Source organism: Oreochromis aureus, linkage group 22 (assembly GCF_013358895.1).
Source record: "Oreochromis aureus strain Israel breed Guangdong linkage group 22, ZZ_aureus, whole genome shotgun sequence".
Classification (NCBI taxonomy): Eukaryota; Metazoa; Chordata; class Actinopteri; order Cichliformes; family Cichlidae; genus Oreochromis; species Oreochromis aureus.
Genome location: NC_052962.1, coordinates 38,255,840 through 38,544,197, shown reverse-complemented (window position 1 = coordinate 38,544,197; position 288,358 = coordinate 38,255,840). Strand labels below are relative to the sequence as shown.

Sequence of the window (288,358 nt, the reverse complement as noted above, 5' to 3'; positions counted from 1 at the left end):
AACATGCACATTACCAACTCCGGAAGACGATCAAAGCAGCCAAACGTGAGTACAGGGACAGGGTGGAGCAACAGTTTGACAACCCTCGGAGTATGTGGCAGGGACTAAACACAATCACAGACCCTGTACCCAAATCCTCCACCATTTCCTCATTAAACGACTGGCGACCTGTAGCCCTGACCCCCATTGTGAGCAAATGCTTCGAGAAGCTGGTCAGGGACTTCATCTGCTCTGCACTACCCGACTCACTGGACCCTCTACAGTTCGCATACCGCCACAACAGGTCCACTGATGATGCCATAGCCCTGACACTCCATGCTGCCCTGTCACACCTGGAGAAGAGAGACACGTATGTGAGAATGCTGTTTGTAGATTACAGCTCAGCATTCAACACCATCATTCCCTCGAAGCTGGACAGGAAACTGCAGGATCTAGGACTGAGCAGCTCCCTCTGCAGCTGGATCCTTAACTTCCTGTCTGACAGACGCCAAGTGGTCAGACTGGGCAGCACCACCTCATCCCCCATCACACTGAACACTGGTGCTCCACAGGGGTGTGTACTGAGCCCTCTCCTGTACTCACTCTACACCTACGACTGCATGGCCACTAACAACTCCAACATCATTGTGAAGTTTGCGGACGACACTACAGTGGTGGGTCTTATCACCAACGGTGATGAGACGGCCTACAGGGGGAGGAGGTCAGCGCCTGACCCACTGGTGTCAAGACAACCATCTCACCCTCAACGTCGCAAAGACAAAGGAGTTGATAGTGGACTTCGGAGGTGCAGAGGAGTACACACCCCATCACCATCAACGGCGCTGCTGTGGAGAGAGTGAGCAGCTTCCGCTTCCTTGGTGTACATCTGGCTGAGGATCTTACGTGGTCAGTACACATAGACAAAACAGTGAAGAAGGCGCAGCAGCGCCTCTTCTTTCTCAGGAGACTGAAAAGATTCGGCATGAGCCCCCGCATCCTCAGGACCTTCTATCGCTGTGCCATTGAGAGCATCCTCACTGGATGCATCACCACCTGGTATGGCAACAGCACCGCCTACAACCGCAAAGCTCTCCAGAGAGTAGTGCGGTGTTCTGAAGGGATAATTGGAGGTGAGCTTCCCTCCCTCCAGGACATCTACAGGAAGCGGTGCCTGAGGAAAGCGGGGAGGATCATCAAGGACTCCAGTCACCCCAGGCATAAACTCTTCAGACTACTTCCATCAGGAAGGAGGTTCTGCAGCATCCGGTCCCGTACCAGCAGACTGAGAGACAGCTTTTTCCACCAGGCCATCAGACTGCTGAACACGTCATAGACACCTCACCCTCACTACTGGAACTTCAACATTATGCACTCCATACTGTACATTAATGCCACTGTTTTGCACATACCAACCTCTGTATATTTTATATATCTTATTTTATTGTTTACTTTATTTCATTTGTAAAACATGTATATACACACTATATACACACACACACACACACGTAGAAAAACATATTTAGTACACACGTTCAGTAATGTATATACCTTTATATATTGTACACATATTTATTACTTTTTAGATTAGCCATTTTTATATTTTGCTTGTTTTACGTTATTGTATTTTTGCACAACTCTGTTGCTTGAGAAGCTCGCACACAAGAATTTCACTCACATGTACTGTACCAGTGTACCTGCACATGTGACGTGACAATAAAAGTGATTTGATTTGATTTGAAACAGTAGAAGAAAACTATAAAAAGTCTATGTTAGATAAATTGATTGTCATTGATGAGAACGATTCATGTGTAAAGAATAAATATTAAAAACAAATGCCTGTAAACTGTTAGCACACAAGAAAGACATGGTGTGCAAGGACTGAATATGCTGATAGTTAGAGGAAGTCACATGACCATTGCTTCTATGTGTCCTGATATGGTTGTCATTCCGCAGAAGGAGCTAGAGGATTAGAAGATTTATATTCAACTTTGCAAATTTCCACTGCAAGTATAGCCAGGTACAAGTAATATTTTTATAGTTCAGCAAGATGCTCACTTCTGCTCATTATATGACTCTGTACATGTTGGTTCATTAAAGGGTCATGACAGGAAGTGTCTCACACACACATACATACACACACAGACAGGCATATACTTTGCTCACACACACATGCCTGCTGAAGACTGTCACATGTTTTTGTTCAAGGTTCAAGGTTCTTTATTTGTCACATGCATAGTTATACAAGTATAACACAGTGAAATGTAGCCTGACACGCTCCTCGACATGTGCAAAAATGTGTGTGTGTGTGGGGGGGGGGGGGGGGGGTAGAGGAAGAACATTATATATATAGTATATACATTGTCATGTTTCGGCTGTGTGCAGGCAGGAGAAGGACCCAAACGCAAAACTCACCGAGACAAAAGTGAACTCAAAACACTGCTTTATTGCAGGCTAGCACGAAAAATATAACAAAAATAAACTGGGACATGGATAACTAACACACAGGGAAACACAGCCATGAGGGAGACTACAACACTGACAAAGAGAAATACAGGGCTTAAATACACAGAGGGATAACGAGGGAATGAGACACAGAAGGAGAGCACAGCTGGGAGTAATCAGGCTGGACGAGACAAGGGAAGTAAAACTAGAAACACTGACATGAGACACAGACCTTCAAAGTAAAACAGGAAACACACTGACTGAACTCTAGACATGTAAACTTAACAGCAACTGGAGAGACAGAACATACAGGGAGTGCAGAATTATTAGGCAAGTTGTATTTTTGAGGAATAATTTTATTATTGAACAACAACCATGTTCTCAATGAACCCAAAAAACTCATTAATATCAAAGCTGAATGTTTTTGGAAGTAGTTTTTAGTTTGTTTTTAGTTTTAGCTATTTTAGGGGGATATCTGTGTGTGCAGGTGACTATTACTGTGCATAATTATTAGGCAACTTAACAAAAAACAAATATATACTGTGGGGAATAGAAATATTTTCCTGCTATTATTTGCTGCTATTTTATAATCATCATTACCATTTCATGTGATGTTGCATTCAGATGCATTCAGATGTTCAAATATATTGGTATTATATTAGTCTTTATTACAGGTTCAGTTATAATCAGTTGAATCTATAATTTAAAGGTTTTGAATGTTTTATATTCTTACACTGAAGTCTTCAGTGGGTGAGAAGCTGACTGCAGGGACAGGAAGTTACATGCTTTTGCAGAAGTGAAACGAAAGCAGAGCGGCGCAACCCAAAGAGTAGGGTGTTTATTCAGTAGATTAAATATATAGTTCCAGTAAGGTTATTATAGGGAGGGATGAGCCTCTGTTCTGGTGAAAGGTCAGAAGTGTAACGGGTGAGATGTGAGAGCATTTAAGGGCGAGACATATACGCACAGACACAAATAGTGAGAGGTCATGACACATCACGCAGTACACACAGCATGCACGCGCGCCCCTTGCGTGCACACACACACAGATATGAACTCTCACCTAAATGAGTCTAACTGTGGAGTTGTGCCTGTATGAGTGACATTTTGTACAGGAAGTGCACCTGATGTCCTAGGAGATAAGCGACAGCGAGAATGGAGACAGGAAGCATCAGCCGTCGACACGAAGATGATGTTCTATGTTAAAAGTCATTGTGGTTTTGGTGTGACGTATTTCTGCCTAGTAACAGAAAAGGGGGCTGTACTATCTTAACCCCATAAAACAGTTGTCTGAATATGATAAAGACAGTTCAACACTGATTGGGTTGTTGGACTCACACATGTGTTTATTAAAATACTGTCTAATTGCACACGCCTGGATCTGTGGTTATTTATGGATTCTTCTCTCAACATTGAACCCTAACATTTGGGGGCTCGGTCCGGTGAGAGAGGGAATTTTGGTGTAGATGGAGAGATCCAGGGTCTGTGGTGATTGGATGGGCAGATACGAGTCAGTGGTCTGAAGTGAGAGACAAGCCGGCTTAAACAAAGGTAAGGCACATACCTGTTGAATTTTCCAAAATGTGCTAGATTGGACATGTCAAATTAAAGTCTACTCACTGAAAATTACTGGTGAATGTCTGTTTTTAATTTTGGTGAAGTTTTCATGAAGTTTACCGGTTGAAGTAATGATAAGTGATAAGTAAAAGTACTGGGTTCAAGTCCCAAAGAAAAGGAAAAGAGTTAAAGTGAGTTCAAGTCTCACGTAGAAAGTAGGGAAATTGGTCATTTCTGTGGGTTCAAGTCCCGCTGGACATTGGGTCTATCTTGTGATGGTCATCTCGTGGGTTCAAGTCCCCTATGTCCACAAAGGTAGATCTGCCTCAATCTTAATCCTGTTTTGGGCTTGGATTGTTGTTTCAAATTATTGTAAATTTTTCTAGGAACGACAGCGGCGTCTGTTAAAAGCGCATTTTCTCCTTGGTAACGCTTGCGCTAAGGCAGGACGCTGACCTTAGACCTACTGGACAGTAGGGATAGTACCGTCGACAGCGGGGAGAGGTTGGGAAACTCCGAAATTGCTGGGGTTCAAGTCCCCTATTCTTGCGCTTTTTGGCTACCGGTAAATTAAGTTAGGGCTAGAAATCTGGACAGAGCAGTTCGAGTCTGGTCTGTTAAATTGGTCATAAAAAAACCTGAAGGTTTGCCCGTTCGAGTCGGTTATGGAAAATTTTCGAAATTTGTAGGAGCGACAAGGCCTAAAAAAATCTGTGCAGTTGTAATTAAAGACGTCTGTAATATAAAATATGAGATCTATGAGTAAGATCAGTCTCTGTGTCAGTAATGCACAGCCGGATGTGCACTGATGGTGTGTGTAAATGCAAATGAGCAGCGGGGACGCGCAGAGAGGGTGGTTTCAATGTCGACAGAATTGAGCTTTTTGCTAAATGCCTGTATATAAGAGGTTGGTTTTGCTTATTATGAGAGTGTAAATACAGTTTGAATATATTAGTGTGGATGTATAGTAAATGACTGAATTTTGATAGATGTATATTTCGTGAGCCATAAATGTTGGTGTGTTTTATTTTTTCAGTTATGTGTGTGTGGGGAGAAGCGGGATGTGAGACGATGAGAGGTTTCAGTTTTCTTTTTCTTTTTTCTTTTGACTTGCTCTTTCTGATCATGGAAGGCATGTCCAAAATACTCGTATGAAAGCGTATTTTGTGTGATTTTAACTGTGTGAATGCTGTCAGTATTTGATTTGAGTGACTGGTTGATTTGTCTGAGTAAGTGAAAAGGGGGAGTTTGAAAGAAAAGGCAGTGTGTGAGACGATTACTGAATGACTAAAGAGGTTAGAACCTTTAAACGTGTGTATGGAATAAAGGAGTGTGAAATATATTTCTTGTGTGATGAAAAGTAGGATGTGCTAAAGTTTGAAAGTGCTTTTAATTCAAGAAATGCATGAGTGATGGTATGAGAGGTTGAGTGTCTTTTTCTCTCAGTTCAAAAACACATAAGCATATACACTTGGTTAATTGTTTGGATGTGTGAAAGAGCTCGGTTTAAATGTGTGTGAGTGAAATGAAGGTGTATTGTTTTTAGACTAAGATTTAGTAGAATAAAAGAGGGCCTGTAGACTATAAATACAAAGAAAAAAACAAAGGAGTTAGATTAGTTTGAAGAACAGGAAATATGGCTCTGTGTACCGGGGCTGCAGCGACAGGAAATAGTGAACAGGAACTTTGCATGCCCATATATGGGAACTGAGTGTGTAAAGAAAGAACACAGAGAGACAGATGAGGCCCATGAAGCAAATGAAGCCTTTAAGAAAAATGAATATAATACTAATTATATGCTTTAGTGTGTCAATACAGGTGGGCGTCTTTCAACTTTGCAACCTTGAGTTCAGCAGCAGAAGAGCAGATTAACAGAATTGGGAGAAAATAAGCCAGTCTTTGGCTCGAAATTGTGCAGCTTGATCTCTCACTTTGTCCCTGAAAACTGAGAAGAAACTCAAAGGACAGTCAAGGACAGTCAATCGCCTGATGAAGACCGACAGAACATCGTGGACTTGAATACAGCAGGCAAACGACAGTGCCACTGATCCATTAACACTGATGGCGACTGACGACCAGCAGCAGCATGTAAGACTAATGCAACATGTACTGTGAAAATACAGGCTGGGCAGTTGAACAGTGGGATAAAGAATTGTGGAAGAGCACTGGACATTGAGTGATATTTTGCCATGCTGGGACTTAACTTAAAAGAAAGACTGTAAAGAAAAAGAGAAGAAATAGACTGTGTTTGCTGGAGCTTTGAAGCCCGAACAGGACATTGTGCAGAGAGGACCAGTGAGAGATGAAGCTGGACGAGTTTGACTGCGAGAATATAGGATATAATTGGATTGAAAATTGAAACCTGAACTCATGAATTGTTTAGGGATGTCCACTACAGCATAACAAAGAGGTAAACATTAGAAAAGGTAAGAATAATGAAAGAAATAATTGTCATTACCTTAATGAATAGAAAACACACATACAAATTGTTACATGTGAGATTATTTTTGAAATGAATCAGAAGTGAGATAGTTTGAATCTAAAGCTCAGTGGTGAAATGCATAAATTAAATATGAATATATAGGATGCAATGAAGAAACAGCTGACACGTAGTGTACATTAACATGAATACATCGCAAGGCAACGAAGAACTCAATGAATTAATTTAATGAAGAAGCAGTTTACACCCAATTAACATAAAATGCAGGGAAGAACACGCTTACATGCATGGCATAATTGGTGTTTCTGACCAGAGACAGAGAAATGGGTCATTTAAGCACTTGTGGTAATAATGAAAATGTCTTAGTTTTGTTATTTTCAGGAGTAAAGCAGACTTGGACCAACTCTCCAGATGCACCAGTCGGAAGGAAATTATAGGTTAACCTCACTGGATAAGTTAAGGCAAGTTTCTGGTTGAATTGTTCACAGAATCATGTGCCCATGAACCTGAAAAGCAAGCCCTAGCTCCTGGCTGAAGACCAGGAGGGGTTTTATTTAAGGTGGGAAATCAAAAGTTTCGGTTAGTAATTCGGGGAAAAAGAAAACTGACTGTTTAACTGGAGAATTGGAAAGGTGTCTGACAGACTGCGAAGCCATAGATGCAAAATAACACATACCCATACACACACAAACAGAAAATGCATTAACCTTATAAAGACAAGCTCTTGAAGCTTAATGCATAGAGACATTGATTAAAACCTGGCTAAGAACATAAGCATATGCAATGAAGATCTGCTTGCTGCTTGTATGAGTGAGAGAATGGTGTGAATGGTTAATACAATGGATGGAAAGATTTAAAATAGATGGAAAAAACAAAAGAAAAGTGTCTATAAGAGTGACTCAGGAGTGCTCTCGCACTGATTGATCAAAGTAAGTGATTAGTATAGAAAGAAAATGAAAATAATTCAATAATGTGATAAGGTTTAAATATGTATTTTTCTTGTCAAGGTGGCTGTTGAGCTGTGTGTCTATGCAAATTAGCTGGGGCAGAGACACTTCCTGTGTGCGTGTGTGTCGGAGGCTTTCAGTTCAAGAGAGAGAGCGGTGGCTGTTGAAGATTATTTGGCGAAATATATAATGGTAAAGTATCAGGATATTTGATTACGGTGGTCAGGTCTGTTCAGAGGGGCAGATTTGGACAGGAAAGTTATAATTTAAGGATGATACGTTGTTGAAATTGGTTTTTATCTTGTGCTGAAGGAAAACGGTCTTTGATCTTTTGACGAGGTTTTCGGTGTGTTGAATGGGTGAAATTTAAGATTGTTTCAGATTTTTGAGGCTGTTGTTTTATTTCCAGAGAGGGTGTTTGATTAAGACATGGATATGTCTGAGAGGGGCCCCCAAAAATTTTTGTAGTAGTAAGTGCACTCAGGAAAAAACCTGTCAGGTGATTTTGTTTTGTACTTTGATGAGCTAATAATCAGCTCTCTTTTTTCATTTTTGTTTTAAGCAGGCCTGGAAGACAGTGAACGGACGGCGTTGACAAAATTACCAAGTACGAAAATCAGGTGGGCATTACAGAATTATAATTGATTACAATCAGAGACTGATTGGCGGCAAGTCTCTGTCTAAAAATGGATCGTATCGATTCAATCCAGTCAAAAGTATAGCGAACTATTTTCCTAAAAAGGAAAACGAAATAAAACAAATGATTGAGCTCATTTTGCTGATGTGGAGCATCTGATGACGTGCGCAGAAGGCTGCAGTATCAGCAAAAATATCATGTGTGAATGCATGGGAGTGAATGTGAGTGATGGGACCCCGAGGGGAAATAAATAAAAGGTTGACAAACAGGAGGAGTGGAAGACTTAATTCTGGGGATGTGGATGTTTGTTTTGAGAAAATTATTTACTGGGGTTGGATTATGTTATTACATTATAGAATGCTAAATGCTAAAAGGGAAACATTGATGTAACTCAAGTTACCATGAACTGAGGTGACACATGATTAATAACGGTTCTGTGGAAGTTTATTTTGTGTTATAACACAGGTTGGATCATAAGTGGGGAAATTGAGTATGAAATGTGAAGTTCTGGTTAACACACAGGTTTTGTTTCCAGGAAGGTCCAAGGATCCAGACTTTCCATGGAGCAACGATTTTGAGAAGATTTGACATAATAATTTAATTGATTTTGTTCCTTAAACACAGGTTTTCAGGGCTGGAGCAAAATACCGGAGAGGAGAATTGCTGAGCTGTTCTGGGAAATGAAATGACTAACCTTTTTTCCTTTTAATTGGTTAAGCTTGGGTGAAGCATGTTGAGTTTTTTGCCACATGAGATGTGTCAAAAAAGAGAGGGATTTAAGATTTAATTTGTTTAATTTGAAATGGGTTTTAGTATGATTTTATAACTATTGGGGTTGTTTGATAATTTAGATATGGTAAAACTGAGGCAGAGATTGTTAATTCTAAAGAAAGGAGTAAAATGAACTGAATTCTGTTTAGAAGATAAATTGCGGTGTTCATAAGAAGTTGTACACCAAACTTAGAGGGAAACTGTGGGAATAAAGGATATGCTTTGGGGAAAATAGTGAACATTTGATGAGTAGAAAATGTGGGATTTCTTTTTGATTTTTAGGATAAGTTGTCACAGTGACATAAGGTTAGAATGTTGTTATAATGTAGGCTTTAGAAACAGATAGTAAATAGATTTATGTCTAGGGTAGAGGAGAGCTTTTATGAGGATGTTAAAAGTCTCGCTGACTCAAACGAATAATATTGGAGATTATATATGTAGAAATGATTTTTCATACACATTGCATTTTGGTGCCTTTAACGGAGTTGTGGCTCAGAGAGTCGTCTCTTGAGGGTCATAAACTTTTGGTTAACGTTATGATTAGCCAATCTACTGTGAGAAGGACCTGAGTTTTGAAGGATTGCACACGCTTACAGACATATGGAGCTCATTAAGACACATGACAGTATTGATTCCAGGCAAAAGGCCCGAAATCCATTTAGCATTTAACTGAATAGGAGTTTCGCTGGTGACTAAATTGGGTGACATGTAAAATATTGAGATAACACATGCAGCTCCAAATTAGTCCTCTTATATAAAATGCAGCTACAGAATAACGAACGCTTGTCGAAGGGACCGAGGTTTCTTTTTTGCTTTAAACCAGGTCCAAAGGGGGAAAAGCTTATGTATTTTGGTTAAGACTGATAAAATATAATGACTGATAAAATATAATTAGAATGTACCATTACATTAAGAGCAGTAAAATGAAATAAAATGATATATTAAAACAGGTTATAACCAGAGACGGGCAGTAACGCGTTACTTGTAACGCATTACTGTAATCCGATTACTTTTTTCAAGTAACGAGTAATGTAAGGGATTACTATTGCAAAAACGGTAATTGGATTACCGTTACTTTCCCGTAGGAACGCTGCGTTACTGCGTTACTAAAACCGTGATTTTTTGCGAGAATCGAGTGCGGGAGAGAGTATGAGCGTGCAGCATTTAAAGCGTGGAAGTACTGACCTTACTTTGAGTTTGATTCCATAAAAAGTGACAAAAACATTAGTGTCCGTTGTGCGTGGGAAGAAAACTTCTTTTTACAGCGAAAAAAACCCCTAAACTTCCAAGCAAGCACGAGTGCGCTATGACGTAATGGGAAATTCACAGAGAAACTCACGGATTCTTCCACTGACCGCTGCGGCACACCTGCACCAGGGTAAACCTCCGCCTACCCCAGTCCTGCTTTACAGGTGAAAATAGAGCAACAGGACCGCTGAGTCTTTGATTTTATTTGTTTTCTGCTGTGTTTTACTTGCATCTATTTGAAAGAGTGAGTGTAAACACAAAAAAATATTTTATTTTATGTGCTGGAATGTGCAGAAAATAGGTTTAAATGTTAAACAATTTCTTCAGTCAGAGAATGTTGCATATAATTAAGTTTTTGCTTGATGCATAAAGTTAAAAGATTAAAACTAATAAAACAAGTTTTAAAAAGAGACTTTTCCATTTGATTACATTTTGTATGATGAATTATGCAGAAAAAGTAGAATTGGGCTGAAAGATCTATCGCTTTATCACCTATTCAGGTTGTAAATCGTGTTTTTAAAAAGTAACTAAGTAACTAAGTAACTAAGTAATTAATTACTTTTGAAAATAAGTAATCAGTAAAGTAACGGGATTACTTTTTGGGGGAAGTAATCAGTAATTAGTTACTGATTACTTTTTTCAAGTAACTTGACCAACACTGGTTATAACACAGGAACTGTGAGCTTTAAAATGAAGTTAGTGTCAACACACAGAAGTTGTTCCTAGGGAGCTTTTAGCTATGATGAAAGTTATTTAGGAGTAATTGATTATATGCTTAAACTTAGTTGATTAAAATGGTTGTTTTTCTTTGATGCTTTAGTAGAATAAGCTGATATAACGATTTTCTTGATACATTTTCTGGTGATAGGTGACTTTAGGTGAGAGGAACTTGCAGCAGCGACAGTTATGTGCACGGGATGCTGATAATCAGATAAGGAACCAACAGGAAGCCTGCAGAGACGTGCAAGCAGTGCTTTTAAGAGTTTTACAAATGCTGAGTATGGTTGATTAAGATATAAAAATAAAAGTCAAAACATAATTAGGTTCAGGCTTTTGAATAAAGAGACCACTTGAGGAACAGAGTAAGTTAGAGCCGTAGTAGGGAGAAGGTGTTTTCTATCCTTTACAGGAGAAGATTTCCACAAGAGAAGGGCCCAGAAAAGGGACAGACCACTAGAGATTCACAAGTGTAAGGGGTCTCTCACCGGGTATGATTGGGTTCAGGGGTGAGGGAGGAGTGCTGATTGAGCTCTGCTCGCACTCTTGTTCTCTCCTGCCCCTGATCAACTTTAGGCTCACTGATACTTTGGTGTGATTAACCTCAAGCATGAGTGTTCTCAAGTGGGAGCTGGCATTTTATAACTAAGACCATCTAGATGACATGAGGTTGTCTGATTTGTTAAGTCACAGGATGCCGAGAGAGGGTCAGAGTGGGAAAAGTGATCCTAATGTCCATGACGTCAGGGGTGGACAGGGAAGCAGCTGAATGGGCCAAGGAGTGACCCAACATAATGTATTGCGACCTCTGGTGGTCCAGAGGTCGAGGGTGGGAGTGTGGGGAATAGAAATATTTTCCTGCTATTATTTGCTGCTATTTTATAATCATCATTACCATTTCATGTGATGTTGCATTCAGATGCATTCAGATGTTCAAATATATTGGTATTATATTAGTCTTTATTACAGGTTCAGTTATAATCAGTTGAATCTATAATTTAAAGGTTTTTGAATGTTTTTATATTCTTACACTGAAGTCTTCAGTGGGTGAGAAGCTGACTGCAGGGACAGGAAGTTACATGCTTTTGCAGAAGTGAAACCGAAAGCAGAGCGAGCGCAACCCAAAGAGTAGGGTGTTTATTCAGTAGATTAAATATATAGTTCCAGTAAGGTTATTATAGGGAGGGATGAGCCTCTGTTCTGGTGAAAGGTCAGAAGTGTAACGGGTGAGATGTGAGAGCATTTAAGGGCGAGACATATACGCACAGACACAAATAGTGAGAGGTCATGACACGTACGCAGTACACAGCATGCACGCGCCCCCGCACGTGCACACACACACAGATATGAACTCTCACCTAAATGAGTCTAACTGTGGAGTTGTGCCTGTATGAGTGACATTTTGTACAGGAAGTGCACCTGATGTCCTAGGAGATAAGCGACAGCGAGAATGGAGACAGGAAGCATCAGCCGTCGACACGAAGATGATGTTCTATGTTAAAAGTCATTGTGGTTTTGGTGTGACGTATTTCTGCCTAGTAACAGAAAAGGGGGCTGTACTATCTTAACCCCATAAAACAGTTGTCTGAATATGATAAAGACAGTTCAACACTGATTGGGTTGTTGGACTCACACATGTGTTTATTAAAATACTGTCTAATTGCACACGCCTGGATCTGTGGTTATTTATGGATTCTTCTCTCAACATTGAACCCTAACAATACCCATTTCAATTATTTATTTTTACCAGTGAAACCAATATAACATCTCCACATTCACAAATATACATTTCTGACATTCAAAAACAAAACAAAAACAAATCAGCGACCAATATAGCCACCTTTCTTTGCAAGGACACTCAAAAGCCTGCCATCCATGGATTCTGTCAGTGTTTTGATCTGTTCACCATCAACATTGCGTGCAGCAGCAACCACAGCCTCCCAGACACTGTTCAGAGAGCTGTACTGTTTTCCCTCCTTGTAAATCTCACATTTGATGATGGACCACAGGTTCTCAATGGGGTTCAGATCAGGTGAACAAGGAGGCCATGTCATTAGTTTTTCTTCTTTTATACCCTTTCTTGCCAGCCACGCTGTGGAGTACTTGGACGCGTGTGATGGAGCATTGTCCTGCATGAAAATCATGTTTTTCTTGAAGGATGCAGACTTCTTCCTGTACCACTGCTTGAAGAAGGTGTCTTCCAGAAACTGGCAGTAGGACTGGGAGTTGAGCTTGACTCCATCCTCAACCCGAAAAGGCCCCACAAGCTCATCTTTGATGATACCAGCCCAAACCAGTACTCCACCTCCACCTTGCTGGCATCTGAGTCGGACTGGAGCTCTCTGCCCTTTACCAATCCAGCCACGGGCCCATCCATCTGGCCCATCAAGACTCACTCTCATTTCATCAGTCCATAAAACCTTAGAAAAATCAGTCTTGAGATATTTCTTGGCCCAGTCTTGACGTTTCAGCTTGTGTGTCTTGTTCAGTGGTGGTCGTCTTTCAGCCTTTCTTACCTCGACCATGTCTCTGAGTATTGCACACCTTGTGCTTTTGGGCACTCCAGTGATGTTGCAGCTCTGAAATATGGCCAAACTGGTGGCAAGTGGCATCTTGGCAGCTGCACGCTTGACTTTTCTCAGTTCATGGGCAGTTATTTTGCGCCTTGGTTTTCCACACGCTTCTTGCGACCCTGTTGACTATTTTGAATGAAACGCTTGATTGTTCGATTATCACGCTTCAGAAGCTTTGCAATTTTAAGACTGCTGCATCCCTCTGCAAGATATCTCACTATTGTTGACTTTTCTGAGCCTGTCAAGTCCTTCTTTTGACCCATTTTGCCAAAGGAAAGGAAGTTGCCTAATAATTATGCACACCTGATATAGGGTGTTGATGTCATTAGACCACACCCTTCTCATTACAGAGATGCACATCACCTAATATGCTTAATTGGTAGTAGGCTTTCGAGCCTATACAGCTTGGAGTAAGACAACATGCATGAAGAGGATGATGTGGACAAAATACTCATTTGCCTAATAATTCTGCACTCCCTGTAGGAACCTGAAACGTGGTACAGAAAGGCACAGTAGACACAACATGGAACACAGTGAAGCCATATTATAAGAACTAAACCTATGATAACCTAACCCTAACCCCTAACCTAGGTAAATAAGAAACAGTACAACAAGGGACTCAAAACATAAACCATAATATAAAAACACAAGATCTCTTCAAAATGAAATAGGAAACATAATGAGACGCAGACATGACAACCAGAACTTGACAATGTAAGACACAGACATGAAACACATGAAGAGCAGGGGAGACTTAACAGGGGTTGGAAGACACAAGGGGAATCTAATAACAAAGAACTAGAAAAACTCATGAGCTTAATCATATAAACATCCAAATAAACTACACTCAAAACACTGGGTCATAAGACCCAGGATCGTGACATACATTAGGTGAATGTGCAGTAGTAGCAGCAAGCAGGTGAATTCTGTACATTAAATGAATTAAATAAGAATAGACAATCTGACTATTTTACAGAATAGACAATATAAACATATTTAAAATTAAAGGAATTTGAAATGTACATTGTGCCGGTGGGTTTAGAGCAACAGTTTGTTGCCAGGATGGGACAGGTCCTTCAGTATCTGCACTGCTCTAGTCTGGCATCTCCTGGTGTAGGTGTCCTGAAGCGGGGGGAGAGCAATCCTGCAGCAGCGTTCTGCTGTACGGATCACTCTCTGGAGAGCTTTTTGGTCCTTAACACAGCTGTTCCCAAACCACGATGTCATGTTCTGTCTGAGGATGCTCTCCACAGCGCCTGTATAGAAAATCCTGAGGATCTTTGGAGAGACCCTGAACTTCCTCAGCTGTCATAGGTGGTACAGGCGCTGCCTAGCCTTTTTGGTCTGGACCTGAATGTGGGCAGCCCATGTCAGGTCTAAGGAGATGTGGACACCAAGATACTTGAAGGACTGCACCCTCTCCACTGGAGCTCCATTGATGATAATAGGCTTGTAGTCTCTGTGCTGACTCCTTCTGAAGTCCACTACCAGCTCCTTGGTCTTGCCGACGTTCAGCTGGAGGTGGTTGTCCTGGCACCATGATGCCAGATTCTTCACTTCGTCCATGTAAGCCGCCTCATCGTTGTTGGAGATGGCACCCAACACCACTGTGTCGTCAGCAAACTTCACAATGGTGTTGGAGCCGTGGGTGGCCACACAGTCTGAAGTGTAGAGGGAGTAGAGCAGTGGCGAGAGGACACATCCCTGTGGTGCTCCTGTGTTGATGGTGATGCTGTTAGAGACGCATCTACCCACCCTCACCTCCTGAGTTCTGCCAGTGAGGAAGTCCAACACCCATGCACACAGACGACTATTGAGTCCCAGATCCCTGAGCTTTGTGAACAGTCTGCTGGGCACTATCAAGTTAAACGCTGAACTGTAATCAACAAACAGCATTCTCACATAGTTACCCTGTTTCTTGTCCACGTGGCTGAGGGTGGTGTGCAGGACGTGGGCGATGGCGTCCTCAGTGGATCTGTTGGGTTGGTAGGCGAACTGGAGCAGATCTGTGGTGTCTGGGATGGAGGAGGAGATGATGTTCTTCAGCAGCCTCTCAAACACCTTCTTTACTACCGAGGTCAGCGCAACTGGCCGGTAATCGTTCAGGGATGAGGGTTTGCTGTTCTTGGGCACAGGGATGATGGTGGATCTTTTGAAGCACGTGGGGACCACAGACTTCACCAGGGACTCGTTGAAGATGGAAGTGAACACACCTGCTAGCTGGTCAGCACAGCAGCGCAGCAGACGGCTGGTGATGCCGTCTGGCCCCACCGCTTTCCTTGTGTTCACTCTCCTCAATGCCCCTCGGACGTCATGCTCCGTGATGCTGGTCACCGGTCTCTCGCTGTTGACGTCAATGTCCTCGGTAGTCAGGCGGTAGTTAGCATTAGCCGCCTGGCTAACCTCGAAACGGGCGTAGAACTGATTCAGCTTGTTGGTGAATGCAGAGTCGGCGTTGATCGGCGCAGTGTCCCTGGCTTTGTAGTCCGTAATGGTGCGTAGTCCGTGCCACATACTCCGTGTGTCGCCCTGGTGGAAGCGGGACTCCACACGCTCCCGGTACCGGCGTTTGGCATCTCTCACCACGCGCCGCACACCGTATGAGGCCGCTTTGTAGGCGCTCATATCGCCAGTGGCGAGACCCGCGTTGTAGGTGGCGGTCCTGGCGTTCACTGTAGCGTGGATCGATCTGTCCACCCACGGTTTCTGGTTTGGGAATGTGGTGACTCTCGCAGTGGGGATAATCTCCTCCGCTAGCATATTTACGAAGCATACTGCTACTTCCGTAAACTCGTTGATGTCGACTGCGCATGCTCTGAACATATCCCAGTCGACGTCGTTGAGTGCGTCCTGTAAGATAAGATAAGATAAGATAAGATAACCTTTATTAGTCCCACACGTGGGAAATTTGTTTTGTCACAGCAGGAAGTGGACAGTGCAAAAGTTGTGAAGGAAAAATTAGAATAAAATAAGATAAGAATAAATACAGTACACAACTGTACAGAATAGAATAGAATAAAATAAAATACTATATACAGCAGAATAAAATATACAATAAGATAAAAATAGAATACAAATGCTATATACAACTGAGTAAAAATACAACGATGCCAGAAAGGATTATTGCACATTAGTATTATTGCACATGTGTGGATGTGTGTGTTAGATCAGTCAAGGTCTTTATTGTGGAGTCTGACAGCAGTGGGAGGAAAGACCTGCGAAATCTCTCCGTCCCACACCGTGGGTGCCATGATCTCCCACTGAAGGAGCTGCTCAGTGCTGTCACAGTCTCATGCATGGGGTGGGAGATGTTGTCGATCAAGGATGACAGCTTAGCCACCATTCTCCTGTCACTCACCACCTCCACTGGGTCCAGAGGGCATCCTAGAACAGAGCTGGCCCTTCGGATCAGCCTGTTCAGTCTCTTCCTGTCCCCAGCAGAGATGCTGCCTCCCAGCAGACCACACCATAAAAGATGGCTGAGGCCACCACAGAGTCATAGAAGGTCTTCAGGAGTGGGCCTCCACCCAAACGACCTGAGTCTCCGCAGCAGGTACAGCCTGCTCTGCCCTTTCCTGTAAAGGGCGTCTGAGTTATGAGTCCAGTCCAGTTTGCTGTTCAGATGAACACCAAGGTACCTGTAGCTGTCCACAGCCTCGATGTCCATACCTTGGATGTTCAGTGGTTGCGGTGGAGGATGTTTGTGCCTGCGGAAGTCTACCACCAGCTCCTTGGTTTTACTGGCGTTGATCTGGAGGTAGTTCAGCTGGCACCAGTCGAACTACCTCCAGATCAACGCCAGTTGCGCCAGTAGCGTAGCTTCTGATTGGGCAGACCACCGTTTCACCTCCCTCGTTGTTACTTCTTCCCTCCGTATGTTTTGTTTATACTGGGGAATGAGGAAGATGGCGTTGTGGTCAGACTTCCCAAAATCCGGGTGTGAGACAGCTTTGTAGCCCTGCTTGTATGGCGTGTAGCAGTGATCCAAAATCGATCCCCTCGTGGGACACGAGACATGCTGGTAAAAGTTTGGCATGACTTGTCTGAGGTTCGCTTTATTAAAGTCTCCTGCTACAATGAGGGCTGCGCCCGGGTCCTTGTTTTGAAGCGAACTCAGCACATCATGTAATTCGGACAAAGCCATACCTGTGTCCGCTTGGGGTGGGATGTAGACCACCGTGGCGATGACCGAGGTGAACTCATGGGGCAGATAGAAAGGGCGGCACTTAATGCTTAGGAATTCCAGATGTGGCGAGCAGCCGCTGGAAAGAGTAGAAATGCTCCTGGCATCACACCACTTTCTATTTACCATGAAACACACTCCTCCACCTTTGGTTTTGTTCGACTCTGCTGTTCTGTCCGCGCGGAGCACAAAGAATGAATCCGACGGAGTTAAGGCCTGGTCCGGCACGGTGGGGGTCAGCCATGTCTCTGTGAAGCACAGAATGTTGCAGTCCCTCATGTCACGTTGGTAGGTGACTCTTGCTTTTAGGTCATTGAGCTTGTTCTCCATGGATTGTACGTTGGCCAGTAGGATACTGGGCAGTGATGCGCGATGCGCCTGCTGTCTCAGTCTGTTCCTAATGCCAGCGCGTTTCCCCCGGCGCTTCTTTATTCTACGCCTCGGATGAGCGGCCCGTCCTTTGTTGTTCTCCGCGCCGCGTAGAATCTCTGGCGGCCAGGATGGGTCGGGTTTAAAAGTGTCTAAGATTAGATGTGCACCCTTGTCACCGATGTTTACAAGTGATCTGCTGTCGCATACTATAAAACTAGAGGATTTTGGAATGTAAACCAGAGCAAAAAATAAGTAAAAAACGAGAAAAGTGGATAGTCGGAGTGGAGCGGTCAGTAAATGCATATTTATGTAATCACTGTTGTCAATAAAAGTGTGAGATGGACACAGAGGAAGTCGGAGTGGTTTTGACAGGCTAATGGTAGCACTGCTCTCTGACGCTCGCCTTGCAAGTCAAACCATTGTGGTGTCTGTGTGGTTGCTTTTAGTAACAGTTTCTGTTTACCAGCAGGGTTGACTTAAAACCAACAGTATATTCAAGTATAAAATAGACGCAGCGGTCTGCAGCATCAGGCAAAGCGACACAAACAGGTGCTGAGATACAGCAAACACAGGGCAGTATCATTACTGATCATGGCTCAAGACTTGGGTGTTCATCTTGTAATCGGAAGGTTGCCGGTTCGAGCCCCGGCTCGGACAGTCTTGGTCGTTGTGTCCTTGGGCAAGACACTTCATCTACTGCCTACTGGTGTTGGCCAGAGGGGCCGATGGCGCGATATGGCAGCCTCGCCTCTGTCAGTCTGCCCCAGGGAAGCTGTGGCTACAACTGTAGCTTGCCTTCACCAGTGTATGAATGTGAGAGTGAACGAATAGTGGTGTTGTAAAGTGCTTTGAGGGGTCCCGAAAAGCGCTATATAAATGCAATACATTATTATTATTATTATTTTTCTGTGAAATGTGGATGTGAAATAATACATACAAATACATATTTAGCTATTTATTTTACTGCATGCCAACTGTTTACATGAAGTATATTTATATAAATCACAAAATAAATAACTGGTCTCTAGTATGTATTTCCAGTGCCTAAAGTGAAAACCATTGAGGAAAATACACTCAAAACAAGGCACAGCCTCCACATCACTTTATCAACAGATGTCAGTTCAATCAATCAATTTATTTATAAGCACATTCAAAAACAACAAAGTGCTGTGCATACTAAAAAGTAGATCAAACACACACAAAGAACAAAACAAAACTCAGTCACAATTAAAAGTTAAATGGCCTGTATCATCCACCCATTGACACACTGGTGATGGCAAGCTACATTGTAGCCACAGCCACCCTGGGGCGCACTGACAGAGGCGAGGCTGCCGGACACTGGCGCCGGGCCCTCTGACCACCAGTAGGACACGGGTGAAGTGTCTTGCCCAAGGACACAATGACCGAGACTGTCCAAGCCGGAGCTCGAACTGGCAACCTTCTGATTACAAGGCGAACTCCCAACTCTTGAGCCACAATCGCCGTGAGCCATTTACCATTTACCAATTAAAAGCTAGAGAGTAAAAATGTGTTTCCAAATGGGTTTTAAAAATATCAAGTGTTGGAGAGATCCTAATTTCAAGAGGCAGACTGTTCCAAAGTTTGGGTGCAGCAATCGCAAAGCTCCGGTCTCCTCTGTTTTTTAGCCTGTTTCTAGGGACAACTAAAAGCAACTTATCAGCTGACCTGAGAGTTCTATTAGAAGTATTTTTAGTTAACAGATCAGAAAGGTATCACAGAGCTAATGCATTTAGAGATTTAAAAACAAGCAATAAAATCTTAAAATCAATTCTACAATGTACTGGAAGCCAGTGTAAACAAACCGAGACTGGGGAAATATGATCATGTTTACGAGTGCCTGTCAAGAGTTGGGCTGTAGCATTCTGAACTAGCTGAAGTGTATCACTGTATCAGCAAATGGTAAAATGTTCTTAGTGCACTTTTACAAGAGAATTTATTTGTTTCTTAAATTAAAAGCTGCTATCAAAGAACATTCACAGATTCTTTGCAAAGGAATTTCTGGACCTTTCCAGAGGACCAAGGTCAACCTTAAGAGAAGAGCGAGGGTCAGAAGGTCCAAATAGTACAATCTCAGTTTTTTGGTCGTTTACATGAAAAAAAAATGTAATCAAACCACGAATTAATGTCATCAAGACAGTCTAGCAACACTTTTAGAGAGTCCGTAGATTTCTTTTTAAGAGGAAAGTAAATTTGAGAATCATCGGCATAACAGTGAAATGAGATTCCATGTTTCCTGAAAATAGAGCCTAATGGGAACATGTAAAGGGAAAAGACTACTGGGCGCACGATAGATCCTTGAGGGACCCCACATGTAAGCAGAGTGGATGTGGATAAAGAACCACCAAACCTGAGAGAAAAACTTCTATCAGTGTAGTAATACCCACACAGCTCTCCAGTCTTGATAAGAGAATCCCATGATCTACTGTATCAAATGCTGCACTTAGATCTACAAGGTCTAAAATGGCAGAGTTACCAGAGTCAGCAATTAATAAAAGATCAATAAGATTAAGACTTTTAAAAGCACAGTTTCAGTGCTATGTAGCGCTTTGAAACCAGACTGAAATGTTTCTGACATGTCATTAATATCCAGGAAAGCCTGGAGCTGAAGAAAGACAATTTTTCAGGATTTTGGACAGGAAGGGGAGTTTTGAGATTGGCCTAAAACTTGACAGAATTGATGCATTGAAATTAGTTTATTTTAAGCACTGGGTGCATGTTTATGATCGACTGGGACAGTTCCCATTAGAAGAGAGGTGTTAATAATGGTTAAATGTTAGGTCCAATAGTGTCAAAGATTTCTGTGAAAAGGTGAGAGGGCATAATGTCGAGGTGACACATAGAGGGCTTAAGACGGGAGACTACTTTGGCCAGAGTGCTCAGGGAAACAAGCTCAACATGATCAAGCACAACTGAAGAATACGGTGGGAACAGAGGAGCAAAAGCTGGAGGAGAGATGTGAGATCTGATAGTAGCAACCTTATCGACAAAAACGTAAAAAGTTTTCACATGTGGCTGGAGACCCTGGAAAGTGTGTGGTGGGTTGTAACAGAATTAATGGTGTTGAATAAGACACGAGGCATGGAGCTGTGATTAGAGATGATATCTGATAAATACTTAGTTTTTGCTTTTCGAACAGTATCCTGATAAAGAAATAGGGCTTCCCTAAACATATCAAAGGAAATCTGGAGTTTGTCTTCTTTCCATTTTCTTTCCGTTTTGCTGCAGGTTCTTTTGAGGGCCTGCGTGACATCGTTTAACCAGGGATCAGTTTTAGGTCTAGTGCACTTAGGTTTTTAAAAGGAGCAACAGAATAAAGAACATTTGAACAAGTAGCCTTGAACAAAGTGAGCAAATGATCAGCATGCAACTTCACGGAGAAATTGTCCAAGGAAGGGGCACCAATATTCTGATAAACAGCAGAGAAATGTCCAGCAGTAGCAGGAGTGATGATGCGGAATTCACACGCAGGCAAAAGAGGTTTAACTGGAGGACATGGCACCAAAATTTGGATTGTAAAAGGCATGTGATCAGGAAAGTTGAGCTTGCAAATTTGAATGTCACATAGCTGCAGACGACAAGATAAAACTAGTTCCAAAGTATGTCCACGCACATGGGTGGGACCCTTGACTGATTGGACAAGATTAAAACAGCAAACATGACGATTAAAATCTCCAAGGACTAAAACACTGTCAAATCTTGGTAAGATCCCTGATAAAAAGACAGAAAAGTCTTGAATAAAATCCTTGTTTGTCATGTTCCTGGGTCAGTGCCTGTTACGAAATAAATAGATATTTTTAAGGCTTATCTGCTCATTAGATGGTTTTATGAGAGGCCCAGACACAGGCTGACCAGAAAATGCATGTTTTTGCAGAATATGAGGAACAGACAGAGTGAGACTAAGTTCAGACAGGTTGCCCTGGCAACAGACATCAGAAAGGGGAAGTTATTGCAAGCTGCACAGGAAGTTTTAGTGCACAGGCATATTAATAAATCAGACACAGAAAAGAGGAACTGAATAGAAGGAGTTTTGTTTGTAATGAAACTGTGTGTGTCACGTGTGACGTGTGTGACGTATGAAGTACTGAAATAACACCATATAAGACACATGTTGAGCTTAAAATGTTAGAGATCCTGCAACTGGCGTTTGGGCTGTGCAGGGGTCTCTCTCTTCCAGAAGATGATTGAAATAAAAGAAATATAAAATGTTTTGACCACTATGAGTCGGGTTTTCTCTGTTCTATCATGGGGACAAAAGAATCGGGGGTTAATATGACCCAGCACTTTGAGTTTATTATCATTTTCTAATTTATTCTGATTTTGTATTAGGTCTTTGGGTTTGGTTGTCATATTTATTATCCCTACCTGTGTCTTCCCTCTGTGCTCCGTTCGGCAGGGGCGGCATGGGGTGGCACTAAAGTGATCCCTTGCCACCCCAAGTGCCACCCCAGTTTTCCATATGACAGTGTTGTTTATTAAAATAGCATTAACAGTTTGAGCGTAGTTACAGTCAACAGTGAATATAAATGCTAAATCCGAATATATTGCATAGTGTCCCCCCCACACACACACCATTAACAAATGGTCCAGCCCAAAGCAGGACCGGCTTTTTTCTTGTTTTCAGTAACTAGCGATGTTTATGATTGTGCCAGAGCACATTTTGAACAACACCATGGGAATTTCGCTTTTTACACAGGTGGTTGGATGTTACACTCTGAAAATGGAAGGAAAGTGAGTGTTATTAACCCTCTGTGGTCCACAGACATGCTGCACCTCCAAATCACATGACTGATGTAAGCTGACATAGCAACAAGCTGCAGCCACGCTGAGTCTCTGTTTCAGCCCACATTGAAAGTTCGGAGTTCAAAGTTTTTAAATTAAAATTACAGTCCAGTAAATCCAGAGTTATGATAATATATATAAGCCACGCTTTTTTTCCTAAATACTGTTGTCACGTTTTTGTGTGTTTTAACACTAGATTTACTATCCTGCGCAAATTTGCGTAACTTCCCTAAACCCAATACCCCCTAGAATTACTGGCTTTTTTATTTTCTGGTGCAAGTCCCGAGGTGTTAAGCACCCCTGCTGAGATTTTCACAGGTCGTCAGCTTGTTTCTCCTACAGCTTTTGTTGTGCAAACCACCCATTGTCCTTGAGGCCTGGCACATTTGCATTTGCTCACTCAGAGTTGCTCAGATCCAAGGCAGGCCAAACCTCTGTGTTACAACTTTCAGAAATGCCTGATAGAAATGCTTCAACTTACTCATGAGATTTTGACCACATTTTTTGCAGAAGTCACAACTATATTGAATGCACGACCGTTGTTGCCAGCTGCAAGAAATGCTTGGTAGAGAACAGCTGTTCCCTACCAAGGTTCGTTCAAAGTTTGAAAGACTTTGAAATAAAACAGACTTGTGTACCCATATATTGTGAATGTCTGTCTTTTGTATGTAGGTTGTAACACAGAGGTTTGGCCTGCCTTGGATCTAAGTAAACAAATGCCAATGTTGCACAAACACACACACACACACACACAGCAAATCTGCATTTATTTGTCCCACAAGTGGAAAATCTGCATTGTCATTGCAAAAAGTGGACAGAGCACAGTATAGAAAGTGCACTATACAAACAATCTGGAAACATAAATATGGACACGTGTATTCAAAAATATTGGTGTATGTATACACACACACACACACACATATCTATCTATCTACGTGTGTGTGTGTGTGTGTGTGTATATATATATATATATATATATATATATATATATATATATATATATATATGATATAGATGTGTCTGTGTGTATAACTAGACTTTATGGTTTAAGTTCATGAACTTATGGCATTCATTTCAATCCTGTTTGTAAGAGCAATCATGTGTCCTGTTGGTGCCATTGTGGATTGCTGGTCAGAAAGTTTTCTGGTGCCACTAATCAAAGAGACAATGCCCGAGATAGATTCATTTCAATTATGCAACACCTTCGATTTGATGACAGGGACACGCGGGCAGAACGGGTGAAAACAGACAAATTTGCAGCGATCTCCGACATCTGGACACGCTTCAACGAGAACTGTGCTAAGAGTTTCACTCCAGGGGAACACATGACCATAGATGAACAGCTGTTCCCTACCAAGGTTCGTTGTCCATTCACCCAGTATATTGCAACCAAGCCAGACAAATTTGGGATCAAGTTCTGGATGGCCACGGATTTGGACACCAAATATGTCTGCAGTGCATCTCCTTACTTGGGAAAGGACCCCAGTCGTCAGAAGGGAGAGAGGCTGGCAGAGAACGTGGTCATGAAACTGATGGAGCCGTTTTTGGATGATGGGAGAAATGTCAACGGACAATTTCTTTACTTCACTGTCACTGTCGCACAGACTGCTGCAGCGCAAAACAACATTACTGGGCACGGTGAATAAAGTCCGGCGTGAACTTCCTCAACTTGCAAAAGATACTGCAAAGCGAGAGGTATTCTCCACTTCAGTGCTTTTACAGTGTGGTGTAGGCGTGTTGGACCAAATGGCACGGATGTATTCTGTAAGATCAGCAACACGCAGGTGGCCAGTAGCGGTTTTCTACAATATGCTGGACCTGGCGGCAGTGAATGCCTACATTTTGTACAAGGCATGTACAGGGTGGACAGGCAAAGAAGATTGTTTCTCGTCTTCTAGCTCAGCAACCGTTGCCGATTCATGCAGCACAAGGAAATCTTAGCACAGAGGCAGGCTGCTGCAGCTGCTGTGCCAGGGACTGTAAAGACAACACAGTGCCAGGTGCAAGAGAGCTGCAACAGGAATCGCAGCAGATTTACCTGTGCAACATGTAAGAAATTCACCTGTGCCAAATGCAGGGATGATGGACACTGGGTCTGCAAACCCTGTAAAGTTTGAAACACTTTGAAATAAAACAGACTTGTGTACCCATATATTGTGAATGTCTGTCTTTTTTGTATGTAGGTTGTAACACAGAGGTTTGGCCTGCCTTGGATCTGAGTAAACAAATGCCAATGTTGCGCACACACACACACACACACACAGCAAATCTGCATTTATTTGTCCCACAAGTGGAAAATCTGCATTGTCATTGCAAAAAGTGGACAGAGCACGGTATAGAAAGTGCACTATACAAACATTTTATATATATATACACATATATACATATTATATATATATATATATATATATATATATATACATACATAGTTATACACACACATAGTTATACACACAGACACATCTATATCATATATACACACACACACACATATATATATATATATATATATATATATATATATATATGTGTGTGTGTGTGTGTGTGTGTGTGTGTATATATGATATAGATGTGTCTGTGTGTATAACTAGACTTTATGCATATTATATAAGGTGTGGCTATATAAATATATAAATATATGTACAACTCTGTGTATATATGTTTATGGACAGGCATGCAGGCAGGTAAGGAAGGAAAGCAGCCTTGCAGGGAAGGAAAAACTTGAATCTCTCATGGTTAGGGGTTGGGGAGAGGTGTGTTTGCACAACAAAAGCAGGAGAACAATGGAGCTGACGACCTGTGAAAATCTCAGCGGGGTGCCAAGAGGTGTTAAGGTCGGGGGGAATTTACGCAAATCTGCGCAGGCCAGTAAATCTAGTAGTAGGGACTTGCACCAGGGAAAAAAGGCTCAGTAATTCTAGTGTTAAGCGTTTTCTAAGGACAGTGCAAAAACAGTGAGGGGGGGGGCGGGAGCCACCTCTTCCTATCGGTGGAAAAATGCACCATGTCACCCAATTTTTTAAAAAGTCAACACGTGGGATTTGGTTATTTAGGAAGAGGGGAAAGTTTTGGGAGTGACGGTAACGGCAGTGAGACAGCACGCGCGCGCGAGAGAGAGTTTTTTGATGTGGGAGATTTGTGACGTTTAGTGTGGAGTGTATACTTAGTGTTTTGTTTTGTGTGTCAGTGAGGGCACTAATGAATGTCACAAAGGCACACTGTCACTAAGTAGAAAACCAGCGGAGTGATACACCTGCTGTTGTCAGGCCTGCAGGTTTATCCCTGTGCTGTTCTCTTCTGTCTTTTGGTGGACAAACTTTTTTTTACTGGCACACATCATTTGTGGGGCATCTTATTGCGAAACCTGATTGTTCTCTCGTTTTAGTTTTTGTAATATTTTTAAATGGTTGTTGAAAATGAAAAAAACGGCATTTTTAGATAAATAGTTGTATATGTTTACAAAATGTACATTTTATATTTATATTTGTATTTCAAGTTCTAAAAATTTACTCAATATGCCTGTTTTTTTACAGTAAAAATACTACTAGGATTTTAAGTTCTTTGTGTGATTTCAGATCAGTAATACTAATGCAGTATGTCAGTGACAAAAAACAACTAAATTCAGTTGAGCTGAAAAGAATGACACCAAACAAGGCAAGGGGGAAAAAACTAAAATGAAACAATCTGAGGGTGAAATACAAACGTAAACTCAAAAGGAGTCAAAAATGGCCGGTTGTATTTCAGACCTCAGTGGGTTAATCCAACAAATCATGAAAAATTAGGTTTAAATTTATGTTCATGACAGTGCAGATTACTGACATTTTGTGTAATGTAAGCTGTAACAATGTGATTGTTTTCTAACAAAAACAGTGAAACTTAAGTTAGACATGTGTTTGTAAATGAACCGCCCCATGTTGTGTAGCTTTCTGGAGTTTATACTTATTGGGCTACATATTTATTTATCATACAGGCTATACCGTACATAACATCAGAACTCACATGTTTTATGTAACTAAAGTGTTTAATTATGTGGGCTACAGACAATAATTAAGTTATAGACTTTATTTATATGAAAAACGTGTATGCTTACTGCATTTGGATTATTTTAACCATATGTAACCACCTGCATATGTGTTTGGGGAAAAAAAGGCTGATTTTGCCACCCCATTTGATTTCTTTGCCACCCTCATGCCACCCTAAGAAAATTTCTCTAGATCCGCCCCTGCCATTCGGGTCGCCGCATTTGTGTTGTAAAATAGTCTGTGTGTTTCCTGTTTTACTTTGTAGGTCTGTGTCCCAGCTGTGTGCCCACCTGTTCCTCGCTTCCTCATGTGCCTGCCAGTGTATTTTAGTCCCTGTCAGTTAGTTCTTGTTGTCGTGTTGTTAACGTCGGTTTCCCTCTCGTGCTGTGTGTTCTCTCGTGAAATTATATTCTTGGATTTCCCAGTTTAGTTTGTTGTTGTTTTGGTATTCCTTCCAAGCCTGCATTAAAGCAGAGTTTTTGAGTTCACGTTTTCTCCTCTGAGTCCTGCATTTTGGGTCCAATTCCTGCCGGCCACACTGCACATCATGACAGTACGGCGCGACCATCTAGTGATGGCCAAATGAAGCTTTCTGAAGCACTGAAGCTTGTATTGAAAAACAGTTCATTACTCCAAGCTTTTCAACACAGTCCTCTCTGGTGACATCTAGTGGCCAAAAACATGAAGAGCAGCTTGAATCCACAAAATAAAACCAACTGCTTAATTATGATTGCCCACTCTACCTTACATGAAATTCTGTCTGATATTGGGACGCCGTTGTGTTGCTTTGAACGTGTATTTTTTGGTGTTAAAAAAATGTTGTTCATTTCTTTAATAAATCATTTTGACCAGTAAACTTTCCTTGTTTAAACATGCACCATGGTTTGGTCTTTCTTTGCTTGTGACTTCTTGTGGTTGGTAAATACAATAATTGAAAAATACCACAGGTGTATTTATAAATAATATTATATTAGGGAATTTTTCCTATATATATTTTTGACCTGGGGGTAGAATTGGTTGTGAAATGGAAAAGGAAAATGCTTATGAACTTGCAAATTAAAAACATGATGCATTTAAGGTAAAGCTTTTTCATTTTTATTTAAGAAGAGAATTTGTTCCACTGTGCGATGGCCGAACCTGTTCCTTTTCGTGGAGATAATTTCTCCTGCCTTAAGGACAATCCCTTCACATGGCACAGAAGAGGCTGGAGTGCAGAGAATCTGGTAGAGATGCAGTTATACAGTCTACTGGGGCCCCACAAACTATCAGCTAAAGAGAATAAATAAATTAAATTGAAAAATTAAATTGCTGCACATTTTGCAGACTAACAGTTTAAGATTATTGTACTGCCTCTGCTATGGTTGGGCAGTCAGCTAAACTCCTTCCCCACATCAAGACTCTGACGACACGATTCCCGGTTCACAGGTTTATTGACACAGGGAAAGGTGAAACTGTAACAAACAGTACAAGACATAATCACTGTACTTATTCACCATCCATCCATCCATCCATCCATTCGCTTCCGCTTATCCTTTCCAGGGTCGCGGGGGGCGCTGGAGCCTATCCCAGCTGTCATAGGGCGAAAGGCGGGGTACACCCTGGACAGGTCGCCAGTCTGTCGCAGGGCCAACACACAGGGACAGACAACCATTCACGCTCACATTCACACCTAGTGACAATTTGGATTATCCAATTAACCTATCCCCTCAAACTGCATGTCTTTGGACGGTGGGAGGAAGCCAGAGTACCCGGAGGGAATTCAATTCAATTCAATTTTATTTATATAGCGCCAAATCACAACAAAAGTCGCCTCAAGGCGCTTTATATTGTACAGTAGATAGCACAATAATAAATACAGAGAAAAACCCAACAATCATATGACCCCCTATGAGCAAGCACTTTGGCGACAGTGGGAAGGAAAAACTCCCTTTTAACAGGAAGAAACCTCCGGCAGAACCAGGCTCAGGGAGGGGCGGGGCCATCTGCTGCGACCGGTTGGGGTGAAAGACAGAAAACAGGATAAAGACATGCTGTGGAAGAGAGACAGAGATTAATAACAGATATGATTCGATGCAGAGAGGTCTATTAGCACATAGTGAGTGAGAAAGGTGACTGGAAGGAAAAACTCAATGCATCATGGGAATCCCCGGCAGCCTCGTCTATTGCAGCATAACTAAGGGAGGATTCAGGGTCACCTGGTCCAGCGCTAACTATATGCTTTAGCAAAAGGAAAGTTTTAAGCCTAATCTTGAAAGTAGAGATAGTGTCTGTCTCCCGAATCCAAACTGGAAGTTGGTTCCACAGAAGAGGGGCCTGAAAACTGAAGGCTCTGCCTCCCATTCTACTTTTAAATACTCTAGGAACAACAAGTAGGCCTGCAGAGCGAGGCGAAGTGCTCTAATAGGGTGATATGGTACTACAAGGTCATTAAGATAAGATGGGGCCTGATTATTTAAGACCTTGTATGTGAGGAGCAGGATTTTGAATTCAATTCTGGATTTAACAGGAAGCCAATGAAGGAAGCCAAAACAGGAGAAATATGCTCTCTCTTTCTAGTCCCTGTCAGTACTCTTGCTGCAGCATTTTGGATTAGCTGAAGGCTTTTCAGCGAGTTTTAGGACATCCTGATAATAGTGAATTACAGTAGTCCAGCCTGGAAGTAATAAATGCATGAACTAGTTTTCAGCATCACTCTGAGACAGGATATTTCTAATTTTAGAGATGTTGCGCAAATGGAAGAAAGCAGTCTTACATATTTGTTTAATATGTGCGTTGAAGGACATGTCCTGGCCAAAAATGACTCCAAGGTTTCTCACAGTGTTACTAGAGGCCAAGGTAATGCCATCCAGAGTAAGAATCTGCTTAGATACCATATTTCTAAGATTTTCAGGGCCGAGTACAATAACCTCAGGGAACCCACGCAAACACGGGGAGAACATGCAAACTCCACACAGAAAGACCCCGGCCTGATGGTGGAATTGAACTCAGGACCTTCTTGCTGTGCGGCAACAGTGCTAACCACCGTGCTGCCACTTATTCACCATGTACATATATAACGAAGAAAATATATTAACCCAGTTTTTTAATGTCGACATGCAATGTTCATATGAATTACTTCCCTTTTTAACTCAAATACAAACATCAAATTATGATTTTAACAAGTCTTGCTACAATGAATGCCTCCAATTCGCCCGTCGCTCCCCCCCCAACTAGCTCCACAAGCGATTGCCAGCGTAAACTGCACAAGATTGCATCATCATCAAACCCACAGAAAAATGAACCCACTTGAAAGAAAGTGGTCTATACATGCACCCAAAATATAAAACAAGTTTGTACATACCCACAATGCTACCACAGGCAAAGGATGTATGTGGATGCCACTGGATTTGTCTGGCTAAGGCCACCATCCTGCACATGCCTTCTCCTTAATTCACAGACTTACTTCCTGTTTACTGACGACATCATGTCCTACTACTGACTACAGGTTTTAAGGTGGCACCAGAGAGTTACAATTGCATATTTAAACATTTAGCAAATCCAAGAAAACAGTCTAACTTAAAATAACTTTCGATATCAGAACAATTATTTTAAAAATAAAATATACATATATTTATAACATTAAATGTTATGAGTCAAACGGAAGTTTTTCTAAAGTTATTTAATGATATTTATATTATGAAAAGCAGATTTTTGACATTTTAAGTTTTTCACGTTTTCAGATAAAATAAAGACGCACAAAACAAAAGCAAACAGCCAGAACACAAAGCTGGAAAACCCACCCGATCGACCAAAATCAACTCAAAATACTCCCACACAACAGAACCCCCTCTATTCCTCGCTGGCTCCATATCTCTCGGTAGAAATATCAGTGGTTTGCTATCTGTCACCATCAAAACACTCCACAAATCCCGCGAATGATTCACTTCCTTATAAACCAGTGAATCAGATACTGAAGCAGTTAGTTTCTAAATGAAGCTTCGGACGTCACTGATCACCTTACTCAGCTTCAAGCGAGCCATCACTACGACCATCAGATGGATCCAGCGGCAGTGGCGTGTCTAGAAAATTTTTGTTGGGGGGGCCAGGTAGGGGCACAGATTTGGAGAAGGGTGGCAGATGTAATTGGCAGATAATGTTAAAAAAAATTCTACCAACCGTTAACCATAATTCAATAACCCTATAAACCTAATAACTGAATTAGCTTTTAATTTTTATTAGAATAGGATTTTCACCACTACAGTGCAAAGTTTTAAGATACTGTGTTGATAAAGTACAAGAGATACAATCAGTGCTTTGTCAGTTTATTCAGCATTCAAGGACAAGTATTGTTACTGAAATATAGTGCACATATGTTTTGGGCAAAAACATTTTTGAAAATTAAACTACAAACATTTTTAACATACAATTGGCAAATTAGCCAATGCAATGCAAAACTTATTAAAAAAAAAAAGATAATCTTCTCACAAGCTGGTGTTTGATTTTGAAACAGGAAAAAACAAATGAAAAGACTAACATTTGAATTAAACCTGAAAGCAAGTAAATACTTTCTATGCCTTCTTTTGATAATGTTTCAGTATAAATTGTGCACAAATAAACCTCTTGAACTTTTAATAAGACTCTGTTAAATGTTAAAAAGACAAGCAGTACAAAAACATTGTAAACAGCAGCACTTGTAGTTGCAATGTCAGGTCCGACGGTGCCCCGACCGGCGACCTGTGTGTATGTGTGTTTGTTCTCTCTCTCTCTCTCGCTCTGTTTCTCTCTCCGGCTCCGCTGCGATTGTTACGCGGTTGCGTAGCAACGGGAGATCTCCGACCCGGAAGTGCTGCCACTCTGAGCTGTCCCACCTGCGACTGATTCCTCGCCAGCTGCTGCCAATCATCCACCATCGTTGGCAGAGCTATTTAATGGTGTGGCTGAGTGACAGACAGCGCTGGAGTATTCCACCAAACCTGGTAGTGACTCGAGCTCAGCGAGTGTAAGACAAGTGTTTGATAGCGGAGGGAGGCTAATCGCGTCTGTTTGCCTTTTTTCCAGGAAACGAACGAGACGGAGAGACGGGAGGTGAGACGTCACTAATTCACGAGAGTTGTGTGGACACACGAGGGGAGCACTGAAGGGACTTTGCAATGTGGATAACTGTGGATTGGCTTCACTGTAAATAAAGACACTGTTCAACTTTAACGAGAGGTCCGCGTCTGGGTTCACTAACTCACCACCCTTAACATGCAAAATATTTATGTTTTGAAAAAGAACATTTACTCAAGTACCTACTCTATGCTTCATTAAATATTATCAGTGACTTAGAATAGGTGGATCCGCCTGTTACGGTGACGGGTGGCAAAACGTGTTACAAAGTCATCCAGGCTTAATGATCTTGCCCTTTTCCTCTCAATACTCAAAACTCCAATATTGCTAAGCCTCTCATCAGTCATAGTTGTTCGTAGATGATTTTTTATAAGCTTTAGCACTGAAAAGCTACGTTCACAAGTAGCACTGCTGACAGGTAAGGCTAAAGCTATTCAACATAAACAAAAAAGCTGATGAAACACCTCTTTGTAAGGCTCTAGGAAGGTAGTAAACTCCAAAACACTGGAGAGTTCATTTCCACACCCTGCTCTCCTTTGAACAACCTTTCTAGCTTGATACAGCTCATGTTTGAGGTCTTCAATATCACGGTCATACAGACCAGCCAAGCTTACAACTATTTCCTCTGACAAAAAGCTCTTACTCTTGGGGTTTAATGCCTGCATACCCCTCATAATATCACAATTGGTCTTGTTGAAGCGCTTCTCCATCTCTGCATGTACATGGTCAAGAATGGGGTAAAATACTTCCCTCTTAAACTTGTTCTTGTCATCCTCCTTACACCTGTGTTGCCCGATTGGAGAATCTATAAAATAACCCTTAAGCCTGAGGCTCTCTCTCTGCACCCTTCTCTTAACTGTCTCAGAGGCAACAGTACACTGTTCTGCAATATCCATTGCGTCTTGCCACAGCTCATCAAAACAAGATTCACTTCTATATCGGTCCAAGGTGTCTTGAAGTGCATGAATTAGGTCTACAGCCTTTGCTAGATCAAGAGATGGAGACTGAAGTACATCAGAAAGCAACTTAATTTCCCCTAGAATTTTTCTAAATGTGGATAAATTGCCAATAAATCAATTTGGTCAATTTGTGCCAACAGACCCCGTGCCTCCACTGATCTGTCACCACTGTTCTCTAAATCTATCTCATGTAGCACTCTTAATATAGCTGGTAATCTGTCCATTACAGTTTTGCATGCACTGTAACGATATGCCCACCTGGTATCACTGAGTCTCTGAAGCTCTCTAGGAGCCTCTGGATACATGTATTTTTGAACTGTGATCCATTTTTGGTGAACATATGAACCTGACATATAGACATACAATTTCTGCAACAATGAAAAAAAGCAGTCAGCTTCAGGGACTGCTTTCACTGCATCAACGATAACAAGGTTAAGGCAATGTGCATTGCAATGTACATAAAATGCATGTTTTGCCTCTGTTTTGATCCTGGCTGCATCACCCCTGCATTTCCCTGCCATTACTGACGCCCCATCATATCCTTGGCCTACAAGATTGGATCGATATTCAAGGCCATACCTTTCCAGACACTGTATGTTTTGGGTGAGCCCTGCCGCATCTAGCTGACTTGCTCTCTGGAACTCTAAAAAACTCTCTTGAACAGCCCCATTGTAGTAATACCTTAGTACTAATGACAGTTGCTCTGTTTTCTTTAGGTCTTTTGTTTCATCTGCAATCACAGAGAAGTACTCACTTTCCTTCACTTCTCTGATAATGTCTTCACGTACCATCTCTGACAGACATTCCATTACTTCATTCTGAATGGTGTTACTGGTATATTTTGCATTTCCTGCAGCTTTTGGTTTTTTGCAATCAGTGGATTATGCTTAGAAATAAGTTCCATTATCTCTAAAAAGTTCCCTTTGTTTTGTGATGTGTCTGTCTCAAGATGTCCCCTTTGGGAGAGGTTTTGCATAGCTGTAAGGAGAGGTACTTCAGCAACAGTTTTGATATATATGCGATTTTCCTCTACTTTTTTTTATATGCCTTGTCCAAAGCATCACGCACAGATGAATCTGTCAAAATGTTGTTCTTATGTTCACTCCAAGCATACATGGCATTCATATGACCTTCAGATTTCTCATGCCCCTTAAAACCTCCATCTTTATACATTGCATTCATTAGGGCTGGGTATCGTCACTGATTTCTAGAATCGATTCGATTCCGATTCACAAGGTTCCAAATCGATTCGATTCAATTCGATTTGAATCTGGGAAATTTTGACAGTCAGAAATATTATAATTCAGATCAGTACATTTACATATTTTTGTATCTATAAAAAGGAAGCTGACACACGCAAGACTTTATCAAAGGTGTGAGGTCACAGCAGATGCCTTTGTGCCTGAAGATAAAACACAGAAAAACATGAAGGTGGTTTTCCTGGCCTGGGATTTTATAAAAATATTCTGCAGTACATCAGAAACGAAAGAAAACCATTAATCAATATATGAACGTTACCTCTGACGTTACAGCGGTTTCATTAGAGAGACAGCTGAGCGTTTTGCATTTTGCATAATTTAAAAAAGTTTAAATTTGTTCAGTACTGAACAGCAGAAATTAGGTTTTCTTTTCAGAAGTATGTAAAAGGAAAAAAAACAGCGGCCGACAGCGCTGTAAACAACAGTAGACTTGTGCGTAACAAGCAAGCGAATAATGCAGAAAACAGATTTTTAGACAGAAAACTGTTCTTGAGGTGCACTAAGAGAGAGAGAGAGAGAGAGAGAGAGAGCTGTGCATGAAGTGTGATTTTATCCTGGTGGAAGCAAAACAGGAAAAGTCAGAGTGATTTCATGACGATGTTTATGTGAAGCGTAGTTTGGATCTTCTTTTGCTGCTGGTTCGGTCAATATTGTTTGGAGAGAGATCAAACTAACAGCTTTAGAATCAGCGCAAAAAGGGCGTGAACACAAAGCGCGGACCCGCCGAAACATCAGAATCAGCGAGCTGTCGGCTTTCAGCCCCGACCGTGTCAGGTGAGAAAAGCAACATCTCACTGATTCTGATCCGCGGGTCCGCGCTGTGTGTTTACGTCTTTGTGCAGAATCCGTGTTCCTGCTCTCATTTACTGTCTTAGCTGTTTGGTGGTTGTTGAAATTTTGTGAGATTTCACCCGAGATTCTGGCATTTCGGGCAAAATAAATTTATATTAAAAAACCGATTCAGGATTTTAATGAATCGATTTCACGTTATCCAAGCCAGAATCGATTTTAATCAATAAATCAATTATAAAAACCCACCCCTACCCTTCATGTGATGTAAAAGGAGTTTCAGAAGCATTTGGAAGGGAAAAGTGTCTACATGCAATATTGAGAATATTCCAGCCATTTGTGTTGTGAATACCATGTCTTGCTGAAGGCCCTCCTCTTTTCACCATGTACTGTTCGAGGAAATATCTTCAAATGTGGCTGTCTAGGTCCCTCCGCTGGATTTTGAGATATATCTAAGTATGGGAGGATTCAATTTAAAAATCAATGAAGAATTGTTTTTAATCTAGAACAACATCTCTTGCAAAAGTGACAGTCTCAATATTATAAAATATTTACTGCACAATGTTAACTACCCAACATCATTATTTTGTTTTTAAAGGCTTTCAATATTAATCTATAAAGTAAGATTGGCGGTTAAATACCATGTGGATGGCCTGGTGACGTACATGATGTTGAAGGAGAAGATGTTTCAAAAGGCACCACATCCTGGTTATGTGGTGGATCATGAACAGGTGAAGAAGTGCCTGGGATAATATAAAAATATTACATTTCATTAAATAAAAAAAACATGTTATTTAAAGCAGGATTTTGTTTTAATTTCCAATTATGTACCACAATACATATATTCGCTTATTTAATTATTTATTCCCAAATATTAGGATTTGTCCCCTATGGATCCGTTGAACACTATGAACATCCCTTCCTTGCATTTTCCTTATTCATTCTCACATACCTTCATTTATAGACATCACAGGTGACAATGATGACTGCTGCTCAGTCCACCTTTCCCTGACATTGTTGTGCTGCTTCTGGCGTTATTTTAGCCTTCTTAAGGAAGAAATTCTCAATATTTTGAGATCTTTTCATTCTTCACTCCTATTCTTTTATCTATACTGGTTGGCCCTGAAGTAATAAAGTAAAAACTTATGTCACAAACAACAACTTTCCTGATGTATGACCTTGACTGGAAGTCAGGGATGTCAAATTCTGGCCCTAATGGACCTCTATCATGCATGTTTTAGATGTTACACTATACCAACATAGCCAATTCAAATCAAATAATCCCCAAACACCTAGTTGTGCACAAGTCTGTAAATGATTCTTTAAATGAGCTCTGTTGAAGTAAGGAAACATCTAAAACCGGGAGGACAGGAGCCTTGAGAACCAGAGCTGCACATCCCTGCATTGAACATGGCACAGCCGTTTCATGGGGTGATTTACACTCTATTCATAACATGGAGCTGGCAGATAGGATAAGTAATGAGAGATATTAGCTGGACCGCACAGTGTAGTGTAAGTGCTGCCTTATGGTAAACTTTGGTAATATTGATGTATAAAGAACAACACTGGCTGATGATGAAATACAGTCAGCTGGCATGGCGACACTGCCGGTATTAACCTGCAACCAAATCTGCAGCTCCATACAGCAATGTTACGACTTGGATTATATCTTATAACTCATAACTCTTATGCTAGCTCCCCCCAGTAGCCTACTGTCTGAAATATTCGGCGTAGAGCTGGGCGATAGAACGATAACGATATGTATTGTGAAATAACTTTTTCTCGATAGAAAAATTAAACTATTGCGATAGGCCTCATCTCTCTTGTCCTCTTAAAAAAGAAGAAGAACAGCCAATCCAAATTAAGTAGCGCAGAGCCGAACCAATCACAGCCGCAGCGGCACGTCACGTGACTTGTTACATAAAGCAGAGGTGCCAAGCCGCACATGTGTATTTGTTTGGGAAGCAGCTGGCCACCGTGCAGCCCGGGTAATGGAGGAAATGAGTTTGCCGACTAGAGAAAAATCAACCGAGAGCGTGACCGAAGGTTACCGAAGAAAAAACCGATGATGGTTCCAATGTCGGAGAGCATGTTGAACGGAAGGGCCACAGAAGTTCCGTAGTGTGAAGGTATTTCGGCTATTTCAAGTCTGACAAAAAACAGAGTAGCGCGCACTGTAAATTGTGCCGAAAGCAAGTCTGGAAATACAATAAAGCGGTGCATGCTCAATCTCTGACTGAAAGCACTAATTCATCATTCGGCTTTTGTCAGACTAAAGTAACTGTTAAAACTGTTTGAAAAGCTAAGCTATACAACAAGGAGAGATTGAGAATTTCCTTTTAGTTCTCAGTTTATTTGATATTGACAAAAGTTAGTCAATTTTGTCTGTTCTTCTGTAAAACGACCTAAGATTTATTTTTAGAATTAATATTTTGTTTCTAAGTGGAATTGACAATTTAGTCTGTTTTGTTTGTTCTATTTTGGAACTTAAACGCTTTAGCGGCTGCCTTTTGTGCAGTTTGCAATATTTGCCTTTATTTATCTGAAACTGAAGTCTCATGTTCCTTAAGTACATCTACCCTGTTGAACTTATTATGGGAAATAAATATTTAAATCAAAACAAGCTGCTGATTATTTCACATTTTACTTGTGAGCAACGGCACATTTAAATCTTACAAATATAGTTATTTGGCTTATATCGTGATATATATCGTTATCGCCTGAAATGAAAAAAACATCGTGATATGAAAAAATCTTATATCGCCCAGCTGTAATTCGAAGGTTGCAATAATTCTTTAAGTGTTATTTTTTCCTTGGTATTCTAATTTCACCGAAGTTTACTAAACTCACCAAACTTAATATTACTTACCGGGACATTTATTTTCTCATCATTTTCTTTCGTCAAAAAATAGTTTTCTGTGGTGCCATCTTTCTCCTTCCTTTGCCGGATATCTGCGCTTCACTACGAAAACATAATCGTACATTTGATATTTAATTGAATTTTATTGTTTTAGCTTCGGGGTGGCACCTGGGGTGGCCAGTCTGGTTGGGGGGGTGGCCTGTGCCAACCCCCAGGCCACCCCGCTGGACACGCCACAGTCTGAAGTGCATTTCAAGTCTCACTTTGCCATTTATTACCGGTGACAATGCCTGGCTGTCATCTGAAGGATTCATATTGAACACAAACAGAGTATATCCTTGTTCAAACTCCTTCTGTCAATGCACAAGGAGAGATCTTTCAGGTTTCTCCCGGTAGCGGTGTACAGGCTGTAAAACTCTCTTATGGAGTGATTCTCAGCAAAATTGGGTTGAAACGCTTTGGCTGGTATTTGCTTACTCTCATGACACAAAGCCAAAAACTCTAAATTGTTATGCTGGAAATTGAAAGGGCATAAATCATATGACCTGTAAAAGCCTCATGGTTAACCATGCCTATGACTAGATACCGGGGCAGTGAACCCAGAAACAGATTCTCATGATGTGATATCCGTGAATTCTCGGGTATTGAAAATGTTTTTACATTAATCCGGGAGATGGGATACAATGCATTGGCTTCCATGAGAGCGGAGGCGTGGCCTACGCGCACAGCGGGGGACACCGTGACTTTCCTTACGAATAACGAGGCTCCCAGAATATTGAGATGGTAATTGGCATTTTGAGGCGCCATGATGCTAAAAGCATCGCTGGCTCACGTGAGCTTAACCCTCAAATCCACATTATTGAGCAGTAATCTTTCGCAGAAAAAAATATGTGTATGAGTGTAACGGGCCCATGACGTGGAACTCTCACGAGCGTTCACTGTACACGGCCCGTCGGACTAATCCTCTGTTAGGTCCGTTATTCACAACATGTGAGTCGTGTGCGCCCGCAGTATCTTTGTAAAACAGCCCAGCACTAAATTGAGTTTTCAGACTTTCTTCTGAGTAATTTAAATATGTTTCTATTATAGCCCTGTAGGGGTGAGTTGAGCTGGCTTGTGAAATCAGTCTGTCGCCCAATGTGACGTCACATTGCAAGAAAATGGTGTTTAAAGGGTAATTTATAATTCCAACATTAGCATCTGCATCAATATCAGTACCATCTGGGTTTGTTATTTTCAACCTTAAACTCAGCAGTGTGTCATTTAAATCCAGGTAATGCAGCCCGTTTCCAGGCACATAAAATTCCAGAGGTCCCCGATCTGTCAGCACTGTTACTGGTAAAATTTCTGAATAACATTTGTCCTCGATTGAAAACTGAGTCAGTGGTGCTGTAAACAGATCCAATTCGCTCAAGGTGCATTCGCTCGATTGTTCGTGAAGTAAAGACATTGTTGTTTTTTTCTTAGTTGTTGTTTTTTAGAAAATATCTTGCTTAGACTTGCGTCCTGTACGTCTGACGGTTTTACCAGTCTGCCTCTTTTTCACCGTTTTCTTCGGCTTTTTAAACTCTGTCAGCCTCCGACCCGGAGGACGTTTTAAGGGTCTACGTGAAATTATGCTCAGCCCCGAGCCCTCTTGCTGTTCTGGTGTGTTCGAACGAGTCAAATTTCAGAGTGAGGAGGTGACAACATCTGAAGCAAAGCCTTTGACAGCCGTTTTCAAATGAGGTTTTGCGATGCGCACACCCCACTTTATGAACGGGGTTACAAATCTAAACAATGTTGAGAAAATAGATGCTATTCCTCGTCCATAAATTACGGGCGCACCTGAAAAGCCGGGCAGGCCGTTACCAGCCTGCGTTTCATAATACCGTATAAATCTATCATTATTCATATGGTTATGAGTTATGGCAGATCCTTGACAGGCCGGAAATGTAGCTTTACTATCGTTTTACCGTAGGTAAAGTTTACAGGCTCGTTCTGATCAGTTTTGATTTCAATATGGATATTTTTGATGTGTTTGTGAGCAACAGGAATATAGTCTGGTTTGTTAAAACACAGGGTCACGATATCTCCGTAATTACCCTCTATTTTGACAGTACGCAGTAGGGGGGAGTAGCTATCACCCACGAGCTGTAATGCTGCTATATCAGAATAACAGAATAGATGATAACACCCGGCCTTTATATCAGCAGGATATGGGGCAAATTTGTGCTCGAATCACTTCCAGACACCTACAGGTACACCAAGCATATATGCGAGCGGTGGGAAAAACCTGAGTTGATATATGCCTCCAGATGTGAATTCAAACTTTTTAACAATGGGGTGATATTTTAGATAAATATCCGATTCGATACGCCTAAGGCAGGCTTCAACCTCTGCTCTCAGCGTGTTAGCGTCCTCATAAAAGCCGGCGCATATTTTCGTTTTAACCACGTCATCAGGCCTCTGCTCAGCATCACCCTTTTTCCTCCATTCAAAATAAGCCTTATCATTCGGGAGATTAAGCCATGTATAGGGATATGAAATTTCAGTGAGAGCCACCTCCCAGGCCCCATCGAGATTGAGAAGCTGGGCGAGATCCACATGGAAGCAGCTATTGGTGTTATTTTTAAATACATTCAAACTTGCGTTTGATGGAAGCGTGACATAAAACCTGTCCGACCTGACAGTCATGCTGACCCGTTACCAAGGTTACCAAGGTGAGAGTGAGGTCCGGCGTTTGTTACGCGATGTTTTTAAGCTCAGTGGCTTTAACCCAGCTATTAAACTTTTCAGGCCAGTTCCTCCATTTCACCAGGAAATAAATCTGTCCCCTCTGTTTATGTTTTGAGAGAATTTTGTCTATGTGATAGAGCTTATCCTTGACAAGACTGATTTTCTGCAGCTCATGCTCGTAAAAACTACCGATAATTTCTTCTGTTACGAAATCAGTTTCACCCCGGTTCTTATTATTCCTCGGGGATCCAGAGACGGCACCGGAACTCAGTAGTCATTTCACAAAACCTTTATTCATCTTTATTCATCTTCATTTAAGCATGCATTCTTCTAGAAGGGAAGACTTGCCAGGCCGGTGTCCCTCTGCAGATCTTCACTGTTTTGTTAGTTACAGCCAGCTTTATAGAAGTGACCCCATCATAAAACCCCCATGATGTGCTGCAAACTCTGTGTGTCTGTGTGTATGCACGAGTACGTGAGCGCCTGTGTGTACGCGTACCCGTGTGTCTATGTGAGTGCACGTGAGTGACTGTATGCGCGTACCTGTGTGTATGTGTGTGCACGTGAGTGAGTGTGCATGTGGATGCGTAACAGTTAAAGCACTGTGTGTGTGTCTGTGTCTGTGACTTCCTGGGGGTCATAAAAGTAATCTCACCCAAGCCACACCAAATTCCTCTACACAACATAGAAAACAGAGTTAACATATTACAAATATTGAGACCCCCACTCTGCATCCACTGGGCCATTGGCCTCTTGTTGTTTTACATTTACAGATAAGGTGGAGAGTCTCCTGCAAACCTACTTCTAAGTTATGGCAATTATGAGTTTTTATTAAAGGTACAAGCATCAGCATCAGCATCCCCCCAACTGTAGCTTCCTGTCTCCTTTTATGACACCAGACCATAAATTCCTTTCTCTCTAAACAATTACACACACTCTCAGGCCTACAGCTAAGCCAAACTGAAACACACAGACAACTCCTTTCCTATTCATCTGATCTAAACAAATTTAACACATTACATTCTAATAATTATTTTCTTCTACTCACAAATCCCTCTTTTGATCTGCCCCATGGCAGATCAACAATACTGTTACTAAAATGTGTTCATCTAAACTCTCCCCATTTCCCAAAAGTAGCATCATGTCGTCTGCGTTTGGTTTGCTCCACCGTGGCCTGTGATGGTGGAGTCGCCGGAATGGATTCAGGTCTGTCTCTGGGCAATTCACTTATAAGACAAATCACAGTTACAATAACAACAGTCACACCTAACACTACCGTTTCTCTCCAATTTCCCCTCAACCAGCCTAGAGAAGTTGACATGAGCTAAATGTAGACAAAAGGCTCATCTGTTTACATCTCTCCCTCGCAGGAGGCTTCTCTGCAGAGCATCAAATCTGCATGGCAAAGTGACACACTTTAGGTGATCTTCATCCATGGGAAAAGTGGTGTCAACTATTTCCCAGTCTCCTAGCATTTGTGCTTCACACAGAATCACAATTCCATCGCTGGACTTCCTCTGCGCCGTCACTCTTGGAGCTTGGTACGCTCTCTTCATCCTTCAGGTTCTCACGTTCCAACGCTGCTGAAGTTTTTAACTAAGCCAAACCGCTGGACAGATGGCCCAGCATTCCTCCATCATCCTCCCGCTAGCTGGCCTACACACCCCACAGTGAGCTCGATGCAGGAGAAAGAGATCCGCAACACCATCTTCTGTGGCAACATTTCCACAAGCAGCCCGCTGACACCTGATCTGACCCAGTTCAAATCCTGGACTGAGCTGGTACATGCCACATATCACGGCCGCTCTACCCATGACTGCCTCCAGTTGTAGGGAGGCAGAAATTGCCCTACTGAAAAGGTCACAAAGTGAGAGTTCCCCAGCAGAGTTGGCTGCATTGCAGTCAGGTAAACCTATCAGCCCTAACAGTCGCTTACTGTCGCTTTCACCTGAATTAGACCATACTGTAGGGTTGATCAGAGTTGGAGGTTGGCTCCGGAGGGCTGAAAATCTGAAAGAGGACACCATCCATCCTATAGTTCTTGCACCAGACCACCCTGTCACAAAGCTGTTAGTGCAGGACTATGGTAACCGTCTGTTACATGCAGGTCCTGACCGTATATTTGCAGAGATAAGGAGGACCTACTGGATACTTCGCGGCCGACAGATCATCAAGAGACATCAACGCAGCTGTGTGGAATGTTGTAAATGGCGCAGCAAACCAGTCACTCCCCAGATGGCAGACCTACCAGCTGCACGATTACGCATCACTAAACCACCATACTGGTCCACTGGAGTCGACTGCTTTGGTCCTTACACCATAAAAATAGGACGGAGGCATGAGAAAAGGTGGGGTATTATCTTTAAATGTCTGACCACCAGGTGCGTACATCTGGACCTCTTGTGCAGCATGAACACAGATTCATTCTTGCTTGCCCTTCGGCACTTTGTGGCAAGGAGAGGAAAACCGTTTGAGATTCTCTGTGATCGTGGCACCAACTTCAGAGGAGGAGAGAGGGAACTTAGAGAAGATTTTGCTGCCATGGAACCAGTTTTGAAGCTACAGCTCGCTGAACAGAGTATTGATTTCAAATTCAATCCACCACTTGCTCCACATTTTGGAGGCACATGGGAGAGGGAAATCAAGTCGGTCAAAGCTTCCCTGCGTGTCGTCCTGAAAGACCAAGCTGTCCCAGAAGAAGTGCTGATGACTATGCTTGTAGAAGTGGAGGACATTCTTAACTCGAAACCTCTTGGTTATGCAACATCAGACATTGCGGACCCTGATCCCATTACTCCTAACCTTCTGCTTATGGGGCGGAGAGACGCATCCCTACCACAAGCAGTGTACAGCAAGAGTGACCTACTGGGACACCGCCACTGGAGACACAGCCAAGTGCTTGCCGACCATTTCTGGGTTCAGTTTACTCGCAATTACCTACCTAACATTCAGCTCCGTCAAAAGTGGCGCATCGGTACCCCAGATCTCACAGTAGATCGAGGGGTCATGGTGATTGACCCACAGCTACCAAGGGCCCTGTGGCCAGCTGGGCGGGTAACTAAAGCAATCCCCAGTGATGATGGCAAGATACGCACAGCTGAGGTCGACATAAAAGGAGTTAAATACATTCGCCCCGTGACTAAACTCATCACTCTTCCAAAAATGCCAGAGGACTGAAGGGGTGTATATTATCCAGCAGGGACATTTGTGTTCTGCAAATTCACTTAGTGAATTTGGGGGCGGCTGTGCAAATTCCCTGCTGATTCGGCCTCAGGATGTCTAGAGGCAAGAATCAAGCGCACCCAAATGAGCGACTCAGTGATCATGTGCGCATCACGCAGAGGGAGAGTGGGAGTGAGAGACGAAAGGCGCAGCTTTAACGCAGTTTGTGTGATTCCGTGTGCGTTAATGAAACTGTAAGTGTTATTACCTTTGACAGGTTAACTGGTATGATAATGGTTACAGTTGTTTATGCATGTTAAAGCTAAAGGAATGCCCCGGTACACTGATATCACGTTAGTAGGGTTATTTAATTATGTAATTAATTTGCACTAAGTTAATACCAGTGTCCAGAATCTCCTCCAATGATTACATCCCGCGGTTAACGGATTTTTCTGTTGTTTATTGTTTAGTTTAACTGTTGCCACATTCTTGCCTTAGTACTAGCAACTGGAAAGATATGTGCTATTTAGCCAACTTCTGGTCTTACGGCGACCCCTTGTGGACATGGTAAAATATTGCTGTGTCTGAGTCGATGATGTGTTCTGATTGTTGCTTTGTTATCTTTGACCCTGCTAATTATAGTATTGCCTGTTTCTGTTTACAGAAAACCATGCATATAGTCACCTATGCTGCATCTGCCACAATTATAAGTGCATATCTGGCTGTATCACAGTTGGATTTATCATGGCAAGCCCTGCTGTAACCAGTTCTTCTGTGAAGCTTCATTAAAGACAGTGAACTAAAAACTCCTGGACTGCTGCAGTCTTTCTGACCGAAGACTTAGGCCAGACTCGTATACACAGCACTTCCAGTATATATATATATATTCTACAATGAGGTATGAATGTGGTTGTGGTTTGTTTCACCATGAGCTCACCTTTTGTTAAATAAAGAAAAATTAAATGATTCTTGTTTCATGCAAAAGGTTTTGAATGTTTCCCTGAGTGGCTTTGCAAATATAATTATAATAAAATGTTTTATTTGTGGGTTCCACCACACTGGAGGTTTTTGTGGATATTAAATAAATGAAAGTTTGGGTCTATGGTTCTTTGCATGCAGCCACTTCCTCAAAACTTCTTCCTGTCTGAAAGCAGAGAGCAGGCTGGACAAGAACAGAACAGAACAGCTCGATATCTACCAGGGTCAGTACTGCAGAACTGTTAGAGTACAGTTTAAACTCCTGCTCAGCGTCTCAGTCCTCTCAAGATGTCCTCAGATATTTATGCAGAACCAGATCTATCAAAGAAGGTGAGATACAGCAGAAAGGAGCAGGAGGACAGAGCAGAGTGGGAGCAGAGGGAGGTGGATATCTACGAGTACAGATGAGGACAGAGATAGTTATGTTCATTTTCAGTCACAGGAAGGAGGTAAGTCAATTATGAGAATCAATTTACTTCCAGTTTGTTTCAGACAGTGTTTAATGACAAATAATTGCAGCCTATAAAACATCTGTTTCTCCATGTGCTGTATGAACCTTTGTAGTTTACGTTTTTTTTCCCACGTTGGTTTGTACACTGCAAAAACTCAAAATCTTACCAAGAGTATTTGTCTTATTTCTAGTCAGAATTATCTCATTACACTTAAAATAAGACAGAATCAGCTAAAGGGCAACATTTCAGTAAGCTAAAGGAACTTGTTCCAAGACAGTAAATCTTAAAACTAGACAATTTTCACTTGTTCCATTGGCAGATTTTTTTTTTACTTAATACAAGATATTTTAGCTTGAAATAAGTGAAAAAATCTGACAACACTAATGAACTATTGATGTGTCATATTTGTCCAAGGCGTATTTCATTGTTATGGAAAAAGAGAATATTAAAATCATGATGACCAATTGGAGCGATGATTTCTATGACTTTGTGTATATAATTTGGAATTTTGTACAAATGTAGGCCAATAATAAATATATGATATCATTTCATTCTTTTCAGGGTTTATTTGCATGACGCACAAACAGACACAATTGAAAGGTACAAATGTGTTGTGCATGAAACGAATTCAAACGTGGTGCAGATGTGTGACAAGTTGATCTGGCTGTAGGCTGTGGCACTTGGTCAGAGGTGGCGCTGGTTGACTCGAGTCCATGTTAGTGCACACAAAGTAAACTGCACGCTTTAGTTGTGAAGCAAAAAACACTGAAACCGGAGAAATAAAAGCGTGCGAGGGGGCGATAACGACGACAAGAGTCTCCCGATCGTTTACTCTTGCTGTCCTGTGAACAACATCGGCGTGGTGTTAATTGTTTGCTGTTTTCGCCATCGCGTCGCGCATGAGGATATCACCAGGTAAACTCGCGACACTTTTAAACATTTTGTTGTTCAACGGCATCAAGACTGACGGAGTGTGTTTGAGATAACCTCACAAGTGTCACAGATGACACATTTGGCGTTTTTTTTGCTGGTTTGTCGGTAGCAGCTCCTGAAACGCAAGACTGCCACACATCTGTTCGACCAACGCCAGTTGATCTAAACGCCAGTTGATCTAAACGCCAGTTGATCTGGAACACCGGCGAGAACAGCAACAACTCCCGACTCAGTTTTCAAACCCCCGCAGTCTTTCGCTACTCAGGTTAAACATGATATATAAGTCACTCAGATAACTTAAAAATGTTATTGTTTGGCTTTTTCAGTGTTTTATTTGTTGTGAGTAAATCGTTTGGCTGACATTAAAGTTCTTGGGTTACATTAAATAAAACGTTATTAATCCCTCAGGAGGGTTCCTTCAGGGTTTTCACACAGCTGAATAAACATCAAACAGAAAACTGATTAAACAGAAGTGTGAGATGGTCGAGAATTTACGCCAGCGTCCGGTTATATTTTAGATAGCAAGGAGCAGACGGCTGAGTTTCAGTCCACCGAGACAGCAGTGACGTTATTCTGAAGGCTCGACCGTCCAATTCCACAGTCACTCACTTCCGGCCTACCTAGCTTTTGGAGGACCCCGCCCACTTATGCTGGGCACACACTGTGCGATGTTTGGCTCATTTTGAGCCGAATTTTCAGTCTTGCGACCGTTTTGGGGATCAGCCCGAGGTTCAGCCTCATCGTGCGTCGTGCATCGTGTAGTATACATGGGGTAATGACAAGTGATTACCCCTCATGACCAGCTCCCGATCATCATGGTCATGAGAAAATCAAACCTGTTTGAAATCCTGTCGGCCGTCCTGAGGGTGTCACCGCAGCTTCTCACGCTGCACACACGCAAACACAGAAATGTGAGTAAAAAGACAGAGCAGCACGGCGGTGCAGCGTGTGATCTGGACACAAGCGATGGATGCACAACTTGTAGAACTTTGGCTCATCTGAACCTTTTCGATGTGGCCTCACAAAATCATCACGACTACAACAACTGTGAAAAGAGTTGGATGAACATTGCTGCTCAATCACAGCTGCCTGATCAATGTTTTTAATTAGCAATTTAGTAAAGTTGATGGTGGTGGTGTGTGTCTGTGTGAGTGAAAGACAGAGAGAGAGAGAGAGAAATTTTGTGTTATAAGCTTCATGTTATGGAGCATTCCTGAGCTCTGATGTGACGTGAGCGTTCAGGTCACATCAGATCATCGGGCCATAGAGTGTGAGACCCTGCACTGTTACCTACAAATTTCTAACTCCTGCAAGTCAGTCGTACAGTTTGAGCAGAAGCTGAATAACGTGACTGTAAAAAATCGCACAGTGTATGCCCAGCTTTGGACCGTGAAGGCCGGGTCCTCAGGTGGATGCTGTCACCGCTCGGGGCAGCGGCCGTGTGATGAGAGGAAAGGAGGACTCAGATGCAACACTTACTAGAGATGCAGGGAGATTTATTCACAGGAGGCAGAACACAAGGTGGGGAAGGCACAACAGAACTAAGGATAAACTGAACTGGGAAAACTAAGCTATAGAACGGCAAACCTGAAACACGAGAGGAGGACAGCAGGGAGAGCACGTAGTGGAGTCACGGAGAGGAAAACGGAGCAATGCAGAGTAGGCAGGGTGACACAGAGGATGAACGCAGACGACGCGACGAGGAACAGAGGGAAACACTCACTATAAATACACAGAGGGACACTGGGAAATCACACACAGGTGGGAGACACAGCTGGACCTGATTAACCTGACGAGACAGGGGAACACTAACACCAGGGACCAACAGAGGGAGCACAAAGGAGAGACGCAGGTAGGAATGAAAGAAACACACAACTCAAACACTAAGAACAAATACACAATCAGAATAAACTAGACAAAGGATAATAATAAACGTAAAGCGCTGGGTCACCGACCCAGGACCATGACAGATGCAGCCTCTGAATTTGGACACCCTACATCCAGATAAACAGAATCAAACATTGGGGATGTTCTAACTGTACGGAGGGCTTTCTTATAAAGCAGGAAACAATTTCTCCAGGTCAAATGATGATCTTCTAAATTTGTGACACGCCATTTTCTCCCCAGTGAGTCATGTTATCTCAAATCAAATCAAATCGTGCTAGTTTGTGCTGCAAAAACTGCTTTAACCTAGTAAACACTAGGTGAAAATATAGCACTTAAAAGAAATTATGCATTCTGTTGGAAAAAAAAACTTTAATTGTTGGTAACAAAATACAAAACTATCAGAACAATGTAGGCTTGTTTCCTGTTAGAAAAGGTACATGGAACTGTCTGAGCCTCTCAAGTCTAAGACAACAACTGAAAAATAACAGCTATTTCCATAATAGAAAAAGGACTTTCATGAAATCTTGCCATCATTCCTTTGTGTAGAGCACAGCGTGAGCACATACACTGGTGTTTTCAGATGCTATGGTTACATCCTTTCTTAAGTCATCATACATCTCTCAGACGCATGGGGTCCTTTTACAAAATCTCACATAATGCCACATAGTTTCTGGTGCTGGGCCCTCCTGAAATGCAATTATTGCTTTCAGCATGAATTTCTCTCCTTGAAGTAACAGAGTGGATCGGAATTCACTAAAACCATTTTGGATTGTGAAAACTGTGCTCCAGAGTTTCTCTAGCGCATTTTCCAAGGTCTGTGTCAATCCAGACAAGCTCTGTTCAACAGCAGACTGAAGGTGAGCCATGCCAGAAGCTGAAAGGACTGACAGATCAATAGAGACAAAGGTATTTGCCTTGTGTTTGGTGTGTAAAGTTTGCAGTACTGGGAGGAACACTGTCTTGTGAAGTGAAAACTTGGATTTTCTGTCATTGTTTTTTGAATTACTGTGGACACATGGCACTGTGCATCAACACGATGAACACCAGTCTTCAACTGAACAGGGCAGAATATTGAGCTCAGAACCTCTGCCCTCAAAGAACAGGTATGTTGAGTGATACCCTTTGAAGCAAGGGAATACTTTATTCTTCTCTGAACTATTCAACATGTTTTGAGCAGAAAGACTGTCACAGAAAGTGCAGCACAGACTTTGACAGAAGGCATCAAAGGCACAGGTGTTCAGTATTGTCCTTTGCCAATTTGACTGGCTATTGATTATAGACCGAGCAATCAGCTGGGACTGCAAAATTAGGCTGACCAACCTGTGCATGGCCTGGATTGATTACAAGAAGGCATATGACTCAATGCCACACACATGGTTCCTGGAATGATAAGAACTATACAAAATCAAGAGGACCCTAAGACCTTCATCAGGAACTCAATGGGGATGTGGCGGACGACACTATAGGCCAACTTCAACCCCGTAGCACATGTCACCATCGAATGCAGGATCTACCAAGGAGATGCCCTGTCCCCACTGCTGTTCTGCATAGGCCTGAATCCCCGCAGTTAGATCATTGACAAGACTGGCTACGGACCCCGACTACGGAATGGAGCAGTTGTCAGCCACCTCCAGTACATGGATGATATCAAGCTGTATGCCAAGAGTGAACGAGACATCGATTCACTGATCCACACCACCAGGATATACAGCAATGACATTGGAATGTCATTCGGGCTGGAGAAATGTAGTCAGATGGTAAAAAGAAGAGAGAAGTTAGTCAGAACTGAGGTGATCAAACAAACAGAAGGCAACATTGCAGACATAGAGCACAGTTACAAGTACCTGGGGATCCCACAGGCAAATGGAACCATGAAGAGGTTGCTAGAAAAGCTGTAACCACCAAGTACCTACAGAGGGTCAGGCAAGTCCTGAGAAGTCAGCTGAACAGTAAGAACAAGATCTGGGCTATCACCACCTACACCCTGCCCGTGATCAGGTACCCTGCTGGGATAATAAGCTGGCCAAAGGAGGAGATAGAAGCCACTGACATCAAGACCAGGAAGCTCCTGACCAGGAATGGAGAGTTTCAGCCCAAGTCTAGCACCCTGAGGCAGTACGCTAAGTGGAAGAAAGGTGGCCGGGGACTGGTCAGTGTCAGCATCACGATCCAGGATGAGACAGCAAACATCCACGAATACATCAGTATGATGGCCTCAACCGACCGCATGCTCAGTGAATACCTCAGGCAGCAGAAACCCAAGAAAGAGGAAGAAGAGGAGGCACCATCATGGAAGGACAGGCCCCTGAAGTGACTGATGATAGGTTTGTAGCTTGAACCTATTCACTGGAACGTTCAAGACAATATACTACACAGCAAAAAGCAAGACACAAGTCACTAAAGTTCTTTGTGTTACTCATGCATGAGGGAGACCTGCCTGGAGCCAAGTGTCGTTCCACCCACTTGACCTCCGTCAGACTCTCAGCCAGGTTCCCCATAGCACTCCTTTTATTGTGGTTACATGAATATGCATAGGGTCATTAACATATGACGTATACATACACACAAAGAGAATCTTGCCTGTGCATTGTGTGTGTGTGTGTGTGTGTGTGTGTGTGTGTGTGTGTGTGTGTGTGTGTGTGTGTGTGTGTGTGTGTGGTCAGAGTATGAACCTGTAAAGACTCCCCAAAGCTGGTGCCAGGAGTCTAGCGGTCCATCTAAACAAAAGGCTCTTATACTTAACCAGATACAGAGTAGGTGTCCTCCTACACCATAAATCAGTAAGAGTAGATATAACCTCTCTCCTGACCTTATGTTGTGTGTGCATGCCAGAACACTCTGGAATGCCCACAAAGTCTTTGCAGACTATTAAGGATCAAACCTCTACCAACATGACATTGATTATAAAACTCTAAGCATATATGAGTAGATATTTCTAAGCATAAATGAAAATCCACTAAATAAACATGACAACTGATATCCAGAAATCCTACCAGTGGCTGGACAAAGCTGGACTGAAAGAGAACACAGAGGCACTAATCATGGCAGCACAGGAACAAGCTCTGAGCACAAGATTTATAGAGGCTGGGGTCTATCACACCAGGCAAGACCCCAGGTGCAGGCTGTGTAAAGATGCCCCTGAGACAACCCAGCACATAACAGCAGGGTGTAAGATGCTAGCAGGCAGGGCATACATGGAACGCCATAACCAAGTGGCCGGCATAGTGTACAGGAACATCTGTGCCGAGTATAACCTGGAAGTCCCGAGGTCAAAATGGGAGATGCCCCCAAGGGTTATGGAGAATGACCGAGCTAAGATCCTGTGGGACTTCCAGGTACAGACGGACAAAATGGTGGTGGCTAACCAACCGGACATAGTGGTGGTAGACAAACATGAGAAGATGGCCGTATTGATGGACGTAGCGGTTCCCAATGACAGCAACATCAGAAAGAAGGAACATGAGAAACTCAACAAATACCAAGGACTCAGAGGAGAGCTCGAGAGGATGTGGAGGGTGAAGGTGATGGTGATGGAGCACTAGGTGCGGTGACTCCCAAGCCAGGTGAGTGGCTCCAGCAGATCCCGGGAACAACATCGGAGATCTCTGTCCAGAAGAGCGCAGTCCTAGGAACAGCTAAGATACTGTGCAGGACCCTCAAGCTCCCAGGCCTCTGGTAGAGGACCTGAGCTTGAAAGATAGACCGCCCGCAGGGGCGAGTGGGGAATTTTTTTTTTTTATGAGTGTGTGTGTGTACATGTATATACATAATATGTATATGCATATATCTGTATATGTAACAGGGTCATAAATCACATTGTTATAATTACACAAAATGTGTTCTAAACCCCCAAACCGTTCCTTTTATACCTGACCTTTAGGACCTCCAAGCCTGTAGTTATGTCAGTTAGAGCCCCTCCTCATTCTTTTCTTCTTCTTTGGTGCAACATTATAAATACAGTGTACCCCTTTTGCCTCTCCCCTTCTCTACAATTCCCCTGTGGGAGAGGTTGGTGTAATTTCTTTCCCAACACTTTAAAACCCACATATAATTCATATTTAGCCACCCTGATGTTTTTGATTGCGATTTTAGTTCAATTATTATTATTAAGCCTGTTTTGGTTAGATGTTATAAGTGTGTAGTATGTGTGCATCATAAATGTGTTTTAGGCGCCATAAATGCTAGCATGGATCTATATACTCCTTACTAGCTTGGAAGTCGTGGTGGGTTGAGCTAACCCTCTTCCCCACTGTTTGTATTTGGTTGTAGGAGCTGGAGTGGGCAAATTATTTACTTGGAGGCCTTTCTTTCTTTTACCGTTTTTATCTTCTTCTTTTTTTTTGCCTGTCCCATTTGGTTCTTAAGCCGTCAGAATTGTTGTCTGAAGACCAACAAGGATACCAAATGGATTTATTTTGCCAAATGGATCATCATGGCATTGCCGTATTGGTCCATTTGATCAAACTTTGTTATTATTATTTATTTTATTTTCAGTTGTTACAGATGGGACAGACATGACTGGGGGATAGGAAAGGAGAAAGAAAGAGAGGAAGGAAAAGAAAACAGAAGGAAAACGGACAGTGACAAAGGGCACTTACAAAGACAAAGAGAAAGAAAAAAAAAATCTCCTGGATCACCTGTTGAGAGAAAAACGAGAAGACAAGCAAAAAAACAAAAAACAAAAAAAAAACAAAGCAACATACTAAACACAACACCATCACGTTAATCTAGCTAAGTGTGAACAGCAGTAAATACTAAATATTGAAAGTTGTTGTGCAGCACATGGGACAGACAGCGCACAATGTGCTTTGAAGTAGCAGCTAAGAAAGGTGTAGTTTGTCTACGAACAGTGAACACCCGTGTGCACACCTGTGTGGATCAACGCGCTTGTATACAAAAAAGGTTTCCCCATGTAACGGTCTGCTAGAGGTGTGGAGGCCCATAGCCCCGTCCCCCAGGGCATGAAGCAGGCATGGAGGAGATCCAGGCTCCAGACATCCAGAGGCCCCAGAGTGCGAGAGCCCAAGGAGTACCACCGGAGGGGCATCCGTGCCACCTTCCTGCGAAGGGCTGAGGAGATCCCCAGGCGAGGGGTCACCCAGTAGCCACGGAGCAGAAGCCAGAGGGGCTGCACCGGGCGTGCCCGCCGGGCGCAGCCGGCAGCCAGCTGTGCCAGAGTGAACCGAGTTGCAGGCCCGAGGCCGGAGGCCCGAGGGCCCCTTGCTCGGAAGAGGCCTGACCAAGCGACAGGCACCAGGCCCCGCCAATTAGCCACCGGGAGTGAGCTGGTGCATACCTGAGCGCCCAGCCCGGACACCAAGAACCACCAATGCACCAACCCCTGAGGGCATCAGTTACCAGCAGGGAGTGTGGTGGGGGAGATAGGCCTCCACACTTGGAGGGCCTGGGAGTACCCAGGAGGTGGAGTCTAAGACCCGACCTGACATATAGACACAGACAAACAGGCACACACAGACATAAACATACTTTCCCACCCTCATGCACACATATACAAACACTCAGCACTCACCCAACGTAGGGACAGACATACATAGACATGTACACACAATCATACTCCCAAACATACTCTATACCCGGGTCCAGGTACCCTCGCCCCCAGAGGGGAAACGGCACCCAGACCCAAGATATGTGACCCTTTCCCCGGGGTGGAGGCAAGCAGACCGCCCCAGGCTCCGCAGCAGCAGGGAGGCCAATCGGATGCCAACACCTCCTCCCAGCCCCCGCCCGATGGCTAGTAGAGAACGGGGTGTGTGAAGACCCCATACCTCCCTCCTCCCGCTCATGTGTAGTGTTGCTGCGTGTTGTTCTAAAGTGCATTTAAAACAAGGGAGGGCATGGTGCTGCTGCCAGAGAGCAGCAGGTGTTAGCACGGCCCCTCCCGAGAACCCTCAATGTCTACATGGATTTAAAATTGAGAGGTGGGCACCGGCGCCAGAGGTAGGGTTGAATACACAGACCGTCCTCTGGACGCCGTTAACGTGGTCACCCTCAAGGCCCTATATATATATATATATATATATATATATATATATATATATATATATATATATATATATATATATGTGTGTGTGTGTGTGTGTGTGTGTTATGAGTGTGAATAATGTGGATGTCTAAGTTGTGAAATAAAATTGAGGCGCAGGTGGCCAGAAGGGGACAGAGGGGGGGGAATGCCTCCCCTGCACCCTGGTGACACACCCGCACCCCAAGGCCCTACCTGTGTGGGTGGGTGTGGTGGAGCGGGAAGAGGGAGGCAGCCGGGGATGGGGAGGAAAAGAAGGGAGGGGCAAGATGCCCCTCCTTAGGGCCAGCTCTCCGGCTGGCCCATCCAGACCGGGGCCTATGGCAGCAGCACTGCTAAGCCCTACAGGACCTGGGGAAGCCCACCCCACCCCACCGCAGAGGAAACTATACCCACCCCAACATTCAATCATCTCCAGACTACACAAGACAACAGACACCCAGGTTAGGTTTATTCTCCACCTCTCCTGTGTCTTTCCCCCACCTGCAGAGTGGACTTCTGCTAGGATGGAACAACCTCCCTGCCAGTTGAAGAGCCCCCCAGTTAGGCCGATGCACCAGAGGCCTCCTGCGCCAGGGCTGAGCCCCCGTGCACCCACCCGCCCACAACCTCGGCGACACACCGACGAGGACCGAAGCCCCCAAGGCCCAGCCAGAGCCCCATCACAGAGACGAAGCACCCCCGAACCCCAAGCCCCCCCGCCTGCCCCGGATCCACTCAGGGGCAGCCAGGCTACCAGGCCAGTAACCTACGTCCGCCAGTACAAACCATCCCCCAGCCCCGCTGCACGCAGCCACGAGGAGAACACCCTCTAAGAACGACCAGAGCCACTAACCAGGTTATGACCACAACCCCCCGGGTTGAGCCCTCCAGGGATAACGTCTCTAGGGGTTCTCCTGGCGCCCTAAGCCCGTCCCAACCTCCACATCAACCACAATAGCGAAGGCAGGACCAAACCATGACCCCCCACCCCCACTAGGTGATGAAGCCGATCAAAGGAGCCCAAAGGGATTGATCAAATGTGGTGGCAGAGGCTGTATCAAGACTAATGTGATCTATTAAATGGTTTTTATATTGATTAGAATTAAGATTATTTTTATTTTTCCAGTTAAGGAGGACCGTTTTCTTGGCAATGCATAGGGCTGTAAAAACAATGTGGGCTGTGTTTATTTCTGCAGTGACCTCATCCAAGTTGCTCAGCAAGCACACTAAAGGGGAGGCTGGAATGTTACATTTCAGACACTTTGATAAGTCTTCACATATCTCACGCCAAAACTTCTGCACTGGTGGACAGAACCAAAGGGCGTGGATGTAATTGTCTGGTGTATTGCCTTGACAGTGTGAGCAGTTGTTGGAAGATGTAAAGCCCATCTTGAACATCCGATGACCTGTATAGTGCACTCTATGTGGTATTTTGTATTGTATTAATTGCAGACTGGGATTTTTAATCAATTTAAAGGTTTTAAGCATACCTGAGACCAGAAGTTTTGGTCTAAGCTTACTGATAAATCTGCTTCCCACTTTGCAATAGGAAGGATATTGATTCATCTATTTTAGAAAGTGTTCTGTATATTTTAGATAATAATTTGGGGGATTTAAGAGTAAGAAAGTGTACCGCACTTGGTGGTGTTTGTAATTCAGCTTGACTGAGGTTAAATCTCTTTTTTACTATGGATTTAATTTGTTGATATTCTAAAAATCTTTTCTTGTTGATCCCATATTGTGTAGCTAGCCTGTCAAATGGAATAAATTCTGTTCCCTCTAATATATGTTCTAAGTATTTAATTCCTTTACAACTTGTTGGGATTTAGAGATTCTTTTATTGCTGCCATATAATCTGCCTTATGATAAATGCATTAAGAACATGTTTTACAGTATTATTTTATCAGTAATATTGTTTACAGGGTTCATATTGCATTGAATATGTTTGTCATCACATTCATTTTATTCACAGGTTGAGTTTATTTTATACACAGTGCATAACTGTGCTTGTTTAGAGTTGATGTTCTATCCAAGAGGGTTTTAAGCTTCACTGGTGAGAGTGTCCAGGTGATACATGTTGAGGGAAGATGAGAACATAGCAGGTTAATTGCATGCATGCTTACAATACACATAAATCTAGTAGCAGGCCTGAGCGAAGGCCCAAGTGTCTTCTGCTTCTTATTTGAGACCTGCGCCAATTCAGTCTACTTAGTGATTGAGGACGAGGGTCCATTATTAGCCCTTAGAGGCCCTGAAGCTTGAAGTTATTACCTTAAAAGGAAGGTGTTATCAAAAAGAGAAGTTATATGTCTGTTCATAGTTATTAGAGATGTACAAGATGTACCCTTGTCTGTAAACAATGACTGGACATAATGTATTTTTGACCTGTATTGACGTGTATGTGGGGGTGTGATCCTCTATGCTATAAAACCAGAACTCAGTGTATTTTTGTCAGAGCAAATAAGCCATATGCTGACGGTTGTTCTCCGTTGTCAATAAACTCATCGTTTGATTGCACTTTTCTGGGCCTCCGTCGTTTGTTGTCTGGTCTACAGTTGATCGATCTCGCTTCATTTGGTGGAGGATGCAGGGCAACTAAAGATCAGCAGTAAGAGGTACAGGTGTTTGTTGTCGGCGGAGGTCGAGGCCAGATCAGGTGATCGAACGGCAGACGTCACGGTGATCGCTTGACTATTGGGCCCGCAAAAAGGTAAGGCACAAAGCTCTTAAACTGAAATTGTGCTGTAGTGGATTATAATTCTAGAATATGATTTCAGGACCACAGCGACCACAGGGGGGGCGAGAATCCTGGAAGCCTGAGATCAAACGGAACCAACCAGAGAAAGGAGAAGAACAGAGCACAAATACACCTAGTTGTTTATATAACAAAGAAGATCAAAAGCTTGTTAGACATAGGTTATAATGGAAGAATAAAAGGGATGAGAGGAACTTTACATAACATAGAAATCCTGCAACAATTCGTAAATTGCCCAAACACAGTGTTCAGACCGGATATGCGCTACCCGTTAAAGGGGGCGAAGAAATCAGGCCTAAGTTTGAAAAATGAAATGGGTTAACTCGATAGAGGAGGTTTCCAAAGGTTGAGAAAATAATGTAGGACCTTTTACCAGGAGAAAGCTAATTGTATCTTTTACACTTTACAGTGTGCACTGAGGGAAGTCAGGAATAGTTTAAATTAGGATTAAAAAATTAAACTAGGTGAAAAGGAGGTGTAGCAAGTAGATTTAGGGCAGCTCACAGCCTGGCGTAAACACAAGGTGCCGTCACACAGCTTAAGTTATTTGTTTGATTTATTTTAAACATTGAAAACATACAACCCGTTGAGGAGACAGATAGGGTTGGGGAATTGAAAGGTTTTGTTTGTTTAGCATAATTTCTTTAGTTATATTTTAGCTTTAACAGGGAACATGCCTCTCTGGAGCTTCTCTCCTGATGCTACCCTGCCAAACACCCTTATCCATAGAGACAGCTCCCAAACAGACAGCAACAAACCAAATCTAGCAATAAAACAACTTAAACATCAATAGTAACAAAGCAAGAACAATACAGAATCCACATCTGAACCGAAGATTAAAACAGTGAAATGTGGATTATTAAATATTAGGTCTCTCTCTTCAAAGCCTCTGTTAGCTCACGCCAAGCGGTCGCAGCAGATGGCTGCCCGTACCTGAGCGTGGTTCTGTCGGAGGTTTCTTCCTGTTAAAAAGGGAGTTTTTCCTTCCCACTGTTGCCAAAGTGCTTGCTCAATAGGGGGTCACAAGATTGTTGGGTTTTTCTCTGTATCTATGAAGCGCCTTGAGGCAACTTTTGTTGTGATTTGGCGCTATATAAATAAAATTCAATTGGATTGTATTGAAGTAAACTTAAATGTGATAAATTAGGAATTAGTTCATTTCTCGAGTGAGAAATGAAAAAGGGGGACTGGTGTTAGGAATAAAAGAAATATTTTTAATGTGTACTCTAATAATGAAGGCTTGTAGAGCAAGGCTACCTTTGACTTACAAACAAGAGCTCAGCCAGACTGAAAAACAGGAAGTTTTAGTGCACAAGGCATATTAATAGATATAGACACAAAAGAGGAACTCCCCATACAAACAATGTTCAAGACTGTGTGACGTGTAAAGTACCGAAATAATACCATATAGGTCACAGCTGATGATTCTAATGTTAGAGAGCTCTTGCAACTGGCGTCTGAGCTGTGCAGAGGTCTCTCACCCCCGGAAGATGATTGAATAAAGAAAGACAGGTACTTATGTAGGTCAGCATAAGGTGGAGTCCAACAGAAGCAAGGCACCCTACATGCGCACAGCATGCAGCAGGGGTTGCCAAAACAATATAGAAAACAGCACATGTAGTGAGAGAACACCCACCAAAAGTTCTGACTACACATAGTGTGGTGGCATAGGTGAACTCGCAGGCGTTCACTATGACATCATTAGCACAACAGAAACTGAGTAAAGTTTTAGATGCTCCAAATCTGACATTTACACATGAAGGAATCAATATGGCAGATTTAATGGGATCAGGAGAACCTCATGATTGTACTAAGAAAGCAGAAGTTGAAGGGAAAGTCAGGGAAGATTTAAAAGCAGAACCTATTCCTGGAGCTGAGGATTGGTTCATAGATGGCTGCTGTCATCGTGATGAAGAAGGATCGAAAGCAGGCTATGCTATAGTCTGCAAACAAGGAACTGAATTTGAGCCCACGAGGAACTCCAGAAGTGGAAGGAGCCACGCTGGAGGGTCCTTACGAGGTCGTTGCCAGAACAACTACAGCAGGTCAACTAAAAGGGAAAGGTGATACCTGGTATCATTGGTCGCAGTGTGCGCCAGCACATGAGAGGTTGGTAGAGGAAAACTCCTCTACACCAAACACAGGTGTCAACGATAACGAGCAGAGGCAAAATAAATCCTCTCACCTGTGCAACGGGCCAACCAGTAGTCTACCTGGGAGGCCAAGAAAGAAGAGGAGCAGCGCAGAAGGTCGCCACGCCAGCAGAAAGGAGCGGTGACAAGTTGAGGACTCCACAAAAGCAGGGAGTTTCATTCCAGGATATAAAGTTTATATAACATGATGCAAACACACGAATCAGAGACACGTAATGAGAAAACTGATTAGAATGTTCCTTACAACTACATGTTTATTGTATGCAATGATATTAATGATGGCTGTGTTGTTTATTGTTTATATTTTGCAGGGCACTCTGGACCACTTGTCTGAACACGGAGGCCAGTCCAGCACAGCACTTCCTGAGACTGTACTTGCCAAAACGGGATCGGTAAAAACGACAAAAGCGCGAGGTGTCAGGTAAAGGTGATGAGTGTCTCAGCATGAATAATGGCATAGAGTTGAATTATGTTAAAGGGTCTACCAGCTCATTCATGTTTGATTTGTGTGACGTCATTAAGTGTACAGGAGCTAGTAGTAGCTGGAGAGCATATGATGTATGGGTCTGCAATCACCCCATGATATGCTTAGGGTAAATTTAGTTGATGCAAAGTCTAAGCCGTTCGCAGAAAGCTTAATCACCATTCTGACTGATCAGATGGTAACTTCGGGAACAGTAGCTCAAAAGGAACAGGAACCAAAAGGGAGAGTACTTCTGACAACAGATTACTTTAGACTGAAGCCTAAGGATTTGATAAAGCGTGCCACGGTTTCAAGGACAGTAACCTCTGGCTTGATTGGGTGGCTCAAAATGCTAGAGAACAACATGTATTAAAGGCTATTCCACAACACAACACACGTACCTTAGCCGCCAGAGGTAAGAGACATATTTTGGCCAAAAGAGGGACCCAGGGTACACATGCATATGACCCTAGGTTAAACTCTCCAACCTAGACTCTATTGGAGTGCCCAGGAGAGTTCCAGATGAGTACAAGCTGGTAAATCTGATAGTGGTAGAATTTGAAAGTATATTTCTTTGGGTGACACCTAATAAGAATGTTGATCGCATTAACTATGTTCATTGCAATCTGCTGAGACTCTCTAACCTAACCAGGGATGCCATGATGGGGTTCGCAGAACAATTGGGTCCGAGTTTGCTGATGGGAAATCGAATGGCCTTTAACATGAGAAGGGAGGCGTGTGCGCCATATTCGGAGACATGTGCTGCACTTTTATCCCTAATAATACTGCCCCAGATGGCTCAGTAACCCGAGCTCTGGAGGGCTTGAAAACTTTGTCTAAAACTATGCATGAACACTCAGGTATCGAAAATCTGCTGGCGTCCTGGATGACATCTGTGTTTGGACAATGGAAAGGTGTGGCTATGTCAGTGATGTTTTCTTTGACTGTACTTTTGGGAATACTGGTCATTGCTAGTTGTTGGAATGTCAAAAGAGGGAATGTTAGGATTTAGAGATTCTTTTATTGCTGCCATATAATCTGCCTTATGATAAATGCATTAATAACATGTTCTACAGTATTATTTTATCAGTAATATTGTTTACAGGGTTCATATTGCATTGAATATGTTTGTCATCACATTCATTTTATTCACAGGTTGAGTTTATTTTATACACAATGCATAACTGTGCTTGTTTAGAGTTGATGTTCTATCCAAGAGGGTTTTAAGCTTCACTGGTGAGAGTGTCCAGGTGATACATGTTGAGGGAAGATGAGAACATAGCAGGTTAATTGCATGCATGCTTACAATACACATAAATCTAGTAGCAGGCCTGAGCGAAGGCCCAAGTGTCTTCTGCTTCTTATTTGAGACCTGCGCCAATTCAGTCTACTTAGTGATTGAGGACGAGGGTCCATTATTAGCCCTTAGAGGCCCTGAAGCTTGAAGTTATTACCTTAAAAGGAAGGTGTTATCAAAAAGAGAAGTTATATGTCTGTTCATAGTTATTAGAGATGTACAAGATGTACCCTTGTCTGTAAACAATGACTGGACATAATGTATTTTTGACCTGTATTGACGTGTATGTGGGGGTGTGATCCTCTATGCTATAAAACCAGAACTCAGTGTATTTTTGTCAGAGCAAATAAGCCATATGCTGACGGTTGTTCTCCGTTGTCAATAAACTCATCGTTTGATTGCACTTTTCTGGGCCTCCGTCGTTTGTTGTCTGGTCTACAGTTGATCGATCTCGCTTCAAACTCCATTCTGGAAAATTAATCATATTATTGTTTTGTAGTATGTCAGGGTTGTTCCAGATAGGTGTACGTTTGCATGGGATTAATGAAGACTGTCATTTTTAGAAACTCCCACCATGCTGTCAGAGAAGAGCTGATGTTGATGCTTTAAAAGCATTCATGTCTTTTGATGTTTGAGCTGATAAATAGTAGGTCTGAAATTTCTAGATTATTACATAGTGCCTGTTCTACATCTAGCCAGGGCTCATCTAAGAAGGTGTGTTTAAACCATCTAGAGATGAACTGAAGCCTGTTGGCTAAAAAAATAGTGATTAAAGTTAGGCAGATCTAATCCTCCTTTATCCTTGGTCCTTTGTAATGTTTTTAAGCTGATACGTGGGGGTTTGTCTTTCCAAAGGAATTTAGAAATACATGAGTCTAGAGATCTGAACCAATCTTGTGATGGCTTATTTGGGATCATTGAAAACAAATAGTTTATTTTTGGCAAGACCATCATTTTATAGCGGCAACCCTTCCCATGAGTGATATGGGTAAAGATTTCCATCTAGCCAGATCGCTTTCTACTGTCTTTAAAAGCGGGATGTGGTTTAATTTAGGTAATTCTGAAAGCTTAGGAGAGACATTAATACCTAAATATTTTATATTTCCAGATTGCAGTGGTGTAGGAGAAGAATTATGGAAGGAGCAATTAATCAGAAGAACTGTAGATTTTGACCAGTTGATTGAATAATCTGAGACTCTTGAAAAGAATTTATCAATTCAATCACCCCAGAGATATTGGTTTGTGAGTTTTGGAGAAAAGTAACACATCATCTGCATAAAGGCTGATTTTATGTTCTACATTCTTGCATTTTATGCCCTTAATTACTGAATTCTGTCTAATTGCTGCTGCTAGTGGCTCAATAAAAATTGCAAACAGTGAAGGGGAGAGTGGGCATCCCTGCCTGGTGCCCCTCAGGAGACAGAAGCTGGAGGATGTTTGATCATTTGTTCTGACACAAGCTGTTGGGGAATTATATAATATTTTTAACCAGTTAATGAAAGAGGTTCCAAAACCAAATTTGTGTAAAGTTGCAAACAGAAATTTCCAGTTAACTCTGTCAAATGCTTTTTCTGGATCAAGAGACAATATTATGGTTTCAATGTTTTTACTGCATGAGTAGCCTATTAAATTAAGTAATCTACGTGTATTTGTTGATGAGTGCCTACCTTTTATGAAACCAGTTTGGTCAGGATGAATTAAAAGGGGGGTCATTTTCTCTAATCTCTTTAAGAGAGCTTTGCAGATTATTTTAAGGTCTACATTAATAAGGGATATTGGACGATAGCTTGAGGGATATACAGGGTCTTTGCCTGGTTTTAGTAAGAGACTGATATTTGCAGAATTCATATTTGATGGAAGTCTGCCATTTTCTTTGATTTCCTGCAACATTCTGTGAAAAACTGGTGCTAGAATCGTCCAGAATTCTTTGTAGAATTCTGCAGGAAAGCCGTCTGGACCTGGAGCCTTATTATTGGGCATACTTATCAGGGCTTCCTGGAGTTCAGCTGATGTCAATGGCGAATCCAGTGCCATTGCTTGGGTGTCTAATAATTTTGGAAGAATTATGTTGTCCAGAAACTGATCAATTTCGTTTTTAGATGGGTTTATTTGTGGTGTATATAAAGTTTCATAGAAATCCCTAAAAATTGTGTTTATTTTTTAAGATCATATATTGTATTCCCAGATAAATCTTTAACAGCACATATAGTTGTTTTTCTTTATTGATTTTTAACTGGTTAGCAAGAAATTGTCCGGATTTGTTACCGTGTTCATAATTTTGCAGGCGAAGTCTTTGTACTAAGAATTTAGTCTTTTTATTAATAATTTCATTTAATTCTAGTTTTGTTTTGCGTAAATTGTTTAATATTTCTTGATCTTGGTGTGATACATAGGCTTTTTCTAAGGATTTGATGTTTTTTTCCAGTTCTTGAATATTTTTTTCTTCTTTCTTCTTATGTGATGAGAAAGAAATTATTTTACCTCTCATCACAGCTTTCCCTGCTTCCCAGAGGACAGATGCTGATGTTCCAGGAATGTCATTAAAGTCTAAATATGACGTCCATTCTTTTTAAAAATATTTAATAAAGTCTTCATCTTTGAGCAGCGATGTATTAAATCTCCAGTTTTTACTTGGCGTAGTATTATTCTTGTGCATTAGTGTTAAAGATACAGGAGCATGATCGCTGACAGCTATAGGATGAATCTCAGTGTCTGAAATGTCACTCAGCAGTGAGCTGCTGACCAAAAAATAATCCAGACGAGAGTAGGAGTGATGAACATGTGAGAAGAAAGTATATTCCTTACTGGTGGGGTGAAGGGAGCGCCATGCATCGCAAAGACCAAAGTCGCTCATATACTGTTTGATTATATTTGTGGACTGCCAATTACGCTGAGTTCCTGCTGTATTGAGCCTGTCCATTTCTTCATTTAGTCCCAGGTTGAGGTCTCCTCCAAGAACAACTGTGCAATCTAGGTGTTCGGAGAGTGCACTAAAAAAACCGTGGAAGAATGAGGGGTCATCAACAGTCGGACCATATACACTTACAATACCTAGCTTTTGGTTAAGTATAGATAGTTTGACTATTAGGAATCTGCCCTCTGGATCTATAACTGTATCGAGTACTGTGAAATTAATATTTTTATGTATTAGAATTGCTACTCCTCTTTGTCTAGAATTATAACAGGCTGAGAACACATTAGGAAACTCAGGTGTTTTAAGTTTATTCAAACCTGTGACAGGCATGTGGGTTTCTTGTAATAAAACAACATCTGCCTGTAGTTTTTTAAGTTGGTTAAGTATTTTTAACCTTTTTTCCCTATGTTAGGTCTAATTGTTGAATGTTGCCATTGTGTTTCTTAAATTTGTACAGTCTTAGTTCAAGCAGTATTATCAAAGCTATTCCTTTGATCCTGAGCACCTCTAACCACTTTGTGTTGGGGGAGGTTTTATTGCAGATACATCCTATCTGGAAGATCTACTTCCTTTGATGTAAGCTTCCTGCGTTTACGACCCTTTGGTCAGCAGGAGGACACACACACACACACACACACACACACACACACACACATACCTGCATATACATACATACAGTGCCTTGTCTTTGTAACCAAAGGGGGTTGCGAGGGGAGGTGTTTTGTAAACTATTGTTTGAAGTTTGTCAATAAAAGCCAGCGAGAGGAGGCCCTCATCGGGGTCATTTTCGTGCTGGACACAGATGAGGCCTCCCTTGCGCAAGTAATCGATCGATCGCTGACTGTCTTGTTTTCATTCATGATGAATAAGTCTCTAGAACTATCGGGGTTTGTGGGAACAAACCCAACACCCTAGAGCCAGCTCCATGCACATTCCATGAGACAAACCTTAGCGTGCCCATAGTTGTGTGTTTGTGGCTAATGACATATGCTGTGTGTCTTGCTTAGACGGGTGAGGAAAATGGAAACACATCATATTTTTTTTTTTAAATAAAGAGAAGAAAATGCGCAGCGTGAAGCTCCATAGGTCTGACTATGTGTGTGCATAATAACTAAAATGAGCAAATGTGTGCGTGTGTGTCCTATATCTGTGTGCACTGTGTGGCTGTTGTAAATGTGTTGCCTTTAAAGGCATGTGTGTGCGTGATCGTCCAGAGTGAGCATGTAGAAATAGACAGTGTCCTTTGTGGATGGATACAGGTGATCGACATAGTGAAAGAAAAGAGAAGCAAGGAAACCAAAGAGCAAGGTGAGCAACAAGAGAGAGAGAGAGGGAAAAAGAAATAAAAACGGAAACATTCCAATTAAAGCATTGGCGGAGAGTGACGGTGACGTTATACTAAATTAGCAAACTGATATTACATAGTTAAGCAAAAGTTAATACAAGAGAGTGTGAGTGAAGAGAATAGCGTGGCGGATTCTTATCTGGTGTGCGGTCAATACAGCCATGGAGTGATGCCGGGTCGCGGTAGAGCTGTCCGTCCCACGAGAGCCGGTCCACGGCGATGACAGCCCGGAGCCTTTCTGAATAAAACTACGCCGGACTGGGGAACAGGACCCTGCGTCGTTCCAGGATCTCTCTGGGGAACTGGTCGTTCACGCTGAAGTCCGTTCCTTTCAGCTCTCTGCCGCGACTCTTCACCTGCTCCTTCTGCTTAAAGTGGCCGAATTTGGCCACAATAGGACGCTGGTCTCCCGCTTCCTGTCTTCGAGCCCGATGCGATGCACTCTTTCAAACCCTATGTTTTTCACCGTGTCCTCCGCAGCTTCAGGTGGATTTTAATGAAGCTTCTCACGGTCGTTTCCGGGTCCTCTCCTGCAGACTCTGGAATACCAGAAAACACAAGATTATCTCTCATGCTACGGGCTTGTAAATCCACAACGGTCTCTTTTTATTTTTTATTTTCTAAGTTTAATTGGGTCACATTTTCGGTTAGAGATTTGACCGAGTCCCGTGAAGCGCATGTTTTCTGCAGCAAGTGTTTCCACCTGCTTCTGGCTGAACTCCAGGGATTCTTTTAGAGATTGAAATTCCCGGTGTAAGATCTCCACCAGGGACAGCCTCGCATCAAAACTGGACAATCGCTATCGATTGACTCCAGGATGTCGACGATATCTTTGCCGGCAGGCGATGTTGTGCCGGGGAGTCTGCCGGGCGATATCTTTTAGATGATGGCGTCTCAGTTTTGGCCGGGAAGACATGCTCTGGGCCTTCTTCATTACTAAATCTTCGAAGCACAGGTCGATGTATTCTTGGAGAGCGTCTAAACTCTCCTCATTGTCCTCCAGGGTGTTAGAGATGATAGGACAGATGTTGTTAGTTATATGACAGTTGGTTAGTTTATTTGGCAATACTGAAGATTAAAGAAACTTTGTTAAATTCTAGGCTACCATTCGTTTGTTTTGTTTTTTTCCGCCAAATCTCCGGCGTCTGATGTCACCTACAACATGGGTCCATACCTTACCGCCGTCACTTCCGTCACTTACCTCTCACTTTACCGTTTTTATCAGACACAATGCAGAATCCCACCGGTTACACTTGGTGCCGTGACCCGTCACATCGCCAGTCCGCGATCTCCTCCTCCTTCCGCTGCCGCTGTTTTCCCACCTCCTCTCTGCAGCTGTGCGCTGTGTGCCAGGGTCCTGTGCCCTGCGCTTTGACTCACAGGTTTTTATGTCGTGCGTGTGTGATCGATGCCCCGCAATCTGGCTTGCAGGCATCTCTGTCACGTGTGAACTAAAAGGGCAAATACGTAGATGATCATTTCTGTCACTGTTTCATATTATTGCTTCAAATTACACAAGCACGGATAGTAATTTATTCTTTTTCTATTGAGATTGGCTTTTACAGCCTATTTTAATTGAGAGGAGAAAACAACATTTTATTTTATGTTCTATGGTGTTTTGATTCTTTGATGGGGGTTTTTTTTCCCCACATTTAATTGTTTTGTGAAGTTTTGCATAATTGTGTGTGGGGGTTAGGCTCTTTTTTTTGCTGTTAAACAGTGAACACACGGCCCATGTGCATTGTAGGCTGTACAAGCTATGCCACAGCTGCTTTGACCCTGGACACATGAGGCGTGAATGCTCACAGTTGCGCCAGAAACCAAACATGTCAGTCCTTCCTCCCACCAGTGCTGCTTTAAACTAGCCAGCCCATGTGACGAGAGGGGTAGCATGGGCGGTGTTGATGAAACCCTCACGAATGCAACCGATCCAAAAACCATATATGTTAACTGCTGTAATAGCCTCTCTGATGAGAAGACTGTTATTATGGGTTCACAAAGAGTTGACAGGGCTAGTGAGCTGTTTTACACCCCAGTGTCAATCAGTGGCCGGTGCTCCCTAACAGGCATGCTTGATTCAGGGAGTATGTCATGCACACTGAGTGAAGAGGCCGATTGCAAGTGTTGGGATTCAGAGATTCTTTTATTGCTATCATATAATCTGCCTTATGATGAATGTATTAATAACATGTTTTAGAGTATTATTTTAACAGTAATATTGTTTACAGGGTTCATATTGCATTGAATATGTTTGTCATCACATTGACCTTTCTATTTACAGGTGTAGTTATGATCATTTTATACACATTGCATATCTGTGCTTGTTTAGAGTTGATGTTCCATCCAAGAGGGTTTTAAGCTTCACTGGTGAGAGTGTCCAGGTGATACATGTTGAGGGAGGATGAGAACATAGCAGGTTAATTGCATGCATGCTTACAATACATAAATCCAGCAACAGGCCTGAGCGAAGGCCCAAGTGTCTTTGACCTTTTTGTAACTGGCTGCCCTTTTACCTACTTAGTAGCAGATGACTGGAGGCGATAACCAGCCCTCAGACACTCTGAAGGCTTAAGACTATGATTGTGCATGGAAGGTGTTGCAGAAAGGGGAAGTTATATGTCTGTTATGTGTCTGTTTATAGCTATTGAAGATGTACAAGATATACCATTGACTGTACACGATGAACTTTTGTCTTGTGTTGACGCCATGGGGGGGTGGATACCCCACTGCTTTAAAAGTGTTCTCAACATGTATTTTTGTCAGAGGACATATCCTGATATGTCTTCTCCGGTGCTAATAAACTCATCGTTTGATTGCACTTTTCTGGAGCCTCCGTCGTTTGTTGTCTGAATCCACAGCATGTCCCTGAAAATGTGGTGCTGGTTGGTTGTGGTGGCCTTATCACACAACCCAAATGCATCTATGATTTGGACATTGAAGTATATGGGTCTAGGTTTCTTGTGCCAACGTTTGTGGTTCCTGGGCAAAAAGATGAACTCATTGTGGGGAGCAATGTGATCCGGCCCATCATTCAGAAGATGAAGGCTGATACAAAGTACTGGGAGCTTATTAACTCCAATTACACTGGCACTGATTGTGAAGACTTTCTGCAGTTGATGAGCTGTATCTCACGGTGGTCTGGTCCTGTGATGCCAGATAAGATAGGTACAGTCAGGTTGCGGAAGGGCATCACTCTCCTGCCACAAAAAGAATATGTAGTTTGGGGAAAGCTGCCACCTTCTGCACTTGTGTCTCCAGGGAGTACTGTGGTTGTGGAACCCACGTCAGCCCGTTCCACTCCAAAGAACATAATGGTGGGGCGCATTATAACACCCATGTGGGGAGATCGTTGGGTCCCTATGAAAGTCCTTAACCCAACACAGAGCCCTGTGACGCTTCGTTGCAATGCTAAGATTGCTGATGTCTTTCCTTGTATTGCTGTAGAAGACCTGCCCATCACTCAAGGTCTCTGCGAGACTCTGACTGACCAGTGTACCAGTTTTCCCCTCTCATCAGACCCTGTGCCTGACTCTGTGCAGCTACTCAAAGACGCTGGGTTGGCTGATATTGACACTGAGGGCTGTGGAGTGTCAGATGGGTGGAAGGGGAAATTGGTGGAGCTTGTGTTGACTTACCAAGATGTGTTCTCTAGAGACAAACTGGACTGTGGTGAGGTGAAAGACTTTGTCCATCGTATCCACCTCACTGACGACCACCCTTTCAGGCTTCCCTATCGCAGAGTGCCCCCGGCTCACTATCATAAGTTGCGAGAGGTGCTGTCAGACATGGAGATGAAAGGCATCATCAGTAAATCCACCAGCGAATATGCCTCACCACTGGTAATGGTTTGGAAGAAGTCAGGTGACTTGAGGATATGCACTGACTTCCGCTGGCTCAATCCCAAAACTGTTAAGGATGCTCACCCACTGCCCCATCAGGCTGACTGTCTTGCTGCCCTTGGTGGGAATGCTTTCTTCAGCACCATGGACCTCACATCCGGGTTCTACAACGTTCCCCTCCATGAGTCTGACAGATGGTACACGGCTTTCACTACACCTCTTGGCCTGTATGAGTACAACAGACTTCCCCAGGGTCTATGCAACAGCCCAGCATCTTTTATACGGATGATGCTCAGCATCTTTGGTGACTTGAACTTTTCCAGCCTCCTGTGTTATCTTGATGACCTGCTGGTCTTTGCACCTTCAGAAGAGGAGGCCCTAAAACGTCTTGAGATTGTTTTCTCTCGCCTGAGGACCAGCAACCTCAAGCTGGCGCAGAAAAAATGTCACTTTCTCAGACGCTCTGTGAGGTTTTTGGGTCATGTAGTGGATGCTGGTGGTGTCTCGGTTGATCAGGATAAAGTGAGGGTTATCGCCAGTTTTCAGAAAACTGACCTCATGGATGGTGACGGTTGCACCCCTTCTCAGAGGAAAGTGAGATCCTTCCTTGGCATGGTGATGTTTTACCAGCATTTCATTCCAGGGTGCTCTCGTGTTGCAAAGCCACTCTTTGCTCTAACTGCCGGTCAGAAGAGGACTAAAGGCTGCCATGGGAGTTGGAAACCTGGAACCTTTCGTAAGCTCACCCCTCAAGACTGGACTCCTGCTTGCGAGAAGGCATTTGAGGAACTCAAAGGTGCACTCCTCAGCTGTGCGGTGCTGGCACATCCTGATTTTGAGAGGCCATTCATCCTTTCAACTGATGCTTCCATGGATGGGCTGGGTGCTGTCCTATCCCAGGTGCCAGCTGGTGAGGAGAGAGCAAGGCCTATAGCCTTTGCTAGTAAGTCTCTCAGCCGCAGTCAGGCCAAATACCCAGCACACCGGCTTGAGTTTTTGGCTCTGAAGTGGGCTGTGTGCGATAAGTTCAGCCACTGGCTCAAGGGTCACCAGTTCACTGTCTGGACTGATAACAATCCTCTCACGCACATTCTGACTAAGCCAAAGCTGGATGCCTGTGAACAGCGTTGGGTCTCTAAGCTTGCACCATACTGCTTTGAGATCAAATATGTTCCCGGAAAGCTGAACATCGTGGCAGACACCCTGAGCAGGGAACCGTTTGTGAGGCCTTTGGCCCAGCGCCTCCTGTCGGAGCCCTACTTTGAGCTGCTAGAGCAAGTCAGTGATGTGAAAGATGCCAGTGTCCAAGATGCCTTCTGTTTGACCTGTCAACCTCAGTCGATACACAGTGCTCCACCCTCTGCTGTGCTTGATGTGTCTCTGTCAACTGATGACGTGTCTTCTCTCATGTCTTCCCTCTGTGAGTGGGAGTCTGCTTCTCGCCAGCGTGCAACATCCCTCGCTGGTCACCTGACCTCCATTAGTCCACCTGACTCTGATGTCTCTCATGTGCTGTCCCACACTGATCTCCTGTCTCACCAAACAGGGGATCCTGTGATCTCCAGAGTAGCCCGCTATGTTGAGCGTAAGCGCAGACCCTCCAGACGTGAGCGCTATCACGAGAACCAACATACATTGCGGCTCCTGAAACAATGGGACAAGCTCACATTCCTCAATGGTGTCCTCTACAGAGTTGTGAGGGATCCACTGACAAAACACAAGAGATTCCAGTTTGTGGTACCTGACTCTCTAAAGCAAATGGTACTGTCTGGCATACACGACAATGCTGGTCATCAAGGTCAACCTCGCACACTCTCCTTGGCTCGTCAGCGTTTCTTCTGGTATGATATGGAGAAGGATGCGCAATCATGTGAGAAGTTGCCGCAGGTGTGTTCTCAGTAAGACCCCAGAGCCAGCAGCTAGGGCCCCATTGGAAAGCATTAAGACTTGTGCTCCACTGGAACTTGTGTGCATTGACTTCTGGTCAGCTGAGGACAGCAACAACAAGTCTGTGGATGTTCTTGTGATTACTGACCACTTCACAAAATTAGCACATGCATTCCAATGCCAGGATCAGACAGCTAAGAGAGTTGCTAAAAAGCTCTGGGATGGATTCTTCTGCGTGTATGGCTTCCCTCAGCGCATTCACTCTGACCAGGGAGCTAGTTTTGAGAGCGAACTGCTTGCAGAGCTTCTGGTTTTGGGTGGCATTGCCAAATCCCACACTTCACCGTACCACCCCATGGGTAATGGTACCACGGAGAGATTTAATCACACCCTTGGAAACATGTTACGGTCCCTCCCCCCCAGATCTAAGCAGAAATGGCCACAGATGATACAGTCCATGACGTTTGTGTATAACTGTACGGCACACGAGACCACCTGCTTTGCGCCATTTTACCTGATGTTTGGGAGGGTCCCAAGGTTGCCAGTTGACCTAATGTTTCTGGATGTCCTTTATGATGACACCATTTGTTACTATGATTACCTATGTCAAGTCACTGATGAATGACCTGCGCTCTGCCATGCTCCAAGCCCAGGAACACAGCACGATGGAGCAGAGACACCAGTCTGACCAGTACAACAGAAAGGTGAAGGGTCTGCCTCTTTCACTGGGAGACCAGGTGTTGTTGGCAAACAAGGGAGTCAGAGGGAAAAGGAAGCTCTCTGACAAATGGGAACCTGTTGTGTACACGGTAGTCGACTTGGATCCTGCTCTTCACATCTGTCGTATCAGAGACAGAGAAGGACACGAGCGTGTGGTGCATCGCAACCTGCTCCTTCAAGTTAACTTTTTGCCCTTGGACACAACATTGAATGACGATGCTGCACATCCTTCTGTGAGCGTTGTCAGTGGCCCCCCTGAGTCTGACCTGGATGGGTCTGTGACATCTTTTGGGGACACAGGCGCTGTACCCCCTGCTACACGTTCTGTGGCTTCTGTCTCCAGCATTGGCGAGCGTGATGACCGCACACTATCATGGATTCATCAGCAATCCGCCGCTGACCCAGTCGAAGATGGCGTTCATGAGACCCCTCCCATAATGGATGTTCCTGATCTTGGTGGGCTGGCTGGTGATGGAGCCTCCCCAGACTCCCCTGCTGCTTTCCCATCCCACAGTTTTCATTCTCTTGAACCCGAAAATGTGGACGTGGATCAGGGACTTACTACACGTTTTGGTAGAATCATTAAACCAGTTCGTCGCTTGATTGAATCAATGGCTCAACTTGAAACACTCCTTGGTGTTGAACCTGTTCAAGCAGCGGTTATCGATGTGTGAATTTGTTTATTGCTATATGTTGTCCATTGCTATTGTTTTTGAATAAGTATAATACAAGCACAGAGTTGACTGTATTTTGTCAGTCTGTGCAGTATGATGGTGATGCCCATAGATATTATGGCCTGTTTTGTGTGGTGTAAATGGCACCTCATTTTGTCTATAGTGTGTCCTGGGATCTTGCTAGGCGCCGAGCGGGTCTCAGGTCTCTTATCCTCCTTGGAGGAAGCTATGTTGCTGATGTAATTCATTGTATATGTGATGTGAATTTGTTTGAGGCCACTGTATCTGTTGTTATGGGTGTATTTATACATTTTATTATTTTATTTTTTTGTGTGTACTCTTTAGGATTTTGTGTAATTCTTGGGGGGTGAATGTAACAGGGTCATAAATCACATTGTTATAATTACACAAAATGTGTTCTAAACCCCCAAACCGTTCCTTTTATACCTGACCTTTAGGACCTCCAAGCCTGTAGTTATGTCAGTTAGAGCCCCTCCTCATTCTTTTCTTCTTCTTTGGTGCAACATTATAAATACAGTGTACCCCTTTTGCCTCTCCCCTTCTCTACAATTCCCCTGTGGGAGAGGTTGGTGTAATTTCTTTCCCAACACTTTAAAACCCACATATAATTCATATTTAGCCACCCTGATGTTTTTGATTGCGATTTTAGTTCAATTATTATTATTAAGCCTGTTTTGGTTAGATGTTATAAGTGTGTAGTATGTGTGCATCATAAATGTGTTTTAGGCGCCATAAATGCTAGCATGGATCTATATACTCCTTACTAGCTTGGAAGTCGTGGTGGGTTGAGCTAACCCTCTTCCCCACTGTTTGTATTTGGTTGTAGGAGCTGGAGTGGGCAAATTATTTACTTGGAGGCCTTTCTTTCTTTTACCGTTTTTATCAGGTATGTCGGATTTCATGTTGTTGTTTTTGTTTTATCAAATATGTTACGTGTAAATGCATGTTTTATGTTTAATGTAATAATAAATGCCACCCCCTTTTCTACAATTCCCCTGTGGGAGAGGAGCTGGAGTGGGCAAATTATTTACTTGGAGGCCTTTCTTTCTTTTACCGTTTTTATCAGATTGGTTACATATATACGTATTATGTAGGTAGTTAGAAGGTTTCCCAATTATCTATGAGCCCACATTGTTTCTGGGACACCACTCAGACAGACAGCAATTTAAGGAGAACATGCGGCTAAACATGTCACTCCTGGTCTGATTGGGGAGGGGACCAGAGAAAACTACAGAGTCCGACATTGTTTTGGCAAAGTTACACACCGATTCAATATTGATTTTAGTGACCTCCGACTGATGTAACCGGGTGTCATTACTGTCAACATGAATTATAATTTTACTGAATTTATGTTCACCCTTAGCCAGCAGTTTTACATTTCCTCAATGTCGCCTGGTCTGGCCCCTGAAAGACAATTGACTACGGTTGTTTGTGTCTCTCGCTTCACATCTCTGAACAGAATTGGCAATTACCTGAGTTTGATCCCTGCTGGGTGTTTTGCTGAGTGGGGAAAAACCGTTAGACACAGAACAGGTTGGGGGTGAACCTGGGTCTGTGGCTGCATAGGCTACATGGCCATGTCTAGCTACAGATTTTTCAAGGGTGTGAAGCCTAATCTCCAATTCAATGATCCTAAGCCTCCAGAGCTGCAAATAGGCTACATTTATTACAGGTATCATTACTGCTAAAGGAGGTCGAGGAGGAACTAAATTTCTGACATAATGAGCAGGAAAGTGCAGCAGGGACAGGTGAAGAGGCCATGCTGGTAGCGAGTTGGCTACGAGCTAAGCTAAGCTGAACAGTAAAGACACAGTGAGTGAATAACGTAAATATAATTAGCGAGTGAACACACATAGAGTGTACTGTCGATGAAGCACACCCTCTGACGACTTATCTGAAATAAGTTGTTATCTATTGTTAAATTCTCCCAATTCTTTTAATCTTTGGGCTGAAGGAAGGACAATACTCGGTGTATAAATGCTCAATCAACAATCATTTATTTCCATACAATTCAACACTTCAGAGCATAAGAACGTCCGGACGGGAGAGATGCTTGCAGAGGGTCACAGCATGTCTCAAAATGGTGGCAGATTTCACAGCCTCTTATAGCTTCTGGCGACCCCCACCTAGTCATAAAAGCTACATCTTCACATGTTTTTCTAATTCTTAGCGAGACTGGCTCCTGACCTTGGTTCCCTGTTCTTCTGCTCCAAACAAGGTGGGGGGATGGAATGTGGTCTATCTCCCCTGTCCTAGACACAGAGTCTCCTGCATACAACCTTACTTTTTATGATTCAGCAGTAAAGCATGTCAAGAAAACAGTGTAAGACATTCACAGCAGATCAAGGATACAGAGTGATGCACATTTGTCTAATGAACTACAAAATGATTATATTCTTTTTAACCCAAAAGTATAATGAGGACTAAACTACATACCCAGCACACCATTTAAACTAAAGGATAATATATGTCCTACAGCTGTTATCATAATTCAACTACCTTGACTACGGGCATAAAATAACATATGTTTTACTAATGATCTCACAATTCCCCCTTTGATCTCTTTTCTCAAAGAGATCACTTACAACACGCACTCCAGGGTCGCAAGATCCACATCTCCCCGATCCTCAGGCCCATCCCTCAACAGAGGCATCATGACCCCCGGGCCCTCCGGCCCTGAGGCTATGGCCCTGTCAATGAGACGGACTACCAGTGCTCTGAGGCAAGGGATAAAACAACAACCACATGTTGTTAGGACTGCAGTGAAAACAGACAGTGAGACCATGATTGACATAACAAAACCTTTCCATTGCCCAAAAACAGAAGTCATCCATTCCTCCAGCGGGTTCTCAATACCTGAATGTTCATGCATATTATGGGCCAGAGTTCGCAGCCCCTCCAGAGCCTTAGTTATCGAGCCATCTGGAGCAGTATTATTAGGAACTAGAAAGCGAAAATTTCAGAAGAAATTTTATGTGTGCCTATGCCGCTGCTAATCACTGTAGTTTGCCAGTCATACGGCTACAGAGAGCAAAACTCAGAAGAGCAGCCATTCTCCACCATGAACTATGGTAAAACAAACACCGCTCACGCTTCACAGATGACAGCTTACAGTTTTGTGTAAAGATGAAGTTACTTTGTACAGCGCGATTTGATTTGCAGACGCTGTGCACACAGGTTCATGAGCAGAAGTCCCATTGTACCACGGCAGACCCGACAATGTTTGCATGAACACACTTTGAAGCATTACATTATAGACCACTTTTCACACATGCATTCACTTTTTGTTTTTTGTTATTTTTACACAGTGTTCTGAATTATGAACAATGGTCTACAGCCAATCCTGTGTATTATTATACAAACTTTGGTTGTGAGATTCAGATAACTATTTAATAAAAGCTAAATATTTTATATGAGAGTAAGAAAGAAAAGTATATCTTTGTGTCCACCTTTCTCTGTTAATGCCCTAGCTTCCCCCCCTAAAAGCTTTGCTAGATCCGCCCCTGCACAGTTACCAGCTGTCAGCTACACAAAAAGGAGCTTGGTCTTTGTCTCTCAGAAACAACTCATAACTTCCTTCAACTCATTCATGTCACCTAAAGTGTAAACCTGTTTCTCCATCACCAGTTCAGCTCTGATGATTCAGTAAGGACATCTCCTGATTTCATCTTCATGCTCCAGCAAACATCAGCTGATACTAGAAATTAAAATCAAAAGAATTCTAACAACAGCTGATCAAGCTTAAACGTGCTGCTGTTGTTTAGCGCGATAAATAAGAGCGAACAGCCGATCATTGATCAGTTTCATGATTGACGTTTCAACACGCGAGAGAATGACAGGGGAGGCTTCGTAACGACAGAATAAATCATAATGTTTTCTCTGAATGTGGGACGATTCCGTTTGTACGGCAACTCTATGAACTAACCCTAATGAATAAAATAAAGTCCAACGTCAGTAACTTAGTACGCACACAGCTGTATATAAACTCCCGTGGCATTACGATTGTAAAGGTCAACGAAAATAAATTACACCTAAACTCGGTTTATATCTGACCCAAATAGAGAGCGACCGGTGCTGACACGAGTTTCACCCGCCTCAATATAAGCCAAGCCTGGGTGCTTTTTCACGAAGGGTTGCTAGCGGCGCTGAGCTAACTATGCTAGCGGGCGCTAGCTAGCTAGCCGCTATCAGCAACACATAAGAGAACTGCTGCTAAATAAACTACACCTAAACTCGGTTTATATCTGACCCAAATAGAGAGCGACCGGTGCTGACACGAGTTTCACCCGCCTCAATATAAGCCAAGCCTGGGTGCTTTTTTCACGAAGGGTTGCTAGCGGCGCGAGCTAACTATGCTAGCGGCGCTAGCTAGCTAGCCCGCTATCAGCAACACATAAGAGAACTGCTGCTAAATAAACTACACCTAAACTCGGTTTATATCTGACCCAAATAGAGTGCAGTTCATAACTTCTTACCTGAAATTCAGTTCACCTCACGCCCTGCCTTCGCTTTCCCTGATCCATGATTGACCACCGCGTTAGCAATCGCCTGCCCGGCCTCATATGTCTCGTTGGCGGCATGTCCTTTCTGTCACACACCGGTGGGTAGCTGCCCTCTGTTGTAGCTCCACCACCAAACAACTCAGTTATTTTTCCACATCCAGCTGTAACTCCGATTCTATGCGAGCATTTGCGAGAGACCAGGGAGGTGAAACGACAGAGAGAGTCCCTCGCTATCCATTTGCAGCCAAGTGCGGCAGCTAGCTAGGTAGCCAGCTAGGTAGCCGGCTAGCTGTCAGGCAGGACCGACGTAGTCAGAGCACTGTCGCTAAATATGGGATGTCTTGATAAAACAAGCAGATATTTGAAGTTTACACACCTACATTCTCGCCTGAAAATATCTTAAAAGCTTATTTTGTGACCTAGAAACACGAATAAAAGACATATAAAACGAAGTGGTGGCCGCCATTGTTCACTCTGTAGAGGCGTGCTATGAATTGTGGGATATTGAGTTTTCCACCAAGCATTACCGTAACTTTTGAATGATTTGCGCAACCTTAAAATTCCAAGGGCTCCTGAAAGCAGCGACGCTGTGCGCACCGTTGAAATTGTCATCATTACGGTAATCCAAATAAGGGTACACAGGCTGTACCACTCCCGGCATACCACTAGAGAGAGCCAACACACCACAAATGAAGTCTGTTTATTTGGCGCCAAAAGATGAATTGGCCTAAATTTGCACTAAAATATTAATATTTAAAAACTATAAAAGTTATAAACACCAAAAGTCATAACATAATAGTCCAGCTCCAGCCGCACAAAATGATCTAACATATGTAACCCTAATGTCAAAACTGTTTGGCAGAGGAGCGCTGGAAAATTTTCACTAAAATATTAATATTTAAAAAACTATAAAATTCATAAACACCAAAAGTCATAGCACACCATTCCAGATCCGGCCGCACAAAATGAGGTAACATATATGAAGCTTGTCTCAAAACTGCGAGGCGAGATTCGCTGCAAAATTTCAGGCGGAAACTGGAGAATAATAATAATAATAATAATAATAATAATAATAAATCCGAGGAATAGTAATATGTGTGCCTCTTGTCATAGGCACACATAATAAAGGTGCAGCACATTTGTCCGAACATCGCACAGACCCCCCCTTTTTCAGCCAGAACCATGTCCAGCGCCATCCGGTTCTGCATTGCCATTAAAGAGGTGGGACCTAATTGCTCCGCTAACCCCTCAATCGCATCACGCGTCAAGTTTGCCAGTTTGAATGTTATAATGCACATAATTAATTCTATCCACGTTTTTGTTGGGGGTGATGGGGAAAAAAGGCAGAAATTATTGGGATGTTCTCAAAACCGGCGGCTATCTGATCTACTAATTTATACTCATTAGGGACACCGCGTGGAACACCGATAGAATCTATATAAGTGGGTGAGTTAGCCGTTAGATCAAATGACCAAGATGATTTTTTTGATAACACATGACGTCTACGTCTAGCCGTGAGTCGTGCATTACCATTCGTCGCCACGGGTTTAACCTTTTCCCCTATTATCAGCAGAGGCGCTCCTAGTCTGACCATGGCACAAACACCAAAAGCATCTTTTGGTATTCGTACATGCAGACTCCCACCTCCACAATAATAGTACAAACCAGCTCGAGCCCAGGTCCCCACGATTGTGTCGCCCGCACGCGAAGCATCCCCTCTTCCTGGATACGTCACCGCACACCAGTCAGCCGGGATCTCCTCAGCGTCATACTCCTGCTCTCGAGGGTCGTCTGCTGTAAAATTAAAACAAGTGTAATTAGCTTTCCTGGGTGTAAACGGTCCGGGGACGGTATTATTATCTATGGGGGGAAATAAAACGGACAATGGAGCACATTTTCCCGAAGATACTGCCCTCCGAGTGAGTCGAAGCATGCAATCAAAACCCCACTGGTCCTCTGGATGCAGAGGTGCTGGTTCAGTGAATAAATGTGGGCGTGCCGTAGCGCATGCCACGCAATCAGACACATCTTGCTCTTTTGCATTTGCAATCAGCCAATCCAACCACAGGTTACTGTCTACATACCCTGTGGCACGAGACATCAGCTGTCGGGGTTTCCATTTTGTATAGTCCACTTCCGTTACCTTAGAGTCGGAAGGGGGGGCTCTCACAGGTGCAGTATCAATGCTGGAGACATTACCGGGTGGATCTTTAAAATTTATCTTTATCACGCCCATCGGGTCTCTTCCTGAAACAGCTACGCCTAATAGTAAATAAAATACTTTATCGGCTTTCCTGTAGCGCTGAGGTGTAACCCGCCACCCACCAATAGACATTGTAATTGGATTTTGACTGTTACTAAAATCACGCTGAATCGCAAACCCTTCCCATCGGCCCGGTGAGTCCCACCCTGGGGCCGTGTAGGCTGTCACCATATCCCACACCGGACACGGGTAATGCCCCAAGATAGTGGGATGGCCTATAAGACAAGCACCAGTTAGTTGCAGGTCATGACATATCCAAACTTCATACCCACGCCAACTAGCACTATCACCCCCACATTTTATCACGGAACAAAGATCAAAAGTGAAGGCTGTTGTAGATCCTCTAACGTAATCCACCTCTATGCCTCCATAATGTAACAAACAAGGATCCGATGTCTCACCTACATTGCGCTCAGGTCTGGTCACCTCAGGGTCCGCTAAGGGAAGAGGTTTTGGATGAGTTCTGAAGCTGGGCAACTCACATAACAGAAAAATAGTAGTTACCACACCAATAATGATTATAGTTAACACTCCCATCACTCCCCAGTTCTCCCAAAGCTTTATTTTCGCATTGGACTTTCCCACCCTCATTTCAGTAATACCTAATAGCTTCTAGACTAGAGCTTCTGTCTAAGGCAGTTTTAATTTTATTATTACTACAGCTATCAATATCTTCCAGTCGGGTGATTCTTGACTTCTTTCTTCAACCTCCGGGGTAGACTACCCTTTGGTCGTTGCACAGATCAGGGGATTATTCTGCCCCTTCTTTACTAAGATCTGCGTTCTTTGGGGTCACGGCCGTGTCCCCCTTTTTCACTAAAAGCCTCTCCGACCGCCTAGGCTCCTCTGCCACCGCACACTGGCTCCAGTGATACCAAGTGTCGCCCTTGCCTCTCAGCTGGACCGCATGAGAGGTTCGAGTGGTCACCTCGAAAGGTCCCGTCCACCTTGGCTCGTCCCACTTCCGCTTATACACCTTCAGCCACACCCATTTCACCTCCGGCGTGGTCACCTCCTTCCCGGTCGGGTCTCCCACCTGAGCTTTTAGTGCTTTAAACTGTTTCACATGTTCAGACACATTTACTCCCTCCCTTAATTCTCTTACCCCTGCTGCAGGGCCTGGAAACTGTCTCCCTGTCAGCAGTTCATATGGGGTAAACCCGGTGCTCTGATTAACGGAGCACCTCACACTCATAAGTGCTATGGGAAGAGCATCGACCCAATTCATGTTTGTTTGTGCACAGATTTTTGCCAATTTGTTTTTCAGATTTTGGTTCATTCTCTCCACTTTTCCCTGAGATTGTGGATGGTAAACTGTACCATATCTATGTTGCAACCCCAACATACATTCCACCTCAGCGAGATCTCGATTTTTAAAGTGAGTGCCATTATCTGATCTTACCTTCTCTGGAAATCCATGCCAGGGGACATAATAATTCACCAGACATTTGATCGCCGTTTTACTGTCTTCTCTGCGTGTTGGCCACGCCTCTGGCCAGCCGGTCAGAGCATCCACACACACCAACAGATATCTAAACCCTCGAACGGTAGTTATCATGTCAGTATAATCAATCACGATTTCCTGGCCTGGTCTTCCTGGCAAAGGAAACTTACCCATTTCTGGTTTCATGGTGGGCTTTGGATTATATTGTCCACAGATCAGGCATGTTCTCACGTGTTCCCTTACCATGTTTTTCATGTAGGGATGTCACCAATGACACAAGTCCCTCTCCATTTGGGCCACTCCTACATGTCCTAGCCCATGAGCTTCTTTAATTTTCTCCTGGGCCATTTCTGCTGTGAGTACTGGCCGCCCGTCAGGTCCTCTCCACAATCCTTCTGATTGTACGGCCCCTCTCTCCTGCCACACCGCCTTTTCCTCAGGCGAGGCTCTTTTTTGCGCCTTTTCAATGTCCTCTCGTTGTTGGGCTGGCAGGTTTCCCCATTCCATACCCATACTTACCATTTGTTTTCCTTCTTGATATCCTGCCGCCCGTTTTGCTTCCTCGTCGGCTGCTCTGTTTCCTTTTGCCACCCAAGTGTTGGAATCGTCATGCCCTTTACACTTTATGATGGCCACCTCCAAGGGTTCTTTCAGAGCGTCCTCCAGCTGTCTCATCTCCTCCTCGTGTTTGATCGGTTTATTTGAGGCTGTTCTAAATCCAGCCCTCCTCCATTGCCCCAGTTCCACATGTGCTGCTCCAAACACATATGCTGAGTCTGTATAAATGTTAACTCTTTTTCCTTTCCCTAATCTCAGAGCTTCTATCACTGCAATAAGCTCTGCTCTCTGCGCTGATTGAGGTCCTTCCAGTGTCCCTGATTTCTCCACATGCAGCTGGTTTCCGACTCCTTTCACCACTGCATAACCTGTTTTCAATCCTTCACTCGGATCCCTAAAACAACACCCATCTGTGAAATAATCATCTGCCTCATTCACCGGTTCTGCTCTCAGATCTGACCTTACTTTCTCCTCAACCTCTACTATTTGTGCACAGTCATGAGGTGTCCCCCCTCCCATCTGGTCTGCCATGTTGATCTCTTCATGTGTGAAGGTCAAGTTTGGAGACTCCAGAATCTTAGTCAGTCTCTGTTGTCTCAATGGGGTCATTGTGAATGCCTGTGAATTCACATAGGCCACCACACTGTGTGATGTTAGCACTCTCAGTGGGTGCCCTCTCACAACGTGGGCCACTTTCTGAATTATTTTTGCTACCCCCGCTGCATGTTGTGTGCACGTGGGGTGTCTTTTTTCCATATTATCCAGGCCAATGCTGATATACATCAGCACTCGTCTCCTTCCCCCTTTTTTCTGAAACAAAACACCATTCACCACTCCATTTGTTTCAGAAACATCAACAAAGAAATCAGAGTTATAATCGGGGATTGCCAAATTTGCTGCACGAGACAGGGCCTGTTTTAGTTCTATGAACTGCATTTCAGCTTCAGTGGTCCAGTTCAGATTAGCTGTGAGGTCTCTCATACCATGTTCTTTCACCAAATCCCGCAAAGGTTTGGTTTTGCCCACATAGTCAGGAATGTAGTGTCTACTGTAACCTGTAAGTCCAAGAAATGACAACATTTCTTTAACAGTACGTGGCTGGGGGTGTGACATAATTGTTTCCCTTTGGGATGCCAACATGCCCACCGTCTGCATCGCCACCACCCGACCTAGAAATGTAACTTCAGTTCTGACAAGTTGAAGTTTGTCTTTACTTACTTTAAAGCCTGTTTTGGCCAGCTGACGAAGCACCGTCATCGTCGCTTGAAAGCAAGCATCAGCTGTTTTAGCAGCAATCAGCAAATCGTCCACATACTGGATCAGTGTGCATCCTTCAGGCAATACACATGGAGAAAGAGCATTTTTAAGTACCTGATTAAAAATCCCAGGTGAAAGGGCAAAGCCCTGCGGCAACCGAGTGTAACGCAGCTGCTGGCCCCTGTAAGTAAATGAAAAGATATCTCTCAAAGATGGATGCAGAGGGAGACAAAAGAAAACATTTGCCAAATCTATGCATGTGAACCACCGCTGATCTGGAGATAAATTAGTCAAAGCTGTGTAGGGATTTGGTACAGGTACTGTTGATGTCTTAAGGACAGCGTTTATTGCCCTAAGGTCATGTGCCATGCGATACTTGCCCGTGCCTGATTTTTCAACTGGGAGGATTGGAGTATTCCATGCAGAGGAAGACGGCTCCAGCACACCCACCTGCAGAAGCCCTGAAATTGTTTCTGCAATCCCATTTTCTGCCTCTGGACTGTGTCTGTATTGTGAACGCCAAATAGGGGTGTCATCTTTTAACTCAAACGTAATGGGTGAACAAAATGTCAAACCCACATCAGTGGGACCTTTAGACCACAGAGTGTCAGGGAGTTCAGCTAAGCCTTTAACAGCTTCCTCATGGTCTGATTTCTCCCTGCCATGTGTTCGCTTTAAATGTTTGTGTTCTAAAACACTCTGATCAGTGGCCGTCACAGAAATCCGATACGTTTTACAACTGGGTGAGTATGAGACATCAGTGAGTTGTGTTTGCTGCCAATCTGTGGCCCTTATGGCTGCTCTCACCATTGGGCCTAAATCTTTTGCTTGATGACCCTCATGTATTGCCAACGACACGTGGGGAACTGCTTCATCTCCCATTCTATACCAACTCATTTGATCCTCAGGAAGCGCAACAAACGCTGCCACTCCAGCTGAACCAACATAGATGTCCTGAGAGTTAAGCTCCCAAGCTTTCTCATCTAAACACTCATAAAATAGATCCTCAAACCACTCAGTATGCTCGCGATCGTAAAACAAGGTCACGTGGTAGGGGTCACGCGGGGGTGAATAAACAGACATGGACATTATCCAGGGACGCCAGAGTTGGTACTGTGCCAGAATTCCATCTGATGTGGTCAGTCGCGCCCAGTAAATCTGTGCTGTGCGTTCACAATCCTCTGATAACAGCCACTGTCCCCTCGTTCCTGATTGCAAACAGGACAGCTGTGTGCCATCTTTCAAAGTCACTGTTAATCCATCAGCTCCACACATGATAGTAGCTCCAAGCTTAATGAGCAGGTCCCTGCCCAATAAATTAACTGGAACTTGTGATGAAACCATGTATGAATGTGTTAAGGACTGGCGTCCTAGTTCAGTCTTTAAAGGGGCGGTTACTGGCAGGGTCATAGGTACCCCAGAGAAGCCGATCACACTGATTCTGGTGTCTGACAGTGGGATGTCTTCAGGAGCAGTACGAATGGTGGAATATGTTGCTCCTGTATCCACTAGAAAGGGCAGGTTACGTCCTTGAACCCTCAGTGGCACCAGGGGGTCTGCCCCTCCCCCTATGCCCAGGCCTCTCTGTGGGGTGTGTCAGTATTGTTCCTGCTGCCAGTATTCCACTGGATACTGCCCTAGAGGAGCCATCTGGGAGTTTGGGGCCGACCAACGCCCGCGCCCCCTTATGGCCGGACGTGGCTGATAACCTGGTTGAGGTGGTTCAGGGCACTCTCGAGCCCAATGTCCAGTCTGACCACAGTTAAAGCACACAGTCCCAGGCACATATAGACCTCCTCTCAGCGCACCCCTTTGCCTGCCCATGCCGCCGCCTCCTCCCCGTTGACCACCACGTGAACCCCAATTTCCTCTACCGACCCCACGGCCACCCCAATTTGTTCCTCGCGCAGGTCCCTGTGTGTCAGCTGGCAATACATTAGGATCTACTTCTGTCCCCATTTGCTGGTAACCTTGGGTTACCATTGCTTTTACTATTTTATCTTCTTTCTTTTTATCATTTGCCCTCACCCTCGCTTCACCCAGCTGTAATTTCAACAATTGCTCTTTCATGTTATCTGTGTCCTCATCCTTAGCCATAGCCTCATCATGAGCTTTCTGCAGGCGATGCACCAGATGCTTCTCCCACACGTGAGACTCCGCCCCCTCCATGTCGGGGTTATCTAACATGGCCTGTTCGGGCACACCTTTTAACACAGCTTCTCTGAACCACAATTGTTGCATCCCTTCTCTACCGGGATGCTGGCCTGTTCTAAGGGCCCACGTAGCTTTAGCCTGTTCAATGTACTCCCTTGGAGTTTGATCAGGCTTCCACAACAGCTTCAAAATCTTTGCAGCATTTGGAGTGGGATATTTTTCACGTAATGCATGTGATATTACATTCACAACACGACAAAATGGGGTGCTATCAACCATCAATCCTGTGCCTGCTATCTTCTCTATATCATCCAGAGCTGTGCCTTTGACACATCTGGCAACCACAGCTCTGAAATCTCCCAGAGCCAATTGAACACCTGTTGTTGCTCTGTCAAACTCTCTCAACCACCCCGCACCTCCATCTGTAATAGGAGGTAATAATTCAGTCAATGCATTAACATCTCCCACTCCGTATGGCTTGTATTTCATGTGACCCCCAGCGGTCACCACCAGGGGGAACTCTCCAGGCAAAGAAAGATTGTCCCTCTCATCCTGACTTCGACGCACCATGGGGTGTGGTATGTTTCCGGGTTTGGGCCTGACTACTCTGCCTCTCCCTGCTTTTTCTCTAGCTACCCTATTGTGAAAGGCCCCTCCTAGCTCTGGCCCTGCTTCAAGTCTCTGCTTCCCACAGCCGCCCACTTGAATATTGTCATCAAGTGTGCCAGATAACCATCCCTCGTATGCGTCCTCATAAGGGCCGCACACCTCACCTTTTCCCACCTGTGGTGCAACAACTATTCCACTCCCTAACTCATCATCAGAAATCTGATATCGTTGCTCTAAAGTCGATATAACTGTTTCAACCAGCCGCACAGCCCTATCTTCTTCACTCTCTTCCTGCTGAGGTGACTGTTTCATGGGCGGGGCTTGTGCTCCGCCACAGGCTCCCTCCTCACCGACAAAAGTAGAATTTTGCTTTAATATTCCACTCTTCGGTGTTGGAGTTGGCCGTTTGGACTCTTTAGATATTTCACAATCTACATAGCCTCCTGTAACCTCTAACACTTGGCCATCCCCACCAGAGAGACAGCCCTGCTCTACTCTCAGCACAGGATAGAGGGGGGCGGGGGCCTGATAGGGAGGAGGGGAGCTAGTGAGCGATGACTTCACCGGGGTAGCCGGCAGCATCAGCTTATCAGGCTCCTCCTTTCGCTCCCTCATCCAATGCTCCACCCCCTGACATGTCACTGCCCACCTTGTTACGCGGGCTCTCTCCTCCTGCACTTCTTGCAACTGGCTTCTTAGCCTCCGCCTCCCCCAAACTGAGGCCTCCTCTATCTGTTTACTAATCTCCTGCTCTTGCTCCTGCCGCTTCTGTGCTACCCCCAGAAGCACTTTTGCCAATGAACCTCGTAAATCTCCTCTCGCTCCTTCATTCTCACACAACTCCTTGATCTTTGTTGCCACAGCTGCAACCTCTGATTTTTTCTCTGGCGCGCTCCCAGGTCGCATGACCTTCAGCGCCCGCAACAACTCCTCTCTCTGCTTCTCAAAAGTTTTCCACTCACCCTGCATTTCTCCTTTTTCTATGTCAGATTTAAGACCCGACATATTCACCCCGCTACACACTCCTCACACTCTCTCTCTCCTTTTTTTATTATTTTTTATTACACCACAGAGTAATACACCTAATTATGCCCGTCTATCTCTATGTGGCTCCAAATTCCCTCTTTATTTAATTTCACACTCGTCAGGGGACAGGCACACAACAATTTCAACCACTGAAACGAGGAATTCAACCTTTTTATATTTCATCTATGATAGAACTCAACCTTAGATGTGAAAGCATTCTCTTGTTCTATTCCAGAATAAATGTGAACCCGTGATTACACGGCCGTTCCAGTGTTATTCTGTAGCTATGCGGGAGTCCTAAGTTCCCAAGTCGCCACCTCGGCACCCAGACGCCGCTGGACCGGCCTGTGCGTCCACAGACAGGGGGGTCGCCACACCATGAACAAACTTAATTTCCACAGGTACACTAGGCGTCAACCTTTGATCTTAAAGCATTTTCTTCGCACTAATGACCTCCTATTCACACATCAACCGCCACTGTCACTGTGTTCACTCTTCACACACAGAGCGCGCCCCACACACAAAACTGCACCCAGAACGCGCCTCACACACAGAACACCCAGAGCGCGCTTCACACACAGAACAGCACCCAGAGCGCGCTTCACACACACAACGCCCAGAGCGCGCCTCACCAGCAGTGAGACCCACAGAGAGCGCTTTTCATCAGCGGAAATTTACACAGAAACCTCTGAACTCAACTGTTAGAACTCTTCCGAAGCACAACCGCACCATAGACCATGTACCCCTTTCACTGCGCTTATGGCCGCCACCACGGGGCAAAATCGCATCATAAACAGAAGTGATGCACACGTCCCCGAGGCTCAAAACCGACACCATAAACCAGCGTCTGCTTTCCCTTTAATCGGGGTGAAGTAAATATTTTACTTATAATTTTATGACCGCAGCCCTCGAGGCTTAACCGACACCATAAACCACCGTCTAACCTCTTTTCAATGTGCTGAAACCAGCTACCACTCATGCTGCACTTACGACCGCATCACCAGAACACGGCCGCATCATAAACCAAAACCTACGGACGCGTTACGCATCACGCGTTACTGGTGCTTAACCGACACCGTAAGCCAGCATCTGCTTAACCTTAATTTTATACTAATTTTATGACCGCATCAACGAGGGCTTAACCGACACCATAAACCAACTTCAAAACCTCTATTCAATGTACTGGACATATGGCCACATCTCCAAAAGAGCTACAGAAGCCAGTCTTAGACAAAGTTAAATGTGGAAGGTAAAGTGGGCTGCAACTAGCTCAACGTAGTATATTATTAGTTTCTTGGTAGAAGCAGTTTATCTAACACACTGGAATTCGGCCTCAACTTATGTTGTTAGTATCTTGCGCCAAAAACCAGACACCGACAAATTTAATGTGAAAATACGTGTAACTCAGCGAACAGATTAATTTGGAAAGCCCAATATGCACATTTGGTATTTATAATACAACAGGCTGTGCTTACCTTTCTGCTTGGACCGGTCCTTTCTGTTCGCCTCGCCCCACGATCTCACCACAGGGCAAATCTGCCCCTCCTCAGCACGCCAAAGATCCGGGTCACGGCACCAAGTTGTTAAATTCTCCCAATTCTTTTAATCTTTGGGCTGAAGGAAGGACAATACTCGGTGTATAAATGCTCAATCAACAATCATTTATTTCCATACAATTCAACACTTCAGAGCATAAGAACGTCCGGACGGGAGAGATGCTTGCAGAGGGTCACAGCATGTCTCAAAATGGTGGCAGATTTCACAGCCTCTTATAGCTTCTGGCGACCCCCACCTAGTCATAAAAGCTACATCTTCACATGTTTTTCTAATTCTTAGCGAGACTGGCTCCTGACCTTGGCTCCCTGTTCTTCTGCTCCAAACAAGGTGGGGGGATGGAATGTGGTCTATCTCCCCTGTCCTAGACACAGAGTCTCCTGCATACAACCTTACTTTTTATGATTCAGCAGTAAAGCATGTCAAGAAAACAGTGTAAGACATTCACAGCAGATCAAGGATACAGAGTGATGCACATTTGTCTAATGAACTACAAAATGATTATATTCTTTTTAACCCAAAAGTATAATGAGGACTAAACTACATACCCAGCACACCATTTAAACTAAAGGATAATATATGTCCTACAGCTGTTATCATAATTCAACTACCTACGGGCATAAAATAACATATGTTTTACTAATGATCTCACACTATACATAATAATACATGTTCTTCTTGTAGTATAAAACTGTACGGCCCGCTCTGAGGGTCATCTTTGGTGTGAGGCTGACTGTGGTATCACATCACAGTCCAGTGCTGTAAAATGGGAATTTCACATGCAAAAGCAAATGAAATCTTTTTAATAGACAGATATTTTCTCCTGAAATTCCTTCTGAAATTGTGAACATGACAAGCTTCAGTTGAAAAACAGAGTGACTGCATCTCTGTTTTGGTAGTGTACTCAGACCTGAAGACAGATGCAGTAAGTGGACAAGTTCACTGTGGCTGTTTGGGAGAAGCTGGAACTAAACCCTATAAAACACATTTCCCTCAGTCGGGCTCAACAGCAGAGCAGCTCAGTCAGAAACATTTCATGTGTGTGCTGGAAAATAAAGTGTGTGACCTGAAGAGGCTGTGGTGGCCAGTCTGTGCTGAGGGAAACACAGCAGTGACACAGTGCCCAACCTCATATTTCCTGTGACACTTATGTGCTTCTATGTACTTATGACGTGTACAGAGTCATGAAACCAGGAGGACTCATGAAAAAGGCATTATATGCAGATTATTGCTGCTGAGTTACTATTTCTGTGTTATAACAGACAGTAAAATTTATAAATAACTTTTTAGGTTCTTCTTTTTTTTTTTTTTTAAATCAACTCTCAGTAAAAAGTTTGCTAACCACAATGCAAAGCAGAAATGAAGTTGGCCCCTCTGTTTGTGCTTTGGTCTGCTGCTACTTCCTGTTTGATGTCTATTAAAAGCTGCCCGACTCGGAAACAAACCAGACAGACATCGAAGCCTCATCAAATACTTTCACCCACCAAGATGTCTGCAGAAATTCAAGCTGCAGCAGATTTTAGAGTGAAATACAGCAGAAAGACCCACAGTGATGGACGAGAGAGAGAGTACAGCGAGGTGCAGATGACAGATGATGGAGAACAGCATCCTGATGTTGGGTTACAAGAAGCTGGTAAGTAGGAAGCAGCGAACATTTTAAAAGTTTACAATAAAAGAGGGAAGTGCTGCATGACTCTAATGGCTCATCCAGCAGGAGCTCTTCGGTGCTGCAACAGAAGTTTAAAAAACAAACTCTTGCTAGAAACTGTGTGGAGCACAAATAACCTCAGAAAACAAGTTGAAGTACTGTTTTCAGAGCCAATTATACTATTAGGTTTTTTCGAGGCTTTAGTGACCCAGGCCTAGAGACAAGTTAGTAACCCAGTGGTGGCCTTCGTACACTATGGAAAAATGTGCACAAGCCAATTGCTGGCAGATTCCCATGGTCTTGCAGCATTTGTGTGGAAATGATCAAGTGTGTTGCATCAAGTGATGCAAACTGGAAATAGAGAACATTTACCTTCAGGGTTAAAGTTGCTAAAGCCAGTTTGTTTCAAAAGGTTCAACTTGTACTTTGAAGGTGAATGTTAAAGAAGAATCTTCTTCATAAACAAAAGTGAATTATGGAGTTCCACAGGGTTCTGTGCTAGGACCAGTTTTGTTTACGTTATACATGCTTCTGTTAGGCAGTATCATCAGAAGGCATAGCAGACATTACCACTGCTGTGCAGATGATACCCACCTTTATCTGTCCATGAAGCCAGGTGACACACAGCAATGAGTTAAACTGATTTTTCCTTTTGTACAGTATCTATAAGATTAAAAATCTTCCTATCTCACAAGGATGGCAGAATTATTTAAGGCCAGACTACTGTAATTATTATTATCAGTATTATTGTATTATTGTATCTATATTATTATCTGGACATCCTTATATAATTATAACTGAATTCAAATTGAATTGAATTAAATGTTCACTTTGCACCTTTTATTCAGCTTTGTGAATAGTTGACACGTTAGTTTCTATTTCTGCCAGGGTCTTCATACAACTGTTGCAGTACTAGGAAATTAATGGTGCAGCATAATGTCTTTGCGACCAACTCCTTTTTGTGACTGCCAGCAACCACCCAGAAACTGGCTGAGGAACGCACAGTTTTGCTAGCAAAGAGTGGTTGCCAGGAGATCATTAAGTGGTCTCTATGCCTGCTTGGCTGGGACCTAACATCTCAAAATAAGTCGTCCTGTGAGCAAATTATGAAGATAATAATAATAAGATTATTCATAATTATCATTATTGATATTGTCCTTTTGTTTATTTGTCAGACATTGTTGAAGAATCAATACATGTGGGAATAAACTAAAGATGTGATTTTGCACCATATTACATCTACCTTGATTTCCTCCAGAAGAACATTTTACCTGATTTCCTGTAATTCTCAAATATACAAGATTAACTTGTTGGAAATGTCATTATTACTACAAGGCAGATCCATTTAATTGAGGCATGCACCAGAATTAAAAATCTCAAAAAGAAATCAGTAATATTATTATATAAAAAAGTTGTTGTTTTTTTCCCTTTAGGCGATGGCACTCAGAAGAAGCTTCCAGCTGGGAAAAGAAGCAGTTTCAGAGGCTTTGAAGTGAACCTGGGAGTTCTGTATCTGCTGATTCTGGCTGCAATCACGACACGCTGTGAGAAATTTTATTACCATGTAGTGTTATCTCCCCAAAACCCTGTGTACTTAGTGACTGTGTCTGCACCCAAACCAGCAGAAAACAAATGAAGAATGTGGATTATTAAACATTAGGTGTCTCTCTTCCAAATCTCTGTGAGCACATGATTTAATAACTGATCAACAAAACTGTTTTACTCTGGCTTAATAAACCTGGTTACAGCAGGATGGTTATGTTAGTTTCAATGAACCAACACCTCAGAGTTATACTAATTGTTAGAATTCTCTACACTTAGGCAGCATCATTAGAAGACATAGCATACATTTTCACTGCTATGCAGATGATGCCCAACTCTATCTATCCATGAAGCCAGGTAACACACACCAATTAGTTAAACTGCAGGAATGTCTTAAAGACATAAAGACCTGGATGGACGCTAACTTTCTGCTTCTTAATTCAGATCAAACTGAGGTTATTGTACTCGGCCCTGAAAATCTTAGAAATATGGTATCTAAGCAGATTCTTACTCTGGATGGCATTACCTTGGCCTCCAGTAATGCTGTGAGGAACCTTGGAGTCATTTTTGACCAGGATATATCCTTCAACGCACATATTAAACAAATATGTAAGACTGCTTTCTTCCATTTGCGCAACATCTCTAAAATTAGAAATATCCTGTCTCAGAGTGACGCTGAAAAACTAGTTCATGCATTTATTACTTCCAGGCTGGACTACTGTAATTCTTTATTATCAGGATGTCCTAAAAACTCGCTGAAAAGCCTTCAGAGAAAGCATGTTTCTGCTATATTGGCTTCCTGTTAAATCCAGAATTCAAAATTCTGCTCCTCACATACAAAGTCTTGAATAATCAGGCCCCATCTTATCTTAATGACCTTATGGTGTCGTATCACCCTGTTAGAGCACTTTGCTCTCAGACTGCAGGCTAAAACTTTCCTTTTTGATAAAGCATATAGTTAGGCTGGATCAGGTGACCCTGAATGCCTCCTTATATGAAGGCAGATAAAGAAATCTTAGTTTTGTTGAGAATTAGCTGCATGAAGCAGGCAGGATTGGACCTAAACACAGACTCACAGACATGACTTTGACACAAAACACAGCTGTGTCGGGTGGAAAAAGTTAATACAGAAAGAAAACTGGAAAACCTAGAAACTAGACTATGAACAGAACACACAGCCGGGTATGAGATCGCAACGGAGGGCAGAGGGAGATCAAGCCATAAATACACACAAGGGCAAACAAGGGAACAAGCCACAGGAGGGAACACAGCTGAATGTAATCTAAGTAAAGCGACGGGGAAAACAAAACTGAACATGACGCACACCAGACAGGAGACTATCAGATTAAAACAGGAAGCACTAAGACGCAGACTAACTCACACAACATGACACGGGAACTGAGAGGAAAGAACGCTCAGGGAAACGAGATGGAACAAGGAGATAATGAGATGAGATAACGAGGGGGATGTGGAAACAGTTAAGGGGGTCGAGGCACAGAAAAAGAGAGAGTGAGAGGAAAGACGTGACGGGCTGGGGAAACATTGGAATAAACCTGACAGGCAGGGGAGACATGGAATTAAACATAAGGATGAGAACATGGGAAGTGAAAAAGGAAAGAAGACACAAGGACACACAAACTAACATAAACACAGATACACAGAGAAGGACACAAAGGACAGAGACACAAAGCTAAAAGACCAGAAACCAAAATGAAAATAAGAAACTCAAGACAGACTAACATAAAGACCGCTAATGAACCTAAAACATAAACCATTATACAAAAATGACACCAAAACACAAGAACTCAAAAACACTGGGTCACAATGACCCAGAACCATGACATGTTTTTAGTACAGGCTTTTGACAACATGGCTCTCTGTCGTTGAGTAAATGTTCAATGGTTGCTTCAGACTCCTCATAGTTCTTTGATTATATTAAGCAACATGACAGGAAACTGAAGGTAACAAGATATTTTACCATTTCTGCTTTTAGCTCATTTTCATTGGGATCTTTATTTTTACCCACCCAGTTCAAGTGCATAGTTATAGCTGAAGTGGCTGCTATATGACAAACATGTTATAGTGAGACAAAAAACATAACATTTAGATTGGACCCCATGACAGTGGCAGGTAGCCTGCATGCTTCTACCACTGGTTGGACGGGATTTGCCCCACAGTTTTTCCTATCTTTGGAAGGCTGACACTCCACTGTTTTCCTCAGCTGTCAATGAGTGATAAACATCAATCTTTATTTACTCTGGAAAGTATCATAAAACTTTGTGAAAGGAGTCAGTGAAGCTCAGCCATACTGAGGTTTGAAGATAGGTTGAAATGTTGGTAGTCAAAGTCAAAGTAAACTTTATCTCTGCTATACGCAGTTCAGTATATAGAGAGACGAGACGACGAGGCTCCAGTTCCATACCGTGCAAGAGAAAACAATAAATATAGGAAGAAGAAGAATAAGAAGAATAAGAAGAATAAATATATATACACTTTGAGACTGAGGTAAGGGGAGTAAATATGAACATATACTAGTGTATATTTACTTTACTTTGGTGTATAGTGCTGTGTTTTTGCCGCTGTTAGCCATGGTTAGCCTTTGTTAGCTGCTGTGATCCGTGGTTAGCCTCTGTTTGCTGTTCTTAGCCGTGGTTAGCCTCTGTTAGCTGCTGTTAGCCTTGGTTAGCCTCTGTTTGCTGTTCTTAGCCATGGTTAGCCTCTGTTAGCTGCTGTTAGCAGTGGTTAGCCTCTGTTTACTGTTCTTAGCCATGGTTAGCCCCTGTTAGCCGTAGTTACCCTCTGTTTGCTGTTCTTAGACATGATTAGCCTCTGTTAGCTGCTGTTAGCCATGGTCAGCCTTTGTTAGCTGCTGTTCACTGTTGTTAGTCAAACTTTCTTTGAAGTGGCTGTAACTTTGTTGGGCTTTGACGCTGAGTGAATAAAGCCTAATATTATGTGAGAATGTAATCAAACTATTTATCAAAGTGAAAGTGATTTTTAGAACACTTCAGCCTAACATCTGCTGGTATAATAATAGCTTACACCATGCTGCTGTTGTGTTTGCTGTCCATCTCTTGTTCCTTTGCAATGAGAGGGTTACATGTCTAATCTGCTGACGATAAGTAATTGTGACAATATCAAGAAAAAATAATTATGTTTATGCACGTTTTCATGTGTTTAACTCCTGACTTCAGCTCAGGAGACGAGGCATGAAGTGAGGATGAAGAGGAGCATTTTATTAAGATTCTGTTCAGGTTTTCACTTCTTCTTCTTCTTTTTCTTTCAGACTTCTTGTTGTCTGTACTCTAGCCATATACAAAAAGAAAATAAAACAAAACAACTGAACTGCATCAATCAATAGTGCAAAATATGAAAGTAGGCTAAACTACTGGAGTAAAAGATGGCTATAGCCACTGTGACTTCACCTGATGGATGAAATGTGTTTGAAACAGGATGTGGAATGCATCTGAGTAAGCAGCTGAGGAAAGAACAGGCTAACCTAACAATCAGTTACAAGTCATTAGCCACTGAGCAGACCCTTAATAACCTTGCTCATAGAACGACCTTATCTTACAAAACTGACTTAATGTCCTGTTCAATAAGACATGAAGCTGATATGTAGTTTGGGTGTCATTCTCAATATTTTGTTCACAACACTGTGACGTACCGTAGGGAAAACTTTTTGATGTTTAATTATGGACTGAGAAAAACTGAAAAACAATTTAGTAACTTTAGTCACATGAAATCTTAAACAGTTTGACATGTTTCACTATCAGGCAACAGAAAAAGGTGTTACTGACAAAGAGACATTTCCTGCTTTGTGCACACTGTGAGCAAGAGGTATGAATGTGGTTGTGGTTTGTTTCACCATGAGCTCACCTTTAGTTAAACAAAGAAAAATGAAATTATTCTTGTTTCATGCAAAATGTTTTCACAGGTTTCTGAGTGGCTTTGCAAATATAAATACAATGAAATGTTCTATTTGTGGGTTCCACCACACTGGAGGTTTTTATGCACATTAATTAAATGAAAGTTTGGGTTTGTGGTTCTTTGCATGCAGCCACTTCCTCAAAGCTTCTTCCTGTCTGAAAGCAGACAGAAGGCTGGACAAGAAACACTGAGAGCAGCATCAGTACAGAACAGCTCGATATCTACCAGGGTCAGTACTGCAGGACTGTTAGAGTACAGTTTAAACTCCTGCGTCTCAGTCCTCTCACGATGTCCTCAGATATTTATGCTGAACCAGATCTATCAAAGAAGGTGAGATACAGCAGAAAGGAGGACAGAGCAGAGTGGGAGCAGAGGGAGGTGGATATCTACGAGAGTACAGATGAGATCAGAGATAGTTATGTTCATTTTAAATCAGAGGAAGGAGGTAAATAAATCATAAAAATAAGTGTACTGTAGAGTAGAGAACGAGAAATTTACTTACGCACTTTAGTCACAGTGCAGATGTAAGATTTCCTTTTTTTTGGCTACCGACCCTTTTATGAAGCTAAGCTGATACAACCACAACCACAGGTCTATTAAGCCTTTCATGCATGAATTACTTTTCAAAGAGTTTTTTACATGTCCACTTAGGTGGACAACATACATTTGATATTAAGTATTTGGTATGGAGTGACACATCAGTGTCCAATGTAGTAATTTATGTGTAAGTAGACCATCAACACTGACACAAATACAAGACAACAGCCTGTAGTGACCACTATGTGTTAAACACAGAGTGACAGGAAATTAGCACAAACCAACATCCACACTGCTTTCTAACAGGACCACAGACTCAGAGTCCTCCTTCAGTCCAGAAGGGCTCTTTCAGATGTGCTACACTGGCTCTAAGAGTGCTGTGCCTCCTGATGTTAGCTGGGATCATCATCCTGTCCATATGCTGTAAGATAAGATACAACCTCTGAACTTCTCCTGCAAATGAATGTATGGCTGATACTGAATCCCAGCAGCCAACAAACATGCAGCTTCACAACCAGAACGTGTCCTTCTGCCACAGCAAATACAGGAAGTACATGAAGCCAACACAGTAGCACCAAAAACTGCAGTTCCTTTAATGACCACTGGAGGCTGATGCTGAAAGCGAGTCAGTCCCCACAGACTCCCATGTTAAAATGAGCACCTTTCCAGCATTAAAAACATGTTTCCATTCAGGACTAAATGAGTTTTGGTCTGTAAGGATCAGTGAACGCGTTACTCTGAATATGACCACTTTTTCAGTAACGACTAATCTAATTTTTTAATTTTTTTAAGCAAAACGATTTGGTTTCTTCTTTTCATCTCGGCGGATGACAAACGCATGTGTCGTGAAACATCACATAAGCAACAGGTCACGTTTGCCCCTCACAAGCAGCCAGTAAAATAGTGTAAACAACAATGGAGGGGGAGAGATGTTTGTTCTTTAGCTGGAAATATAGTCACTATTTTGAGTTTCGGTAAATGGTAAATGGTAAATGGTCTGGTTCTTATATAGCGCTTTTCTACTCTTCTGAGCACTCAAAGCGCTTTATACAACTACAACTTCTGTCAACTAAAGATTTCAATATTAAGGTTCGTTGTACACTCTGTGTTGGCGAAAAAAGCGTTATCTACCTTCAAAAACACTACGTCAAACTTAAAGAAACATTTGGAGTTGCAGCACAGCAGAGTCAAACTCACAGAGAGAGTCCCACCAAGTGGTCCGAAGCAGAGAGCCGTGACTTTGGCTGCAGACTGATACAGGCGCAGTCACACTACGTTAGACAGTGGCCGTCTGTCATTATGTTGACTAGTTAGTTCACTTGGTGTATTAAACAACTAGGTAACAAGTTAATGTTAGTTCCATCCATTTGATGGGAAAATTTAATTCAGTTCAATTTTATTTATATTTGATTTAAAGCGCCAAATCACAACAAGAGAACAATACAGAGAAAACTTCCAGCAGCTGCTGATGGTTGGATTTAAAATATACTTATTCTATGTTTTAAATCAGTTGATGACCTTCAGCTGACCTTTAGGCCCTTGTGGAGGTGTGACAGACTTAATGCTGAATCAGCAGAAACATCACACCTGTACACGAACCAGAGCACTCTAAGAAAACAGAGACGCCTGCAAAAGGACGTCTGAAAGCAGGAAACACTTTAACAGCAGTGGGCAACTAGTCACCTTAACCAACAGCTACCTGGAAGCTGCAGGAAGAAACATTTATTAATTATAAATAACCAGAAAGAGGAAGTGTTGAAGCCTCAGAGCAGCTTTGACTGAATGTAAAAAGACATATTTTCAGTGAGAACAGGCACATGTCACATGAGTCAGAATCTATTCTTTCACAGCATATAGAGAACATCTCTGACTACAGGTGAAAAATGCTGTTTGATTCTTCACCTTCTTCCTCCACACTGAAGCACAATTATTTTGAATCTTGTCAGTGGTTTTTGTTCACAGTTGATACGTATTTAGCTCATCAGATTTCCTGTAGTTCTAACAGCTCCACCCACAGGACATGTTAAAGAACAATGGCTGCACAAGTTTCTGACTCTTATTGATATATTTGACAATGCAGAGGAAGAAGATTATTTCTGTTCAATGTTTCACTCATTTTATTTTATTTTGGTTTCACTAAAATATTTCAGATGCTTTGAACAAGAGTCAACTCCAGGATGAACTTCAAGGTGAGAGAATCCTTGATTCTAACATCACACCTAATGTTCAGAATATTTTAACTGAATTTTAATCTGTTTTTCTCCAAAGACACAAAAACCAACCTGACTGAGTTACAGAGCAGTTATGATAAACTGAGTAAAAACCACAGTCAGCTACAGGAAGAAGTGAAGAAGCTGAAGGAGAAGATAGAAGGTAATAAAGTTTGAATAACTAATAGAAAACATCAGTGTTACACAGTGATAACCTGATTGTGTCTTTATTTTGAATCCTAAATGTTTGATGCTGTGTAACAGTTTTTCTGTATAAATGTAAGTTTCAGTTAATTATGAATAAGAGAGAAAACCTGAGTTTAAATGAAGGATTTACAGGGAAAATGACAGGAACCAAAGATTTTTGACTACAGACTGAAATCAGAGATCTTATTAATGTGATACAACATGACACAAAGTCTGTCTTTAAAACATGTGTTTGACTTTAAGGGAAGTGTCCTGATCGATGGACGAGAATTGGAAGCAGCTGTTACTTTAAATCCACTGAGAGTAAAACTTGGTCTGACAGCAGGGGAGACTGTCAGGATAAAGGAGCTGATCTGGTGATCATAAACAGCAAAGAGGAACAGGTGGGTGTGTTTGTTCATGTCTGTGTGATCTTTGATGGAGCTGACAGTGAGTTACAAAGTTCTTCATACGTTGAATAAAGCCACACATTGATGATAAGTATACATGTGCAAACATACAGACACATAAACAAAGCAGCAGACATTCATTCCATCAGAAACACAATAGTTAGAAACTCTGGAGGAAAATAAAGGAAAAGAAAGCAAACCTGTAAAATGAGTTTCAGCCGTTAACAGTCAGCTGAGCTGATAGTCTGAGGAAGGCTGTTCCACAGTTTGGCTGCAACAAGCTCAAAAGCACGATGGCCTCTGGTTTAAAATCAGAGCGAGGGACAGTTGGGAGACGCTGATTAGATGATCAGAGAGGCCGGCTGCAGTGAGAAGGTCCAAGAAGCTCTGCTATATAAGCAGGGGCCTGTTCATGCACAGCTTTATATGGTAATAACAGGATTTAAAAGAGGATTCTGAATTTGACTGTAAGCCAGTGAAGAGAAGCAAGAATAGGTGAGATATGAGACTGCAGGCCAGGGTTTGTTTGCAGCCTTGCTGCTGAGTTCTGCACTAACTGCAGACCAACTATGGAGGACTGAGAAATGCAGGTGAAAAGTGAATTCCAATAATCAGGCAGGAGAAAATGAAAGTATGAACTCAAAGTTCCAGATGATTGAATCACAGTAAAGATTTGATTTTTGCAACATTTCTGAGGTAAAGGAAACAAGACTGGGTGACCTTTGACATGTGAGGCTCAAATTCAGCTGTTGGTTCAAAATGATCCCAAAGTCTGTAACAGGTGATTTGATGTTACTGGTGAGGGGGACGATGTACTGACTGACCTCCTCAGAGAAACTGAGCCAAACAGCAGAACTTCAGTTTGAGATGAAGGAAGTTTAAATCCATGAAATGATGAGAGAGAAGCATTCACTGAGGCCGGAGAGGCTCGACAGAAAAGTATTAGTGTGGGTGTCATCTGCATAGCAGTGCTAGGAGATCCCATTAAAACCATTAAGCAGATGTCACTGGGGCAGCATTTATAAAGAGAACAGAATTGGTCCAAGGATTGAGGCATGTGGGACTCAGATGAGGACACACATTGATTAATATGAATTGTGAAGCATCTGTTTGATAATATGAAGAAAACCATGTGAGAGCAGCACCAGTGATGCCAGTTTGTAGTGTGTTAATAAGAGGAGCACCATCAACAGCATGAAGGCTGCAGAGAAGTCAAGCAGGACTCAGATGGAGTGTTCATCTTTATCCCAGCAGAAGAATCTGGTTAGTAATGTTCATGAAAGCTGTTTCAGTGCTGTGGTTTGTCTGTAAGCAGGTTGGAACTGATCAAAGATCTGAAGGAGCTGACGAGCAACTGGATTTAAAACAGTGGGATGTAAGGAGGGTTGATTCCACTCAGAAAGACTCTGGCTGTTTGAAAGTCAGCTGAAATGAAAGGGACTGATTTCTAATAGAGAGAAGTCAGGGGGAGATGGCAGCAGGAAGGAGTTTGAACTCCAACAACAGAACTGGATGAGAGACTTGGGGCGGTTGAAGAGCTACAGACTTGAACTCTGACCTGATACTGTTGATGTTGCCAGTGAAGAAATCTAAAATGTCCACAGTCATTAGAAGACATGGGAGTGACAGCAGTTTGTCTCTGGGAAGACAACACTGACTGTAAGCCTGTCAAAGATGATACATCTGTGATTGGATAGTAGGTCAGACATGTGGAAGCTCAGCGTTATGTGTGGGGCCGCTAACATGATGCACTCAATGAAATGATGCTGCAGTGCTCATCAGTTGTGTGGCAGTGTTGTTAGAGGGATCATCAATAAGTAAATTAGAGTCATCGACTAAAATGACTTTATCAATATGAACAAGAACAGATGAGAGAAGATTAGAGAATTCATTCAGGAAATGATTGCAGGATTTGGGAGGTGGATAGATTACAATACAGCAAACTGGATGTTCACATTGAATCATGAAGGAGAGAAATTCAAAGGAGTTAAAGAACCAGGATTAAACTGGAACCAGTTTAGATAATCCTTAGAAACCAAGTCAACACAAAACCTTGAAATAAGAGAAATGTTATAAAATGAGAGTAATCCTCATAATCCAGATTATTTTTCTGATTCAATCCAACTGAATCAAATGATTTGTTAACACTGATTCCACTGCAACACTGACTGAGCTACAGGAGGAGCTGATATTCATTGATTCTTTGGCTCTTTCTGATTTCTGCACAATGGAAGAAAAGTTTCATCACATTTATTCTTCCTTCAGACAGATTCACAAGATGATGTTACGACAACAGAAGTGCTGAATTATGACTGGAGACAATATTTGTGTCTCTTCTCAAACAGGAATTTATCAGGAACATGGGAGGAGAGTCCTGGATTGGTCTGCAAGCTAAATGGTCATCAGGACGATATGAATGGGAATGGGTGGACGGATCAGCGCTGACAGAAACGTGAGACATTAGTTTTTCTATTCCAGAGTTATTATTTAGAAGTGAAACATTGATGTTTTGGAAGATAGATCAGCAATACATGAGCTGAGCTATTTTCCAACAGTCCCACAAACTGAATGTAAAGAAAAGCAGAAATCCTTCTTTGAATGAACAGCTGTGCTTGAACTCTCTTCATCTGCAGTCTGTGATGACGTTCAGTTACAACAAGTCAGTTTGAAGAAATCAGGATTGAAAAATGTTCAAAGCAGCGACCGACACATTTCACTTTGTTCAATTTGTCTTCATGTTTTTTGTGCTGTAATGTTTCTTTTCTCACAGAACAAAAACTGTTTCAGAGAATTCCTGTCTCTTCTTCTTTGGTGTTTGTAAAACTTCAGAACATATGAAGGAAGAAGCTTCAGTAAATATGACCTGATAGACACACATTTCAAAGTGATGTCTGTAAACAGCTGACAAAACCGTTTCAAACAGCAGAAAGTCAGCTCTGACTTCTTTTATTCTCCATTTTACAGCAGGAAGATTTCATATTCATCAAAGCTTGAAAGCTGTTTTAGTGTGCATGATGATTCTCAGAGAAAAGTCTAAAGGAGGGAAAGTGGGCGAGAAACCTGGGAAAGAAATACAGCAAATATTTATACTCATATTTATATGAATGTGACAATAGTTATGAGTTTAGTCCAGTTTCATATCATGTTTGATCTCTCTGACAGGTTCTTGGCAGAAGGATATGGGAAACCCAGTTATGGTTACAATGGAGTCTGTTGTGACAGTGATGGGAAATGGACACAGTCACATTATTCTAATTCTAAGACCTTCATCTGTGAGAAATGTGTTTGGTGCTTTGATGTAAATGTTTGAATAATCCAACCAAAGACACCTCACTATGAAATGTCCTGCATGAGCCTCAGACTCAGCTCACAGTTGTTACTTGTTCATTCTGCATCATATATTGATTACATATATTGTCCCTCTGTGCTCTGTGCTGTACAGTAAGGTTGGAAGTCATCCACACAAAAACTTGAAGTACTTCATTACTCTGTAGTTCCAGCAAATTGTTCTAATAAAAGTCAAAGTGCAGCTTGTCTTTACTTTGGTTTACTTGATTTATTCATCAGTCTGTTGGTCCTAAAACTACAATTCTGGTTTTTAACCCTTTACATTTAAATTCCAATTTAATGCTGTTTTATTATTTTTACAAAGAAAATAACAATAACAATTTTTTCTCCCAGTATAATGAATATTTGAAGATAAGACTCTAATCACCACCAGTGACCTCTGTCAAAGTTCAGCAACAAAATTGATTTGTTTGCATTAATATTTTTATTTAGTGTCAGATTTAAAATGTTTCAGTCTTCAGACAAAATGAACAAAATCTGTAATTGTCTGCAGCGTCCCAAACGTGTCAGCTCTAAACTGAAGATGTTTTGTGCATTTTCACATCGTTGTGTAACGTGTTGCTACATCTCTGGTCACAGGCTGCCATGTAGGTCACAGCACGGGGTCCAGCTCAGTGTAGATTTAACATAAATGAAGGATGAGTGTGAACAAGTGTGACCTCCATGAAGAGGAAAACAAGACTCACCTCACCCATGAATGTGACGTCAGGATCCCACCTTGAGCTTTGTGTTAACAGGACTGTGGGCCCTCTGCCAGTAGGAGGCGCTACAAACTGACTGGTGCATTGTTGAATAGGGAGGAGTCAGAGGTGGAGAAGGGTGGAGTCTGATCATTGGCTCCCAGAATTTGTGTTATGGACATTTACGGGTCCTAAATGAACATTTGTCAGATCATCTGCATATGTTCATGATCACCACAAGTTTTTCTTTCATTTAATGTAAATTGGTCCTTAAATATATTAAATATCGTCTGGTGGGTAACAAATATAATGTGTGTGTAATTTTAAACTTCGACTTACCTGAAAGTTTCCAGTCAGCCTCCTGCTGCTGCAGCTCCAACAGGCTTCCTGCTCACTTCAAGTTTAATTAGACTTCACAGTTCAGTCACAAGACCAGCAACACATTTACAACCAACACACACACACAGGCAGCACTGATGGTTGGACTTCAGTTTTATTGTTCTCAGAAATCAATACCAGTGAAAAATAAATTAATTCCTTGATTTTATTTTTTTAAACATTCTGGTCAGAGGTGTAGAGGGAACTGCTCTCCTCACAGACCTGAAGGCTTCAAAACACTAAAGTCAGAAGGAAAGTTCAAAGTTCAAATTCTGGCCAAACTCACATCAAACACAAGGTTGAATAAAAGCACAGTCCTCCACATAACTGGGATTTTTTTCAGACAATGAGACTAAAGGGATTAAAGTCTGAATATAAAGACAAGAAAAGAAATGAAGTGATAACTAAATAAAAACACCAAGTAAGAAACAGAGAGCGTTGTGAAAAATAACAGTTTTTCAACTAAAGTTTGTTAAATTTGCTTCTCTGAGTAAAACTGTGGGTTGACAGACTGAACCAAAATACATTTACACAGAAATAATCTCGGTTTTACAACTTATATTTTCATCAGCCTCCCCAAACACAGAGACCAGTTTGAGCTTAATACTGTGACAATACCTGCACTCAAACACTACAAAATAATATGAATATGTAACAATAAAATGTTTGTATGGCTCTATGATTAGAAACTGATACACTGCATGGTGACTGAAATAAACAAAAACATGCAAAACTTTACATAAATATTAGTTCTGAAGTTGGAAACTGGCGGCAAAGTTTGAGAGCTTTTTAAAACAAAGACACTGGAGGTAATAATCAGACTGATGCAGGACAGGACCAACACACTGACAGATTACATCATTTTCATCAAATACTTTGCAATTTAAATCAAAACCTTTTAGATATTTTTATGTTATTTTTTCTGTCAGAGAAGCAACAGAGTAAAATAAAATCTTTTAAGACTAACAGACTTTAAAGAGAAAATAATGAAGGAGACAGTTTGAAAATAAGTTGTTGCTGGACCGTTTGGAGGCACTTAACCAAGCAGGTTAAAAATATAAATGACAGACGAGTCTCTGATTAACGACCACAGGGACAGTTACAGACTGTATATAAAAGAAGGATGTAGCTTCTACGTCTGATTAGCCTTGAACCTTAAATTCTCTCTGATGACCAGAAGGTGGCAGCGTTTGACAAACAGACGTCTGTGGGGAAACTGCCTCAGTCGATCTGTGACCTCAGTAAACAGTTAAAGTTGAAACTTTTAGGGTCAAAATCAGTCGTTTCAAGTCTTATTTAAAACCACTGGATTTTTTATTTAATCAACTGACCAGTAAAGAATAAAAATGATAAAGTGGGACGTGATTTAAGGCTCCATTTGTTTAGATCATCTGTGTGTAGATGCAGAGTTCAGAGCAGTTCAGCTGCTGTTGTGAGGACTGAGGGAGCGAGCAGTGTATGATTTAGCAAACTGTAATCAGTAAAGCTGAGCGACCATTTATCATCAGAGGACTGAAGGTAAGCAGTGGTACATTTAGATATTTGTCAGGTTTTTATTTATTTTGTTCAACAGTCTGTTTCAAGCTGTGTTTACTTTGTAATAACAGAGTTTAATGTTGCAGATATTAAGGTAGATGGAGTATCTGGAGTCGTAGATTTCTTGATGTGTTTAATTCAAAGCAGTGAAGTTAAGCCTGGGATAATCCAGCAGCTGTGTGCTGATGACTGCAGAGATTCTCTATCAAACTCTGCTTCAAAGAGATTTACATTCTGAGGCCCATTTAGATCGTTTACATCTTGGTCAGTACATGTTAAACCATAACTGTTAATGACTGAATAATGAGAAGTTCATCAGTGTTCCTAGTGTTCATTTTCCAATTTAATCTTTTTTGTCATATCTACATGTGGATCTATACACGTGGTTATGACTCTTGTTGTATTGATTTCCCTTCTTGTGGATATGATTAAATATTCCACTGGTTGAAGCAAACAGCCGACAGCCCTGTGATAAACCACTCACTGTGTGTTAACTAGCAGAGACTCTGTTCCTCCCCATGATCCTTATTGAAGCAGTTAAAAATAATGGACGGCTGTACTTTTGCCCAGTTTTGATTCAGTACTTTAATGTGTTGCTGTCTATGAACTGAGAGGTCACGACCCCTTGACCATTTCCACTGGTTTCTCAGATTGATCCATTGCTTCTTTAAACAGTATCAGGAAACCAAACAGGATTCAAAATGAAACGTTAGAAACCAGCGGGGAACATCATTGGTGGCTACATGAACCTTTGTTATACCGTCTGTGAGAACAGTTCACCTGTGAAACATGAACCCTCTTTGAGATCCGACGATTTCCAAACAATATTGTTGACAAATGAAAAACAAACAAAATGTAAATTGTTTTGAAACAGTTTTCTTAACGTAGCATAGATGAGTTACAATAGTCCCGACTGGTATCCCTTCCCGTCCCTCTACAATGTCCATAAGAAATCCTTTACATCAGGCACTTGTTGATTAGTCCATAGCAGCTCCGAGCCGCCCAATCAGAATCAACTCCTCTCAGTTAGTCCACGCTGGCGCCTCTCTTTAGTCGTCTCTTGACCCGACTTTCTCTTCCTCCTCCTTCACACTCCGAGAGGTGCGGTAGACACCAGGAGACCTCAGCTCAATGTCACCCAGGGCCAGTGCGGGATCATCGGGCGCCACTGGTCGAGGGGCCGGGTAGTTGGGCTGGTAGTAGCGGTACGGATCGTCTTCCTCGACCTCGCCGTAGTTCTGGAAGACGCTGGGTGGTAGTTGGACTGCGGGGACAGCGCCGCCGTCAGTGACATCCTCGCCTTCTGTGATGCCGACCAACCAGGCAATGAACCAACCAGCAGCCCGGCAGATAGGCAGTGAAAAGCCCAAAACAAAGATGGCCGACCCCGCCACCACAGGAAGCAGTGTTTTGGAGCAATTTGTAGGGTTTTGATTGGGTTAGCAAGAAAAAAGGGGGTGGGTAAGAAGAAAGGAGCAAGAGACACAGAGACAAGGGTTACCAAAGGTTACCAGGTCAAAGGTTATGTTGTCAAGGTTACCAAGTCAGGATTATGAGTCAGTTAACAAAGTGAGGATTTTGAAGTTAGAGTTACCCAGTCAGGATTTGTGAGTCAGGGTTAGAAAGTCATTTGACAATGTTGAGGGTCGTTAGGATAAAAAGCTTTAAATAAGTCAGATTGAGCTTTGATGTTTACGTTTTGTGAGACATTTTGGACAAATGTCTAAGTATTACCAGCAAGTATCAGATCAGTTTTGTATTAGCTGACATTCAAACTGTCATATTTTAAGTAACTGAATGTGTTCAAATATTTTCTTTAAAATGATAAGCATCTGGATACTTAGCGTGCAAAAATATTCACAGTTGTCGTGCAGATGAGTGTTTAGGACGAGTTACAGGAGTTTGTATTAAGTCAGTGGAGTCTGGGAATTAAAAAAGAGGAATTGGATGATCATAATCTAGAAGAAAAGGTAAGGAGAGGACGACTGTGTCAATGTAAGTTCACAGTATGTCGTTTTCAACCTGCTGATAATTCAATATTTTTCTTGCTCCTAAAAATACAACAAAAATTAAAACAAGCAACAAATGCATCACATAAAGTAGTGCTGTTTGTATACGGCACCTCAGTGAGCCACTCTGGATTTATGTGGACCAAATCTACGTATGACTTTTAGGGATCTACAACTATAGGAAGTAATAATAATAATAATAATGATAATGAGATTAAGATTAAGATTACATCTGCTGATGATCAGATCAGATGATCGTATATAATTGCATGTTGCTCTCCAAGTAATTCATATCTGTGTAATACTGGGAGCAATATATCTCTTACAAAATGTTATGATTATGGTCAACGGCCTCTGAGTCGATCACCACAGACAGATCAGGAATGTCTGCCTGGAAACCAACAAATTTAAATGATCTTTCCCAATTCTTCCTGGATGATTGGTCCATCATCAGGTCAGAAATATGCCAGAAGTTTGTTCATGGGTAACAAAAGCATCTGGTCGAGGTGCAGCTTGCCTGAAGGTATATTTAACCACATATTAGTTTGGGTGTTTGCATACTTTTGACCCAAATTCAAAAGTCATTAAAGATTTAAGCTTTACAATCATTCCAGCCTGGAAAAAGATCAGTTCACAGAAATCCTAAAAAGCTCCAAATTACTACGACATTCCCGCCCATCATGAGTGTATGCAAACTTAACTGAAGCCACATCACGGTTGAAGCTCCCGTCACATGTGGTCTAACATGTGGGGTTGTTTGGATCATAGCAATAATTCTGATCGTGCTACATTAAACCTGCCATGACTGTCAGGGATTTAAGGTTTTAGAGAGATGTGAAAGTGGACACTGGGAAGGAAAAAGGGTGCATTGGATTTATAGCACGAGACAAAACACATGAATTGCACAGCCCTGTTTGATTATAAGTGAACGTCTCAGTAATATTCTGTTGTGGGTTATTATGGGGGATAAAAGAAGGTGAAGACAGAGATGTGGAGACACAAACACAGAGACAGAAGAGTGATTACAACATGCAGACATTACTCACATGACCACCCTGCAGACTGCAAGCTGCACAGCTCTGTTTAGGCCACTGTGTGACCTTTAACCTCAAACACATCAGTGATGTAGCACCAACATGCACAGAACATGCTGAAGATGACTCCTGCAGGGTTTTCTTTAGCCTCTCAAAAACATGTTTGCTGACTGAGTGTGGATGCTGGAAGGTAACATCTGCCTGCAGTGCTGCTTCATCACCTGCAACTTTCATGTGGATTTTGTCATTTGTTGAATGTTTGTATGGTGACATATTAAATAACTAATGCATGCATAAGAAAACCCTGCATGGAGCATCGTTCCAGTGACAGATTAAACCCACACTCACTGCACAGAGTGATTCAGCACCAACTGAGACGTTAAGATGCAGAGTTTATGACCACGTGTGGAATAAAACATGTTGTTTTTGAAAACATGTAATTGAGGTTTGTTTCCTTCTACTTTAACACAACAGAAGTCGTTCCAGAGCTGATGTTCAAAGATCTGTCAGATTTAAATGAGTTTTAATCCCAATAAAATATTCGTTTCTTTTATTTTTCACTTTGAAGTTAAATAATCAGCATCTTTACTCAACATCTGGTCTCAGTTCAAGAAACTGCTGCAAAATCAAAGTTGTGTTTTTTGGTTGACTGAAGAAATTTTGAGAAGTAAAGTTTGAACTTTTTTCATCCTCATAAGAAAAAAAGTCTAAAATCTCAGGTCACAGTTATTTACTCAGTGACTGCTTTTACATACATGAACCTCATTTTGATCATCTTTAGCATCAACTGAAAAATCTACCACTGTAAAAGTCTATGAATGATTTTAAAAATAAGAAGCAGCAGAATAAATAAACTTTAAAAACTCAGCTGTTTTGTCTCAAAACAAACTGTCTCAACAAATTCTGCTTAGAGTTGATTATTTTGGGTGAAATGAGCCTTTAAAGGCCACTTTGAGGCTAAATTGTTAAAGACATCATCTCTGTCTCTGTCGTTCCATCGAGTCTTTGGATGTTTAAAATCACGTCCAAAAGAAATCCCAGTGCGCTGCATGATATTTGAAATTGTACAGAATGTAAAAATCACACACTGAAGATGAATTTCTGTGTTTTTTAACTTCAACACACCGACTGCTGTTTGTGAAACTGAATCCTGCATCTTAGCTGTGAGTGTATCTGAACGTGTTTCACCTTCAGACACACTGAGTGTGGGTGGATGACTTTATGTGAACATGAAGCACTAAATGTATAAAGGCTCATTTACACCATGAAGGCTGCTCTCAAAGACTGGCACAGACTTAACGCTGTTTGTTAAGGTGGAATTAAGAAATAAGTGTCTAAAGTTGTTAGAACATGTTTAGCGCCACCTTGTGGCCGGACGTCACTTTTTTCTTAAATTCAGCTTCACGAGGTTTTAAATTTCTGTCAGTTTTTGAAAGCTGGGCTCCAGAGTGTAAATGAACCTTTATACATGTAGTGTTTCATGCCCACTTCTGTGACATGCACTCTGTGTAACTCAGTGGCAGCTTTTCAGTGTGAAAATGAACCACAAGAACTGAACATCTCTCTTCATGACTTCAGTCCAAATACAATCAGCTGTGAAATGTTTTCATGCTCAGTTAAAAAGTTTCTTCTGTTCACATATTTGAACAAACATGCAGGTTTTCTGTAAGTCTCATTACAGCCTCTTCAGTCTGTGGCTGTAATTACACAACAGTCACGGTGGAGGCTGCTGCTTTAATCATGTGGCTGACAATAATAATAATTAATAATAATAACAATTAAAAACCTCAACAATTAGAGTCTTGATAACACTGGTGGATCATAGTTTCCTCATATTTCTGAGACTACGTACCTCCAACATTGTAGCCCACACAGGAGTTCTGATCACAGTAACCCGGAGGCCCCTGGGGCCGATGGGACCGGGGAGCTCGGGCCGACCGGGTACTCCGGGATTTTCAGGTCGTCCTGAGGGTCCAGAGCTACCTGGTCTGCCCTGTCCCTGGGGACCTGGGAGGAAGAGGATGAAGAGTTTAGAAAACAAAACACAAATGTTAGAATTACAGATTCACTCTGTGAGGTCAAACTCATCATCAGCCATAAGAACCCCGACTGTGAGCCCAAAGTTATCACAACATGTGTTTGTGTTTACTTTTCTCCTGCGTTTTGTCAGTCAGACAGAAAAATACTTTGTCAACTATCAAAGTGATGTTTTTAATGGTTTTATGGTCAGAGTCATGTAGCCAAAGTACTTCTAGACTTTTCCAGGTAATAAATGTTTAAGACATTTTTAAATGAGACTCAGAAATAACTTAATAACATCTCAACAACTAAAACTATAGAAAAAAATTATATCAACTATTCAAAGTTAGAGACACAATTTGTTTACTTTTTTGGTTCAGTTCAGAAAAACAACAACAACAACAAGAACTACTAATAAAAATAATAATCACTTATCTTAAGACATTAAATAAAAATTTTATATTTTCTGTTGAATTCTGTGGATTTTACAACATCTTAATGATCCATGTGAAACATGTGAAACATGTTTTCTTTTACTAATCAGGTGATCATGTTCAGGACTTTCTTCACCGCATCACTGGGAGGGTTCAGAAAGGCTTGTGGTGGATGTTTTTATGATATGTATAACTATGTAACTATATACACTATATATCTATGTGCACCGAACATATATATTTTAACTTTCATGTAGAGTCTTAAGCACAAGACATTTTGCTTCATCGAGGTTAATTAAGGTGGTACAGTAACAGGGCAGTTAATGCTGTTGAGAGTTCACCTGTATAACTCACTCTCCGGTAACTAACCTTCCCTAATACACACTCGACGACTTTCATGCAGCACAACCAAAACAGTAACATTGTAACAGAGATACGATATAGTCACACACACACAAACACACACGCACATACTTTGAACTACACTGAAGTGTTTTAAGAACCTATGTAGTTATAAGATATATAGTGAAGATTTAATAATTAGGATTAATGTCTGACCTTTGACCGTGTCATGACCTATTGTGATAAGCCAGAGCAAGGGGTACTCAGAGTCCTGACTGGCCTTTGGCCAAGACCTTGACCGCTACCTGACCCCTGCAGCTGTGTTTGGGCGCGTGGGAAAGTTACCCAGCAGCAGGGGGCGGGGATACTGGTCCCTATATTAGGGGACCAGAGGACACCCCCAGCTCTTTTTCCCCTCTGCTGTTACTCTCTGTGCGTCTCTGTGTTGCTCTGCTGTCTGTGCTTAAGGCTGTACACCCCGGGGTTTTGCTCTTGCTAAATGTCTGTATGTATTTTTCCTGCTGTTCATATGATTCGGTGTATTAAACTCTGTTCTAAGAATTCTACTCTTTTACAGAGCATCTTTTTGAGTGTCTTGATTTTAATTGGATCTAAAAGGGTTGGATCTCCACATCGCTGGTGGGAGAAGGTTTGAAGGATGGCTTCAAAAATTTGCGACCACAGGCTTAGTCGGAAAATAAGTTACCAGGTGGTCCTGGAGGTCCTCTGGGTCCTTGAACACCAACACCTGGAGATCCCTTATCACCCTTCTCTCCTGGTTGTCCTGGAAACACAACAGAAAGAAAAAATTTTATTTATTTTACACTGGGCCGTGTGGCAGCCCCTCAGCTCACACTCTGTTTTAAACAGTAACAGAGTTTTACTATTTGGTTAAACTTACCTCTTTCTCCTGGTTGCCCATTCTGTCCATTCTGTCCTGGGAAGCCTGGTCTGCCTGGGGTCCCTGTTCTCCCTGTGGTCCTGGGGTCCTTCTCGACCAGGCTCTCCTGGTGGTCCGGGAACTGTGCGGATTGACACCGGAGGACTCGGCACGTGGTTCAGGATGCTGTTGTAAGCGCCATGTGGCCTGAAACCAGTTCAGTTCAAACATTATTATTATTATTATTATTATTATTATTATTATTAACAAATAACAAAGGTTTTTTTAACTCACTTTGGATCAGCTGCTCACAGACCTGTCTGGCAATGGCCTGAACTGATGCTGTCGACTGGAGATCTCCTGAAAAAACCGCACGATGTTCATATAAAATACATTCAGTTATGTGGGAGTGTTTTTAAATGATTCATATTCTGTGTTTTATGAAGGTGCTACAGACTCAAATATAATTATTAGCACTGAAATTTACACATAAATCTGCAGACTTGTTTCATTTCTTTTTCAGCAGTTTTACAGCAGCTGCTTGTGTCAAATATTAAGTTACAGCAAATTTAAAGTAAATTTATTTTGTGAAACTCAAATACATGAAGCCTGTGATGAGCTTTCAGCATGAAGAATGAAAACGATGAGATTTTGGGCTTTTTTTTAGATTAATTCAAAGTCAATATGCAAAATTTACATTTCTATGCTTTACACATATTATATTTACTTATTGGATGATGCTGATATTTCATTATTGTAATCAAAGAAGGAAACAGTGACTAATGTTCACTGCATATTAATAAAAAATACATTAATACTTTGATGGATGTCTGCTGTTTATTAAATTCAGGAAGTTTCCCATTGCTGATGCAACACAACAATATATCTCAATATGCAGGTTAGCAGACAGGACGTTTGTGACTGAGGGAAAGTAACAACATGAAGACAGAGAGCTCACCCGTTCACCTTTCTCTCCCTTAGTTCCAGGAGGTCCCTGCAAGAGAAACGAATTCATGAAAAACGAGGAAAAAAAACAAACTTGTGAAGCATCGAACACAAGATGAAGCAGGTGATTCTCTCATCAGGACAGCAGGTTGATCATCTTGCTGTCCTCATTAAACTCCAGCCTGCTTGTTTGTGTCATTAATTTAAAACATTGGAAATTATGCAGGGCTCTAGAGTGCGACCAATTTGGTCGCAAATGCGACCAAAGTTTTTAATGGTGCAACTAAAAAAAAAAATTTGGTCACACCGGTGCGACCAACTGTTCGGGTAACAAAAAAAAAAAAAATCTCTGCAACTCTCTGTGTGGTCAACAACAGACACACATTATGTCCCTATCGTGGACTAAACCAATCAGAGATAGTCAGGGGCGGGACCTCTCTGATCAGCGGTGGTCCAGTTGAAAGTGCAGGTAGAAGAGGGAGGTGAGTAGTTTGAATAAAGCGATATCGATTCATTAAATCCTGAATTGACTTTTAAATATAAATGTGTTTTGCCAGAAACGCCTGATTCTCAGATTAAAGCTCACAAAACTATTTCAACAACCAACAAACAGCAAATGAGAGCAGCTACACGAATTCCACACAAAGACGTAAACACAGACCCGACAAATCAGAATCAGCTTTGTCTTTCTCGGCTTTCTCACCCCACGGCCCGAACACGGACACGCTGTCGGGGCTTAGCGATTCTGATGCGTCGGGTCCGCTCTGTGTTGACGTCTTTTTTGCGCTGATTCTGAGCTGCAGGTTTTGTCTTTCCAACCAAAATTCGCCGAGCCAGCAGCAAAAGAAGCAGCAAACTGCGCTTCATATGTGATCAATGTCGTCATGAATTCAATTCAATTCAATTCAATTCAATTTTATTTATATAGCGCCAAATCCCAACAAAAGTCGCCTCAAGGCGCTTTATATTGTACAGTAGATCGCACAATAATAAATACAGAGAAAAACCCAATAATCATATGACCCCCTATGAGCAAGCACTTTGGCGACAGTGGGAAGGAAAAACTCCCTTTAACAGGAAGAAACCTCCGGCAGAACCAGGCTCAGGGAGGGCGGGGCCATCTGCTGCGACCGGTTGGGGTGAAAGAAGAAAAACAGGATAAAGACATGCTGTGGAAGAGAGACAGAGATTAATAACAGATATGATTCGATGCAGAGAGGTCTATTAACACATAGTGAGTGAGAAAGGTGACTGGAAAGGAAAAACTCAATGCATCATGGGAATCCCCGGCAGCCACGTCTATTGCAGCATAACTAAGGGAGGATTCAGGGTCACCTGGTCCAGCCCTAACTATATGCTTTAGCAAAAAGGAAAGTTTTAAGCCTAATCTTGAAAGTAGAGATAGTGTCTGTCTCCCGAATCCAAACTGGAAGCTGGTTCCACAGAAGAGGGGCCTGAAAACTGAAGGCTCTGCCTCCCATTCTACTTTTAAATACTCTAGGAACAACAAGTAGGCCTGCAGAGCGAGAGCGAAGTGCTCTAATAGGGTGATATGGTACTACAAGGTCATTAAGATAAGATGGGGCCTGATTATTTAAGACCTTGTATGTGAGGAGCAGGATTTTGAATTCAATTCTGGATTTAACAGGAAGCCAATGAAGGAAGCCAAAACAGGAGAAATCTGCTCTCTCTTTCTAGTCCCTGTCAGGACTCTTGCTGCAGCATTTTGGATCAGCTGAAGGCTTTTCAGGGAGTTTTAGGACATCCTGATAATAAAGAATTACAGTAGTCCAGCCTGGAAGTAATAAATGCATGAACTAGTTTTCAGCATCACTCTGAGACAGGATATTTCTAATTTTAGAGATGTTGCACAAATGGAAGAAAGCAGTCTTACATATTTGTTTAATATGTGCGTTGAAGGACATGTCCTGGTCAAAAATGACTCAAGGTTTCTCACAGTATTACTGGAGGCCAAGGTAATGCCATCCAGAGTAAGAATCTGCTTAGATACCATATTTCTAAGATTTTCAGGGCCGAGTACAATAACCTCAGTTTGATCTGAATTAAGAAGCAGAAAGTTAGCGGCCATCCAGGTCTTTATGTCTTTAAGACATTCCTGCAGTTTAACTAATTGGTGTGTGTTACCTGGCTTCATGGATAGATAGAGCTGCGTGTCATCTGCATAGCAGTGAAAATTTATGCTATGTCTTCTAATGATGTTGCCTAGGGGAAGCATGTATAATGTAAATAGAATTGGTCCTAGCACTGAACCCTGTGGAACACCATAATTGACCTTAGTGTCTGAAGAGGACTCTCCATTTACATGTACAAATTGGAGTCTATTAGATAGATATGATACAAACCACTGCAGTGCAGTACCTGTAATACCTACAGCATGTTCTAATTGCTCTAATAGGATATTATGGTCAACAGTATCGAAGGCTGCACTGAGGTCTAGCAGGACAAGCACAGAGATGAGTCCACTGTCAGAGGCCATAAGAAGATCATTTGTAACCTTCACTAAAGCTGTTTCTGTGCTGTGATGAGCTCTGAAACCTGACTGAAACTCTTCAAATAAGCCATTCCTCTGCAGATGATCTGTTAGCTGTTTGACAACTACTCTTTCACGGATGTTTGATATGAAAGGAAGGTTGGAGATTGGCCTATAATTAGCTCAGAGAGCTGGGTCTAGAGATGGCTTTTTAAGTAAAGGTTTAACTACAGCCAGCTTGAAGGCCTGTGGTACATAGCCGATTATTAGAGATAGGTTGATCATACTTAAGATCGAAGAATTAATTAATGGCAGGACTTCTTTGAGCAGTTTTGTAGGAATGGGGTCTAAAAGACACGTTGATGGTTTGGAGGAATTAATTACTGAAGTTAACTCAGAAAGATCAATTGGAGAAAAAGAGTCTAACTTAACATCAATGGTACTAAAAGTAGCTGTAGATAATGTTACATCTGTGGGATGATTATTGGTAATTTTTCTCTAATGATAAAAATTTTATTTGTGAAGAAGTTCATGAAGTCATTACTAGTTAACGTTAAAGGGATTGTTGGCTCAGTAGAGCTCTGACTTTTGTCAGCCTGGCTACAGTGCTGAAGAGAAACCTGGGGTTGTTCTTATTTTCTTCAATCAGTGACGAATAGTAAGATGTTCTGGCTTTGCGGAGGGCTTTCTTATAAAGCAGCAAACTATTTCTCCAGGCTAAATGATGATCCTCTAAATTTGTGACACGCCATTTCCTCTCCAGCTTACGAGTTATCTGCTTTAGGCTACGTGTTTGAGAATTATACCACGGAGTCAGGGACTTCTGATTTGAGGCCTTAGTTTTCACCGGAGCTACAGTATCCAGAGTCGTACGTAGTGAGGAGGTAAAATTATTAACAAGATAATCGACCTCTGTTGGAGTAGCGTTCAGATAGCTGCTCTGCTCTATGTTGGTACAGGGCATTGAAGATGATAACAGTGGGTGGATTATATTCTTAAACTTAGTTACAGCACTTTCAGAAAGACATCTACTGTGATAAAGTCTACTCTCCACTGCTGTGTAATCAATTATTGTAAATGTAAATGTTATCAGGAAATGATCAGACAGCAGAGGGTTTTCAGGAAACACTGTTAAATGTTCAGTTTCTATGCCATATGTTAAAACAAGATCTAGAGTGTGATTAAAGTGGTGGGTGGGTTCTTTTACATTTTGACAGAAGCCAATTGAGTCTAATAACAGATTAAATGCCATGTTGAGGCTGTCATTTTTAGCATCTACATGGATGTTAAAATCACCCACAATAATTATTTTATCTGAGCTGAGCACTAAATCAGATAAAAGTCTGAGAAATCAGAGAGAAACTCTGTGTAAGGCCCAGGTGGACGATAGATGATAACAAGTAAGACTGGTTTCTGAGTTTTACAGCTGGGGTGGACGAGGCTAAGCATCAGGCTTTCAAATGAATTAAAAGTCTGTCTGGGTCTTTGGTTGATTAATAGACTGGTGTGAAAAATTGCTGCCACACCGCCCCTCGGCCTGTGCTTGAGATTTCTGGTAGTTAGAATGACTCGGGGTGTTGATTCATTTAAACTAACATAATCATCCTGCTGCAACCAGGTTTCTGTAAGGCAGAGTAAATCGATTTGTTGATCAATTATTAAGTCATGTACTAACAGAGACTTGGAGGAGAGAGCCTAATATTTAATAATCCACATTTCACTGTTTTACTCTTTGGTTCAGATGTGGATACTGTATTGTTCTTTCTTTGTGATTTTTTTATGTTTAAGTTGTTTATTGCTGGTTTTTGGTTTGTTTTTTGTCTGTTTGGGAGCTGACACAGTCTCAATGGAGATGGGTTTTTGGGGGGGTAGCAGGAGGAGAGAAGCTGCAGAGAGGCGTGTAAGACTGCAACTCTGCTTCCTGGTCCCAACTCTGGATAGTCATATTTTGGGGGGTTTAATAAATTGGTCCATTTTTCTAGAAATGAGAGCTGCTCCATCCAAACTCCCTCTGAGTTTTGCTGTTTTGCTTCCACGACTATTAAAATCACACTTCATGCACAGCTCTCTCTCTCTCTCTCTCTCTCTCTCTCTGTACTTCAAGAACAGTTTCCCGTCTCAAATCTCTGTTTTCTGCATTATTCATTCGCTTATTACCCACCAGTCTACTGTTGTTTACAGCGCTGTCGGCCGCTGTCTTTTTCTTTTCTTTTTTTTCACTTAAATGACCTCGGACAAGAAAGCCTAATTTCTGCTGTTCAATACTGAAGAAATTTAAACTTTTTAAAATTATGCAGAACATTTCAGAATATTTTTAAGGTTATCTGCTATAAAACGCCAGACCAGGAAAATCTCCTTCATGTTTTTCTGTGTTTTATTCTCAGTTACTTTGACACAAAGGCATCTGCTGTGATGTTCACAATTCTGATGAAGTCTCATGTGTATCAGTACTGATAAATGATCAGAATTATAATATTTCTGACTGTCTGAGGCTAAATTGAATCAAATCAGGACTTTGAGAATCGGAATCGAATGGATTATAGAAATCAGTGATGATACCCAGCCCTAGTGAGCAGCCTAGGCCTGACAGAAGTGGATGTAGCTGTGGGTAATAAGAAAAGATGAAAAGAACTATTGATAACTTTTTTGTTAAGTTAAGGCCTGATCCGTCTGAAATTCATAGCCAGCTCTGACACGGTGCCATCAATCTTTGAATGCTAAAAAAACAGCAAAGTATCCAGAAAACACATTATATGCTTCAATAAATGCCCAAGTGTCCCCTCTCCCCACTGCCTTTCAGCAGCAGGCAGCAGCAAACAGGTCGTCAGAGGAGCCAAGATGATGATTAAGTTTAACATTTTCTACAATATTGACAAAGCACTTTAAGCACAAGATTGACAGCCGCATGTTAAGCGATGCGGTTGAAAAATTTGAGTGCGCCCATGGTGAAAAGTTAGTCTAGAGCCCTGATATGTATAATAAGTAAAAACATAATTTCAAATGTTTATACTTTTCAGTGTTGACATTTCTCAGAGGGAAACAGACACATCTTAAATCGAGGGGATTTGATTTCAGGAACGTGTCGAGACCAGCGAGAGGTCTCTGGCCTTCAGGACTGTGATGATGATACGTTTGTCGTGATGGGACTTTAACATTCCCTCTCAGAGTCAGGGGCAAATCTACATGAAACATCGTTAGAAGCTTCAAATGTGTCGACACAAAACAGAGAATATGAATATTTGTGCAGCGCTCTCACTTAAAGTCGTGTTTATAATAATACTGATACAGACAAACATCCAGTAAGAATGTAGAACAGAGGAATAAACACATAATAAACCAACATCGATGGAGCGTAGGCTGCTGTGACCTCGGTGCTTCTTTCTAATATAAAACTTTCACTGAATGATGTTTATCGAGATGAGAAAGTATGAAAAGTGTTAAGAAATACAACCCAGAATGTAGTATTTATGGAAATAGTGCTAATACACAAAACTTGAACTACTGTATATTTTACTTCCCTAAATTCTCATTACGACCTGTAATTTCCCAGCATGAGGTAATGAGCTGATGAGGCCTTTCTGCAGTCCACCCATGCATCTGTAACTACATGCTTAAAAAGATTTTATCGCAGTGATGAATAATCATTTGTCAGCAGATTGTATCACCGCCCACAGAGTCCAGTGTCTTCTTTGGTAGGGATGGGTACCGGTTCTGACATAAACGGTAGTAACCAGACCGAAAAGCAGCGCACATTTCGGTGCTTTATTTCGGTGCTTTTTTTTTCCTGAGCCAATTCTAGCCAATCATTTTACGTTTCCGAGGATAGTAGGCGGGGCCAGGTACGTACGTTCTTTTTAGAGATGGCACGATACCACTTTTTTATGTCCAATACCGATATCATAAATTTGGATATCTGCCGATACCGATATGAATCCGATATAGTGTGTTTTTTAATCAATAAAACTGTTTTTTTAATATCTTGCTGCATTTTGTATAAGTTCATACTCCAGTTTAAATAAACAACAACACTAAAGCTATTCTGTTATACCTGTATGTAAAAAATACACTGCACCCAAAATATTTCATAGTTCAGCAACACTGATCAATCTAATAAACTTAAACCTGCTCCATCCTCCCTATTCTGGTATTTTAAAGAGTACTTAGCAGAAATATTAAGCAACCTAACTAATAGGGTTGCAAACTCCCAGCAAAAAAAAAAAAAAAATAGGAACCACCCCACCCTCCACCTCATGATGCGTAATCGACGTAATCAACTTTAATTTGATGCAGGGTGAAAAAATGCACAGAAATAAATTATTTTCAAGAATAATTAAATAGATTCAACATCTTTCTTCAACAGAATTGCAGACTGCACAGATGGTACCTTCCCAAAGGAAAAAGTACTATAGCTTACTAGGGTATATTAGACTTAACAGTTACTATATACAGTAATGGACTTCTATACATTTTACATCAGATTAAAACTTTGGGTGTAAGATTCAGATAATTATTTATTAAAAGCTAGACATTTTAAATGAGAATAAGAAAGAAAAGTATGTCTTTGTGCCCCTTTTCCTGTTAATGCCCTATCGGCCCCCTGGCTACACTTTGCTAGATCCGCCCCTGCACAGTTACCAGCCGTCAGCTGCATAGAAAAGGATCCTGGTGTAGAAAGTAATATTAAATACATTCTAACAACAGCTTATCAAGCTTAAACGTGCTGCTGTTGTTCAGCCGCTGGTTTCCTCTTTCTGGTGCAAAGTGGGCCAAAAACAAAGAAGAGAGACGGACTCACGATCAGCTGATCATTGATCAGTTTCACGATTGAAGTAGCAGCAGGTGAGGGAGAGAGAGAGGCAGTCGCTCCATATATCGGTTGTTAAGCTTAACATGGGAACGCTTTACAAACATTCAGAGATGAACTTACACACTTGCTTTACTTCTCTCTGGGATAACTTCCTCGGAGATGAAATGCTGGTTTGCTAGCGAGGCTACAAATACACACAGCCGCTCTATCACACGACATGCTACGGTTATGAGCCGTGTTGCAAGTTTTTTGATGTGCTTTTTTGATATTTAATGGATCGGATTACATTTTTTATTTCTGGCCGATATCCGATCCAGTAATTTAGGTCAGTATCGGACCGATACCGATACATAATATCGGATCGGTCCATCTCTAGTTCTTTTAGAGCAGAGCTACAGATTAAAAATGCCCAAGGCGAAGCGATCAAAAGTCTGGCTGTACTTCACAGCAAAAGATGCAAACTCAGCAGCCTGCAACAAGCGCTTTAAGCTGATACTGTGCAAAGGAGGTAACACCTCGAATCTGATGAAACACCTGGCGACGCATAGCGGTTTTTTTTTTAAAGCCGAGAAATGCGCCGTGTTTGATAGCTTGCTGTGAGACCTCACACCGTGCACATCTACTGCGGGTGTGGTGCCTGTTATCGGACCCGGAGTTAGCAACATCCCCCAAAAACCCGAAGAGGAGAGTCCTGGCCCCCTAGCCCTGCCAGCGTAGCAGAATGATGACGGATGATGATGGCAGCAGCAGCCGTTCTCCTCTGCGTGAGTAGCTTCATGTTGTTCGTGTGTAATTTACATTGAGTAGGCTAACCACATTATTACATTAACCTCTTTGACAGACGCTCACCTCGCTGCACTCTCAGTGTTCAGCTGACAGACTCGACAGAGTCACTGACAACACATCCTGCTGCCTCCTGCGTCTTTGCAAAGACTGTTCACATGCAGCAGCTCATGCCAGAAACATGAAACACATACAACTTATACCGTTCCTTCTAAGAGCTAAAACCCTGCCCACCCAGGCCGGTTTGGTTAATGGGGACAGGCAGCTCCACTCACTGACAGACTCACCGGTGGGCCCAGCTCTCCCTGCTTTCCTGGAGGTCCTGTACTTCCTGGGGATCCTGGAGCTCCTGGAGTTCCCTGAAGAAATGAAAAGCAACTTTTAATTACATTATTTTAATTATTATAAAGTTGTTCCTGTTGTACATGCCCGACTGAGCTTATTAGCCCTGCTTGACCTGGTTCCATTATTATCACCTAAAGTCACAGCTTTAATTAAACTTTACATGTCAGTGACTAACAGAGAAACTGCATGCATTACCATGCATATATATCCTCCTCTGAATCCTCCAAAACATTCTCAAAAACAGTTTCATCATGACTTACGATGGTTCCTGGGGGGCCCTGTGTGCCTGGGGGGCCATCTTTGCCTGGCAGTCCCTGAGAAGGTAAAAGTAGATGTTATAATAAAATAAGACTAAAGAGTTCCTCCGATGACTTTGACCCAGCAGCTGTGTCTCGCTCTTTCCAGCCTTGGCTGCCACCCTTCTGTGCTGCTGACTCTACTCTGTAATTAGGCCAGAGGGGGGCGCTCCAGGGCCACCGATGCTGCTTACTCCTGCTCTGTGGAGACGGGGGTCTTTTTGTTCATTTGACAGCAGCTCGACTGTCTCCTTTTTCAACCTCTGGACTTTTAGGAAACTTTTCTCTTTTTTCTTCTTCCCGTGGAGCCATGCTGTGCATTAACGGAGTGTTTTTTAAAGCCTCACACCCTTTTTTGTACTTCATTGTTGCTCCTGTCCCAATTTAGCATGTATTCAAAATCAATCCAATGCCTCAAGTTCAACATCTGATATATTATTTTTCTTTGATTTGCAAATCAGTTTATTGAATTGTACAGGATTTCATTCTATTCAGTCTAAGCAGGTGTTATATAATTCAATATAATCTAGAAAAAACAAGAGTAGTACAATGACAGTAGAGACAGTTTACAGATATAATAGTATAACTACAGTAGTACTTATATGCACAGTATCAGAGGTGAAGATGATAAAATATCTACATTACAGGTTTTATTAATCATATTAGTGTTTGACCACATCCCAGTAGTTATTGTAATGACAGTATTAATATCTGTTTTATCAACAAACGTATCAAACAGCTGCATTATTAGTGTGTCTGTTATGACTCACTCTGGGTCCTGGAGGTCCTTCCCTCCCTGGACCTCCGGGTCTTCCAGGAACCCCCTGAAACAGCACGAGGAGAGCAGAGGTCACTGCAGGTCACGTTCACACCAGCCCTAAACCTCAACATGCATCGATTTCAGTGTCTGTAACACATTATATGTGAGTAAGCCTGTGATGGAGCTCTGGATGTACACTTCCTAAATACCTCCTAAGAGAAGAGTACTCAGGTGCTCCCATGACATGGATTTTTACTCATAGGTACACTTTTAGGCTACGTTCACACTGCAGGTCTTAATGCTCAATTCCGATTTTTTGATCAAATCCGATTTTTTTGTCTGCTTGTTCACACTACAAATAAAATGTGACAGCAAACGCGCTCTAGTGTGAACCCTCAAAGCGGCCCGCATGCGCAAAAGAAGACGTAACACAACGCGCTCTGTTTAGACCCAGACCAAACAGTATTGTTTGACTGATGGCCGTTAATATAAAGACTTGTTTCGGGCTTTATGTTTCCCAATTTATTTACATATGGCCTAGTAATGATCCTTATTGCTGTTTTAGAGGAGCGGTGCTTCAAAGGATAATCTGCAGATTATACAGTACAAATAAAATGTTCATGTTGTCTTCCCAACAGTTTCACTAACATCTACACTGGATGGCCAGGAAGCGTTCGCGATGTCTTCTCGGGTGCTGATAATTGGCGTCTGTCTTGTGTCAGTGACGTAAAAGATGGATTTAATGCAACCTGACCGTTCACACAGCAGTCGCTTTCTAAAACATCAGATATGTATCGGATTCAGTACCACAAACGAAAGTGACCCAGATCGGATTTGAAAATATCGGATTTGTGCCGTTCACACTGTCATACCATGATCGGATATGAGTCGCATAGGGTCAGAGAAGTCGGATTTGATGCACTTTCGCCTGCAGTGTGAACGTAGCCTTACTCTGAGGATATGAAGCCTTGTACCTGCATTTTATTCGCTTCACCAAAGGAGGAAAGATGCAACGTGACAGACATCAGGATGAAAGGAGGTTAAACACTTCACAGTATTTTTCCCCAGGTTAAGGACTTGCAGAGAGAGAAGGATTTTAAACGTGATGTCGAAGTCTCCTTCTTTCCTAAGTAACAGGTAACCTAACAGTCTAAATTTGATTTTTTTTTAATCTCTCTAAATAATTTATATTCAATTATGAAAGCACAGTAATGTGTTTAAGCATCACTTGATGTAAAGAAATGAGAAGCTGAGTGTTGGTATCTTACTAAGAGTGCAATGAGCACTATCATCTGTAAGTATATAAAAGCTGATCACATCTTATTACCTGAGTTCCTTGTTGTCCTACATCACCTTTCTGACCTCTCTCTCCAGGACTGCCCTGCAGGCACAACGACACAGTTTAAATCAAAGAATAAAGAAAAAAAGTAACAAAAAAAGAGTGAAAGGTTGTTAAAACTGTATAACCCACCGGGGGTCCGATAATGGAGCGTCCACTGGGTCCTTGCCGTCCTGGGGGTCCCTGAGGTCCTGGAAGACCCGTATCTCCAACAGGACCAGTTGGTCCCTAAAGAGAGCAGGACAGAGAAAGCTGAAGCTGATGTGCTAAAAACATGGATGTGATGTAGGCAAACGTGCAGTTTGGATATTCTGAGGTGGTGATGGTGGCTTTAACTGGTGATGTGGGACAGTTTCCCAGAGATTTACTGGTTATCAGGTGACCCATCAACCAACTGACCAACCACAGGGTGGCTGGAGCCAATCCAAGATCCAAAAATGTGAGACACTGAATGAACTCCAACTCCTATCATTTTCAAATAAGTACATGTATCAGTGTACAGTAACATTAATGACTGATGGATTTTACACTAAACATATTAGATATTAGGCTAAACCTGGAAAGCAGAGCATTGATTAAACAGGGAGTGTTGTATTTATCAGGTTAGATAAAAAGGCTTTGCATTATTTAATTACTTAATTCTGCCTTTATAATGATTTGATTAAGGTCCCTAGTTCACTATATTTTGTGCATTATTACATTTTAATACGATACTATTCTGTGTTATCTGAACCACAAAACACACCACATAACTGATTAACGTTATAATATCTGTGTGGGAAATGAGTCAGGCTGGGTCAATGGTAGAGTCACACACAGTGGAAGCAGTGAGGTGAATCAGTTTTAGTGCTTTCACTGAAATAATAACACGTCTGACTCCACCAACAACTGCACGAGTCCTGCTGTCTGTGAAGACAGCTTCAAATATTAGGGAGGAAATCAGTTTGTGAGTACGTGTTCATAAAGAAGGAAGTAGGTTTATGATCATCTACATGATACGTTACAAAGTCACTACAAATCTGTGATCAAAGTTCAAACTAGACATTAATCCAGTCTGAGCTTATTTAAAGACTCGTTATTAAAAGATGAAGCGTAGTTTGGTGCATGACCATTTAGCTCATAATGATCAGAACATGATCTGTGTAAGTAGACGAACATTAAAAGTTATAAATCAAAGGTCAGAGACGCCTGTCGCCTGTTTGTGAACACCGTCTGTTTTTTCCCTTTGGTTTAATAATTTAGGTCAAATATTTCTTAGAGATTTGTGTTTTCTTAGTAAAATTTAGGGCTGATTAGTGAATTTTGTTTGTTGTTTTCAGCATTAATGTTTGCTCAACTCTGAAGCAAATAATAAAAATGCTGTAACTTTGTAACTGGCTTTTTTGTCACGGGAAATGTTACAGTAGATTTCTCCCACAGATCAAGAACTTAAAGGAACCGAAAAACAAAGAAAATTCGGACACTGTCCCTGCAGAGGGCGGAGCCTAATGTTTTGTGGGTTTTTTGGGTTAAATTGTTGTTTCCAAATGTTTGCTGATGAACGTGACTATGGTCTGTCATAATGAGGTTACTAAAAAGATGAGACACTTGTGACTGGTACAAAACTGATGACACTGAATATTAATAACATTAATCCACCAATCACTGAAATTATTAAAGGACTCCCTAAATAATCTTGCTTTCACAGTTATTACATTTATTATCAGTTCATTAAATATTATTAATTGTCCATGTGTTGTACTCTTTAGATTTTAGTTAAATGCAGTATTACAGTGTAAGTAAGTCCGGCTGTATCGTCCACTTCATTCAGCTATTTCCTCCATATGTGACACATGACCTTCAAACTGTTTCTTATTGGTCCCTGAAACTTCTTCAGCTCCATTTTTTATCTTTTATCTCGTGGTGTCAAATGAGGAAATGACAGAGTGAGGCACATTCATATCATCACATCTGTCAGTGGAGAAACAGCAAGTAAAGAATCGAACACATTGGCCTTTTTACTGCGCACATCACTCTCTTTCTCTCTCTTTTTTTCCTTTTAGCTGTTGCTGTTTAATAAACTCAGAAACAAATGTTTTTAAAAAAAATAATTTTATAATCCCAAATTATTAAAAAGCAAATATCTTTATTAGGTAAGTTGACGAAATCACTCAGTAAACACAGAAAAAAGAAAGCTGTGTGTAGGTAGGGTTTCCTGCCAGAGCTTCCTCTCGACATCCTGTTCAAATCTTTTCAGCTCAACACAGACAGACGGACAAACTGACAGCAGCATCAGAATACAGAGGACAAACTTTTATTTATGATTTAGGGCGACAAACCAGAGGAACAGAAATCATCACAATAGCAAACTTTACTTTTTTTTTTTTAAAGAGAAACATAACCTGATGGAAGCTCTGCTGTACTGATAACTGAGTCTGCTGGATGCTGCACACCTTAAAATGTCTTCCCACATTTATGAGGATCCAGATTTGACTATTAAATTTAAATATGGAAACCGAGACGACAGAGAGGAGCGAGAAGTCGACATCTACGAGACTTCGGACGTCTACACCGACCAGAAGGCTCGTTCAACACGACACAGAGGTAAGTATCACATTCTGTGGACTCCATATAAGACGTCGATGCTAGATATAAAAGTGCAGTATTAAAGTAGTAGTATACTTTTTTTAATATATATTTTTGTATAACGATATCACTACAGGGAGGACCTGGGCCTAACGAAACACACTAATGACGTCTGAAGTGAAATGAGCAAAAATCCTGGGTTACACAGAGACTCTGTTCATGTGGAGGCTGATCATTGTATTTTATATGAAACACTAGCATTTCTTTTAAAACCAACCAGTTTGCAACATTGAGCACACTGCTGTCTGAAAACAGACATATGGCAGTGACACTTTGAAAACTATCAGTAAAATGTCTCAAATAATTTTAGTAAATTTTAATAGATGTTATTGGTTTATTTATTCCATCAGGAGAGGCCCCTGTGTTACATGTTAGCTTGCTTTGAGCCGTGATGTCATTGTTGGCCTGAGACATTTTGTGTTAGAGTAACAGCAGATTGTTAGATGAGGTTAGCCTTCTCTTCTCTTCAGTCAGTTAGTAATGAACTATTAGCAGCTAGCTAACACCTGTTAGCATCTCTCCTCATGTTAAACTGTGCTTGGTGGCTGTTTGCAGCAGTAGGTGTCGTGGTGTTTTCACTAAAATCAAAAGTTTTCATCTCATCTGTTCAGATAAACTGAAGGAGGAACTTCAAACGTGTTTAATCCAACTCTTCTGCTTCACGTTGCAGAAGTGCACACTCAGTATCACCTCCCAGCAGCCCAAAGAGACCGGTTCAGAGTTCCTGCCCTGATACTGGGTCTACTGTGTCTCCTGTTGGTAGCGGGGCTTACAGTCTTCTATAAATTCTGTGAGGACTCACATTTATTTAAATAACATGTTATGAGTCGGTCGAAGCCTTCAGCAGCTGATTTGTATTTACATCCTGAACTGTCTCTTTTTACGGTTTTCATGAGATGTGGAGCTGATGTCTGAGAATGAGAAGCTGACATCAGATCTGGAAAGGATAAACTGCCAGTTTGGAAAGGAAAACCAAACACAGGCGAACACCACAGGTGAGAAACATCTCAAACTGACTCTTATTAAACTGTGATTAGATGATTTGAAACAGGACCTCATGTTGATGAGTTATTTCTTAAAGAATGGAAACGATTTGAGTGCAGCTGTTACTACATTTCTACTGAGAGGAAAAACTGGACAGAGAGCAGGAAAGAGTGTGAGAGGAGAGGAGCAGATCTGCTGGTGATAAAGACCAAGAGCAAACATGTAAGTGTGTCATAACTGTTAACGTAACACATTATTCATCATTTGATAATATTTCAATGAGAATGATTTAAAAAGTCAAATCCCTAATTTGTGTGTTTAGATGTGTCAGGTCACACTTTGACATTCACTTCTCAACGTCTGTGAATCTAACATGTATCATATATGTGATGTTGCTGTCAGAGCTCAATCGTCCGTGAATGATTTAACATGTGATATGTTTTTCTGCCATGTGTCTCTCTTTGCTGTCCATTATTGTGTTCAGTGTTATCTGTTTAAAATTATAATCTCCAAATTAATAATTATGAGTAAGATCTTCATGCTTGTTGTTTTTTGGGTTAGTAAAAATTAACAAAATGAAAACAACCTGAAACATGAATCTACTCCTATAGAAACTGGAATGAAACGAAAAACTAATCCATTCCTGTTTCTGACAAATTATCAGGAATTTTTCAGAGAGCTGAATAAACACGGAGAATTCTGGATCGGTCTGGAAACAGAGGAAAAGACAAAGGAGTGGTCAAAGAAGCGGGAGTGGGAGTGGAAATGGGTGGACGGATCACCACTAGCATATACGTGAGAAATTTAATTTAGAGTTTATAAAATCGTGATATATCTCCTGGATAAAAGCTATGTGCCTTCCTCGTGTGTTTTCACATATGAACTCTGAACAATGTCGCAGAATCAGGACGGGACGCTGAATAAATCGTCCTTTTTTTCCATGTAGCACAGAACAGGAGAGAGTTTCTCCCAGCTGGAGACTTTTTGATGGAGGAGCTGCTGCTGTCTGTAGAGAGTGTGCAGGAGGCAGGATACATGACACCCACTCGTTCACACCAGACAGTTACTGTTGGTTAAAGATCATTTCAGGTCTGATCTGACTACACTGAACATTTATGTTCTCACCAAGATAACGTAGAAATCCCTTAAATCTGTATTATTTCTAACAGCCAGCAGGGGGCGTCCTGTGTTTGCATAAACAGGTCAGCTTGTGTTGAAGTCTGTGGGAAAATGTCCTTCAGCTGCACTGATCCATGTCCTCATAAACACTTTTCTATGAGTCCATGGTCTCAGATTTACTGGATACAGTGATATTCATTTAATAATTTATTCTCCTGTTAATGTTGAAAGAAGGCGATGAAGCAGGTACGCTTTAGTGTGAGGGGACTGTGTGGTTACCAAGGTGACTGATGAGTATGTGATGTTCCTGGATTTAAAGGTCAGATCCCTCGCTCAGAGAGTAACAGCTGAGTTCAGCCTGAGTAAACTAACGGGTGATGTCACAGTGGCAACGTCCATCTTTTATTTACAGTATATGGTTCTCATGTGTCCTGCATCATTTTGTATAGAAAGGTTCAGAGCTGCAGTTCATGTGTGAAAACTGCACAACTGGTAATTATGGGAATACTGGGAAGACAAATGGAAGTTTAATAGTTCAGTAGGAGAATATGTTGATGTGTGTTGCTAAGCACAGCTAAGAGCTCTCTGCAAAATATTCTGTTGTGTTTTCAGGATTTTACCTGTAACAACATTGTACTTGTTCAACAGAGGCTGGAATCCAGGTGCAAAATTAAATCCTGTGGATCATGTCAAAGTATTTATGGATCTACAAGGAACATGGATGCACACCAACACTGGATCGAAACACTGGGTCTGTGAGAGGGACATCTACTGAGAGTTTCCTGGTGACCTCTCAGTCTAACATCTGTAACATGTAACTGCACTGCTTTTAATAGAGAAACTGAACTGCATCAGTCTGAAGGTACAGCTGTGTGAAGGTAAAATTGACATAATGGTGTTCTGACCTTCAGACAAAAGTCTGTTGTTGTGAAACTTATATAATCAGGGATTATGTATAAAATGTCAGTGATTCCTAAACAGTTTCATACATTTATTAAACTCCTTGAATTAAAGCTGAAAGTCTGAACTTCAATCACACCTGATTTGTTAGATTTAAAATACACGATGGTGGTGTACACAGGCGAGAGGACAAACACTGTGTAACTCTTCAAATAAGAACTTGAGCTTCGGCCCACAGGTTCGGATCGATCAATATTAGACTCAAAGAAATGTCCTCATTTCATATTTCCTCTGAATCTGGATGCAGTGCCATTTTTTTCATTTTCAACTTAAAAAGGATTGAAATACATAAAGCAACCTGTGTGCGTGCAAAATGTGTTAAAGTCTGATCAACCAGGAAAAAACATGTGTCTCCTCTTGTGGTCAATTTTCAGTCAACATTGTCAGTTTGTCTATTTCTATTCTTTTATTGTGATTCGTATTGTTCTTTCTTTTTTGTTGCATTCTAAGTCATTAACTATTACTGTATATGTTAACTGCTGAGTGTGTTTTGCACTGTCCCCGAACTTTGCAAAGCTGAGTTTTATGTATTTTAGTCACCGGCAGTGAAAATGAGTTTATGCTGTGTACACTGTGTTGGTTCAGGTTACATGCTAGCCCATATACATTACACTGTCTTAATAGTTGGCCTCTGAAGGCACGAACTGTAAATTAAAATAGTTTTTAGATCACGCTGTCAACCTCAATAATGACATCATTACTCTAGTCCAATCATCTTTCTTGGAGCCAATCAGCCTCACGTGGTATAAATCTGTGCTCTCCATTATTTTCCTCTCAGACCCTCTTTCATGCACCCCGCCTCCTCCCATCTCCACCTCAGACAGGGAGGTCCTTTCCTAAATCCTCTGACCGCTGGGATGCTGTTCTGCCATGATGAGGTCATCGGAGTCTAATCTCCGTCATATCTCAATAAATCATGTTCAAGTCAGCGGTCCCGGTTTATGTCCAACAATATTTTCATGGACCGGACTTTAAGGTGTCGCGGATAAATACAACAAAATAAAACCAGTACAGGTACCAAAAGAAAAAAGAAGATTTATTCATAACACACGGGAAAAGATCCAGGGAAACCAAGTTAACGATAAAAACAATTTTAAACCCTGAAAACCATAAATTTCATATCGAAGCCTCAAGTCTCACGGCCTGGTAGCAAATGACTCACGGCCCGGTACCAGTCTGTGGACCGGGGGTTGGGGACCACTGTCCTAAGTGATCTCCCTTTATTAAAATACTAATAATTACTGACAGTGCCATAAATGTTGATAACGGGTGACCAGAGCAGGCAAATAATGTAGCACTTGACCAGTGAAGCTGTGTCCACTCACTATGACCTCAAAGTGTGGAATAAACACAGTGGAGAGGTGTGGGGAGCTGCTTTCCACCTCTGTGGATTACAGTGGGTTAGAAAGACAGATCACAAACAGCAACAGATGACTACAGCTGTTACAGGCTGAGGCAGGTTTCCTCCCACACAGGCTCAGGACCAACCATAGGGCCTGTTTAGCATCACAGCTTAGCGAGCGCGTGTTTGGGCTGTGGAACAACAAACTACACAGAAAGGCCTCAGAATGAAGTCTGAACACAAATCCTTATTGTAGTAAGACATCAGCACTAACCGCCACACTCACAGGGCAGACTGTTTCTCACTGCTGGCACAACTACACTAATATCTTCTGATAAAACACTGCCACCTAGTGTCGGAACCTTTAGTTACATTTTGCAACCACAGCTCCTTTAAGGAAGCCCAGACTCCTGTTCTCTGGTGTTTACTGCCTTATATAACAGACTAACACAAACGCTTAGCAAAGACGAGAAATATGATCACACATTCTACCAATTTCCATACAAAACTATCAGATGTGATCTTTTAAAGAGTGGATCTATACGGCTGGAGGGAGCACATGTCATGCTCAATGGGGTGTTTTCTGATGGCCTCGAGGTCTCTGCTTAAGGTCTTCTGGAAGCCTCGAGACCAGGAACTACAGCTTTTATCCATGTGGTTCAGAATCTCTCTAAACTATTAGAAACAGCAAGATGGAGACTGATAAGTTTCTTAGCAGCACCTTTACTTTCTGCACAGCTCAACATAAAAAAACACTTCCTGTGTGCAGCCATCATGATACTTCACTGGCCAGTCAGAAGCCAGGAAATCCTATACTCGGATAAATGCAGGAAAACTAACCAGGTAGATTCAGCACATACTTATTACTGTTTGAATGTACATGTGTAAACATTCAGATATGTAAACATGTAAATATCAAAACACGTAACCACCAAACGGGTACATAACTAGCTCCTTAACCCTCATAAACACCTCTTTGTGTATCAGATGACATAAATTGACTTCTACATTTTCCATAGTTAAAGAGACAGAGAGAGTTAAAGAGAGTGCTCTCTCTTATCTGGAAGAAAGAGTAACGATAGTGAGCTAAGAAAAACATCACAATGGCCGATCGTACGTGCCGTCAGCAGCGGTTTTCATTCCTCCTCTCCTTGATATCAATAATATTTTTCATAAATGAAACAGTATTTTATATCTTCTCTCCCCTGAAAGATGTTTTGCATGAGTGAAAAGCTGCTCACACAGAATTTTCATAACAAGAGATTTTTACATACGACTGAAATACAAGTACAGTGTGATATTCAGTGTTTTAACAGTGAGCGGGGGAAACATCTGGATCCTTATCTGATAGATGTTCAACAGAGATGTGCTTTAAGACTCATTCCTCTGCAAACAGACCTTTACTCATTTTTATTCACCAAAATGCCAAATGTAACCATTTTAACAAACTCAAAAAGAGTTTCATGACTCACAGCTGCATGTTTCTGCGACACACATAACCTCTCTATGATTAGTGTCTGAGTGAACACCTGAACCGCCTGAGGTCAGAGGATCATAAGTGATACGTCAATGATTTCATTGATCCTACACTTTAACTCACAGAGAGAGGGAGTGCCTGTAACAGCATTTATTAGAGTTGTGTTTGTGTGTGTGGTTGTGTTTGTGGGTAGCTGTTACTTCCTTCATGCTCGTCTCTTAAAACAGCTGCGTGACAAAGACAGAAGCAGACGGCCGAGACTTTTACTTCGCCCAAAATGTCCACAGGGAACCAACATGTGAGATACAGCAGAGGAGTCCGAGCGGACGGCGGAGAGAAAAACAAAGCGGAGATCCGAGAGCATGAAGCCCACGCCACCAGGACTGGGTCACAGAAAACTGGTAAGCATAAATAAATACATTTATGGCCAAGAAGAAAACGCAAATAAAACATGGATTTTACATATTTTCTAAAACTTCTAGATGATTTTCCTGGTATGCAGATAATGTCTTATTTTAAACATGACATAAATAAATGTGTCATACAGCAAATATCTGTCCTCATACTGAGAAGAGCAGCTCATTTAAAAGTACACGTGCTGAATGAAGTACAGTTACTGTGCTTCTCATCTCTACAGGTCGACGTGCTCGAAAGAAACATTCAGCGGCCAAAAAAAGAGATGTTCGAGTCATCGCAGCAGTTCTGGGAACCTTTTTTCTGTTCATGCTGACTTCAACAGGAATACGCTGTGAGGGCCGACACGTGCTGTGCTGTTTATGATCAATGTTCAGCATCCAACAAACTGTGTTCTGGAAACCATGAGAACATTACAACAAGGCTGAAGTTTTTTATGATTTTAAACTGTTCAGTTAATTTAAAAAATCAACACACAAACTTTTGTTAAAGTTTCACATGAGCACTTTATGTTCCTCTGCAGATATCTCAGTGACCGTGCAGAGAGACGAGCTCAGAATAAAACTGGATGAACTAAATGACAAAATCAACCAGATGCAGAAACAATGCCCAGGTAAGAGAGGAGCATCAAACTCAGAATCAGAATCACTTCTAAATGTTGACTCACAGCCAGTGACAGCAAATTATTTTATAACAAGCTGTGTTTTCTTTGGTTCTCCGTGTACGGACTTCTCAGAGTTCGAGAACTCAAACATAACTGGTGGTTGGCCTGATATTGGATTTCCAGATGATCGACCCGAGGCGACCAAACAAAACGCAACTGAGAGAGGTTACAAAGCTTTTTTTTCCCTCAGTAATTGAAACAACCGTGTTTATCTGCAGTTTGAAGCAGTTACTGTGTTTCACATTTTATTTCCTTTTTTTAAGGCTCTTTAACAAACATCACTGAAGTGAACAACACCTCAAACGCGACTGAGAAAGGTTTTACAGTTTTCCTAAAATTTGGAACATCCAGAACTCAGAATGCTCTACGTGTCATTTAAAGACATTTTAACTGAGCGATGATTCGTTACAGGAGATTGGAGTAAGAGGGTGTCGGTATGTTTCAGGGAACGGCTGTCCTCCAGGATGGGTGAAGGTCGGCTGCAGCTGTTATTATGAATACACCATAGTGTCCGCTTTGCAGAAGAGCAAAGAAGACTGTGAGAAGAAGGGAGGAAATCTGATGGTTGTGAACAGCATCCAAAAACAGGTGAGTGCGTTTGTCTCAACCCGCGTGACTTTAAAACGTGAGAATAAAAACTAATCAAGAAGTTTAAATCTGCAATAAAAAAAAAGTGCAGAAAACTGTCCTCTAACGTCTCTGCACCCAGATAAAATCATATTTAGCCAGAAAGGAAGTGAGCTTAGTACAAGCAGCAACCAACGGAAGAAAACTCAGATATGTAGGTCTCTATAAATATGAATGATGATGCCTCTGACTTTGTAACAGAATAAAAGAAAACTGAACACCTCTGCTTTTGAAATAAAAGCTAAAAGTCTGCAAGACATTACTGCAAGAGATGAATCTGACAATGCATCAAATTAGAGCAGGTCACTGTGACTAAGCAGCGCTGTGATAGTGGAACACATGGCATGAAACACTGGAACTAACAGTGCAGAGGTGGGCGTGCCTGGAGCTCTAAGACTGTTCGAGGAAACTGAATCATCGTATCTAAACCACAATCAGGCACATCAAGAGTGAGCACGCCATCAAGCTTGGCTGAAAAACAGCTCCATGGGCCACAAGAGCCCAACCAGGAAATGACCTTTAACACGTAGGCTGTGCAGCAGAGCGCTGAGGGAGGAGTTACATGAATATAATAATTATGCTCTGAAACTAACTCACTAATACATTTGTTGTCTTAACTGCATAAAACCTGTATCGACACTTAGAAGCTTTCATATTTTTCTACACATAGAGAATACTGAAGGGCGAAACACCTACAGATGTCCTGCAGTGTGGCTCAGCGACGCCTCCGCCGTGACGGGAGGAGATCATGAGAGCGGTCACATCCTGTCTGAACAGGATACAAGAACTCGCGTGTGTGTAAACCCGACAATTATTGCAAATATGGAAAGAAGTTATTTTTATTTTCCAATTTACTTGACTGATTGATCTTCCTGATGTTTATTTATCTGTGTGTTTGTTTTGTTTCATTTATTATTATTATCATTGTTACTATTGTATTTAGTTATTGTTTCTGCAGACAGCTCTTTCTGGAAAAATGATTTGATTGAACTCTGTTTAAATTAGGGATTTAATAATAATAATAATAATAATGATAATAATAATAATAATAATAATAATGATAATAATAATAATAATAATAATGATAATAAAAATAATAATACTACCTTTTGAAAAAATATCTATAAAAGTGTTTTTGTAAATTTGCTATGTATCATGAAATATGTATACAGCTTTCTGCATCCTAATTATTTTTGATCTATAAAATACTCCTGAAGTTATTAAACTGATCAGAAATGATTTTGTGTGTTTCTGAGTATAAACAGTTGGGATGTGGGTGCTTCCAGCTGCAGTCCTGCGTGCTGCCCCTGCACTGCAGACAGTTATATCGGCTCTGTCTCTTTAAGACGAGGATGAACACGAACATGATGGATGTGTGTTTTTACTCTGAGAAAACTGAATAAAAACAAACGCGATTTCTTGATAACCTCTGTTGATATTATTTAGCAACGTGCTGAAGGCGGGCCCATCAGAGACAGCCGTGGTTTCTGATAGGTTAGACCAACAACTCACCACAGGGCCTGGCTCTCCACGTTCTCCTCTGGCTCCTCTGATTCCTGGACCTCCCTGTTAGATACACAAACAGCAGGAGGTGCTTAGAAACACACGATTACCAGGTTTGCTGCTGTGGCATGCTGCTGGGGTTTGAAGGTGATGACAGATGACTTTATAACCACAAAGCTGACAGATGAGTCATGGTGCAAGAAAAAAAGGTTTAATCTGCCAGTGAAGTGAAAGTAAAATAAGTAATTCTACTACAGAAATGTAAACGGAACATAAAACAGGATGTTGGTGTTTTGTCCCGTTATTGGACTTTTGTGACTGCATGAATGAATGTGCAGCACTGGCTTTTATGGAGGGCCAGGAGTGGCAAAATGAATGAATTAAATGTTTCATTAATTAATTACAATTGCAATTAATTAATTAAATAAATATTTCAATAATTAATTAAATGTCCAGTCATTTAATTTAAAACCTGTAATACATTATTTATTTATTTCAAATTTTATTTAATTATTAACATGTGTATTTCATTGTTTAATGGCATATTTAATTCATTCATTTTGTCACTCCTGGCCCTCCATATTTTGTGTGTGTGGATACTGATAGGTCGGCAAAAAAGTCCCACTGTTGCTCTCTGCTGGTGAGAAATGAAATTGCATACTCTCTAAATACCAGCTGGTATATTGGAGTCATGGTGTTTTTGGCAGTGGTATCAAAAAGTGGTATCAAAAGTTATTCGGTTGATGATTGTTCTTCACTATATCAAAGAAACATAAAAAATAATGTGAGTAAAAACTGAGGTGACAAAGTGCAGGAAAAACGATTTTTGTGTCACTGATTGTTGTGATGCAGATGTGCGATCACGTTTGGTCTTTGTCCATGTTTCATTCAAGTAAGCAAGCAGACGATGAAATGCAATGCAGCAGAGGTGAGACTTGCCCAGTAACCAAAGAGTGTGTGTGTGTGTGTGTGTGTGTGTGTGTGTGTGTGTCTCACTGGTGGTCCAGCAGGGCCTGGGGGGCCTTTGCTGTCCTGGGTGCAGGTGCAGGCTTTAGGCAAGGCCGGGCAGTCTACCTCCTTCCTCTGGATGACCACAGCATGATGAGGATGACACAAAGAAAAAAAAGCAAAAGCAAATAAATAAATAAATATAATAACAGAATAGAAAACAAATAAAGAAAATGAAATGGCATGAAGTGTGATTAAAAAACAAACCAAATAAGGTGGAAATATGACAAAGCTCTCCATCTCAGATGTGAATTTCAGATATTTTCAGATTAAAGTCACTGTACTACACAGCAGTCAGTGACTGCCAGGTTCATTCATGCTGCTACTGCACTACGTTCTGCTTGGAAACCTTTGGTCCCAGCTGTAAAGATCTCAGCCTGCACGACTGTCCAGAACACGTTAGCCACAGACGCCTGAAAGCACCTGGTTCCCGACACACTCTGAGGTTGTTTTTGTGTCATGAAAAGATCCAAATAAAACCAGGGAGGAAGTTTAAATTTAAACGAGTGCTTTAAATGGTTTTACAGTGAAAAATGGAAGCAAACTTGACTCATTCTAACCTCGAATGTTATCAAGAAAATTACTGTAATGGAAAAATCTGTCTCTCGGTATGATCAAATAAATTTAAACTGTCACCTTCATGCATGCACTGTTAATAAACTGGTTTCGTGTAAATGAGCACTTAAGAGCTTCCAGGTCATCTCCTCCTGCTTTAAACAAGCAAACACATCGAGACTGCTTCAGACTTTGACCTCACCAGACTGGGAAGTTCACAGCACTTGTCTCTGTTGGCCCACGAGGTGCTGCAGACGATATCAAAGTTCTGGAGCTGAAACTGCAAAGAAGGGGAGAGAGAAATAAAATCTCTATAAAATCCACATCAGGTATGAACAACAGCCAATCAGCTGTCAGGTGTCTATAACAGAGAGAACACACAGAGAAAGATTACACACCCACTAACAGGGTGGAATGACCCTGGTGTGCCACAGAACCCACACAGGTCCACATAAAGCTGACTGAAACCCACAGACTTATTAATGTGAGGCGACAGTGGTAACCACTGCACCACAAACAGCTGACACGTGTCTGCAAGCAGCCAAACTTCCACAGGGACATAAATAATAAATACATGACTGAACATTGACACATTGAGAACTTGCTGCACTAGGCCACAGCACGCCTGGATCACGACGTCAGTGGGGACCAGTAAAAGCTAATTATGATCAGCTGATGGGACTCAGCAGGCAGCGGCGTTTGTTATTTTTATTTCACCTGGCACATAAAAAGCTGCTGATGACTCACTGCAACTAATCACTAATAAATCACACATTTTGGTGCTGTGCAAATATGGCTTTTCACCATAATCCTGTATTATACCCATAATGAAAGGGAAGATTACCCCAGCTTTACACCTTTCCTCTGAATCTTTTCAAATGTCTGTTCTCTGCTTGTGTAATTAAGTGTGGAGAATTTGCAGGTGTAAAGTTAGAGCATTAGTCACACTATGATTCATGGGCTTTAAAGCACAGCGGGAGTTTCTACACCTCGTCTTGGATTGTGGGAAACAGTTAAACTACCAGAGTCGAACACATTTAAACGCTCGTGTTTGAACTTTGAGGGCAGAATCTGTTCTTCTTTTCTAATCTTCTAAGAACAGAAGTAATGTAGTGATGGTTGTTTGCTGCTACCCTGCAAAAACCTGCTGATGCTTCATTCTGCAAACTTCATTTTCAAAACTGTAAACGCGTATGATCCAAAACAGCGGCTGCGGTGATGCCATGTAGCTCAGTTTAATACGAGTTTAAAACTGAACCTGTCAATCAAAGTTTTTGGGCTCCGCCCTCCAAACTGCCAAAAGTCAGACTGACGTGAGCGAGCAGAGCTGCCTGCGACAGCGGGAGTGTGTCGCAGCGCCTGGTGTCGTGTGTGTGAGGGCTTCTCTGTGTGTTTGGCTGCTGAATCATAGCGGCAGGCTGAATGCACGCACAACGAATTTTGCGTGAGTGAAAATGAAAAGCTGCGCCTTATCTCGCTGCCACTTTAACACCAATATAATTCCGTACTTGATTGCTTAGTTTTGGGCGCTGACACGGCCGTGCCTGGTGGGGAAAATAAAATAAATAAGTAAATAATTACGCTGCTTATTTGACACAAATGGTTGAATTTTGCAGCTTCAGAGCAAAGTCTGCTTTGCACGTTTTCCCTTCAAAGGGAGATCAAACCAATCAGACACGGGGGCTGCCTCTGTGCCGCCGCTATTTCTGGAGGAGAGTGGCCAGAAATGGATTTGTTTGCATTTATACAACTGCTCGAGGAAAGAGCTAAACTTTGATTGAGGAAAAAAACAGTGAACAAAGTGCAGCATGCATGTGGTGAAACACTGAATGTTATCAATGTATCACATGTGCATTAAACCACAGGAAGGCTGACAGTGGCAGATTTGGATCTGAGGAGAACATGACATGTACCCATACTCTGTCCCTGGGTGTAGGCCTGTTCTCATTCCTACAGACTCTGACTCTGATGACTCAGACAACTGTCTGAAGTCAGTCTAAACTCATACATGGGTAGAATACAGTTTTTTCCAGCAGCCTAATGGTTCAGTTCAGCTGCATTTAATCATTAGTAATGAATTTTATTCTCTGGTTCACTCCCACAGTGCGTCTTTGTCCCGTCTTCCTCCCCTCACTCCCAAGATGGCCGCCCCACTGTGAGCCGGGTTCAGCTGGAGGTTTCTTCCTGTTTAAAGGGAGTTTGTCCTTCCAGCTGTCACCAAGCTGCTCATAGGGGGTCATCGGATTGTTTGGGTTTTCTCTGACTTACTGCAGGGTCCTTAAATGTAACTGAATGAGATTTACTCCTAAACACACAGAAAAATTGGTTCTGATATTTAGTTTTCATAGCAGAATAATGTCCATGATGTGTGAACTGGTCCTTATATTTGAGCACTCAACGCGTTTCTTCCAACTCTCACTCTTTCATGGACTCATCAGGGGTTTGGTATTTTGCCAAAGGACACTTCAACATGCAGACTAGAGGGAGCAGGGACTCAAACCAGCAACTTTCTTTGTGTGCGTGCTGCTCTCACCGGTGCAGAGTTGTCCTTGTTCCCTCGGGAGCGGACCATCTTACCAAGAACCTCCAGCCCATCAGTGCTGATGTTTCCTGCTGCGTTGACGGTCTTCTCAGACACCATCTTGCAGTCAACGAACACTTTGGCGCTCGTCTTACTGATGGCGAGGTGAAGCTGCAGAGAAGGAAAACAAAAGACTACATTACAGTCACTCGTTTAAAGTTTGTTTTAGAGGTCCAACAAGTGTTAAGACAAGTGCTGGTAATAAAGAAGCAATCATTATTAATATCTCTGATGATTATGACTCCTCACAAACATCAGCAGCATTTGGAAGCCGTGCAGACGTCTCGGCCTGTAGAAAGGAGGAGAACAGCTCCCTCTTCCTGTGAAGCTGCAACATGACCGAGCTGTTCTTCATGTTTGTCAGTACGGTGCATCACACAGAGCGCACACGGACACAGTGTCAGGTAACTGTGTGTTGAATAACACAGAACACCAACAGTACACAAACACTGAAGCACATAAATAGTTCATGTTTCATTTGAAGACTGGATTTAAAATTATAGCTCAGACTGCTGGGAGACCTCGCACGACTTCTCTTTTACTTCACACATGTTCACATGTGAAGTTATTCAGTTATGAGTCTGCCCTCTCTGAGCCGTTTTCTTTCTGTTAAAGGGGATTTTTGATCTGCCCACCTTCACCAAGTGAGGCTAAAAACCTCCACAGAACAGAAACGGTCTCCTGATACAGAATATCACAGAGTTCTACTAAAACTATATTTTAATTTGAACTGTATCAGTTTCCAGCACTTATATAATTAAATTATTATTATTATTAAATTACATTTAAATGTGCACTAAAACACACATTTCACTCCATCTGCTTCCTGCTTCATTAGCACCACAGCAGCTAATAAACTGTTTTAATATGGTTAAAAAAAAGCTGAAGCATATATGGCTGAAATAAAACAATGCAAGGAGTTATTTTTAAAAAAAGCCACATTCAATTAATTTAATGTTAGAGGAAAAACACCCCACAGGGAGCTCATTACATTGTTCCCACAGAACAGTGTTTACTGTAACTTTGTGATTTCAAGGCTGTTTTAAGCGAATGCTTCAGTGTTACAGCAGCTGCACAGCCTGAGCTGGAACTGGGACACAAACCAGCAGAGTAGATGGCACTGAGACTAAAATTATCTCACTGAGTGACATCACTATTTATAATTACACACACACACACACACACACACACACACACACAGGTATTACTGTCACCATCACGGACAGTCGAGAGCTGAACTGCGAGGCGGATAAAGCGCCGCCTGTCTACTCTGAGTGGCTCCTCAACACCATTAACCCTCCTCTTCCAAAAACGCAGCACACCACCAGGCTGCTGTCAGCGCTTTACTGGTTTCACAGCAGCAGTACACACAAATGCACACACACCAACACACACCTGGAAACCCCACTGACCTCCATCTGTAAGTGCACCGTTGTGCGTTGGTAAAAGTGATGCGGTTTACAGAGAAGCTGAACAGCGTGAGCCGTGTTTGGACCATCTCGGGTTGTTTGTTCGTGTTTCGCTACTTTTGAAAAGTGCAAATTAAACTGTTAAAACGGTCTATGTTTATCCTGGCAGAGCGAACATTCAAAATGCAAAACATACGCATGCCGTTATAAAGAAAACAGGCTGTAAACCAAAAAAGTCTGCTCTGTAATTTGAGTTCTATATGCCTGCATCAAACTGTGACACGTACGCCCGGCTGAAGTTGGGAGAGAAATGTTTCTATTTTCTCTGACAGCTGGAGATGAAAGTTTCCAGTCTGTGAAGCCTCCAAAGCTCCTGTAATAACCTGGATCAGAGGAGATAAACACACTTTTTTACTTTTAGGTGTGATTTTAATGTTGGATGAAATACTTTTTCTCGTTGCTTTGCATCCTCAGATAATTATAGTCTGCAAAATTATGGGTTGAAAAAAAGTGATTATAATAATTCAGATTACTAATTTCTGCAAAAGTCAGATTCATTTCCACTGCAGAAATCAATCTGTGGTTCTTTGACAGTTTGATGTCTACTCTGGTTAATGTTGTGTTGCATTTGGAATTGAACATTAAATTTAATGTTAATACAGCGAGAAAGTGAGAACGAAGTCACCGGAGCTGAAGAGCAACCAACTGAAAGAGCTGCACTGACGCGAACATGAGTTTTATATTTGGAAGGACGAGACTAGAATTTCTACACATCCTTAACTTCATAATAATAATAATACTAATAATAATAATGATGATAATAAAACAAGAGCAACTGTAGTAAAGGAACAATTCATTTATTGTCTCATATTCTGCTTTACATTACAACTAGCTGTGTGTTGGTGTTGAAGCTGAGAGGATAAACTGCTTTAAGCTACATGATGTGTATGTGAGGTGTCTGTCGTGGTACGCTGTGTGGAGGACTGAAGGACCCAAACGCAGGACTTGTACATGCAGCTTTATTGGCTGGGAAATCCTCCATAAAATAAACTCACAAAAAACCCCCCAAAACCCTGAACATGGAAACTAAGAACTAAAACACCGGGAAGCTAAAAACTCAAACCAGACAACAAGAAAACAAACCTGGAACTGAGAATTAGGAATTAGACAGGAGCTCGAGGTAAACACACGGCAGTGAGGATGTACGACACAACGGCGGACAGAGGAAAACACAGGGCTTAAATACTCACGGGAACAACGAGGGGATGGAAACAGGAGGGAAACACAGCTGCGACTAATCAGACATAACGAGACGGGGAGGAAACAAAACTGAATACACTGAACACAGGACAAGGAACCATGAGACCTTCACAGAGATGCAGACTTGACCCTGAGACATGGAGACATGACTAAGAAGAGCAATCGGAGGAAACATGAAACATGGAGACAAGAGTAACTAAACGTGGGACACAGGGAAGGCACAGTGACAGAAAACTAGAGACTAGAAGACCGATGATTAAACATGGAGACAGAACAAAACCTACACTAGAGACGTGACACACGAAACACGGACGGCAAAGGAACGAAACCTAAGAACTGGGAACCAGAGAACTGAAGAACTTAGGAAGCGACTAAACCCTGGAAACACTCAAAGCATGTTAAACAATCAAAACATAAAACATACTCGGTCATCAGACCCAGGACCATCACACATGTGACTGTGATTTTCTACACTGTGTTCAGACAATGAACACAACACAGAGCGCTCAGTGTAAACCTGGAGAAACGCTGCTGTTACTTTCATGCGTCGCATTTCTTTCATATTGTTATCTTTGTTCTGGCTCAGCTCACAGCAGCAGAGTTTACACTCTCAGCTTCACAGCTGCTAAAAGAAGCTGGAGGCACTTCTGATAGGTCACTGAAAAATGTGCTGACAACAAAAATCTCATTCCCCAAAAGTATTCTGACTAACAAAATATAATTATTATCACTGAATAAGAGAAGTAAAGCAGAGCTGGGTTCAGTTTGTGATCAGACATCATCGGCTGCAGGAGAGGATTTTAAGTTTGGTCATTTCAGGTCATTGCTGTTATGAAAGCTGTTGTTGATGTCAGGGGCATTTGTCCCGGCATGTGAGATGAACATTATTCAGCTGTGGTGCAAACTCCACGTTGGTGCAAACTCCACTTTGGTGCACTGCACATTTCAGAGTCACTAGTTTCAATCAATGAACACTGTCTTCCAATCAGAAGACAGGGATCTTTAAGTGGGCGGCCTTAAAGAAACAGAACCTAAACAAAGACCTTTTTTGTAAACTGTAAACCAGGTTTAAAGCTGTGGATGCCCACTTGTGTGTGTTGTCAGTAAGTGTGTGCAGTGTACATTTTCACAGTCATATTTCCAAATGTCAGTTTTTTAGCAACTAAAACACATCACATCCTGCGTTTGTCAAATAACTGTTAAAAAGTTACAGAAGTTTAAGAAAAACTGAACTAGTAGAAGTTACAGGAGACTTTTTTTAATCTTCAAAGTACTTAAAAGCAGGATAATTGCCAAACTGAGCTGACTATCAAATTATTCATGTCCTCTGATCCATAATCACAGAGCCCTATACAAGTGTCACACAGACTTGTCAGGTAGGCGCTGCAGATGCTGGTCTAGGATTTAAAATGTATGCAGAGGCAGACGCACACACACATGCAGAGCAAGCAGAACAAAAGGTGAAAAGGTAAGGAGGAAAAGCTCTGCTGACAGCGCGCAGACAGCAGATCAGTCAGCGTCCCTCGGCTCTGACACGCCGACAAAAACACAACACGACTGCAAGCAGGTTCAGGCTCGGGGCATGACTCAACTACAGTGCGCCTGTCAGGACTTCCACTACTGTCACACTGCTCGACAACAAGGCCTCGCGTGGCAGAAGAATGAGAGCAAGGAGGGAAGGAGGGAAGGGACCAGAGCTTGTCAATAGAAACCTGTGAAACTGTCAGTTAACAAACCAGAGAAGGAAATAAATATATCTCATAAAATATTTTTTATCAATATGCTGCATAAGAACACCAACAAGACTTAAAGAAAGGAAAGTTTCTCACCAAGTTTGATCACCTGCTCTGAGTTGATTTTCTGAAGTCATTACTTAAAATCTCACTAAAATATTACCAAACCTGTATTACTTTAATATCAGCTAACAAACGAGCAAAAAACACTTTCACTTACAATTTTTCCTTCTTGGACTTTAATGCATCAAAAACTATTTTTTGCATTAGCTGCTCTCGATTTGTTTTTACATTTTCTTTTGTCAGCTGGTTCAGATCACCCAACCCAAAAAACTAAAAGCACCTTCAACATGTGATTACAGCCTGCAGCACAATGACCCTGCAGGACCTCCCTCACCTGTATATAGTTAGGATTTCCTCACTGATCCTTGCTATCAAAGGTGCTTCTATCAGGCCACAGACGCTGTATGTTACCATGCAGGACAGACAGACTCCAACATCAGTGTCCCAGCTCCCACTGGTCTTTACTGTGTTTTTAATATTGTTTATAAAGTATTTTGCTTGATGCTATTATTTCTGCTGATTGTACAACAACTATGTTACAAATGATCTTGGTAAATATTGTAGGGCTAAAGTTCAAACTAATCTCTAGTCTGTCAGCCAATCAGACGATCAATCATCCACATGTCAGGCAGCGTTCAAACACGCAGCGGAGGTCAGGTGTGATTCTGACCTTATGGAAGTTTCCAAAGAAGAGCTTCTTTATTTCCGGCCCTTCAAAGGTGACTGTCTGAAACTCTCCTTTATAGTCGTTGTTGAAAAACGTCAGAGTTTTTCCACCATCTGCAGGAAGAAACAAGCTAATTAAAAAAAAAAAATCAACAAATAAAATACAACATTTATAAAAAGCAACATTCTTCTTTAGTTCAAATTTCACTTAAACAAATGCATTTTTTCCAATGTTCAGAATTTTAACTCGAGTTTTTACAGAAGTAGAACACAGCAGCTTGTACTGCACCCGACTTTCCCTTTCATTAACATCAGGTGAATATTTTGTATTCACTGATTTATTTTGATAGGTTTGAGTCTGGAAATAAAGTGGAAACAAATAAACATGTTTCTCAGCTCACTGTCCAGGATGACTCCCACTAGAGGTTCGTTGTTCTTGTTGAGGATCTCCCAGAGCGCAAAAGGCTCCTCGGGAGTGTCGGCCAGCAGCCTGAACAGCAGGGTGATGGTGTAGTCAGAAGGCAGCCCCTCAGGATGGATGTACCTGTGAGCCAGGGTGAAAACATCAGAGCCGGGTAAACGTCCTCTTTTAGGTCAAACATGAGGGTTATGGGCTCTGGATGCAGTCAATACTCAGCTGGTGAAATCAAAGCTTGCTTCTCTCTCCAGAAGCTATTTGCTGCACTTTCATCTGTCTTTGAAAAACATGCTATGATGTCTTTTCCATCAAGGTGCAGCAGTGAAGCTTCCAATAAATAAGGTGCTATTTTTAAGAGCGTGGAGACTGTGTCGTGTGTACCTGGTTGGCTGTGCCAGCAGCGCGTCGCTGTGCAGGTGGAAACAGGGGAACGTGTTAAAGGTGCCGGGTACCATGGAAACGCCAGACATGCTGCTGTACCGATTCTCCACGAGCCCGAACAGCTCCATCATGCGAAAGCCTGATGACACAAGGAGGAATTATAACCTGTTGTAACCGATTCAGGGAAAGCAGCTTTGATCAGTTTAGCAAATTCTACAAGTTAAAAAAAGCTTAGATGAAGTATTTAAATATTTAATATTATTTAAATATAGTAGCTACAGAGAAAGCGGTCCAGACATACAAGATGTGATACCAGGATACACAGATGTGGCCAATTATTTTAAACAGAGTCCATAAACACTAATAACTACAGGCTGTGTAATTTCACCTGTATAGAGGGCCAAAACTGCCAAAAATAAAAGTTATTAAAAAGAAATGATAAAGTGACTCAGTAATATATACACAATATATATATAATATTATATATACATGGACCAATTGTGAAGCTTGAGCCTGATGATGATGTTTGAATAACAAGTAGTCTAATATGTTTTCCTTCAGCTGTTGTTGCTGTTTGTCAGAACTCGTCATTATAAAACATATCTGCCCTGTTCTGTCTTTCAGAGCTTCAACACAATATTTTGGAAAATTCGCCCAGTAAGAAACTGATGTGATACCACAGATGTGTCAGTCAACAGTAAACACCGTGTGTTAAATACTGGCCCTTACTGATATTCAGCCAATGCATTGTTGCATCTTTAATTAATATAAATGCAGCAAAAACCAATAGAAATCTATTTATTCATGAAATGTCACATAAACAAATACTTCTCTTTTAATTTGGTTTCGTATTTATTCATAACACACAAAAAAGAGGATATGAAAATTATGCTATTAAAATAAAACAAATAACTAAAAAAACTTTTTTAAGTTAATTAAAATGAAAAGAAAAAATACAGAAGAAATAAAATAGAGAATCAGCTTATTCTGAAAATTAAAAAATATAATTATAATAAAGAATGATATGTCGATGATTAATGACTTATTGATGAACAACATATTCAGCTGTTTAAGTTATTTGTTTTTAAATGTGTTGGCAGTGTTGGCTCTCCGTACTGTTTGAAATGAAGGGTTACAGCTTTAACATTATTGTGTTCGTCCAAACACATTAAAACCACATCTCACACTTCATTTATATTCTGCTTCCTATTTGAAGTTATTCTGTAAACACTCATAATTGAGACCATGACACACGGACACACGGACACAGGGACACACGGACACACAGGGACACACAGGGACACAGGGACACACGGACACACAGGGACACAGGGACACAGGGACACACAGGGACACACGGACACAGGGACACAGGGACACACAGGGACACACAGGGACACAGGGACACACGGACACACAGGGACACAGGGACACAGGGACACACGGACACACAGGGACACACGGACACAGGGACACAGGGACACATGGACACACGGACACACAGGGACACAGGGACACACGGACACACAGGGACACACAGGGACACAGGGACACACGGACACACAGGGACACAGGGACACAGGGACACACAGGGACACACGGACACAGGGACACAGGGACACACGGACACACAGGGACACACAGGGACACAGGGACACACGGACACACAGGGACACAGGGACACAGGGACACACGGACACACAGGGACACACGGACACAGGGACACAGGGACACATGGACACACGGACACACAGGGACACAGGGACACAGGGACACACAGGGACACACACGGACACACGGACACACAGGGACACACGGACACAGGGACACAGGGACACACAGGGACACACACGGACACACGGACACACAGGGACACACGGACACAGGGACACAGGGACACACAGGGACACACGGACACAGGGACACAGGGACACACGGACACAGGGACACACAGGGACACACGGACACAGGGACACACGGACACAGGGACACACGGACACACGGACACACAGGGACACACGGACACACGGACACAGGGACACAGGGACACAGGGACACACGGACACAGGGACACAGGGACACAGGGACACACGGACACAGGGACACACGGACACACAGGGACACAGGGACACACAGGGACACAGGGACACAGGGACACACGGACACAGGGACACAGGGACACAGGGACACACGGACACAGGGACACACGGACACACGGACACAGGGACACAGGGACACACAGGGACACACAGGGACACACAGGGACACACGGACACAGGGACACACGGACACACGGACACAGGGACACAGGGACACATGGACACATGGGCACACAGGGACACAGGGACACAGGGACACAGGGACACACAGGGACACACACGGACACACGGACACACAGGGACACACGGACACAGGGACACACAGGGACACACGGACACAGGGACACAGGGACACACGGACACAGGGACACACGGACACACGGACACACAGGGACACACGGACACAGGGACACAGGGACACACAGGGACACACGGACACATGGACACACAGGGACACACGGACACAGGGACACACGGACACACAGGGACACACGGACACACAGGGACACACGGACACACGGACACAGGGACACACGGACACACGGACACAGGGACACACAGACACAGGGACACAGGGACACACGGACACATGGACACACGGACACATGGACACACAGACACATGGACACACGGACACACAGACACAGGGACACAGGGACACACAGACACATGGACACACAGACACATGGACACACGGACACAGCAGGCTGGCTGCAGTAACGCTCCAGCTCTTACCTGGCATCGTGCTGCCGCTCATCGGTACAGCCGGACACGCTGGGAAAGGCAAAAAGAGAGTTTGATGACAAATATTTAAAAACCAACACATTCAACCATTTCTATTAACGTATTGAAAAAGCACCACGTGTTGTATAATTTACTCTATAATGTCCAGTGGAGGTAATGTAATGGGATCTCTACATTTAGCTCTAAAGTCAGGTCAGGCACTCACTGGCTGTAGCAGCTTCACACACAAAGGTCACCAGCTTCTCTTCGATCTTCTTGAAGGCGTCCAGGTCATCCACAAAGAAGACGTGCCTGTCACTGGGTTTACTGGCGATGCTCACCAGCTCCCCGTAGTCAGCATCAGCGAAGCCAATGGCAAACACGATGTAACCTTTGATGGAAATTCAGAGAGAGAAAGATCCATGTCTCCAACTACAGGAAAACTGTGAACGCGGACTCTTGCACATTTTAAAGGCAGAGGGAGATAAAGTTTGGCCTTTCAGTAACACAGACCACAGCTCTAGGCCTGCTTCAGAGCTTCACATAGAAACAGTTCTGACCTTCCATCTGCATCTCTTTGGAGACTTTGTTGACGTCATCCTGAGATCGACCGTCGGTGAGCACCACGAGGACTTTGGGGATTCCTCTCCTCGCTCCCGCCTCTTCCGTGAAGATGTTTTTCTTCACGTGTTGGATGGCTCGACCTGATTGGGCAGACAGAACAACCATCTCCAACAACTCTCCAAATATTCTACTTTTACAGCAATTTTTTAGCTTCGTATTCTCAGCAATTGAGAAGCAGCAGACGAGTTATTTGAAACAACATGTCTATTACCAGAGGATTTTTTTATTATGCTGATTTGACTTCACACCATCTGTTCTGGTTAAAAAAGTCATTAGCGGAGCTGCAAGTCTGTCACAGCGGACTTGGCAGTGATGGGAAATCAAAATGAATCAATTTTCAGCTGCAGTCTCAGGTGTGGCAGACATTATTCTGAGAGGAACTCAGAAAATCCTGCAACACTATCAACAATACATATTAAGTTTTTACCTGCCTGCATCAGAGATCAGACATTCGACACTGAACCGAAACACCGACTTGCATCAAAGGTGTTTTTCCTCTTTACTTTTCGCCGGTAGTTGAAGCGTCCTTGCGTGCTGACACTTCACTGAGGTGGTACAGTTTTAATCTGGCACCATGTTAAACTGCTGTGTGTGAAATCTTTGTGGCAGCCTTTGCAGTCAGCTTGAGAACATCAAGTTACAGCTGCTGTGGGCTTTTCCTTCCAAAGAAGATCTGCTACTCGTCCTTTGACGCCGACTGTTTGCTTATGAAATAAAATGAAAACTTCAGAGGATCCCCGTTTACAGCGTTAAGTATTAAAAACATGACAGAAAGGAAGCTTAAGGGTTTGTAAAAAGTAAACTTAACATGATCAATTAATTTCAAATTTCATGCTAGTTATTCATCAGTGCAGGATGAAGACCTGACTCCAAACTGTAGCATTAATCGTGATGAAAGGACATGATTATTGATGCATGACATGCTGATGTACATGAACATCACAGAGTGTTACATCAGAGCGTCCCACCAGGGAACTCACATCACAAGTTTCACTGAATGTGTGAAGAGAATTCGTGTTTCTGCAGCAGCTGGAGGACCAGCTCAACATCTAAGGCTGGGCCTCCCCCCCCCACGCTGCAGAGCCACCACGCTGCAGGCTCAGACACCCACCAGACACCCGGGACCCCCGACTTACTCACACTCTTGAACTATGATCACATTTTACACATTACTACCTACAGTTACCATCACATATTACTATTTAGATGTTTGTTTTAATTTTTTTGTTCTTTTCATGCCTTATAAATATGCTCAACTCATACAGACTCATGTGGTTTTTTCCATTACGTAATATTTGTTTCATAGGCTTTAATATACATTTTAAAATAAAGCAAATGTCAACATGATGAGAAATGATGATGATGATGACATCAATGACAGCGGTGATGAAGATGACTATTTTTTTTAGTAGTTTTATTATTGGTGTTTATGTTATATATTGCCATTATATCCTGTTTCTTCATTTGTGTCTTCTTCTTTGGTGTTTCCCGGCACCACGTCTTCATGTTGCTTAAGAATCAGGAAAGAGGTTTTGGGACTGCAATGCACTTTATGTCTTTAGTGCATAAATGGAAAAAAAACCCCATAAAGTCAAATAATGATTATGACATTTCTTCGATCTATTGAGCTACTTTTATGTTTTTCTTTATATTTGTTCAGAACCACACCTTAAACCACAGGTTGACTGAGTCATTAACATATCCATGTGAACCTGTCTGGATGTGAGGCTGCTGCACAGTCATTAATAGATCCAGAGATCAGATATTTTCTAGGCCTCTGGGAACAACAGAAAGCACTAATTGCAATGTGGGGATCCCAGAAACTGCTGCTTCCTGTGAGGAACGGAGGATTAGTGTTTTACAGCGCGACATCAGCAGTGGGAGAATTCCTCCCCACCAGTGACACTGTTACAAATCTATTCTCCCCAGTCTCATCCCTGTAGGAGAAACCGCCCGCGCTGCTTTGTAAACACCGATTAATGACTACACCTCTCTGCTTCCCTACAGACTTCCTCTCATTACACACACACAGACACACACACACACACACACACACACACACACACTCTCAGCACTTATCCATGAATAAGACTATGCATGAAGATGTTTGACTTGCACACACGTATGTTGACACAGAGCCGAGAGGACAACACACTTTTCCACATTGATTTAATTTTCTGTTTGCGGTCGCCTCCTGCTCAGTAGTATTGATAATGCCACGAGGGAGTTGTGTTTGAGCGTGTGCACATTACACTGTGGATTTGTCTCGACCAGGTGTCTTTGTCAGATTTAGAGATTATTTCTGCCGCGGGAAAGACGGATTTTATCTGTTACAGTCGCACAGCTTGTATACATTTGTGCACTGTATCGCTTCATGCACACACGCCAACATCTGTCAACCTGAAACTCTACCAGACTCCAGCAGCACACTCGTCCAGCGTCAGTGACTCATGCGCAGCGCTTTCACAGAAAAGCAGCAGCCTGCATGCTGTGCGCGTCCTCACCTGTCTTAGTGTTTCCTCCCTTGTAGGAGATCTTGTTGATGGCGTCCAGCAGACCCTCCTTGTCACTGTAGGAGTTCAGCTTAAACTCTGTCCGGGCATCGTCACTGAACTGGGCAATAGCCACCTGTCACAAAACACATGAATGCAGCTAATAAACCAAAAGAGAAAGTCCAGTATTAGGCCACTGTTAGGTGTAGGGGACGAGACTACGAGAAGAAGCACCGTCACAGAATCCAGAAAAGCACATCTCGCTTAATCCTCCTTTTTGACTCATGGAGATCATCATTTAGAAAGTAAACATCATGTTTGTATTTAAGAAGACTTGAAAGCCGAGCCTGAGACCATAAAGCATCAGGTTTAGTGACGTCGCAGCTTCGCTGAGCTGAAGGGTCATTTTCCTGCACACTTCTATAAACCATGATTCTGTCTGAAATCACTTCGTTTTAAAAGGAACATTGGCCAAAACTCTGTGAGACGATTTGTGTGAAATGACACGTGATGCTGAATGTTGGCATCATAGCCTGGGCTGGTACAGAGCGACTGTAACGACCACAAAGAGCAGAGAGGGATAACGGTGCCGAGGATGGAGACGAGAGAAGAGGGTCACCGCTGCAACGAGAGCCTCGATTATCCTGTCAAAATGATTCCTAATGAATCAGTTTATTATTGGACGGGTCTTTAATAATTATTATATTTAAAAACTATGAAAAATGGAGGATAGATTGTTGTTTTCAATAATAAAGTATAAGATAATGAGGGTGGATGATAAGCCTGCAGTAGACACTATATATTTTTAAGCAATTATTTTTTGTTTGTTTGAACTTCAGATCAAAACATTTTATTCCTTCTCCATCTGTTCCTGGTTTGTACGCAGCACTTGTGCAGCTCCGGCAGGCCTGCTGTGGGTGGCTGTGTGCTGGTGCTCGCTGCCTCAGGTGCTTTCCTTCTTGCTGTGGAATCAATGAGTTGGGTGGAGCACTCAGCAAGCACTTGGCCAGTACCAGTGGATCAGTCTGGCAGTGTTTTGAGCTGCTGGTGAGAGCCTGTTTAACCCTCTTTAGGGCAGATTTTATTTTTTCAGTTACACTTTTGCTTTGATCGATCTCCAGGTTCTTGCTGAGAAAGAGCCACAGCTCTCTCTTAGTTCAGACTGCTTCATAAAATCATGCTGACGTTCATATTCTACCTTCTCTTTTGTTGTTTTCTTCCACCTGGAACGCTTTGTTCACTTTGTCACATATACGCTTGTTCTGTAGTATATCATGGCATTTAAAGACAATATGTACAATGTTCTGTAAAGCTGAGACAAACTGAGCTTTTACTTGATGCCATTGTGACTGAATGGAGCTTCATCGCTGGGGAGGAAAGAGGAACACTGACAGAGGCACAAATAAACTAAGGACACGCGAGCAGCTGTAATACAGAGCGTGGAAATGAGCTGTTTCATGAGTGAAGTGGGCTGTGGCCACCTGGGAGTCCACTCAGGAACATTCTTTATTTGTAAATAACAAAAAAATCAAAATGAGAGCAGCTTAGAGGAAACTTGGCACAGCGTTTTAAGAATGCTGATTCGCTACACCGAGAATCTGAACAACTGGGAAAACTGGGAGAAAACTGCTGTATGTAAATTACTGACAAGAAAAAATTCAGATGTTATTAGCATAACATAGTTTGTTCTCTTTCTCCAGTTTGTCCCCAAAAGTTTCCCTTTTCTTTGCATCTACAGTGTATCAGATGCTCCTATAGATGATGGAAGCTCATTTAAATGAAGAGGTCCGAGTGAGGCCAAAGAAACAACCATGTGAAATCAAATCTTTACGCCTAAAGATATTTACAATGTAATTATCCAGTAGATTGCTCTATGCACATGGTAGTCTTACTCACTTCTATCATGTCCCACAATACTGAAGATATGACTCAAGATAAATCAAATCTGATCTGGTAAGAAGAAAATTCAGAGTGCTGGAAGCAGCCAGTGATGCTCTTTAAGTCTTTCCACACAGATGATTTTGCAGTGGTGGCATTCATCGCCGTTTTAATGGATTTCATATAATCAGCTGTGATGTATCAGTGGTAGTGTTGGCAAACATAAACAGGCCAATTTAAACATGCAGCTACATCATGAGTGAAATGGTCTTCGATTTCCTTCACCTGTTCAGAGTTTCCAGACTTAGAGCTGATCAGCGAAGAGAAAAGCAGCAGGTTAGAACAAATGTGTCCAGAGAACTGCTGAGAATCATGACCATAAAGATGAGACATTAAACTAGAATCTTTGGTTTGCTGAGTGCATGTGTGGTTCCCACTGTGGAGGGTGGAGGAGGAGCAGTGATGGAGAGGGGAGCAGCTTTGCTGGTGTCACTGCTGTTTATTCAAAATTCAAGGAAACAAACAACACAAGCACCCATCTCCACATGGTTTGAGCTTAATTAGATAAATGTTGGTTTATAAAGAGGACGAATAAGTTTATGTAAAAGCTCTCTGACGTATGAGCAGTCACCTGACCTCGAGCCTGCTAAGATGCTATCAGATTAATCAGCCGTCACACCGTTTGAACATCATTCCAGGGACAACACAGAGAAACACTTTGGTTAATTAATATTTGAATAATAAAACTCCATTTATCCATGTAAAACAGCAACACACAGGGTTTTGTATGATCGTGTGAGGCTGGTCTTCACAACTTGAGATACAGGTGTGGTATGTGCAGTGGGCTGTAGACGGCCCCACCCACAGTCAGTGCTGACACCATCACTGCAGCACTCAGTTGATTGCCACTGATGATCTGTTTCATTGTGCTGCTGAAGCAGCGCGCAGCAAACCTCCATCATCCACAATAAGGACGAGGAGCCTACTGTGCCTCAGGCAAAGTGCACATTTTTCCATCAAGTCAAGTCAAAACCTTCCATTGTTCTTCTGGTATTTCTGTGGCATGTCTGTCAATAACCTGCCAGTCAAAGCGTGGAGCTGGAGAGCTACCAGAAACAACACACGCCAAAGCTCTCAGAGAACTGCTTATACTTGCTAAAGGCTAACATGTCGCCCTCTGTGGTACCTGTGTGCCTTCCGGCCCGATCCGGTCCAGAGCTCCACTGGTGCTATACAGGAAACGGATGATCTTCAGGAAGTTTTCATCTCCGATACTCCAGGAACCGTCAACCAGGAACACCAAGTCTGCTTTGGCAGCTTTACAGACTGAACGAGGAGACAGAGAAGACGTCAAAACGTGAAGTAAACACAACAACTGCAACTGGCTGACTCACAAAGGCAACACTTCAAATGGGAATAATAAGTAAAAAAGGAAAGTTGTCAGTCTGCTGTTTGGAAGCTGTATTTAAAGTTGCTTATTAAAGGGTTTGTTGGACCGATCATTGTTATCGTGATCATTTTTGATTGGCTTTCTTTTACTTACTTTGAAGAATAATTTATCATTAAAAACATATATTAATCCCGTTGCTTTCATTTGTTCGCTTTATTGCTGCGCAAATAAACAAACTGACTTCATTTTGAAAACCGATGAATAAAAAGAGCTTGTGAGTGTGAAGCAATGCTTTGATTAATTGCACTCAAAGAGCTTTCGACTTGTAAACGACTGAAACACATTAAATGCAAAACACAAAGCTGCTTCTGCTGCTCTTCGAAAGTCATTCCAACCACTTCCTTCTCTCCTCTAATGAAACCCTGTTTAAGGGTCAGCTGGTGCCACATGGATCTGCAGACGGCTTCAATCCTGCATTCGACTCTTTGCAAACATTTAATAAACACATCACAGGAGGAATTAAACTTTGTTCTGAGCAGACGTCTGAATACAGATTGTGTGAAACTGAAATTGTTATTTTGCTCCAATATAATATTTTCTAACGTGACTGTTAGAATTATTCACCGTTCTTTGTAAGGACACTTTGGTTCACTGCTGTCAAAACTGCGGGTGATTGCAGAATGTTGACGCAGCTGAAAGCAGGAGAGAGATTTAAAGTTGTATGTTGAACTTTTACAGTTTTATGCTGGTATTACAGGTAACGTTAATATCATCGTATCAAGCCTGAGCAAGCTTTCAAGATGGAACTGACTAACTTTTAGTGCGACAGTAGCGATTCAGATTTTTCTGTTTTCTTGTCTTTTGTTAGTATAGCACCCTCTTGTGGCATAAGACTGTACAGAACTACAGCAATTTGACTCCACCCACAAATGTGTGGAGTTTTTAGTCAGTTGCTGAACAAATTAAACATATTTCAAATCAAATGCAAGTGAAATATTAGCAGTCATTCAAAGACAATTTATCAAATGTGGAGAAACTGAATGAAAGATGTAAAAAAAAGATGAAGTCATCCATTCATCTTCTTCACCTTTTATCCAGTTCAGGGTTGTGCAGGGACCAGATGATGATACTCTTTATAAAACTAGTGCAGATTTAGTGATGACAAATTTGAGACGATATGAAGATTAGATAACAAATACTTCAAGAATCCCATATTTGGACATGTGGAAGTCTTTCCTGAGGCAGAAGTTTAACTCCCCAAACTGGAGCCACAACACCGGATGTGTTTTGCACTGAATTATCAAAACAGATGACAGAAGCCGGCGGCGTACCTGCCGCAGCGTATCTGCTGCACTGGGCTGCAGAGGAAGCTGTAATCGAACCTCCAAACATGCGAGGAGGAAACACCCACTGTTCTCCCCGTCAGCCAGAATTATTTGAATGTGCTGCTCTCTCTCATCATTTCTCTGAATTTTCAGGTTCATCATGAATAAAACACATTTCCACATCATGTGCAGCACAGGGCACGGCCGACAGGTTTACTGCTTTTAGTTAGTTTATTTTAGCTGTCAGTGATTCTTTCTGGCTCGTCGTTCTGTTTCTCTCTAAATCACCACAGGTCTTGATTTATGTGTAAATGTCTCCTGATTTGTTCCTCACTGATGCCGGCAGCACGTAAACAGCGTCCTTCTTTGTTTTTGTTCAATAAATGCGTCTTGAAAGCAGAGTGATTTTATGCTGGTGCATTCTTATCACTACATTTCTGCTCTGTCCCATGGAGAGCGCTTGTTAATGGTAAGATAAAGCAGCGAGCTCGTGCTGCTGGCGATGTTTGTGTTTGGGTCTCTCTGGATTGATTTTTCAGATCAGCTCTGATTAATCTGGTTTATTCAGGAATGACGGGACTTCCGTGGATCTTTTGTGGATGCAGAGGTCCATGACTGGTTTCCACATGGGCTATGATTTACAAACTGTCCTCCATCCATCCTCTTCTCTCTCTCACTCAGTTTCGATGCTCTTCAGCTCCTCAAAGTACTCCTTCCATCTTCTCAACACTCTCTTCACTTGTTCCCACGTCTGTCCTTAATCACACTAACCCGCTGCACATGCTACATAACAGATAACAGATAAGACTCACTCATTTCACCTGTTAGTGTTTTTTATTCTCTCTGAGGTGATGAAACATTTTGTGGCAGTTTGAAAGTGAAACTGGTGATTCTGTGGTGACGAATGAGACCCACTGTAACACATCCAAGACTCACTCGGTTTATAATTACACTGAAGTCAGATACACTGTGTCACATGTTACTGTGTGTGTCGTTATTGGAGCTGAGAAGCAGACTTTGCTGCAGATTTGCTTTGTGTTCATTCTTCTCTTTAACAAGTGACATTTGATAAGTAGAACAAACTACTTCACAGGACGTCTATCAAAACATTATTTATGTATTTATTGTTTTATTGGTTTCAGCTTGTTGCAGCAGGAGACGTGGTTTGTATTTCCTGTAACAGTATCATTGATATACATGTTTTCTGTCACAGCAAAGATGATGTGAGGATAAAACCTGACCTGAGACATTTTGAGAATGAGGGCGATCTGCAGTCCTCTCTGATATTAAGACATTTCCATGGTAAAATGAAGCTTCCCTTCCTAATGTTCAAAGCTGTACCGCACACTGGATTCCTCTGGCTGATTATGTCGTACTTTATAATTCTTTAGCTGTAATGGCTCTAGTGTCTGTGGCTGTGTTGAAGCTGCAGTTCTGCGTTAATTGCAGTCATCATTTAGACTCGTAGAGAATATTCTCCATTACATCTTTGATACACATTCACACTCACGCGGCGCTATTATTCTGACGGCGCTCCAGTGGAGTGTACAACTATTCAATGTCGTCCACACAAGGAAACAAATAAAGCACAGAGTGAAAAAGGCAACAGTTGGCCTTAAATTAAAGATTAAGTGCATCATTTAACGCTCGCTGTGAATGCATCTGGCAGTCTATTTAAAGCTCGTGCCAAGTGCAGATATTATATTTAACTTAAATGAGAAATGTGCAGCAAATGAAAATTCTGCCTTATAAAGATCCATTCTACACATTGTAAGATCATCATAAGATTAAATGAGTAATAAATAAAGGTAACTAGTAACTATGGCTGTCAGATGAGGAAAGGGCTCAAGAACTTATCATCTCAAACTCCTGTTACCAGGTTACAAAACCATCGTCTTTGCTGTCTGATAAGATGTAACGGGCTTGTCCAGCACTTTGTGGATGTGACAGGTGGAGAGAAGTGACACTGACAATTACAGCAGCTAAAAGATGAATTATTGGGAACTGAGAGGATTGTGAGTGTAGCAGGAGTCTGAACTCCAAACAGCTGTCTGTGGGCACACAGCTGAAACAGCACCAGGTCCCCCTAAAAAGCTCTTGGAGCCTCCGGCTTCACTTTCCAGACTCATTCAGGCTTCTTCCAATTGTGATACACAGTCTACGCATAAATACTACAGTACAGTTTCAATCCATCCATTTTCCTCCACTTACTTAAATGAATTGTACAAAACTTAAGTACATGGACTTCAGTAATCTCAGACAGTGTCACATATCACAGCGGTCCCCGACCTTTTTTGCATCATGGACCGGTTTAATGTCAGACAATATTTTCACGGACCGGCCTTTAAGGTGTCGTAGATACATACAACAAAATAAAATGATACAACCGAGACAAAAACGGTGGTATCTTGTAAATATAATAATAAAGCCAATTTATTGTGTAATGCGTAACTATTTCTTTCAAAATAAGACAGACAACGACAAAGACCCAGGGAAACCGAGTTAATGATAAAAACCCTTAAAACCATAAACACACCTGAGCCTCAACTCTCGCGGCCCGGTATCGGTACCCGGCCCGGGGTTGGGTGATAGACTGCACACCTATAAAAAGTCTCCTGCTACAAAGCAAAAGACTGAATACTGAACTCACAATATCAAAGTCGGTTATGCAAAACGTTTCATCAACACAAACAACTAAAACTAAAGCACATAAATATTTATACATATTTATTGAAAAGTGAGCAAAATAAATAAATATAAGAAGCTGTTTGGATACGCCCCGCCTGATGTCACCCAAACACATCAACAACAATACATCAACATAAAGAAATTGAAAGGTGGGAGACGATCAATAACAATATTATAAACTGCACTCCTACCTTCCTTGGCAGCAGGGATTGTGGGTGGAGGCGTGGTGGTCGGGGGCTTGGTGGGCGGTGGGGTCGGGACGGGTACTGCAGAACAAACAAACACATGAGGATGTGACAGCCTGTAATTATAGCAAAACAACCCTCGTGAATTAAACACGCAGTGAAACCTGCACAGAGCCGGCGAGCGCTCACGTATGGACCATACACGATGTGTATCTACATTCAGCTCATGTATAATTTGCTGCACTGATCACAGTGTTAGCTGCGGTCCAAAGCGCACTCCCACCGTCTCAGCCTTCGACTTCCTGCCTGTATTCTACGCGTGTCTCTGTGTGTCTTTGTGCGTTTATGCACTCAGTGCTGTTTAGGCAGTAAATCAGCTACCTGAGGCTGAGAATTACTTGTGATGGCAGGTAGGGAGCATTCAGTAGAGGCTGCCTGCAGCGATGGGGATAGTCATTTGGAGGAAAGGCTCTGGCTTTCATTTGCATCAAAACAAAGCAATAAATCATTGTGGAGGCTCACTGCAGAGCTGCGGTACAGAGGGGAGCAGCTTCAAGCAAACAAATATCTGCTTAGCTTTGAGGAGGGAACATTCTTTCTTGTATCTCTGTGGATATTTCTTTGTCTTGTTTTCAGTTCTGCAGGTTCTCGTCTGCGTGTCGCCTCTAAACTATGTCTTTCTCCCGGCTCGTCTTTCTGTATTTTTTGGCGCTCCGGCTCGTCATGCTCACTTCACTAATTTTAGTTTGCCACAGAAATTAGCTTTCAGATCAGCAGCGTGATTTAGGAAACACTATTCTCCCCTTATAATTATGTAGCACTGCTAACAGATGAATGGAAACATTCAAGCAGAGAGAAAACGTAACACTAAGTTCAGTGCACTGCAGACAGTATTCACCCTGAGACACCCCAGAAACACTCAAAGCACTTAAATTAAAAGTTATTCTCTGGGTCTGAGCTGAAACTGCAAATGTGCACATAGATGAGAGCAGAGCTGGACCTCCAGTGATCATCGCCTGCACTGTGCAACTCAAAGCAGCACAGAGCAGAGGAAACAACCAGGAATGGAAGATTAGCCAAATAACTTCTTTTTGGTTTATTCTCATGAGCAGGGCGTCGGCATATTTATTTATCAGACACTGAGTTTGCCTGCAGTTCCAAAAACTCCGACATTTTCTTTTATTTTATCCATTTTATTGTATTTTATACATCCTCTGCTGATTGTACTAATCAAGTGTTATTACTAAATCAATGCTGCTATTGCTGCAATAACAATGGAAAAATTGATAAAACAGCAAGCACATATCTGCATCCATCTGAAACGCTCCGAGTCTCACAGCACGCTGCTGGTAGCTGTGTTGACTGAAAACAAACTTGCATCCAGTTATTTGGTCGACTCGTTATTAAAGCTGCACCGTCGCGCAGCTCTGGCTGTGACCTCGTGTGCTTCCTAAACACACGGTGGATCTTATAAAGTGACATGTGAGACACGCTGACGTGTATCTGCTCTCAAAGCAGTTGATCAAAACTTCTTTATCTCTGCAGTGAAGCTGGTGATTAAAGTGTTGAATATAGCTGAAAATAACTAAAGCGAGTACTGAATTTACTGCGCATGGGCCTCATTGAAAATAAAACAACGAAACAGCCCACCCACCCCGCCACCCTCCCCTCCCCTGTCTCCAGACAGTGGGTCTTGATTAGTGTTTGGGGCTGCTGCTGCAGAACAAAAGGCTCATCCTGAAAAGAAGGAAGAGGATTCAGCACTCGGCGCTCCAGCGAGGATAAAAGATGTTTTATGTTGAAAATGACGTGATCGTCCTCCCAGCCCGGACCGGGCTTCTTCTTACACCGATGACAGCTGACAGCAGTTTGTGTATAATTGTGTGCGTTTCTCCGCCGTGTGCTTCTGCTATATTGTTATTATGACACATGTAAGGGCGCTTTTAAACCGGGAGTTTGGCAGATCGAATGGAGGAGGTACTTCTGGATGTGTCGGCGGTGAGTGCACGAGTGGGTTTGTGCGAAACGCTGCACATCAAAAAGCAGTTTACAGGATTTCCCAGTTTTTCAGCTTCAAATTGGCTGCAGATCTGACAACCTTAGAGGCAGGCCAAAGTTTTCAGTGCTCTGTTTGTGGACAGAATAAAAGAGCCTGAGAATGACTGAGAGAAGGCATTACAGTCTTACATATTAGTTCTCTCACAGAGCACACGAATAAGAAAAAGGAATAGAGCGGCTGCTCTGAAACATTCATCTCTCTCACACTAAATGGGATACTAAACACATGCATCCCTATCAAAAATAAAAGTGGCCAATCTCCACACGAAGGTCATCTCCCTGTCATGTAGGGACGCACTGATCGTGAAATGTTAGGCTGATATTGATGATTACAATAAATATTTGAAGCACAGCTGTTGTCAGAGCCATGATGAATGAACCAATCAGAGCTCAATAAAACTACATGAATTCCCACGTGCTCTCTCTACACGAGCTGTTTGCTTTGTGTTTTTGTTCCACTCTCACATTAATGCATGCTGTTCTTTGTCTGTATCTGCAACTGCTGAATAAATGTAGGGGACTGCTGCAGTCTGCCTTGTTGGAGCTGCCTGACTCAGTCATGTGTTGGCGATCACTGCTTTCAGTCCCACAAAGCCAAGTTGGAAAAACCTTCTGCCCAAAATACACACTGCAGCAGCTCTCAGCAACCTGGTCACCACATTTACATTTTAAACTTTGGCATCAGAAAACACGATTCATTATATTCTGGTGAAAAGTATCAACGTTTTAAGATTTAAAAAAATAATCTTTAAGCTTATTTGAGGCATTGATTGTGTGCCTTGTTGAGGTGTGGAGTAACCCTCACCAAATGCATGTTTACTGTAAAATAACTGCACTTTTAAAAACCTTTTAGCTCCTCATTACACTGTTGTTGAATATTTAGCCAGGGATAAATGGACGTGTTGGTAACAGATAAACGTTGGCCACTGGCGTCAGAAATCTTGTGCAATGGCATGCAATATATAAGTGTGTCCAATTTGAAAGACTGGAAGCAACCCAACACACACAGAGACACACAAATGTAAATGTCTGAACGAGGCTTCTGTGGAGTGATCTCAAAATAGCAGCAGCAGGAGAAAATCCACCAAACTGAGATCAAATACGATTTTTGATTTTTGAGTCATGGAGCTGCTGTGCACCTCAAATCTAAACTATGAAATCCTTAAAAAAATCCTCTAGAGAAAAGGAAATGAAGCATGTGTGTTCAAAGCTGATTTAGGTCCTTACGTGTCTTCTCAGTAGTGGTGACCGCGGGCCCTTCGGTCCCGTCCTGCAGCTGAGCGTAGATGCTGATCTTATACTGCATGTTGGGCTTCAGGTTGGTGAAACAGTGCCTGCTCGCGCCTCCACTCACTCTCGTCTCCTGCTTCTGACTGCCTGCAATACAAGTACAGAGAATTTTTATCTTTCTCAAAAATGATTTTGTGTTTGTCACATACAGAAATGACACATTTGATTATAAAAGCAAGTGCATGCACATGCGAGTGTGTCAAACACTCTGCACACACATCCTGGACCCAGCACACTATCAAAGATTGAAAATGAAGGCATTTATTTATCTTTGTTGTCATTAGGATGCTACTGTTTGTTTGGTTTGTTAATAACTGATGAACCAAATCCAATTACTGAACTAATCAAACACCTTCCTGTTGTATTTGTTCACTGCATCCTAACAGTCAGGGTCCATTGGTAACATGTCAAACAGTTTTCTAAGAAAAACTTGTTATCCATGAAACACCAATCATTCACATCTGCAGCTTCATTACAGGAAACAGGTGGAACATTTTAATGACTTAAAGAGAGGCATCCAGTGCAAAGATAATGAGAACAAGTAGCTCATCACGAAACTGCCAATCCAAATAAATACATATTCTACACAGGTGGGAGTGTATGGGTGGAAAAATATCACTTTAATAGGAATAAACCAGTTCATTGTCATAGGAGCCAAAATGTATATAACTTATCTTTACTGAAAAGTGAATCAAACCAATGTGAGCAGCAGCAGGACCACCGCACAGAACAGAGCAGGCACCAGTGACAGCAGACATGATAATGATTAAGTCAAAAACACCTTGAACAAAAGAGACTAGGGTGGGGACGGGTTGCAAAGTGGCTTGCAGATGTGCAGTCGTTTCGACCGCCTCTAGATAAGATTTGTCAATTGGATGCAAAGAAAAACATCCACTGAGTCATAAGCTGATGTGGGCTGGGTGTGAAATACGCTCACATGCCGAGGCGATATCACACTCATGGTGCTCATGGGGCCTGAATTCATGCAGAAATAACTGTTGAGGAGAAGCCGAGGAATGGTGGGAAAATGTACTTCATTTGAAAAACAGTGGTCATCCATTTCTGTAGTTTGAATCTTACACACAGCTTCATAAACTTGTTACAATATCGGTTCTCCATAGAAGGCAGCGAGCGCCTGCATTATAAATTCATACTGACTGTCCTTTAAGACCGTCATAGAGCCAAAACACAGGGGTGGGCAACTCCAGGCCTCGAGGGCCGGTGTCCTGAGGGTTTTAGATGTGTCCTTGATCCAGCACACCTGATTTAAATGTCTAAATGACCTCCTCAACATGTCGTGAAGTCCTCCAGAGGCCTGGTAATGAACTAATCATCTTATTCAGGTGTGCTGGCGCAGGGTGAGATCTAAAACCTGCAGGACACCGGCCCTGGAGGCCTGGAGTTCGACACCCCTGAGCTGGAAACTAAGGTCACTGAACCTATAAATGCTCCTTTTTTCTCAGGCATCATCAAATAGAGTTTAATCCTCCAAAAATCCATGCCAGAAGTGCCGCTATGAGTAATATTGCATATAATCTGTCATATAATTTAATCACATTGATGATGGTTGGAAGCTCGAGCTGGGAGGGAGGCAGAGGGACCTATAAGATGCCTAAATGCACTACAACATTCCTGTGTAGCTAAACTGGGATAAGACGATAATAAGGGTGAAGAAATTATCCTGTGCAGGAAAAGATCAAAGAGTTATTTTTGTAAATTCTAGCTGAACATCGTAAATCCTTCTGTCCTGCAGGATGTATGAAAACACACTTTACACTCTTTCCTTTCTGTACCTATTCCCTAAATTTACCTCCCTCCATTCCCTTTAAATTCCAGCCTGTTCAATAATAAAACAGGATAACCACACATTTCCCCCATTCTCAGCAGCAGGTGTAATTATTTACCAGCTGTTCTAACATAAGTCATTATTTAGCTTCATTGTGTGTTGAGCGAACCAATACAGTGGATCTCCCTGAGGAGACACGGGGGAATTTGTGCCTTTTATGTGACGTTAATGATGCCAGTGTTATTGCTGGACGCCTAAAGGTGATGAATAACAGCCATTTCTTTCCTATTAGGTGGATGACGGCTGTATTAAAAGTTAGTCTTACCTTTGAGGTGCTGACTGAGTGCTGGATGTTTAAAATCGATTCAGGGCCAGACCATCTGTTGTTTGATGTTATTTGGGTGTGTTATCAGTGTCAGACAAAGAACTATTGTTTTTGTTGGCGGCTGCATAGAATCATAACTGAGGAAATGACTTTTATAAGCATAAGGCTGCTTCACAGAGGTGACTTTGGTGCAGTGGCCTGTTTGGCAGCTGATGTACGAACACATTAAAGTTCATCAGTTCATAAATAAATTGCAGAGAGTTTCAGGAGAGTTTAGCCGAGACTGGAGGTAATGTGAAAGTGTATCTGGTGTCACCATGGGGCCCTTTTTCTTCCTAGAACATCATGTTAATGTTGGTTGGGGTCCATCATTGATAACAGCCAATCAAAATGCTGTAATAAAGCATTGCAGCCAATTTGTTCTGTAGTGGAGGAAGTGCAGAGCTAAAGAGGAACTCTAAACAAAGATACGTTTGTGAGGGATGTAAGGAACAAACGCAGGATTGTGGGGGATTAGTGGATGTATTATATCTAATTAAAAAACGAGCTGTGAGTGAGAGTTTGGTTAGGTTTAGGCACACGATCCACTTGGTTGTATTTAGAAAAAGATCATAGGTGAGCCATGTATTACAAAACCTTTTCTTCACATATGCATTTGGAGAACTTCTACAGTGTTATCAAGAATGCCCACTCTCTGGACTTCCTGTTTCATAGTGGGAATCTTGTAATGTAGTCCACAGTGAAATTGTAGCTGTGGGGTAAATATTTCTCATCTGGCAATATTGATCATGTTTTTAGAACCAATAGATATAGTTAGATTTTTATTTTTAGGGATCATCACAGCACCACAGTCAGTTCCCCTCATTCTGATTTGGGTCATGAAGCAAGTAGCAACAGAGAACCACCACTAGCTGCACAACCAGCTGCTACTTATGAGCTTTACATCTGACGTCCACTGAGAGACGATGTGCTCCTGTAAATAGAAGTTTATACTGTATATAGTTAATAAAAAGTGGAATGATCCTGGTTTGACTCCAGTTGCAGGTGTGTTGTTCCAGTGATCGTCTTAATCAACTGCGATTATAAAAATTCTGCATCAGTAAATTTTATTTAATTCAATTTTGTTTTATTTTCTTTAGCACCAACTTAAAACAACAGTCATCTCAAGGCACTTTCCATAGTAATGTAAACCTTACAATAATACAACAATCATATGACCCCTGTGAGCAAACACTTGGCGACAGTGGGAAGGAAAAACTCCCTTTTAACAGGAAGAAACCTCCAGCAGAACCAGGATGTGTGGATATGCCGGGCTATACAACGCATTTTACTGCCAAAGTGCAAATAACATGAAAATCGTATTAAAAATTCCACATTTTAATCTGTGACATGTGAACTCTCCATCACACTATAGGTGCTTTTCCTTCTGTTGCTCGTCTAAAAGTACAGTCTCAGTGTAAAAACAAGGGGATTTATTATTATTATTCACACGTGCAGACATCTTTGTACTTTTGCTGCTTCCTTATTCACAAGGGCTCGCCACAGCAGGTACCGTCGCATGTTTGATGTTTGGCAGATTTATACTCTGGGTTCCCTTCGAGACCCCCTCGAGGGGTTTGCGTCTCCTCCTGGGATCAAACACGGGGGCTTTTGCTTGCTATACATACATAAACCACATACTACTGAGCCACTACAGCCACCGAGCTTATATTATTATGTTTAACGATGCAGGCATAATTTAGCATGACACTAAAGTTAATTACCTGACAGTGGGCTATAAACAAAAACATGTTTCTACAAGCAGGACGTATTTGTTGAATTTGCCAGAGCACTGCAGAGTCTCGGCACAAAACGCTTCAAACTAACGTTGGGATGCACGGTTTGATTGTCGTTTACACGCGCACTGACTCATGCAGATGGCAGGCTTCACTTCCCTTCTTCTTCACACTCCCACACATAATGAACTCTAAATAGAAGCTGTTCAGTTTTTATTGTTTTAAAAAAATATATTCTCACAATCAGAGGAAAAAAGTTGCAGGTGCAACCAAAACTTCAACAGAGAAAACTTCAGAAGAAGAAAAAAACTGTACTTTTTTTCTTCCCCCTCCTTAAAGTTTACCTCTGAGAATAGACACAACAGGGCATAATTACTGTCACTCCTGTAACAAGCACATCTCCTCACTCGGCAGCCGTAATCGCGACCTTTTGTCTTTTTTGTTCGCTGTATTTTACCTCGTGCAGCAAATGTAAATGTCACCCGTGCTGTGATCCGTAAGCCTTCCTTTTCTACAGAGCGGCACAGAGTCTGATTGTACAGCTAAACCTTTAAAGCGTCAGCACGTCTCAGATGGGATACAACAATATCTTTGTCATCTCTGGCTGCTTAGGGATTCAGAAAATTGGACCCTCTGCTTCTGCTACATACTGAAACTCCTACTGATGAAAGCATGCGAGTATGAATGAGGCTGCTCTCCTACTGCACTGGATATGCGGCGTAGGAGTTTGATGGGAAGAATTACAGTTACGCATGCAGGATTTTGTAAATGCTAAAGCAACAGTGATGCACTGTAACATTTAACTCCTCACCTTAATCCAGAGCCAGCAGCATGCTGCATGTTTGCATTAATATTGCATTTTGCAAACACCTTCCAACCTATAGCAGCAAAATGTGAATTCACACTGAAAATTTATCATATTGTGTATTTAAAGTATGTGTAAGCGTGTAGGTTTTTCTTGATTGGGTGAGTCTCACTGTAAAGTTTGTGTTTGTGCCAAGCTTGGCAGGCACACAAAGATAATCTAATATTGATCTGGTACAAAAGCTTATTTGCCAAGATTTCTCCAGATTACTGGACATGTTTTGTTTTTCAGCATTATTTTATTAACAGTGTTTTTAGGAACTTTATATAAATATGGAAGAAAACGGTGAGATCTTCATCTGAGTCATTTTCATGTCTTAACTGGACAGACTGAGTAATCACGCACAGGGTGGGAGAAGGTAGCAAACCTTTGAATTTAGTAACTTGTTGAGGCTCCAACAGCAGCAACCATCAGACACTTCTTTTCATGGCTCATGAAGCTTGCACAACAATGAGGAGAACTCCTATATAACAGTTCCAGTTCATCAGCACTTCTGGGACGGTTTGTTTGAAAAAGCACACTTGAGGTCTGCATCATCTCAGCTGGGTTAATGTTGTGAATTTTCTTCTTTTTTAATCATTATGGTTTTGATTTATGTGTTTCAGGTCATGGACTGATTCCCTGACACTCTCCTCTGAAATTTCTTGACACATTTTTGAAATTTATTGCTCTCCAAGTTATTGGAAGGCATCCATGCCCCAAGGTGCCAAATAAGCCCCGATTCGGGACGCTCCCTCCACGGTGCGTCACAGTTCGAACGAGTAGGCCTTTTTCCTCCAACAAAGCACAGAGGTTCACTTCTTCTTCTTCCAAGCGTGCGCCGTGACACTGTGTGCTTATTAAAGACAAAGAAAGCAAAACCATTTTGTTCCCTGTGTTGTATCCATAAGTGTGACCTGGATGACGAGTTTGGGGTTCACATTTTCACACAGCTGTAAAAAGTGTTCTCAATAATATTAAAACATTAATAAAATGATTGGATCCTAGAGTATGCACAGTGTCTTTCCCTAATTCAGAATGAAAGATCAGAAATGTGTTTCCTTGGTGTGCCTACAAAGCTTGGCACAAACACTGGAACCATCCAACGTGCTGACAGATCTTCCACCACCTACAAACGAGTCTTTTTTTAGCAGCTTGAGATTCTGCATGTAGTCGAGCAGATCCTGGGATAACAGGAATTCCACTTGCAAACATAATAACTACAAACCTTCATGATGAGAACAGGTTAAGAATTTTAAAATGTTAATACTGAGAAACTTTTACTTATATGGTCCAACAAATGCCCCAGGCTGACCTTTATTAACTTACATACACAGTAAAGATGGGAGTAAGATCACACTGCCGTTGCTGTACTCACCAACCATCGACTCCAGGGCCGCTCTGTAGGCGCTGGCGTGTCGGTGAGGCTGCCACTGGGCACACAGCCCATTCATTCTCACCTGATAGGTACTCAGGTTAGTCACGCCCAGGTACACTGCAGGAAAACAGAAAAATATCAGTGTTTTTACTTGAAGAGCAGCTATTTTCTAGTCCAGACATTATTTCCAAATTCCATTCTTGAATCTGTCACTTAACTCGGAGAACTGTGTTTGAGTTTTACCAAAATAACTAAATGCTCACCGACTGCTGCTTTGGTTCAGTGGGAGCACCTGAATGAAGGGCTGCAGCTCAGGAGTGTCGGGTTTCTGAAGTAAACATGTTTCTCTACTAACTTTAAACATCTTTTATTAATACTGTAAAAATGATATCACAGCAGCGTGAGCCTCTTCATGGCATGCACCAAGTAAATTTCACCTATCAGACAAGCAGCAGCCTCCTCACACCAGGAGCCCACGACTAGCTGTGGAGGCTTCAGTTTTTTATGTACATATCTAACATTTGCTGTCGTTATTTAGAAACTTAATTATTTAGAAAGTTATTTAGATTTAAATTGAACTGAATATGATGAGATATTCAAAACACTACAGCTAAAATCTAGAAACAAGTATATATTCTTGCTTTAGCCATTTAGCTCCATTCACTCAGATCTCACAGTCTTAGAACTAGGGATGGGTACCGGTGTCCGGTGCCGGTAGTAACCAGACCGAAAAGCAGCGCACATTTCGGTGCTTTATTTCGGTGCTTTTTTTTCCTGAGCCAATTCTAGCCAATCATTTTACGTTTCCGAGGATAGTAGGCGGGGCCAGGTACGTACGTTCTTTCAGAGCAGAGCTACAGATTAAAAATGTCCAAGGCAAAGCGGTCAAAAGTCTGGCTGTACTTCACAGCCAAAGGTGCAAATTCAGCAACCTGCAACAAGTGCTTTAAGCTGATACTGTGATACTGTCAAAGGAGGTAACACCTCAAATCTGATGAAACACCTGGCGACGCATAGCGGGTTTTTTTAAAGCCGAGAAATTTGCCGTGTTTGATAGCTTGCTGCGAGACCTCACACCGTGCACATCTACTGCGGGTGTGGTCCCTGTTAGCGGACCTGGAGTTAGCAACATCCCCCCCAAAAGAGTAGAGTCCTGGCCCCTAGCCCTGTCAGCATAGCAGAAATGATGACGGATGATGATGGCAGCAGCAGCCGTTCTCCTCTGCGTGAGTAGCTTCATGTTGTTCGTGTGTAATTAACGTTGAGTAGGCTAACCACGTTATTACATTAATGCATGTAAGGTGAACTAGCAAACACCGTCGTAGTTACATGCGGCTGTCTTCTTGTTTGATGGCAGATACTCCCTTCACCCTGGCCAAAAAGGCTAAAATGACCAAAGAAAAAGTGGAAAACAGTTAAACATGAGAGGTTTTTGGACAAAGTTTGTGTTTTTTCCATTGTTTAAGCACTGCTTCCAGCCAAGAGTGAGAACATATATGCCCTATAGCTGCAGAAAAGGCTAACATTGTTATCTTTTTACAAAAAAACCAGCTGAACATGAGAGGTTTTTGGACCAATTTTGTGTTCTCCATTCTTTAAGCACCGGTTTGAGCACCGGCACCGTTTCAAAAGTACCGGTTTGGCACCGGTATCGGATAAAACCTAAACGATACCCATCCCTACTTAGAACAGATGTGATGTGGGTCACTGACAGCTGTATTATTGGACATTTAATGTAATTTGATGTGTCTCCTATTCTTTTATGTCATGTCTCCTACAGTCAGCGGAGGCTACGAGTTTTGATGTCACGAGTCTGGACACGAACAAAAGCAGCATTGAGACATAAAAGAAAACTTTTCTGGAACTCTAAAAATGTGCATTATAAACTTGTAAGCATTCTTCTCTATACGGCCATAACAGCAAAGCTATATATATGTTTAACAGCACTCAGCTCACATCTGAGGAACCACACGGCATCCTGTTTCCACACGGCAGATGCAAAAGTCTCTGGCCAGTTGGTTTCAAGGACACCGAAGTGCATTTTCATGAAGTTATTTACAGACACACACAGAAATATAGCTGCATTGTGTTTGCTTCAGAGGTCTGGCTTATGCACACACGCACACACAAACCCACACACACTCCGTTTATGCAAATGGTATGTATGCGCTTTTATCGTCCGACGTTTGAAAGCAGCTCTTGTTCCCAGTTGAAAAACATTAGCATGCGTGTCTCTGTGAGCTGGTAATGGCCTGTACAGCTCAGTGTCTTTTACATTCCTCTGACAAAACAGAACATTTCCAGTTGAGCCAAATATCTAATCTGCATTATTTTGAACTTCATACAAATGCATAACGTATCCCTGCATAATATTTCTGTAAACCTCTCAGCAGGTGATTTAATGAGGAGACGCAAAGGGATTCTTAATCCAGCCTCTCTACATATATGTCGACACAGTAAAGACAGCGGGAGACAAAACACCAGCTGTCTGAATATGCTACTATTGATAATCTGCCAATATTCCAAAGGGAATTATTGGTGCTCTAGAAATTTCACACAGAGGAAAATGTTGAGAATCATCAGCAGTAACTTTGATTCAGTGGTCCCACTTCACCACGACAATCCAGCACAGCGTTTCTGTTTCTGCTGATGCGGCACCTTCAGACTCGCACTCCATCTCACCCGCACTCGTTAACAAAAACCCATGATGCTTATTCATTTGGGCAGTTACTCGCGCCCACCCCCAAAAGAGCAATGCAGCGTTTACAAGCAGAGTGACCTCAGACTTTCATGCTGCTTCACACTGTCCCATTGGGCAAAGACGCTCACACTCCCTGTGAGTTAAAGTAAGGAGCTCAGATGGATGTAAAGCAGCTGTTTCTTTGTCTTGTAAAAACTACGATGAGGCTCTTCTGGAAACTTATATTCTGCAGATACCTGCTGGTCACAGATATGTTCAAGCAAACAGAGTACTGGAGACATTTTGAGTCCCATATCCTAACCAAAGGATGTTGCAGGATCACCTATAAAGAGCTAGATACGGCTATGTTAGCCTGCCCAACGTGCTCCCACTGCAATGGAAAAAGTATGCAGCAATCCACCACATTCATGAGACATGGAAACATTAACGATTAGCTCATTAGCTTTATATTTACTGATTATTATCTGTTAGGGTGCAAAATATGTCAGTTTCTCAGGCTCTGTTTTACAGAGAGAACCCGTCTCCAAACAGCTGTACTTTTCTAAATGCCACACAATCTGCATGTGCAGGAAGCTTCGGTCATATAATGACTAAACTTAGCTCCAACCAGGCCGATCACTCTATGTTTCTGGTTGTTCCCTTCATACCAAGTCGCTCAGAATGTTAGATTGATTAGATCAGATTGATATTTGATGTACATTCATTAAAGTAAGATTTGATTTCACTGTGAAAAGCCTTGTCCTAAGAACAGCTGATTAGAGCACAAAAACAATTTGTGTGACAAGAATAATTATGAGAGATGGATGGATGGATGGATGGATGGATGGATGGATGGATGGATGGATGTGCCATGAGTCCCCCAGTTTCACCCATTGTGGCCAACTTCTACATTGAAAAAGTGGAAAAGAGGGCCTTGCTATCCTAACCTGGAACCCCACTGAGTCACTGGTTCAGGTACGTGGATGACACCTGGGTGAAAATCAAATCTCAGGACGTACCACAATTCACGGATCACATTAACTCGGTGGACCGACACATCAAATTCATCAAGAAAGGAAATGAAAAGTAGCAGGTTAGCCTTCTTAGACTGTGAGATTTCCATCAGTAATGGGAGACATTTAAAAGCTGACGTGTACCATAAACCTACATCCACTGGAGCACAAACTGGGCGCCATCAGGACGCTACATTACAGATCGAACACCATCCCCACAGACACAGAGGCCAGAAAAGCAGAAGAGCAAGAAGGTCCTGAGTAAATGTGGTTATCCCAGCTGGACATTTGTCAAACCTGGGAAGGCTCCTAAAGAAAGCTCCAGCCGATCCAGGAGAGAAGGACAACTTCAGTGATCCATCTTATCTGAACATTTCCTCTAAACACTGCGTCTCTGGGACCTCATCGCTTTGATTAGGTCCCCCGGCACAACTTTCCTTACTTTTTAAATTCTTAAACTTAAATTTAGAGTATTTCACAAGAGGTATCCTTTTGCTGTATCCTTGCAGTAAGCATTAAATGTCATATACAACATTTTTTTTTGTTTTCTGGGGCATTTCTTTCATAAACCTACAGGTATATGGGTGTAAGCAGATAACCTGGAGTGTCATTCTCCTTTTTGCCACAACAACCAAGATACTCATCCTCTGCGTGACATTGATACATCAGCCCACTAAGCTCTGCTGGTCCACTGGCTTCATTAACATGCTGGTGAGCAATATGACAGATGCTCCATTCACCTCCTGGGATCCCACTGGCCTCATCATCTTGCTCTCTTTTCGACTCAACCCATCTCTCCATCTTTGTCAGAGTTCATCCCCTTCTTCTTTCCTCGTTTTCCTTCCAAACTTGTCCTTCAATTCAACCAAGAAGTGCTTAATTGTCATGCAGGCAGCGGAAACTGTGGCTCCAATGCAAAGTGACATGCTCCATTTAAAGCTACATGTTCCAGCATTTAGCTGACACTCGTATCGAGAGCTCTCGCGCAGAGAGCAATGAGAGCGGATGAAAGGGTAGAGGTTCGGAGTCCTGCTCAAGGACACTTCAGAAGGACACATAGTTTTCATTGGATGCTTTGGCTGTCATGGAGATCAAACCAGAGACCTTTCATTTTCAAAAAGGGCTATTTCACCGATAGGCCAGTCTGCACTGAAGTGATTAATTATCATGCAGGAGAGGAAAGTCCAGGCTCCTACTCTAATGATTCTACTTGAGAAGCAAGTGATTGATTGAACCAGGCCAAACACTCACAGAGCCTCAGGAAGTGTCCACATCACAAGTGAGATAACTTAAATCCATAGAATCTACATCCCAGCACTGGGATGTCATTAGGTGGAGTCGCCATTAAAGGTGTCAGATGGATATCAAGATATTGAGCCTGCAGGAGTCTGACTGCTCTCTGATTAGATTAGATGATATTGTTTATTCACTTGTACTCAAAGAGGTAGAATGGGCCGAGAAAACCAATAACAAGGTGTATAAATGATCCTGGGCAGAAAATGCCAACAGAACAATTAAGAGCAAGCAGACCAAAGATGTACCGGTCTATTGGGAAATCATTACGGTGCAGGAAGGCTATACTTTGTAGTTTAAGTTTATAGTTGCTTTTATGTTTCTTTTCTTAAATAGATTTTGGGCTCATTTTTGATTAAAAAAATATTTATATAAAATTGAGCAAATGGTTGGACTTTCAAATGACTTTTTTCAAAAAGTGCCACAGGTAATGTGAAAGTGGTTTGTTATTTGTGTCAATTTCATTTACTTCAAACCTAAAACAAACCAGTTATTGTGTTTCTTTAGTAGTTGTTTAGGTTTAAATAATAATGATCGTCTGACATATCCAATCAGTGCCAATCATAGCTTTGGTTCAATTCAATTCAGTTTTATTTATACAGTCGCCTCAAGGGGCTTTATATTGTAAGGTAGACCCTACAATAATACATACAGAGAAAAACCCAACAATCACATGACCCCCTATGAGCAAACACTTTGGCGACAGTGGGAAGGAAAAACTCCCTTTTAACAGGAAGAAACCTCCGGGAGAATCGGGTTAGGGAGGGGCGGGGCCATCTGCTGCCACCGGTTGTCTTTTCAGCTCAATTATAAAATTAAATGACCGGGTCATGAAATCCCCTTAAAAATCAACACTGACAAAAATGGCATTTACATGTGCATTTATTCCTATAATAATTCTGATCTCCTTATAATACCATCTTTTAAACTGGGACTAGTCACCGCAGTGGTGGTATACACTCTATATCAGGTACGCCTTGCTACCATGTTAGTTCCCCTTTAGACTCTGGAACTGTCTTAACTCTCCGTGGAAGAGATTTAACCAGGGCAGGAAAATTTTCTCAGGGATTTTGGTCCATGCTGACATCATAGGATTGTTGCTGCACATCCATGATGAGAATCTTCCATTACACTACATCCCAGAAGTACTCTGTTGAATTGAAATCTGGTGACTGTAGAGGCCATTTGAGTACAGTGAAGATGGTACACTGTGGTCATAAAGGAATGGACATGTTCAGCAACAATACTCAGGTATTTAAACGATTCCCCACACCCTTAGACCACCACGAGGAGCTTAAACAACTTACAGAAGGCAGGATGGATCCATGCTTTCATGTTGTTTGTGTCAGATTCTGATGGTACTATTTGAATGTTGCAATAGAAATGTGTGTGTGGCACGCAATGTGGTTGTTTGCTGCTGCCCTTCTGCTTCAAGGTTCAATGTGTTGTGTATTTGGAGATGCTCTTCTGCATATGTTGCAACACTGGTTTAAGTTACTGTCGCCTTCATTTCAGCTCAAGTACTCACTCCTCTGACCTCTGAAAACCCTGGAGATGGTTACGTGAAGGACAATCCCAGCCAATCAGCAGTCTCTGAAACACTCATGAGGCACCAACTATAATGAAATGTTCAGAGTTACTTAAATCTCATTCCTTCCCCATTCTGACGCTCAGTTTGAACAGCAGGTCATCTCTCCATCATGTCATCCCTAACTGCACCATCAATGTGATTGGCTGCTTGGACGTTTGCATTAACAAGCAGCTGAGTGGCGTGTTAATGTTCATGGCTTTTATGTGTCGCAATTACACTACCAGCTAAAAATGCATGTGCTGCAGTGCATGCACTTCTTAGCACATTCAAGTCATTTAAAATGACATCACTATTGATGCTAATGAAGATTACGGATAAAATAATAATAATAAAGCAAGTCACACGTGAATATCCTTCCTTCTCCAGGTCCACAGAGAATATCACACTTTATACATGTAAAGCAGAATTAGGTAAGAGGAGCATGCAGTGCTCTTCCTCATTAAACCATATAGGATATAACATTCAAACAGTTAACATGTTTTCGAAAGGACTGATGAAATCAGTGCATTACAACTAACAAAAAACTACATTTGCACTCAAAACAGGTGCAGGTATAAATATTTTAATGAAAACACAAACCCCCTGTGTTAATACGAGGCTTCTCTTACTTTACATCTAAAGACTAAAACACTATAAATTCTTAACAGAGTAAAAAGAGACGGATTTTAGAGCCTACGAGGCAACAACTGAAGACTCCTTCATCCTACTCTTTTAATCATGGTTATAGTTACAGTGAAGACAGACATAAAATTTTAAAGACAATATCCTGTAATTAGATTGCTGCTAAGAGCATCGCATGGGTATCTAGGAATTAACATCTGAAGTGTCTGACTGTCTGTTGTAATGGGTGAAATGAAATAAACTGAGAGACTGCAGCTGCAAAATTTATTCTTAATTAAAGCTGGTGCAGTTTCGGAAGGCCAGCAAAAAATACATCTTTAAAAAGGTTGAAAGCAACATTCAAGACAAGCAGCGAAGGAGACAGAGATTTGTTTGGGGCAATGTAATAAAGCTGCAGGTAAAAAAATTATATATCCAAGTCTGCAGGTGTAGTTTTATTAGATATAGATGAAATCAGATTTGAAGTAAATAAAAAGTGTCTCTTTGTTTTTCAGAACATTTGGCAAAATATCATGATATTAAAAATGGAGGCATACTCCATTACAAAAAAGAGATTACACTGTAAACTGTTGCAAGGATTCATGAACACAGTTAGTTTCCAGTGACTGAAATATTGGTTTTAAAAATTAAATTAGAAAAGTTCTACGACTGCTGAAGTGCTGAGCATCGGTTTGAACAGATGAAACACTTAATGAGCTTAACTGGAGGCTACACGAGGCCACAATGCTCTCTAACGTTATTTGATGCTTTGAACAGCGCTTTAGTTATGTTGTTACATTAATAACTTACAGAGACGCTCATAAACAGCACATTTGTATTTAATTCAGTGTAACTGGGAGTACAGAATTAAAGAAATGAATGATGAGCTTACAGGTCTTGGCCCTTCCTGTCAGGGCTTCGCTGGATCCAGTCGAGTAGGAGGCGATGACCTTGACGCTGTACTCGGTACCACTCAGCAGGTTAACGATCAGCATGGTGTTCACATCCTCCCCCACAAAGGTTTCCAGAGCTTGTCCAGGGGCTGCAGGGTGCGGTGGGATAATTGAGGAGACACGTCAAGGATGAGAAGACGGTCAGTGAAGCAGAAGGAGAACAGAGGAGCAACTTCAGAGGTGATCATTAGCTTCAGCTGCAGCATAAAATATCTGTTTTCCTCTCACATTTCTCTAAACTGTTAAATCTGACAGCTCCTGTAAGGAGCAGGATCAGGATATTTTCTTTTGTTCCTATCATAATCCTATTTTGACAAAACCCAACAAAAAAAGAAATGAGAACCAGGTAACAGCTGAACTAAGCTCAGGTATTTTTACTCCACCTGAGATGGTGAGTCAGTCCCGCAGACTGCTGTGTTTAAATGCTCAGCTTTACAACAGAAAAATATGCTAACAGCCTTCTATAAAAAACGGTCGGGTCTCTTCTCTGAATGCAAAGACGATACGTGAGGGTGAAGTTAACTTGGACTAAGCCTTACACCGGGTTAGTGGTGTGGCTCCTGGCAGTGACAGCTAGATGCTAGCAGCTGCAGTTAGCTGTCTGGCTTCACTTTCACTCATCTGTCACTGAACTCCACCTCTCGACCACATTGTGGTTTTGGAGCTATTTAAAGGATTTTAATGCAAACATATTTGGTACACTGTGTGGGTAATTGTACTAAAAACCAGTCCAAGTCCTCCAGTGTTGGTGAGTAAGACCAGAATCTTTTTTGATCCTTCCTCTGAGGTAAAGCTTGACATTTTAAGTGTCTATGGAGACTGACAGTTTCAAGTGGGCACTGAGGAAACTGCAGAATTTGGCACTTCAGCACTGGATTACATTTTTATTCCTGGTGGCTGGTTACAATAAGAAACTCCTTCAGTATGACAGCGCCCCACGCATCAGCATTTCTGTCCTTTAGTTTTTATCCACATTTATGAAATTGAAGAAATTATAGAATTATGGTTTGCAAACATTTCTTAAAACTGTCTGGACTCGATGGGACTTTAAAACTGTAATATTTGAAATAAGCTAAATAAGAGATTAGGGAGAAATAATTGGTATGTGTTTAAATTACCAGTTAGAGGCTGGTAGATGACCCTGTACCCCATTGTGGGCGACGGTGGAACATTCCAGCTGATCTTGAAGCGATTGTACCATTCCTCTGAGACGCGCAGGTTCCTGGGAGCTAAGAGAGGAACTGAGAAGCAGAGGGGACGAGAAAAGACAGATTATATGTAGGCATCCAAAGTGTTAACAAATATTAAGGAACAAATATCGATATAGGCGAATATTTGGGCATTTTATCTGTGAGTGTCTGGAGTCAAAAGAGGGAAAAAAAGATAAAAGCAGAGCGAGAGAGAAAGACGGTGAAGCAGACAGAACAGCTGACAGAAAAATCATTAACAAAAAGAGAACAGAGAAAAAACATGAAAGGGAAAGAAGAGAAATGAGCTGTGTACCAACAACCTGAAGCCAGAGTTTCAATCCAAATAACGTAAATCCAGCAGAAGCAAAAGGATTAAATATATTCCTGAGTACAGGATGATTAGACTGAGCTTTAATAATGAGACAGAAAGTACAGAGAGGAACTGCAAGGGCAGACGCCGAGTCGGCAAAAGGAAGATAATGACGAGTCAAAAAAGGCCTAAAAGTTTGATAACGCGTAATAAAATTTCAACTGTCGGCACAAAAGTAAAGTCTCCCCACTGTTACAGACTGTACAGTCGAATTAATCTGCCAGAATGATATTAAAACCAGAGGACTTATCACTGGCACGACAGCTGGGACACATCTTTTGAAATGGCCGAATGCTATAATACGATATCTTAAAATAAAGTGATTTCTTAGAGGAACGTGTGCTTTTCGAGCCATCTGTACATTCACATACATTTATAACCTCCGTGCAGTCTCCTCTGCTCCCCCACGGCGGTGATAGATTCGAGATCGCCGTGGTTAATGGGAAACCGGGAGACTTTTCGGGTGGAAATCCCAGAGTGAATCTGCTGGCTGTTGAGTTGCACATTTGAAATGCTAAAAACCTCCCATCGCTCTCCCTGAGCTGCAGCTGTCTCACCATTACTGCAACTGAACCCTCCAAATTATGCCGGCTCTTCTGCCTCATTTTCCCTCTTCACCTTCCCGGCCGTTCACCATTAAAAAGCTAATCATGCTCTCTGCAAAAAGCCGTACTCCCCCCACACCCCCAGTATCTGCTGCACCCTCATATGTTCAAATCCCTCTGTTATACCCGCCTCTTCGGTCGTATTATCTATTTTCCCTGTGCCCTTCCTGGTCCTGAGAAAATTACCATCATCCTCTGAACTCCGTCTGCATTTCCTCCCACTATGTCTTCGCCCTTCAGGCCTAAGGGTAATGAGAATCTGGAGATTTAATGAAACTTTCAGAGTAAAAAAATGCTTTTTTGGGTGCTGAGGAACTTTTTTTTTTTTTTTAGGAACTAGGGTACTAATTCTGCATGCAGACGTCGTACTGGTTCCTCGATTGTACTCTGTGCATCTATCATGTAACAGTTGTTGAGATGACACCAAGTCCCCAAGCTGCTGCCCACTTTTTTAGTTCCTATGGGAAATTAAAGCATTTTTACACAGCAGAGGCTTTAAGTCTTCCAACACAACAGCCAACAATTTAATTGAGCAGCAAAATATTATCATGAGTCTCGGTTAGAAAACGAGGAAAATGATCTAATTACAAACCCAATTCTGAAAAAATTGGAAAAAAGTAAGTAAAAGCAGAATGCAATCATCCGAAAATCTCATAAATCAATATTTGATTCACACTCCAAGATAGAACTCACAGAATTCCACATTATTTTTAAATATTTGATCATTTTTAATTAGATGGCAGCAAAACAAAAACATCAAAAACAGCTGAGAGACTGAGAGAGTAAAGAAACAGAGTTTAGGAATCTGAAGGAATCTCTGTGTGCAAGAAACAGGCCAAAAATCAATCTACGTGACTTTGGGGCTCTCCTTTAAAAACAGGCATGATTCTATCATGGAAATCGCAGCCTCACTTCCAGAAATCCACAACTGCAGGTTAAAACTCGGTCACATAAAGAAGCCATATGGAAACATGAGCCAGAAACACTACCTTCTTCTTTTTGGACTGAGACAAAGTGGAAAGCTCTTTATTTCTGTGCTGAAGTTTGCATCTTTGATGGTAAAGGAACGCATCGACGTCTATGGAAGTGGCAGCTCAAAAATCTGCAAAGGCACCATCAGTGCTGAAAGGCGTGCTCGGGTTTAGAGCAACATCCAGGTGACGTGTTTTTCAGGGGAGACTTTACATATTTCAGCAGGACAATAGCTAACAGGATAGAGTACTTTTTCTATTACAACAGCATGGCTTTGTGGTAGAAGAGTCCAGCTGCTAAACTGGCCTGCCTGTAATCCAGACCAACGGAAACATTTGGAGCATCAAACAAAAACTTTTATAAAGACAACCCAGACAAGAATGGGACAAGATTCTTCTCTCCTCGGTTCCCAGACGTCTCCAGGCTGTTACACAGGGATAAACATGACTCTGTCCCATTTTTCAAAGTAAATCGAAATATTAAAGCCCTAAAAAACATCTATTTTTTCTTGAGTGTTGTTATTAATATCTAATTTAAATGCATGTTTACTTTAACTACCCAGATGTTTACAGATGGCTCCTAACAGCGTCACGAGCCACTGAAATAATGTTTCTGAAGAGAGAAAAACTCTGAATGTGATGCAGACTGTGGGCTGCAGCTTTCTGGAGAAACCACTCGCCCACGATGCTACATGAGTAACTGTCTGCTTCTTTTTCTCCAACAGCCACACGAGCCAACAGGAAGGATAACAAGCATCGAGGGACAAGCACTGGTTTAAAATGAAGCATCTTTTGATGCTTTGAAGGTGTCATCTGTAAAAGCGTGGCTCTATCTGAGTGCTCATCAATTGTTGACTAAATGATGATGTTACAGAAAAGAAGAATCATGCTGGAATTACCAACTTTACTCATCACCTGACAAACACACTGTTGTCTGGCTGTGTTTGAAATCAGCTAAGCTGCTGTGGCAGGCTTAGTCAGTGCAGGGCATCCTGCACCAGTGTTGATGTTTAACAGGCTGGGAACGGGAATGCTTAGACCGGTGCATCACCGCACCGAGGCCACAGTAAGCATCCGTTTCTCTGTGATGTCAGCAGCTTCTGACAAAACAACACTGTGTGATGTTCTGTTAATGAGAACACCTGAAACCACCTCGTTTGAAAAGAGAAGATGAAACTTAAACATGTGAGAGAACTCTTCTCGCCTGAAGGTATTTTTCCAAATAAAATTAACTGCAGACTGTAATTATGCTGCTTTACAATCTTTCCTTTTTAGTGCTTCTTACAGACTCGAAGCTGCTTCAAAATCAAAATCACCCAAATTAAAACACCCTCCTGTCTCTTAAATTCATTCCTCATTCATTCCTCGTCACAACACATTCCACACCGAGGCTATGAAAGTCAATTATCTTCTAATTCTCGGTCTTAAATCTCTTTGCCATCAAGTTGGTAGTGACTTTTCTATCACATTATATTTGTTTTCCCCGCCGCCCTCTCTGTATTACCCCCCACGTCTCTCTCACTGATCACCCCATCCTTCAGTGGATCAAACACAGCTTAATCTGCCTCTTCTGTCACATTATCTATCTTCGGTTTGGGGCTAAAAACCCAATCATCCTCTCTGCATTCCCTGTCATGCCTCCCTCGGCGTTCGCCCCATCCCTCATAGGTTCAAATCCCAAGATTACACGGGCTCCATTTGTCACATCATCTATCTCCACCTTAAAAAACGCAATCATCCCCCCTCCTCTCTCTGCATTCCCCGTCATTCTTCCCTAGGTGATCATCTCATCCCTCACTACCTAACAGGAGCCATTCATCATCAGCGGGTGTCGCAGGCTCGTCGCTTAAAAAGCGGAGAACGTCGTTAGTGTCTGCTAATGTGTGTAATGCGTTGCACGGGGGAGACATGATGGGACGGAGCGGAAAGATGAATGACTTAAATTTAGAGTTTCCTCCACACTGAAAGTGGAGTGTTTGTTCTGTAATGCACTTGGCAGCAGAGAAAATCATTAGCCTCTGCTGGTGCACTCACAGCGGCGCTCTGTCATATTTAACAAAAGAGGAAAAGATGCTTCGCGCATATTTCTGTCTTCAGCTCCACAGTAAAGGAAATGGATGCTGAGCACTGAGCGGTTGCCATCTCTTTTCCTTCCTGGGAAATTGTCTCAGGTGTAATGAGCTGCAGAGATCTTCGGGGTCGGGTTAGGTAGAAGGCAAGTACTCCTATTTTTCATCTTCTTTTGAGTTTTGTCTAAATACTTGTTAATGAAGGCAAAGTTGTAACGAAAAGCAAAACTGGAAGTGCACACCTAATTTCTAATAAAGGTTCGGCTCCAGTATTTTGAATATGGCACTGACAGGGACTTTTCTATCTTGTTACATATTTCATCAAGTCAATCAACGTTTTATCTTGTGCAGTGATTTTAACTTTACAATATAACTGAATCCTTTTTTTGCCCTTGTTGGCAGAAAGAAAAACGCCCCCTTAATCATTCACCTTCAGGTGAAAGAAGATGAATGGCTAACACTTTTCTGCTGGGCTTAAATTGTTGTGTTTGTTTCACACTAATGAGACTTTAAGAAAGTGACAGCCACTGTGGGCGGAAATGCATCTTTCATGCTCAAGTCACCCACAACAGATTCTCCCTCTTAGGAGGTGAAGAGTTTGTAGACAGGCACAAACACCCGCGACACCAGCACCTCATTATGGGTCCGATTAGCAAACTTTTCCAAATCAGTGAGGTCATCTCCATCGCGTTTCCATGTTTGATCCCGAAAATACTCACTTTTTTGGACCCTTGTGGTTGTGAACATGACACTGACATTTCCACTATCTTTTAATTGCAAACCACAGCGCTGCTTTGTCCTGGCCCGTCTCCTGGTCCTCGCTAACCCTCAACACCTTCTTTGTCATCAGGGGATTGTCATCACCTGCACAGGAGGATTTTTTAAAGCTGGTTATCTCCCAGAATGCTTTTGGCCTTTCAGATCCAAACTTTGCTTCATGTACTTGGTTTGAATTATGTTGAACTGATTGTTTGTTTAAAAGAGACGTATGATTTATGATTTTATGAATACATATGGTTTTTACCCATTTCGAGTCTTCAATGAGTTATCCGTTGGCATAATTAAATCATTATATACTGAAACTTAGTATAACATTATAACATGCTGAGACAGACAGCAGATGTCGTGTAGCACAACACATTTTCTGTCCTTCTTTGTTTTCTGTTTGATTTAAAACGGTCACTGAGCCGTTTATTTTTTAAAGCCTGGCCATTGTTGAAATGTGCACCAGCTTTGCTGGCCCACAGTGAAAAGGGTTATAAATGGCTTCCAAAGACGCTGTTATTAAACTGGAGAGTTGGGACCAAACTAAATGGAGACTGAAGCACGAGGTCAACATTCGCCACACTAGGAGATCCAGGAGCAGCAACAACACGACTTCAAGGAAGCAATATAAATACTGAAAGCTGTTCATACATCACCAAAGACGGCATCAAACCCCAGCTATTGACTATTCTTCAAATTGTGTATTTTTATCCAAACTATCATAAATCTAAACATAACCAACCAAAAGAAATAGAAACTCAAAATGAAACCAGGTCCTAAAACAACAACAAAGCTTAACGGTACAGTGAGGACAGACTGGGGAAGGTCCTCTGCAGAGTCTGCTGGTCTTTTTAATCTGTGGTGGCACAGAAACTTTACAGTCAGGAGATGCTGACACAGCCTAGTCGAATACATGGTTTGTTGCCCTTACTCTGGATTCACTTTAGGTTCACATATTTAATCATTTAGTATTCGGATCATAACATGCCACTGTCATACTCACAACATAACATCCACAGAATTTGAGGGCATTCCTCTATTTTGTTTTCGCTTGAGATGTTTCCACTTTTCAAAGAGGACAAAAAGGAATAACAATGATAAATAAATAGAGGGTGGAAGAGGAATACTGAAAACTGCTACTGAATGTAGAAAGGAACCCTCAACCAGATCAACAGGGTAAGAGATCATCTTGAAAAAACAAGCATCTTCACCTTTCTTCATTCTGTTCTTGCCTTTGTTCCCTTGTTCACTTTCATCCTTCTTCCTGTCTGCCCTGTCATTTTAGCCTCATGACAAGATTTTCCCGGCACAAATCCAATAATACTTTAGTCTGTCTACAGCAGCAGGACTGTACCGGAGATCAGAGCACAAAGATGGCAGAGTGTGTCGGAGGGTCACGAGTGTGGCACTCTGATCCACAGCAGCTTCTCAGCTCTACTTTTAAATCCCAGCCGGGGTTATTTGTCCAACTATAACAAACTACTCCTACAGCTGGGAGGAGAACATGATGTTTTTCCTCCATATGTTTCTTCTTTTTCTACACTGTGCCAGTATTTCAGACACAAGAAGCTGAAACAATGTGAGTACAACTGACTTAGAAGATCAGATATGATAATAATAACTTGCTGAATGAATAAATAAGCATTCATTCAGTTCAATTTACAACAACTTTCCCACATGTGGGACTAATAAAGGTTATCTTATAAAAAAGAAACAACAAAATGGTAAATGGACTGGTTCTAATAATAATAATAATAATAATAATGATAATAATGATAATGATATAGATCTTTTTGACTCTGCCTGAACACTCAAAGAATATATTAAGATATATTAAGAATATATTAAACGATATTAAGAGGTTCCACAATGTTCTGTCCCTTCTAGGTTACATGTTTGTGAACCTCTGGCTCTTTTCCAGTGTGGCTATTATTCAAGTCTGACCACTCGCTGCTGTCCGTCAAAAGTCTGTGTCTCAAACTGACCCACGTTTCAGTGATGATAACAACCAATTCTAGTAGTCTTAAATAAACTCATCTATCAACAAATCACAACAGCAGTCACTGCACAGTGCTTCATATTGTACAGTAAAGACCCCACAACAGTGCAGAGAAAACCCCAACAATCAAACGAGTCCCAATGAGCAAGCACTTGGTGACAGTGGGAAGGAAGAACTCTGTTATAGCAGGAAGAAGCAGACTCAGGAGGGCATGTGCTGGGATTTGTTCTCCAGAGTCAAACTGTCACAAAACTGTCAGAGGTCAGAGCAGGACTTCCTGTAAACAAAGCCTCCATCCTGAAAACAGTGTAGATGCACATTGTTTATTAATTAGTTAATTTTGTGTCATCATCTTGTACATCCATCATTTACAGAATGAAAACAGTCTTTCTCCTTGTATCGCTGTCTGTTTCCTGGTCTAATTTGTATGTTTATGTTTGACAGCAGATAAGTTTGTGTCAAGTGCAGTTTCAGATCTGCTCTGAGGTCCTGATCACATGTTAATGATAAAACTCGATACAGGAGACAACTTAAAAAGAGCAGAGAGTGAAGAAAAGAAAGAAACACAAGTCAAACAAACTCAGCATCAATATGACTCACGCGTTCGTCCCGTCTCGGCGGCTGCCGGTCCGTCCCCCTCGGGGTAAACAGGCGTGATGGAGACTTTGTACTCTGTGTCTGACAGCAGAGGCTGCAGAACCAGGCTATTCTGACCAGTGGGCACTGTTCTCTGTAAGCACAGAAATACCACAGTTAGGACAGTTTTGAAAGACAAGCGAGGCCGTTAATGTTTGACTTTAACATTTAGACATTTCCCCATCCTCAGTCTCTCTGCACTGATGTGACATTTCACCTCCCAAAGTTCAGCTGCCAGTCAAACAGAGAAACTGCACTCTGACGTTTTCTTGTTTCTAATCTCCACAGTTTCCACAGCTCATCATCCACTTTTGCTTTGTAATATTAAACGTGTGGATTTTTGTAGCTGCTTCTCAATCATGTTACAGCACGTAGGCTCCTGTAGGATCACTTCATGTAGATCAGATGTAACAGCGGGATAATGTGACTGCTGAGGTTTCTCAATTTAACGGGACCTCGAGTTTCCTTGAAAAAATAGAAAAATGATGTTTCTGCAAACCCAAAAAACTCGTGCATGTCTTCAATGATTTGATTATAATTTGTGTCCACGTGCAGAGATACATTTGCCTCTAAATGATTGTTTCTTTGATCATTCTCATTACCCCGCCGTCCGCTTCCTTCACAGCGTGATCGAGGTGACGGATTGCGGCCTGAGAGTGTTCTCCGTCTTCTCCAGCAACACCGGCCTTCAAGCATTCTGCATTTTTCCCTCTGCTGTTGTTTTTGGTAGCATTTCTGTATTTGCATGTCATTCAGTCGTTAAACGCACTCTCGAAACTTTAGAATGAATTCTGCTAAAACTTTGTAGGGACGTCGAGGAGCCGTGTTAACAATTCATCAAGGTTTCGTCCACCGAGGTCATCAAGGTCAACTCGAAGATTTATTGGTCGAAAACTGACATAAAGCCTTACTAATCCAAAACTATGATTCTTACAAAGTGTGGCGCATACTGAGGTGTTTAGTGTCAAAAATGATAATAAATAAGTGATAACATGTTATATAGAGATAGTTAAAATGATCATAGGTTTTGTGACTGACAAGAACAAGTTTGCATGGGAGATTTTAACTGTAATTGACTAATTTCATTATAACTTTATTGTGTTTACATTAGCAGGTCATATTTGTTTAAAATTAAATCAAACCAGTTTTTGTTTCACTTTCAGTTTCTTCTTCATTGATCTTCAGTCCAGCAGCTCGCTGGTTGGTTTGTCGGTCGGTCTTTCTGACTCCCGTCTCCCTTTTTTGTGCTTTGTGTTCCAAATACTTGTTTTTTTATTGTTAATATTTTATTATAATCTTTTATATTCCATTCTTTGAACTCCTGTCTCATGTGTTGGGTTCCTCTGAGCCATGGATTTAGAGAGTCTAACAAGGACGGATTCAAAAATGAGTTAACAAAGAGAATTAAGATTTCTAAAGCACGAGCTAGCAAAAAAATAGTATTAGCCTTTTTAATAGAGGTGAAGTAGGGCGAGTGGCTGCAGTGGACTCTGAGGTTTCAAAGTGCTGCAGAGGTTAATTGTGTCCAGGTGTCCTCTTCACCTGTGGGCGAGCTGAGTCTTTTATTAAAACTGATGATCTCACACTGAAGACAATCTAATCTCCTTCTTTACCCCGCGGGCATCTCTCCTCTCTCTTCATCTCTGCTTCTCTGCCGTTGTTTGTCTCTCCACATCTGTTGTTCATAAATTATACTTATATGGTGACTTATATTATTTATTTTTGTTTTTGTTCTTTGAATCTGAAACCCAGTGGAGCTCTCTTTCTTCGTTTTTATTCTCCGAAACCTCTGGCTCATTTCCCCTCCGCTCATCTTGAAGTATCACCTTCTCTTCCACACTCTTTCCCCTTCTGTTATTAAACTCTATGATACACACACACATATATTTTATGTATGATGACAGTAATTTCCAACAAAATCCAATTGGAGCAAACTGACAAGGATGGCATCGTCTGGTTGTGCCAATATAATAAAAGAAAATCTTGACAAATCAAGTGGCTCCTGATATTCTATTGGTTAGAAAGAAGCCAAATCTTCTCTCAGTAAACTGAACATATTATACCAGCCCAGCCTTATGATACAGTTAAGAAACACTCGTCTGTTATTTGATCTGCATGAAGCATGCTGTGAATGCTCTAAGTGGCACTGTGAAGGGAAATGTTTGTATTTTACATATGATTGAACACAGAGCTCATTTCGCTCCAGGTAACCAGAGCTATTGTTGTATTTGTGCGTAGGAGAAATCTTTAGAGGTTGAGCTCTCTGCTGTCTGTCTGTCTGCTGGGCCAGTTTGCATTCTGAGCATGTAGAGTCTGGCCCAAACTTCCACTTTCTAAAAAAAAGAAAAAAAAATTCTTATACGTGTCAGTCAGAGCAGCACTGTGGGCCTTGACAAATCAATTTCAGCCCAGTCTGATGAAAAAGGCAGCAAGTCTCTAAACTGTCACAGTGTCACACAGTTGGAATAAACCACCTCCAGCTGCACTCCCTTTTTTACTCCAACCTCTTTGTAAATGCAAACGTGGTCTCATAAAGTATTTATGTGATCCAGAAACACAATCTTGTTTTGACAGAGGCTCCACGCAGGTCTGGAATATTAAGTTTGATCCACCTTCGCTGGAACAACGAGGCTTGAAGGTAAACTGCAGGGTAGACAGTCAAACACACAGCTGACAGAGTCAGCTCAAGGAAACTGTCGGAGTGCGATGACACAAGAAGACAAGAAGTGCTAAACTGTGCAGACAAAACGCCAAAGCAGAGACACGGGGCGAGACTTCAGACCAGGACAACAGGAACCAACAAAAACTTCCAAGCAGAGCTGTGAAAAAAATCAGAAAGACTAATACGAAGAATATTTTGGTCAATATTGAGATTACAGAACAATTGTTGATCTAAAACCGAAATATAAATACATAAACACACCACAGCCAGTCAGTGTGACAAAACTAATGAATAATGTTGAACTGTCAGTAGTCTTGTTTAAATTATTTTTATGATAAATCCAAATAATCGCCAAGTCCTAGATCCAAGTGGGGACGCATCCCTTATGTTGTCAACCACGCGGGAACCTCCGAGGGCTGAAAACTGAAGCTGAGAAGAAACTATCCATACCTGCAGTTCCTTTAGTGGCCACTTGGGGAGAAATCCTCATGCCTAGCTGTGCAGTAGTGGTCGACATCACTGATGATGTTAAAGAAGAACCACCGTTAATCTTAGATCAGGACTTTAAGCTCAGGTCAAGTCATAGGAAGCCTTCAGTTTATTACAGGACATCTAACAGCTGGTAGCTGCTGGAGGCACAAATCCTGGAGGTTTGTGAAGCTAAATGTAATGACTTTGGAGAATATATATAAAAAAAAAAGAAACTTAGGTCTGTTTCTGATATTTATCAGTAACAGACCTAACATTAACAAAAACTAAATAAACAGATAACTGGAAGTGAATCAGTCACACTAAATGAGCAGTTGGGGGACAGACATTTCTGCTGAATGATGCCAAAGATCACAGTTAAAAAGAAATGAGTTTGGATGTCTCCCTCATGAAACCACACTTATGGTGTTTAAACCTAAATGACTTCCATTAGCTAAAACCAGCAATTGAGACATGGCTCAAAGATCAAAAATTAAAGTTTTAGTGCAAAACACTGTATTTATTTATTATTTTCTAATAGCTGTGAGTCTCACACACAGACAGTTACAGTTCTTTAAGAAAAATCCCGTCTGTTTAAGATCCCTTAAACTTTTTAATCCCCAGTTTTTCCCTCCTGGAACAAGAAGCCGCTGCTGAGCAGTGAGAGCCAGAACCCTGCACACGCTGGAATTGCTCTTGATGCCCGGCAGCTTTGGTTTATTGGACGCTGAATGAAGCGGCACAGGGAAATAATGGAGCTTCAATGAGTTGAGCATCACAGCTGCCTGTGGACAGATGGCTTCAGAGTTGAGTCACGCCACGGCTACGGTGTAGACACCATCATCTGGTACGGCAGTGACACAGCCATCTGAATGAACCGAACCATTAACTTCTAGATTTATAAGCTTGTAGAGACCTAAGCACTGAGAGATGTTTCATTTCTTCGTGCATTAATTTTCTAGTACAAGTCTAGCAAGAAAGAACCAGACCAGGTTACAACCTTAGAAGTTGTAACCCAAAAAGTACGGATTGGAAATTGTCCTGTCAGCCTGCACAGGTGCACCACAAACACATTCATACCTGCTAATTACAGCTAAGTAACAGACTAATAACACACTAGCATTTCACTCACTAGTGTCTGTATCTGACAGCAGGCCACAGAGTGTTTGTCAGATGAAAAAGGCTTCATAAGGCACCAACAGCACAGACTCAGTGACTTCAGTCAGAGGTGAAGCTCTGATTGCCTACAGTGCCCCGTGTCGGGAAATTGGGCATTTTGATGTGGGAGTCACTGGGGACAGACTGACTTGTGGAGTCCGTCTGAAGGGCGGCTGGCATCTTAATACGTCTGTGCTGGCTTTATGCTTCTGCCCAGAAGGTCAACATTTGATGATAACAATGGAAATCCAGATATTTCTACCAGCCAGAGAAGAACAGCAGTCGGAACAGGATAAAAACTGAGACATAAACACTCGATAATTAAAATGTTGACAAGATTGGATGATTTATTCTTAGTGTGTTCTTCTGTGTGTTACACGTCTTTAAATATGGCATCCACGAATCCAAAATCGAAAAGGCCCAAATGGAGATTAATCACACGCATGATGAGGATATGTGTATTGTAGGATATGTGCTTTTTTTTCCTTTGCTGGAAGATTCAAAAGTTGCAAAAAGGCCGAGGAAGTCTGATCTCTGGCTTTTCTTTCCTGCATGTTCCTGTGATGCAGAGTTCTGTAATCGTGTTAGAAAACCACTTTGTGACTAATATCCACAATTTAATTCCATGTAATAAGATTTTGTTGCAGCTGCAGATCTAACATGCTAACCACACATTAGCTCTTTAGGACAAGATCCCATCAGTGAAGATGAAGTGGGATGAGCCACATATCAATAACATGTAAATGAGACGCACTCCTTCGGTGGTGCGTTGCCTGCTTTGGCAGCCGAGAACCACAGAGTGAAACTTTGAACAAAGCAGGTGTTTTTTCCTCCCCCCGCAGCAGATAGACATCTAAATAGTAGCTATTGAGCGCAGCACTTGGTGATTCATAACCTGACCGGATTGCCAAACAGAGGCCACAGCTGTTCGCGCTTTGATAAGAGATCTCATTTAACAAGCCGCCGGTGCGAGCAGCTGGTGGCTCTTTATTGTCAGGATGAAAAGGCTGAAGCGGGACCTGTGTCCAGAGTGGGCCTCTGGTGCGGTGGCAGCACAACCAGCGCACAACAACACACACCAGTGAAGTCAAAAGTCACTGAAAGATGAGACGGTTTTGGAGATATTTGACACGCGTTAACCTGGCAAAGTGAACACCCGACCACTTAGGATTACAAAGATCCTTGGAAGCCATGCTCTACATTTGTTAACACCAAGAGACAATTATTACAGAATAAATGTGATTTGCACAAATTTGAAAGAAAACAATGAGAGCATGAAAAAGAAAAAAGTCTTTGTGATGCGTGTAAAAGCGTGTGTGTGACTGGAGTTTAAAGAAAGGAAATCTGGGAGTTTGTCTTTAATTAGGATTCAAAGCAGCTTTTATCATGAAAACTCATCACATTCTAAACATGACATGTCTGCCTTCTAACGGGGACTTCGAGTCAAAACTCTGCATCGCTGTGAACCAGACAGAGCTTTTGAATTAGACACAAATTAGATTTGATACAAATTTACTTTCAACAGTTGAGCAGGAACCCTGAAGTTTGACCCTGATTACTTTTAAAGTACACCCCCTCCCCACACAGCCAGATTCCAGGCATAGCTAACACTTTTGTCTGGAATATTCCACATTCAGGTTTCCCACACGGCACAGGTTGTTGGTTTTTGCACCATCCAGCTCCTGCTTCCTTCCTGAGTGTCAGGAGTGCAGAAAGCATCAATGCCCCTTTTCCCCTTTATTTAAATTGTCATTTAAGTGGAAGTGGACAAAAACCACTCTGGGATTTTGTGCCTGTGCTCAGTGTTGGTTCAAAATCCTGACCGGTCTTATGAGTCACACTCTGTAAGCATGAAAGCAAGTTCTGGTAATAAAAGTCAGAGTTTCTGGGGTTAAGGTAGAGACCCGGAGCCAGAAACTGAACTTTCATGTCATATTTTGTTATTAAAAATAATATTTGGCTCCCTTTGGACATTTCTGGCACTCGGGGTCATGATTGCGCCCCCATTATTGATTTATTGTCACGCACGCCTGTCGAGCGCGGCGATGGCATAATTTTGCACGAGTGTTGTTTTCTATAAAGCCCTTCACCCAACCCTTCTCTCTCTGCTCATTACTGCAGAACCTGCCAGCCTCTCTCTACCTCACTGAAAAAAAGAAAAACTCTTTGAAGGTCTGCCACTGTTTTCATCATCATTATCCTCTTCCTGCTCTCGTCTCTTCGCCTTAACTAGACTCTGAAGGCCTGCCATCAACTTCAGTAGCACTGACTTTCTCTCCAAGGAGGACTTCTAATCTGAGGGCCTGCCATCGTCTTCATCAATAATCTCCAATCCTCCTCCTGTTGAAGATCGACGCTCTCTTGTCTGTTCCATTGCTCCCCAAACGCCTCCCATATCTCTGTCATATCTCCATATCTCTGCAGTGAACAACTGATGTGCAGATAGATTCAAAAACAGTTATTATAACCAGTGCCAAACCCGAATTAAAACCTAAATGATACAAAGAATGTGCTTTTAAACTGCTCTGGCTTCGTGTAATAGTGTCTGTGTAGGTTCTCAGTCAGCTAACTGGACGTCTGTCAGTTTGTGGAGATGTTTCAACCACGAGTCCCGGGTATTTTACCCCTGGTGGGAATTTGTCCCCTTTGGATGGGAAGGCAAAGGTCCTTGAACAAATAGTCTTCTATACAACAAAAAGGCCTCTTTTAGCATTAAAAAGCACTTACTGGTATTTAGGCGTGGACACAGGTACGTATTTGTAGGAGTTTGACTTTCAGAGCATAAAATTTGAAGAGTATTTAAAGGAATCACACAAATGTAAACTAAAGTTTACGGCTGCAAATTAAACTTCTGCAAACTGGTGATGTGGTCGTGACGGCTGCCACAAGAGATTTTCATTTATTTTAAATGAGAGGGGAAGGCTTTATCAGGATGAAAAACACATCGCTGTCAGTTTTGAGTTGTTTAGGTGGTGTTTGTGTGCTGGGGCTGATTGTTTGTTGACTTTATTAATGTGTGACTCCTATAGGCTAAGATACTGTTGCTCAGTGCTGATGCTGGGAATGAAAAGCAGGCGTTGCTGAAGACCGTTGGAATGAGCGTCAGACTTCACGTTAATTATTCTGAAATAAAGTGTCTCTCTCGGTCTTACCGTCTCTGCTGCTCGGTCTCCCCTCGCACTGATGTAGCTCAGTCGATAATGTCGAACATTTCTGGGGTCGACGGGCTGCCAGGACACCCGCATGCTGAACGTAGTTTCTTCATCGATCTTCATACTTCTCACCCCATATCGAGGAGCTGAAGGGTCGGACAGAGAAACTCTGGCTGCAGATCAGTGACTCAAAGATTAGCTCAGTGAAGCATGAAGCTGTCACAGCCCATCACAGAAAATGATGGTATCAAAATGTCATCATTTTGGCATTTAATTTGCTCAGATTTTCATATCACATCAGTGTCTTCGGAATATCGAAACGTTCCCTCGGAGAACATGTCGGAACAACACACCTTCCCTCTGATAATATAGGAGCAGATTTACAGACACTATCAGTGAAACAGGAGCAGCAAACTTCTTATCTGATTTACAGTTTCAGAATTTTGATCTTATAATATCAGCATTTATAGCGTCACTTATATGCTCTAATTTCTTGAAACTTTTTTCCATTGCTGCCATTTCAACACAAAACCACAAACAGTATTATCACGAGTCCTAATATTATTTACTTTATCTTTTTTCTTTATTTCTCTGATTTCTAAAAGACAATAACTGGTCTCCATTCAGACGAGATTTGTTGTACGTCTGTTCATTACGTCATTAACAGGTTAGTGACACTTCCCGAAATCCAAACTGAGACGATCCCGGCTGGTTTGCATTTACGTTTCTTTGTCCTGTGCCAGAATAGAAAGAACCAGACATTTACTTCATATTTGCAGCTTTACTCTGTAAATCTGACGAAATAATCGAGACTGAGTAACTAACTGCATCCATAAGTAACAGTTTGGTTTTTCTTATTTCGTCTGGAAAATTTCAAATTCATGAAAAATATGTGTTGCACATTTAAAAGCTAATTGGTTACTACAGTAAAAAATTGATCTTCAGGCCCACGTACTGCGTGGAGAAATGAAAACTGCCAGAATTTGAAATTCCGAGTCAGTATTTGACAGTTCCTGGAAGATTTCTGTTGCCTAAAGAATTCCCATGAGCACTCGTTAGTCTGCAGTTCCACGTGCACTTACACGGCTGCTGATTGATGAAAATCCCTCTTTTCATGCAAGTTAGAGACCATAGAAACACACCAACAGTTCAAAGGCATCTATTACCCACGTTCTTCATCAGCACAGAACCACAAACGCTGCCTCCGTGCGTTTGGTCAATCAGCAGTTTGAAAGGTTTGAGAACTGAACATCAGGCAGTGTTTCCCATTTTCACCAGTGGCACCAGTACCAGTACCAGTGAACAGTTTCTACATTAAACTTCCGCAACACGTTGGTGGGAAAGAAGTCAAGTGAGAAATGAAAGACAAAGTCTCAGGATGACAGAGTTGATGAAGGATGAAGAAAAACGAAGACGATGGAGAGAAGAGAAAAAAGATCCAAATTCATCCCAGCCTTTAATTACCTGCTACGGTGGTGGTTGTCGTGGCAATGGTGGTTGTTTTTTCAGCTGGAAATCAAATGCAGAAATATGTCACTGATGTGACTGATTCATTAATTCACAAAGTTTAAAGGATCCTTTGATGTCTGATTCCTCTGAGTGGTTTACAGAATAATAACAGAAAGAAGACAAACAGTCTCAGTAATAAACACAACAAACATGAAAGTGTGAAGAAATCTGTGGTTTTGTAACAATAAATTTACCGGTGGACTCCACGAGGATCACCTCATCACTCTCCAGCTCATTCCCGTAAATGGCGGCCAGGAGAACTTCGTACTCTGTCGAGGGGGTGAGGTCCTTTATCAGGTAGGTGTTGATATTCCCATTCACCAAAACCTGAAACAGAAGGACAACAAATCTGCTTTAGACCGACAGGTGACAGATACAGAGCGAGAGGGAAGAAAAAGATGTTCAAAAATGTTTCATTCTAAGAGTTTCCTGATAAAACCTCTTTCTACAAAGTACATAAAAGCAAAGTCACCGTCAGTTAAGACAAGGATCAAAAGACATACAAAGGCCAGCAAATAAGAACCAACAGGTGACTCCTCCCACAGCACGCCCTGTTTGGGGATCCGTATCTCACAGATGATCTCTCAGAGACTCACTGGTGTGACAAAGTTGACTTTTATCTGCTTTCACCTGCGCTTCTTCTCATATCTTAATGAAATCATTTGATTGGTGTTTATCAGGTTTAAAGACGTTGCCAGTCAACAATGACTACGACAAAGTCAGCACACAGTTATTAAACCTGGCTGTGTTGGCAGGAGCAGCTTCGTTCCTTAGTGCTCGTTAGTGTTTAAAAGGATCCGATCTGCTCATTTCAAGCAACATATTCTTATGGAGATGATGCAAAATAATCCTTATTTATGTGACAGTCAGACTGAGGAGTTTGGTGCAGCCCCTCAGTCTGTCCACTGCCTGGATGAAGCCATTTATCCATCGTCCTTTCATTATGTCATTATTTCAAACTCTGCCTATGTTTAATTTGAGCATTGACCAGTATAAAACTTTGTAAAGAGTTATAATGGTCATTAAGGACCAGTGACTGAATTCCATGAAAAAGCGTTTTCCGTCCTGAGAGATGACGCTTCAGAAAATCACCCAGGAAATTCAAAGATTTCCAGGTGACTTTCTTTCACCTTCTAAGCTTAAAATAAACGTATAACAGCACATAAGAAACGCATGAACACCTCATTGCTCTCGTCTCCATCGGTGGGTGTCCAGGTGAGTCGATAAAGCACCACATCAGACGCCGGGTGACCCCAGGACACCCTGAAGCTGTCTGTGGAGATGTCACTGCTCCTCAGGTCCACTGGGTCCGGGACAGTTTCTAAACAAACGCCAACAACTCTGCTTAAAACCATTTCAGAAATACTTGTGAATATAACAATCTCTACTACAGCTTCTTACTTGTGGTGAAGCTGTCTGTCACAACCTCAGCTTGTCCTTCATCATAGACGGCAAACACACCAACAGTGTACTCCGTCAGTGACGTCAGGTTTTTTAGCAGCCAGGTTGTCACACGGCCAACATCCACCTGGAGACACAGGACCAAACCCCAATGACATTTCTTCCTCAGTGACTCTGTTTGCACAGACAGTGCACGGATACTGGACCAATGACTCCACTGGAATTGTTAAACTTCATGGAGGAACGACAGTTTCCCAACACTTAACCACTTCCTCTCTGACGAGTTTGGACAAGCCTGATGACCTCACCTCATTGGTCTGGACTCCATTGGTTTTGACGTACATGATGCGGTACCCTTTAACCTTCCTGGAGGCGGAGTCCCATGTGATCCGGGCAGAGCTGTGATCCACCTCCGAGAAACGAAGGTTCCTCGCTGGGATCAGCGGTACTGAGGGACAGAAAGCAAACTGTAAACACAACATCTGGAAAGAAACGGCTGTGAACTGAGTTCCTCTGCCTATGGAGGATGGAATCAGCCAACATATATATTAATCAGTTGATTAATTAAGTATGATTATTGCACATATAATGCAATATTATTATTCTGTATTTGCATACCAATAAATTAACCTATTTATTTACCTTCACTAGTTTATATATTTTTTAGCTTAGTGTTCCTGCATTGACTTTGGGAGACTGGCAGCTTTGGTCTTCCATACTATTTTATTAAATGTGCCTTTCAGAAAATGTTCCAAAACTTTAAATCATAAAAATTGCCCAGTTGCTCATATTAGCATAGTTATAATCCCACGCTGTAAGAAAGTGTGTGTGGCCTCGGAAATGGAACATCTTTCAAACTGAACTCATACGTCGCAAAAAGACGAAGAAAGAACGAAAGAACAAAACAGCTTTATGTTCTTTATCAACAGCAGAAACATGAACACGCAAACACAGCCGAGCCTTCATGAGAGGCCTGAAATCGCGACCCCTGATAACAGCAGGTCTACCTAATTCACACTCGCACTCATGGGGGTTTGTACAAGGGTTATTGGACTCCACTACTTTTAATTATAAAGTGGCCTGCAGCTCATTACATCACCGCACTCCCTCAGGCTCTGCCTAAATGTCCACTCTTTCTCATTTCTTCTCGCCGTCTCGGAGGTCTAAAAAAATCCCCCCTGCCCTCACTTTAAAAATTCAGCCGCAGAATCTGATTCTCTCTGAGCTTTGAAACTTTTACATTTAGAATCGCTGATCTGTTTTCTTCAAAAAAAGAAAAGAAAAATAATTCTGATTGTACCCACCAGTGCTTCACCTCAATTATACCGAGGGTCAGATTAAAAACAAAGCAGCAGAAAGTGAGGCAAGAGAGAAATACCGAGTGGGCTGAAGGGAGGGAGATGCTGCCACGGCGTTTGCACCGGGGTATCCCAGGGTCACAACAGCAATGAGCAAAAAGCAAATTAAAAAAGTTTAAGGACAGGTAAGTCGCTAAAGTTTCCAAACGTCTACATATAAGAGTATTACGACACCCATATAGATGACGCTACAGCTCAGGGCTGTCTCTGCAGCTGGCAGCTTTGCTCAACACCCATACAACTCTAGTGTTGCTTTCACTGACAGCTCAGCCAATCAGAGCTTTCAACACTATTATAACAGCTCTGATGAAGTCTCATTAAAAGGATCAGCAATACAGAAAGTGTGCTCCTTTATTTAATTTGATTAGGGGTTCCAGACTAGACAGTGAAAGGTGGAACCCATCTTATTTAAAGCTCTGACATCAAGGTTCTGCTGTTTTGCTCACTTTTGAGTTTGTAGTATCATCGTACCAAGATCAAACCACGTGGCTCTGGACCAGGGGTGGGCAACTCCAGGCCTCACGGGCCGGTGTCCTGCAGGTTTAAGTTCTCACCCTGGGTCAACACACCTCAATCAAATGATTAGTTCATTACCAGCCCTCTGGAGAACTTCAAGACATGCTGAGGATGTCATTTAGCCGATCAAGGACACATCTAAAACCTGCAGGACACCGGCTCTCGAGGCCTGGAGTTCCCCCACCCCTGCTCTAGAGCCCTGATGGCCATGGCCAAAAAACCTCACCTAGAAATTTTCTAGGCGTCCTGGCCAAATGTCTGAACCACCTTAACTGACTCCTTTCGATTTGGAGGAGTAGTGGCTACTACTCTACTCCACCTGACCAAGCCACTTAGCACATTTCTAAGGGACACCCAGGACACCCTGTTTTCTGTCTCTTGTATTCATGATTTAATTCTTTCAGTCACTACCTTGAGCTCGTGGCCAAAGCTGAGGGTAGGAACAAAGCTTGACTTTCTTTACCACAGCAGACCAAGAAAACCTCTGCATCCCCACTAACACTGCTGCAATCTTTCTGTCAATCTCTCACCCGACTCTCGCCCCACTCATGAACAAGACCCTGAAATAGTTAAACTCCTCCATTTGGGATGGCGACTCTTCCCCCACCTGCAGTGGGAACTCCCTTTTCAGGGTGAGAACCATGGTATCAGCCTTGGATGTGCTAATTCTCATCCCAGCTACTTCTCTTTCGACTGTAAGGTGATCCAGTGCAAGGTGGAGGTCACTGCCCGATGAAGCCAGAAGAACCCCAGCATCTGTGAAGAGCACTAGTAAGCTCCTGAGGGCACCAAAGCAGAAAACTCCCAGCGCTTGTCTATGTCTACATCTTCTGTCCATAAAGTTAACACAGTCTCACTTACTTCCAGCAACACACCCTCTGAAGCAACGAGACGCATTCAAGAACCCCAGTGTTTGACAACGGCATCTGCAAGTAACTCTGTTGGCATCAGAGTGTGAGCATATACAATTTGAATGTGTCTGCACATATATGCATTGGAATCAAGCCGGCAACAACAAAAAAAGCTCCTGCTGCCCAAAAAGAAAGTTGACATTTTTCAGTGAACATACAGTTAAACATCAGGCCTTTTGAAATAATGTGTTCTGGAGATAATAAAGACCCACAGATGGAACAGGCAAAAGAAAAAACACAATAAAATCCCATAACAGTCATACACCAGTCGTGGTTTGGGTTGAAGGTAACACCATGCTTAATAACTGAATTCTGCATCATACCACATCATGTCCAAGAACGCGTGAAGACAAAGTGAAGCCATGTTTCTGAGAGCTAAAGGGGACCAATCACAGGCGTGAAAAAACATCAGAAATCACAAACAAACAAAAAAAGGAAATGGATGGATACAGACTGGCCAAGTCAAACTGGAGATTTGCATGTCATTAAAAAGTTGTGTGGGAAGCACAAGAAAACCCTCAAACATCTGCCAGCTTCTGTAGAGCAATTCTTGTTTCTGAGTGTGGCCATTTCCACAGAGGAATATTCTGGTTTTTATTGTAGCTAAATTATTGAAAAAAAACTACTTTTCCTTTTGAAATCCTTTCTTATATAAACGGGATCAAGTGTTTGCAAGTCTGTCATGACATGTATAACCTCTGCAAGCGCACACACTTACAGCTACAGTTAAATAACAAACAACCAATGAAAAAAACAATTCAAAATCAAATCTGCATACTGTGGTCTCACGATCTGCTTCTGGTTGTAAAACCACAAAGTGGGAAGATGTGTAAAACTCTCTGTAGTCTGATTTTGTATGAGTCTTTATCTTTAATCTCCATCATGCTCCTTCAAAGCAAAAGAAATCCAAACCATTTGCATGTGCAATGGCCTCGTTTCACTGCAGTGATCATTAAAGTACATTTTGTCTTAACAATGGAAGAAACGACAGTTAAATGATGAGAGGAAATGAGGGATGAGAGGCCTCTGATGACACAGAGAGGCAGACTGAATGAATACGAACAAGCTCGCTGAGTGAAAAGCACATCACGACCATCATTCGCATCATGTGGTGTGCAGCTAACGAGGAACCTCGTTTTTATAACGCAGAAGGAATATTTCAGGGAACGGGGCTGATACAAAGACGATGACCAAAACATAATGTGTCCCATCTTCATTCAAGGGCATTAACTCCTGCCTGCATGGAACAATAAAAGTTATTTTATTCTGAAAATGTATTTGACAGAAACCCTAATCCCCCCACCCGCCCCCTCTTCTGACCCGCATCCAAAGCCTTACACACACCATAAAGACATAAACATGCCCTGACTTAAAGCCGCAGGCCTCAAACCTTAAAGGAAACTTCATAAAATGTTAATTAGTGAGCACGGTGGGGATTTAGGGTGGGCGGAGCGCCGAGTTACTCTCATCAAAACTCTAAAGAATGACAGTGAGGTGCAGAAAATAGCTGGAATAAGGGAGTCAAAGTCGGCGCCATGTAGAGAGTTTGGCATTGCGGGCTGCTAGTTTTTGTCAGGAGCAGGATACGTGTTGGGACAGGACGTCAGCATGCTGCAGCCGTCTGGGAAGAAACTATGAGCAAACACTCGGCAAATGAAAAGCAAATATGTCTGCGGCAGCTGATCCCTCTGATTAGAAAACACATAAAAAAGATAATGAAAGAAATTAGCTGATAAAGGGTTTGGAGGTTTGTACATGGAGGATGTAGGTTTAAGTACTTGGAGATGTGGTTTCCTCCTGATCAGACAGCTGAGAGTTAATGTCCTGAGGAAAATGAAAAATGTGCTGGCTGCTTTCAGAGATGAGAACAGCAGTGACTCCAGTTCAAAGGGTCACAGAACCTGCCAGGGATTTAATGAAATTGAATTTCACCAACAGTTAGTAAAGCATATTGATGTGCGGCCTTATATTTCTATTTCTGCGAGGACCGGTTTGACTTTCTTTCAGATCTCAACTCCAAGGACATTAAAAGAAGATGAGGACACTTTGTGAAAATTTTGTGGCTGCTCCTCATTTTAAAACCATATCCGGCTGTAATATGTGAAGGATTACAAAGTCCGTGGAATATTTTTGATATCTTGTGTCTTTAAAAAAATATTTGCATGCTTAAATATTTAGTGAAATTGTTTATGCAGCCACGACTCAGCTTCTTTACACTTGAAGCTCCTAAACTGTGATGCTGATATTTGTATGACGTCCACATTGTTGTTACATAACTCTGGTGATCAGAGCAACACTTAGTTTTAATGGATTTATTTTTCAGCCAGAGTTTGAGGTGGATCCATGTCGTTCAGTCTAGAATCAGCCAAAGTTTGGAATAAGCCAACAGGACAAGTCCAACCAGGCAAAAGGCTTCAGCTGCATGGTAACCATAGACTGTATATGAAGCATAAATGTAGCCACTCTGTCATCACTGACTGGTTCGGACGCCTGTTTTGAAGGTTCAACCAAAGCTTTACAGGTGACAATGTTCTGGAGACCTAAAAGTGTTATTAGCAAATCCTAGAAAGCTCGTATATTATGAATGTTAATCACCTCATAAACAGGAAATACAACAACTTTATCACACCAGTCAGCCACAGCAATCCATGTTGTTTATCAGATAATTCCATTAAAAAAAGCTACTAATGGGACCAAAAACACAAACAGTGGCCATGAGGAACAACTCCTATTAGCTAAGGTGGCACCAGTGTGATCAAGTGATGCTCATATTTAAGCGTTAGTACATTTTACACAGATAACTTATAAAATAAATAAATCACCACATGTACAGTTGCTACTAAGAAACAAACTAGCTACAGAGGGCAGCATGGGTTCCTGCTGCAGGTGGTAAGCATGTGTATCTGCTGTAAAGTTGGACATTTCAGCATGAGAATCTTTAGCACACTGAAGATTTTGGCTTTTCCTTTGGCTCCATTTTTCAGCTACTGGCTGCTAACAACAAATCAGAGGAATATTTGAGTCATTTGATGGTGGGAGTGTTTTGCATGTGTCAGACTTACATGTGGTCTGCTGGCTGGTCATGGGGTCACTGGCGTCCTCCCCGTACATGGCGTAAACTGTCACCGTGTACTCAGTAGCTGGAGTCAATCCTTCCAGCTCCACCTCAGTCACCGAGTCATCCACCTTCACCTGCACACACACACACAGCAGGTATGTGCGTTTAGCATAGACACAGAGACTTTCTAGTAGAGCCTTTAAATCTCTGTCTTGTCAGTGGATTTCATCCAGTCGTTTATCCGCCCTGTTATTCATCTCTCTGCACGTCTACTCTTCTATCATCAGCAGTCCCGTCCAGGCAAGCAGAGAATTAAAGTGTGATTGCATGAGATGATTTCTGAATATGGAGATCTTCTTTTACATTAAACAGGAGGGTTAATCAGGCTCTTATAGTATGTCCCACATCTACTGAGCTGAAACTCAGAACAAAGGAAGATGATGAAACTCTGTGTTTGGAGGACCGCAGTGGTCGATTTCAAAATGTGAGAAAAACATCAGTTGTTTTTTGCTTTGCAGCTGTAGCTTGTTTACTTAGCCGAAACAGACCTTTCAGTCCCCACAGAGGCCGATTTCCTTCATCTCTATCGCCAACACAGAACTCAACGAGTCTGCAGCTGCTTACACAGCGTGCCCACAAATATTCAACTTCACCATCACTTATTCTGCCAAACATAAACTGGATGCAGACATAATACAACAAATGGCTTTTCTTGTTTCCTTAGAGAACTACAACGTACAGCAGGAACAATCTGCCAGTAGGTTTGGTATACAACATGATCAATAATTACTGTTAATACTTTAACAGGTTTTTGGTTTTTTTACTTCATTTAAGAATGTTTCCACCTTATGTTTTGGCCTAAGATGTAACAGAGTTAAATAACTAAAGGCTTGATCTCCGTTTTTGTATCCTGAGACAATTTTCTGAATAGACTCTAACCGCCGAGCTTTGGGACGCCCCTGCCTTTCTCACACTGAAGTAGGAATTTCAATCAGAATCAGAGCTGCTGCAATCAGATAGGATGGCTTAAAGAGGACCTGCTCTGCTTGTTTCTCACTTCATATTTTTATTCTTGGATTCTATCAAAGCGACTCTGCATCCTTAAAAAATCCTTATTCCTTTACAGGGCCTCGGTGCAGCCATACTTTGGCGATTTTAGATGCTCTTCTTTGAAGACCAACTAATGTAGACTGAAGCCGGAGCTGCTACATGTCCACATCTTACTACTTTAAATTCTGGCTCGGTTTGATATGAGCATCCACCATCATTACAGGACATGTATTACAAAATAAAGCATGTTTTATTTTGTGTTTTTAGCAGAATGTGACCTATTTAATCAGCTGACTTTTTTTCATTTTTCTCTGTTTTCTGTGATAAACACAGTAAAAGACTTCAGGTCATAAATTTTCTAAGTAGCGTGGCACACAGGAGGAATTTCTTAACCCTGTTTCTTGTCTTTGATACAGAGGAAGGAAATACAGTTTCCTTTTCTGTGCACATGACCTACATAACCATCAACAATCAAAATGGGTCTACATTGAATTTTACTTAAATAAAGGTCACTGCCTGCCCCTTTGCTCCTGTTGAAACTAGAGATGGACCGATCTGATATTACGTATCGGTCCGATACTGACCTAAATTACTGGATCGGATATCGGCCAGAAATAAAAAATGTAATCTGATCCATTAAATATCAAAAAAACACCTCACAAAACTTGCGACATGGCGTAACTCGGCTCATAACCGTAGCACGTGGCAGCAGTGCGCTCACATGATAGAGCGGCTGTGTGTATTTGTAGCCTCGCTACCAAACCAGCATTTCATCTCCGAGGAAGTTATCCCAGAGAGAAGTAAAGCAAGTGTGTAAGTTCATCTCTGAATGTTTGTAAAGCGTTCCCACGTTAAGCTTAACAACCGATATATGGAGCGACTGCCTCTCTCTCTCCCTCTCCTGCTGCTACTTCAATCATGAAACTGATCAATGATCAGCTGATCGGCTTTTCTGTTGCGAGTCCGTCTCTCTTCTTTGTTTTTGGCCCACTTTGCACCAGAAAGAGGAAACCAGCGGCTGAACAACAGCAGCACGTTTAAGCTTGATAAGCTGTCGTTAGAATTTATTTAATATTACTTTCTACACCAGGATCCTTTTCTACGTAGCTGACGGCTGGTAACTGTGCAGGGGCGGATCTAGCAAAGTTTAGCCAGGGGGCCGATGGGGCATGAACAGGAAAGGGGCACAAAGACATACTTTTCTTTCTTATTCTCATTTAAAATGTCGAGCTTTTAATAAATAATTATCTGAATCTTACACCCAAAGTTTTAATCTGATGTAAAATGTATAGAAGTCCATTACTGTATATAGTAACTGTTAAGTCTAATATACCCTAGTAAGCTATAGTACTTTTTCCTTTGGGAAGGTACCATCTGTGCAGTCTGCAATTCTGTTGAAGAAAGATGTTGAATCTATTTAATTATTCTTGAAAAATAATTTATTTCTGTGCATTTTTTTTCACCCTGCATCAAATTAAAGTTGATTACATCGATTAAGCATCATCACGTGAGCGCACTGCTCCGACGTGCTACGGTTATGAGCCGAGTTACGCCATGTCGCAAGTTTTGTGAGGTGTTTTTTTGATATTTAATGGATCGGATTACATTTTTTATTTCTGGCCGATATCCGATCCAGTAATTTAGGTCAGTATCGGACCGATACCGATACGTAATATCGGATCGGTCCATCTCTAGTTGAAACACGACATTATTCTCTATCACCGCCTTTAAACATCATCTCATCCTTTTGTTTTCATTTACCCAGCAGAGTCCAACCCTTCTTAGATAAGCACACAGTCATATTTGTGCTGTGTGGTTATGTGTGGAGTTTCCTCCGTTCCTGACTCAGAGCAGGTGGAGTGTGCATCGGTGTAGACTCTGAGTTGGCAGGCTTCATCACTCACTTCCACTTGTACTTGATGTGGGTGTAGGGGCCGGATTGGACCCGGGCGGATGCACTGGCATGAGCTGAAGCATTTCTTGCTCGACAAGAAAGCCATTTTGTTACGTGCACCAAATTCATGTAACTGTTGTTTTTGTTTGGCGTGGACACATTTAGCAGCTTCGGGGACCATTGGAGTCACATCCTGCTGTAAGATCTACCTCTTGTTCATATTTGTACTCGTCCTTTCTCTCCCTCGGGTTCAATCTGTGCAGACCTACACTGGGTCCCTGTTTGAATTAAAGCACTTTTCTAGTCAAACTGGGCTGGATTTGAGGCTGGCTTTGGCCCAGACAAGTCCCCACACGGCCCATAAGTGGAAGCCACACGAGGACGAGCCAGCCAAGCCTGGGCTCTGACAGGAGTGCCTTAGAGCCAGGCTTATCCTCACCACTGGAAAGCATCCATCCTGATTCTAAATTCCTTCCTAAATTGTTTTTATTGCTTTCTGCCTGGAGGGGAATGTGACGGTAGGCATAATGAGGTCTAACGGGAGAAGGAGGGATAAGGACGGCTGCCTGTGCCCTTCATACCTCTCCTCCTCTCCTTTGAATGTCTCGTCTTCCTTAACTACTGAATTTACCTGCAAAAGATCTCCATGTTCCAGTCTGTCCTGCTGTTTGCTTTTAATGTGTCCTTTCCTATCAGTGCTGGTCTTTGTATGCGTGCGTGTTTCGCTTTGAAGTGTTATTCAGTCTTTCAAGGTGTAATTGATGCTTTGGTTGTGTTTTGTCCTCTAATTGGTCACAGTTTTTAAAGATATATTACTATGACTCAGAGGGTGGCTGCACTTGTTTGACTCATGCATGGTGGGGACACTGAAGGGTGGCTCAGGATCAGCCGTGCTGTTTATTAGAGTGAATTAAAAACTCTCTACTGCCACCGCTTTCTCTAATATTATCTGATATTTCTGGTACATTTTTTTAGCCGTTTGCTTCTATCCCGCTTCCTCTGTTTCCTTCCTGAGAATCACAGTATAATAAACTATAAAGCACGCTGTGTCAAACATACAGAATATGAAGAAAAATAACAGAAACGGCACATGAAAGCAGACGTTTACTTTGAAGCAACTCAATTATAATTACAAAGACATCTAAGAAGGTCAACTTTATTCAGCTGAATGCTAATTAGCAGTCTGTCAGCTCCGACAGTCACCGTCTTTAATAGACTATTTCAAAGCAAATTCAGGTGGATTTCCTACGACCACCGAAGACAAAAATGCCAAACAACAAGCAAAACCACAGACAAAAAGTCAGCAGGCGCAGAAAGCCTTTGTTATGCAAATGTCCAACAATATCCTGTGATTTTTCTCCGAAGTCAAATTGTGAGATGTAACTGAATGGTCCTGAGCTGCTGATTACATTCAGTCCATTTCTGCTCAAACCTGCAGGTAGTTGAAGTTCTAGTTCAAGTTTTTTGATTCATGTTCACTCTAACAAAAGACTATTCATCACACCAGAAACCTGAATGCTGGCTTATTGGTTATAGCGAACCATAATGACATCCATGACACCATCTGATGTTAATGCTAACACTGTTAGACTGATGTGTAGGACAATATGAAAAGTGCTTCCATAAAGTATACGATGTGCAGTCATACACTACGGTTACTCTGTTCAATTAAAAGTGCCTGAATTTAAATTGGTTGATCTCTCCTTCAGGGTCGTCTCCTTCTGCACCACAGGACCACTTCCAGTCTGGGTGCTAGTTTTTTAGCTTGCTCCAGGACTTCTTGTTCTGACCGCTTGCACTTAGACTTCAAACTTACACAAAGAGCAAATATCAACTCTTCCATCACAGCTGACCTTCATGTTGAGAATACTCTGCTGATGAGAGCTGGGTCTTTATCTATAACTCAGTGACCAACGAGCAGCCTTTATTGGATGATGCCAAAGTGTCCAAGCCTGAGAGCGGCACATCAGGTGAGCACAGTGACCTGGAGCAGGGGAGTCGTTTCTGTAGCTTTTTCTTCAATATTCAAAGTATCAAAATCAAGAATTCAGCTCGTGTTTTTCAGATAAACAATGCTGAGTTGTAAGATGTAAAATATTCAGACTGGCACAAATTAAAAACCATATTTTTCAGCCAATTTTTGCTTCCCACTCAGATTACAGCCTGATTAAAATCTCTGTCAGCAGTTTGACTCTCGTTTCTTGAAACATGCATTAATTGATGAGGTCACTTGGACTTCATCAATTGATAAACCAGGCAGGAGGTCAGTTACTTTTACACAGTTTTGAACACTATATTTGTATGGCTTTTAAAATGACATAAAATGAAGTAGGAGATATTTTACTTGGATCAGAGTTTAAAGTAGACCTGTGAGGAATTTCATCTGATGTAAAGAAATTTGATTTGTTTTGGAAAAGGAGCTGCAGCCCAGCAGAGAGCACCCAGCTCTGAATCATACAGCTCATTTAGTGTTGGTGTTTTCATTATTTAGTTTACCTGCTGAAATGCTGCAGGTTTTCTCTGCCTCACATTTACTCTCATTGCACACGAGCACACTCCTCACCTCCTTCTCATCTGAAGCGTCCTCCTCAGTCAGCGGGGCGTACAGGATCATGTACCCAGAAGCCCCAGCGGCGGCCTTCCAGCGGACCCGCATAGTGCTGTGAGTAATATCAAACAACTCCAGGTTGTTCACCGTGGGCAGGGCCACTGTCGGACACAAGCACAGGGTTTGGATGAGGGCCTTTCTTCCTTTGACACATTTACTTTTAACCAATAAGGAAGTGTAGCTGATTAAATCTTACCTAAAATGGTAATCTGGCACTTTTACACTAACCTGACACTAACCTTCTACTGTTTTGGACAGTCCAGACAAGTCCTGAAAATTCACATTTCATAGAAAACTCGCCCTTTCCAAAGATTAAGGAATTTGCAATCCTACAGCTCTCCTGCAGCAATAGAAGTAAATTAGGTCTTGTAAGTTCATGCATGATTAATCCAAATCTTCTTTGATGTATTTTAAACAGTAATGCACAACGTCAGGGTTGTTAAAAACAGCAGTACCAAGAACATGCAGACTGGTTATTCAGGGGTCACTGTCCAGCACGGCAATGAGCCAAACCAGATTTAACTAGAAAAGAGATTTATGAGATTTACAATCAGGTCCTTAAGTTTTGGGCCGATGGCAGATTTGATGTAATTTTGCCTCGGCAAACCACCACAGTGTATTTTAAGTCAAGCAATTGATATGTGATTGAAATGGAGGCCTTCAAGGGGGATAACAAAACCACTGGGATTACCTGTTAAGGAATTCCAGTTATTTTTATACACGGTCCATGGATATCACTACATGCAATTTCCTCTGCTCAGCTCTGCCGGCTGCCTTCAGTTGCTGCTCGTTTGTGGGTCTTTGTTTTGTCTTCAGATCACTGACTTGGCCATTGAAGGATGTCCCATTTCTTTGCATTGGGAAACTCTTGGGTTACCTTTGCAGTTTGCTTTAGGTCATTATCCACTTTCACTGTAATGTGGTGTTTGATCAGTTTTATGTATTTGGCTGAATAGAAGCAGAGTTTGTAGATCTGTATACTTCTGAATTCATCCTGATACTTCTATCATCAATAATCACTAGTGGCCTGTTGCAGCCATGCTTTCTCATATCATAACACTGTCTCCACTATGTCTGTGAGATGATGTGATATGGCTCAGATCATGAGGTTTTTTTCTCTTCGTATCATTCTAGTACAAGTTAGTCTTGTTTTCATCTGTCCAGTGGTTTTCTCCAGAACTCTGCACACTCTTTAGATCTTTTCTGACAAATTCTTCTTGAGTATAATTAGTGGTTTGCCTCTTGTTGTAAACTCTCTATAGTTTCTTTCGTGGGGGTGTTTTTGGATTGCAGACCTTTAAAATCATTTAGCTACCTCCCCAAAGTCTTCTTGACTTGGTTAGATGGGACAAATAATTCTGCAAACATCCAGCTGGTTATCTTGGTTTTTCAGTTTAATGATGACCCTTATAATAATTTTGTTTTCATGTTTATCTTGCCTTTATGTTTTCATGCTTTGGATTTTTTATGTTCTTTTATCTTTAGAAAGTTGATAGTTACAAGTTTTTAACAGTCCCAGATTTATATGCATATATGTGTATAGATATGTATTTTGTGTTATACAGGCTATTGTGTAGGCCATTTGCACAAGTAGGTGTTGTGAGCATCACCAGTGGTGTAAAGTTAAGCCTCCTCGACTGCTGGTGTTAGAGGTCGGCACCCCAGCAGTGTAGAATAACCAAAACCTATTAGTGAGGGTGAGTAGCACTATAAAGTTTAACTTCAAAACTTCTCCAGACATGACTCAATATATTAGTACCTCAACCCACTCGTCTGCCTAACTGTACATTATTCAAAATAGAAACCCTTCTATATGCCATTTGAGTTATTTCAGGTGGTGGGAACAAACAGCTGATAGGACTGCTTTGTGGGAGGACTTGATTTTACATTTTATATTTCAGTGACAACTGAAAAACACGATCTTGCTCAAATAAAGTCTACAGATAGTTTTAGAGCTCATGCATTTTTTTCCTTTTAGCTTCAGCAAATTCAAAAAATAATGAAACGTCAACAAAGCAAAGGTGTGGTTTCATGAAATCTGATATATTTCAGACTCAGACAACATGAGCAAAGTCCTCACTTATTGCTTTGATAAATGTTCCACTTTTGTACCTCAAACCCCCAAATCAATTAGTACCTAGCATCATGTTTAATTTGCTGCCTTAAGCAGACAGTGCAGCAGGGCAGAAGTGGCAGCTTCTAGCAAACAGCCACACCACATTAACTTTGCTGCAAGGTCAGCTTGTGACTTTGCATTCATCCTCGACCAACAGGGAGGAATCCCCTGTCATTCGTCAGCCAACGCCAGGTCGAAAGAGGTCAGAGAATCCAGCCAGGCTCTGGCTCGGAGTACACATGTCAGCGCGAGGCCTCAGGCAATACCACCAGAATTAGAGCTCACCACAGGCATCCTGTCAGAGGAGGATCAGGCCACCAATAAATAATGAAACACCTGTGTAGCTTTTATGGCCCAAATTCACTGTTTTCCTTTGTAGTACAACACATATCTGCTGCTCTATCAGTGCTATTACGGATGCTGTAACTCAACAGTCATAAATTGGCTTCATTGGAATTGAGTGAAAAGACCAAAGGTGTGTTGTTCATCTGGGTCCTGTCAGTTTCTTCAAAGCAAAGTTAAAGCAATAAATAAATGATTAAAAGCTCTGCAGGTTAACACTGAGTTTTTATCTTCAGTTTAGATGCTTTTGCTAATTATCCCACTGTTGATCTCCAGCAAGACACGGACTGTGTGATAACACACTGTGTGTTACAGTGTTAGCAAGAGCACATTTCTACTGAACAGAAGCAGAAATGGGATGAGTTTGATGCAGAGAATTAACAGCACAATGAAAGATCCTCAACTTCAAGGGTTGCCATTTAAGCCTGAGACCGATAGCACTTAATAGAAGAGGTGCATGCAGGGAAAACAGAAGAGTTCAGATCCCTCATTTGGGACTTAATTCTTAAATCAGGCTCAAATGGACATTGTTCATTTGCCTCTGCGACCTTTAGAGATAAATCTTCATCATGTGGTTTAAACGAACCCAAAGGTGTTGTCACAGTTCTTAAAACGGCCGCTTGAGACTCAATCCAAAAGTGAATCAATCGCTACCAAGTTACAAAAGAAATATGAAAAATTCATTGACTCATACAAAATTAATCAATTATTTCATCTCCAATAATACTATTCTCCCTGACCTGTGTTTGTGTTGCCGGTGTTCCTTCTTTGGCAAAACGTCCTGCAGTTTGTAGTTTATGCACATTTCTGCTGTCATAATTCCAGCATAAATTTCAGTAGGTAGGATGGTTCGCCACTTAATTTTGTGTTGTGCGCATGCACAGAAACAACCGGTAGGATGGTTTGTCAGGTAGGATGGTTCCCAGAACACCGGCACCTCTTGGAGCACTTTGAACAATTTATAGTAGTCGCGATGACCAACCAGTCATCTGAATGTGAAACACCTCAACCACTGGTGATGACTCAGGTCCCTTAGTGGGAGGGAACCCGTCTCCAAACACCTGCAGTCTGACTCAAAGGAACTGCAGTTGCTCTCAGACAGATTCACAGGTTTTTTCATGTAATCACATCTCGATCATAGATGCAAATAAAGTGCTAACACATCGCAGTCTCAGTCTCAGTCTGTACCGATGAGCGCAACTTCTCCACAAGATGTCACTTTGCAACTCAAGACTCGACTCAGCTGATTGCCAACTGGTTGCATTCTGCTTATATCTCTTCATAAAAGCGTGCTTGCCTAGTCCCTGCATCATTTTACAATTAAACTGCTGTCCTGCACCAACCGTGTAACTATTTGTAGACAAATTTCTGAATATTTGTTTAAAATCTGTGAGGTTCAGACAAAACTTTGTATAAAGAGTTAGTGTGGCTTTCTGTGTATGTAGGCAGTTTCACAAACATACTGCACTCATTTCCACTCAATACTAAAGTGATGCATCAAAAAAACTGACTATGACTGGTCGCAGACCTGGTCCCCGGACTGTAAGGTGACTGCACGAGGTTTGTTAGCATTAGCAGAGCAGTGCACCGCCCTCATGTCCAAATACAGTCACTGTTAGCTTCAAAGTGTCTCAATGAAGATGCCAATATTGTTGAAATTGAGGCTTCAAAATGGGTGTTACAGACCAACAGATGCTGCATGGGGCTTACTGCCATGTTTGCTGCCTGCTTCCATCTGTTTGACTGTGTAAACATATAAACTTACATGTAGTAGCACTTCCTCTCAGGGCTTCACTTGCGGAGCTGCGATAGACGGCAAAAACAGCCACCTGGTACTCTGTCAGAGAGTTCAGATAGCTCAGCTCCACGCTGTTCTGGGTCCCCTGGACCACCTAAAAACAGATCCCAGTGGGTCACAGCCTGGATATCACAGCAGTGTTATCAAGTGCAGTAAGTTTACAATACTGGAATGAGATAAGCCAGTCAGTCAGACACACTTAACAAGTACGTTTGCTTGTGATGTTCATTCATTTCAGCTTTGCTCTCAGGGACATAACTGCCTGATACAGATGGGATTAAAAATAATCTTAATTTGCTCTAAATTAGAGCTCTTCATCTCTTTGTAATAGACAGCAGAACTTTGTTTGTCAAAAAGCATTAAAATACAGAAAGAAATCCTCTGTTTATTAAGCGACTGCATATCACGAGGTTGAAAAAGGCGCCACATGTTGCTGTAGGCATTCAGCTCTCTCCAAAGAGATTTAAATTGAGTGTAACTAGATCAGATTAGCTTTGATGAAACCTCAGTTTTCCTTGTGGGGAAACGGGGCCGTTCCAGCTGCAAGTTGTAATAAACATCAAAGAGAAATGGGATAAAAATAAGAAGGAACTGCAGGAGCATAAATATAAACTTGGAAAATTACAGCGCTGCATGTCTGCGTGGTAATATAGGTAGGGAAACAAAGTTTGAGTGCATTATCCGGAAGTTTCAGCACATGGGAAAACACCTACGTCACAGAATAAGTCAGTGCATATCTGTAGTTAAGGACACTGATTAAAAAGACACATCAATGCTCCAGTTTTTCACCTCTTCCACAGCTAATGGCTAATAATGAAAGTAACAGAATATAGTTTACCACAGCATACGAGAGTGCGCTTTTATTATTCCCTTACTGCAAATTCTGCATAATTGTTGGCATTTATCATGCAGATCACTCTGAGAAATTACTTAACTTCTGGAAGTGACCCTTAAAAGGATTAGCCGAGCAGCTTTAATTAAAATGCTGCCATTACATCACAGACAGTTTCTCTGTATTTTATTTGCTCTGTGGAGGCGAATCAGGACCAAAGTTCCACTAATTAAGGGGACAAAAGAAAAGTGCTCCCTTTAGTCAGTTATAAGAAGGCAGAAAGCCAGATGAGCCGCCTAATAATCAGACAGTTCAGTAGTTTACACTTTATTGAACAATTACAATAAAAGCAGGACTGTTCACTGTGGTGGAAAAACTATGATGGAAGCTGAAAAGTGAAAGTGAAAAATGAAGAGAACTATTTGTAGTTTCCTGAAAATTGTATGATTTGCAAGTAAAAGTGTTTCTTTCAGACATGATATGAAAGTATGAAAAGAATAAAAATAATAATGGACTAACAATAACACAAATAAAATACCTTTTCTTCTGGCTGCCCCCCACTGGCGGGGTAGTACACCACTCGGTACTTCTCCACCTGACCCGACGCATGTGTCCATGTCACCCGGAAACTGCGAGCAGTTATCTCTGAGGTCACGAGGTCACGAGGTGCAGCCACGACGGCTGGTGGCGGCGCAGGCTCCGCCCCCCCTGCAGATAATAAAGAAAGCAGAGATTTTTCTTCTATTACGTGTGAAACTCGGGTCAGAAAAGCCTCCGAGAGCTGAAACAATCCTGCTGTGTGTGCAAAGTGACTCTGAAAGTAATAAACTGTAGCAGCTCTGCCTGCTATCTGAAGCCACATCTGTGTTTATGTGGCACAAAGTTGTGGGCATTTCATTACAAAGATAACAAGGCTGCAACATATTTGGTGGGGAAGTGTACTTGTTATATATGGAACCAACAGCATCAACAAAGCAACCCCGATGCAACGATCAGCAGCATCTTTGCCGTATCATCTCTGACTCTGCTGATTCACGCCGCTCTTCACACCTTTGATCTTCCTGTCGAGCTGCTCCACGCGGTCACAAACGGTCTTGGTGAGACCTTCCACGATGTCGCTCATCACGCTGAAGTCTGCCACGTTGTAGACGTGAGTTTCCTCTGGCGGTGAGGCAATCGCCTTCAGCTCATTCTCATCAGCATTTTTCACACCTGGAGAGAGAGGAGAGAGAAAACCGAGTGATCCTACTGACAGCAAGGGTGACATGAAAGGTGTTGGAAATAGGTTTTCTATGACGCAACCAGAACATGAATACATACACAGGACTTCATTTACAACAGCAAAACTATTCGCCAGACTCTGACATGCGCTCGCTGCAACAGGATTTATTCCATCTCTAAACTTTCCCCCTGCTGACTGGGTACACTGCTCAAACTACAAGCTAAAGCTAAAGGCTGACAAGCTAACAAGTGTTAAAGAGCCACAGACTGAGTCCAAAGGTATTCCAAATCACATATTTGGATAGTTTAACATCAGCGGTGGTCAAAAATAAAATGCATTAAAAAAAATTTATAAGACAAAAAGCATCAGCGTGAATCTAAGATGCTGCCTGCTGTTCTTGCCTGGTGAAATCTGCAAATATCATTAAAGGTGTTGTATTCAATGTTCTGTCAGTTAATTAATAACCTGCTACTTCAGCACACAACACAGAACAGCGGAAATGTTGAAATTAACCTGTGACTGTGCTGAAACTGAAAACAAACAGAGTTTTGTTCAGCCGAGAAACTCAAAAGGAAAAAATGTGAATCTTTAAAGATTTCTGCTTCTGTTTGTGACTCAGAGCGTCAGCTGGGTTTCATATAAAGGAGAGCTCAGTGAATCAAAGCAGCTGCACCATTTCAACACATACAGACAGATGTGCAAGTATCATTGATCCTATCAGAGGAGCTCCAGCTCTACTACACACACCACTCTCAACCAGCTGAACGTGTAGCAGAGCAGTATTACAGCCGAGTCCATGGTATGTGGAGCATTTAGTGCTGGGAGGTCATACCAATGGCAAACAGTTCAATCCCAGCATCCTTCAGGCTCTGCGCTGGGGGTATGACATCATCCTGGGACTTCCCATCGGTGATGAGGATTCCTATCTTGGGAACACCGGGTCTGGAGCCTGACTCTGGTTTGAAGCTGTTCTCCAGGATGAAGGTCAGAGCCAGACCTGCTCGGATTGAAAGAAAACACCAAGATAAGAAGAAGAAGAGCCATTTCATCTCAAATCATCGCAGCCTCGGCCGACTCCGATTTGTTTAAATACTTCAAAGTCTGGACTTAGAGATTGAGTGCTGTGGAAATTTTGCTTCATTTATCAAATACGTCTTTGAAAACCAGACATTTTTTTCACACATTGAAATCTGAGACAATATTTGAACATAAATATCTGAAGAAGTATTAAACCAGGATCTGAAATTTGGGAAAGAATTTTGGGAACAAAAGCATTGGCTAGTTGAAATGTGGAAAAAAAAAGTCCCAAAATTTGGGCACAAACCAGTAAAAAAACTTTACATTACAAAACTTGTAAATGTGTGACAATCACTTGTGGAGCAAAGATGACGAGTTGAAAAACATTAAATGTCACTGGGTTGTTCTACATATGTATGAAAACCATAAAAATATGTAATATACTTTTGTCCATGTATTACACATAATATTTATCATGTGTTGGATAAAAGTGCGGGGAATTCGAGCCGTTTATCGTCTGCATTTTTAAAGGAATAGTTAAGTCCTGGCTGACAGTTTGATCGTACTTAAAGTTTCCCACTGAGGTGTAGAGAGGACAGATAAATGCCTCTGAGCCGAGATGTAGCCTCAAGAGTTGCAATCAAAGACTTGAAAATGATTGTTATAGAGCGCCTTATTAGCTCAACAAGGTTTTTGTCTAATGAGCTTGATAACATAATGAGCAGCTGAGTTCAGCTGTGTCCATTAACGACATTACAGACGTCTTCTTCAACTTCTAACAGACTGCTTAAAGTCCTGCTGCTCCCTCGAGCGATAGATCAGTTTCATTAGCAACACAAGAAGTTCAATTGCATTTTATTTAAAGAGGGTCAAATTGCAACAGCCTGTCTCAAGGTGATCCATACTTCCAGGTAAAGACCCTGCAATGATTCCCTATCAACAAGCACTTGGTGACAAGTGGAAGGAAAAACAAAAATCTCGGGGAGGCTGGACGTCTGTGATAAATAGTTGGGCTGAAACCGTTTTTCTTTTTCGACCCTGTTTGTACTACAATCAGAATAACAGATAAAGTGAAGGCTTTACAGTGAGCTATCAGGACTATATTACAGTTTCAGTCTACAAGTACCAGATGAGTGGGGTGGAGTTTTTTAGAGCCACTCTGAGACCGAATGCTCCTAATTGTGAATATTTTGTCAGGTAAAACAAAGCTGTCCTAATTTTTAGTTTTTTTAAATTTAAGAGCAAAACAATGTTATTTACAACGTGACTGCAGGCTAGCCACACATGAAACCTTCCAGAGATTTCTAGGGTCAAACTTGTAACATGATTGGCATAATTTAGAAATGTAACTGGACATCATTTGGATGGTGATGGAAACAAATGAAGTGTATCAGTCTTTGCTCAGAACTCCATAACTGTGAGGAAGACGCCCATTCAAGTCCAGTCAGTTTGCATTTAATGACATTGACTGTTTTGTCATGTTCACTAAACCCGAGCGGGTCATCTGAATCCATTCCTGGCTGCTCCTGTCAGTGTGGCGAGATACTGAACCCTGAGTCAGCCTGTGAATGTGTGTGGATGTAAATGTGCTTCGGTATCGATAACAAAGTACCGTATAGATGTGTTTGTAGTAGAAAGTACGTGAGTGCTCAAATGGAGTAGAAAGGTGCTACACAAGAACTGCATCACTCCAGTTAGCATTAGAGCGACTGCTGGTAACCAGTTCTACAAAGAAGAGGAGCGGAAAGCTGCAATCCAATAAAAATACTGTATTTTACCTCATCTCTGATTAATGTTTTAATATGCCAAATGTTCAGGAATCTTGATCCATCATTAATATAACCAATAAAATCTGCTCCGGGACTGAAAGTTTACCTCAGGCAGCGTTTGGACAGCTACTAGAAACTCAGCTTAATGCTGATTATTCTTTCGTCTCTAATCTTGTGGACAGCCAGGACCCTCTGCTTCATTTGTGATGCTTTCCACGTGGATTCATTTTAGTATAATTCATTTTTTGGATTCTTTAATTTTCTCTTTTCCCTCTTCACAGCACAACATGCAAACAAATGAAAGTGCCTGTTGGTATATAGTTGATGGTTGTTTAGTCCAAGAACATCCTGATGAATTCCAGGATGAAGTCATACTTCTATGAAATGTTTTCTCCTGCTGGTTTAAGTTAACAAACACAAAAAGACAAATCAAGTAAATTCAAATAACAGCATGTGCTGCATTCCTGCTTTACCGATCTTGTCCTGAATATTGGTGAAGGTCTTTATTCATTTCCGTCTACTGTCTGTTAAAAGTGATGCTGAAACTTTAGAAAGCTAGCCGACCTTCTGATTCACACTCAGCTCTTATCAGCCGAAGGCGGCAAGGTCACCAACACTTGAAGACTAATCCAAAATGAGCTCCCCTCAGTTTAATAAGCTCAGGCAAAAGGACGGGCTTTGGTCCAAGTGCACCTCTGAGCATTATCTGTTCACTCTGATGGGGAGAGCAGACCATAATAACCAGTGGGAGGCTGGGGTTTCGCTTGGCATCGCACCTGTCAGTGTGTTTCCTCCTTTATATGGCAGATTCTTCACAGCATCGATTACAGACTCTTTAGTGGTGTGAGCGTTCAGATGCCACTCGATCCTGGGGTCTCCACTGTACTGAGCCAGACCTGCGTGCAAAAATAAGAGTGGAATTTAAACTACAATTAAGTTACTGATATATATTACTACCTAATAACACATTCCAGTCTGGCTCAGACTCCATCCTTCATCCTCCAAAGGGACAGAAATCTTCTCACCAATCCTAGTCTTGTCAATCTCCACAGAGAACGCCTTGACCAGGTTCTCCAGGAAGGTCCTGACCAGCCTGAAGTTGATCCGCCCGATACTCCAGGAACCGTCTACCAGGATCACGATGTCGGCTATGGCTGGAGTCTTACACATAAATCCCGCTTCAGCTTAAAATCAGACAAGAAGAAAACAGAAATTTAGAAAAGATTTTGAAAACAGGAAAACTCCAAACTTTGAAAAGCTAAAACAGCAGAGGAAGGTTTCCCGCCACAAAAACATTTAGCTTTCTGCCTAAGACGTGACTGAGACTCTGAACAGGATCCCAAACTTCCACGGCAGCCTACAGCACATACATGATAAATCTGCACGGGTAAAAGTAGGACAGTTTGATGTGCAGCTTCTGTCCCAAAGTATTACAAAGTGTTTCATTAATTCTAATTCAGTTCAACACAGTATAATTAAACCCTAGAGGAGCGAGGCGCTTCGTTTTAGCAGATGAAAAATAGCAGCCCCCTCTGTTGTTTGTCTCAACAGTTTACTGGGTGATAAAACAGACCCGACTCTAATGAGGAAACAGCAGTTCATTTACAAAAGCCAGTCCAGCACACAGTGAGCCAAAGGCCAAGCACATTAGGAAACAGACATATTTCTGTCCACCAATTATCTTTCACACGGAGCTGAGGAAACCCGAGTTTGGGTCTCGATGGGAAATACTGCAATCGTTAAGGGTGCTAGGTTTTAATTCAAGAAGCCTCCAAACTCCATCAAACTGGAGTTGAATATGGCAACTAAAACTCCCAGCAGATCCACTGGAAGAGGGTCGCTATACTGGGTAGTTTCCCAGTGGGAATGTGTGTAGCTTCATCACCTCTCTGCAGCCCCTCATCTCATCCTCTGTTTGCTTTCAGCAGCCCCTCCTTTAAAGTTAACTTTCTACTGATTGGCTGTCGGTCACAAAACATTTGAACAGCAGGTGGGTGGGGCTTCTCTGCCTGAGATGATGTAATAAGGACATCCCCTTTCACTGACAGAATAAAGATCCAAGAGTAAGAAAAACTATAAGAGTGTTTATAGCAGCCTGAGAGTTTGTTTCACACTTATTCTTTCAAACCTTGAGCATCAAACACTGGATGGAAAACAAAGAAAATCAGAGTATATAACTTTTGAAATTTAAGTGCGTCTTTTATTGCTATTGCTACAATGATAGCATTGCACTTCACAAAAATCAAATGCTAAATCTGAATGAAAACATCCCATCATGTTACAGTTCATGAGTAGTGTTACTGTGGGTTAGCAGTTGCTGTAAGATCAACCGCGGCTACTATTTACATGATGCATTCATACATTTACACCAGGTTTCTGTTTGACTGGACAGTCAACAATATGTTATAGAAGATGATAAACGTGCAGCGTAAGAAAAAAATAAATAAAATGAACAAAGCTGCAAAAAGCTAAACGTGATGCACAGAAGAAAGATTGTGAAGGACTTCAGAGACTGTTAGCTCCTCTTTATTTCCATATCCCTGCACTGCAGGTTTAATAGGCTCTAACACATGTGCTGATGTACAGATAGAAACTTTTAAACAAACACACAAACTGCTCAACTCAAAGCCAACTGAACTCTGTCGTCTCGAGTTCAGCCTGGCCCACACTGACCAATACCAGGTAAACTGAACAGGTGACTGCACCTGCATCTTAGTGCCAACACTAAACCAACTGTCAATGCAGCGTGAAGAAAGCAAGCAGATGAATCCAAATGTCTGCCCCACGGCGATGAATACCACGACCACCACACCAGCTTGCTATTAGCAGCCGTTAACATCTCTGCAGGCACGTTTAACAGTCTGAAAAAAAGCTCGGTTACATGTTAGGTTTAAACCCAAAACTCTTTTCTCTTTTACGATTGTGTGATCCAGGTTACTGTCGTGCACTGACCTGCAGCATTTTCACATCCTTTCAATTATCCTATCATGCTTCGATTATTCATGTGTTTAAAGCTCCAGGAGCAGGTAAAATACCAGGAGGTGGGGTGATTACACAACATGAAGAATGGATACTGTAAATATTTGTATTTGTATGTGTTATGACTTTGGTCTGTTTCAGAATTGTACCTCTAAAAAAATGAGGTGAGAGATCCACATGGTATGCAACCAGTCGGGCGCCAAGCCATGCAGGCTGCCTTTACGAACGGGTCATTCTAAAGAGATCACCGAACTCGAGTGTGCTGCTATAACAGGATGATAAGGCTGCAACAGGTTATTTCGATCTTAGATATTCCACCATCAACTGTACGTGGAATTATTACAAATTGGAAGGATTCAGGAAAAACTGCAGCTACAAACAAGCAGATCATTTAAAGTAAGAGAGGAAGAAAAGTCTCCAAACACCATCTGGCATTAATATCAGCTCAATAACTGTGCACCACGAGCTTCATGGCATGGGTCTCCTGTAGGTGTATTATAGTGTATCTCCCGTGATTTGATGTTTTGAGGATATTGCTGGAGATCACTGTCTAAAGCATCAGTGAAAAAACTCTTAAAAGGTTTTCAGCTGGGTTGAGATGAGGTGAATATGTTGCTCTAAGCATGATTCACATTTGTCTCATCCTCATCAGGCTGTTCACTGAGCTTGGTGTCCTCTGGATAGAGGAGGCCACTGTCATCAGGACACAAGTGCCTCTGCTCAGAGAAGCTTTTTATTAATTAGCAGTAAGCCTTTCATCAAAGTGGAGAAAGCACCATGCCCTCACATCATAAGAGGCCACCAGGTGACATCAGTGTAAGGGTCAGAGGTTCAGGTTTTCCCCTTAATTGAAACCAGGCTGCAGATGGCTGTATGGTGCTGTGTTAAACTTTGGTTTTGTGTTTCCATGTTTTAGCATTAGGAGAAACACAGAATATCATCCAAAAAGATTAAATGCAAAGGGATCCTTTGCCTCTGGGACACCGAGGCTCTCCCTTCTACTTTTAAAAGCTTAATTAAAAATACTGACATGCCCCTTGTGTCATCCTGAATGTGTACTGTGACGGGGGTCGCTCACGGTGGCTTCATCACATGTAATTACCACCATCTGTGCAGCTCTGTGGAATCTCTTGGCCTCTTTATATTTGCTCGGTTTTGTGGTGCATTTATTAAATGTTTTAGACTCAAAACTCGTGTTAACAGCAGGTTCAAGCACCATAAATCCACCGTGCGCTACCTGCCCAGCACCAACTGGAGGAAAAAGTTACAGATGGCTCAAGGATATTCACTGACGAGTGGCTTTTCATTTCTTTCTACTAGCAACAGGATTCAAGCAGATGTAAAACCCATCAGGAACCCTGGAGGGTCATTCGGGGAGGATCTCGAAGGTTTAAAATGTGGAAACAAATGAAGCAAGCAGGGACCAGAGACAGGGTCATACTTGCCCAGCATGATTTCCTTGAACAAATAAAGCTCATAAGTACACACTGACATACAAAAGCACAGCCATGATGCAGTACCTATTCTGAAAACAGAGCCTCGATGGTTTGCCTTAACAGTGGATTAAGTAGAATAACCATTTTACTCCCAGGAAGAAACACGAGCATTGATTTCACACATAAGCACAAATCTGACACATAGTTGGCTCAGTGCTGCTGCGTCTCTATACGTGAGATCTAACGTGTGGAGCTGATGCCAGTGGCACCCAATTACTTATCCTGCAGATGTAAAGGAGAATATTTCTTTCAGGTTATAACATGTTTCAAGAGGTGTATCGTTAAGTGTGTGTTTGGAGGAGGGCAAGGGCATTCTTCAGCAGTCATTTCATTCATCATTGACAGGAACTAACTAAGGTATCACTTCTTACAAGTCTCTACAGTGTCGGAATTTAAGCCTCCTCCTCGGTCTTCCAGCCGAGTCTCGGAGCCGCTGTTCAGCGTGACTTCAGATGAAAGCAGTGACACACAAAACACACAATTACTCCGCTGCTCTGGAAAGACGAGCTGCGAGCATCAGGTTTGTGTGGTGAGCGATACAGAAACTGAAAGTCATTTTTGGGTCGCTGTCTGCACCACAAAAACATCTGACAGTTTTGGCTGTATCAGTGTATGTGTGCTGTAGTCTTCTGGTCCAAACTATCATTTTGGAGGCTTAAAGACTTTTCATGTTGGTGTTGTGGCCACAAGTTTTACAGTGATACAGAGGGATTCATCAGTCATGCCTAAGGACCGGTTCACGTCACATTTTAATGCACTGGGTAAGAAAGATCAGTGTGCAGGGTTCCTGTGGTGAAGCAGCCAAACCACCATCTCTTCCTGAATAAACAAAGCTTCCTGACATGAACCGCAGCCTCTGACAAACCTCAGGGTTACACGACAGCATCCAACCTCTTCATTTTTCAAAAGTCATCAGCTGTTGTTGTCCAATAAGCACACGGTGCATGTGAGAGCACTGACAGTGACATCTAAAACATTAACACCATTTGAGACAGAGGCTCACGTTGCATCGTCAGCTTTCTGTTTGTAGGTTATCTTTGAGTCTCCCATTGTTTCTCCTTTCATGTTGAACTGAAGTGAAATTGTTTCTGAGTCTAGATCAGTTCAAGTCACTAATAAAAGGACAAAAACTTAATAATATCAACCAAAATTCAAATAAGAGTTTATTTCTCCAAAGCTCTGAAGCTCCTGGCTTTTTTTCAATATTCAGCCAACAACAGTTTCACAAATGAAGAACCTTCAGCAGTCTTGGGCTGACCTGAGAAGACTACAGTTTTTATAAAGTGCTGTTCTAACTCTATAACACAAAGTAAATAAACAGATATTTTCTAGTTTTGGCCTTTTGGAATGAACTATTTTGGTGTTATTTTTAGTTTGCCAGATTTGGCATTAAATGAAATGATACAGCTTGAAAAGACAGATCTAAACACAGGATCGTGTAAAGATGGAAAAGGTGGATTCTTCTTAGTCAGCACAGGAAATGAAACAGAAGGGCAAAGCGGTGCTTCGGGGCAGCAGGTGAAAGAACTACCTTTCTTTTAATAGCACGTCTGGGAAAATACTAGCGCCTGGACAGATGGCAGAAAAAGGACAAAAGACAAAGAAGAGGAAGAACTGGGAAAAAAGTGGCAGATGCGTATTAAAGGATGAAAGTACACAAGTGAGTCTGCCGCGAATACCAATGCTGTGTTTTTCTCTGCTTGATTTCCTAATGCCCCCCTTGGCATTTGTTTTCTTTTATTTCTTATTCTCTGTGAGTGCGCTGCACTGATTCTCCTCCAGCACTAATCATCAGCACTGCTCGGTTTTATTATGCTGTAATTGCAATGCACATCTATATTTTCACTTAATAACTACTGTGCACACACTAATCATACGAGAAGCAGCAAACAAGATAAAAGCAAACTGGATAATGTGAGAAAACGAACAGAAAAATGGAGGTAAAGAGACACGCAGAGAGAGAAAAGAGGGCGGGGCCGACAGTCTGAGCAATGAGTGTAACAACACAAGCGACTCACATTTGTTATCACACAAAGGAAAAGCTTTACAGCACAAACTGCAAAGGAAGCACGGCTTACAGAACGTTATCATCAGGGCTCCATTAACGCTGACTGACACCTCTGTTTTTACTACAGCAGCAAAAATGAACAATATCATTGTTTTTGGGTCTTTTCCAAAACTGTAACATTAATGACTTTATTACAGGCTGTCACGGTCCTGAGTCTGTGACAGTGTTTGTCTCTGTTTTGTTTACTTCTATGATCTATGATCTGTATTTCTGTCTTTATGTGTTTCGCTTCCACGTCTGTGTTTCTGGTTCTTAGTTGTTTATTTGGTCTGTTCCCTTTCGTGTCCTGGTCATCGTGGTCTCCGTCGCTCACTGTCTCTGTTTTGTGTTTCCTGTTTTATTTTGGTAGTCTGTGTCTCACGTGCATTGTGTTCAGTGTTGCTTCCCCTTTCTCCTTGTGTGTTGATTTGTTCCTCCTGTTCCCACCTGCTGCCCATCCCCTCGTTCAAGTCCTCACTCTCTGCTCATCGTCGTGTCGTCCCTGTTCGCTGTGTGTCTACTTTTGTGACATGTTTCCCTCGTAATGTTCTGGTTGTTAATTATTAGTTGTTTGTAGCTTATCGCTCCCAGTTTGTAGTTTTAGAGTTTTGATTTTCATGTTTCAGCAAATAAAACTGCGTTTTTTAGTTAATCCCTTTGTGTTTGAGTCCTACCTCTGCCTGCCACACAGTAGTACCTGATACAGGCTCACATGAGCAGCCACTCAATACAAATGTAGGAACGGGTCTTAGAAACCTTTTGTTTTCTAAAGATGTGTCTATATTTTATTGTTTTCATATACACGGCAGAAAATGTAATAATGTGGCAGGAAAAGTTATGAAAAGAATAAAGCCACGTTTGACATCGATGTCATACATGTTACTCAAACAATGAACTTTTATTTTGAAATGTAAAACTAAAGCTCATTTTAACTTTGTTTAAAGGCAAAGAAACAAAAAAAATGTAAACATTGGTTGAAAAAGCAAAAAGCTGACAAAAGTCAACAATGGAGGGAGGAGAAAAGAGCAAAGGTCAAAGGTCAACCCAGTCTGACATTAACTGGGGTGAAAAAGAGCAAACAGAAGAAACACGAGGAAGTATCCTTAAAGGAACAGTTTAAGTCTGTGTAGAGCATCAGGTTTCTATATTTTTATTCATTCTGAGATACAATTTGATTCTTTCTACACAGAAAGTTGCAGTTTTATATGTTTTGTATTGTAACTGTTACAGACTGAAATGTTGTCTGCTATTCACTCTTAGCCTCAGAACAGAACTGAGCCGACAGCAGGAACAACAATTATTCATCTGATAACTTCAGCCTGAAGACGAGCGTAGCTGAGTGAAAGTCGAGAAGAGGATGAGCTGATGTGATCCGGTACTGAGACTGGCTCATCTGCTGGGATTTTACTCATATAATCAGGTTTTGTATGTTACCAGGAGACTGTCTGCATCATGGGATTAGTTCATCCCTGATGATGATGATGATGATGGTGATGGTGATGATGATGATTCATTATAAGTGTCATTTAAAAAAAAAAAAAAAAAAAAGGAATTGGGTTGCTAGTCCACTGCAAAGCAAACTACAAAACCGTCTCTAAATATATGTAACGAGTCAGACTTTCACGCCTGTGTGAGCAAAGATTCAGTTATAAACTGATCCAGCTGTGTGCCAGCTGTGTCTCTGTAGCTGTTTACTCCCTGATATAATCTGATGTGTCCTGATGTGAGCCAGCATGGATCACTGAACAAAGTTGTCATAAATGAGGAGAGAAGAGTGAGTTTCAGTCATTAACAAAAACTGTTGGGTTTTCTTGGCATTTAAATAAAAACAAATAGACAGCATGCTTCACCTGTCCTCCAGCTCACCGTGCTGAGTTGTACAGAGCGCCGTTTGGGAAGGGCGACAAAAAGAGCGGCAAACAGACACTAACAAAAAAAGCTTTGTTGATGGTTTCTCCAACCAGATCATAAAAAGACCTCTAAGTGTTTCTCTTCAGGTCGAAAAGTCAAAGTGTCGCAGGTCTGAGGCACACCTGAGACAGTAAGTGTCGAGACCGGCGAACAGAGGACATGACCCGAGTCAGCTAAGTGTAAACAATATTATAATGAGTCTGTTTCTCTTTACTGATATTAGAATACATATTCATGAGTGAAAGCAGGGCCCGCAGGGAGGTCCAAGCTCAGCCTGATACCATGTCCACAACAAGGCAGCGTAACTGTCAGGTTACAGGTTCAGTTACATTCACTGTGTAATGGATGAGTCAAGGTTCATGTGTGATGCACACTCGGCGGTTTCTTGTGTGGCTACTGCTAGCATGGATTCAGACAAGACAGCGATCAGCAGAGCTGCAGCAGAGAGACTGCATGAAGATTTGAAAGAATAAAGTCTGACAGAAAATTTCTCATGTTTCAGTCAGAGCGACACACTGACACCAGAGCAGGATGCTGCAACAAAGCCCAGACATCCAGCCCGTCTCAGGAAGCACCTACAAGTGATACCAAAAACTCCTTATCACACCGAGTCCATGAGCCCACAGCCACCGACTGTTTGATAAAGCTTATCTGAAGCGTATGTGCAACATTTTTGGCTTTAAAATGCAGCATGTCTGTGATTCTTTAGCAGTGTGAAGCTTATTTAGGTGGAGAAGTAGCAAAGCAAGTCCAGCACTTAGCAAAACGCTCGAGGCAACAGCAGAAGAGCTGCGATGCCGATATCTACCGTGTCAAAGGTCAGCTAGCCCACCTGAAGGCTTTCTCTGATGGGTTTATCTACAGTAGAGCTCATTTACATGCCAGGAAGTCAAAGGTCAGCTTCCTGTGATTTCACCACTCCACACTGAGAGAAACTCAGCGTTCAGCTCCTGCAGATTCCAAATGGTCATCCGCCTGGAAAGTTCAGCAGGTACAACAGCAAACGTGGTTTTCACAAAACGTCTGTGCCATCCTGTTTCCCACTGTAGTCATCTGGAAACAATAATGCAGTATCTACCTACTTATGTAACTTCAGCCTTGTAGAAAAAACTGTGCTCGGCAGATTGTTAAAGAGTCCCTGAGACATAATGAGACTGTGGAAAACCGCCTCGTCAAGATTCTGCCGGGGACATTAAAGCGGAGCAGGTTGTTAGCATGCAGCCCACAACGACATTATTGATGTCACAAAAATCACACAGTGATTGTTAACTACTTCATTTAATTTATTCATTTAATTTATTCATTAATATTCACACTTTAAATGTCCAGAACTTTTTCACTTTACATAATTATCTTTGAATTATGGAATATTACAGATAAGTTGTCACTTAAAAGAAAAGCCAAAGCGGATTTTCAACCTGCATTACTCCTAATGACCAGCAGGTGGACCTCCACTAGTTACAAACACGACTTCACGTAACGCATTTGTTTTCATTAGAGAGACCTTGAGCAAGGCACTAAGCTCCAAATTGCACAAATGAAGCTTCTCAGCTCCTGTTTTTGCTGCACTGGTCACAGATGTAAAAATGAATGCTGGAGTGGTGAACACGCAAGCTCAGCATAAAGAGAGCGGCTGGAAAATAAAGGTTACAAATAAGTAGAGAAACACGGTCATGTGCACAGTGTGCATAAAAAAGCTGCAGTGCTGTAAATCTAAAACAGGTTCGGATACATTCAGCAGTATTAGGCCAGATAGTTATTTGTGATGTAGAAATCTCATTAAGTGTCAGATGAATGATGTGTTTTTTATTGTTGCCGAGCCTCTGGAAGGAAAGTCTCCAGCTACGGGGCGCAGAAATTAACTGGCTGGATGAACCTCAGTCACAAGCTTGCAGTAGATTAATGCGCCTCATCAGTGTCAACATAAATCTAAACAAGGACAGGCGAGCTCATGAGTCGTTGCTCATTTCAGCCGTGAGAAGCTGAGTGAGAAACAAACAGCTCAGAGGTGATTCTCCGGTCAGCATCAAATATTCTCCAAAGACTCCAAAGAATTTTGTAATTTAATTCATTATAACATCGAGACCAACCTACTACAATCAATTTGTCTTCGTTGTGGCGTAAAGATTTCTTGGAGGTTCTTTATGGCTCTGAGCCCTAAAGAGCATTCTGCTACAGTGACTTCCTCACTGCCACTCGCATTTCAGTGACATTGTTGCCACTATGAGTCTCAGCTCGTGGGTGGTGAGTGAAAAGTTTTCAGGTGTCGGGCTGTGACAGGAAACATTTCTTATGCAAATGCTGGAAAAGTAAGGAAAGGTCCAGTGTTTGGGGTAATGACACCCCAATTTGAAGCAATTCTGATCAAAGACTTCTTTTTTCACCTTGTACATCTGTGTGTAACATTAAATTACTCTAATTAACTGTAACAAGTTTTCAAGAAGGTGTAATATTTGTGTCGGAGAGTACGGAGCTGAGCAGCTCAATAAGCCAAACTTCTTTAAAAGTTCTGCAGAATGTTAGAAAAAAGGAATAAATCCAGTCTGAATGTGTTCATCCTGTAGCTGTATGAACACATCAGCCACGCACAGCTGGCCAACAGATGTGCATCACACCATGGTGTGATGACGTCATGTAAAGTCAGGTGCAATTAAATAATTGTCCAGAAAATACAGTGCTGTGCAAAAGTCTTGAGCCTTTCCTACTCTGGCAGTATGACTGGGATCATCGTCACGCTGATAATGAAACGATTGACAGTCTGATGTTTAAAGGTGGTGGATCAATAACTGATGGTACTTTTCAGTGCTTTCTGCAACAAGGCCTCCTCTAACAACAACAGAGCCTCCACTGTGTTTTACAGATCACCTCCTCCACACATACTCATCATCACTCATTACCACCTGTTGCTACTCATTGAACCTGGTTCTTGTATAACTGGGCGTCTCTCAGCCTTTTCCTCCTACCACTGAGGCCTCTCAACATACGTGCAGCTGTCAAGAAGCTTTAAACTGAAGAACTCAGGTCCTGCGTCAGATCTTTGCTGCATTTGTTTTCTTATTTTTTTAAAGATATGACTTTCAGCTACCATCCATCTGCTGACGGTTGTTTATTTTTTGCCCTTCACGTGTCCAGTTTACTTAACTTTTTTAAGAATACACCACACAGCATATTCAGATTTACTAATACTGAAGCTCTTTGAGAATCACCTCATTGGTGCAAAAATACTATTAAATACCAGTCAGACTTATCTGTGGCAGGTTTTACAGAGTCAAATACACAAACCCCCCTTTTTCAACGTTAGCAAACATAAAAATCCCTCTGAAACTGGTCAGGAACAGGAACGGCACAGGAGTGAGTGAAAGCACTGAAAGAGGTTCAGAAAGCCCAGAGAACTATTTAACCCAAAATAAAAGAAATGATGGCTCCTTCCAGACAAATGTAAAGAATCGGTGGTCTGCTCCAGTAGCAGGATGAATCCTTGCACTACAATAAAAACGAGGCGTCTCAGTATGACAGTAAACCAACAGCTCTCATGCATGAAGATGTGAGACTGGTGCCCCAACAACAGGTTTACCACTGAGGAGAGGAGCTGTGATTGGGAATCATCCAAACATGACCTTTTCCTTCGTCTCATCAGAACCACACAAAGCTGGAAAAACATCGTTTTGCTTCTGATACTGAGGAAAATACTCAATACTGCTTTCAGTACCACAGGGAAGAAAAGGGATTTTATATATAATTAGAGGAGCATATTAAAATTAACCAATTATAACACTTAATGTGTCTGATAAAGTGGAAAATATTGCGCTAACACCACATTAATGCTTGTTGAAACAGAAGATTTACACATTTAAGCTTTTAGTGACGGGAGGGCCCGTGTGCAGGGGAGCGGCATAAGACACAAAGACATTCAAATGATATCAGAGCATAGATGCTGATTTCCTGCAGCCAAAAGTGCCGTTACCTGTGTGAGAGGGTGGAGTGCACAGGTAGGTGTATGTGCTGGCTAGCTTGTTTGGCACGCTGCATCCTTGGAGACGTAGGTAACGTCTGCTTGGTGCTCATCTAACAGATTAATAAAATACTAGAATTTCACTCATTAAAACTGAAGCAAAGGCTTTTCAGTGAGCTGTTAGCAGAATTAACTACTCTGCAAGTCACATAATTGTCAGATAATTGCATCATAAATGCATTAAAAGTCTGTTTCTGTGACTTCTGTTAACCGAGGTGGAAAAAAAATGCGGTGTCACGAAAGAGGAAATGTAATATTGAGATAAAAACGTTCGTTTTCTGCAGTAGAGGTCATTAAAACATGAAAGGGTGAGATGCAATGAGATTCTGGGAGGGCAGACCCCCTGTTTCCTAGGAAGACTAAAGAGTTTCCACAAGTCTTTGAAGAAACGATCATTATCATCAAAACTTTCAGAAACCCTGAAAACGTGAGTTCCAACATGTGCTGCGTTTAACTCGAGCACCAGATTTTCTAAGACTGCCATAAAGTACTTTCATTTAAACTGCAACTAACAGCATATGTTTTGTTATAAAACATCCAATGCTGTGGAAAAGATGCACAGTGGCAAAAATACCACCCACAGATAAAGAAAATGGTTCCAGTTAAATGCACAGGAAATCGAACAGCGCACATCCTGTCCTGCCAGCACAGTTTGACTGACAGTCTTGATCGACTGACTGCAGGAAGGAAGACCCAGAGTGATGAGTGCAACACAGCAAAGATTAAAAAAGGAACTAGCCAGTTTCAATCTAATTAGCAGACTTATTAGTGAGTAAACGTTCACATTCTGGTAGATTTTTCCACCTAGAGTATAAATCCTCACAAACCGGAGGGCAAGAAGACACACTGTGATTTGCACAGGAAATATTATCTCAGGGTTACTCGTACATCTTCATTTTTCTTCCTTTTTCAGAGTCAAGAATCTAACTCCAGCCTCCACCGCCGCAGCATTAAACGCGCCGTGGCAGATGAATCAGCACTTGGCTGCAACCCATTTTCAGAAAAGATAAAACTGACAGCAAGTCAATCAGGACAAATCAATGAACTGTTTCAAATCAAGACCCCCCCCCCCACACACACACACACACACACACACAGACGAGCACAGAACTGTGGTAATTACACCTGTCAGGGCTGACTGAGCCAAATTGTGCATAACTACTACATAATTACTTTTTTGGGGAATCAGCATAGAAGTTGAAGATCCCACACTGTAGCCTTTGTAAGGTGTGTCAGTCGGCCTTCAGCTCATGACACCACACGGCTTATTTGTTCAGCCATGACTGTATATCCCTGGATTCAACCTGCTCCAGTGTCTCTGGCTTTAAAAACAACCCACAGCTGCACTGCCCTCTCCACAGTCTACAGTCCAGACACACAACCTGCAGTCGTTGTACGATATGTTCTCGTTACGATGTCTGAAAATGACATTACAATCTTCTGTTGTAGTTCCGGTGCTAACAGCTGAGCTTAGGTTGCACTGAAGCACAAAGAGACACACAATGAGTCGCACATCTTTAGACTTAAAGACTTTAAGACTAAATTAAGGTTTCCACGGTTTCCAGTTCTCCTTCATTACCTGCGGTTAAAGTACCCGGACTTTCCAGAACAATTAAAGCTGCTAGGCAGGTTCATGGACTCCTGTAGGAGTTCATGTTTTTGTGTGCTGCAGTCGGGCTTGGCCTGAAGTGACAGCACGCAGACGCTTGCTGAGTAATATGAAAATAATAACATCACACGGTCCACTTCCAGCGTTTTTTCCTTCTCATCCCTGTGATGCATTCACAGTGCAGAGGTAAATAAAGTTTCAGTCACAGCAGTTCAGCATCTAACTCTGAGCTGTAGAAACATGACTTTAACCTCTGCTCGTCACCACTCTGACGCAGTACCTGCAGGCTGTGGTCATTTTACTAGAATAACTCAACTTCTCTTCATTTTATCTTCCTGTTATGACATTTTTAAAAGTGGTTCAAATATTAACCATTCAAACAAAGGCACACGAAGAAGAGCTGTTTCGTTTAGACGCACCATTTCCTCTGTCACTGTGGGCATTGTGGCTCTATGGGTTGGGCTATGTTCAACCTCCACTGCAGACACTGACGGAAGTGAGCATTCGCACAAACTGGGGCAAAAAGAGCAAGCTCCAAAAACACGAGACATAAATCTACAAACACCTCATTAACACTGAAACGCCAAAAGTCTAGAATGGTTATTATCTGTGTTCAGAAACATTTAAAGTATATGAACAGTAAGACAAAAAGCTGTTTGTCAAACAGTGTTGGCACAGTTTGATTTCCACTTCAGTTCCCTCAGCAGAAAGAGACAAGCTCAATTTCAGTGTTACCTGAAGATAAAATAGTGTTACAGTTGATCTAATCTCATCATAGGTGATAGTGAACTTTCCTCACTGTGCACAGGTTGAACAGGTGACAACACACCTGTCACCAAAGTGCTGCTGCGACTTTTTGTTGACATTAACTTCACGGGTACGTTGCCACCACCGGGGACTGAATTCACACAAAGCTGTAAAAGGCACTGTGTGTGCAGACGTGAGAAGCACAGACAGCATAAGACAGAAGATAAGAGACCAAGAGGAAGAAAACCTGAAGCTCTTTAATGAGCACCGTCACAAGACTGAGAAACTGAAACCATAGGAAGTCCCACGGGCTTACACACATACACACACCGAGCTGCACACACTCGGCAGCAGCAGAAAGAGCAAAACTGAGAAGTACAGTGACAGTGTGTGTGTGTGTGTGTGTGTGTGTGTGTGTGTGTAAGAGCGTGAGACAGCCGGGCAGAGAGAGAGAGACAGGCAGCACTGAGTCGCTGTGGCTTCGAGTGCAGCTGTTTTTCCAACAAGCCGGAAGTCTCACTTCCGTTTTCTGAATTTTTTTTCAACTACAAAGTAAAAAAAGAAAAAGCGCGAAAGTAAAAACTGCACAAAAATCCTTCGATTGGTCACAATAATAAACGTTACATCCAATATGTTTCATGTATAAATAACACAGATGGTGAATGTGTGTCAGTGTGGTTGTTCTTTTCTTTCTTCCTCTTTAAGATAAAAAAATACTTTCACACCCTGCAGTGACACCACGTAGAGGAAACGCTTCAGACATTTTATGAATGCTAAAATATATAAAGCATCACTTTTATGAGGAAAAAAGTTCTATTTTTATGGTAGTTTCACTTCAGTGGGGAGAGAACAAAAAATTAATTCAATAAAAGTTGAAATTATTATTTGATCCCAAAACAAAATGTGACTTTGTGCTTGGTAGAGCGCGCAGTGACAGTGTTTCTTGTATTTGGTCACCAGGTTTGCACAGACCACAGTCGGGGTTTTGGCCCGCTCCTCTTTACAGAAACTCTCTAAATAAACCTTTAGCTTCCTTGGCTGCTGCTTGGCAGCTCGAAGCTTCAGCTCCTTCACACGTTTCCTGCAGGGCTGCCGTCTGTAGACTGAGTAGCCACTCCACGACCTTCATGTGCTTCTTTGGCCACTACGTTGTTGCCTTGGCGGTATTTTGGATCACTGTCATGCTGGAAGCCTGATCCATGAGCCATCTTCTTAATGAGAGGAGTTTCTCGACCATGATTTTAATGGTGCATGACCCCATCCATCGGACCCTCAATGTGGTGAAATCGTTCTGTACCAGCAGAAAAACAGCCCCAAAGCACAATGACTCCACCTTCATGCTTCGCTGTTGGGGAAGACGTTCATACTCAGCATTTGTCTTCCGCCAGACGAGTTGATGCCAGAGTTCACTGTTGGTTTCCTCTGACCACGGCACTTCCTCCCAGACTTCCTCCAAATCATTTACTCGTTCAGCTGCTCAGTTTCTCTCTCCACTAAAACGAAACTATCATGAAATTAAAGATGATTTATTCCTGTGAAAGTATACACACTCCCGTATCACAACTGTCTTTCTTCCCCCCCGAAGCAAGCACCTTTAAGCTAAAGGGCACCTCTTATATTTTTCAGTCCTTTTCTGGCATTGGTGTACACTTCCATTGATTTCAGACAAAGCTGGAAACACTGAGGGGAGAGGGTGAGTGAGCAGCAGCACCAAGGCCAGTTTATGTTAAACAAGGACTGAACCGGGGAATCGTGGACAGCTTCACCTCTCAGACTCTACAGCTTCATTAGGTCTGAGAGTGAAATGTGGAAGCAGAAATTGGGCCTCGAGCCTTTGTTTCCTTGTTGGAACAGCGGCGTGTGAATCAGTGTTTGTGTGACCAGGACAAACAGATTAGCTTCATTAGTCTTTGCAGAAGGAAGCTGCACTCAGAGCTCAGCCGACAAAAGGAGCATCGTTAACTGCTTTAGTTCCAGTTATCTTCATGGTGTACATGTTTATGGCTGCACTTCTGAAAACAGTGGTTGAGTCAGTGGTTATAATATTAAAATATCCTTAAACTGTCGCTTTGACGTCCTCAAAGTTTGAGATAAAGAAAATTAACTGAATGATCACCAGTGTTTGGACTTCCATTCAAATACTGGGCTCTAATTAAGTTTTACCCACTGTGCTAACTTACATATGACAAATAAAACTGAAACACTACTAATACTTGGGAATAATGATGTAATTGTACAAATACTGTAGCAACATCAGCAGCTATAAACAGATCCAAGTGCATCTGACACAGGTGCTCAAAGTCACAGCTGGTTTTATAATCCCTGTAGCAACAGCTCGTTTCTGCAGGTCCAACGCTGGCTGTTGGCCTTTTATACTCGTGTTTAAATCTATTTTTATTAAGGAGAAGTTGTGGCCACTGATGTCATTTTCAACACACACAAAAAAGGAAATTAGATGAGCTGTGTGTCAAACAAGTGACGTGGGGAGAAAATAAGAGGAAGCAGAGAAAGGTGGACAGACAGTGGAGAAAATGTGTTATTATTCAAACAAGCACACAAGGTTGAATATGAATCATCTGCCAGTCAAACAGAGAGAAGGTAAAGAGCCTCATCATCGAGGAATATGTGAAGAAAAGTGACGGCAAAAGGGAGAAAACACAGAAGAAAGAAAGCCGGCAAGAGAAAGGTTAAAGGATAAAATGCTGGGTACCAATCCAGTGAGAAAAGGTTCAGGAAATATACAGAAGATGGAGGAAGGAACAGGTGGGCAAAGATAAGAGCAGCAGAGGTTTAAAGGCAGCAATAGTGTGACGCGACGGTGAAAGAAGAGGTGATAATGAGAGAGGGAAGAAAAGGAGGATAAAAGAGAACATTTGAGCCAAAGCATGAAGACAACAAATAATAAAGCAGCACAAACTGAACAGGACTCGACACCTCCGGGGTTTGAACCCTAATGAGACAAAAACAGAGCGAGTCAGAGAGCGAGACAAAAGATGTAGAAAGAAGTGGATGAAGTGTCTTTTGAATCTAGGAAAGAACAAACCGACAGTCAGTGCAACAAAACCCAGAGGGAGAGACGTGCTGACTGGATATTTACAGCATGGAAACAGAAACTGAAGCAAACAAACAAAAAAGGGAGAAAATCATTAGAGAAATTGACAGATACGCTACTCTGTATTCCCACGGTGGAGACGCCAAGACGGAGAAGAGGCTGTACTGGAGCCATGCATGGGCGTTTTAGACTCAATGAAACGGATACACAAAAGTTAATAGTGATCAATATATATGGATAAGAAATGTAATAAACAAACGAGATCGTGTTCTTGCTCGTTTCTCAGCTTGCAGCCTTTTATTGCAAATCTGTGCAAAGATTTTTGCTCCCTCGTTTTCCTCTTTCAGAGTACCAGATGTCAAAACCCACACCAAGCATTTCCATGCAGCTGGCTCAGTGATGGAGCCGTCCTCTGGTCCTTTCCCTGTTCCTCCATCTGCGTCCCTTCATTTCTCTCTCAGATCTAAATGAGGTTGTCACAGTGTCAAATAGAAGGCGATGGAGCTTCATCTGCACTGAACCCACATCACCACCACCCTCCTCTCCCTCTCTCCCCCTTTCCAATTTCACTAAATCAACATCTCTTCTCCTCTGGCCTTCCAAGAGCCCTCCACATTTGATGTATTGGGTCATCATTCATCTTTAGTTGTGGCACTGCAGACTGACATTACTGTGAGCTGTTGTTGTTAAAGCTGCTGTGTGAGTCCTCTGCATGTAGGGCCTGTTGGAGGACGCTGTGTGCTGAAGTTATCTCAGCCTCCAATTCCAGACTTATTAATGGCTAATGAATCATGTGCACACGCTTTACAACAAGAGGGAAGTAAGAATAATTACACCCATGTGGCATAATTACTTAGCCTTAAGTACAGTGCAGCTTTTAGAATTTATGCAATTATCTCATATGGAACATATTCCCATATGAAAGCTACTATCAGCATAACTGTATATTAGTTTTAAATCAGACTCGAGCAGATAGTAGAAGGACTTTAATGATCACATGCAGAATACCTTGCAGGCTTTAAACCTTTGTCTCAGAGGGCCATTCACAGCTCTGTCCATCTGCAAAGCCTAACCGGAGTGGTGCACATCTGGCTGGTTCAAAAATTCAACTTTTAAAAATATAATTTGCTGAACTTACATGAAATGTCCCAACTGTTTTGAGAGGGATTTTTTTAAAATCAGCTGATGTGTGATGTTTGCTGAAGATGTCTCAAAGTCTGACTCAAAATGCAGGGAAATTAAATTATTTTGTAAAATTAAAGGTTTTACTGGGCAGATGCGGGCTAAACTGGGTAGTTAGCAGTATTATGGTCCAGAGCAGACTGGTATCCATCATCACTGCCAGGTTAGGTACTGGGAAGCAGCAGATACATTATAAGACAAAGACACATCATTGAAATAACTCTGAACTGGAATGTATGGACGTTTGTTACCAGTATTACTCTTTCATAAAGGCTAATGGTTTATAATGGCTAAGGGTTAAAAAATATCCATAATTCTCTCGTAACATGAGCCCTTATATTTTAAAATGCATTAATCCACAAACAGCACTGGACTTCAACAGCACAGGTCAGCCAATCACAGCCTCTTCACATTATAAAAACACAGAAATGATTATGTAGCTCAATTCTAAGTGACTCATTTCCTCCCACTGCACTGCTACACAGGATCTTAGGCTTCCCCACCTGCAAACCCCACGTCTCCACCCTGATTACACTCTTACAGATCCAAAGAGGCCAGCTCTTTCTACATGCTGATGTAAAAACTGATCAATCACCGTAAAACTAACGTTTATTTTTCCAACCTTTAAGAGATGAATCATCTTGATTAAAACTCTGCTCACATACACATATTTTGAGTGCACGAGTATATAAATGACAGGAAAAAAAACATCACATATTTCTGACCTGTTTGCTTTTGTTATTCTCATATCTGATACAGCTTTTTATCTAAATCAGGAAGCTGCTCATTTCTGACTGTAAAGCAGTCGTGCGAGTAAAATAACAAGCCCCACCCAGTCCAACTCACTGGACCCTTTACACCAGCTTCATGTAGCCCCTCCCCTCGGTAAGAACAAACGCTTCCAGAGATTCATCAACACTGAAAACACACACAAAGCTTTCCCAAATCCGACTGTGACGGGGAACATTACAGGCTGATTTTCTGTACCTGTGCCCAGAAATAAAATCAAATGAAAACATGAACAAATCCACATCAACATGTCAGAGTATTGACATATGCAACAGTGCAGATCCATATCGAAACAGTCCGTGTGCAGCTGTTTGATGCCACAGACGACTCACTTTTCATGCTGTTTACCCAAGCCTGACTATCCGTCCACACCGACTGTCTCACTTTGGATCATCGATGCAGAGGATTGATCTGCCCAGAAAAATACAAGTTATACCAAGTGTATCATCTGAAAATTTGCAAAGCTTGGTTCACGTAGTTTATGTGGGAAAAAGTGTCTCAAGTTACCTCACTCGACTCAAGATGCCAAACACTGAAACACCGAAGCTTCATGTCTTACCCACTTGTATGAATTTTTGTTTTAACATTTAATGTCTCCTTTGAATTTGGATTTTTCTTCTGACATCCAGATTATACCAAATGAGATAAAACAGTCTGATCAGTTAATTTGGGCATTCATGCAAAAACAATCTCTAACCAAATGCATCCATCAGTCATTCAATGCTGCAAAGACTGCAAAGACCAAGCAAAAAGATGCAGAGTCATAAAAACGATGCACCAAAAGACAGAGTTTCATAAAAGGTTTGTCTAAAGCTAATTTCTGCAGACTGCAGATTTATTTGTTTTAACTTGTCGATTCAAATTGTGTTAAGGCTTCAATCCATACATCATACAAACAGCTGCAGGCACTCTTTGTCTCTAACTCTCTATTGTGTTTGTTTTTTTGTAGAATTCTTAATTAAATTATCTGAAAAATACCAAAAGAAGTCATAAAAGTCATGCGCTCAAGTTTTGGTGAGTGAAGTTATTTTTCTCTGGCTAACCACAGATTAGGAGGCATCTGTGTCTTTGTGTTGCATCGTTACTGTTTATGGATGCAACTTGCAGGCTTGCTCACATTTCCCATCCTCCTCACACTCAGCATCACATTCAAATATGTTCTGGCTCCTGAAAAAGCCACAGAGAGGCCAAAAAACAAGGCTTCGAAACAGAACCCAGACAAATGGGTCTATGGATTCATTACATCTCCAATCATAATTTAAAAAGCTCGAAAATCAGGCAAAAGAGCAAAAATTAAGGAGGAAATCTTGCCTTCACCTTATTATATATTTGAATATAATAAATCCTAATTATAAGCAGAAAAGCTGAATGTTGAGTTCTGAACAAAGAAGAGAAACTACTGCTCATAAAACGCCTGCTGGATCGATACATGTTAGAAAAGTACATAAATCATTAACTATGACTGAATTTTCTGTCACACGTTCTTTACTTTGTCCTTCACAGACAGACAGACACACGTGTTATGTGATGTCAAAATTCCTGTCCATCTTGTTGTGACATCGTCTAATTATGGCAGCCAAACAAATGTGGCAGGAATTACAGCTCAGTAAATGGGTCAAGCTGGTCCATGCCACACGTTCAAAGTCTCTGAGACTAAAGCAAAATATGAAATGTCCAGTTAGAAAAGAAAAGGAGTAAAGTATTTGGGATAACTGGGTAGAGGTAAATAGATTCAGTGATTACATTAAATCTACCATTTAGAACTGATCCTATTACAAAAACTGACATGAAGTCAGACAGAAAATTGTAAGTGAACTAACTTTAGATGGGAAATTATCAACAGCATTAAAATGTAATTGGCTGCATTGGTGCAGACATACACACTTATTTCAGGGAGGCTGCAGCACCATGCAAAGCACTGGCCAAACCATAATGAGTCATTAAAGTGGGGTGTCCTGTTCAAGGACACTGTGCGTGTGGAGCCAGGATAGAAGCACTACACATTTCATAAAACACCCAATCTGCCTCCTGAAGTAAAATATTCTGCTGTCCAAGCATCTTCCACATTCACCATTTATCAGCATGCAGGTTTAACTTGAATTTTTAAAGCAAACACTTAGAAGATTTCTGTAAGTGGTGCAGGTTTGTTAGCATTGCTGATGTATGCAGGAAAGCTTGTGGAAGATGGATGCACTAACAAATCCACAATTGTTTTAACTGTGACATATTTTCCCTTCAAGGATCTCTTCTGCTGTCCTGCTACACTGGGCTTGCTTTAAAGCAGTCCTTTTTCATTCATGGTTTCAGAAAACAGAGTTTTATTTATATCACACCAAATCACAACAACAGTTGCTTCAAGGCTCTTTATATTATAAGACAAAGACCCTACAACACTATCAAAGATCTCAACAATCACATGACGCCCTACGAGTAAGCGCTTTGGTGACTGTGGGAAGGAAAAACTCCTTTAAACAGGAAGAAACCTCCAGAAGAACCAGGCTCAGGGAGGGGCGGGGCCATCTGCTGCGACTCGTTTTGGGGTGAGGGAAGGAAGACAGGACAAAGACACGCTTAAATGATTAAATGCAGAGAGGTGTATAAATATAGTAAATGAAGAAGAAAAACTCAATGCATCATGGGAATCCTCCAGCAGCCTACACCTATTGCAGCATAACTAAGGGAGGATTCAGGGTCACCTGGTCCAGCCCTAACTATATGCTTTAGCAAAAAGGAAAGTTTGAAGCCTAATCTTGAAAGTAGAGATAGTGTCTGTCTCCTGAATCCAAACTGGAAGCTGGTTCCACAGAAGCTGAAGGCTCTGCCTCCCATTCACTCTAGGAGGAAAACAGATGTCAAGCTTGGCCTAACCAGGATACAACCGTTTTCAGATGTGACAATGTTGATGTTTGCACAGTTTCCAAGCCTTAAGGCAGCACATCACATTAGGAATGTGACCAAGAGGTTGTTTCTTTGTCTTTTTCTGCATAACGGGGGATGTGAACCCTGAATCCATCCCCCACTTTGAGACCGTCAACAGATTGGTTCTAATCTGATGGCCTAAGGTAGAAACAACCCTTAAATGAGGTAAACTGCAGTAAATTAAATGTGCCTGTGCTCATTCCTTAAATAAAAACTCAGATTTAGGAGTGTTGCTTTGACACACTGGAGGAGATTCAGTTTGTATCACTTACAAGTCCAAAACTGTGATTTCAGATGAGCTACTGGAAGGCTGAACTGTGGGAGAGGTGTAGCTATAGCTGAACCTTTGGATCATATCTCACATATACACAAATAAATCTTTTTTTACATTACAGAGAACAGTTAACTTGCATACAATAACTGCTAGCTGCTACGCTGCTATGATACCTAGTGAGGACTCCTAGCTTAAGATGCAAGCACTTAAATGTCCTTCTTAACACTGGAGCAGATTATTCATCTGCAGAAACTTTCAAGTCTCTGCAAGTTCATTTTGATTGTCAGTGTAGCTGTAGTGAAACAAACTGAACTAATGGCTACACGCATGAACGAAAACCAAGTTAAAAGGTGCCATTTTTCTTATACAAAGGTAAGCAGTACTGTGTGTGTGATTTATGGTTTATTGAATCTGGTTTATTGGTATTTGCCCTTCTGCTAATCTCCCGTCCTTTCAGGAGATTAGCTTCACAAACTGTAGATAAGGAATGCAGGAACACACACACACACACACACACACACACAGACACACACCCCTTTCTGTCACTATTCTGTGGACAGGTGAGTAGACTCAGGTGAGTAGACTAAAGCAACAAGACAGTGATGTAAGTCAGAATGACAGTGTTTGCTCATTCAGCCGGATCACTGAACCATGGATGTGAATAATTTGGATTCCAATTGAGTGAGATAGTGTATCAGGATATAAGGCTGATATAATAAAGACAGAGTATATTTTCATGCAGCTACTTTGTTGCCAAAATCTAAAAGCACAGTTAAAACACAGAAGTCAGTGCACAGACACGTTTGAAAGTTTTAACCAGTTTAGTTTTCTTTAAAGAATTTAGAGTGTAAATTGTCTGAAATTCACTAAAGTAGAAGCACAAGCGCTTCTCTCCATCCCAGAATGATGCAAAGAACTAACAACCAGCAGCCAACATAAGGGCCTTCAGACAATAAACTGTGCCATGGCAACTGGCATGAGTCATACTGTTTATCCACTCTTCAAAAGAAATCTCTGGGTGTGTGTCAAGACTGTACCTGTGTTTGTGAAGCCTGTTTGTTCTGCGAGCGAATAGAAAAGGCCTCGGCAGCCTGGACAGCAAAAAGAGAGCGTGCACATGGCTCAGAACAGAATGTTATTATCAGCATGTGACATGTGTTCGTTTTCACATGTTCAGGCAAAGCAAAGTCCGACTGGCAGCTGCTGAAGTGGCAGCATGAACTATGGTACCTGTCAGATGTCACAGTTTGGTTGTTCTCAGTTTTGGTCACTTTAGTAAAAGAGTGCTGTTCTGTCAGATTGGTGATAAAACACCAGCTCACAGCTCCGAGGTGTTTCGGGGCCGGTGTTTAGGCTCCTGCGTTGCTCCCTCAATCAGTGCCTTAAAGCTTCATTGTCTGTGTGTCCTCAGAAGACAGAAGTACTTTTACTGTCACACGTGTAACTGCCTCCTGGTACTTTCGACAGGAGACGAGCCTCAACATAAAAACTTGGCCTGGCTGCTGCAGGTGAGATAAAGGTGAGACATGTGCACACAGTTTTCAGGAGGGAGCCACCTATCACAGATGTTTCACAGCTAAGGCACACCCGTAATTACCAACAGAGTTTCTAAAAAATGTGCCCAAGTCTGGTCGTCAGAGGAAAAGCAAGCGTCCGTACGGCTGCGTTAGAGGACTTTGACTTCACAGAAGACTGGAAAAGACGGCAAAGCCGAAAACATAAGAACACGGTCACTCTCATTTTTATCTTAAAAGGAAAAAGCGAGACATTTTAGTTATAATGTAACCGACAATAACAACAACAGGTTCTTACAAATATACGGTGCTGTGGCTTATACAATAAAACATGTAGAGTATAACACAGCAGCTGAGTGTTCTCCACTCCATGAACACATTATTACTAGAACATAAACGGCCGTCCTCACACACGGACCCCGAATTCAGTTTCTTATATTGTTTGAACTATGACATCGGTTTTGTCACAATCCCCACCCTCTGTGCGCCTCGGGGGTTACTGGGACATTGCTGTAATAAATCTTTTAACAACCACCCTAAAGGTGGCAGCAGGCCAAGCGTGGAAATCACTACAAGAGCCGGTCACAGTGACACACAGCACCAACTAAAGTTTAACACTCTTCTTGGCCGCAAAGAGACTGAAACCACGCGACCAAACCACAATCACACCTTTCACAAAATAACACCTCTGAATTAATAACTTAACAACTCGTAAATAAAATAATAATAAAAATGTGTGTTTGCAGATAGTTTTTCTCCTCAAAGAAAGAAAGAAAGAAAGAAAGTATACTTCATTGATCCCTGTGGGGAAACTCCTCTCTGCATTTAACCCATCCACTCAGTGAAGCAGTGGGCAGCAGTGTGTAGGGACGGTACCTTGCTCAGGGGTACCTCAGGGTAGCCGTTCAGTGGATTCGAACCACCACCCTTCTCGATCATGGGGCCACCACTCTACCTACTGAGCTATCCCTGCAACGCCATCAGAACTGACAGTATTTGACTGTATTCACTGCAAATACTGACCCGTCTGTATTATCTTTGTTTCTTTCAGCATTTAAAGTGAAGAAAAGACAAAAAAGAAAAGCAAGTGAATCAATAAATTCAACTGTCAGGAATATAAAGTAGAGCTGAGTTCATTAAAGCATCTGGATTATTGTGGGAGGCAGTGCTTCACCAAACTCTTCATTCCTCTTCAGATTTACACCGACCGAACAGAAAGTGGATGCAGCCGTCACGTGACGCAGGCTACGTGTAATATATGCACAGCAGCAGTAACTTCATTATTTATTTAAACCGTCTGATGGTTTTATGTAATGTTATTAACCTAAATGCTGCTTCTACACAGCGGACGGCTGAGCTGCATCCGAACAACCATCAGGGAACAACATGGAACAGGCAAGGAAGAGCAGACGTCAGAGGGATCATTACAAAATGTTTTAAACACAGTTTTATTTTCAGTAGTAGAATACTACTCATACTGCAAAGCATTATAAGAGCAACAAAGAGGAAAGGGGAAATGTATGTGCTGACCTGCAGGGACACCTGTGGGTGCCACCTGGGCGCTCTGACACCGAAGCAGCAGATTAGATGAGTTATAGCGCGGTCGTGTCAGATTACACTCCACATCCATCACACGACGGAGGACAGATGAGATGAGAGTTAAATGCACACAAAACATTTATCTGATGAGCTGGAATTACCTGGAAGCTCAGACACGCAGAAACTCGGCAAGCCGACAAACTGTTGCAGGTCAAGTTGATAAAAACAGACTCAAAGTCAACGTAACGCTTTCTCATCGTGCTGTATGCTCAGAGGCTTCCCTAACACACTGCACACAGAGAAGAGACTATTTCAAAAAGAAAAAGATTTTTTTCTTTTAATTCTCAGTGTCTTTAAAAAGGTGCATAGCTGGAGGCTTTCTCTAAAGTCAGCATTTGGTGAGAGCGCTTTTACTCACAACCATGAAAGAAGAGCTGGATATCACTTTTATACAAACCTGCGATGGCTGCAAGATACAGAGGAAAAAACCCATCAATATTAAACAACCCACCATCTCCGAGGAAGGCTTGAAATGAGGACCATACTATAATAACTCACTCTTAAAGGATATTTCTATAATTATCCTTCTTCAGAGTAATTAAGCCCAAACCTTCAGGAAAGAAGCTGCAGTTCCTCAAACGGCCACCTGAGGGTCACTCAGAGAAGGATATTTACAGCCTGGTTTAAAAACTAACATGAAATAAGAACTATAGCTCTTATTTCTGCATTCATAACAACTGTACAGCAGCTGTGTATTTTTAATGCATCAGATATCTGCTGAGGTTTTGATTGCAAACAGAAACCTCAGTGTTATTATTATTATCTGAATTAGATGGGTGAACATCGGAGAAGTATGCCGTGCTTCAGGAAGTGTTTTCTTAGTAACCGCTGTTATAATTGTTTCTGCTGTGAAGTTAATTGAAACCACCTTCTGTCAAAGACCAACTGCAAACTCTTTAAGGCAATCGCTGAGGCGTACAGGGCCGAGTACGAAATACTGAAGGTTTCGATTTTCCTCCAAGACATGTAGAGCTGCCAGTCTTAGAAGGAAGTAAGACCTGTTCTGTGACCACCTAGGGGACCCGTGCAGAGCCAAGCGTGAAGACGAGAAGACCTACAAAACAACACCAGCAGATGAACAAGCAGCCAAAGCTTCAGACTGACAGCCTTGCAAGCAGACAGCTGTTAAAGGTCTCATCAGCAACAAGGCAGGAGCCCAAGAACAGGCCTGTGAGGCTATAGCTGAGGTATTCAGCAAGTGTGGGCAAGGAGGAGAGCGTCAGCTGTGAGCATGAAAAAGCAGAACCAGAGAGAGAGAGGTGAAGCTGCAGGAAAAGAGGGAGAAAAGGGTGGAGGGAAACAAAAATGGTGCCGAGATGGGTGAAAAGAGAGGAAGGAAAACTGTAATAAAAAGAGGACACACATTTCAGTCCAAGAAACTGAAGTCGCCATATACGTACACCGAGCAGTACTGAGAATGTGATCTGCAGGTTTTATTATAATTACCAGAGGGAGCATACATATCTATGCAGTATTGATTACAGCAGTCAGAAAGAAGAAGAAAACAAATGCTCCATGTTTTCAGCTTCTGAATGCTTGTTTGCGCCTGGTGGCCATGTTTTTACAAAGGTGACTACAGGTGTGGGTTTCATGTCTGTAAAGGAGGCACTCTTACTAGATACAGTGATGATTAAGGGTCATAGTTCAGATATAAAGAGAAGAACAGGGTGGTTACGGAGAACAGGGAGGGGACAAAGAGAAAGAAAAAAATAAGCCAAAAAGTGGCAAAGGACCAGAAATCGAACAGAGTAATGAGAAAACGAGATGAGAGAGAAATAACTGCTCCACCAGAGATAGCACTCGGCAAAGAAAAAGTGGAGGGCTGATGAAAAGGAGAGGTGGAGGTGATGATTGTGGAGTTTTCAAGGATTGTGTGAGAGTTTGGAGGGAGGGGGTGAAGAAGTTGTTTGTGATTTGGAGTCGTGTAAAAAGCTCAGTGTTTTTAATCAGCGCTTGGCTCTTCTCTACCCCCACAACCCCCACCCTCACCCACACCCACCCACAGCGAGTTAGAGCAGATGACACACAAACCTGACACACACCTGAGAGACACACACGACTGATTCTACAAAATCCGAGTAAATCCAGGTACAGATGCGTTAATGGGCAACATGTTCTTGTGGAGGGGGGCATCACACGTGACACTTACAATAGTGAAACTCCTCCCACTCATCACACAGCTCATAGATGCACATTCAGTTGCACTGGGTAAGCATGATTTTTCATCATGCAGGCTGGTGTTCTCATGAATTACTCCACCACCACCTGTCCTACACCAAAATGTGGAATCGGTCCCTCTTTAAACAAAGTGACTGTTGTCTCCCAGCATCAGATATTGCTGTGCAACAAGATGCAAATGATACGGGCCACGTTGTGCATAAAAAAACAAAAATCCTGTCCATGTACACAAACAAACTACTCCACAAAACGCCACACGCACAGGCTAATTATGAATATTTACTTTGAATGTTCGGCATTTCAGATTTATGGTTTCTTATTTGTTTTGCAGCAGCAGAAGAAGGCATCTAACCGGTACAAATTTATTCTGCAGCAGGAAAACAAACTTGCAGTGACAAAAACAACAAGAAGCCCTGCAACAGATGGTCTGGCCCCCACAGAGCCCTGATCTCAACATCATGGAGTCTGGAACTACATGAAGAGACGGAGGACATGGAGACAGACTAAACCCACAGAAGCACTGAAGTACGCTCTCCAAGATGATGAACAGCTTACCTGCCAAGCACCTTGAGAAATACAACAAATATTGATTTATGTTTTAGTGCATGTTGGATGAATTCAATTGATAAATACCTACTAATTCTGAAAGCAGCCCCACTATCCTATCGTTTCTATGAACTAAAGATGCTAAAAAAAGTCCTTTGACATTAAATAATGAATAAAATAAAAGATAAATCAGGAGAATTACATGAAGACATGGAAAACATTCAAACAATCAGTATTTAAATATGGGTCAAGTAGGTCTGTTACACAAGCACTGAACCAAAGGATGACTGAGTCTTACATTTTATGCAGGATTAAAACTACAAACTCCATCTGACCACCCCCGACCTCCACCACCTCATCCTTCCATGTCCATACATGCAAAGGCTGAGTTAGACCAGCAACAAGACACCCACAGAGAACGAGTGAGAGCAGACATGACGTTAAGTTGTTAACAGCACAGAAAGAAGGAGCTGGAGTGGAAGTGGGTTGGCAGTTGGCTGCAGATGTTTAGTGGCTGCGACTGGGGTAAAGCAACTTAAATACTGAAATTTGCCGGGTGGATGTGGAGCTGATGACACTGTGAACTGTTGATCTGCCTGGAATAAACCTGAGTTTGATCATATAACAAAGAAAATGTAAAGGAACTGAATTAAAAAGGTCAAAACCAGAGTGCAGTATGATGCTGAGAAGCTGCTGATTCTACCCAGTTTGATAAAAAGTAGACTAGATAGGATCAGCACTGAGGGCACTTCACCATGACGACACACAAATGTCAGTTATATTAGGCGTATTAGCAGCATCTACTGACTATAAAAGTCGCCTCGCAGTCAGCAGATGTGCCATTTCATTGAGACGATCAACCATAAAAATCCTGAGAAATTTAAATCGACACAGAAGACAAAAACAAACATTTCCACCAGCTCAGACATTTTGGTTTTAAGAGAAAAAGCTGAGCTCTTATCAAAAAACTGGAAAATATATTCAGAAGTAATAAATTCACAGCTCCCAGCAACCTTAAACTGCACTAAAACATGAAACTGTGACAGCGACTGTACTAGAAGAGAAAGAATGATCAGTTTAATTTGCTCATTTCTGCTGGGACTTAAATCAGATAAGTGATTATAAGAGGTGAGAGTGGAGGAGGACTACATGAAGGAAGTTTTGGGGAAAGTGCGTTCACTGCAGGTTTATGTAAACTCTCACTCATTACCAGAAAAAACAAACCCAACTATTACAAATGATCAAATGAGCATAAAGACTGATGGCATATAAATGTAGAGTTGGTTTGTCAGTGTTTGTATTCATGAGTCTGGCTTGCAGCTCTTAGTAAGCATACATAAACAGACAAAACAGCCAGGCTGCACTTAATGCTTAAAAGACGTTTTTATGCTGACAGAAGCTTAATTGATTTAATTGTGATAAGTGACTCATTAAGTCAAATTTAAAAGGTCAGAATGATTGTTAGCATTTCATTTGCACATAAACCAGACGCATTTGGACTTTTCTGCCTGTTTTCTGCTACTTTGAGCTTTAATTTCTTCTGTGTATCTGAAGCCGTGTTGAATTGCGAGGTTAAGCAGGATACTCCAGACAGCTTCTTTCCCAGCAATGTTTTTCAGTGTTTTATAGGGAATTCTGTGGTGTTCCCAGCTTGGCAGGACACAGCTTCTCCTAACCCTGGGTCTCCATTGGGAAGCACCCGGGACATCAGATGCCCGAACCACCACAGCTGGTTCGCTCGTTCAGCATCTTTGTTGTCAGCCTCTCTATCCTACCACCCTGCAGACTCATATTTGCTGCTGGTACCTGTGATGACCTTTTCTCACTGACCACAGGTGAGGATTAGAACACGGATCACTTCGATCACCTCAGTTTGCTCCTCGCTACAATCGCTTGGTAAATTTTGTAGTTGCATAAATTAACAAAACTGTAACTGTAACTTCCTTTAATGACCCAAACAGTAACTACTCTTGCCGGACCCGAGGACATGCTGCACCATGGCATCTTTGGCAAACACCATCGACTCTTACTCTACTTACTCCCACCTCACTCTCACTCCTATACTAATGGCCTGCCTCCTCCACTGAGAGCTCCTACTGATGGTAAACTGCAGGAGAAGCTGACAAAGAGAAAGAGGTCGTAGGTGAGATACAGAAAGAAAAAGAGTAAAGCCAAAAACACACAAACGAGAACCTGCATCAACCCGACTGCTCGTGGAATAATGTGACACACTTTCCAAAACACCGTATGAATTACAGTAACTCTTCTCTCCCATCTTATTTTAACATAAGGATGAGGTGAGAATTCAAACTGGCAACATGACGGATGCAGAAAGACGAAAATGAAGAATCACAATTTCGCAGCACTAAGTAATCTGAGAAAAGCAATTTGTTGGCTGTACTTAACATCTTTGTTCCTCACCATCTCCACGTATCACTAACTTCACAGAACAGTCACAGTCTACAAAGTCACCTGCCAAACAACAAGGGTTCTCACGCTTTACATCAGTCACATTTGCATCACATGATCACTTTAACCAGCATACTGTCCAAGTGTTGAAGCAGCTGTCCTCACTGATTTCCCATCTTTCAGAGCCTAAATGTCCCAATAACCTCAGTGGTTTAATTTACAGCATAAATATTACACTTTCCCTTTTTTGTGCAGCTCTTCTGACTCACAATCCATCACAGTTCACAACAAAACAACAAATTTGACCTTGAGCACAGTTTGAGTGAAGACTCACTGAGTGGTCATTACACAGACAGCAGCTACAGCCCGGGGTGTAAGAACAGCGGCCTCAGGTAGAGGATGAACTGGGAGGGCTCGTATGAGATAAACCAGTATTGTGTGAATCATGCTGAACAGAAATTGGCACAACAGCAGCGCTGTAAGCTACAGCAGTTTTAACACCTTTTCCTCTTTTCATGGTCTGTAACAAACAAACCAACAATAGTGGCTGTAAACCCTTAATAACACCGAGCTTTTAATTCTGTGGTACTAAACGTGGGTGTATGACAATCAGCATCAGATGTTAAACCCTTGCATGTGCTGCTGCATCAGTTTAAATTCTCCATGAGAACGATTAAGATCTTCTCAAGTCTTAATCTATAATTCTCAAACAACACGAGTTACAAGATGAGAAAACCAAGAACTGCATTAAACCTTAGACAAAACCCCAAAAAACAACAAAGAGTTCAGCAAAGCTTTCCTGACAGTGCTGAGGGAAGAATAAAAAGTCCTGCAGATGAATTCATGGAAAAGGATGAAGTAATAAAGTTAGAGCTCGTTGCAAATTATTTTTCCTTCTTCTGTACAGATTCAGTTTTACCTGCTCCAAAAAATGTGACAGAGATAAAATGCACAAAGTGGTTAAGCATAGATTTAACTGTCCAAAAAAAAAAGAAAAGAAAGATAAAGAAAGAAACGTCAAGTGTTTTTCTCCATTGTTACAACTCTGAAAGCAAAAGCTGTAATTTGGGTTTTAAACTGGTGTCTAACCGGCTGCCACAAGTCTCACCCCACCATCATTAACACCATTCCTTCAGTTCAGGTCTTCAAAACACAAAACCAATCGCACAAATGTTCAAATCACATTTTGAAAAGCTGCAAAGGAACACAGCAAAATATCAGGTTTCACAGCAAAGAAGAGATTCTGCAGGATTTAAAGAACAATGCTCACCGAGTTCCACTGAAAATAGGTTTATTGCATCTGTTGTTTAGCAGCGTTCACACATCCACACATTTTGTTTCTATTTTTTGTGTCAGATCCCCAAAAAATAAATACAAAAATAATAATATATATATATATATATATATATATATATATATATATATACACACACACACACACACACACACACATAGGCTTTCTGTTACATTTGATCCAACTAGTGTGCAGACTTTTTCCATTTTTGCAGTCCTATTATATTTTGTCGACTTCATTGTGCTAAACACATTCACAGCATAGCACTCACAGGAAAAAGAAAAGAAAAGATACTCATTATTTCATCACAATACAGCAGGAATACAAACACATTTTCAAAATGAGAAAAAGATTTGAAGAACAGTTCTGATATATTCTGAGGTAGAAATTTAAATTACAGCTCTAACAAAACTGAGTTTCCTGCATTTTGCTGTACATAAAGAAATTAAAGATTTTTTCCTTTTTGTGGCATCTGATTGTTTGCCTCAGCATGCGCCACTTACCAAAAATTACAATTGGCTTGTTTACCGCACTCCTCTCTCCATTCATTTCCTGTTTGTTGGAGGCTCTTGCTTAAATTCCCATTTTTGTGCCATTTCATTTCCTTTCCCTCCATTTCCTTGGGTATGTCTCACTGACAATCACTGTGCAATTTGCAGAAGTATTACATTCACAGAACAGTAATCTTGACACATCGTGAAACGGCGGTGTCGGTGAAACGGACGGATCAGGATTTATCCGGTGACTCAGCCACAGCACCACTGTGGCAAAAATCAGAGCCCTCTGCAGCTTCACACTTACCTGCTGTTGTGTCAGTCGGTCTTTGTTCTCAGTCAAAATCTTCAGCTACTAAAAACGAAAGCTTCCTGCATGAAATCAGTTTAAAACTGCCAGAAGAGGAGCAGCTGCGATGTAAAAGGTCGGAGACGACATCTTCCATTGATATGAAATCTTGATCCTGAATCTGTTACAAGATACTTTGAAAACTGCTCTTCTTCAAACTTGTTCTTGAGGAACGGCAGGTTGTCTTCCTGTAACAGTATTTCAGCGAATCATCTTCTGTCACTGCACCTTACTCGAGACTTTCAGCAGACGGCTGTATCTTTATCATTTCACTGTGTCTGTTCACCTGGGTCATCTCCCGTCTCCCTGCTGAAGACCTTACCTTCTGAGATCTCATTGTTCTCCTGTGTGACGCTGCTGTTTTTTCTCCCTTGGGATGGAGCCATTTCAACAGCCGATTGCTGAGCTGGAAGAAATAACACATGATGCAAAAAACAACATTAACGAATGGTAGGACTCGATGTGTGCGTCGACATATGACAACATGTGTTAAATAATACACACAACCTTCGCAGCAGCCAGTCATTCAAATGCAAGTGTTTATCTGATAATCAGCAGGTGTGAGCTCCTCTATAAAAGCAGAGGTTTGCTTGTCTGGAGCATCCAGCTGTGTGCTTCCTCAGGCGTGGACATTTTATTACATTCAACCCAAGGTCAGGCTGCAAAATGCTCAGAGAAACTGAGAGCTACATGTCAGACTCTAAGGTTCTCAGCTAGCATGTTAAATGTTCATGACAGCACAATTAGAAAAAGACTGAACAGGTCATGGCCTGTCGGGAAGGGTTCCCAAGAGAAAGCCGGTTCTCTCTAAAAGAACACGCCACATTTGCAAAGCTGCATCTGAACAACCCACAAGACCGAGCAATGCTCTCTGGACAGACGAGTCCGACGTGGGGTAGAGTTTGGTTATAATGAGCAACATCACCACCGGTGAAAACCAAACACAGCACATCAGAGTTTCAGTGCAACAACAGAACATTAGTCAGAGCTGTGAATCGAAGACATCAGGACACAGTTATATAACTATTCTAAATGCTGAGTCAAAAGGGCTTTTGTAGCCTGACATGAATCCTGGAAACACTCAGCACCTGTGGATATGTACATTCAGCATCAGGTTTAAAAGCGTTGTTTTCCTAAAGCACAGCATGAAAGCAAGTAAATACCAGCAGGTCGCTGAATGTCAATGACTGAAACTAAGTAAACACTCAGCTCTGTATTCAAAACCGAAACACTGAGATGAGGCGGCTATTTGAATTCTTCGCTGCTTTGCTCTCGTCTTCCAACAATAACGCTACGTCCAGATGAACAGAACCTTTCGGGATCCAACGATGCAGCTTAAATAACATATAAGACGTTCTTACAGAACAAAGGAGGTCGGGTTCGGGGCACACGTGTTTTCATCATGTTCACAACACAAGATTACACGAGAGCTGCTGCACTGGTCTGTAGTGTTTTGAACTGTAAAGTGTGCTCTTGTGGCCACACCCCAATCAGTGATGTCACAGCAGGTATTCTGCCAATCACAGCTGATGGAAAGCACCTGCTGTGACATCACTGATTGGAGCCAAAAGTGCAATTTGGTGTCACAGTGTAATCAACTCCGAGGCAGTTTTGTGTCTGATTCGGTGCGACTGCGACGTTCAACGTTTCGGAACGTTTCAGTTCTCTTAATTTTACAACTCCAATTACATCAATCAAACTGTCCAATCAGAAATCAGCTGGAGGATTCCTGAAGCAACAGATTTACTGATGAGTGGAGTCAGTCTCTTACCTTCATGTTTGCCCTGAAGAGGTTTGCTCTCCTGCCCCTCGTGGACTGCAATGATCTTAAAGTTGTAAGTTTTAGAAGGATCAAAGTCCTCGATGACCAGTTTTGCTTCCTGCTTTGAAGCCTGAACCACCTTCTGCTCTCCACCTGTTAAAGAAAAACCACAAACACTCAAGACTGATAATTACAAGCAAGACACACACACCCCACACTGCGGGTGTGCGGTCCTTTCTCATTGTTTCAGTTTGCATATTAAACCTCAGCCCCACATGCATTCAAGTCAACGGATAGACTGTATGATAAAAACCGACCCAGCCTCTGGATCGGAGAAGTGAAGCCAAAGTTTCAGTTAAGTTTCTTTAAGCTGCAGCTGTTATAAACGGCCTCCATGAGGCGACTCTTCTGTTGACGAAACAATACAGAGGTCTATGAGAAAATGACTCAAGTCTCATCTCAGTAAACATTTTCCTGACGAGTTAACGAGCTCAGTTGCAAATCTTCTTTCATACATGACTTTCATTGTCTAAAACCTACTGTAGGGCAACATAGACCATTTACTTCAGAATAGGCAGGGTGTTAGCCAGTCGTTTTAATAGAGAGAGCATTGTTGACATGAGGGTTAAGCCAAAGATATGCCAAGATTTATAAAATCAGTCGTAAACAGGTCCAAACAGCTGCCACAGAAATGGGGTTAATTCAACAGTGATAGCATCCACAAACACTGTGAGGACAGGATGTCTGTGCAGCTCTCAGTCGGCGAGGGTACGAGCTCATCCTGCAGGACTCTGCTTATTTCACAACACGACACAACCTGAATTTTAAGGCTGTGTTTAAACCAGTGAAGATAAAACATACCTAAATCAATAAATCACCTCACACAGGTGGACGGTCGGACTGCATGGCAATAGAAATCTGGCTTTGTTTGACCTTTTTAGTGTCAAGAAAAAAATTCAGTGTCATTTCGGACAACAAGACCGTCGGTCACACAGAGAAAGTATATTATCGGGAATTTCAGGAGGATTCTGTGTTGTGTCGAGTGTCTTTAGTAAGACTGCTGAACAAAGACCTCACTCTGCTGCACAAAAACTAATTGAAATACAAAAAACGCTTCATTACCTTTCATTTTCTTTCTATTGTAACTCTCACCTTACAATTAAAGTAGATTTGGCAGAATAATTTTCAGTGCCTGCCTCCCTCGTAGTGTGACAATCACTTTGCAGAGATTGTACAACTTCAGTAATTTCCATGTAATTATGTAGTAAATTCAACACACGCCTGTTCAGGAGCATAAAGATCTATGCAGAGCTTTAAAACTTGGACATCAAAACTTTTATTTTTAATGTCTGAAATTAAACTTTCAGGCTAAATATCCATCCACAGTATGTGTGTTTCAGATGTGCATTATAAATAATGGTTTGTTTGGGGTTTCTTTACATTTCTTTTTACATTTAACATGTTCATGGACACAGCTGGTAATACAACACACAGCCCGATATAAATACAGGTGTATGCAGAAAGAGCCTGACAGGGCAAAGACTACGGCTAAGCTTAAAAGTAAATTTCATTTGTGTAACAGCTGTAATTTGTTCTATGATGAGGTCATCACAGATGATTAAGTAAAAAGAAAAAATAGATGTGAATTTCTGGACTGATAAATTCACGACTAAAAAACAACCTCATGTTGTTCAGTTTTCTCTACTTCCAAATTTTACAAACCACTGAGTTGACTTGGCACCAGCACTGTTGCACCGCTACAATATTCTGGGCTCCTTTTGGCCATGAAGGCAGTTTAACCTGTGACTCACGCACAGGGCAGACAAATATCTGCAGCTGCATGAATAATCGTCTGTTCAGCTGTGCTGAAACTAACCGGTGAAAAAGCCTTGAGCAAACGCTTTCAGATCTGTGAACTGCATCTGTGGGGTCAAAGCTACTTTTTCCTATTTTTGGCTCATCCTTGTACAGCAATGCTTGTGTAATATTAGCTTTACAATGCACAAAAATGTGTGCTGGTCCGCGTTAACAAGAATGCATAAAGGTTATTGCTTTATGAAGGATTATATATTTTATATTACATTATATATTTTTTAATTTTTTACAAAAATGAATTGCAGTTCAAAATGTTACCTGTAACGACTCCCATGCTGAAGCTTTGCATTTACCCTCTGACTTTCACTTTTTATTATCAGATTAACAATGAATTTTGTCAAAAAGGTCAATCATTTAGTAAATCTGCAGAGCAGAACATATAATTCATGCAGGCTTTTAGTCGAGGCTTCACAGACTTGCTTCTGTTCACATACACATGAGTGTCTTACTCGAGGGCAGATGATCAAGCAGCCGCACCAAGTGGGACTCTTTTTAACTTTGAGTGATATCAGTTTTAAGAGCGTAACGTCTGTTGGTCCTTTACTGAATCTCGAGTATTTAATGTGCTTGAACAAATTGGGGCTGTTCAAGGACACTTTACACAAGCAGATGACTTCTGATGAAGATGCTGGTGTGATGAGATTGCCATTGACCCCGTGTTGAACTCTTTGAGTTCAGCGTCTCTCGGCCGTCATTACATGTGTGAAGCGTGCACACCTGCCACACACCGCTGTGCATTCTCAAAATATGCTAAAACGATCTCTTAAATTGCCCAAGAAATATTGAGAAGCCGCTGGCTTCAAAAGCTGAGGGGAGAAGTGTAAACCGAGGATGTGAGCAAAAATGTAACAGACTGTAAATAAAAATCAAATAAAGAGTATGTGTTTAGCATCCGATTCTGCCAAACGCGCTTTGCTGTAGCAGCAGGAGAAAGTTTTGGCAGAAGTCAGCAGTTTGCAAATTGACTGTGCAGTGTAGGTTTTTGCTTCCTGGCTTGAGAGAGACTATCGGATATTTACTGAGCAGTCCAAGATCATCAGAGTAGCACATGCTAATTAGTTTAAGAATTTGTGATGTAAGAAAAGTGCTTATTCTTTCTTTGCCTTTTTTTAATGAGGCTTAATTAAAATTAGCCACTTTTCCTTCTGTTCATTTCTCGTACTTTTCCTGCTGCTGGAGAACAAATGTTCCCGTCGGGATTCATAAATCTTAAACTGTCAGTTACCAAATCTAATTTCTTCTGCAGCAGCTGCTCCTTCAAATTGACTGACAGCAAAAACCAACACGATACGGCGCTTTTTCAATAGCAACTGCTTCCTTGAACTTTTGACTGACAAAAACAGCATCTTCAACCTTGAAGACATTTGAATTCAGTTAAATAATAACTGGTTTGTTTCACATTTTGGAAGTAAAAAGGTAAATGACTCGAGTCTTGGGCTCAACCAGGAATAGACGAGCCTGATGAAAACCATTCGGCAGAGCTCTACAAAAACATCCCTGCTGATTAAGAAAATTAACTGCTGCTCAGTCGCTGCTTTTCCACCTTCATTACCCTCGCACCGACACCGGCGGCCTGCGGCGTGAAGATGATCGTTCCCGTCATTTGCTTCCTGCACTGAGCCCAGAAGGCACTCAGTCATCCCTGCACTTTCAGTTACTTTTTAGAAATAATTTTTATCCTTTTCTTCAAAACTAAGCACTTCCTTAGGCAACATGTTGCAAAGCGAGCCTGTGTGAGCACATTTCAGAAATAAGGGCATCATGCTCTGGTAAAATGTCAAGGCTATTTGGAAACCCGTAAGACTGTATAAAAAGCCATGAAGCTTGTGAGGCTGCAGTGTTCACGACTGAGAAGCTGAAAGCATCCTCGGCCTACAGCACAATGTGTGAGAAATGAGAAAGGCCTGTCTGTGCTTAAAGGGAACTTGTGTTTCTATGTTATCATATATAAGAGTGGGGCGGGAGGTCTGTGGCTGCCCATCGCCGTTTGGCTGTTTTGTCTAATTTAGTCGTCTGCCTCTTTGATAATTGAGCTCAGTGAATAAGTAACCAGGAACACACACCTACTAACTCGCAGGACTTTTAGAATCATTTCTTTCTCATGGTTGCTATAGGGGCCGCCGACATCTCATCCTCCTCGGTCAGACCAAAGCTCTTCGTGTTCTCCTTCACTCCATCCTCGAATCTTCTCTCTGCTTCCTTCTTCTCCTCCTCCTGCCTGGCAGCTCCATCACTGGAGCATCCTTTGTCCAACATACCCACTATCCCTCCTCTGCACATGCCCAAACCATCTCACGCATGCCTCTTTGGCTTCATCTCCAAATCACTCAAACTGAGCTGTTCCTCTGACGCACTGCTTTCTGATCTCGTCCATTCTGGTCACTTCCAGTGAAAATCTTACGAAAAATCTTCATCTCTTCCAGCTTGGTCTCCTGTCTTTTTTTGCAGTGCCACAGTCACCAAACAATGCATCACTGCAGGTCCCACTACTATCTTGTCAGTCTTCCCTTCCACTCTTGCTGCTATCCTATTGTCACAGATCACCCCTGATGCTCATCAGCCTAAACTCTCTTCCTCACCTTCCTGTGGTGACCTGAAGTCGAGCAACAGAATATTTCACTCCACCTCCACCTCCACCTCTCCTGGCTTTCTTCTTCCTCTGTTCAGCCTCCCATACAGTCTTTACTTTGCCACCTCTATCATGCTGTGCACCTAGCCTTCCAGTACCTTTATTATTTCACTTTTATGTCGATCACAGGGCTTGTTACATGCTTATACTCTGTTGTTTAACATTAATTTTAAAAAAGTGTCTACACTTTGTCTACATTCCTGTTTACAACTAATTTCTGCATTACCAAGCCCCTGCTCTGGGATTGCTTCCTGCTAGTCATCTACCAGCAAGTTTCCATTTTTCCCATCCACACACCACGGGCTGTGCACCCTGATCGTGTAACAGGATGCATTATTCCCGTCTCTGTTTGGTTCATTAAGAGTCTGCCAGGTGTCTTTCATCGGACTTCTTCATTTTGGCCCTTTGGCTTGCAGTTTTTTGCAGCTTAAAACAAATTCCAATTAGGTGATTTTGAATTGCTTTCCAGAACAGGATTGTGTGCGTACTGCCCAACCCTTCATGCAGCGCCACAAGAACGATGCACAACAGTAAGTAAGCCTTCGGTTTAATCACCAAATGGAAACAGAGCCATGGTCTGAAAATACAAACAAAAAGAGAAACACGTTATGAACATGTTTTTCTTTCTTTGACAGGAGCTACAGAGATTTTTTCTGGATCTGCTTCTTTTCAGTTTTATATCCAACATCCTTCTTTCCATTTGCTCTCTCTTCCTGCCTCTCCAGCTCTACCCTCCATCCTGGCTTCTAGTATCTCGCTCCATTTGTATTCCTGTGTCATTCCCTCCATCCGCCCGATTCTACCTTAGAGTGTCAGGGGAAAGCTGCCCGTGCGTACTGCACCTTATCTGACTTTTTCTCTATTACTATGATCAAATAGACATTCAAGCCACACCAAAAGCTACAGGTTTACTTAGCCATTGGCTGACAGCAACACGAGCAGGTTGACTTCACCTTCAAAATCAAGGCTACAGTCGACTTGTGCATCAGGCAGTGAGATAACTCGAGAAACAAAGGTTCAAACCCATGGAAGCTTTTTCTCTCATAAAGTGTCAAAACACTACTTAAACATTCTCAATAGGTAAAAAAAGGCCAAAATATTCAATATTCTGAACATTAAACATATGATTAAAGACCCGAGATCAGCATGATACAAAACACTGTTTGGGTTTCTTGCTACTTCACTTTTCAGGGATGGCTCTAGCTCAGGAGATGGAGGAGGTCATCTACTAATGGGAAGGTTGGTGGTTTGATGCTAAAGTGTCCTTGGCTACTGAAATCCGAGATCTCCGATGCGTCCATTGGAGTGCGACTGAGACATGTTGTATAAGTACTTCGAGTGCTCAAGGAGAGCAGATCTACATAAGAACCATTTACCATACATGCATTTCATGTTTGTTGACCGTAATCTCTCCACGCCTTTGTTTTCTCCCCACCTCCACCCGATCAGATGTCTGCCCCTCCCAGAATCTGTTATTCAACATTCGTTACCTGACGGCTCGAGTTCTGTTCAATATTTGCAGAGTTGTTCCTCATAGAAGAAAATGGTTTCTTATTTATGTTGTGTTGAACTGAACTGTGAAAAGCATTGAATCTATTTGAACTGCATATTGGAAATTAAGTCAGTGGCATCTTTGGCCTTATAGATATGCTCCATCCGTCTCACTGAGAACACATTCAACATTCTTTTGGAAATAAGACCAAGTTTGTAGGAAGTTTCTGTAGCTTTGACAGGTAGCCCCAACTACCACCAACTCTTTGCCATTTATATTTGGTTATGCATGCACTATGATTTTAGTACATTTAGGTGCTACTTCACTGAGACGAAGAGTAGGAGCTATTTTTCTCCTCTGCTGAGAACCCGTCCAAACAGCTTTTCTGATAATGTCTTCACAAATGCTCTGAAGGACGCCTCATGCTGCCCACACGTGCTTTGGGAACATTTTAACTGTGCTGTTACTGAACGAATCCTTGTAACTCTCCATCATAACGGAAACAGGACTTGGGGACGGGCTGACAGTTTTAAAAGCAGCACCTTTTCCCACTGCAATAAAATATCCCTTTTTACCCTGATGTCTCCCTCAGAGGAAAGAATATCCATCGAGACGACAGATGAGAAACGGCAAAAGTAAAGAAATTCTAAGAAAAATGTTGCCTCTCAGCTCTGGACACCCACTCAATATCCCTGAAGCTGACTGGTTTGGTGGCAGCTGATTCCAAACTGGGTGTTTCAGCTGACTTTCATCATAACAATGAAACAACAGAAGAGTTCACAAATCTGTTCCAGTTTTTACAGCATTTTTTGCAGTTCACCTGGGAAAACACACTGTTGTTCTCCAAGTTCAGCATGCTCACACACACACACACACACACACACACACACACACACACACACACACACAGTCTCTCTAATTAGGGCTTCGTGTTCTCCATTTCTTAATCCATTTTTATCCTCCCCACCAAATGAGACACACCTAAAATTAACCTGAATCAGAGGAAGTGTTGGCATTTATTTGGCAGCACTCTGAAGAGAGCTGAGCAGTGTTAAATTAGACGTACAAGCTTTGAATCAAAGTGATTTTTGTAATGATGAAAATAAAACAACTTCTCTCATTTAGACAGATGAATGCCCACGAAGCAGTTTTATATTTAACACTTGTTGGTAGAAAAACCTGGAACAACTCTAAAAATAAACCCAGCATTCATCTTCTCTCACACTGGGATCCAAACTGTTATGTCTTTTAAAGAATTTCCAGAATTTATTGTTTATGGAGAAATTGAATCATATATTTTAAATAAAATGCATTCCCAAGATGCTGACACGGCTCATATATCATCCAAATAAAAGTCTCTTTATGACATGTTACGTAGTTTATAAACTAATAACACTTGCAAACAACAGTATGACTCAAATTCAAGGCTTTCAAGCTTTGCATGGATATAAACCGACAGTAAAGATGTCTGCAGTGCACCTGCTTCCACTAACAGTGATTGAAAAGCTTTGGCCACAAGTTTGAAACTGAGTAATACCACTCATGCATATAATCACAATGTAGCTTAGGAACTATATACAACAACTATATACACCTCATCATTTTACAGCTGTAATTACAGTCAGCGTGCGACAAAGAATTCCTTCCTTTAAAGTGTAAAAGCAATAAAAACAGCATACGCTCCATGATTCAAGGAATTCAGATAAAAAAAGAAGTGCAGAGCTTTTGATTTTAAAAGCTGCATCAGGATGACAGAGTCTGTGAGAGCCAAGTAAGTATAGTGCCAGTTTACAGTCAGCTACCAGTTAATTAGGTGCACCTGGATAAAACGTATGCAGGCTTGCCCTTTAAACAAATCCTCATCGAGTCAACTTCAGAGTCGTCCTGGAAACTCTCATTTATCAACTCCATTTGTGCATACTGACTATAAATAAATAAATAAATATATTAATTTCAGTGCGTCTCTATTCAAATACTTCCAAGGACACTTACATGTAGTGTCCCACATCACCATGTACTCCCCTGAAAACTATGTGAGTTCAGCAGTGTTGGTCACTTGTCTTCAACAGAAATCAGCATGCTACAGTCTGATACAACATAAAGCAATGAGTTGCTGAGCTGTAGCTCCTGACTGACCGAACAGACCGTCCGAGACGTCTGCGCTCCAGTTTTGTGAGTGAAATTCTACAAATTTATTCGAAACGAAGTAATTTTTAAAAAGAACAGAATAAATAAATAAATAAATCTTCCTCCTTTTACCGACTACTGAGGATGTGAGGTGCACAGTGCTGCTGTGGGGAAGTCTTCACTTACGTACACACACATACAGCTGAACTGGATACAAAATAAATTCCACTGTCATCAATAAAACTTCAGATTCAGCCAAAGCTTTGCCGTACCAGCGTTCAGCTGCACGTCGTTTTACAGAGCCGTAAAAGCCAAACTCGTCAAAGCCTTAATCAATAAATCAATAAAATGTCAGCCGCAATCAACCACAGGCTACCACACTGGGCACACGAACAGCTCCAGTATCAGTTGTATCAGATCCTGTGTGTGGTTACGTGTCTCTCTGCACAGTGAGTTATGAACCAGCATGCAAGCGAAAACCGCATAAAAAGGTCGATTTGTTTCCCCTCAGGGGAAGAAGTTCAACTGCTGTGCTCCGTCGTGCATAACTAGAATTTTTTGTCCCACAAGCAAAAGACAAATACTGCATTGTTAAAACATGATTTATGAAAAGACATTATCCATATTAATTTGCAGATGCATTAATCTGCATCTGTTTTTCATTTCAGAGCACTTTTTTGTCATATTAGAACAAAACTGGTGCAGCTTTTTACTGCTTCTGCTCACAGTGATTGGTCTTTAATGACACGCCTTCCTGCAGCAATCACTGCTGAGGGACCCTTGAGCAAAGCACGAGACAACCAATCCATCACAGAGGTGGGACTGCTCAGCTTTCAGGTGTGACTGAGGGCAGCTGTGTGAACACCAGGCAGGAGCGTGCAGAGAAGATTGCGAATTCCTCGTCAAATTTCCCGGACAAATCAAGTCTAAACTGGAAGGTTTCTGCAGCAGCTCTGAGCGAAGGTGAAGCCTGAAAGCGCTCCATCTGTGGCGTGTGGTGTGGGATTGTCATGTTCAAATGATTTGCTAGTTTATTACTGTTGTTTTATTATTACAAATGATGAAGCACGTGGTAGACAAAGCTGCAGAAAAATCTTCAGTCTGGGAGTCTGATGTCCCGCTCTCACAGCAGTCGTCATGTCACACTTCAGATCACTCCATCTCTCCCAACTTAGCAAATTTCTCACTAGGTATCGCAACTTTCCCGTCAGGAGAAGTGTAGAGAAAAGTTTACGGGCCACGCTGCGCCACACCGGAGGTCAGCACAGGGAGAGATTTCTCTCTGCGCCGGCTGCTCAGCCAGCGCGAGAGCAGCGAGCAGCTCACGGCGGGGGCCGAGAGACAAAAGACGCATTCTGTGGCTCCGCAAGCGATTGTTAACAAAATCACAGCACAGCCATTATCTTAAACTAACATGGTGAATCTGTCAAACCCCACTGTGGCAGGAAAATAAAATGTGTGTGACTTTGTAAGCAGCCTCCGGCGGTGGCCAAAGCTTTAAATCTCTGCTGATTGCTAAACACAACTAAATGTGAAAGTCACCATCAGACCCAAACCAATTTCCCTTTTTTCTAATGATGAAGCTATTAATAACAGGTGGAGACAGTCTAGGCAAAGACGATCAGTTCTGGATCTTACCTGGCCGTGTGGTGTAAACGACTTTGTAGCTTTCAAACTGTCCTTTGGGTTCTTTCCAAGACACGTGCAGCTTGGTGGGGCTCAGGACTTTGGTGCGAAGCCTTCTTGGTGATGAAACTAGACATAAAAAAAACAATACACAGCTTTACACAATAACTGTCAGTTTGATATTTAGTGTATATATGTGCAGAATGAGTGCTTATAAAAATCCATATCATGCACCATCATCCAATATTTTGCTGTAATATTGGAAATGAAACTGACGTCATTATTAATTTATTAGTGGATTGTGTCCATAACAATGGATGGAGTTCAATTCAGCCGACTGCGCGACATGATGTCAAGCTAACGTTTTCATACAGCTGCAGGAAAAAGTTCAGATCTCCACACTCCTAATTAAAGATGACCTAAAGCATCATGTGATTTGCATCACTTCCTCCATATAAAATGCTCAAAAAGTACAAAAGTGTTTATATATCATCCAGCCACAAAAAAATGTTGTCTTCTGGCTTTTTGACGTGATCCTTAGCAAAAGAAATAAGAACTACAGAGCTCGACTTTGTCCTGGTAGCTTTGACTTGCACACCACTACTGCTCTGTAACTACCAGACCTATACATTTACACTCTTTTGCCCTTGTAAATATGTCACATCAGCTCACCGTAACCATAATATAAGTTTACATGTTATTAGTCTCACACTTTTAGGACTGTTGGTGATTCACACAGATATAGATTCTGTCAGTTGTAATATTCACCTATGTGCAGGCATAATTTTATAAATTCAATATTCAAGACAGACTCACTGAGGAAGCAGCGGAAGGATAGCCAGCTGACATGAAACAAGAAACAGGAAGAGCTGGGGCTAGCTGACATTTCAAAATAAGAGCAAGGACACTGTCCACTTCTAAACTGAGCAAGGTTGGCTGATGTCTACGTATATCTGGTAAACACTGAATTCTGTGAAAATGTGATTTTTTTAGTTCTTCTTTATGCAAAAAAATCTCAACAGAAACTTTCCCCTGCAACTGTACGCAACAAAACGTTTCCCCTTAATTAGTCACATGGAGCATCGGCGCTCAGGAACTTTTACAATCTGCACGTTTCACAGAATCTGCTCTCCGTCTGTTTTACTTCAACACACTCGTTCATCCGCTGAGCGCAAAACACAACTGTGACTGACTCGAGTTGGATTGAACTCCCTCCAGAGTTATGATGGCGTCGAGGCGGGCGCTCCATCTGTGTTTTTAAACCGTAAGGAAAGGGGAGAAAAAAATAAGGAAGGATAAATTGTATCTCATCCAAGTAGAGGATACACATCAGAGAGATTAGCTTGCACAGATGTCACATTAAAAAAGCCCCAAAAGTCCCATTTTCCTCCTTTTCCTCATCCTCATCTTCCCCCTATATAGACGAGCCTGCACTGAGCTTGTCTCCCGTCTGCATCAAAGCGACACCCCTGCCTCTCATCCTGATTAGTTGTTGTCCCCGTCCGCCGCCTAGAGGTCTATATATCCCCCTTCCCCCCTTCCTTTCTTCACCTATATTCATTTTCTCCAGCTTACGCGCTCACTGTCACCTCATCTGTCCCCGAGTTGTATTCCATATATCCTTACTTGTCCCGATCTCATTTTCTTTCCCTTTTTATTATTTTTTTCTGCATCTGTGCTTTGAAATATGTCGGGGTGAGAAGAGGATAACAAAAAGGAGGGAATGCAACTTCTTTTTAACTGTTAAGAGAAAAAATAACAAAGGAACCAAAAGGAAAGACGCTGGAATAGCATCTCCATACTATTCCTCTCCTGTCCTCAGCAGGAGCACCGGATCCACTGAGCTGCATAATGTCCACACACACTTTACAATGGCCTCAACCTGTGCACAAAACCTCTCAAAGGTCAGCAACACTGCATTAGAGGAACTTTGTTTTCACAGTTCACCAAGCGTGTACGCAGTGTTGTTGTGTTTTTGCATAGACGCTGGTTTAAAACACAGGGATGAGGTTATTGTAAAGCACTGCAACGGCAGAAACCACATTTCCAGAGTCAACGACCAAAACACCCTATCATTTCCACACCAGCAGAGCCAAATCCCAGATAATAAATATGTATTATTCCCAGTTTACTTTGGTTAACTGTGAAAAAAAAGAAAAGCCAGGGGGTGGAAAATAAGATATGAAACCCACAAACTCGTCTCTGTGTTTGTGTACTCATTATGAGGTGAGCCATCTGCTGCTGCCGACTTCTTTAAATACCTACACGGAGACTGACGCCTGCTGTAGCTCAAAAGCGGAGTAAACAAGAGCCTTGTAAGAATGGTTCACCCAAAAAAACAAACTGTGGGTAAATTCACCTCTTAGACAGAATTCTTTTACTGCTTTATATCTGCATGTGTGTATGCCGCTTTCTCCAGGTGTAACATGATAACTTATATCAATGTTAAACATGAAACTGACACGTTTGAAGAGAAAGTAACAGTTTTAGGTCGTCAGATGATTTAGTCGAGCCGATAAGGCTCATCACCCAATCCTGTGCAGCATTTTGAGTGAACCATCTCTTTATGCACGAGATTATCTGCAGAAAACTACTCATGTAGGTATACAAAGAAACTTGAGCTCAGCACAGGAAGGATAATCCTGATTTTAGTGGAGAAAATATGAAGCTGGTGCATTCCACAGCAGACAAATATACAGAAACACACATAAGGAATACAGTACCAGTGATTGCACCAACCTGGGGATGAGAATGAGGGCTGCATGGGATTTCGGCTCAGGGTTTACAGATCTCTGTCTTGGAAACAAAGGACGCTCTCTCGTCTGAAGAGAGCTGCTCAAATCCCAAATGATTCGAGAAGCAGATTTCGCACGGCTGTTTGTAGTGTGGTTGAACTCTGTCGCGTGTTCCCGTGTGCCCACATCTGCATACGTGTGCATTAATTATGTATATGTGTCCGCAGCTGGAAGCAAGTGTTTTCTGATGTTTCCACGTTTAAAAAAAAAATTCTTCATGCACTTTGTTCCGGGGAACTCAGGTGGTTGTTTTGAAACCTGCCGATTCCTTTGCAGCTCCATGCACACATGCCTTTTATACACTCACTCGCAGAAAGCCGTGGATCTTCTCTGCAAGATTGTATTATCACGCAGAGTATTGGACGGCGAGCGAAGAGCCTGGTGAAGACAAAGGGCCTCACCAGGAGAGATGGGAACTTAATTCTCATCTATTTTTCATGGAGAATCTTGCGCAAACAGCCGAGGATGGAGACTCTCCGGGAGCGGTGTGGCAAGTCGGAAGTGCAAAGTTTTAAGTGCATTTGAAGTCAGCGAGAGCAGACTTAAAGGGCAACATTAGGCAAAAGGACAATAGTGAGCAGAGGGGAAGGAATAAGGAATGAGAAGGTTTAAGAGGAACTATTAAAAAAAAAGTTGGAGAGTTTTCAGCAAATCTGAAAACTACTCTGACACTGACTTATTACCAAACACAGACTCATCTTAAAGATGCAACACAGGACATTTTAACACCAGTAAATCATTTTTACACATCGGGATAATTACTGCACAGCACTCCTCATTTTTCCTTGCCATACCTAACACCACGGCATGAGGTGGAAAATGTCTTTAATTGTTTTACACCACAAAACAAGAAAGCAGTGCTGAGGGCAAACTGTGCTGTGAGTAAAGGAAATAAATACTGGAGTACCGTACTGTGCAACAGGCTTGAGTTGCTGCTCATTTCTTTTGCTAGGAAAATGGGATAAACTAGGGGTGGGGAACTCCAGGCCTCGAGGGCCGGTGTCCTGCAGGTTTTAGAGCTCACCCTGGGTCAGCACACCTGAATCACATGATTAGTTCATCACCAGGCCTCTGGAGAACTTCATAACATGTTGAGGAGGTCATTTAGCCGTTTAAATCAGCTGTGTTGGACCAAGGACACATCTAAAACCTGCAGGACACCGGCCCTCGAGGCCTGGAGTTCCCCACCCCTGGCTCAGACTCTCTTAGGAAAGTTGTCTGACTATTTGTTTAACTAGTCTTCAGGAACATTTCTCCAGGCTTCTTCAAGGACATTCAAAGTTCTCATTTGGATTTTTGCTGCCTTACGTTTCATTCTATGTTAAGATCACTCCACACAGCTTCCATCATGTCGTGGAGCCCACTCGGTGACTGGTAGTGTTCCACTGTGTCTTTTTTCTATCCAGGTATCCTTTGCTGCACTGGCAGTGTGTTTTGTGATACTGACTTTGCAATCAGACACTACAGAGTTACTGTCTGCGTTACTTTCCTGACCTGCTCGATACATATTGATGATAATTTAAACCAAAACTTCCAAACTGCGATTCCTCACTATGAGACCTGTTACCCCTGATTTTCAGTCCAGTTCTTGTGTAATTTGCCAGACCTCAGCCTTTTCTCCCTGTTCCTCTTCCTAAAGGATGTCCTCCTGACAGCCACCCTTCCACTGAGACCATTCCCGATGATGCTTCAGTGAACAATGAATGGATCAACTGAAGAGCCAGGCGTATCTCTCAGGTCGTGTGTCCTGTCTTTCAGATACTTTTCTTTTGAATCTGCCTTCTGTGGCTCCTTTTGTTCTCCACACTTGTTCAATTTCCTCAATGTTTTTTAACAACACACTGCCGAGATACACCAAGATTTCAGCAAACATTTTGGGAATCACCTTGTTGGTGCACAAATGCTATTTTATACCTGTCAAGCTGTTATCTTTGGCATTTTTTGTGGTTTCAACTAAAGAAATGGGAACAAATCATATGGTGACAGGCTGTAACAAAGTGGCTAAAAATACAACGTAAAACTGTCTCTTTACAAATCTCTGATAATGGTAAGTTACAAAAACTGGTCTGAAAATGACTGAAAAATTAACCAGTGTCTAAAAAAACTGAAAGACAGTCAAGACTTTTGCACATTGTTGTAGGTAACATCTCAAAATATAATAATTATTATTATGATAATCTTATAATTATTTATTTGATAACGTTGGCAGTCCTACCATCATTCCACATATTTCACTCCCTTTAATCCCAGTAGTTCTCTTAACTAAACCCTTAAAATGACAAAATAACGTTGGCATTTGACCACATTCCTCACGCCTGTTTCCCCTCCGGGTTTAGATACCTGCTCCTTTATGTCTGCAGGCAACAAAAAAATGAAAAGCTCCTCCAAAGCTGGCACTGAGCCTTTGAAATCATTCTTTGACCTTTTACCTTTTTTAGAGCAATTTTATGACAGGTGCTGAGCTCGAGGGTAATTTAAGACGAGCGCAGAGTAATTGCTTAAAACAGCCTAAACTTTATAGCACAAAGAAAAAAGAAAAAAAGAAAAAAATGTAAATGGTTCCTTTGTTTCATATCTATGGATAATTTAAATATTTATGAATTTGTTCACGATATTTTATAGCCATTCCTCAGCTTTTCATGTTAAAGTTTCTTCCCACCTCGTGTGTCTTCTCTGCATTAAATCAGAGCCATGGGAGTGGGAGCTGTCCAAGCTGCTCGTAAACCTTCAGCTCTTCCCAGGTCACTGCTGTAGCCGAGGCTAGCGCACTATAGCCTCTTCACTGAGGAATGCTGCGGTTTCTCTCAGTTTACTCGCACTTTAGCCAAAACCTAGCAACTGTCCTCAGTGTGAAAGAGTTATTCTGTTGTTTACTAGACTTACTCTCTCTGCAGACCGACGGGTGAACATGGACATTATCCCTCCAGCCTTATCAATTCCTTTAATGACAATGTTATCCTGATATGTTCAGGTGAAAAACATTTTGAAAACCTTAAAAAAAAAAAAGCATGCTTGGTGAATCTTGCCTATTTGTGGTCCAGAACACTGACTCACAAAAGACAGCGTTTCACTTCCTATTCACTTTCTCAAGTTTCTCTTCCTCAAATGTTTCACATCAAGAGTTTTACTTCCCAGTTATTATTAGAATTAGAATAAAATAATCCTGTTGATGGTAATAAAAAGAACCCTTGGTGTCACATTTAAATACACAGAGGTTACACAGAATTTCTCAACAAACATATTGTTGTAAATATGAAGGAAAACCAAACCCTGTGACTCCACCACTGCAGACTCTAACGCTGGACTTTGTCACTATTGACAATATCAGACAAGCACCACAAACATAGAAAGTGTCACTTTTTTTCTCTTTTGTGGTTAAATATATTAATCATGTCGAGCTTATTGAAAATATGGCCAAATGAGATTAGAGTTGGATTCATATTAAATACAGTACAGGGTAAAGGGTGGGTGGGCAAGAAGACTGGCCATGTACTGTCCTAGCAGCAGTGTTGTGGCTCACACAGCCAATCATGATGAGGTATACCTGAGTGACCTGTCAGCGGGCACACAGGTAAGCCCTTTGGTAGGCCAACTATGGTGGCTCTCTTGGTAAGCTCATTTTCACACAGGATGAACTTTCACACTCTCAACATGCTATTATGGCGTGGCACAGCATCGGCCCAAACACGGAGTGTGTGGCTGTGGAACAGGTTTAGAAACACTTCATGTCAGTGTTGCCAACAACCTTTGAACGTTAGCCAATGCAGAAGGTGTTTGGATGGAGCACAAGTACCTGACTGTGTTCAAAGCAAAACACTTTTTTAGTATGTTAGAGGGTTTTTTTCCCCACTCGCACCAGACTCGACACATTAAGGCTGATTCCTTCATCAGAGATCCGTGTGGTCAAACTCATTCAGCTCAGCCAATTCAAGACACGTCATGAATATCAATCAGTCATTTGCATTCCTGACAAAAGGTCTAGAAAAATACGCTGTTTAAGGTTGTTCGTAATGGTGTTGAGATTAAGAGTCACCTCTCACTAACGAGGTAATATATTAAATCCTAAATGGGTTAAATAGGGTGAAAGACAACGTCAGCACGCAGAGTGACATCACATAAAAAAAAGAGGGAAAACAACACAAACAGCTGCTGATTTAAGAGTTATGGTAAAGCATGTTGATGTTATGACGTTAACGAGTAGAAACTTCATATAATTTAGATTAGGGACTGCTGAAGATATCACAGTTTCTAACCAGGGTTCCACACACATCTGTCATTGTAATTTCAACACTCCCCGGCAACTAATAAATAAGATGAACATGTGTGGATTAATTAACAGAGGTGACAAAACGTGCCACAGCAAAGCGATTCGGCTAAGCGAAGGCAAAACTGGTTTTCTCATTACGACTTCGGCATCGAGGCTTTTCCCAGAGAAACACAGACGAAAGGATCAAGAAAATAAAAACAACCCGTTTTCCAGAACAAAGCTGCACATCGAAACAGTCACAGTGAAATTCAGATATGTGACCTGCTGAGTAAAACTGTGGCTGCAAAGTATAATAGCTTCACATTTAGAGAGCGGGACCACACTGAGGTTTATCCAACCAGCAATTAACTTTAGGAGAACGCTAAAAGCACAAAAGGTTCTGAAGGCTTTTTAGCCATTTGATACCATTATGATAACAACCTCGAGTTTTTATGGCTATATTTGGTCCTGGTATGGAGACCCCTTGCTGGACTTCTTTGACACCAAAACAATGAGCCCAAGAAAATTCTGCTGGATGTTAGCATAATGGAAAGCCTGTCTTTGCAGCAGCAAACCTGGCTTGGCCTCTGGCAATGATCCATCCAATGCTGATGTTATCAGCCCATTAAACACATGTTATCAGTCAGTATCAGCCCATACATGTCAATGATATGCAATCAGCAGCAGCACTTTTCTAGCTTTGGCATTTTTTTTTAACATTCAATAATACTGTCCTTTATTCTATACACTTTGACCTTTCATCACTCTCTCATTTATGGCCAATTCAGACTTAGCAGGGAACCTGTGATGCATGTCTTTGGAGTACCAGTCCAAAGACATGCATGATACTCGGCTGTTATCCATGATCAGCAGAGAGAAAGCCAGATTGGAGATACAGGAGACCTCCAGTGGTTGCAAAAAGGAGTGCATGGAAAATCTCCATTCATGCTATAAACTAGCTTTGTAGGATAGCTTGAAATATGTGAAATATGTGCACATGACTATTATTTATTTATTTTAAATGGATCTATTTTAGTCACTCCATGCTAGTTTTCCCATCTCAATGCTGTATACACTTTTTCAATCATTTTACTCGTTTTATCTTCTTTGTCAGGTCCACATTCTCCTTTGAAGAAATGTGTAACGTGGGATGGATGCTACACAAATGAAATCCCTACAACATCCAAATGTTACATTTTGTTGCAGTTTTCACTTGGAAACACTTTGACCATTACTCCCATTTAACGGGGTGAAAGGAACAAGTAATGTCATATCTAGGAGGCCTAAGGAGGCCACCTACAGGCGACGTGTAAGGGGCTGATAACGTCCAATCAGTGGAATGATGAGATTTAAAAGAAAGTGGAAGACCTTGTATGGCCTGTATTCAACACTCACTAAATCCTGGCTTCTATAAGTAACAGTCTGGGGAAGTCAGTGGATGGATGTAGCTTTGCAGAACCTTGGACTGAAAATCCAGACTAGTCCTTACTAGTCCTACATCGTCAGGTAGCCCAGTTCCTCGCTCTTCTACACAGAAGAAAATCTATACATGTGCAAATCCTGACAGTTTAGCGCACGGTTTGAAAGCTCTGGCTTTCCCTGTGGGGTATCATTAGGGAACTCCATGGTTAGGCCTGCCAGGCTGTGTATAAAAAGCTCAGCTTGGGCCCAGTGTGGTGAAACCCCCTACTGGGATTGTTGACTCTTGAGTGGACAGCAGGATAGCAGTGATACTTACCTTGGCCTTGTGCTGCGTGAGGGAACACAGAGATGAGAAAGAAGCCCAGCAGGCAGAGACTCAGTCTGACTGTGAACCACATCCTGATACCAGCAGACCGAAGGACACGATACACCTGATTGGTAAAGGAGTCCAAGAGGAGAAAGAGGACAACAGGGTGGAAGAAAGAGAGGAAAAAAGAAATGAAGGAGCAGGACGGGTAAGGGCAAGAGATTAGGAGGCAACAGAACAGGAGTCAGACAACCCAGAGAGGATGACAAAGGAGGTAAAAGAATGGAGTAGAGAGTGGTGAAAGAAAGAGGAGCAGAAAGGAAAGAATGAGGAAGAAGACAAAGCAGGATGTGAGGGAGGGATAGTAGTGCAATGATAAGAAAAAGGAGCAAACAGGAGGGAGGAGGAGAAGAAGGGGGAGTGAGAAAGGGAGCCATGGCAGAAAAAGATGAAGAAGATGAAGACATGGTGGGATGAAGAAAAACAGCTTTAAACAGACTTAAAACTGCACATGTCATCCTGTTATCATAAGTTAAATTCAGTCATTTCTGTCCATGTTTATTAATCCAGTCACAGGTCAAACACATTGCTTTATATTCTGAATGTGCAGAAACATAAAGGCATTCACTTTGATTTACTAGGCAGACGTGTTTGTGGAGATTTGCACTGAGATTTTAATGGAAATGTCATGATCTGATCTCTGGCCCATGTTAGGACTACAATGCTCCTCCCGTCAGATATATTTGGGTTATGACTGTGTTACGTGTCTTTCTATGCTTACTTTCATGATTTTCACCCCATAGCAGGACATTGGGAACTATTTTTTTTATCAATGTAAAAGAAATAATGTCCTAAATTTGTAAACATTTATAAAACGGAGTTTTATTATAATCAAATATAATACTTCTGTATGAATTTCAAGGTAAATAAAGTAAAGCAAGTTTACTCCTGCAAATGGCTGAGGGAAACATTCACCAAAGAAAAATATTAACTAATAAAAATAAAAATAATTGCAGTTACTTGTTCGTTACAGCACCTACACGTTAGTCTCAGAAATGGTTGTGACTGTTTCTAATATTCGGTTCTTTACCCAATTTTCTGATATTTTTTGATATTACTCACAATCACAAGTTGGTATTTTCATCGCCCCAGTATTAAGACCAACCGTTTCTGCTGCCATAAAACAGATTTTGATTTATAGAGCTACTGAGAGCAACATTGCTTTAATATGTCTGAAGAAATTAAACTTCAAAGATGGGAAAAACGAATATTTAATATCCAGTTTATGTAATAATGCAGGAAGGACTTGAGCAGTTAGAGCGCTGATCAGCTTCTAACACGTGTTAAGGCACCGCTAAAGATCTGCTGGGGTCTTGAATGCACTGACAGCTAAACCAGCTCCTCAGTGAGGATAAGCCCAGACCCTGCGCGTTCAGTGGAAGCGGCTTTTGCGCACTCCTGCACAGCCACCCGGTGCTAACAAACACCGTAAGGCATGCTACGCCATCTCTCTCCGCACCTCTTAATTACAGTAAATAAAAGCAGCGGAAGTTTCTTAATTGAAAAGAGCACAGGTGAGCTCAGCACGCTGCGCAACCCGCAGCACCGCAGCGCGTGGAAGTGGGGAGAAAAGCATCGCAGATTTTCAAAGCTGATTTCGGAACAACTGTGCGGTGTGTGAATAAAGAGCAGCTTTACCTTCTCAGTTCATAAGTTTGCAGGTTCCGCGGCTCTCCTCCTGACAGCTGTGTGGCGAGCTCACCAGTCCCCACAGCGACTCTGATTCACACTGTTCACCAACTCCGCTCTCGACCCCGAGACAAGTTACACGGAGTGCTGCGCGGGACTGCCGATTCATTTTTCAAAATAAAGTTACAAACTTGCTACAACATGCTTTATCCTCCTTGGCCAGTTTGGTATTATGCAGAAGGAGCCAGTGCGCACCAGAACAATAAAACATGACATGAAGACACTGCTGTGACTGATTCTGATGTCGTCTGAACTCGCTTTGTTTCGTCCAGTTTTGCAATATTGAATATTAAAATAGTAGCACATACAAAACACACGTATACGTGTTGTATATGTTGTAGGATGATGAATCCAGTTCAAGAGAATCTCAAGGATCCACAAACCATTACCAGCCTCCCAGTAAGCCGCTGCTGAGCAAACACATGAACATGTTTCAGCTCAGAGCTTCAGCTGGTGCACGTGCTACAGTCCAGAAACTATGAAAGAAAAAAGTCCCAAAAATAAAACATACGAACATACTTTCAAAATTCTTGTTTAGTTAGTTTGTTTTAAGTGTTTTACAGGAAGTTGAGTTTAACGTGTATCATAATCTGAAGAGGTTGAAGGTAGAAATAAATCTACTGGAAAAAAAGAGGCAGATTGTTTATTATGTATTTATTTTATGATTAGACTCTGCTTTCTTTTTAGAGATCGGTTTTTCATCCTGTATTCACTGCCCTTTATTTTATAGATGATCACATTCGGATTTTAAACAGGTTTTTGTGTCCTCTCATTTTCTCACGGTTACACAGATGGGCTACATGTAACCATATATTACACTTGGAGCAGGGCTCGATGAGCGTTACAGTTTCTCTTTTAATCTGAAGGTATAAGTGTCTCACTTCCCGTCTCGCTGTGGTACTTTGTATCTAATTTAACTCCTTTCGTAAGTCCCTTCAGTTGAGACTTGCAGTGGATTGATGGGTGTTTCCCGCTTCATTCACCATCCACGCCTGCAGCTATTCATTCCTTTTACCTCATTTAAAGCGAGACGAGGCAGCAGAAAAATGCGATTGAGCGGCGGGCAGATTGAGCACCGACAGGAGCGAAATGTGTGTTTCTGTGACCCCTGGGTAAATGCTCCGAGACGCCCAATATGCTCCAGTTAATATGCTTCCTTCAGTTTGGGGCAGGTGGCTCGTTGTAAATCTAAAAATTCATGACAAAGGAAGATGAATGGGGCATTCTTTGCGAAACATTATTGGCTGAATAGCAACTGTCACTAAGATCCATTGGAGGGTGGTGAAGGCACGGTGAAGTAGAAGCACAAATGAGCTGTATCTATAGCGAATTAAAAATTAAACATCTGCATTTATTCCCCCCTCATCTGAGAAAGAGGAACACAGAAGGCAATAATTTATAATTCAATTCAATTCAGTTTTATTTATATAGCGCCAAATCACAACAGAAGTCGCCTCAAGGCGCTTTATATTGTACAGTAGATCGCACAATAATACATACAGAGAAAAACCCAACAATCATATGACCCCCTATGAGCAAGCACTTTGGCGACAGTGGGAAGGAAAAACTCCCTTTTAACAGGAAGAAACCTCCGACAGAACCAGGCTCAGGGAGGGGCGGGGCCATCTGCTGTGATTGGTTGGGGTGAAAGAAGGAAAACAGGATAAAGACATGCTGTGGAAGAGAGACAGAGATTAATAACAGATATGATTCGATGCAGAGAGGTCTATTAACACATAGTGAGTGAGAAAGGTGACTGGAAAGGAAAAACTCAATGCATCATGGGAATCCCCGGCAGCCTACGTCTATTGCAGCATAACTAAGGGAGGATTCAGGGTCACCTGGTCCAGCCCTAACTATATGCTTTAGCAAAAAGGAAAGTTTGAAGCCTAATCTTGAAAGTAGAGATAGTGTCTGTCTCCTGAATCCAAACTGGAAGCTGGTTCCACAGAAGAGGGGCCTTACCACTTTAAACTGTATTTATTATAACATTATTTAGTGTAGTTCCAACAGCGTGTATGTTTGCAGGTGTATGTATAACTTGTACATATCTTTCTTGTGTAAATGTAAATTTGTCATTGTGTAAATACTTACGCTATTGTGTACTTCACACACATGGAGAGATGCCAAACTGCCTTTCACTGTTCTTGTAACAGTGACAATAAAAAGCTATTCTATTCTGAAAAAAAACCAATACCTTATATAAAACTGAATATAGCACAAATACAAAACAAATGTTGAAAGTGAGACAATTTCATTACTGTTTTAAAAAATATATTCTCATTTTGAAGTTGATGCCTGCAGCATGTTGGAAAAACAAACAAGGTTAGGAAAGGTGCTGGATGAGCTTTCGCAACACTAAATGTAGACGTTCGGGAAGTGTTGAGGTCCAGTTTTCACAGTTTTCTCCAGCTGTAGGATTTTAAATTTACTGCACAATCATGCATGCAGAATGTGTGATTTTTGTCATCCGCTCAAAAACCCAGATGCCCTATAAACAGTTTACCATTAATGGCGTCTTCATAGGTCTGCAAGCTGCTCTTGCATGTTCAGGCTGATTGGTCAAACCCAGGACAGTTTGGCAGTCTCTCTTTAGCCTGTCTTAAATGAGCTCAGAGAAGCATTTGTGGGTTGAATGTTTTTATTCATTGCATAGTAGAATTTGAACTGAGTTTGTGTCTGCAGCAATAAACTGTGTTCATTCAAAGCTGCCTTTGGGTTCAAAAACCACTTTGCCTCGTGCGCAGAGACTGAATGATATTGTACACCACAGATACAAAATTGGGAAACATTATTACATGATAATACTGCTAAGCTATTTGCCATGGCAGTGAATGCTTCTCCATCTTTGCAGTCTCTTTATGATGTCTGTGATTATGTTTTTATACCCAATCATGTCACTAATTACACTTGTTGGTTAAATGTTAAACTATTTGTTTACTCATCTGTTTTTGCCGCTGTCAGTCACAACTTAGCTATGTCGACAAAAAGTAGTCCCTACAATGTCTAGATGTCAGTTTCCAAATGCAAAAATAATCCAATGGGTAAAATCAAAAACACAACACACAGGGAGGCAAAACCAGGAACTTACGCTGAACGACGCAGTCAACAAAAGGTGAAAACAATCAGGAAATTAGGAGAGGACACACAGGAAGTCAAACTAACACAGGACACAAAACTGAACTTCAAAGTAAAACTGGATAAAATCAAAAGAAACTGACACGTACATAAACACAAAAACCGTGTCTTTATCCTGTCTTCCTTCTCTCAGCCCAACGGTCGCAGCAGATGGCCCCGCCCCTCCCTGAGCCTGGTTCTGCCAGAGGTTTCTTCCTGTTAAAAGGGAGTTTTTCCTTCCCACTGTCGCCAAAGTGCTTGCTCATAGGGGGTCATATGATTGTTGGGTTTTTCTCTGTAAGTATTACTGTAGGGTCTACCTTACAATATAAAGCATCTTGAGGTGACTGTTGTTGTGATTTATATAAATAAAATTGAATTGAAAAATTTACCAAGGCAACAACAAGTAGTCAAAGTCTAAACATGTAAAAGAGACAAAAGGAGGGGCAGGAACACCAGGAAAACCACTGCAGAACCACCGACTTTCATTCCTCCACCTCTCCAGTCTCTCTTCCACCTGCTCCTGACTATCAGTACAGATCGTCTGTGAACCTCATAGTTTATAGAAAATCCTGCTTGACCTCAACTGACAATCTGTCCAGCACCACTGCAAACAAGAAGGAACTCAGAGCTCATCGATTGTGATCAGCACTAGGAGTACACTGGGTTATAACCCCTACCTAAGGCTGGGTTAGGGAAACCACTACTTAAACTAATAACAGTAATGAAAGACTTAAACCAAACCAAAAGAAAACACACAAAACCAAAACCCATCATTACAAAAGCCATAAATTAAACCCACTAACCAAAGACTTAAAAATGAAAGAACTAAGACCTACATAATACTAAAATAAGTGAAACTCAGAAAATTCAACAAACACATAATCAAAAATGTTTTGTTGGCATTAAAATGAAAAAGAGGCAACATTTTCCTACAAATTCCTTATTTCTACACCGATCATGTCTTCTTTGGGATTTTAGGGCAACATAGTAACAACCACACAGAAGTTTCCGCACTGGATGAGCAGGTGTCCCTACCTTTGAGATAGTGCAGAGCCTTGAATGAATAATGGGCTTTGTGTGCTGAAGGTGAGGGTTAAGTTTCTTTTGTGCCTCAGATATTACGGGTTTGTTTGGTGACCATGTTGCTTTTAACAGTAGAAATTGAGGTCTCTGGAGTCTCTTGGATTATCATAATCATAAATATTTAACAGGAAAAATTTGTCCCCTTCAGATGTTGAGTTTCATGGCTCTCAAACAGCAGCTTGAATAAACAGTGTGTCTTACTGAGTTTTCTTCAATGGGAGTTTCTGTCCAAACTAGTGCAGTGCACCTCAGAGCATATTACACTCACACTGACAAGGCTCAGTAGAGTTTACTGTAATCTAAATAGGCACTAGTGCAAATACACTACAGTATGTGTGATATATGACATTATATATATATAAACGAATCATAATCATAATTAGGCGTGTCCACTAAACATCATTTTTTTCATCTTTGTGACAAAAAAGAATCTAAAAAGCAGATATTTGCTGTCAAAGTCATGACTCATCCCTGACTGTCTGGTTGCAGCCAGGCTGATTTCTCATGCCAACATTTCTCTGTCTGATCATGTTGTGCAAGCAAACTCTTTGTTGGGAATATAAGCAAAGTGTCTCCTTGTGCACTGATAAACCAGCGAGCCAAGGCTTCATTATGTGACAGGGTTCTGTTCAGCTGACGGGAGCCTGTGGTTGGCCATAAATGAACCGACTGAACCACAAGATTCAAATGAACACAAATTATATTTCTGCTCATGCTGAAGCTGAAAATATGACCCTGTTCACCTGCAGAGTCACAGATAAAGTCTGGCAACACGTCTTGATTGTGACTGAAAGGAAAATAATGATGATGCGCTCCCCCACCGAGGATACAGAGGGCTGCATGAAGCACACTGACACAGCTCTGCAAGGATGACAGGGAGACATCATCAGTCTCAATGGGACAGCAGTATGTATTAAATTATTCTGCATAATCTATTCTACAAAACTTCAAAGAGTATAATCTACAGATTACCCCACAGAGCATCTGTTATTATTAGTGTTTACTAATAGCTATTAATATGCAAACTATAAACAATAACTATGGTTTATAGTTTCATAGTATATATATAAACTATTAAAAAAGAGGCTTTTTGGTGGTCCCTGCCAGTAGGGGGCAGTGCAACAAAGGCGATCCATAGTTTTTGCAGCACTGACAGCACAGCTTCAATATTTACAGTCTGTTTCTGTATTTGACTTAAAGCTTCAGCTGTAATTAGTCAAATATCTGTCTGAAGGACTCTTTTACATCCTGGCTTCTCTTCTGGCTTTTCACAGGAAGCCTGCCCTTCTGTTGAGAGTTTCTGAGCTTACCTAAAAGTTAAAGATTTGAACTGCAAGTATTGTTTTCGATACTGCAGCTACTTTAGAGGCCAGTCACGGTTCAACAGACAGCACACACAATTGCAAAGCTGCACCTGCATATACTCTGAGACCTGCAAACACTTTGCAAACAGTAATCAACCTTTTGAAATGAGAAATAGCTGCTTATTTACAGATTCTCTGTTTTGATGTCAGGAGGCATATATGTGATTAAGAGTATTTCATCTAGTAACCAGACATTTCTTTGTCATCTCAGCCCTGGTTCAGAGGGAGCTCAGCAGGTTAATTTCAATGAAAACAACGCATCACGCTGTCCTCCAGTCCATTTTCAAACCCTTCATTGTCTTAAAATTGACACATTAGATTCATGTGACAGAAACAAATCCTGTCCATCAGTTTGCTCTTGCGCTTTCAAAAAACAAAATCTTTAAAAATGCACCAAAGTCTTGGCAGTTTTTTTGTCATGTTTATTTGTTTCTGTAAATGGCATGTGCCAGATTATATTTTAAGATCGTGCACAAGATGTAACTCAGAGTATAATCTCTCCTGTCTATTTACATCATAGATATCTAGATATCTGGACTGTTGTATTAATTATTCTAAAGCAACAATAATAAAAACACCAACACGGCTATAAAATCATTCTATGAGAAGCTGCTGAGCACACTGCTGGTTCTCTGTGTTCCTGTTCTTCCACATCCAGTTTTCCTATCTGACCTTCAATTCAATTCAATTTTATTCATATAGCGCCAAATCACAACAGAAGTCGCCTCAAGGCGCTTTATATTGTACAGTAGAAAAACCCAACAATCATATGACCCCCTATGAGCAAGCACTTTGGCGACAGTGGGAAGGAAAAACTCCCTTTTAACAGGAAGAAACCTCCGGCAGAACCAGGCTCAGGGAGGGGCGGGGCCATCTGCTGTGATTGGTTCGGGTGAGAGAAGGAAGACAGGATAAAGACATGCTGTGGAAGAGAGACAGAGATTAATAACAGATATGATTCGATGCAGAGAGGTCTATTAACACATAGTGAGTGAGAAAGGTGACTGGAAAGGAAAAACTCAATGCATCATGGGAATCCCCGGCAGTAGACCTTTTGGCCTGCACACACTTACTGTTAGCAGCTCGTTATTATTCCAACTATCCAACACGTTGCTGTTGGTGTAGATATCACAGTAACCACGATCGTTGTTGAAACAGAGCCGCGCAGCTGTAAATGCAATACTAGCCACCACTTTATCACTGCCACTGTAGCTGTCAGCACATCTGACATGATCCAGGGGATTAAGAGTAAAATATTCTGAAATCATATCCTGACTGGGATCCAATGTGACTCTGTTCTAGCATTGCTCTGCTGCCTCTTCTGACAGTACATTCATGTACTCTTCATAATGACAGTGAATTTATTATACAACAATCACTATTATGCAAAGCAGATGCTTTCAAGACATTGAAAACATTAGATATGACCACAGCCTGCTGTAATGCTGGGTAGACTCGAGTAGCTTCTGAGCCTTCGGTGAGACTTGAGCTGGTCTGATGTCCTGTAGTGTTCAAGTGTTTTGTTTTAATATGTCAGCCTGTTTAAGATACCATTCGTTAATAACCTTGAATGTTTCTGTCATCATCAGATGCTGCAGTTTCTGTAGAAGTCCTTAACTTTGTCCACCGGTCTCTGTGACCTGATTATAATCACTTGCAGTAGTTTATAACAAACTCTATTGCTTTGGTATTTACTAAGGTTTATTTTCCTTTCTACTGGCTGGTAATAGGCTTTTTTAATCTCATCCTGATGATACATGTCACTATTTATCTGCCCTGAGGTAGCTTTGCATAATTCACGAGCCCTTCGATTCATCCTCTGTCTGAAATAAGCCACTTTAGCTCCTTTAAGACAAAGTTTGTCTGAATGATCTTCCTCTCACAAACAAAAGGTTTTAAAGTGAGCAGGTGCTCCTGTGCTTACAGCCAGAGCTGTACAGTATTACATCATGTTGGCAGACTTGTGTGTTTGTGTTGAATGTGTGCAACAAGCTCAGAGTGAAAACTCTGAGTTTTCTGAAACTCCCTGGAACATTTTAGGATAGGATGACATTCTTGAGACAAGGGCAAGAACCTGAATATGACAATATGAGAAAGATCTGCCATTAGTGAAGTGTGAACACTTGAAGTTGTCACGTTTTAGTTAATGGACTCAGGCGCAGAACGGGAATCCTAGCAGAGTTGACAGTTTATTAGTACAAACGACACCAGGTGATACTATTTACAACGTGCTGGAGGGAGGGAGGGGGTCCAAGGTTCCGGGGCATGTGAAGGGAAGGGACGGAATCAGACACACTCCAATGGCTCTCTCTCTCTCCACAACGGGGCAACACAAATCCACTCACTCATCCACACGATAACAGGCAGGCAGGGAAAGGTCCGGGGTAGATCTGTACACAGAAACTGGAGTTAGCGGCGAACAGACGGAAGTAACTTAACAGAGTTTAACTCACAAACAGTAGAGTGACTGACGCTGATAGCTCAACAACCCAGCGACGAGTGGCACAGCACTGCTGTCTTAAATAAGCCTTGCGATCACCCCGATAGGCAGCAGGTGCGTGGGCCAGGGGCGGGAGCCCATAATGAGCACCGCCCCGGCAGGTGAGAGGGAGAGAGAGAAAACAACAACAACACATGTTGCCTAAAACAGGATCAGCTGGTGAGGCACAGGGACCATGACAGAAGTAAAAGCTGTGGTAGTGATGAGAGGGCGCGGGGGAGAATGAAAGTGACGCTGAAAAGGTGAAACAAAGCTCTCACACTCGCCCCTGTCAGCAGCCGCAGGGATAAAGGGTTAAAAGTGCAGTGAAACAGAAGATAGTGACCTTTGCTCCTCAGGTCGACTGTAATATCACTTCTTCTTGGAACAGCAGCTCTGAGATCATTAAAGCCTGTTTTTATGAACTGGCTGTTTTTTCTAACTTTCGTTTAACCAAGAAACTCTTGAGATGAACAGTTAATTATTAGTCATCAGTGGGAGGATGAGATTATCTGTAATGACTTTAGTTAGACTGAAAGTTACTGGAAACAAACAGTTAAGCATAAATCGATCAATATATTTTATTTTGCTTTGCATAAATCTGATTGGCTTATACTATTTGTATGACATTTTTAGTTCTCAGAACATTTTTGTAACATTTCTGTTACAAAAACAAAAACACGTCTTCCAACTGATGCTAATGAGCTTTAATTACTATAAAGAATACAACAGGAGAGCGTGTCTTTCTCACTGAAGGGTTTTATTTGTATTCAGCATTAAAAAAAATCAAAGCGTATTTACAGTCACAACAAAACTGAAATACAAGCAATTAAACATGCACAAACAAAAGAAAGGAAACAGTAATTTGAAGCAAATTAAAAATAATTAAGCAAAAGGGTAATATATACAGTTACACATTAAATATTGATTATTGCTTCTGTTGGAAAATGAAAAAGTGAAACACATTTAAAAAATTCAGTTTCTCAATCAATCATTTTAAACAATGATCCTTCAAACTGTCTGCATGAAAACCGGCGTTAACGACATAAGAGGAACCAAAAGACTCACCGAGTCTCCAGGATCCTCCCGCAGAGAGCAAAATGCTGCCTGCCGAGAGGCTTTACATATTAATAGAGGAATATCCCACAGACTCGCTCTCTCACAGGCACGTTATAAAAACAGGTATAAAAAGATAAAAGAATAAGAGACACTAAGCAGTGCAGTTACTCCGTCAGTAAGTTCAACTTGATCTACTTCACACTTCTTCTTTATACTCGAAGCTTCTTTTCTGGGAATCAGACACGAGTAGATGGAAAGGTAAACACATTGAAGGGCTAAAGAGCAGGAAGAGTGTGCGTTTCCAGGCGTGCTTTTTCCTGTGTGTGTGTGTGTGTGTGTGTCAGTGGGTGGGTGGGTAGATGGGGGGTAATTCAGGTGTGTGTAAGCACTCTTGTGATGGACGTAAGTAATGTATTTGTGTGTGGACGAGGAAGTGAGGTGGCGCGTGGGGTTAAAAGTCCAACCCGTCACAGTAAAAAAAAAACAACAACTGTTGTCAACATCATGTCACTTCAGGAGACTGTGTGTAAGTCGACAGCATGCAGGCGTGTCTCAAAACGCCTGGAAATAAACGCGTTCAACATTGTGATATAAACACGCCAACGTCTTCTCCTGTCCACTGTTATTCTCATTGGACTCACTGAGCCAGAGTGCATTTAGTTAATATAATAAAAGGGCCTGCTATCGTTAGACAAAGACAATATATTAATTAATAATACAAATTACTAGTTTTAGGGGAAAGACATTGTTGCTAGTAACTTGTCGTGACCAGAGACGGGCAGTAACGCGTTACTTGTAACGCATTACTGTAATCCGATTACTTTTTTCAAGTAACGAGTAATGTAAGGGATTACTATTGCAAAAACGGTAATTAGATTACCGTTACTTTCCCGTAGGAACGCTGCGTTACTGCGTTACTAAAACCGTGATTTTTTGCGAGAATCGAGTGCGGGAGAGAGTATGAGCGTGCAGCATTTAAAGCGTGGAAGTACTGACCTTACTTTGAGTTTGATTCCATAAAAAGTGACAAAAACATTAGTGTCCGTTGTGCGTGGGAAGAAAACTTCTTTTTACAGCGAAAAAAACCCCTAAACTTCCAAGCAAGCACGAGTGCGCTATGACGTAATGGGAAATTCACAGAGAAACTCATGGATTCTTCCACTGACCGCTGCGGCACACCTGCACCAGGGTAAACCTCCGCCTACCCCAGTCCTGCTTTACAGGTGAAAATAGAGCAACAGGACCGCTGAGTCTTTGACTTTATTTATTTTCTGCTGTGTTTTACTTGCATCTATTTGAAAGAGTGAGTGTAAACACAGAAAAATATTTTATTTTATGTGCTGGAATGTGCAGAAAATAGGTTTAAATGTTAAACAATTTCTTCAGTCAGAGAATGTTGCATATAATTAAGTTTTTGCTTCATGCATAAAGTTAAAAGATTAAAACTAATAAAACAAGTTTTAAAAAGAGACGTTTCCATTTGATTACATTTTGTATGATGGATTATGCAGAAAAAGTAGAATTGGGCTGAAAGATCTATCGCTTTATCACCTATTCAGGTTGTAAATCGTGTTTTTAAAAAGTAACTAAGTAACTAAGTAATTAATTACTTTTGAAAATAAGTAATCAGTAAAGTAACGGGATTACTTTTTGGGGGAAGTAATCAGTAATTAGTTACTGATTACTTTTTTCAAGTAACTTGACCAACACTGGTCGTGACGATGTCTGAACAGCACAGCTGTACCGGAGGAAAGCTGGCATCATGTGTGCCGCCTCCTACACACTGCATTCAGCAGCTTTGCATCATTATTTCCTGCAGCATGCATGCTACATGGGGAAATAACTGTGGAAAATATCCTGTCCACAGTGCATGTATGAAAAAATATTTCATGGCTGAACATTTATTTCAATAGAAACATTTCACCACTTTAACTGATCGCACATCACTGATAAATTCTACTCTCTGGATCGGAGCCAGACTCATTCCTGATGAAGCTACTCAGATGTTGCAAAATCATCTTTCAAATATACAAAAGTGTCCCTTCTGAAAACAACCGTACCCATCATCAGTTCAGCGACAGTTTAAAAACAAAAGACTTCCCGTGTTATCCCTAACAAACGGTTCTCCTCTTTCATTAATGCATCTTTGCAGTCTTTGTAGGAAAAACTCAAACAGGGCACGTGTAGGTCACATAACTCCAATCTCAGTTTTCAGCCTCTTCCATTACTTCCATCACCACAGTTCTGGGTCCCGTTAGGATCAGATAGCTGACTGTCCGGTAGTCCAGATCGAGAACACTGAGGCCGTTGACTGAAACCACAAACTGGCGAACCTGCGGATCAGGACACGAGACAGGAAGTAAGAACTTTTTCAAGTGTTCTCTGCTGAAATCAGCATCATTTCCTTAAAAGAGTTGGCTTTTTGCCAGCCCATCACCATGTTGAGGTACAAACAACAGAACAGTCCAATCCTAGTTCAGCTTCAGTTGGCATCTCTTCAGCACAAGATAAAGATATTTTGTGCATAAATTCACAGCAGTAGCTTCTTCCTGTACTTCTAACTGCTTTGGCTGTGACCGGGCTTCCTTTAGTAGCCACATACCCTGTCACGCTTACCTTCATCCCTGCGAGAGCAGCTGGACCCTGAGGCTCCACGGCCTGGATGTGACACGGCCTGTTTCCTCTGACCACGAACCCCCAGCCCACTGCATCACCCACAATCTGCAGACACACAGATGACAGTCATGCATTTATCTGCAGTGCATGTGCTATGGAAAAAAGTTGTTTACACAGAAAGTGAGAAAAAGACATCGTCTTTCTCATCCAGTGTTTTATTCATGAAGCCTGTGAAGCATTTGTCTTTCCTGACACCTGTTACACTCACTCCAGCACGAACACCATTTACAATCATCTTTGAAACATGTTCACATTCAAATAATAGAACAGCATTTTTAAAGAAACAAGGTGTCCCATTCGGTCATTTTTCTCTTGTACTGTAAAAAAAAAATTACAAGTTTTTCCCTCAGATTAATAGAAAAGTCTTTCAAGTGTGTAAAATGAATTTACCGTGAAGGTTTTCCTGATGTAGGGTCCTCCTGGTTCTTGTAGCTCCTCTGTGCTCACTGGTCTCTTGAGAACTGAGACAAAAGTAAAAGACATTTTATATTTAATGCAAGCTGCTTTTGGCTGCTCCCTTATTCACGAGGAGTCGCCACAGTGGGTCACTTTCCATGTTTGATCTGGCAGATTTTTATCACTATAAACAGTTTAGTTTCTATTTTTGGTAAAGAAAAGAAGACGTGTGGAGGTCTAAAGCAGTTCCTTCATCTCTACAGTTGCTGAGCATTTTTATTACCAGATTTGGGGTTGGAGAGCACCAGGGAGGAGGAGGAGGAGGAGGTGCTGGGGAGACCGACTAGTCCTCTGGTGTATATGTTTCCATCACTGCAGCTTCTCATCCGGGCTTCTCCCTGACCTCCACCGCAACCTCCACCACATCCACCTGCGACAGCTTTCACATCCTTGGATGACGTGACTGATGGAGACAGACAGGTTTCTATAACCTTAATATTCTGTTGATTATATTTCACATTTCAGCAAAAAAATTTGAGTTATTTACCAAATGAATATTGACATGAACATCTTGAGTTCCTGCTCTGATTTACTAGAGCAGCTCTGCATGATTCCCAGTACAAAATAATCAGTATTTATTTTTTTACTTGTGTTTGGTTGAATCTCATAGTTTGCTCCCTGAAACAAGTTATTTTAGTTCTTTGCCCTCTGAGCCGACTCTCCGTTTAGGCAGCGCTGCTCTGACCATCTGCAGGTCACAAACAGGTCTGAACAGCAGGCGAGCTTTCTGAGTCAGAGCTGTGTGCCTAACATGACCACATTAGAGATATTATACAGAGGCAAGAGTGGGATTATTCACAATAAGTCATCTTTAAATGAATTAAAATATACATATTGTAGCAATAATGGATATGTATGCATATTTTTTTGCTTCTCCCCTCACTGCCCCACCCCTCAGGGAAACCTGGCCCAGGACAGAAGGTAAGTGTTGAAGTGATGAGATGGAGACTTCCATGTTTTCAATAATAAAGCTGACCCAGTTCTGTGTTTGACTTCCTTAATTTAACTTCCAACAATTCAGTTCAAACATGCTTTGATAAGAAGCTTCTTTAAATAGCAGAGATAAGCGGGGCTAACAGAGTTCATGGTGCTGATGGAGTTGTTCCTTCTGCTGTGAGACGAGGCAGTGTGATGAGCGCCTCGCTGCTGCATTCACCCCAGACCAAGAGATGAAACCCGTCTTAGTTTCTGATGCGTTTAACACAGATTCATTCATTTCATCCTTTTTTTAGCGCATAAGTCTGAAACCATGTTTGCTCTGGTGCAGTTGTCATGAAAACGGAGAAGCAGTTTTAGACTGAAGAAGTGGTTAAAGTTGTAACAGTAACATTAAAAACATAAAAAACTTAGTAGAAACTATATACTTAGTATAAAGAAGAAACAAGGTTTCTTGAGGTTGCTATGAGTTAAGAGGTTAAACCATTAACATGTGAGGCCCGGGGGTCGTAATCATTACACGATTAGCAGAGCGTGAGAAAGTGTAGGACGCTCTGCTCCCTCATCCTTACAGTCTTTGAAACATTGTGTCTGTAAAAATATGAACTCTCACAGTGATGATGAAGGATGAGCCCAAACCAGCGCTACAGGAACGCTGCGAGTGTTGCAGATGCTTCAAAGATCAAACTTCCACACAGAAAATAAATCTGAGGGGACTTGAAGTGTAAAACTCTGTTAATGTGTTGAAGCAAATGTGGTGACATATGTAATAATTTGTGATAAAACTGATTCTGCCCGAAACCTCTGGGTCACTTTTTAAATCTGGTCATCTCCATTTATTTATTTCCATAAATGTATTAGAACACAATGTGATGCTATAGGCTCAGTGTTTGTGGACTCTCCACTCCATCACACAGAGATCCACAGTTAGGTCGTTTTATTAAGAACAGCTGACTCAGTGAAGATTCACCTGGATAAGAAAATGACAGTAAAACAATAAAGTGTGTTTATTTGCTTCATGAAGGAAATGGTCGTCTTTGAATCATCACAGTACTTCCTCTGCACGATAATAATTTACTGTCTTCCTCATGTAGTGAAGTAAACGTGAGAAGTATCCACGCGAGCATCAGTACATGCAGTTGTGTCATAACAAGACAATTATTTTTTAATAAAAATGTAAAAGAAACATTATTTTTAAAGGTCATAATACGAATTAACCACACAAGCTGCTCTCTATTAACTCTAATTATGCTGCATCAGTGACACATGCAGGAGTACCATCTGCCAGCCACTGATGGAAAACCAGCTCTTGTGGGAGAAACTAAGAAGATTACTGTTATTGACTTGATACGAACAGCTCTGAGACTAAAAATAAATAAATAAAATACTAAAACTCTGACCTTTGACTTTCTTACAACTTTTTAAATTTCTTGTATCTTATTTGTTGTTTGTGACGTTGCTGACAGTCATGTCGCTGCTGTAAGCGAGATGTTCTTACCTCCTGTACGAGGTCCCATCTCTGTTCAAGTCCAACAAAAGCAAAATGCAGAAGATGAATGCAGAAGACGACAACCTTCAAAGGTGCACACCAACAGACCATCAGACTCTGAGTGTTGTCTGGCTTCAAGTGAGACTCTGCACAGGCTTGATGACACCTATCAGTTTTCTCACTTCAGTACTCAGTTATTGGACCTGTGATCTGAAAGGGAGGGTAGTCAGCTGGTTAGAAATAGACGTGCGTGACCGAGTTAAATATTAAACCCTCAAACAAACAAACCAGCCATCAGCAGGAGACAAGAGGCGACATGTAGTAAAATGTAAAAAATGAAAAATAACAGTGATACTCCAAACTGTAGAAATCTCACAGTACATTTTTATTTCTTATTCATGAGCTGTTAAACAATTATTGTCACAAAAAATCAAATAGTGCATGGGAGCTCTTCTATATCCCATAGCAAGAGGGGATTTCATTATTGCACTAATCTCTATAAACAGACTGTTGCACATAGATGAATCTGCATTGCGGTGCTAGATTTTTAGTACTGTAAACCTTGTGCTTTCTGTCTGTAGACACAGTGGCATCATGCACACTCTGCATGCATGTTTACCTGCTGGCAGACTTTGCTTGCATGCACTTTGTTTGGAGAGCAGAAAACAAAAGCTTGTGCTCCTGCGTTGGAGCAAGATATCAAGCTTTGTGTTGCCATCACCTCAAACAGAACTCACTGTTCCTGAGGATCTATGAGCTTTCAGTTTCAGCTTTTGTACCACTGAAAGTTACTGTGTGATAATACAGGTGATTTCTGCATTAACAGTTTTGCACCGTGTAGTTTCAGAAGAAAAAAAACACTCAAACATTTGGCAGCTCTTGGCGACATTATAAGGAAGCGAGCGGAGACGTGAAGGATTTAGCAAGGTTTTTGCTTGTAAATGGGACTGAGCTTCAGCCTGGTTGCCATGCAGACTGGAGGAGCAGCTGCAGGTGGAGAGGAAGGGGAAACACAACGATCATTTCTGCTCTGATGGACAGAGCAGTGGAGATTTCCACCAGTCAGCACAGAGCAGTGACCACTGAGTTTTTGTCCATATTATTCAATCCCCTTTGGAGCATGAAATGCCCTAAAACATGTGCTGTGTGAAGTATTTTCTCTGAGCCTCATGTAATGAGGGTTCTTGACTTCCTTGTTACACCTTTATAGGTAGCTTCAAGTGGCCATCAGAGGAACTGCAGCATTTGCCACTTCTGTTTCAGCCCCGAGGTTGTCACTTGGTTTAAACTTGTCAATTGAGTCACACGGAAGGAGGAGACATGTGGTCGTAATCATTGTTATACTACAACAACAACAGCATGTGGGAGATAAATCCACATTCCACAGATACGTCCACATTCCTCTCTAATGTCTGGAGGTAAAATCTTGAGTTCAGATTACTCATCAGTGAGTTGGTCATGAGGCTAACAGCCAACAGAGCTCGTTAAACTGAAGATAAAACTACAAAGATACACGGACAGCTGTTGCCTTGAAAAACAGATCAATAGAATCAGGTAATATCCGGTTTCACACCGTTAACATTATCTTGGTCTAAACTACATTTTTGCCAATAATACCAGTTAGAATAAAAAGTGATTTAATCCTGGAGTGATATGAAGGTGACAGTGTAAACAAACCAGAAGACATTTGTGCCATTTCATTTATACCAAGAGACTCGATGTTTGTTTCTGGAGGAACAAAATGAATAAATAACTAATCATTAAGTAATAAATAAATAAGTAAAGCTCTTTTAAATGCATCAAAAAGAATCCAGGAGCAAGATTTGCATTTGATGAATTTATTACAAAACAAACAAATAAAAGTACAAAGTCTGTGCGTCGTGTCACCTTGGAGATAATATTTAGTCATTTCTCAGGACTCTGGTATCAGGATCAAACGATGATCATTTATTTACTTTTCCTGTCAAATATTTCATTTTATTAAGATGGACACAAATGTTAATTGTTTTATGTGACTTCCTTCTTCTACATTTTGATGTAGGTTTTAATATTTCTTTCAGCTAGAAAGGTGAATTTAATTATGGGAATTTCTGGAAGATCTTGGACTTAACAGTTTTCTTTATTATGAAGTTGTTGCTGTTGAGAGCAGATGTGACACTGTACTGGGAACACTGTACTGGGAACACTGTACTGGGAACACTGTACTGGGAACGGATGATGTGGTGTGATTTCCTGCCATCAGCTAAAGTTCAGCCCTGCAAAACAAAACAAGCTCTTAACCTTTGACACAGTGACCCACAGGTCACGAACTCCTATAACACAACACGTCTCATATGTTTCTTTTATTTACCTGGAAACATTCAAATTAAGCAAGGATCTGTGGTTGTAAAGTATATGACTTCAAAGCAGTTTAGGGCTTATGTGGGCGTCAGCTCTGTAACTGCTCATCCATAAAGGAGTTTTATAGTCAGCTTCCATCTTGGGCTTTTTCACTGGACATATTGTGACTCACACTGTTTTGTTTATATGGTGACTTTTCCAGTTATTTCCAAATTTAACCAGAAGTAACAGTGAGCAGATTGTGTTAGTGGTTCCATTCATTTATTTTCTTCCACTTCGGTTCATGGCTGGGAGGGGCGCTGGAGCGAGATGCAGGGTACACTCTGGGCAGGATGGCAACCTGCCGCAGGACTAACATGGTCAGCAGATGTTTCCTCAAAGGCAATATCCTTGGATTAAAGCCTGGATCTCTGCAGCAGTTTAATAACAGCTCAGAGTTATTATTAAAGTGTTGAGAAGTGTTAAAGGTCTGAGCTGTTACCATTCAGTACCTGCGTCAAGCTGCTGGTTAACATTTTTCTCCACAGTGACATTTGAAGACTTGCAAAGCTGCTTTCATCATGAAACGAACACGCAGCGTTTACGCTGTTCCACTCCATGTGGCAAACTGTCTGTGTGTGTGTGTGTGTGTGTGTGTGTGTGTGTGTGTGTGTGTGTGTCTGTGTGTGTGTGTGTGTGTGTGTGTGTGTGTGTGTGTGTGTGTGTGTGTGTCTGTGTGTGTGTGTGTGTGTGTGTGTGTGTGTGTGTGTGTGTGTGTGTGTGTGTGTGTGTGTGTGTGTGTGTGTGTGTGTGTGTGTGTGTGTGTGTGTGTGTGTGTGTGTGTGTGTGTGTGTGTGTGTGTGTGTGTGTGTGTGTGTGTGTGTGTGTGTGTGTGTGTGTGTGTGTGTGTGTGTGTGTGTGTGTGTGTGTGTGTGTGTGTGTGTGTGTGTGTGTGTGTGTGTGTGTGTGTGTGTGTGTGTGTGTGTGTGTGTGTGTGTGTGTGTGTGTGTGTGTGTGTGTGTGTGTGTGTGTGTGTGTGTGTGTGTGTGTGTGTGTGTGTGTGTGTGTGTGTGTGTGTGTGTGTGTGTGTGTGTGTGTGTGTGTGTGTGTGTGTGTGTGTGTGTGTGTGTGTGTGTGTGTGTGTGTGTGTGTGTGTGTGTGTGTGTGTGTGTGTGTGTGTGTGTGTGTGTGTGTGTGTGTGTGTGTGTGTGTGTGTGTGTGTGTGTGTGTGTGTGTGTGTGTGTGTGTGTGTGTGTGTGTGTGTGTGTGTGTGTGTGTGTGTGTGTGTGTGTGTGTGTGTGTGTGTGTGTGTGTGTGTGTGTGTGTGTGTGTGTGTGTGTGTGTGTGTGTGTGTGTGTGTGTGTGTGTGTGTGTGTGTGTCTGTGTCTGTGTGTGTGTGTGTGTGTGTGTGTGTGTGTGTGTGTCTGTGTGTGTGTGTGTGTGTGTGTGTGTGTGTGTGTGTGTGTGTGTGTGTGTGTGTGTGTGTGTGTGTGTGTGTGTGTGTGTGTGTGTGTGTGTGTCTGTGTGTCTGTGTGTCTGTGTGTGTCTGTGTGTCTGTGTGTGTCTGTGTGTCTGTGTGTGTGTCTGTGTGTGTGTGTCTGTG

At 41.9% G+C, this 288,358-nt stretch overlaps 6 protein-coding genes and 2 long non-coding RNA genes across 9 annotated transcripts; 4 read left to right on the top strand and 4 right to left on the bottom strand.

The window, feature by feature from the left end:
• Window positions 1-31,236: 31,236 nt before the first annotated feature.
• Window positions 31,237-31,872, top strand: LOC120435789. Its single transcript, XR_005609913.1, has 2 exons — window positions 31,237-31,643; window positions 31,726-31,872. It is a non-coding gene; the product is annotated as an uncharacterized LOC120435789 (long non-coding RNA).
• Window positions 31,873-79,379: 47,507 nt separating this feature from the next.
• Window positions 79,380-85,655, bottom strand: LOC120435605. Its single transcript, XM_039605356.1, is given in 4 exon segments — window positions 79,380-82,392; window positions 83,521-83,639; window positions 83,696-83,812; window positions 83,916-85,655. Coding segments are annotated over 4 exon segments (4,989 nt in total).
• Window positions 85,656-88,703: 3,048 nt separating this feature from the next.
• Window positions 88,704-101,226, top strand: LOC120435779 (CD209 antigen-like protein C). Its single transcript, XM_039605904.1, has 7 exons — window positions 88,704-88,863; window positions 90,312-90,422; window positions 97,038-97,076; window positions 97,156-97,260; window positions 97,548-97,687; window positions 100,039-100,145; window positions 100,856-101,226. Exons 1-7 carry the CDS (start codon window positions 88,719-88,721, stop codon window positions 101,001-101,003), a joined length of 795 nt encoding a protein of 264 aa, XP_039461838.1. The 5' UTR covers window positions 88,704-88,718; the 3' UTR covers window positions 101,004-101,226.
• Window positions 101,227-108,634: 7,408 nt separating this feature from the next.
• LOC120435786 lies at window positions 108,635-110,433 on the bottom strand. The gene is made up of 3 exons (XR_005609909.1): window positions 110,375-110,433; window positions 110,180-110,257; window positions 108,635-108,685 (listed from the first exon to the last, which is right to left on the bottom strand). It is a non-coding gene; the product is annotated as an uncharacterized LOC120435786 (long non-coding RNA).
• A 98-nt stretch (window positions 110,434-110,531) lies between these two features.
• Window positions 110,532-269,830, bottom strand: LOC116317240 (collagen alpha-1(XIV) chain-like). The gene is made up of 45 exons (XM_039605355.1): window positions 269,724-269,830; window positions 268,035-268,149; window positions 259,268-259,384; window positions 249,516-249,659; window positions 248,067-248,150; window positions 215,370-215,528; window positions 215,121-215,240; window positions 212,391-212,555; window positions 211,387-211,548; window positions 210,875-211,044; window positions 209,472-209,598; window positions 205,204-205,349; window positions 199,701-199,830; window positions 194,162-194,301; window positions 193,854-193,980; window positions 193,634-193,773; window positions 192,647-192,779; window positions 192,408-192,452; window positions 190,944-191,089; window positions 183,468-183,597; window positions 176,017-176,139; window positions 174,838-174,987; window positions 166,769-166,885; window positions 160,598-160,747; window positions 157,319-157,393; window positions 152,911-153,050; window positions 149,859-149,982; window positions 147,291-147,434; window positions 146,957-147,121; window positions 146,743-146,781; window positions 143,909-144,047; window positions 143,511-143,653; window positions 143,114-143,223; window positions 137,931-138,089; window positions 135,600-135,677; window positions 134,831-134,917; window positions 133,844-133,897; window positions 122,252-122,347; window positions 122,108-122,161; window positions 120,791-120,844; window positions 119,985-120,038; window positions 119,667-119,738; window positions 111,312-111,347; window positions 110,648-110,714; window positions 110,532-110,560 (listed from the first exon to the last, which is right to left on the bottom strand). Exons 2-45 carry the CDS (start codon window positions 268,114-268,116, stop codon window positions 110,532-110,534), a joined length of 4,926 nt encoding a protein of 1,641 aa, XP_039461289.1. The 5' UTR covers window positions 268,117-268,149; window positions 269,724-269,830.
• Window positions 124,355-128,734, top strand: LOC120435780 (CD209 antigen-like protein E). Of its 2 annotated transcripts, none has more exons than XM_039605906.1 (6): window positions 124,355-124,702; window positions 125,415-125,534; window positions 125,641-125,739; window positions 125,826-125,950; window positions 126,393-126,523; window positions 127,496-128,734. In XM_039605906.1, the coding sequence occupies exons 1-6, from the start codon at window positions 124,558-124,560 to the stop codon at window positions 127,620-127,622; spliced, it is 747 nt and encodes a 248-aa protein (XP_039461840.1). In that variant the 5' UTR covers window positions 124,355-124,557; the 3' UTR covers window positions 127,623-128,734. The 2 variants fall into 2 exon arrangements, with proteins under 2 accessions (XP_039461840.1, XP_039461839.1); XM_039605905.1 differs by lacking the exon at window positions 127,496-128,734 and adding an exon at window positions 126,675-127,409.
• LOC116317223 lies at window positions 130,770-133,746 on the top strand. Its single transcript, XM_031735921.2, has 7 exons — window positions 130,770-131,027; window positions 131,264-131,374; window positions 131,564-131,653; window positions 131,777-131,869; window positions 131,968-132,021; window positions 132,150-132,292; window positions 133,002-133,746. Exons 1-7 carry the CDS (start codon window positions 130,904-130,906, stop codon window positions 133,065-133,067), a joined length of 681 nt encoding a protein of 226 aa, XP_031591781.1. The 5' UTR covers window positions 130,770-130,903; the 3' UTR covers window positions 133,068-133,746.
• A 10,934-nt stretch (window positions 269,831-280,764) lies between the features above and the next one.
• Window positions 280,765-284,627, bottom strand: LOC116317239 (DEP domain-containing mTOR-interacting protein-like). The gene is made up of 5 exons (XM_031735939.2): window positions 284,446-284,627; window positions 282,235-282,414; window positions 281,946-282,016; window positions 281,496-281,600; window positions 280,765-281,212 (listed from the first exon to the last, which is right to left on the bottom strand). Exons 1-5 carry the CDS (start codon window positions 284,462-284,464, stop codon window positions 281,084-281,086), a joined length of 504 nt encoding a protein of 167 aa, XP_031591799.1. The 5' UTR covers window positions 284,465-284,627; the 3' UTR covers window positions 280,765-281,083.
• Window positions 284,628-288,358: the final 3,731 nt, after the last annotated feature.

Coding starts and splice junctions, on each gene's coding strand:
- LOC120435780 (XM_039605905.1), top strand. CDS start 124,558: ATGTCTTCCCACATTTATGAGGATCCAGATTTGACTATTAAATTTAAA. Junction 125,740..125,825: donor AACACAGGCGAACACCACAG/GTGAGAAACATC, acceptor TATTTCTTAAAG/AATGGAAACGATTTGAGTGC. Junction 126,524..126,674: donor GGATCACCACTAGCATATAC/GTGAGAAATTTA, acceptor TTTTCCATGTAG/CACAGAACAGGAGAGAGTTT.
- LOC120435779 (XM_039605904.1), top strand. CDS start 88,719: ATGTCTGCAGAAATTCAAGCTGCAGCAGATTTTAGAGTGAAATACAGC. Junction 90,423..97,037: donor GGCTGCAATCACGACACGCT/GTGAGAAATTTT, acceptor AAAATATTTCAG/ATGCTTTGAACAAGAGTCAA. Junction 100,146..100,855: donor GGATCAGCGCTGACAGAAAC/GTGAGACATTAG, acceptor TCTCTCTGACAG/GTTCTTGGCAGAAGGATATG.
- LOC116317239 (XM_031735939.2), bottom strand. Junction 282,017..282,234: donor GCTCTCCAACCCCAAATCTG/GTAATAAAAATG, acceptor CTTTTGTCTCAG/TTCTCAAGAGACCAGTGAGC. Junction 281,213..281,495: donor CTGCTCTCGCAGGGATGAAG/GTAAGCGTGACA, acceptor CCTGATCCGCAG/GTTCGCCAGTTTGTGGTTTC.
- LOC116317240 (XM_039605355.1), bottom strand. CDS start 268,116: ATGTGGTTCACAGTCAGACTGAGTCTCTGCCTGCTGGGCTTCTTTCTC. Junction 176,140..183,467: donor CGCCGAGACGGGACGAACGC/GTGAGTCATATT, acceptor TCTGCTTCTCAG/TTCCTCTCTTAGCTCCCAGG. Junction 146,782..146,956: donor GTGTGAAGCTGCTACAGCCA/GTGAGTGCCTGA, acceptor TGCCTTTCCCAG/CGTGTCCGGCTGTACCGATG.
- LOC116317223 (XM_031735921.2), top strand. CDS start 130,904: ATGTCCACAGGGAACCAACATGTGAGATACAGCAGAGGAGTCCGAGCG. Junction 131,654..131,776: donor GATGCAGAAACAATGCCCAG/GTAAGAGAGGAG, acceptor CGGACTTCTCAG/AGTTCGAGAACTCAAACATA. Junction 131,870..131,967: donor ACAAAACGCAACTGAGAGAG/GTTACAAAGCTT, acceptor CCTTTTTTTAAG/GCTCTTTAACAAACATCACT.